Source organism: Macaca nemestrina, chromosome 17 (genome assembly GCF_043159975.1).
Source record: "Macaca nemestrina isolate mMacNem1 chromosome 17, mMacNem.hap1, whole genome shotgun sequence".
NCBI classification, from domain to species: domain Eukaryota; kingdom Metazoa; phylum Chordata; class Mammalia; order Primates; family Cercopithecidae; genus Macaca; species Macaca nemestrina.
Genome location: NC_092141.1, coordinates 66188042 through 66462512, shown reverse-complemented (window position 1 = coordinate 66462512; position 274471 = coordinate 66188042). Strand labels below are relative to the sequence as shown.

The 274471-nt window shown below is 49.2% G+C and overlaps 16 protein-coding genes, 4 long non-coding RNA genes, 1 other non-coding gene and 2 pseudogenes across 56 annotated transcripts in view; 10 read left to right on the top strand and 13 right to left on the bottom strand.

Annotated features, from left to right (window-relative positions):
- The window catches only part of G6PC1 (glucose-6-phosphatase catalytic subunit 1), a 13709-nt gene extending 4416 nt beyond the window's left edge, over positions 1-9293 (bottom strand). Inside the window, exons 1-5 of one of the 2 annotated variants that reach the window (XM_071083186.1) lie at positions 8970-9293; positions 5428-5537; positions 4128-4133; positions 2190-2212; positions 365-480 (exon numbers count right to left, since the gene is read on the bottom strand). In XM_071083186.1, the coding sequence (XP_070939287.1) occupies positions 365-480; positions 2190-2212; positions 4128-4133; positions 5428-5537; positions 8970-9199 (485 nt within the window). In that variant the 5' untranslated portion in view covers positions 9200-9293. Of the gene's footprint in view, positions 1-364; positions 481-2189; positions 2296-4127; positions 4134-5427; positions 5538-8969 lie in introns of both variants that reach the window. The other variant, XM_011725032.3, reaches the window with a different exon arrangement.
- Positions 9294-18965: 9672 nt separating this feature from the next.
- Positions 18966-19072, top strand: LOC112424990 (U6 spliceosomal RNA). Its single transcript, XR_003015962.1, has one exon. It is a non-coding gene; the product is annotated as a U6 spliceosomal RNA (small nuclear RNA).
- Positions 19073-35463: 16391 nt separating this feature from the next.
- On the bottom strand, positions 35464-44943 carry LOC105472089 (amine oxidase [copper-containing] 3-like). 3 transcript variants are annotated; one of them, XM_011725040.3, is made up of 6 exons: positions 44719-44943; positions 44304-44434; positions 42248-43707; positions 38436-38721; positions 37573-37702; positions 35464-36993 (listed from the first exon to the last, which is right to left on the bottom strand). In XM_011725040.3, exons 1-6 carry the CDS (start codon positions 44941-44943, stop codon positions 36718-36720), a joined length of 2508 nt encoding a protein of 835 aa, XP_011723342.3. In that variant the 3' UTR covers positions 35464-36717. The 3 variants fall into 3 exon arrangements, with proteins under 3 accessions (XP_011723342.3, XP_011723343.2, XP_011723344.2); XM_011725041.2 differs by lacking the exon at positions 44719-44943 and having other exon boundaries at positions 37573-37762; positions 44304-44503; XM_011725042.2 differs by lacking the exons at positions 44304-44434; positions 44719-44943 and having other exon boundaries at positions 37573-37762; positions 42248-44285.
- Positions 44768-58761, bottom strand: LOC105472087 (amine oxidase copper containing 3). 6 transcript variants are annotated; one of them, XM_011725036.3, is made up of 6 exons: positions 56998-58756; positions 55215-55500; positions 54352-54481; positions 53470-53653; positions 44934-45000; positions 44768-44853 (listed from the first exon to the last, which is right to left on the bottom strand). In XM_011725036.3, the coding sequence occupies exons 1-5, from the start codon at positions 58595-58597 to the stop codon at positions 44957-44959; spliced, it is 2244 nt and encodes a 747-aa protein (XP_011723338.2). In that variant the 5' UTR covers positions 58598-58756; the 3' UTR covers positions 44768-44853; positions 44934-44956. The 6 variants fall into 6 exon arrangements, 5 of the variants coding, with proteins under 5 accessions (XP_011723338.2, XP_011723337.2, XP_011723336.2 ...); XM_011725035.3 differs by having other exon boundaries at positions 44780-44863; XM_011725034.3 differs by lacking the exon at positions 44768-44853 and having other exon boundaries at positions 44912-45000.
- Positions 58762-59097: 336 nt separating this feature from the next.
- LOC105472092 (amine oxidase copper containing 2) lies at positions 59098-68121 on the bottom strand. 2 transcript variants are annotated; one of them, XM_011725047.3, is made up of 4 exons: positions 63792-68121; positions 60554-60839; positions 60204-60333; positions 59098-59853 (listed from the first exon to the last, which is right to left on the bottom strand). In XM_011725047.3, exons 1-4 carry the CDS (start codon positions 65377-65379, stop codon positions 59587-59589), a joined length of 2271 nt encoding a protein of 756 aa, XP_011723349.2. In that variant the 5' UTR covers positions 65380-68121; the 3' UTR covers positions 59098-59586. The 2 variants fall into 2 exon arrangements, with proteins under 2 accessions (XP_011723349.2, XP_011723348.2); XM_011725046.3 differs by lacking the exon at positions 59098-59853 and having other exon boundaries at positions 60225-60411.
- A 152-nt stretch (positions 68122-68273) lies between these two features.
- Positions 68274-76818, bottom strand: LOC105472090 (proteasome activator subunit 3). 2 transcript variants are annotated; one of them, XM_011725045.2, is made up of 11 exons: positions 76318-76818; positions 75615-75647; positions 75426-75488; positions 75127-75231; positions 72291-72339; positions 71788-71900; positions 71191-71259; positions 70978-71045; positions 70824-70878; positions 70610-70696; positions 68274-68508 (listed from the first exon to the last, which is right to left on the bottom strand). In XM_011725045.2, the coding sequence occupies exons 1-11, from the start codon at positions 76357-76359 to the stop codon at positions 68428-68430; spliced, it is 765 nt and encodes a 254-aa protein (XP_011723347.1). In that variant the 5' UTR covers positions 76360-76818; the 3' UTR covers positions 68274-68427. The 2 variants fall into 2 exon arrangements, with proteins under 2 accessions (XP_011723347.1, XP_011723346.1); XM_011725044.2 differs by lacking the exon at positions 76318-76818 and adding an exon at positions 75736-75885.
- A 4450-nt stretch (positions 76819-81268) lies between these two features.
- LOC139359643 (uncharacterized) lies at positions 81269-85762 on the bottom strand. Of its 2 annotated transcripts, XR_011615853.1 has the most exons (4): positions 85648-85762; positions 84150-84250; positions 82647-82801; positions 81269-82015 (listed from the first exon to the last, which is right to left on the bottom strand). It is a non-coding gene; the product is annotated as an uncharacterized lncRNA (long non-coding RNA). The 2 variants fall into 2 exon arrangements; XR_011615854.1 differs by lacking the exon at positions 84150-84250 and having other exon boundaries at positions 81271-82015; positions 85648-85757.
- Positions 85763-85790: 28 nt separating this feature from the next.
- LOC105472097 (beclin 1) lies at positions 85791-99210 on the top strand. The gene is made up of 12 exons (XM_011725068.3): positions 85791-85929; positions 86185-86316; positions 89511-89578; positions 90382-90443; positions 91114-91204; positions 91311-91447; positions 91576-91770; positions 93616-93762; positions 94995-95144; positions 95657-95717; positions 97554-97696; positions 98422-99210. Exons 2-12 carry the CDS (start codon positions 86187-86189, stop codon positions 98588-98590), a joined length of 1353 nt encoding a protein of 450 aa, XP_011723370.1. The 5' UTR covers positions 85791-85929; positions 86185-86186; the 3' UTR covers positions 98591-99210.
- A 539-nt stretch (positions 99211-99749) lies between these two features.
- On the bottom strand, positions 99750-111356 carry LOC105472096 (cyclin N-terminal domain containing 1). 6 transcript variants are annotated; one of them, XM_011725062.3, is made up of 7 exons: positions 111302-111356; positions 105943-106018; positions 105235-105403; positions 103781-103943; positions 102843-102987; positions 101796-101892; positions 99750-99964 (listed from the first exon to the last, which is right to left on the bottom strand). In XM_011725062.3, exons 1-7 carry the CDS (start codon positions 111312-111314, stop codon positions 99794-99796), a joined length of 834 nt encoding a protein of 277 aa, XP_011723364.2. In that variant the 5' UTR covers positions 111315-111356; the 3' UTR covers positions 99750-99793. The 6 variants fall into 6 exon arrangements, with proteins under 6 accessions (XP_011723364.2, XP_011723363.1, XP_024645636.1 ...); XM_011725061.3 differs by lacking the exon at positions 111302-111356 and adding an exon at positions 110897-111272; XM_024789868.2 differs by lacking the exon at positions 111302-111356 and adding an exon at positions 111115-111272.
- Positions 111357-111409: 53 nt separating this feature from the next.
- LOC105472095 (cytochrome c oxidase assembly factor 3) lies at positions 111410-112487 on the top strand. The gene is made up of 2 exons (XM_011725060.2): positions 111410-111664; positions 111959-112487. The coding sequence occupies exons 1-2, from the start codon at positions 111451-111453 to the stop codon at positions 112063-112065; spliced, it is 321 nt and encodes a 106-aa protein (XP_011723362.1). The 5' UTR covers positions 111410-111450; the 3' UTR covers positions 112066-112487.
- LOC105472093 (WNK lysine deficient protein kinase 4) lies at positions 112289-129336 on the bottom strand. 14 transcript variants are annotated; one of them, XR_011615851.1, is made up of 19 exons: positions 128621-129336; positions 127014-127186; positions 125797-126017; positions 125374-125531; positions 124786-124874; positions 124488-124704; positions 122444-122708; positions 122092-122213; positions 121803-121861; positions 121584-121728; positions 121212-121328; positions 116084-116221; positions 115461-115515; positions 114751-115358; positions 114612-114672; positions 114100-114508; positions 113811-114010; positions 112894-113652; positions 112289-112582 (listed from the first exon to the last, which is right to left on the bottom strand). XR_011615851.1 is itself a non-coding variant. In XM_011725052.3 (19 exons), the coding sequence occupies exons 1-19, from the start codon at positions 129236-129238 to the stop codon at positions 113321-113323; spliced, it is 3900 nt and encodes a 1299-aa protein (XP_011723354.1). In that variant the 5' UTR covers positions 129239-129336; the 3' UTR covers positions 112289-113320. The 14 variants fall into 14 exon arrangements, 13 of the variants coding, with proteins under 13 accessions (XP_011723354.1, XP_011723355.1, XP_011723357.1 ...); XM_011725052.3 differs by having other exon boundaries at positions 112289-113439; positions 113555-113680; XM_011725053.3 differs by having other exon boundaries at positions 112289-113439; positions 113597-113680.
- A 984-nt stretch (positions 129337-130320) lies between these two features.
- Positions 130321-136500, bottom strand: LOC105472100 (vacuolar protein sorting 25 homolog). Its single transcript, XM_011725073.2, has 6 exons — positions 136375-136500; positions 136025-136170; positions 135200-135253; positions 134456-134544; positions 133621-133696; positions 130321-130964 (listed from the first exon to the last, which is right to left on the bottom strand). Exons 1-6 carry the CDS (start codon positions 136425-136427, stop codon positions 130852-130854), a joined length of 531 nt encoding a protein of 176 aa, XP_011723375.1. The 5' UTR covers positions 136428-136500; the 3' UTR covers positions 130321-130851.
- Positions 136501-137151: 651 nt separating this feature from the next.
- On the top strand, positions 137152-147500 carry LOC105472099 (uncharacterized). The gene is made up of 3 exons (XR_981455.2): positions 137152-137162; positions 144195-144319; positions 147260-147500. It is a non-coding gene; the product is annotated as an uncharacterized lncRNA (long non-coding RNA).
- Positions 146567-148397, bottom strand: LOC105472098 (receptor activity modifying protein 2). Its single transcript, XM_011725072.2, has 4 exons — positions 148249-148397; positions 147716-147781; positions 147145-147253; positions 146567-147011 (listed from the first exon to the last, which is right to left on the bottom strand). The coding sequence occupies exons 1-4, from the start codon at positions 148343-148345 to the stop codon at positions 146756-146758; spliced, it is 528 nt and encodes a 175-aa protein (XP_011723374.1). The 5' UTR covers positions 148346-148397; the 3' UTR covers positions 146567-146755.
- Positions 148398-150582: 2185 nt separating this feature from the next.
- On the top strand, positions 150583-158552 carry LOC139359642 (non-histone chromosomal protein HMG-17 pseudogene; annotated as a pseudogene).
- Positions 158553-164169: 5617 nt separating this feature from the next.
- LOC105472105 (enhancer of zeste 1 polycomb repressive complex 2 subunit) lies at positions 164170-209091 on the top strand. 2 transcript variants are annotated; one of them, XM_071083181.1, is made up of 21 exons: positions 164170-164222; positions 178255-178345; positions 179888-180015; positions 181100-181228; positions 184695-184814; positions 186213-186333; positions 188928-189104; positions 190182-190284; positions 190770-190933; positions 191320-191411; positions 195634-195814; positions 196555-196751; positions 199346-199437; positions 200387-200427; positions 201257-201382; positions 203181-203359; positions 204182-204277; positions 204678-204759; positions 205544-205624; positions 206405-206489; positions 206771-209091. In XM_071083181.1, the coding sequence occupies exons 3-21, from the start codon at positions 179899-179901 to the stop codon at positions 206829-206831; spliced, it is 2244 nt and encodes a 747-aa protein (XP_070939282.1). In that variant the 5' UTR covers positions 164170-164222; positions 178255-178345; positions 179888-179898; the 3' UTR covers positions 206832-209091. The 2 variants fall into 2 exon arrangements, with proteins under 2 accessions (XP_070939282.1, XP_070939283.1); XM_071083182.1 differs by lacking the exon at positions 184695-184814.
- Positions 209092-209374: 283 nt separating this feature from the next.
- On the bottom strand, positions 209375-227203 carry LOC105472103 (contactin associated protein 1). Of its 2 annotated transcripts, none has more exons than XM_011725075.3 (24): positions 226333-227203; positions 225301-225402; positions 224994-225187; positions 224067-224214; positions 223773-223976; positions 223033-223217; positions 222118-222261; positions 221188-221449; positions 220562-220711; positions 220126-220297; positions 219547-219653; positions 218967-219086; positions 218233-218436; positions 217878-218034; positions 217660-217787; positions 217186-217371; positions 216452-216673; positions 215641-215880; positions 213544-213897; positions 213267-213394; positions 212043-212136; positions 211609-211854; positions 211457-211504; positions 209375-210731 (listed from the first exon to the last, which is right to left on the bottom strand). In XM_011725075.3, the coding sequence occupies exons 1-24, from the start codon at positions 226397-226399 to the stop codon at positions 210445-210447; spliced, it is 4149 nt and encodes a 1382-aa protein (XP_011723377.2). In that variant the 5' UTR covers positions 226400-227203; the 3' UTR covers positions 209375-210444. The 2 variants fall into 2 exon arrangements, with proteins under 2 accessions (XP_011723377.2, XP_011723378.2); XM_011725076.2 differs by lacking the exon at positions 226333-227203 and adding an exon at positions 225531-226102.
- On the top strand, positions 215827-223092 carry LOC139359641 (uncharacterized). Its single transcript, XR_011615850.1, has 3 exons — positions 215827-215918; positions 216233-216246; positions 216566-223092. It is a non-coding gene; the product is annotated as an uncharacterized lncRNA (long non-coding RNA).
- A 219-nt stretch (positions 227204-227422) lies between the features above and the next one.
- On the top strand, positions 227423-230444 carry LOC105472106 (C-C motif chemokine receptor 10). The gene is made up of 2 exons (XM_011725079.3): positions 227423-227466; positions 228663-230444. Exons 1-2 carry the CDS (start codon positions 227443-227445, stop codon positions 229725-229727), a joined length of 1089 nt encoding a protein of 362 aa, XP_011723381.2. The 5' UTR covers positions 227423-227442; the 3' UTR covers positions 229728-230444.
- Positions 230445-232255: 1811 nt separating this feature from the next.
- LOC105472108 (pleckstrin homology, MyTH4 and FERM domain containing H3) lies at positions 232256-241332 on the top strand. 4 transcript variants are annotated; one of them, XR_011615847.1, is made up of 13 exons: positions 232256-232864; positions 234842-234897; positions 235238-235317; positions 235417-235608; positions 235695-235852; positions 235961-236081; positions 236863-237169; positions 237693-237900; positions 238128-238264; positions 238552-238684; positions 238851-239284; positions 239603-239794; positions 240936-241332. XR_011615847.1 is itself a non-coding variant. In XM_071083178.1 (13 exons), the coding sequence occupies exons 1-13, from the start codon at positions 232703-232705 to the stop codon at positions 241110-241112; spliced, it is 2373 nt and encodes a 790-aa protein (XP_070939279.1). In that variant the 5' UTR covers positions 232257-232702; the 3' UTR covers positions 241113-241331. The 4 variants fall into 4 exon arrangements, 2 of the variants coding, with proteins under 2 accessions (XP_070939279.1, XP_011723382.2); XR_011615848.1 differs by having other exon boundaries at positions 238128-238255; positions 240936-241326; XM_071083178.1 differs by having other exon boundaries at positions 232257-232864; positions 238128-238255; positions 238851-239309; positions 240936-241331.
- Positions 241333-242229: 897 nt separating this feature from the next.
- On the bottom strand, positions 242230-249531 carry LOC105472109 (tubulin gamma-2 chain). 2 transcript variants are annotated; one of them, XM_011725081.3, is made up of 12 exons: positions 249262-249531; positions 248868-248980; positions 248498-248665; positions 248116-248184; positions 247600-247626; positions 245802-245881; positions 245351-245477; positions 243669-243755; positions 243404-243553; positions 242990-243142; positions 242745-242906; positions 242230-242625 (listed from the first exon to the last, which is right to left on the bottom strand). In XM_011725081.3, the coding sequence occupies exons 1-12, from the start codon at positions 249308-249310 to the stop codon at positions 242428-242430; spliced, it is 1383 nt and encodes a 460-aa protein (XP_011723383.1). In that variant the 5' UTR covers positions 249311-249531; the 3' UTR covers positions 242230-242427. The 2 variants fall into 2 exon arrangements, with proteins under 2 accessions (XP_011723383.1, XP_011723384.1); XM_011725082.3 differs by lacking the exon at positions 247600-247626.
- LOC112424970 (uncharacterized) lies at positions 249502-270673 on the top strand. The gene is made up of 3 exons (XR_011615849.1): positions 249502-249589; positions 249890-250029; positions 265315-270673. It is a non-coding gene; the product is annotated as an uncharacterized lncRNA (long non-coding RNA).
- Positions 260837-261418, bottom strand: LOC105472110 (high mobility group protein B3 pseudogene; annotated as a pseudogene).
- Positions 270674-274471: the final 3798 nt, after the last annotated feature.

The following is a 274471-nucleotide window of genomic DNA, read 5'->3' as shown; positions in this document are numbered from 1 at the left end:
AAAGAGCTTTCCTAGGACACCGTGTTAATTTGTTAAATTTGGCAGATTCCCTGAAAAGTAAATTAGGGCCTGTTGAAGATGAGTAAGAAATAAAGATTGTAAAAAGCTCCGAGATTTCAAGCTAATTCAATTTGGTTAGTTAATTTGATGCATGGTAACTTCTACACAATTCATTCTATGGATCTGGGCACTCCTACAGAAATTAATCATTTCAACTTGCTCATTCTTGACTTTGAACCCACAGAAATGCTCACAGTACCGATTACACACAGGATGTGGCTGGAATGCTGGGATTTTGTCCTCGTTAGGGGGAGAAATGGAATGGGGTTGGGGGGAGGAGGAAGGGAGTCCAATCAGCCCATACCTGACAGGACTCCGGCAACAACTTGATGAGGAAAATGAGCAGCAAGGTAGATTCGTGACAGACAGACGTTCAGCTGCACAGCCCAGAATCCCAACCACAAAATGACATTCAAGCACCTGCAACGGAAGAGGCAACCATAACAGAACACAGGTGCAGATCCTTCAGAAAAGAAAACAGCCCCGGCAGGAATGTTGGAGCCTAGCAAACTTAGGTGCTCTCAGTGGAATTTTTGTAAATTAAAGCCGGTACTCAAAAGCCCAAAGATGCCTGTTGGGGGCTGGGTGCAGTGGCTCTTACCTGTAATCCCAATACTTTGGGAGGCCAAGGTGAGAGGATCACTTGAGGCCAGGAGTTCAAGACCAGTTTAGGCAACATAGCAAGACCCCTGTATCTTTAAAAAAAAAAATCAAAATTGACCAGGCACGGTGGCTCACGCTTGTAATCCCAGCACTTTGGGAGGCCGAGGTGGGTGGATCACTTGAGGTCAGGAGTTTGAGACCAGCCTGATCAACAGGTGAAACCCCTTCTCTACTTAAAAAAAAAAAAAAAAAAAATTACAAAATTAGCCGGGTGTGGTGGTGCATGCCTATAATCCCAGCTACTTGAGAGGCTGAGGCAGGAGAATTGCTTGAACCCAGGAGGTGGAGGTTGCAGTGAACCGAGATCGCACCATTGCACTCTAGCCTGGGCAACAAGAGCGAAACTCCATCTCAAAAATAATAATAATAATAATAAAAAGTAGGCCGGGCATGGTGGCTCACGCCTGTAATCCTAACACTTTGGGAGGCTGAGGTGGGCGGATCACTAGGTCAGGAGTTTGAGACCAGCCTGGTCAATATGGTGAAACCCCATCTCTACTAAAAATACAAAAATTAGCCGGGTGTGGTGGCACGAGCCTGTAGTCCCAGCTACTCGAGAAGCTGAGGCAGAAGAATAGCTTGAACCCAGGAAGCAGAAGTTGCAGTGGGGCGAGATTGCGCCACTGCACTCCAGCCTAGGCGACAGAGCGAGACTCCGTCTCAAAAAAAAAAAAAAAAAAGAAAGATGCCTGTGGCAAGTGGTGAACCCTTGTATATATGAATTTTAACCTCCCTGTTTTATCTATTTGATAATTAAGGATTTGCATGGGCTGGCACCATGGCTCACGCCTGTAATCCCAATATTTTAGGAGGCTGAGGCAAGCCAATTGCTTGAGATCAAGACCAGCCTGAGCCTGGGCAATATTGCAGAACCCTGTCTCTACAAAAAGATATGAGAAATTAGCTGGATGTGGTGTGTGGCCTGTGGTCCCAGCTACTCAGACGGCTGAGGTGGGAGGATCGCTTGAGCCTGGGAGGTAGAGGTTGCAGCGAGCCGTTACCGTTTCACTGCACTTCAGCCTGGATGACAGACGAGACCCCGTTTCAAAAACAAAAATAAAAAGGATTTGCACTGTGGCTGCACACCCGGAATTCTCTGTAATAGGAATATCTTCTGTTTCTCTGGTTATTTTAACCTGAGTGGGCGACTCTGTGGTTGGTACAGACATGGGTTTTTATTTAAGCCCTACTGCTACCTCACTACCTGATTTTTATAAGTCCCTTCGTGGTGTTGGGCCTTGTTTCCTTATCTGTAAAACAAGGGATTGCACTACTGGATCCCTTTCAGCCCAAACATTCCGTGACTCTGAGTTTTACCCTTATCCAAACTGCCACAACTCTTAATCAGTGCCTGCCCAGGTGTGGGAGTGGGCTAGGGGTATGTGAGGAAGAACACGTGGTGTGTCAGCTACAGAGAGAGCTGCCTCCTGCCCTCCACCACCTACACCCCAGTGGTGAGTTCTTACCGAAATCTGTAGGTCGGCTTTTTCTTTCCCCGAAAGATGGAAAGAGTAGATGTGACCATCACGTAGTATACACCTGCTGTACCCATGGCATGGCCAGAGGGGCTCCCTAAAGGGCAGGAAAGAGAATGAGTACAGGTGAAAAAGTCCTCATCTGGGAGACAGTGCATCATCTACCCAGCCATCCCCCTATCCACCCGTCTACCCATTCATACATCTGTTTATCCCCCATCCATCCACCCATCTTCCCATCTATTCGTTATCCATAAGTCATTTATTTAACAAATTTCCATCTACTATGCACCAAGCATTGTGCAAGGCTCTGGGAATACAATGGTGAGCAAAACCAGAGAGGATCCCTGCTCTTGCAGTTAAATGCAGTCTGGAGATTACACAAAGAATCAGTATACTGGGCGTACAATTACAAACTGATCTGCCCTCCACATCTTCTGTTCCTTCTCACCTTGCACACTCTTCTGGCTACACTGGCCTCATTGCTTTCCTTTAAACACACCAAGCACGTTCCCACCTCAGGGCTTTTGCATGGCGATCCTCTCTGGCCAGACAGCCCTTCATAGCTCTTCTGCCAGAAACTTACTCCCTCACATCCTTTAAGACTTGACTGAGATCTCACATTCTCAGTGAGTCCTACTCTGACCACGCTATCTAACCCTGCCTGCAACCGGTTCCGTTTTTTGTTTGTTTGTTTGTTTTTTAGAGATGGGGTCTTGCTCTGTCTCCTAGGCTGCAGTGCAGTGCCATGATCATAGCTTACTGCAGCCTTGACCTCCTGGACTCAAGCAATCCTCCTGCCTCAGCCCCTTGAGTAGTTGGGACCACAGGTGCACACCACCACACCCAGCAAATTTTTAAAATGTGTTTTGTTTGTTTGTTTGTTTGCCCAGGCTGGTTTTGAACACCTGGGCTCAAGCAATCCTCCCACCCTTGGCCTCCCAAAGTGTTGGGATTATAGGTGTGAGCCACCATGCCCAGTCTGGTTCCCATCCCATTCTTAATTCCTCTACCCTGAGAGACAGAGGGTCCTGAGATGTGCCGCCCAGACCTCCCTCCTGAACTGCAGGACTTATTTCGTAGCTGTTGAGAGTGTGATGGCAGATGGCTCTCTGCTCTCAGCCTTCTCCGGGCATTGCCCTGGGCTAAACAGAGTCGCCTTGGTCAAGGTTACGCTCTCCCCGGGATCTGATTCCCTTGACCCAACTGGGGCCAACTCTGAGGAGCCATCCCCAGCTTCAGAGCTCCCTGTGGAGTTGGATGAGGCAGAATCACAACTGGACCTCTCCTTCTGCCCTGTTCTTGTTCCTTCCCTTCTACAAATATATTTCCTCAGAGTATCTAAACTCCTGCATGTGAACCTCCATTTCAGCCTGCTTTCCAGGGAACCCCATAGATAAATAAAGGCTTTCTTTCCTCCCTCCCTCCCTCCCTTCCTCCATTCCTCCCTTCCTTTCTGCCTCTCTTCCTCCCTCCCTTCTTCTTCCCTGTAACTAATTATATACCTTGGATAATTCATTTGAACTTTTTTTTTTTTTTTTTTTTTTAAGACAGAATCTTTCTCTGTTGCCCAGGCTGGAGTGCAGTGGCACGATTTTGGCTCACTGCAACCTCTGCCTCCCGGGTTGAAGTGATTCTCCTGCCACAGCCTCCTCGGTAGCTGGGATTACAGGTGCCTGCCACCACGCCCGGCTAAGTTTTTGTATTTTTTTTTATTAGTGACGAGGTTTCACCATATTGGCCAGGCTGGTCTTGAACTCCTCACCTCAGGTGATCCACCGGCCTCAGCCTCCCAAAGTGCAGGGAATACAGGTGTGAGCCACTGTGCCTGGCCTATCCTACATATTAATAGTTTACTTTTTTCTTGAGATAGAGTCTCCTTCTGTACTCAGGCTGGAGGGCAGTGGCCCGATCTTGGTTCACTGCAACCTCTGCCTCCCAGGTTCAAGCAATTATCCTGCCTCAGCCTCCCAGGTAGCTGAGACTATAGGCATGTGCCATCACGCCCGATCAATTTTTTTTTTTTTTTTTTTTTTTTTTTTTTTTGAGACGGAGTCTCACTCTGTCGCCCAGGCTGGAGTGCAGTGGCGCGATCTTGGCTCACTGCAAGCTCCGCCTCCTGGGTTTACGCCATTCTCCTGCCTCAGCCCCCCGAGTAGCTGGGACTACAGGCGCCTGCCACCTCGCCCGGCTAGGTTTTTGTATTTTTTAGTAGAGACGAGTTTCACCGTGTTAGCCAGGATGTTCTCGATCTCCTGACCTCGTGATCCGCCCATCTCGGCCTCCCAAAGTGCTGGGATTACAGGCTTGAGCCACCGCGCCCGGCCCAATTTTTGCATTTTTAGTAGAGACAGGATTTTACAATGTTGGCCAGGCTGGTCTTGAACTCCCGACCTCAGGTGATCTACCCACCTTGGCCTCCGAAAGTGCTGGGATTACAGGCATGAACCACCACGCCTGGTCTAGTTTACTTATTTATTACAATTTTTGTATATTTCACCTCCTCTATTCAGATTTCAGCTCCACAAGGGCAGGGATCTTTGTGTCTGTGAGGTATCCCTAGCACATAGAACAGCGTAGAGCTCCCAGTAGGTGCTTGGTAAGTAACAGCTGAATGAGTGAATGCTCTGAGGTGAATGAATGGTCTGTGAGAGCGAATAACTAAGGGACCTTCCCTAGTTTTGGGGTCAGGAAAGGGTCTCTGAGGAAGGGATGCTAGTACCTTAGAGGGTACTAGTCTCAGAGGGTAGCTGAGACTTTAGGGCGAGGCAGGGGGCTTCCTATTACATACTGAAAATAAAATCTATCATTTGATTTGACAGTACCCATCTGGCTGTAACTAATAAAATGTAGGTACGCGAGGGATTGGACGGTCAGCTCAGGAGGGCACATCCAGTGGGCCGGGCCATTGGGAAGGACCCCCAGGAGCTCAGGCTTCTGCCCCCTCCTTTCTCAGGACACAGCGCTGCAGGGCAGTGACTCTCATGAGCCTTTGCCCGTGGGTGCCTGTACCTCTCTGGACTCCACCCAGGTTCTGTAACAGGCAGATTTCCAATACTACTGTGCTATTCAGGAAAGCATTGCTGAAGTGAATTAATTTGTGCCAATTGAAGAGCATGACAAAAGTACAAAGGAATGGCTTTCCTCATGTGCCCTCAAGGTCAGTTTCATCCATAACAGATGAACGAGGTCCACCAGCTTCTATCTCTACAGGGGCTGGGATGATTACCTGGTCCAGTCTCACAGGTGACAGGGAACTGCTTTATCAGGGGCACAGAAGTGTTGCCGTAGTAGTTGGTGTCCAAAACCCACCAGTATGGACGCTGTCCAAAGAGAATCCTATGGAGAAACAGAACGAGTTTCTGGGGTTACTGAATGAACGCTTTTGCCCAAAGCCCACACCTTCAAGAAGATTGTAGCTTGAGAAGGATTTCACATGTTGCCTCTAGAAGGGAGAACTGGGTGGCTGGGGAGAAGTGTGAGAGGGAGATGTTTCACGACACATCCTTATGTATGTAACTTCATTTTGAACTGTTCGTTTGAATGTATTTCCTGCCTGCCTGCCTGCCTGCCTGCCTGCCTGCCTGCCTTCCTTCCTTCCTTCCTTCCTTCCTTCCTTCCTTCCTTCCTTCCTTCCTTCCTTCCTTCCTTCCTTCCTTCCTTCCTTCCTTCCTTCCTTCCTTCCTTCCTCTCTCTCTTTTGTTCTTTCTTTCTTTCCTTCCTTCCTTCTTTTTTTTTTTTTTTTTTTTGAGACAGGATCTGGCTCAGTAACCCAGTCTGGAGTGCAGTGGCGCAATCTCAGCTCATTGCAACCTCTACCTCCTGGGCTCCTCCCACCTCAGCCTCCTGAATAGCTGGGACTACAGGTGTGTGCCATCACACCTAGCTAGTTTTTGTATTTTTAGTAGAGATGGGGTTTCACCATGTTGCCCAGGCTGGTCTCCATCTCCTGAACTCAGGCAGTGCTCCCACCTTGGCCTCCCAAAGTACTGGGATTACAGGCATGAGCCACTGCGCCTGACTGTATGATCTATTTAAACACAAATAATGAAGCCCAAGATTCTGAACTCCGGGCAGGTGTGGTGGCTCACATCTGTAATCCCAGCACTTTGGGAGGCCGAGGAGGGCGGATCGCATGAGGTCAGGAGTTTCAGACCAGCCCGGCCAACATGGTGAAACACTGTTTCTACCAAAAAATATAAAGAATTAGCCAGGTGTGGTGGTGCGTGACTTTAATCCCAGCTACTCAGGAGGCTAAGGCAGGAGAATCACTTGAACCTGGGAGGCGGAGGTTGCAGTAAACCAAGATTATGCCACTGCACTACAGGCTGGGCGACAGAGCGAGACTCCATGTCAAAAAAAAAAAAAAAAAAAAAAATCCTGAAATCCATATAATGGCAGCTATGTGACTTTTTTTTTTTTTTTTTTTTTTTTTTTTTTTTTTTTTGAGACGGAGTCTCACGCTGTTGCCCAGGCTGGAGTGCAGTGGCGCGATCTCGGCTCACTGCAAGCTCCGCCTCCCGGGTTCCCGCCATTCTCCTGCCTCAGCCTCCTGAGTAGCTGGGACTACAGGCGCCCGCCACCGCGCCCGGCTAATTTTTTGTATTTTTTTAGTAGAGACGGGGTTTCACTGTGGTCTCGATCTCCTGACCTTGTGATCCGCCCGCCTCGGCCTCCCAAAGTGCTGGGATTACAGGCTTGAGCCACCGCGCCCGGCCTTTTTTTTTTTTTTTAATTTTTTTTTTAACCTCAAGCAGTATGTGTCCTGGAAGAATGCATATGGAACTAGAGTTTGAAACTTGGACTTGCATATACCATGGGTTCCCTCAGGCCTCAAGGAATCTTGCATTTCCTCTGACATCAGAGAATGTACTCCAGCCCCTAGGACGAGCTCCCCCAGGAAACATGGCCTGCATTTCCATCAGAATTGCTCTCTGTAAGGATGTATATAGCTTCGGAATCCTCTCTGCTTTGAAACAGAGTGTCTCAGACAAACCACTTCCCCTTTAAAAGCACTAGATGTATCTTTCATTGTGGAAATAGGTGTCAACTGTCAGTCAGGATGCCTTTTATCCCTTGTGACGGTGGAATAGTGATTTCTCACAGAAATCGGGGAGAGCCACTAACTCTGACCTCTACCAACCCAGAGAGATTGCATGGTTCTTCAATGGAGATCAGATGTTTGGAATAACACTTCATCTTCTTATTTTTTAGAATCATGTGGCTGGGTGTGGTGGCTCACGCCTGTAATCCTAGCACTTGGGGAGGCCAAGGCAGGCGAATCATGAGGTCAGGAGTTTGAGACCAGCCTGGTCAATATCGTGAAACCCCGTCTCTACTAAAAATACAAAAAAATTAGCCGGGCATGGTGGCGGGCGCCTGTAATCCCAGCTACTCAGGAGGCTGAGGCAGGAGACTCACTTGAACCCGAATGGCAGAGGTTGCAGTGAGCTGAGATCACGCCATTGCACTCCAGCCGGGTGATACTGCAAGACTCCGTCTCAAACAAATGAAAGAGAGAGAGAGAGAGAGAGGGAGGGAGGGAGGGAGAGAGAGAGAGAGAAAGGCAGAAAGAGAGAGAGAGAGAGAGAGAAAGACAGAGAGAGAGAAAGAAAAGAGAAGAGAAAAGAAAAGAAAGAAAGAAGCCATAATGGGAGTGTTTATGTGGTAGAAAACTGGCAAATGCTAAACTCAGGGCTTTTTCCCCCCCACAAAGAGTCAGTTTATCAGCACTGGATGTAACATAGTTCTTAAGAGCATTGCTGCGGAAGCCAGCCTGCCTGCCTGGGCTTCCGTCCTGGCTCAGCATGTACTAACCTCGTTGGCCTCATCATTTAACTCAGCACCTTGGTCTCTGCATCTACTATTTCTGTAAATAGCAGTAACTACCTCACAGAAAAGCACATAGCACATGGCCTGGCATGTACTGTTTAGTAAATGTTAACCCTGATTATTATTAAGCTGCCAGAGATAACCTATTTGTAGATTATAAAACAGAAACTCAGATAATTGATATGACTTGCCAAGGACATGTAGTTGGTGGGTGGTAGAACGAGGGCTGGAGCCCGGTTCCCAGGGTGACTTTTCATTACCCCACAAAACAGGCTGTTGAATCATCTGTTTCCTTTTTTCATACAGCATACATCATCTTTTTTTTTTTTTTGAGACAGGGTCTTACTCTGTTGCCCAGGCTGGAATGCAGTGGCACGATCTCAACTCACTGCAACCTCCTCCGCCTCTCACCTCAGCCGCCTGAGTAGCTGGGACTACAGGTGCACGCCACCACGCCCAGCTAATTTTCGTAATGTTTTTGTAGAGATGGAGTATCCTTGTGTTGCCCAGGCTGGTCTTGAACTCCTGAGTTCGCCCAGGAGCGATTCGCCCACCTCGGCATCCCAAAGTGCTGGGATTACAGGTGTGAGCCACCATGCCTGGCCCCATACATCTTTCTTTATGTTACCTCTTCTGCTTCACACTAAGAAAACTCTTTGCTCAAAGCCTATATAATTCAGACTTTTCACGAAATTCAACTGTCCTACCCTTTAACCCATATGAAATAGCCTATTTCCTGTATTTTCAACTCACTGGTAGGATTTTTTTCTGTCTTCCCCCTTTATGTAGATGATCCAAAGTCAGAGAGAAGGGTTGGGAGGATGAGTAGCCCGTGGCTTCCTGAATAGCCTGGGGGAAAGCAACTTCTGATGGACAGATATTTCCAGAGCGAATGCCAGCCTCTTTTTCTTGCCGATCTCCTCTCTATATGGTTCTTACCACTTAAAGACGAGGTTGAGCCAGTCTCCAATCACCGCTACCCAGAGGAGTTTAATGCCCACAGCTTCCTGAAGATGGAACCAGATGGGGAAGAGGACGTAGAAGGCATTCCTGAGGTCTGCAATCACGGACACCAAGATGAACCAGTCCTGGGAGTCTTGGTAATTCACCTGGAGGTAGTGTGTTGACTGGATCCCAAAGTCATGGAGAACATTCATTCCTTCCTCCATCCTCGTTTCCCTTGGCACCTCAGCAGAGCCCTTGCAGTTATTCCAGGCTTGGTGGTGATTGCTCTGCTATCAGTCTGTGCCTTGCCCCTGTTTTATATGCCCTGTATCCAGTATTCAGGTCAACCCAGCCCTGATCTTTGGACTCAAAAACCACTTTTGTCTAAAATGTATTGATCAAAGGTGCATCACCAGTAGGTTGATGCGAACGTGTTCAGGGTGATTTACGTAAAATAGAAAAACAGGCACACAAAAACAGCCTGATCGGCCATGTACTCAGCAGGGCCAATGATTAACTTTGGCATGCTTCTTGGCAGTGCAAGGGGCTGCCCTCCTGGTCCCCGAAACCAGGCCAGAGACACAGGACAGAGTCTACATCCACGATGATTCTTGCAAAGATGTCAGATTTTCTGTGCCTGCAACTGTACTTATTTGGGGACAAAGAAAAATCTTGGTGCTCTAGCTGCTCAAGTTTTAAGTTCTTAATTTTAAAATTAGTAAGTTCTAGCTGGTTGTGGTGGCTCACATCTGTAATCTCAGCAATTTGGGAGGCTGAGGTGGGAGGATCCCTTGAAGCCAGGAGTTGGAGACCAGCCTGGGCAACAAAGCAAGACCCCCATCTCTACACAAACATTTAAAAAATTGTTTTGGTGTGTGTGGTGGTGTACTCTTGTAGTCCCAGCTATTCAGGAGGCTGAGGCAGGAGGATTGCTTGAGCCCAGGAACTGGAGGCTGCAGTGAGCTATTGTCCCACCACTGCACTCCAGCCTGGGCAATCGAGCAATACCCCAATCTCTAAAAAAACAAAACAAAAGAAAAACAACAAATAAAATACAGTAACTTCTATTGTACTGGGGACTGTCATCTTGCTGGCCTTTCCTTAACTGTGTTAGAGTCTAGGGTCTGCCTCTGGTTTGGGAAATCAACCCCCTTCCTGGTATTGGCCTCAGATCTCTTAGGATCATAAAGTAATCATTTTTTAATGCAGTGATTAGTTCATTTAACGATCTTAAAGTTACAGCCCTTGGTGTTGTTTTCTTTTTTAAAATTTCTCTCTTTTTTTTTTTTTGAGACAGGTTCTCACTCTGTCTCCCAGGCTGGAGTGCAGTGGCATAATCACGGCTCACTGCAGCCTCAACCTCTTGGGCTCATGTGATCCTCCTGCCTCAGCCTCCTGCATAGCTGGGACCACAGGCACACACCATCATGCCTGGCTAATTTTTCTATCTTTTGTAGAGATGAGGTTTTTCCATGTTGCCCAGGCTGGTCTTCAATTCCTGAGCTCAAGCGATCTGCCAGTCTTGGCCTCCCAAAGCTCTGGGATTACAGGTGTGAACCACCATGCCTGGCCAAGTGTTTTAACTCATACGTTTAAGTAAAAGAATGAATGTATAGTCTTCCTGTGCAACAATATGATGAACATATGGTTCTAAATAAGAATACCAGCAAATTGGTAACTGGAGACTTAAAGACTTTGTTTGAAACTTTCAGTTATTTTTGAAAAAGGGCTTCTATGTTTTGAGCTTTCTTATATATATGTGTGTGTGTGTAGATACACAAAAGAAAGCTCAAGATACACTGTGTGTGTGTGTGTGTGTGTGTGTGTGTGTGTGTGTACTGTATATCAGCCTACAAATAGTAGAGAGACCAAAACCCTCCCACTGAGGTCACAGAGGACTATGAGAGGAACCAGGGAATGAATCAGGTAACGAATTCATGCATTTTTAAAAATACAGCTATTTAATCATGCTTCATATCAATATTATTATTTAATTATTTATTTATTTTTGTAGAAACAGGGTCTCACTATGCTGCCCAGGCTGGTCTCAAATTCCTGGCTTCAAGTGATCTTCCCACCTCACCCTCGCAAAGTGTTGGCATTACAGGCATGAGCCACTGCCTCCAAATTCATGCATTTTTGAGGATAAGAGCCGGGGGAATAAAATGTTTAAAAACTTGCCTGAGTTTCCCATCATTAAGTCCATATTGACATGTAAGGGGTAGCTGGGGACAGAGAAAAGAAACTCAGAGCTAATGAATCTGTGGCAAAAGTTGACAGCATTCCATGCTGGAAATGATTAAAACATCCTCCAGGAGGTATGACCTGGAGTCTCCTCCCCACCCCACCAAGGGCTCCCACCCAGCCCATGCTGACTCCAATTGCCCTTGACTGCATAGTTTCTGCTGGTCCAAGCAACCTTCTCCTGCCACGCCTAACCTTGGAGAGCAGGTAATGTGGTGGTAACTGTGGGTGGGTACAAAGTAAGCCCATGCGTGGTAGGCAGTGCTGGGGCATGGGGTATATGTGATCTGCACTGTCAGGGCTGCTGGGCCATAGGTAGGGAGCCTCCCTCTACCCAGATAAGCCTCTGTTGTGGAGTAACTATTGCAGTGACCTCTGGGATGAGAGTTTCTATGGTCTGAGGTGAGTCAAGGTGAGTCTAAAAAAATATACAAAGGCCACCGTCTGGGTCATGGCAGGGCAGCTAGGAGCCAGGGTCTCTGAGTCGGGAGGGGTTCTATCATCATGTGCTCAGCACATGGGGAGCAAATGGAGGGCCCTATTTTCTGAGAAGCCTCAGGGAGAATGCCCCTATAGATGAGGAGTTGATAAGTGATGGAGCTGACATCCCACTCTGGGCATCCAGGGGCAGTGGGAGTCTTCCTGGCCGTTGGCCACCAGGCAGGGGGACCCTCTAGATCAGAGCAACCTCATAGTCTTGACATGATGAGTTAGTCCTCACCTTTCCACCTGCCAGCCCCTTTCTGCTTCCTCCAGCATGTTTTTATCTGTGGGAAAACAGGCGAAGCCCAAGCTTGTTAGAAAACTGACTGCATCAAGACACTGTGGATTCTCAAAGGTCTTGTGGATATATGAGGTGAGTGGCTAGAAGTTTTGCTGAGAATCCACTTGTTTATCTGTTTATTTATTTGAGATGGGGTCTCACTCTGTTGCCCAGGCTGTAGTGCGGTGGCACCATCACAGCTCACTGCAGCCTCAATCTCCTGGGCTTAAGGTATCCTCTTGCCTCAGCCTCTGGGAAGCTGGGACTATAGGCCCACACCACCAAACCTGGCTAAGTTTTTATTTGTTGTGGAGATGGGGGGGGTGGTCTCTGTATGTTGCCCAGACTGGTCTCGAACTCCTGGCCTCAGGTGATCCTCCTGCTTTGGCCTCCCAAAATGCTGGGATTACAGGTATGAGCAACAGCGCCCTGCAGAATCCACTCATTTAAAGAACCATCTCCAGAGAGGGGTTCCCGCCATCTCCCTCTAACTCCTGTTCTTTTCCCTTTTCAAGAAGTGCTCTGGTTTAATTCAACCAACGCTTCCTGAGCAAAGCACCGTGCCTGGCTCTCTGAGGAATTAAAAGTTAAAAGCCAGGCCGGGCATAGTGGCTCACACCTGTAATCCCAGCACTTTGGGAGGCCGAGGTGGGCAGATCACCTGAGGTCAGGAGTTCAAGACCAGCCTGGCCAATACGGTAAAACCCCGTCTCTACTAAAAATACAAAAATTAGCTGGGTATGGTGGGGGGCACCTGTAGTCCTAGCTACTCGGGAGGCTGAAGCAGGAGAATCACTTAAACCAGGGAGGTGGAGGTGGCAGTGAGTGGAGATCTTGCCACTGCACTCCAGCCTCAGTGACAGAGCGAGACTGTCTCAAGAAAAAAAAAAAAAAGTTACCGGGCGCGGTGGCTCAAGCCTGTAATCCCAGCACTTTGGGAGGCCGAGACGGGTGGATCACGAGGTCAGGAGATCGAGACCATCCTGGCTAACACAGTGAAACCCCATCTCTACTAAAAAATACAAAAAAAAAAAAAACTAGCCGGGCGAGGTGGCCGGCGCCTGTAGTCCCAGCTACTCAGGAGGCTGAGGCAGGAGAATGGTGTGAACCTGGGAGGCGGAGCTGGCAGTGAGCCAAGATCCAGCCACTGCTCTCCAGTCTGGGCGACAGAGCGAGACTCCATCTCAAAAAAAAAAAAAAAAAAAAAAAGTTAAATCCTAGCTCTCTTCCAGGACTTTGGTGGTCTAGTGGGACAGGGTGGCCTGACATTTACAAAACTATGTAAACTGGAGGATCCTTATGTAAGTGACAAGCTACAAGTCCGCCAAAAGTCACTGACATAAGGCAGATTGATTAATAGGAGAAAAGGAATGCAAATGTGTGTAACATGTATACATGGGAGGCTTAAGAATGAAGCTCCAACTTCCCAGTGAGGTATGGAAGCTCATCCACCATCTTGAAGTTACAGAAAGAATGGGTGGCTTGGATTCTGTTAAAAACAGGTCATGGGAAGGGGGAGAAGAGGAATTCTATCGAAGGGCAGAGGGAGAATGATTGGATCGAGGAACAAAAATTAACTTGTAAATAGTTCTCCCTGGATTTTAAATGGTCCTCAGAGACAGTCATTATCTTGAAAAAGGGTCATGTTGAGACTCTTTTTATGGCTACATTTTTGGTCTTCTTTCCTGTAATGGATAATGGGATAAAGGAAGGAGGAGAAGAACAATTGTTCTTGTAAGTCAGTCCTATTTTCTTTTTTTTGAGACAGAGTATCACACTTGTTGCCCAGACTGGAGTGCAATGGGATGATCTCAGCTCACTGCAACCTCCACCTCCTGGGTTCCACCGGTTCTTGTGCCTCATCCCCCCAAGTAGCTGGAATTATAGGCGTGTGTCACCAGGCTCAGCTAATTTTTGTATTTTTAGTAGAGATGGGGTTTTGCCATGTTGGCCAGGCTGGTTTTGAACTTCTGACCTCAGGTGATTAACCTGCCTTGGCCTCCCAAAGTGCTGGGATTACAAGTATGAGTCACCATGCCTGGCCAGTCCTATCTTTATAGGCAAAAGATAGGGGGGAAAAAATCTCTTCCAGGCTCCCAGGGGTAAAAAAAACCTCTCAAGGGTTTTTTATTTAATATAGTCATGGCCTGGTGCAATGGCTCGCACCTATAAGCCCAGCACTTTGAGAGGCTGAGGTTGGCGGATCACTTGAGCTTAGGAATTTGAGACCAGCCTGGCCAACATGGTGAAACCCCATCTCTATAAAAAATACAATAATTGGCCAGGTGTAGTGGCTCACGCCTGTAATCCAAGCACTTTGGGAGGCTGAGGCGGTTGGATCACCTGAGGTCGAGTGTTCGAGACCAGCCTGACCAACATGGTGAAACTCCATCTCTACTAAAAATACAAAAATTAGCCGGGCGTGGTGGCACATGCCTGTAATCCCAGCTACTCAAGAGGCTGAGGCAGGAGAATCGCTTGAACCCAGGAGGTGGAAGTTGCAGTGAGCTGAGATCATATCACTGCACCCTAGCCTGGGCAACAGAACGAGACTCTGTCCCCCCCCGCCAAAAAAAAAAATTAGCCCAGCGAGGTGGTGGGCACCTGTAATCCCGGTACTCGGGAGGCTGAGGTGGGAGGATCACTTGAACCTGGGAGGTACAGTGAGTCGTGATCATGCCACTGCACTCCTGCTGGGCAACAGAGCAAGACCCTGTCTCAAACAAACGAATAAAAAAAGTACTTATTATATTGGGAGTCATAGTTTGGGGTGACATATTTTGATTTCCTTTGTAGAAATATCAGTGAGTTCCCTATTATTTTGTCCTCAGTAGAGAAGGTTCGTTAATACCCTCTAGGGACATGGCCAGCCAAGTTGGGGAAGGAATGAGGATGGAAAGTCATTCGGACTCCTCTTTGGTAGGAACCCAAGCAAGCCGCTCCTTAGGCGTTTTCCCGACAGCTAGAAATCCAGAGGCTTTGGATCTTGAGAAGAACATGAAGGAAGGATGCCAGGAAGTACAGTCTGGTCGGCTGATAAATAAGTGCAGCTGGGCCCAGGGCCCTGGCAGCTTCTCCCAGGGCAAGGTTGACTCATTCACTCGAACAACTTTATTTGCAGACGAGAAAGCAAAGAGGGAAGAGGAGCTGTAACTTACCACACACCTCATCCAAAAATTGCATTTACTACCAAAAAGAAAGTCTGATTTTACCTGAAGCCGAATCTTCTATTCTAGGTGGGGGCTCTGGATTGTGTTGAGAGAGGAGCCACCTTTTCTTTACTCAGTTATCTTCCTACGATGGGTCTTTTTTTTTTTTTTTTTTTTGAGACAGGGTCTCACTCTGTTGCCCAGGCTGGAATGCAGTCGTCCCATCAATGCTCACTGCAGCCACTTGAGAACCTCCTGGGTCTCAAGTGATCCTCCGAGCTCAGTTTCCCCAGTACCTGGGACTATAGGCCCGTGCCACCACGCCCGGGGAATTTTTTGTATTTTTTGTAGAAACAGGGTCTGGCTTTGTTGCCTAGGCTGGTCTGTAACTCCTAGGCTCAAGTGTGCTCCTGTGTCAGCCTCCCAAAGTGTTGGGATTATAGGCATGAGCCCCTGGCCTAGAATGGGTGTTGTCTGCATTACTGTAGATGGGATTCAAAACCTAGCTCCGGTTCACAGTTTTGTCCGAGCAGCAGGGCTACAGCCCAAACTGCAAAATGTACAGTTTTATTTTTGTTTTTAATTACTTTTCTTTTGTATGCTTTTTTTTTTTTCCCCTACCAAGTGATCAATGGAGGAAGTGTTTCACAGTAGACATGGGAAACTGGCCAGATCAACTGCTGTCACCTTCTAAGTGAGTGACCCAGTTTATGTTTTAGAAAAACATGTTGAGAAAAACAGCTGGAGGGAGAGGTGGGTTAATCATTGTTCGCCAGTGCAAAGGGCTGGCTTCTCTCTGGCACAGTGAGAAAGTTCAGCTTCAGGACCTTGAACTGTGCATCTGTTGACCAGGTAGGGGAAGCATGGAGCGTGTCTCAGGATGGGTTGCACATTTTGTCCACAGAAGAAAACCTGAAGGCGTTTGCTGCATTGTAAACAGTTCGGAACTCCCCACTAGACACCTTCCTCCTGCCATCCCATGGCCTGCCTTCTTCCAAGATCAAATGAGTCACCAGAACCTTCATGGGAAGCACGAACTGCCCTTCCTCTTCTTCACCTCCCTCTTCCTTAGCCGCCTTCCCCAAAAGAAGCTGTTGTTCCCTCCAGGAAGTAACCTGTTTCCACGAACATTTAACTAGTTCCCTCACAAACAGATGGCAGACTTTTCTGTTTTGTTGTTGTTTGTTTGTTTGTTTTTGAGACAGAGTCTTGCTCTGTTGCCCAGGCTGGAGTGCAGTGGCGTGATCTCAGCTCAATGCAACCTCCGCCTCCCAGGCTCAAGAAATTCTCCTGCCTCAGCCTCCCAAGTAACTGAAATTACAGGCGCATGTCATCACGCCCGGCTGATTTTTTGGGTTTTTAGTAAAGACAGGGTTTCACCATGTTGGCCAGGCTGGTCTCAAACTTCTGACCTCAAGTGATCCACCTGCCTCAGCCTCCCAAAGTGCTGGGATTACAGGCTTGAGCCACCACGCCCAACCTCTTCTCCCATTCTTCATCAACCCTTTGCAGTGCCAAACCACCTTTGCAGTTAGAAAACATTTTTGCTGTCAAATTTCATCCATCCTGCCAGGAGTTAAACTTTGTTGATGGCGCACTACAGAGGCAGAGGCAAGGGAAAGAAGTTAAGAAACATTCTTGCTGTCAAATTTCATCCTTCCTGCCAGGAGTTAAACTTTGTTGATGGCGCACTACAGAGGCAGAGGCAAGGGAAGCAAACCTGCAAAAGTGTGGTCAGGACTATTTTTAAAAGGCTCCCCTTGGTCCTGGTCTGTATGCCAGAGGCAAAGAAGGGCTATTTGAGGAGAGAAGGAAAGTGTGACTTGAGCTAAGCCCAAACCGCTGTCCCTCCTTGCTTCAATTCAAGGATTCTTTGGAAGAACTGAGACCGACTAAAGAAGGAGGGAAAGAAACCAAGTCATCAATTGCCCAGCTGTTGCTCAGCCTGGTTGTGGACGGGAGAGAGGTGGGGGTTGGTGGGTAGGAGGTGGGCAGGGGGCAGAAGGTGCTTCTTCCTTCTCCTTGGGAGACTCTCAGAAACACTCCCAAGCCTCCAGCAGGCAGCCCAGGAAACCGTAACCCCGCCATGGGCATCACTGGGTTTTAAAAATAAAATAAATAAAATTAAAGAGCTGTGCAACCTTGGCCAAGTCACTGGAGTCTCTGGGTTTTGCTTTTGTCAACTGTAAAATGAGACCCAGGGACCCTCACCCTCCTTTCAGCTTTGATATTCTAAGCAGTGGCAGTCCTTTGAACATAACTCCAATGAAGTGGTGCCTGGCTTTGAATTATCTAACAGAAGTAAATGATTAATGATTGTCAGAAGAAAAAGATAAACGTGGTCTATTTTAAAAATTATTATTTTTTTTTTTGAGAGAGGGTCTCACTCTATTGCCCAGGCTTGAGTGCCATGGTGCGATCTCCGCTTGCTGCAACTTCCGACTCCTGGGTTCAAGCAACTCTCCTGCTTCAGCCTCCCGAGTAGTTAGGATTACAGGCACATGCCACCATGCCCGGCTAACTTTTTGCATTTTTAGTAGAGATGGGGTTTCACCACGTTGCCTGGCTTGTTCTCGAACTCCTGAGCTCAGATGATCCATCCACCTTGGCATCCCAAAGTGCTGGGATTACAGGTGTGAGTCACCATGCCTGGCCTTTTTCTTTTTTGTTTTTTGAGATAGGGTCTCACTCTGTTGCCCAGGCTGGAGTGCAGGGGCACGATCTTGGCTCACTGGAACCTCCTCCTTCTGGGTTCAAGCGATTCTTGTGCCTCAGCCACTCGAGTAGCTGGGACTACAGGCACATGCCACCATGGCCCGACTAATTTTTGCTTTTTTTTTTTTTTAGTAAGGATGGGGTTTCACCATATTGGCCAGGCTGGTCTCGAACTCCCGACCTCAGGTGATCTACCTGCCTCGGCCCCCCAAAGTTCTGGGATTATAGGAGTGAGCCTAAAATATTTTCAAAAGTAATACACACTCACATTATTAAAAAGATTCAGAGTTCAAAAGAGTATTCCGTGAAGGTAGTCTTCCCCCTACTCCTGAATACCTTCTAAACACCAGGGCAGCCAGAACCCAGCCTGACCTGAGGGGCACCATGAGTCAGAGAAGCCCCCACAATTCTCTATGAAAGCTCCCCACACAGAACCTGTCGCAGTCCAGATTGGAGTCATCCCTTCTACCCGCTTTCATTCCCACGTTTTCTTGCCCCTGGCTCTGGCCATGCAGTCCTTTAATCAACTCTTTCTTTAAAAGCAGAGGAAATTCCATCCCAACCAAAATGCCAGTGTTGTACAGTCAGTTATTAGTTCTTCCCTCTTGCAGAGCCAGCTGGGAAAGATAATTAGGAAATTAGTAGTCTTGGACCCTTTAACCCACACCTTACCCCCTCTGAGAGTTCTCAAATAAGGACCTTGACTCAGAGAAGGGAAGAGGTGAGGCCCAGAATTGTCATGAAAATAAACAGTGAGGCTCCTAGGTCCCCAGGCCTGGGGGTGGCTATAGAGCTATTCTGAGCTGTGAAAACACAGCAGTGCTCTACTAGCAAGTAAACAGCCGCCTGTCCCGCCAGCGCCTGTCTGCCTGGCAGTGCCTGATCTTTAGCCAGCAGGCCAGAGAGACAGGGAGAGCAGCAGGGAGAGTCTAGCGTGCCTCTCTTCTTTAGGGTGGAAAGGAACAGCAGTGTTTATTTTTAACATTTCATTCACTCCAGTGGTTGTGAAGTGGAGAGAGAGGCTAGCACCAGGGTCATGTAAGTCCAGGGGTTCTCTCCAACCTTGAATCCCAGAGAGCAGGATGCTTGTTGCTCCCTCCTCAATGCCTGGGGACTTCAGTGATCGCTGCAGCAGCACATATACTAAAATTGCAATGGTACAGGGAAGATTAGCGTGGGCCCTACACAAGGATGACATGGAAATTCGTGAAGCATTCCATACAGAAAAAATTAAATTAAAAATAAATATGAAAAATAAAGCTTGGACCAGCCTGGGTTACATGGCAAAACCCCATCCCTACAAAAAAAAAAAAAAATAAACCCACAAAAATTAAACCCACAAAAAAACACCCACAAAAATTACCTGGGTGTAGTGGTATGTGCCTGTAGTCCCGGCTACTTGAGAGGCTGAGGCGGGAGCACCACGTGAGGCAGGAGGCGGAGGTTGCAATGAGCTGAGATCCCACCACTGCACTCCAGCCTGAGTGACAGAGTGAGACAAACAAACAAAAATAAAGCCTGGGGGCCAGGCGTGGTGGCTCACGCCTCTAATCCTAGCAGTTTAGGGGGAGGTTGAGGAGGGGGGATCATGAGGTCAGGAGATGGGGACCATCCTGGCCAACATGGTGAAATCCCGTCTCTACTAAAAATACAAAAATTAGCTGGGAGTGGTGGCATGAACCTGTAGTCCCAGCTACTCGGGAGGCTGAGGCAGGATAACCTTGAACCCAGGAGGTGGAGGTTGCAGTGAGCTGAGATCACACCACTGCACTCTAGCGTGGGGACAGAGAGAGACTCTGTCTCAAATAAATAAATAAATAAATGATAGATAGATAGATAGATAGATAGATAGATAGATAGATAGATAGATAAAACCTGGGCACTTCGGGAGGCCGAGGCGGGCAGATCACGAGGTCAGGAGATTGAGACCATCTGGCTAACATGGTGAAACCTCGTCTCTACTAAAAATATAAAAATATTAGCCGGGTGTGGTGGTGGGTGCCTATAGTCGCAGCTACTTGGGAGGCGGAGGCAGGAGAATGGCGTGAACCCGGGAGGCAGAGCTTGCAGTGAGATGAGATCGTGCCACTGCACTCCAGCCTGGGCGACAGAGCAAGACTCTGTCTCAAAAAAAAAAAAAAAAAAGAAAAAGAAAAAAGAAAGCCTGGAGACTTCAGCCTCCTGTGCTCTCCTAGGAAGTCACCTGTGACCTCCTTATTGTCAAGTCAGCTGGTTGGCCTCTACTCATCTTTCTTCTTCCTTAATCATTTGGCCATGTCTGATACTTGACTGTCAACCACCTTGAAACCCTGTGTTCAGTGTTGCTCTGACAAAGTCTCCTCTCCTTTCTCTTCTTCCTCCTTCCTTAGCATGATGTTGGATCTTGGTTGGACACCACCCGGATGTCCCATACAGTCCCCACATCCTTAGGTTCCTTTCACACCTGTTCTTGCTCAGACTCCCTTGCTTTGTAAGTGAATCTCCTCCTCTCTGTAATCCTCTGGGCAGTGAGCCTGGCAACTTCAGAACCAACCTTGACAGCTCTTCATGCCCCATTTGCAGTCACTCATCAGGATCTGTCCAGATACTTTGTACTCGTGCTGCCCCTGGCCAACCCCATTGCCTAGACGTCCCCTAGTCCCTTCATTACCTGTGATCACCTCTCCTCTTCTTGCTTCCCACCCCAAGCCATCCTATAGAATACAGGCCAAGGAGTCTTCTTACAATACGGTTCTTCTCACTTGTCACCTGAGAACTATTCAGTGGCTCCCCATTGCCTACAGAATGAAGTTCAAACACAAGCTCACCCACATTGGACACCAGCTTATCTTTCTAGTTTTATGCCCTGCAGTCCCCCTTGATGACCACACACCAGATATATTAGATAAGTTTGGATTTCCCAAACATGCCTTGGTTTTTCCAACTTTGCTCTTTCCTCTACCTGGAATATCATTTTCCCCATCTCTGTATGAACAGATTCTGACCTCCACCCCTCATTAGCTGCAAAAGATCTGTCTGATTTGAACTCCTATGTTGGGGCACTTACTGCATTCAGACCTTGCATTATAATGGTTTTGCTTGCATCTTAACCTGCTATCCTGAGCCCTGAGCACCAAGAAAGCATTCCTTCCAGCCTCCAGAACTGAGCTCTGCTTACATGTCTGGTGCCCAGTATAGCAGATTGTTCACACGGCTGTGAAAATGCTCCCCTCCCTGACGTGTGCTCTTTTGCATTGTGACTTTTTTTTTTTTTTTTTTTTTTTTTTTTGAGACGGAGTCTCGCTCTGTCGCCCAGGCTGGAGTGCAGTGGCCGGATCTCAGCTCACTGCAAGCTCCGCCTCCCGGGTTTACGCCATTCTCCTGCCTCAGCCTCCCGAGTAGCTGGGACTACAGGCGCCCACCACCTCGCCCGGCTAGTTTTTTGTAATTTTTAGTAGAGAATTAACATGGGGTTTCACCATGTTAGCCAGGATGGTCTCGATCTTCTGACCTCGTGATCCACCCGTCTCAGCCTCCCAAAGTGCTGGGATTACAGGCTTGAGCCACTGCACCCGGCCTGCATTGTGACTTTGCCTCTCTTCCCATCAAGATATAAAGTTTATGTCTTCATCCTTTGAATCTGGGCTTGATCTTGTGACTTGCCTTGGCTAATGGGACATTAACAAATGTGATATAAGTAGGCCAGGTGTAGTGGCCCACACCCATAATCCCAGCACTTTGGGAGGCTGAGGTGGGTGGATCACTTGAGGTCAGGAGTTCGAGACCAGCCTGGCCAACGTGGTGAAACCCCGTCTCTACTAAAAATATGAAAATTAGTCAGGCAGTGGCGGGGACCTGCAGTCCCAGCTACTCAAGAGGCTGAGGGAGGAGAATTGCTTGAACCTGGGAGGTGGAGATTGCTGTGGGCTGAGATCGCACCACTGTACTCCAGCCTGGGTGACAGAGTGAGACTGTCTCAGAAAAACAAACAAACATCAAAAAGCAAATGTGATCTAAGTAAAAGCTTGAAAAGCATTTGCTTGCTAGGGCTTACCCTCTTTGGGCTATGATTAGAACCCCAACTCACAAAGGGGAGAAGTCCGGGCAGCCTCCTGGAGACAGGTTACTACAACATGGGGCCTGCCAGCCACCCCCAGTCACCAGAGCTGAGAGTGAGGTCTTAGACCACCCAGCCCCAGTCCACATGGGTGATCCATGAAGCGATCCCAGGAGAATCTGGCAGAACCGCCCAACAGAGCCTGGGCCAGATTGCTGACCTACAGAATTGTGAGCAAGGTATTGGTTTGCTGTTTTAAGCCACTATGTTTTCGGGTGGTTTCCTTTTTCTTTCCTTTTTTTTGTTTTTTTTTTTTGAGATAGAGTCTCGCTCTGTCGCCCAGGCTGGAGTGCAGTGGCACGATCTTGGCTCACTGCAAGCTCTGCCTCCTGGGTTCACACCATTCTCCCACCTCAGCCTCCCGAGTAGCTGGGACTACTGGTGCCCGCCACCATGCCCAGCTAATTTTTTTGTATTTTTAGGTAGAGACGGGGTTTCACCGTGTTAGCCAGGAAGGTCTTGATCTCCGGACCTCGTGATCAGCCTGTCTCGGCCTCCCAAAGTGCTGGGATTACAGGCATGAGCCACCATGCCCGGATCCTTCTATTTTTTTTTTTTTTTTTGGAGACAGTGTTTTGCTCTGCTGCCCAGGCCAGAGTGCAGTGGTGCAATCTGTCATACCTCACTGCAGCCCTGAATTCCTGGGCTCAAGAGATCATCCTGCCTCAGCCTCCCAAGTAGCTAGGACTACAAGTGCTTGCTACCACACCTGGCTAACTTAACAACATATTTTTTGGTAGAAACAGGGTCTCGCTGTAGTGTCCAGGCTGATCTTGAACTCCTGGGCTCAAGGGATCCTCCTGCATCGGCCTCCCAAAGTATGACGATTACAGATGTGAGCCACTGTGATTTCCTTACACAGTCACAGAAACACCTTGTAGATGCTACTTAATAAAATATTAAATAATAGCTCACATTCACTGAGCATTTACTATAAGCCAGGGACTCGTTCTGAAAAATTACATGGATTTACTAATTTAATTTTCATAAAAATCCTGAGGTAGATTTTATTACTGTTCCCCTTTTACAAGTGAGGAAAGTGAAGTCTAGAGAAGTTAAATAACTTGTTCAAGGTCACATGTGTCACATGTGCTGGATCCAAACCCCAGGAACCTAGTTCCAGAAGCCACACTGTAAACCACTATACCGCATTGCCTCTGCTTACGCAGATTGAGGAGAACATTATTGATTTGCAGCCCCCAAAACACCCCTCTCCACCAACATGTCAAATTCTATATTATTTAGTGGTCCAATTTCTAGTCCATGCCTTTTTTTTTTTTTTTGAGACGGAGTCTTGCTCGTCGCCCAGGCTGGAGTGCAGTGGTGCAATCTCAGCTCACTGCAAACTCTGCCTCCCAGGTTCAAGCCATTCTCCTGCCTCAGCATCCCGAGTAGCTGGGACTAAAGGCGCCCGCCACCACGCCCAGCTCATTTTTTGTATTTTTAGTAGAGACAGGGTTTCACCATGTTAGCCAGGATGATCCCTTTTTTTTTTGAGATGGCATTTTGCTCTTGTTGCCCAGGCTGGAGTGCAATGGCGCGACCTTGGCTCACTGCAACCTCCGCCTCGCGGGTTCAAGCGATTCTGCTGTCTCAGCCTCCCGAGTAGCTGGGATTACAGGCATGTGCCACCACGCCCGGTTAATTTTTTGTGTGTGTTTTTAGCAGAGATGGGGTTTCACCATGTTGTCCAGGCTGGTCTTGGCCTCCTGACCTCAGGTGATCCACCCGCCTCGGCCTCCCAAAGTGCTGGGATTACGGGTATGATCCACTATGCCTGGCCTAGCCTGTGCTTCTAATCTTCCCACATCCTGCCCTCTCAGGTCTACCTCCAGGCTCTGGGCTACTCCCGGGCTGTTTCAGTGACAGCCCATTGTGGGGAATGGATTTATAGATCTGCCAGCAACCACCTGCCCAGAAACCCTTTGGCTCCATCTCCCCCTTCCTGCTACCTCTGCTGCGTTGCTGGTCCAGGCAGTGCAGGTCTCATCTGGAAAGCAAACGCCTGGGCTCAGTGTGCCACTGCTGCCCTTTAGCCCTATGTCCTGTGATTTTTCACTTAGGATCTTTGGATGTCCTTAGATCTTCTCCTCTGAAGTAGTCCAATGAGAAAATGGATATGATGTGGCTTTTAAAGGGAAAAAACGACTCATATATAATAATGTTTACTGTTTATTCAAATTTCAAAGATGTATTTAAGCATCCACACATGGACACGACACCAAGCGGGGCACCAGGCCACCAAAGCCAGGTTCAGTGAGGGGAGTGAGGGGAGGACACACGTGGTCAAGGAACTAGAGTTCAGTGTGCGAACCTCCGTGGCAGAGTTCTGTCCAAAGTACTACGGGAGCAGAAAGAACAAAGTAAATAATATTCAGGGAAAGGTAGAGAGTGGGATTCGAGCTGGGTTTTAGAGGGTGAGTAAGCTGTCACTAGATGAAGAAGGAAGAGGAAAGAGGAAGGAAGCAGAGGAAGGAAGGGAGGGAGGAGTCAGAACACATGGGCAGAGGCTTAGTGGGTGGGAATGGGTTGTTCAAAGGAGGACGCACGTCTGGGGTGTCTGGGGTGTAAGCATCAGGATGACTGCAGTGTAGGGCCTGAACCCAGGTATGTGAATGACCTAATATTCCCTGCAGAGAGTGAGAAGCTCTGCAGAGGGATATTGGCCAGGGAAAAACTACAGAGGGGGCCAGCCACAGTGACTCACACCTATAATCCCAGTGCTTTGGGAGGCCAAGGCAGGAAGATCCATTGAGCTCAAGGTTCAAGACCAGCCTGGGAAACATAAGGAGACTCTGTCTACACAAAATATTTAAAAATTAGCTGGGTATGGTGGTGCACACTTGTAATCCCAGCAACTCAGGAGGCTGAGGCAGGAGGATTGCTTGGGCCTGGGAGGTCGAGGCTGCATGAGCTGAGATCCGACCACAGCACTCCAGCCTGGGCGATAGAGCGAGACTCCGTCTCAAAAAAAACAAAACAAAACAAAACAAAACAAAACAAAAAGCCAAAACTATATGAGAGGAGGGAAGGAGGTGAGGAATTTGCTGACATGGAGTCTCTGCTCTGAAAGTTAAACATAAAGTCCGTGGCTGCTGGGCGCGGTGGCTCAAGCCTGTAATCCCAGCACTTTGGGAGGCCGAGGCGGGTGGATCACGAGGTCAGGAGATCGAGACCATCCTGGCTAACATGGTGAAACCCCGTCTCTACTAAAAATACAAAAAACTAGCAGGGCGTGGTGGCGGGCGCCTGTAGTCCCAGCTACTTGGGAGGCTGAGGCGGGAGAATGGCGTGAACCCGGGAGGCGGAGCTTGCAGTGAGCCGAGATCACGCCACTGCACTCCAGCCTGGGAGACACAGCGAGACTCCGTCTCAAAAAAAAAAAAAAGTCCGTGGCTAGGCTGGTTGCATCAGAAGAGGCTGGTTGACATCTCCCAGGATACCTCAAGATGGTTTCTTGGTGAATTCACCCCAGTCCAAGGGATAAACCTGAATCAGAAACCAGATTCCTCAGCTGACCAACAGGAATTGTCTTTCAGGGAGGTCTGTATTTACCAAAATTACACCTAAAGGTCAATCTGTTGATTTACTGTAACTGTCAAAGCAAAAGTAATTCTTATTAGAATGTCAATTAGTTCATTTACAAAAAGAGATGTAAGTGATGTGTCCATTTTCTTCCCATCACCATGATGTGGTGGGAAGCTGGCCTGTCGAGCTGGGCATCAGAACCAGCAGTTGGTCACAAGATAGCTTCAATAGGGCCTGGTGCCTCCATGTGCATGGCTAAAGTGCCTCTAGGATGGGAGGTGTACTGGCCCTGGCCGGGTCCTCTGCTCCAGATGTGGCTGATTGTCACTATCAGGGCAGGCTCTGTGATGCTCCCTTTCTGAGGGAGACAGGGTCTTCTCACTCTGTCACCCAGGCTGGAGTGCAGTGACATGATCTTGGCTAACTGCAGCCTCTGCCTCCCTGGCTCAAATGATCCTCCCACCTCAGCTTTCCTAGTAACTGGGACCACAGGTGCATGTCACCATCCTGGCTAATTTTTTTTTTTTTGTATTTTTGTAGAGACAGGGTTTTGCTATGTTGCCAGGCTGGTCTCGAACTCCTGGATTCAAGTGATCTGCCTGCCTCAGCCTCCCAAAGTGCTGGAATTATAGGTGTGAGCCACTGTGCCCGGCCCCTTTCTGCACCTTCTGATGGACACATTCTTTATATCTTAGACTCTCCAGTAAGCTTCCTCCTGGGAGGCTTGAAACTGAACTACCGTCTCCAGAGTTCTCCCAATCTTGGCTATAGAGTAGAATCACCTGGGGAAATGTAAAAACCAGTCATGTCTGCGCTTTGCCCCCAGAGGCTCTGATCATATTAGGCTGAGGCGCAGTCCGGGTATGTTGAGTTTTACAAGCTTCCCAGGTGATTTCAATGCGCAGTCAAGGTCGAGCACCTTTGTGAAAAGCAGCTGTGCATATTTCTCCCCTTGTCGTTTGAGTGTTGACTTTGCTCTGAGAGGGTCACTTAATATGGATCCGGTGCCAAAGATTTCTCAAGCATCACCTTGTTTCATTCCTTTTTTATTTTTCTTACAGTATTCAGACCAGTCTGATACCTTGTTTAATTCTTCAAACAGGCCTTCCAGGCAGTGAAAAAGAGCCATGGCCCAAGGAGGGCCATGAGGTATAATTCTGCAAAGATCTGAATTCATTCCCAGCCCCACCTTTTACCAGCCAGGTGACTGTGGGCATGTTTCCTAATCTCTCTGAATTATAGTTTCTGCATCTGTGAAATGGGTATAATTAACATCTGCCTTTCAAGGTTGTTATGAGGATTAAGTGAAGCAAAGATGGAAATCATCTGGCCCAGAGTAGTCTGTCCTATACTGGCTTTTCCTTCTCAAGAGGAGAATTGGGAGTGACAGACATCACATTCCTTGGAGGTCCTCAAGAAAGGGAAAGTTCCCCATCATATTCTGACCCAGAGATGTAAAGTTAAGAGGCATAAGGGGCCGGGCACTGTGGCTCATGCCTGTATTCCTAGCACTTTGGGAGACCAAGGCAGATGGAATGCCTGAGCTCAGGAGTTTGAGACCAGCCTGGGCAACATGGCAAAACTCTGTCTCTACTAAAAGTACAAAAATTAAGTGGGGATGGTGGTGTATGCCTGTAGTCCCAGCCACTTGGGAGGCTGAGGCTCGAGAATCTCTTAAGCCTGGGAAGCAGAGGTTGCAGTGAGCTGAGATTGTGGCACTGCACTCCAGCCTAGGGAACAGAGCAAGACTCTGTCTTAAAAAAAAAAAAAAAAAAAAAGCATATGAGACATGCAGTAGGGAGGTGTTTGAGACCTGGGCCCTACTGAGAATGCTACAACCTCTTTCCCTTCATATGATGAGGTCTCTGTAGCTATGAGGTCTCTGTAGCTGGGGCCAGATAGTCTGAGTGAAAAAGCAGCAGCCACTGCGAGGGAGATAAGCGGCAGATAGAGGGCCTGGGGCCAGCTCCCACTTCCAAGAACCATCAGGGAGGTTTTCTTGTTCCAGCAGCATCTCCCCTGGGCCAAGCCAGTCAGTGGGCCATGTCTGTCTGTCTGGGACCTGCTGTCTCCCCAGCTTTTTTTTTTTTTTGAGATGGAATTTCATTCTTGTTGCCCAGGCTGGTGTACAATGGTGCAATCTTGGCTCACTGCATCCTCTGCCTCCTGGGTTCAAGCAATTCTCCTGCCTCAGCCTCCCAAGTAGCCGGGATTACAGGCGCCCACCACCATGCCCGGCTAATTTTTTTGTATTGTTAGTAGAGACAGGGTTTCATCATGTTGGCCAGGCTGGTCTCAAACTCCTGAGCTCAGGTGATCCACCCACATCAGCCTCCCAAAGTGCTGGGATTACAGGTGTGAGCCACCATGCCTGGCCCCTAGTGGACAAATTCTACCACTGACGTCAAAGAAAATTAAACTGCAGCCTCGGCACTGCTGCAGGCAGCCCCGAATGTTTCCTCTTGAGCCTCCAGAGTTCATCTGCCCCAGACACTCTTTTGCCATCTGTCCAAGGAAGGCAAGAGGGTGATGGGGACACTTTTCTAGGCCAGAATATGGGGAGAGCCCGTGGACCTCAAAGTCTTATGTCTTTTTTTTTTTTTTTTTTTTGAGACAAGGCCTCACTCTGTCACCCAGGCTGGGGTGCGGTGGTACAATAATAGCTCACTGCAGCCTCGAATTCCTGAGCTCGTCACTTGATCCTCCTACCTCAAGCTTCCCAAGTAGCTAGAACTATAAGTATGTGCCACCATGGTCGGCTAATTTTAAAAATTTTTTGTAGAGACAGAATCTCACTCTGTTGCTCAGGCTGACCTTGAACTCCTGGCCTCAAGCGATCCTCCTGCCCCAGCCTCCCAAAGTGTTGGGATTACAGGCATGAGTCACCCTGCCTGGCCAGGACCCCAGTGTCTTCAAGTAGTTCCTTTGATGCATAACAGATTGGCTGTGGATGAACTTTCCAGTGTCAGAGAAATCTACCAAGGCCTAAAAATCTTTTGAGTGATTTAAATACATTATCATTTTCCAGATGAAGAAATGGGTTCAGATGCTTACTCATGGCCACAGAAACCGTAAGGATGAACCCAGATGACTCCCTGAGTCCCTTTTAGCTCTGAGCCGGTGAGTTGGCCATGTAAAAGCCATTGTCCAAAGCCAAGATCCAATTGAGTCATTCTTCCACTTGATAGCAAATTGGAACCAACCCAATTGCCCAACAGGGAATGATTTGTTTACTATCGACTTGATAGAGTACCTCTTATCCTTTAAAAACCATCCATTAACCAGGAGCAGTGGCTCATGCCTGTAATCCCAGCACTTTGAGAGGCTTAGGCGGGTGGATTACCCGAGGTCAGGAGGTCGAAACCAGCCTGGCCAACATGACGAAACCATGTCTCTACTAAAAATACAAAAATTAGCTGGGCATGATGGCGGGTGCCTGTAATCCTAGCTACTCAGGGAGGCTGAGGCAGGAGAATCGCTTGAACCCAGGAGGCGGAGTTTGCAGTGAGCCGAGATCACGCCACTGCACTCCAGCCTGGGCAACAGAGCAAGACTTCATCTCAAATTAAAAAAAAAAAAAAATCCATTTGAGTATTACATGACAACCCATAAAGATGCTTATGACTAATATTAAATGGAAAAAGTAGAATACAAAAGGGTATTTAGATTGTACTTACTTAACCAGGTAAACACATGAGTGCATAGAGAAAAGAACTGCAGTTTCACTTAGATGAATGACAACGGGATGTTGGAGGGGGATTTGGGTGTTTTTAAATTATTGTCACATTGTTTTTCACACAGCTTAAAGGTCTGGATCATCGCTGCTTACAGATAAAGTACACACTGCCTTGCATGGCCTCCAAGGCTCTGCTCACCCCAACCCCAATCAGCCTTTGCCATTCTGCCACCCTGACCCCATGCTCCAGCCATTGGGTATTCACAGAACCACGAGCCTTCATGCCTCTGTCACTGCCAGCACACTGTGTTCCACAGTCCACTGCTTGACTAAATTCAACTCGTTCACCACTTCAAATGTCACTCCCTGACTCCCAGTGAAAAAGATACAGAAGAAACTCACCGTATTACTTGACTTCAGGGAGGGACTAGAATCAGATGTGGGATGGAGACACAAACTCTTTTCTGAAATACAATTTTATTGGGCTATAAGTCACATACTGTATCATTCGCCCATTTAAAGTACATAATTCAGGCCAGGCGCAGTGGCTCACGACTGTAATCGCAGAACTTTGGGAGGTCGAGGCGGGTGGATCACCAGGTAAGGAGATTGAGAACATCCTGGCTAACATGGTGAAACCCCGTCTCTACTCAAAATACAAAAAATTAGCCGGGCGTGGTGGCGGGCGCCTGTAGTCCCAGTTACTCAGGAGGCCGAGGCAGGAGAATGGCGTGAACCCAGGAAGCAGAGCTTGCAGTGAGCCAAGATCGCGCCACTGCACTCCAGCCTGGGTGACAGAGCAAGACTCTGTCTCAAAATAAATAAATAAATAAATAAATAAAATAAAGTATATAATTCAATGGTTTCCATGGTTTTTGGTACATTCACAGAATTGTGCAACCATCACCAGACACAAGTTCTTTTGTGTCTTTAGGATTTTGAGCATATTACTAACTGAAATAAATAAATGAATCCAATTAAACACACATAACTATCACCTCTTCTCTGAAGTCCTCCCAGACTCCCACTAGGAATAGATGGCTCCTCATTCTATGCTCCACTAGTCTGTCATAGCTCTTTTTTTTTTTTTAGACAGAGTTTCACTCTTGTTGCCCAGGCTGGAGTGCAATGGTACGATCTTGGCTCGTCACAACCTCCAACTCCTGGATTCAAGTGATTCTCTTGCCTCAGCCTCCCGAGTAGCTGGGATTACAGGCGTGCACCACCACGCCCAGCTAATTTTGTATTTTTAGTAGAGATGGGGTTTCTCCACATTGGTCAGGCTGGTCTTGCACTCCTGACCTCAGGTGATCTTCCCACCTCGGCCTCCCAAAGTGCTGGGATTACAGGCATGAGCCACTGCACCAAGCTCATAGCTCTTATCTCAGTATTTTTGTTTATTTTTTGTTTGTTTGTTTTTAGAGTCTCGCTCTGCCGCCCAGGCTGGAGTGCAGTGGTGTGATCTCGGCTCACTGCAACCTCTGCCTCCCAGGTTCAAGTGATTCTCCTGCCCCACCCTCCAAGTAGCTGAGACTACAGGCACGTGTCACCAATCCTGGATAATTTTTGTATTTTTAGTAGAGACAGAGTTTCACCATGTTGGCCAGGCTGGTCTCAAACTCCTGACCTCATGTGATCCACCAGCCTCGGCCTCCCAAAGCACCGAAATTATAGGCGTGAGCCAGTGCGCCCAGCCAGTGTTTTTGTTTATATAAAGACCTCTCCGCAGCCCAGACTCTGAGCTCTTTAAAGGCAAGAGCTTTTATGAAGAGAGTCATTTTTCTGTACCAATGCACATCTGGCATTCAGGAAGAGTCCCAGAAACGTCCGATGAGTGAATGAAGTTTCCTTTGCATTGTGTAGAGGGGGCTTGGTAGGAGAGGCCAGAGGATGATCCAGCCCTCCTCACTTTCATCTTCATCTCCACTCCAACTCCACCTTCCCCCTTCCTCATCTTGTTCCTTATCCTCTCCCCTCCCCATCACCAACCTCCCCCCTATTCCCTCTCCACCCCTCTCTCACTTCCATCCTACTCCATCCCCACCCCTAAATCCATTCCCATTTTGACCTCCATCCATCTTTATTTCTTGAATAGACCCAGTTTTCTGAAATGCAAAGACATATTGCTGGATTCTTAGAAATAGCAGTGGGAGCTCTGTGGGCTCAGAGACAGCCTCTTGCTCTGAGCATTCCTCCCTCCACCATGACATCACTATGAAGGCAATTTTATTTATCACAACAAATACTACTATAGAATTAACAGGAGCCTGACACATGGCAGGGGCTGGAAAATACTTGCTGAAATGAGTAAAGGACTTGTGAGTCTCTGGGGCAGCTGAATGAGACTGTTTCCGTCGCAGGACCCAGATGGTGAGGAGAAATGCCAGAGAAGCTGCAGACCCCCCGGCCACAGAGCCTGAGTGGAGCAGAGGTGGCCCACTGTCAGCCACAGGTCAAGTGTCGGGGGGGGACAGGGCAGGCTCCACCAGGAGGCAGGGCCAGACCACAGGGCAAGGTGGAGATGAGTCTGTGGCATCCCTAGGAAGCTCACCAGACTCGCCCCAGAGCTTCTGACCCTTTGGATCTCTCTGGGCTGCATTCTTCAGGGTCACATTGCTTCTTTCTTGAAGGTGGAAGGAAATGTTCCCATCAGAGTTTTCCAACAGGCCATCTCGGGGACTTCTCCTGAGAACTCCTTGTGCACATACCCCTTCAGGGTGGCTTGGGTTGTGCCCTCAGACCCCAGTGGGGGGCCATATCTCATCCTCCTTGGTCAGCAGGTGAGCCACAGCAGCAGGCCCCCCACAGACCTCAGCCTTGGGCCACAGGTACCTTCTCCCAATTTCTGCATCTGGAGAAGCAACCTGCGGAGCAGCCAAAAGTGGCAGACCTGGCTCCCTGCAGCATTCATTTTCCAGGCAAGACAGAGCATTTCCACTATTATGACTCCCTTTTTATGCTTTGTTTTTGTTTTTCTTTTAAACGTGGTCTCACTCTGTTGCCCAGGCTGGAGTGCAGTGGTGCAATCATGGCTCACAGCAGCCTCGACCTTCTGGGGTCAAGTGATCCTCCCAATCCAGCCTCCAAATTTCTTTAAAGAAAAAAATGCAAGAAAGGCAAAACAAGATATTTGTCTGGGCTGAGAGGGTAAAGAGAAGCTCAATCTTTGAGCTGAGACACAAAATGGAAAGAAGAGGCAGCAGCAGCAGCAGCAGCAGTTCTGCCTTTCCAAACCTTCCCCATCTAAGCGCTTTCAAGATACGCTGAAAGTAACAAATCGAAGTGTCGTTCCCACGGCTTTGGTCCTTGTATGAAGGTCCCTTTGCCAGAACTTACTTCCTTTCCAGCCCACATGGTTGACCTGGGGGTCCAGGCAGTTCTCAAGGGAACCATAGGATTCCATGTGATGTGGGATCCCAGTTTATGATCTCTCTTCTGGTCACAAGCTGAATTGGACCCAAATCTGCGCCCTGAACTTCCCTCTTGCCAGATCCTGCCTAGTCAGTGCCCTCCCCTCGGGCTGGGTGGGCAGCCTGGGCTTCCTGCTGGGACAGGACCCCTTCTCTTCTTGATCTCACTCCCAGAAAAGACACTGACGGAGCAGAGGTGTGGACGCCACATACTGTGTAAGTTTCTCTTGCCTTGACACACCTGAGAAAGCTTGGTGTTTGAGCCCTACCTCCTCCCCACTTTACTCCCACCCCCAAATCCCCTCCTGGAAATAGTCCCGGTTCTTATTTATGCCTATCCAAAGTCCAAAGTCCACAGCCCATGAGGGGCAGCCCTGGTCAGGCTGGTCTTGAACTCCCAACCTCGTGATCTGCCCACTTTGGCCTCCCAAAGTGCTGGGATTACAGGTATGAGCCACTGTATCCGGCCACTCCTGGGGCTTTTTAGTGCCTACCCTCAGTGACATTCTGGTCACCTACGCTGGCTGCTGCAGAGTAACAGAGGCTACTGTCACCAGGGCCCCGGGACCAGATGACCCTTCACCTTTTTTATCCTTCCACCCACAAACCCCCGGGACTGCTGCTGACACTTGACCATCCTTCCCCCTCACAAACGCGTACTCCACATGGCCTGTGTAAATGGCAGGAACTTGTAACATCTGTCAGTGTAGGCAGATGACAAGATGACAGGAGGTGGCCGGGCGCGGTGGCTCAAGCCTGTAATCCCAGCACTTTGGGAGGCCGAGACGGGTGGATCACGAGGTCAGGAGATCGAGACCATCCTGGCTAACACGGTGAAACCCCGTCTCTACTAAGAAATACAAAAAACTAGCCGGGCGAGGTGGCGGGCGCCTGTAGTCCCAGCTACTTGGGAGGCTGAGGCCGGAGAATGGCGTGAACCCGGGAGGCGGAGCTTGCAGTGAGCTGAGATCCGGCCACTGCACTCCAGCCTGGGCGACAGAGCGAGACTCCGTCTCAAAAAAAAAAAAAAAAAAAAAAAAAAAAGATGACAGGAGGAACATTTTCTGATGACAATGAAAGGCAGAGAGACAAGATGAAGAAAACTGTTCAGAGACATAGGCCCCCGCAAGGAGATAACCAAGCATTGTCCTTCTTCAAACAAGACAGTCCCTGGCAGATCTAAGGCTAACCCAGCCCAGGGGCAGAAGAGGACACCAGAAGTAAGGAATGGAGGAAGGAACTACAAGACCTGAGGCAGCAGGGACGCTTGCACGGGACCTCTGCTAGAAACAGAGGGAACAGACTAGGCACAGCAGCTCACACCTGTAATCCCAGCACTTTGGGAGGCCGAGGCCGGAGGATCACTTGAGGTCAGGAGTTTGAGACCAGCCTGGCCAAATGGTGAAACCCTGTCTGTACCAAAAAATACAAAAATTAGCCCAGCATGGTGGCACACGCCTGTAGTCCCAGCTACTCGGGAGGCTGAGGCTGGAGAATTGCTTGAACCCGGGAGGTTGAAGTTGCAGTGAGCCGAGATCACGCCACTGAACTTCAGCCTGAGCGACAGAGAGAGACTCCATCTCAAACAAAAGCCAAAAAACAAAAACCAATAGGGAATAGAAGCTGAAGTAGCAGGAAGACCGAGAGGAGGAGGACTTTGTCAGCATGAGAGGGAACAGACAGAGAGAAGGACCTGCTGTCCAAGGCCCCAAACTGAGATGCACATCTACTGGGGAAAATGCTCTGGGGCTTTGGGAGAACAGTCTGGTCTCTAGAGGCTCCCTACTCACCTTTAAGACCCAGGGCAGGCCAGGCATGGTGGCTCACGCCTGTAATCCCAGCACTTTGGGAGGCCGAGGAGGGTGGATGACCTGAGGTCAGGAGTTCAAGACCAGCCTGGCCAACATGGAGAAACCCCATCTCTACTAAAAATACAAAAAAATTAGCCAAGCGTGGTGGCGGGCACCTCTAATCCCAGCTACTTGGGAGGTTGAGGCAGGAGAATCGCCTGAACCCAGGAGGCAGAGGTTGCAGTGAACTGAGGTTGTGCCATTCACTCCAGCCTGGGTGACAAGAGTGAGAATCTATCTAAAAAAAAAAAAAAAACAAAAACCAGGGCAGAGGAGCACTAAGGAGGCCCAAAAGAGCTTCCGAATGTCACCAAACTCTCACTTAAAAATGTTTAAAGTGGCAATTTTTTTTTTTTTTTTTTTGAGACTTGAGTTTTGCTATTTTTGCCCAGGCTGGAGTGCAATGGCGCAATCTGGGCTCACTGCAACCTCTGCCTCTTGGGTTCAAGTGATTCTCCTGCCTTAGCCTCCCGAGTAGCTGGGATTACAGGCCCATGCCACCACACCCAGCTAATTTTGTATTTTTAGTAGAGATGGGGTTTCACCATATTGGCCAGGCTGGTCTCGATCTCCCAACCTCAGTTGATCTGCCTGCCTCAGCCTCCCAAAGTGCTGAGATTACAGGCGTGGGCCACTGTGCCTGGCCAAGGTGGCAAATTTTATGTTACATATATTTTATACAATTTTAAAAGAAGGAAAAAAGTAAGTCACTTTGGAGAACAATCTGGCAGTTTCCCAAAAGGTTAAACATAGAATTACCGCATAACCTGGAAATTCTACTCCTAGGTACATACCCAAGAGAAGTGAAAACACACGTCCACACGAAAACTTGTGCATGAACGTTTATAGCAGCATTATCTATAATAACCAAAAAAGTGGAAACAACTCCAATATCCACCAATGGATGAATGGATAATCACAATGAGATACATTGATACAATGGGATATCATTTAGCCATAAAGAAGTGAGGCACTGACATACACTACAACATGGACGTATCTCACAAACATTACACTAAGTAAAAGAAGCCAATCACAGAAGACCACGTATTGTCTGAATCTTTTTTTTTTTTTTTTTGAGACGGAGTCTCGCTCTGTCACCCAGGCTGGAGTGCAGTGGCCGGATCTCAGCTCACTGCAAGCTCGGCCTCCCGGGTTTACGCCATTCTCCTGCCTCAGCCTCCCGAGTAGCTGGGACTACAGGCGCCTGCCACCTCGCCCGGCTAAGTTTTTGTATTTTTAGTAGAGACGGGGTTTCACTGTGTTAGCCAGGATGGTCTCGATCTCCTGACCTCGTGATCCGCCCATCTCGGCCTCCCAAAGTGCTGGGATTACAGGCTTGAGACACCGCGCCCGGCCTTGTCTGAATCTTTTCATGCAAATGACCAGAATATAGGCAAACCCAGTGGGACAGACAGTAGGGAAGTGGTTATCTAGAGATGGAGAGGGACTGTGGGGAAATAGAAAGTGACTGCTAACACGTACAGGATTTCCTTCTGGGGTGATAAAAATGTTCTGGAATTAGTAGCAATGGTTGCAAAACTTTGTGGATATACTAAAACACATGAAACTGTGCTGGGCACAGTGGCTCATGCCTGTAATCCCAGCACTTTGGGAGGCTGAGGCAGGTGGATCACCTGAGGTCAGGAGTTTGAGACCAGCCTGGTCAACATGATGAAATCCCTTCTCTACTAAAAATACAAAAAAAAAAAAAAAAAAAAAAATTAGCCAGGCATAGTGATGGGAGCCTCTAATCTCAGCTACTCAGGAGGCTGAGGCAGGAGAATCACTTGATCATTTGAACCAAGGAGGCGGAGGTTGCAGTGAGCCGAGAACGCGCCATTGCACTCCAGCCTGGGCAATAAGAGTGAAACTCCGTCTCAAAAGAAGAAAAAAAACCAAAAAACAAACAAACAAAACAAAAACAAAACTCATGAAATTGTAACTTTAAAGGGATGAATTTTATGGTATGTAAATTATGTCTCATTAAAAAAAACACACTGTTAAGAAAACCAGGAGTGGTCTGGGGAAATGCCCGGCCACGGCTCTAAGCTCCAGGAGGGGCCATGCCTCACCTCTCTGGATGGGAACTCAGCACAGCTGGCATCAAAAGGCTGAGTGTCCCCTGTGTCAGGCATCACAGGGTCAGGAGGCTCCTGGCATAGAGGGGATGCGAGGCAGGGCAGTGGAAGAAAGAGGGTCCTGGCGCAGGGAAGAGGGGACCAGGCTGCCGGCCCAGTGCCCAGCTGCTCCCCGTCCCTCACACCCTGGCTGTGGAGCCCTTGGCCACATGCCCCATCCCAGGGACCGCCTAGTTGTGAGAGAAGCCCCCGTGGGAGAAGGCAGGGAAGTCGGGGGCACAGGCAGCAGCCTGGGGCAGGCAAGCCAGGGGGTTGACCTCACAGGCCTCAGCATCCTGGTCCCCTCGGAAGTGGATGGAGTCGGCAGAGTAGAAGGAGGGGTCTTCGTCAAAGTAGTTGTAGGGTCGGAGGAAGAAGCCCACGCCGTTCCCCACAGTCACTGTGTTAGGAATGTCCTCTGCATGTGGGATGTGCAGAAAACCAGCTGTCACCCAGGCCACCAAGTCCTAGCAGGGGAGAAGAAAGAGGGTCACGAGGTCTGGCTTTGCTGAGAATGTGCCCTGCCTCCCGCAGTGACCTTGCAGATAGGGAGTCAGCTCACCCACCTATATGTTCTTAGTTCCTCAGGAAAAATGTGAAGTCATAAAGTTTCTTTTCTTCTTCTTTTTTTGTTTTTTTTGAGACAGAGTCTCGCTCTGTTACCCAGGCTGGAGTGCAGTGGTGTGATCTCAACTCACTGCAATCACCACCTCCTGGGTTCAAGCCTCAGGCACCCGAATAGCTGGAATTACAGGCACGCGCCACCACACTCTGATCATTTTTGTATTTTTAGTAGAGATGGGGTTTCACCATGTTGACCAGGCTGGTCTCGAATTCCTGACCTCAAGAGACCCACCTGCTTCGGCCTCCTAAAGTGCTGGGTGGGATTATAGGCATGAGCCACTGCACCCGGCCGAAGTTTCATTCTTAGTGGGTTCTGAAGGTCCCTGAGGAATCTGGCTCCTGAGGCAGTGAAGTGGCTCATCTTGTCCCCCTGACTCCTCCCCTCCTCCCCAGCTGCCTGCTCACCACTCCATGCAACTGACCTGCCCTGCAATGGTCTCATTGTTGATGAAGTCAGTGAAGTCCACAGTGGGTGTCCAAGGGTCATTCAAATTGTAGATGCTGGTGCTACTGGGCTCCTCCTCCTTCCGCTGGGTTACCGCCAGCTGGTACCTACAGGAGTTTTTGATTAGACCGACAAGTTCATCAACCGTTCCACTGCCTGAGGCTGCACTGAAGAGTGAACAAACACAAGGGGGAAATGAGCCCCGAAGTCTTAGAGTATTGAGCCTCTATATCATCTCTGTCCAGTTCTCCTTGCCTCTCTCTCTCTCTTTCTCTCTCTCTCTCTCTCTCTCATCTGTAGACTTCCCGACTTGTCCGCTGTCCTGTACGTTAAACATCACTGGCCCAGCAGACTTCAGGTAGGATGTTGCTCATCCATCCATCTGGATCAGAGCATGATGTTGAGCCTGGGCCTTGGAATCACATATGGACATGGCCTCTTTCCCATCCTAGGTCAAGTTCAGTATCCCAAATACCTAGATTTTAGGGAATCCTCCCTCCGATCTGTGCTCCTATCTCACTGTTCTTTTCCTCCAACCTTTAATGTGAACATTTTAAACATACAGAAAAATTGGAAGAATTGTATGTGAACATCCACATACTCAAGTCTAGCGTCTACCACTAATATTTTCCTAGATTTGCTTCAATGCCTCATATCTCAGCATTCCTCCACCCACCCATTAGGCTTTGTTTTGAGTGGCTACAGATTGTGGCCACAGGAATGTGTGTGTGTGTGTGTGTGTGTGTGTGTGTGTGTGTGTGTACCTGTGGGAGGTGGAACAGTGTGGAGCCCTTCATCCATTCTACCTGCCCCACTCCCTCCTGACCGCCAACCACTCACCTCCCCCAGCTGAAGCTTCTCTCCATGGAGCTGTTCTGGGGTAGCGGCTCCCCAGAAAAGCTGCGCACCTGGATGCGGTAGCCCCGGGGGTGACCCCACTTGTTGCTGTGGTTGCTGGCCAGGTACAGGTAGCGAGGGGTTGCACCTCCCATGGGGAAGGCGGCCTGCTCCTCCGTCTCCAGCAGCTTCCGGGTCACCTCCATCCTCTGCATCTGGTGCTCAGGGCTCCACGGCACAGCCATGGGGACAAAGGCCATATCCTCGGCCCAGACCCAGTTCTCTAGTCCTGCTCAGGGTGGGATGGGGGAGGGCCTGTCATGCAATTGCCTTGGCCCCTCTGGACTCTGCCTCCACCTGGCTTCAGAGTGGGGGCAAAAGAGCAGCCCAGAACTGAGTGTGCTCCTGCTTCTCTTCCCTCTCTACAAGATAACCCCAGTCCAGGGATTTGGAGGAGGTCTTTCTCTCTACTCTCTTCTCTGGTAATAATCCCAGATGCCTTGTGACTGGGCCTCCACCAATTGCCTCCCTCTGAGGGGCTGCATGGGAGGGTGTTTACCTGAGGTTGGAACAACCTTGTGGGCAATAGGCAGGGTGGCACTCCCTCTGACCTGAAGACTTCCCCTCACATGTGAAGCCCTGTGGCATTGCCAGGACTGCCTTATCATGAAAATAAGCCGCACACTGACTGAACCTGAAGGAGCTGTGTAGGCAGCATGCTGAGTGCCTTCTGTGTATTCATGCTTTCACTTTTCCAACAATCTCAAAAAGGAGGAACTATCATTGTCTCCATTTTACAGATGGGACAACTGAGGTTTAGAGCATTCAATAATGTACCTTGGTTGGTCAGCAAGGACACACGGTTAATATCATGGCAGTGCTGGGGACCTGGGTCTTAGTCTGGCCTTACACTGCCCACACATCAGCACATAGAGGAAGACAGCATAGAGAGACACCACAACACAAGAACAGCAGACGTGGGGACCAAGGGGAAGGAAAACCAACGCTGGGCCCGATGCTGCTGGGGCTTGGAGGTACCTTTCATGTTTGAAACTTGGCAGGGAGCAGGGAGCAGGGGTTAAGACACAATCTGTTTCCTGAACTTTTGGAGTCTGAATGATTTTATTTGAGTCCAACTAGGTCCCACATTAGGAGTCAAGTTAAGTGATCTGAGACAAGGAGCAATAAATCAAAACATGCTGGTAGTTCCCTCTGCACCTTCCAAAGACCAGGAGAGAGGAGAGACTGATTCAGCAAACCCTTAGTTTCCTTTTGTAGATTCACTGCCCCTAATCCATATCCCAGTGTTTCCACCCTTAGCTGACAATTGCAAACTAAGAGGTTTTTTTTTTTTCTTCTTTTTTCTTTTTTTTTTTTTTTGACAGAGTTTTGCTCTTGTTGCCCAGGACGGAGTACAGTGGCATGATCTGGGCTCACTGCAACCTCTACCTCCCAGGTTCAAGTGATTCTCTTGCCTCAGCCTCCAGAATAGCTGGGATTACAGGCACACAACAGCATGCCCAGCTAATTTTTGTATTTTTAGTAGAGACGGGGTTTCTCCATGTTGGCTGGGCTGGTCTCAATCTCCTGACCTCAGGTGATCCACCCACCTCAGCCTCCCAAAGTGCTGGGATTACAGGCGTGAGCCACTGCGCCCAGCCACAGACTAAGAGTTCTTTATGGTCCACACACACAAGTAGGCTCCTGTGGCTAATCACAATAATACCTAGTATTTCTCAAGGGCCCGCTATGTGTCAGGCACTATTCCAAGTGTTTTAAAAGTTGTCCTCATTTAATACAGAGATAAAGATAGATGTGTGTGTATGGGTTGGTTGGAATATATGCTTGAATTTTCTAGCTAAGTCTACTGAGAGGGCCTAAAAGCAATGACATCCCAGTAATGATGAGCACACTTGGTGCCCAGATATTGGTTTCTAAATACCATTCTCCAATAAAGTGAACCTGATCTCCTTGCAGACAAGGTTGATTCCAGGGTAGGAGCAGGGGAAATGCCAGATGAAACATTTTTGGGTGCCAGAAAGTAAGGAAGGGCTCAAAAAAGCGTGGAGGTATGTGAAAAGGACATAGGAACTAATCTGAAGGACCTCCCAATGGCCAGAGTTGGAAAAATGTAAGGAACAAAGTAAATGATAGTACTCCGTTATAACCCTTAAAGTACAATAAAAAACATGAGTCTATACAATTTGAATAAATAATTGAAAACAGAAATAAAAAGGAAGGACAACTCTTCTTTATGGAAAATTCCAATTAATAAATGTATAAGGAATAAGGAAAACTTTTAAGGATTAAGAAAATGTGGTATATCTACATGATGAAAAACTATTCAGCCTTAAAAGAAGAAAATCTCATTGCAACAACATGGATGAACCTAGGGGACATTATGTTAATTAAATAAGTCAGACACAGAAGGACAACACTATATGATCTCACTTATATGTGGAATCTAAAAAAAGTTGAACTCATAGCAGTAGGAAGTAGAATGGTGGTTACCAGTGCCTTAAGGAGGGTGGAGTTGGGGAGATGTAGCTCAATGAATAAAAAATTTCAGAAGTTCAAGAGATCTATTGGACATGGTGGCTCATGCCTGTAATCCCAGCACTTTGGGAGGCTGAGGAAGGAGGATTGCTTGAGCCCAGAAGTTCAAGACCAGCCTTGGCAACATAGTGAGATCCCCATCTCTATTAAAAAAAAACAAAAAACAAAAAAACTTAAATTAGCTGAGCGTGGTGGCGTGTGCCCACAGTCCCAGATACTCAGGAGGCTGAATTGGGAGGATTGCTTGAGCTCAGTAAGTTGAGGCTGCAGTGAGCTATACCATTGCACTCCAGCCTGGTTGACAGAGTAAGACCCTGTTTCAAACAACAGCAGAAATCCCAAAGAGATCTATTGTACAACACGGTGACTATAGTTAATAACAATGTATTATATATTCTGGAAAATTGCTAAGAGTAGAGTTTAAGTGTTCTCACCACCAAAAAAATGATAAGGGCTGAGCATGGTGGTTTACACTTGTAATCCCAGCATTTTGGGAGATCGAAGTGAGAGGATCACATGAGCCCAGTTAGTTGGAGGTTGTAGTGAGCTATGATCACACTACCTCATTCCAGCCTGGGTGATAGAGACCCTGTCTCAAAAAAGAAAAAAGAAAAGAGATGAAAAAAAGAATGTAAACCACCTGAGAGCAACACTGTTGTTTCTTTTGTTAAACTGCATAGTGGGGTGCTTGGCACAAGTGTGCATTCATACATTTTTGTTGCTTGCTTGAAAAATGTTGTTATGTGAAAAAACAGAAGTGACAAAACATAGGTACATTATGATAACATTTGAGTATATAAATCTAAATACTTCGATCAGTATATCATATTTATACATAGTATACAATATAATAGATTCTATAATCACAGAGGTAATTTTTTTAACTATGGAAGACTTTTTTTTTGAGACAAAGTCTGGTTGTCATGCAGGATGGAGCGCAGTGGCTCGATCTCAGCTCACTGCAACCTCTTGACTCCCAGATTCAAGTGATTCTCTTGCCTCAGCCTCCTGAGTAGCTAGGATTACAGGTGTACCCATGCCCAGCTAATTTTTGTACTTTTGGTACAGACAGGATTTCGCCATGTTGGCCAGGCTGGTTTTGAACTCCTGACCTCAAGTGATCTGCCCACCTCAGACTTCCAAAGTGCGGGGCTTATAGGTGTAAGCCACCATACCCAGCCCAAAGAAAACTTTTAAAGCTAGGCATGGAGACTTCAGCTCACCCCTCCGGCACCTTTACCTCTGCCAGGATGCCTTACCTGCTACATCCAGGTCCACCTTGAAGTGGGCGCTGTGAGTGTGGGCCGTGCCCAGGGTGTGCTCTGAAACTTTGTTCCCATACCTCTGGGCAGCACCAAAGGGGAATGCTGAGCTGATGTAGCCGGTGGTGTGGAGTCTGACTTCTATGGCCCCATTAGGGTGGAAGACTGTATCCCACACATAGTCATAGTTGAGCATAGTGGACACAGATCTGACAACCAGCACCATTTCTGCAAGGCCCCCAAAGTAGTGGGAGTAGAGATCTGAGTGGTGTCGCCGCAGGGGGAGGCCCTGGTTGTGTTCAAATACACAAAAGGCATCACGCATTGTCTTGGCGGCCTGGGACTCGAAAAGGAAGTGCCAGTCCACATAAGTGGCCAGGTAGGGGCAGTCCACCCCACGGGTCAGGGGCGTGGAGAAGTGGCCCAAGCCAAAGCTGCTATCTATGTACCGGCTTCGTAGAGCAGAAGGAGAATTGCCTCCATAGATGGCCAAGGCCTCCTGGACACTGACTTCATAGGCCACCCTCTCCCCTTGGAAGCGAACGTCAAAGATCCTTGGGCCGCTGAATGCTCCAAGGCCAAAGGAGAAAGTCCACAGTGAGGAGGCCACTCGACTTCCCTGGACACTGAAGCGGGGGCCCTGGGGATGGAACTGCAGAGGGGGAGCTGGACCCGGGGGCACAGGGGACTTCAGGAACCAGGACCCACCTGTGCCATTGTCTGGGATCAGCACCACGTTCACAAGGCCGGCCTCAAACTGGGCCTCCAGCTGGGCCAGGCTGTCGTAGTAGCGGCCTTGATAGAACACCTTCTGGATGGTCCAGCGGGCAGGGTCCAGGGCCTTGTGGTTCACTAGCAGCTCCAAGCCCACGGGGTGCAGGAAGAACCCAGCCCCTGAGATGTTGTAGTAGAGGCCAAACCAAGTGGCCCGGTCCCCTGATTGCAGACCACGGGGAGCCGTGTTCATTGTCACCAGGTTCCGTTCCTGGTGCTTGTAGAAGCAACAGTGGTGGAGAAGCCCAGAAGCCTGGGGCAGCTCTCTGTCGAAGATCATCTGGTCTATGTCCAGGTACTCTCGGAACAGCACGGGGCGTCGGTGATAGGGCAGGGGGCCTCCATGACGCTCCACGGTCACGTCCCGCATATAGGAAGGGTGAGGCAGTGGCCCCACCACCAGCTCACTCACGTTGGGCTGGGGTTGCCTGCCAAAGAAGACGATGGTCAGTGCCTCCCGGGCAGGTGGGGGGCTCCCCCTGTCCAGGTGAGCCAGGGCTGCAGCCTTGGGAGGCAGCTGTAGCTCCACTGAGAAGACACAGTTGTCCGAGGGCCGGGCCTGGGCCGCATCCACCAGCCCTGGCCCCAGTCGCTGGGTCAGAAAGTGCATCACAGCTGTCAGCTCCTCTCGGCTCAGGTCTGCAAACAGCTGGCTCTGGCCAGGGTGTGTCCAAGGCTGGGCACTGGGAGATATGGAGGCGCAATGGGGAAGCTGGTTCAGCTTACATTCCCTCTCACCTCCTTTCTCACTCCCAGCCCCGCCTTCACCTATGCCTGTCACCAGAACACTAAACAGGGACAAAATAATGAAGACAGCCATAGCTGAAGCTCCTGGGTCGTCTTCAGGCTCTTGGTTCTGAATGCAGAATGCAAAATAGACAACGATAAACAGCCAGAGAGGACCTGGGTGCAGGATGTTTCTCTCCGCCTCTGAAGGCGCTGCCGGTCAAGAGGAATGATGGATATTGTGAAAAACCCCAAGGGCAGAGGGGTCGAGGGTGGAGCTAGAGGGAACTAGGAATCAGGCCGTGTTCAGGAGGTGGGGCAGAGTTAGGAACTTTGACTTTAAATGACCCACGTAAGCCTCTGTCCTCCTGTTCCAAATCAAACAACACACTCAGGGTCAGGGTCAACGAACCGAGTAGGCTCAGAGGTGCGTTTTGGAGATAAGAACTAGCAAGGCGCAAGAGGAAGTGGGGGTGACTGTCCTGTGGCTCTCCTTTCTCTTCCCTCCAGGTGGAACTTTTCTCCTGGCTGCAAGGCTGCAAGGGAAACTCACCTGGCCACACCTCCACAGCCAGATTCCCTCTTTCCCTCCTCTAATTTTTGATGTCCTCCAGGTTCTGCCTCCCACCACTCTCTCCTGCCTCCATCCATCAGCCAGAATCCTAGCAGCAGCCTGAGGGAAGCCTGAGAGTAATGATGAGAAGGCAGTATTTAGTAGGGAGCTGGAGGGGCTGAAGGGCTGAGCCAGGTCAGCTGTGTGGAGGCCCCAAGCACCCTAAGTCACTGCAGGGGAGCGTGCAGGGTGCAGAACAAGCTAGAAGCTGCCTGGTTCATTGGGGTGGGGGTGAGGGTGGGGGCAGGAACCAGAGTATAACCAAGACCTTCAGGCCTCCCCTTGTACTGGACTGAGGGATAGGCCAGGGCAGAGGTCAGATGGGGCTGGGAAACTGGCTGTGGACTTATCTCACGCCTGAAAATCCTTTTCCAAAATGGTGCCGACATGGAGAGTGAAGCCGCCTCTGTCCTTCACAGCCAATGGCTGAGCAGCTTCTTTTCCAGGTGACAAACATGTGGAAAGCCACTGTCATTTGGGCAGCCAGGTCCTGAGGGGAACTAGAAGAGACTGAGGGTTCCAGAAGGGGTTGTGCTTCCCTTGTGTACCTGGGGAAGAATCTTCTCCAACCTTCACACATCTAGGAAGACTTCTCAGGAAGAGATGTTCGAGCCAACCTTGGAGATGATGCATTCACCTGGCAGAGAAGAGGAAGGATATTCCAGCACAGAAACCCGAAACAGCTCAGCACAAGCAGGGAACAGTCAAGGATCAGCCTATTTGGTGGGAGTTGGGGAGGAGGGGAGTAGGCAGAGGAGGTAAGATCATGAAGCCTTGTGTGGCACATGCTTTCAGCAAGGTAGTCATTGCAGGAGACAGTGAGACAGACATCTGGAAACCTAGAAGAGTTTAAGCAGATAAATCAACATCAGAAGGGTCAGGCTATCCAGAAATGTTTATGCCGTCGGTTGTATTTTGATAAGGAAACTTGCCTGGTTTTCCTGCCTCTTGTTCTTTTATTTTACTTTATTTTTTTTTAAACAGTCTTGCTCCATTGCCCAGGCTGGAGTGCAATGGTACAATCTCTGTCTCCCGGGTTCAAGCAATTTTCCTGCCTCAGCCTGCAGAGTAACTGGGATTACAGGTGCATGCCACCACACCCGGCTAATTTTTGTATCTTCATTTCATTTCATTTCATTTATTTCATTTCATTTCATTTATTTCATTTCATTTCATTTCATTTTGAGGTGGAGTCTTGCTCTGTCGCCCAGGCTGGAGTGCAGTGGCACAATCTCAGCTCACTGCAACCTCCACCTCCTGGGTTCAAGCGATTCTCCTGCCTCAGCCTCCCGAGTAGCTGGGATTACAGATGCACGTCACCATACCTGACTAATTTTTGTATTTTTAGTAGAGATGGAGTTTCACTATGTTGGCCAGGCTGGTCTTAAACTCCTGACCCCAAGTGATCCACCTGCCTCGGCCTCCCAAAGTGCTGGGATTACAGGCGTGAGCCACCGTGTCTGGCCTCTTGTTATTTAAAGCTGTAGAAGTAGTAGGGCTCATTTCAAGGCTGTAAGAAAAGTAGGGTTCCCCTTTCCTGCAGGATGGAATTTCAACATAATAACTCCCCCCTCTAGGCATGTGAGCCCTTCTTGTCCTCAGGGAAACCAAGAACCACATTTTCTCTTGCTGAGCTGGTTTTGATGCTCTGCAGAAGCTCTTCATGAAAAAACTGTTTTTAAAAAAAAGTTGGGTTTTTTGTTTTTCTGTTTCGTTTTGTTTAGTTTTTGAGACACGGTCTCGCTCTGTCTCCCAGGCTAGAGTGCATGGAGTGCAGTGGTGTCATCATATAGCTCACAGCAGCCTCAAATTCCTGGACTCAAGCAGTGTTCCCGCTGCAGCCTCCCTAAGCTCTTGGATTACTGATGACAGCTCCCTGGATCAACTCGGGAAGGAGAAAGGTTTTTGAGAGATCCCCTACAGAGTGAGGGCAGGTCTTAGGGGAATTTTGTGGGATTCACAAGTAGGGAGTGTGTGTGTGTTAAGAGAAAGAATGGCTAGAGCCGACTCTCCCGCCCAGCAAGGCCTTAGGGAAGTGATAGCCTTAGAGGGGAACTCATGCCCAGGCCCCTCCTCTGTCTCCACCTTGGCAAGACTTGGCGAGGCAGTGGAAAGTGAGTTTAACAGCAGTGATCACTGTCCACTGAAGACTAGCTGACAGTCCCTGAAAGTCCCAGATTCCAGAGTCTTACCTAACCCTAAAGATGAGCACTCTCAACAAACATGCCTGGAGTTTAATTTCCTGCCAGCCGGGTAGCTGAGGGCACAGAGCTGGTTATCTAACATAAAAAAATAAGGCCAGGCATGGTGGCTCATGCTTGTAATCCCAGCACTTTGGGAGGCTGAGGCGGGTGGATCACCTGAGGTCGGGAGTTCAAGACCAGCCTGGCCAACATGGTGAAACTCCGTCTCTACTAAAAATACAAAAATTAACTGGGCGTGGTGGCCCACGTCTGTAATCCCAGCTACTTGGGAGGCTGAGGCACAAGAATTGCTTGAACCTGGGAGGCGGAGTTCGCAGTGAGGCAACATTGTGCCACTACACTCCAGCCTGGGTGACAGAGCTAGACTCTATCTCAGAAAAAAGGAGGAAAGAAAGAGAGAAAGGAGGGAAGGAAAGAAGGAAAGAAGGAAGGAAGGAAGGAAGGAAGGAAGGAAGGAAGGAAGGAAGGAAGGAAAAGGGAAGGAAAGGAAAGGAATGGAAAGGAAAGGAAAGGAAAGGAGGGAAGGAAGGAGAGAGAGGGAGGGAGGGAGGAAAGGAAGGAAGAAAGAAAAGAAGGAAGGAAGGAGGGAAGCAAGGAAGAAGGAAGGAAGGAAGGAAGGAGAAGGGCAGGGAAGGAAGGAAGAAAGAGAAAGAGAAAGAAAAGAAAGAAATAAAGAGAGAGGAAAGAAGAAAGAAAGGAAGGAAGGAAGGAAAGAAAGAAAAGAAAAAGAAAAGAAAGAAAGAAAAGAAAGGAGGGAGGGAGGGAGGAAGGAAGGAAAGAAAGAAAGAAGAAAGAAAGATGAAAGAAAAGAGAAAAGAAAGAAAGGAAGGTAAACGGGCATGGTGGCTCACGTCTGTAATCCCAGCACTTTGGGAGGGTGAGGTGGGAGGATTGCTTGAGCCCAGAAGTTCAGGATCAGCCTGGGCAACATTTTGTAGAGACCCACATCTGTATAAAAAAGTTAAAAAAAAAAAAAAAAGAATTAGCTGCTGTAAGGCATGATCATGATGCCATTACACTTCAGCTTGGGCAACAGAGCAGGATGCTATCTCAGAAAAATAAACAAAAAGAAAAGTGACATTTAATAATTACACCCAAATGTTGGGGAGTAAAACTCACACCCAATATTCCCATCAATGAGCAGTAACATGGAGATGAGGAACTAGAAAGCTTCTTGAAGTCAAGACAATGGAATTACTGTAACTAAGGCAGGAAAGGGTCATTGGAAACAGATTGTGAAGCAGAAATTTAAAGAAAATAAATACTGCATGTACTCACTGCAAGAAAAGTAAAGGTTAAGTGAAAAACAGAAGTTTTCTTCTACTGCAGGCAAGGCTATAGACAGGTCATGGTGACCTAGCCTGCAGAAATAGGCTCCAGACACCCCCGAACAAAGTTAAAAGAAGAAAAACAAATTTCTTTGCTGTCTCCCCTTTCTCTAACCCATTAATTATGACTATGTTTGCCAATACTTTTATTCAGTAAAATTTGTAAGTTTCTGTTTTACAAGTTATACCAAGTCAACGGTTATGCTATAGGTTACGTGACTTGTCACTGTATAGTTTACTGTCTTTGTCCTGTTTCTGTGTACTAGCCTATGTAAGCTAAACTCTGTCTTTGTTCAATGCTCAGCTTTTTAGATGTGAGTCCACTGAGCCAGTGCGCACCTAATAAACATCCTCCTGTATTCATCCATGCTAATCTCTCTAGTCCTCTGTGTCCTGCAACAGTTGTGTGACCTTTAGGATAAAGGAAATAAAATCTAATGTCAAGGCCTAGCCACAAGGCAATCCATCCCAGCCAGGGAACTTGTGTCTGGGCCCTTTGGTAAGTTACAGTCAATAGTGAGGAAGGTACCTCTAGCTCTCGGCTAAGAACATGCCATTAAGATAACTAATGCTGGAGCTGAGCACAGTGGCTCACGCCTGTAATCCTAGCACTTTGGGAGGCCAAGATGGGCAGATCACTTGAGATCAAAAGTTCGAGAACAGCCTGGCCAACATGGTGAAACCCTGTCTCTACTAAAAATACAAAAATTAACTGGGCATGGTGGTGGGCACCTGTAATCGCAGCCACTCAGGAGGCTGAGGCAGGAGAATTGCTTGAACCTGGGAGGTGGAGATTGCAATGAGCCGAGATCACACCACTACACTCCAGCCTGGGTAACAGAGCAAGACTGTCTCAAAAAAAAAAAAAAAAAAAAAAGGATGATTAAGGTTGACCAGGTGCAGCAGCTCACACCTGTAATCCCTTCATTTTGGGATGCCAAGACTTGAGGATCACATGAGCCCAGGAGTTCAAGACCAGCTTGGGCAATATAGAGAGACCTCATCTCTACAAAAAATTTTAAAAGAAAATTAGCCAGGCACATCCTAGCTACTTGGTAGGCTGAGGCAGAAGGATTGCTTGAGCCCAGGAGTTCAAGGCTGCAGTAAGCTATGGTTGTGCCACTGCACTCCAGCCTAAGGGACAGAGCAAGACCTTGTCACTAAAAAAAGAAAAAAACAGAGAAAAGATTTATTTTGGTTGAGCGTGGTGCCTCATGCCTGTAATTCCAGCACTTTGTGAGGAAGAGACAGGAGAATGGCTTGAGCCCAGGAGTCCAAGACCACCCTGGGCAACATAGCCAGTCCTTATCTCTACAATAACTTTAAAAAATAAATATATATAGGCTGGCGTGGCGGTTCATACCTATAATCATAGCACTTTGAAAGGCCAAGGTGGGCAGATTCCTTGAGCTCAGGAGTTCAAGACCAGCCTGGGTAACATGGCAAAACCCTGTCTACCAAAAATATAAAAAATTAGCCGGATATAGTGGTGTATGCCTGTAGTCCCAGCTACTTGGGAGGCTGAGGTGGGAGGATCACTTGAGCCTACAGGGTGGAGGTTGCAGTGAGCCAAGATCGTACCTCTACACTCTAGCCTGGGCAACACAGTGAGAACCTGTCTCAAAAACAAAACAAAACACCAAAAACATATATGTAGAGAGAGATATTTGGCCAATGACAAATATTGACAGTTAAAGTAAGAAAGGCTGGCTGGGCATAGTGGCTTACACCTGTAATCCCATCACTTTGGGAGGCCAAGGTGAGAGGATCACTTGAGCCCAGGAGTTTGAGAGCAGGCAACATAGTGAGACATGGTCTCTACAAAAAAAAATTTTTTTTTTGTAGACAAAGTTTCACTCTTGTTGCCTAGGCTGGAGTGCAGTGGTGCAATCTCGGCTCACTGCAACTTTCACCTCCCAGGTTCAACCGATTCTCCTGCCTCAGCCTCCAGAGTAGCTGGGATTACAGATGCCTGTCATCACACCCAGCTAATTTTTTGTATTTTTAGTAGAGATGGGGTTTCATCATATTGGACAGGCTACTCTTGAACTCCTGACCTCAGGTTATCCACCTGCCTTGGCCTCCCAAAGTGCTGGAATTATAGGCGTGAGCCACTGTGCCTGGCCTACAAAAAATTTTTAGAATTAGCCAGGCATAGTGGCACACGCCTGTAGTTCCAGCTACTCAGGAGGCTGAGGTAGGGGGATTGCTTGAGTCTGGGAGGTTGAGGCTGCAGTGAGCCATGGTGGTACCACTGCACTCCATCCTGGGTGACAGAGCAACACCTTGTCTTAAGGGGAAAAAAAAGAAAAGAAGAAAGAGAAAGAAAGAGAGAGAGAGAGAGAGAAAGAAAAGAAAGAAAGAAAGAAAAAGAAAGAAAGAAAGAAAGAAAGAAAGAAAGAAAGAAAGAAAGAAAGAAAGAAAGAAAGAAAAAGAGAAGAAAGAGAGAGAGAGAGAAGGGAGGGAAGGAAGGAAGGAAGGAAGGAAGGAAGGAAGGAAGGAAGGGAGTAAGGAAGGGAGGGAGGGAGGGAGGGAGGGAGGGCTGAGATCACCCAGGGAGGACTTCCAGAGAGAGGAGAAAGGAGGACCAAGGACAGAGCCCTAGAAAACGCAAGAGCTTGGGGCTCCATGAGTAGATGAGGGGAGCAGAAGTCAAGGAGCCTGAGAAGACTGAGAAGAAACAAATATGGATGAAAAGGGGACAATGTTAGGGAGTCAAGATGGGAGAGAGTTCTGAGAAAAGAGGACAGTTGGTGTTGTCAAATGCCACCGAGAGGTCCGGAAAGTAGGCGGCCAGGAGCTCCTATTGATTTTGTGTTTAGGAAGTCACTGGGGGCCAGGCGCTGTGGCTCACACCTGTAATCCCAGCACTTTGGGACGCCAAGGCGGGCGGATAACTTGAGGTCAGGAGATTGAGACCAGCCTGACCAACATGGAGAAACCTTGTCTCTACCAAGAATACAAAATTGGCTGGGCGTGGTGGCAGGTGCCTGTAATCCCAGCTACTCAGGAGGCTGAGACAGGAGAATTGCTTGAACCCAGGAGGTGGAAGTTGCAGTGAACCAAAAGTGCACCATTGCACTCCAGCCTAGGTGACAAATGTGAAACTCCATCTCAAAAAAATAAAAAAATAAAAAAATAAAAATAAAAGAAAGGAGAAGTTCAGGTCCTCAAGTCAAAGGGATTATGAAGCCTGCATCCGCGCCTCATCAGGCCATAGCATCCACCTTTCTCCTGCATCTGTCCTGAGTCTGCCCTTCTCTCCGTCTCTCCCCGTCCTCCTTCACTCCTGCCTCTGCTCCTGGCCATATTATGAATTAATACGCCATTGCAGGCCCCCTGCTCCTTACTGAAGGCTTTCTCCCTGTTCTTTAGAGCCTCATTTCTCTCCAGCTCACTGACTCCTCCCCATCCACTGTTCCACTGACCTATGGCAGAACTTGGGCTTGGGGCAGAACAGACAGAAGGTAACAGAAGCTTCCATGATGCTGGAGCTCCTAGAACATATTCTGCTCTTTTTCTGGTCAGAAGCTGAGTGGCATCCAGAATGTGTTTCCTGCACTTTACCTCCTGCCCTGGCCTGGGCTTCTGGCAAGCATAAGTCCCCCCTCCAAGTTCCCCCTCCTCACTGCTTCTCAGTGCCCCTCACTGAGAGAGAAAGAGAAGGAGAGGGAAAGGGCCGGCATGGGGTGTGTGTCAGGGAATTAACCGAGGTTTAACATTTCCTCAAAAATGTACAAGCATGAGAAGGTAAAAGAAGTTACTAGAGGCCACACTTGCTTCTCTGGGTCTCAAGAAGTGGAGAAAATTTCATCCCTGGTCCTATTCCTTAACCCACTTTACCCTACCCCCAACCTGTTCTCCACCAAAAAAAAAAAAAGTATCTGTAAAAAAAAAAAGTCAGTTCCTGTTTGGGCCCATTTATTGTTTATTTTGAATAGGTAATACAGTCACATGGTTCAAAATTCAAAATGTACAAAAGGGTATAAGTGTTAAGACCCTTCCCTCCCCTGTCCTCAACCTCCTGGTTCCCCTCCCAAAAGTAATCAGCGTTATCCATTTATTCTGAATAGGTATACATAAGCAAATATGTATTTATATTCTCCTCCTTTCTGAAACACAAATGGGAAGTGCACTATACATATTTCCGTGGCTTGCCTTTTTCACTTGAAGATTATTACATATTAGTATATAAAGGCATACAATTATTTTTCAGCTGCATACTATTGTATTGTAAGGCTGTATCAGAACTGATTTAACCAATCCTTTAGGGAAAAAAGTTTCTGTTGTTTCTCATCTCTTGCTATTTCTTTGTCCTCATCCCCAATCCAGACCTCAGGAGAGACAGCAGTGACGGGTACGGAGCCCAAGCCTGGACCAGGCCAGGCCCCGCCCCACCCACACCAGGCCCCTCCCCCTTAGGCCAGACCCCCACCTCACCCAGGGCCCAGCTCATTTGCAATCCTGAATGTGATTGGACAGTCCCTCCTGGCTGGGTGGCCAGAGTTCTAGGGGCTTTGGCTCCTCATCTTTGATGCCCACTCTTGGTTTCCACTCCAGCCTCCCAAGCAGGTTGTTGCAGAATATAGAGCCCTGGTACAAAATACCCATTCTTCATTATCACTGCACCCACAAAATCGCTTGAAATGCTAACTTGAGCTGCTGCTGTCACGATGACCATCCTCCTCTAGAGAGCATGAGGCAGGCAGACACAAATGCACAGAGGCAGCTGTCCTGAAACACACCCAGCCCCAGGACAGGGGTAGGAGCAACTCCTACTCCCAATAAGCAACAGACGCAAGGGAACGACACACAGGGATTGGCCTCCAATTAGGGGTCCCATTGCATCTTTGAGACTTCCACAGGGCTGGAGAGGAGACTGAAGTTGATTGAGAAGTGCGGGCTGGGGGAGCACCAGGGGCTGGGGCACAGGGATATCCCCTCAGGATTCGGGAGAAATTGCAGGATAGAAGAGAAGGCAGGAACAGGGCGAGGAGGAAGTAGGCGAGAGGAAGGAAGACAAGAAGGAAGAGACCTGGATGAGAGGGAACGTGAGCAGAAGCGTCCTTTCCAGCTCAGCTACGGACTTGCAGGACTGGCAACCCCACCCTGGGGTCTCCAGGGAATAACCCCCTTTTAGAGTCCTTAGAGATGGCCTGAAAAGATTTGGGAAAGCCAGAGAGCAAAAAAGGGAGCCGTCTAGGGAAGCCCTCAGCCATGGTTCCAGGCTGGGCCATGCCCTGGCCTCACTGGATGGGAACTCAGCACAGCTGGCATCAACAAAGCTGACTGTCCCCTGTGTCAGGCATCACAGGGTCAGGAGGCTCCTGGCATAGAGGGGATTCGAGGCAGGGCAGTGGAAGAAAGAGGGTCCTGGCGCAGGGAAGAGGGGACCAGGCTGCCGGCCCAGTGCCCAGCTGCTCCCCGTCCCTCACACCCTGGCCCTGGAGCCCTTGGCCACATGCCCCATCCCAGGGACCGCCTAGTTGTGAGAGAAGCCCCCGTGGGAGAAGGCAGGGAGGTCGGGGGCACAGGCAGCAGCCTGGGGCAGGCAAGCCAGGGGGTTGACCTCACAGGCCTCAGCATCCTGGTCCCCTCGGAAGTGGATGGAGTCGGCAGAGTAGAAGGAGGGGTCTTCGTCAAAGAAGTTGTAGGGTCGGAGGAAGAAGCCCACGCCGTTCCCCACAGTCACTGTGTTAGGAATGTCCTCTGCATGTGGGATGTGCAGAAAACCAGCTGTCACCCAGGCCACCAAGTCCTAGCAGGGGAGAAGAAAGAGGGTCACGAGGTCTGGCTTTGCTGAGGACATGCCCTGGTAGGGATTCAGCTCACCAGCCCAAGCATCATGAGTCTTTAAACATTTTTTCCTACTGGATAGAAGTCAAAGCATAAGTAGTCCATTTCATATTAGGAACGCCTGCCTCCCTGTCCCTGGCTTGCAGCCTCCATCTCCGACATTTCCCATCATATCGCCCACTGCCTACCTACCCCCAGAGGGTGACACCCACAGGTTACTTCAGCTCCTCTTCTCCTAACTCTCCAAGAGTTCCCCACAACTGAGGGAAGAAGGGTGGAGGAGTGGGAACCAGCGCTTGGGAGGCAGAACTAGGCCAACACTGTGAAATTCAAGTCAGGAATGGGAGAAGCTTCAGATATAGGAGATGTCATTTTCGTTGGTAACTTCCATCCCTCCTGAGTCCTGGAGCCTAGAAAGGACTCAGTCCATGAAACTGGAACTAAGAGGGCTCTAAGATCTCAAGGACAGGCCCAGGGTCTCACTCAGCGTCTGAATACAGACACCCAGCTCAGAAAGGTTCCCTCAAAGGATAGTGATCAGACCTACTGAAGTGCAGAAGGCAGGAATCAGCACCACCCCTGAGAAGTGCAGGTGGTTTTCAGGGACCCTCCCAAGAGAAAGTAAGGCTCATCCTGCGCCCTCTGTCCCGGCCAGCTGACCTTTCCAGCAATGGTCTCGTTGTTGATGAAGTCACTGAAATCCACAGTGGGGGCCCAAGGGTCATTCTGATTGAAAACGCTGCTGCTACTGGGCTCCTCCTCCTTCCGCTGGGTCACGGCCAGCTGGTACCTAGGGAGGCACTGGTCAGGCCTCCATGGCCATTGACCCCATCCTGCTGCCTGATTGTGACGAAAGGGAACTGAGTGCTCAGAGCTCAGCTTCCCCAACTGCATTGACACAACTGACTCGGCGCTACAGAATCCCCGACGACACCCTAAAGGGGGTCAAGTCCTCCTGTTTATCCCCAGCCATTTCACAGCACAACCCCTCTCCCACCCAAAACAAAAGAGAGTTCTCACTCCTGGGCTTTAGCCTCCAAGGGGAAAATGTGCCCATCATGGTTTCTTCGGATAACTAGAAAAACCTCTGGCCAGGCGTGGTGGCTCATGCCTGCAATCACAACACTTTGGGAGGCCAAGGCGGGTGGATCACGAGGTTAGGAGTTCGAGACCAGCCTGGCCAACATGGTGAAACCCTGTCTCTACTAAAAACACAAAAATTAGCCAGGTGTGGTGGCGTATGCCTATAATCCCAGCTACTGGGGAGGCTGAGGCAGGAGAATCGCTTGAAACTGGGAGGTGGAAGATGCAGTGAGATGGCGCCACTGCACTCCAGCCTGGGGGACAGAGCAAGACTCCATCTCAAAAAAAAAAAAAAAAAGAAAAGAAAAGAAAAGAAAAGAAAAGAAAAGAAAAATCTTCCTGAGAGATCTCTCCCCTCACATACAGGGTGAGCTGAGTGTCCGCCAAGACTCCTTTCCCACTCTCACTGCCCCCCTCCTCTCTGACTGCCCACCACTCACCTCTCCCAGCTGAAGCCTCTCGCCATGGAGCTGTTTTGGGGCAGCGGCTCTCCAGCAAAGCTGAGCATCTGGATGCGGTAGCCCCGCGGGTGGCCCCACTTGTTGCTGTGGTTGCTGGCCAGGTACACGTAGCGAGGGGTGGCGCCTCCCACGAGGAAGGCGGCCTGCTCCTCTGTCTCCAGCAGCTTCCGGGTCACCTGCAGCCTCTGCAGCTGGTGCTCAGGGCTCCAGGGCACAGCCATGGGGACAAAGACCATATCCTCGGCCCAGACCCAGTTCTCCAGTCCTGCTCAGGGTGGGATGGGGGAGGGCCTGTCATGCAACCACCCTGGCCCCTCTGGACTCTGCCTCCACCTGGCTTCAGACTGGGGGCCAAAGAGCAGCCCAGAACTGAGTGTGCCCCTGCTTTTCTTCCCTCTCCCCAAGATACCTCCAATCCTTCAGCCAAAGCTGTGGACCTATAAATTAAAATATTTCATCAGGGATTTCATTCCATTTCACTCATTCATTCTTTCAACATTCATTAGCAGAGAGGACTGTGCTTGCCCCTGGGGATAGAGAGGAATAAACATCATCCTTACCCTCTCGCTTTCCACGCAGACAGGCAAACCACTGACTGGCCTGTCCTGTGGGAGGAGCATGGCCTAGGCAGCTTCCGGGCCACAGGAATACACTTGCAGGCAGGAAAAGGGGGCCCTTCCGGGCAACTTTTCAGCCTGGCCTTAAAGGATATTACCAGAAGAGATGACATGGAAGGACATTCTAAGCAGAGACAAAACATAAGCAAACAAGAAGATGCCTGACTATAACGTGTGAAGTGCGTGTCCACGGACATGGAGTATGTGGGTATAGCTGTGCAGAGCACGGCAAGGCAGGTTGGAGCTGCACTGTGAAAGAAAGAGTTTGGAGGGGCTTCTGCGGACAGGATCCCACAGGTGATGAGGAATGTGAGAGCTGAGTAAAAGGCAGGCTGGTGTGGATGGGAGGCCCTCTGGGTACAGAATGGCTCTTGGATCTGAGAGCAACAAGAGCGGAAACAGCAGAAAGAGGGCTGGCACCTGCAGGGCATGGCAGTGTGACCCAGCGAGATACTGCAGGTGCAGAATAGAAAGAAAAAAAAAAAAAAAAAAACACCTGGTGACTGACTCAATGTGGGGAAGGACAGTGAAAAGACAAAGATGAAGACTTCAAGCCATCATGTAGCCTTGGCTCTCTGTGACCAGACTCCAGGATCTATCCAGAATGCTCTACAGGCTCCATGTGACCCTCACATGGATTGTGAATTGTGACCAGAGAAAGAAGGAAAATCAGGGAGGAGGAGGGTCCACCTCCAAAGGAAATGTACAACCTGGAATGACGGACCTGCACACGCCAGGGACTTGGTAGAATGCAAAGAGATCCTCCAACACACCAGCACCACAGGCCAGGCACCGAAATGAGCTGACAAACAGAAGGCTGCTCCCAGCAGCGGAGCCCATATAAGTACAAGCGAGGGAAGAGGGCAATGGGAACCCTGTTAGCCCAGATCCTGCCTCCTCCCTGAGCTTGGCCATTTCCCAAGATCTTCTGATGAGGTCACGTGGAGGAAGGCTGCAGCTTTGCACCCAGCCAGTGAGCTAAGATCCAAATAAAACTCAGCTGCCAACTCTCTCCCATCTAGCAAAAAGGGAAGCACAAAAATCCACATCTTCCTTTATGGGATAATCTACACAAAACCCAAAGCAAATGGAAACAACTTTTCAGCCCTTCTTCCAGAAGCCTTCTCCCCACCAAAATGTTTTACCTCCTACATCCAGATCCACCTTGAAGTGGGCGCTGTGGGTATGGACCGTGCCCAGGGTGTGCTCTGCAACTTGGTTCCCGTACTTCCCGGTAGCACCAAAGAGGAATGCTGAGCTGATGTAGCCCGTGGCATAGAATCGGGTTTCTATGGCCCCACTGGGGTGGAAGACCATATCCCACACATAGTCATAGTTGAGCAAGGTGGACACAGATCTGACGACCAGCACTGTTTCTGCAAGGCCCCCAAAGTAGTGGGAGTAGAGATCTGAGTGGTGCCGCCGCAGGGGGAGGCCCTGGTTGTGTTCAAATACACAAAAGGCATCACGTATTGTCTTGGGGGCCTGGGACTCCAAAATGAAGTGCCAGTCCACGTAGGTGGCCAGGTAGGGGCAGTCCACCCCACGGGTCAGGGGCGTGGTGTACTTGCCCATGCCAAAGCCTCCATCCACATAGCGGGTCATCATTGCTGCTGGGGAATTTCCACCATAGACGGCCAAGGCTTCTTGGAGGCTGATCTCATAAACTAGTCTTTCTCCCTGGAAGCGAACGTCAAAGATCCTTGGGCCGCTGAATGCTCCGAGGCCAAAGGAGAAAGTCCACAGTGAGGAGGCCACTCGCCTTCCCTGGACACTGAAGCGGGGGCCCTGGGGATGGAACTGCAGAGGGGGAGCTGGACCCGGGGGCACAGGGGACTTCAGGGACCAGGACCCACCTGTGCCATTGTCTGGGATCAGCACCACATTCACAAGGCCGGCCTCAAACTGGGCCTCCAGCTGGGCCAGGCTGTCGTAGTAGCGGCCTTGATAGAACACCTTCTGGATCGTCCAACGGGCAGGGTCCAGGGCCTTGTGGTTCACTAGCAGCTCCAAGCCCACAGGGTGCAGGAAGAACCCAGCCCCTGAGATGTTGTAGTAGAGGCCAAACCAGGTGGCCCGGTCCCCTGATTGCAGACCACGGGGAGCCGTGGTCATTGTCACCAGGTTCCGTCCCCGGCGCTTGTAGAAGCAACAGTGGTGGAGAAGCCCAGAAGCCTGGGGCAGCTCTCTGTCGAAGATCATCTGGTCTATGTCCAGGTACTCTCGGAATAGCACGGGGCGTCGGTGATAGGGCAGGGGGCCTCCATGACGCTCCACGGTCACGTCCCGCATATAGGAAGGGTGAGGCAGTGGCCCCACCACCAGCTCACTCACGTTGGGCTGGGGTTGCCTGCCAAAGAAGACGATGGCCAGTGCCTCCCGGGCAGGTGGGGGGCTCCCCCTGTCCAGGTGAGCCAGGGCTGCAGCCTTGGGAGGCAGCTGTAGCTCCACTGAGAAGACACAGTTGTCCGAGGGCCGGGCCTGGGCTGCATCCACTAGCCCTGGCCCCAGTCGCTGGGTCAGAAAGTGCATCACAGCTGTCAGCTCCTCTCGGCTCAGGTCTGCAAACAGCTGGCTCTGGCCAGGGTGTGTCCAAGGCTGGGCACTGGGAGATATGGAGGCGCAATGGGGAAGCTGGCTGGGTTCACCCCCATCTCCACCCCTGCCCACCAGCAGGACACAAACCAAGGCAAAGATGGTGATGACAGCCAGAGTGAGGAGCACCAGGATGGTTTTCTGGTTCATTTTCCCATGAAGAGGGGCAGTGGATCCAACCAAAGGAGAGCAATGTATTCTCACGCCAGCACGACGGGGGCTCTGTTGGCTCCTGGACGGGGGGGCTCCCAGACTCTGGCTGAGGTTCCCGGTAGTCAGATGCCTGGGACTAAGGGTGGGAAGGACACAGGAAGGCTGGGGCAAGGGGGCGGGGTGGCTGGGGTTGGAGGCGGGTCTGAGCAGCTGTGATTTCCACAGACCTTACATGGTTTTGTCTTCCAGGCTCCAAATCAGACTACTTTCTGGGTCAGGGTTGGAGTTGGGGAGAGTTGGGGCTAGGGGGAAGGGGAAGGAAGATTTCAAGATAATGCAGCACCGGGAAGGAGTAGGATCTGCGCAGAGCAGCCTCTCTTCCCCTCAGCCCAGCTTCTTCCCCAACCCTCCCTTAGTCAGGGCCAGATGTTTTCCTGTAACTTCAAACTATTGTTCTCCTTTCAAAGACCCCCACCCCTGCCCCTTCACCTTTCCAAACAAAATTCCTTGGCCAGGTCTATCTCCCTTGCCCTCTGTCCCCCACTGCTAATTTCCCTGGCCAGAGTCCTTAGTATGCTCCAGGGGACTCTAGCTACTTAAAAGGTCAAATAATAAATTCAAGTAAAATTCCTCTAATACTTTTTATTATAAATTACATATAACATCTGTTTTACAAAATTCTATCTACTCTTCCTTTTGAATGCACATGCATAAAAAGATATCTGGTGTAATGTGAACACCGCCTTTTTCTGAGTAGTAGGATTTGTGGTATTTTTGTTTGAATATTTTTAAATCATTTTTATAATTTAACATTTTAGAGATGAACAGGAAGTAAGAATTAACCAAAGGGACTAACGGGGTTTTCATGTGAGAGAAACACTGAAGGGTGGGGAATCTGGGGAGCAGGTGTGAAAAACACCAGGAACAGAAATAGAAACAGGGAAAGGTACATGTGCCTAACCATCCCCCCCGCCACACCCTCAGGACTAGAAGCCTTGGTAAGAGAAAGGGGGTAAGTCCGGGACACAGGCTGCCAGGTCGGGGAGGCAGGCCACAGGATTGACGCTGCAGAGCCCAGCATCCTGGCCCTTCTCAAAGTAGACACTGCCAGGGGAGAAGATGGAGGGGTCCTCATCAAAGAAGTTATAGGGTCGGAGCAAGAAGCCAACTCTGTTCCCCAGAGTCACTGTGTTGGGGACGTCCTCAGCATGGGGAATGTGCAGGAAGCTGGCTGTGACCCAAGCCACCAGATCCTGCAGGAAGAGGGAGGAGCTGGAGGACTATGGAAGGAAGACCCAAAGAACCACCATTCAGCCACAATCCCAGCCTGCAGTCTCAGCCTGGCTTCCACTCTGCCTAGTCTCATGCCCATACAACAAATGGCACAATCTATGTAAGCAGCTATGCGGGGAGAGGGGGAGCCAGTGTCCCAGAGCTAATCTCACTCCAGGAGGGATGACATGTGTTGGTCATCAGAAAACTCCATGGCCTCTGAATCTGTGAACTGGAAATCGGCCATTCCCTCTAACCTCTGGCCAGAGGCTGGGCAGCCAATACACCATGCCCACAGGTGTCCCTTTCCTATGTCCCTAGGGCAACCAACCTCTCCTAAGAGGGTTTCATTGTTGATGAAGTCAGCAAAGGTGACTGTGGGAGTCCAGATGTCATTCTGGTGATAGATGCTACTGCTCTGTGATTCCTCCTCCTTTCTCTGGGTCACCACAAGCTGGTATCTGACCAGGAATCATAAGAAGGTGGTGTTGGAAGATGTCAGGTGCCTTTCCTGGCCCAGAAGTCCCTTAGATCCGATTCTGTGTGAGACCATTTCCCACCGTGTATCTAACTTGGGTTTGAGGGGAGGTACAGGTAGCCATGGGCAGGGAGTTTGTCTCCAAGGGCTGGGGTAGGTGAGGGGCAGTCCTTTCCTTCCACCCAGGCCAGGGCCCTCCTCACCTCCCCCAGCTGAGGGCCCTCTCCATGTCACTCTCCAGGGGTAAGTGTATGCCAAGGGGGCTGTGGATCTGGATTCGGTACCCGCGCTGGTGACCCCAGGCATTAGTCTGGTTGCTAGCCAGGTAGAGGTAACGGGGTAAGGGGCTTCCCAAGGAAAAAGCTGTCAGGTCCTCCTTTCCCAGGACCTGCCGAGTCAGCTGTGGGCGCTGTAGCCAGTGCTCCGGGTTCCAGGGGGCGGCCACAGGTTTAAACACCACGTCTTCAGCTACCACCCAGTTTTTCAGCCCTGCCAGGGGGAGGGAAGGGAGATGAGTTCCACACCAGGTAAGGTCTCTGGGCCAGGTCCCTGTCTTCCACATGATGTCCACTGCACTGGCGTGACAAAAGGCAGAGAGAGCATCAGAGCACACTGTGCTGGGAGCCAGGTCTGGGCAAGCGCAAGTTCCTGTGTTCTTCCAACTTGCCTTGTCCAATAGGGTAACCACTAGCCACATGTGGCTATGAAAATTAAAATTCAGGGCCAGCTGAGGTGGCTCACAGTTGCAATCCCAGCACTTTGGGAGGCTGAGGCGGGTGGATCACGTGAGCCCAGGAGTTTGAGACCAGCCTGTGCAACGTGGTAAAACCCTGACTCTATAAACAATAAAAAAATCAGCCAGGCATGGTGGCACATGCCTGTGGTCCCAGCTACTTGGGAAGCTGGGGTGGGAGGACTGCTTGAGCCCAGGAGGTTGTGGTTGCAGTGAGCTGAGGTCACACCACTGCACTCCAGCCTGAGCAACAGAGCAAGACCCTGTCTCAAAAAAAAAAGAAAAAAAAAATCAGTTCCTCAGTCACACTAGCCACATTTAAAGTGCCCAGTTACCATACATGGCTAGTGGCTACTGTTTAGAGCCACAACACAAGCACAGAACATTTCTATCACTGCAGAAAGTTCTATTAGCACTGGACTACCAAACAGTCCCTGGACCAATTTGCTTCTCTGATTCACTTTCTGAATCCCTACACTGGGCATGATTAAAGCTGTTCTATGGCTGTGCCCAGTAAACAGAAAAGCACATGCAGCTGACTGATGACATTCGTTTAACTATGAAAGGGATAATGATACTTGTCGTGGAGAAGCAAGTTGAAAAACTGACTCCGGAGCCAGGTGTGGCAGCTTGCAACTTGGGAGGCTGGTGGCAGGGTGGTGCAGATCCCTTGAGCCCAGGTGCTGGAGACCAGCTAGGGTAACAGAATGAAACACTGCCTTTTTAAAAAATAAAAAAGATTTTTTTAAAACTTAAACAAACAAACAAACAAATGCCAGGCATGGTAGCTCACAGCACTTTGGGAGGCCAAGGCGAGCGGCTCACTTGAGACTGGAGTTCAAGACGAGCCTGGCCAACATGGTGAATCCCCATCTCTACTTAAAAAGAAAAAAAAAAAAAAAAAAAAAAAAAAACCAGGTGTGGTGGTGTGCGCGCGTGTAATCCCCGCTACTCTGGAGGCCAAGACACAAGAATCACTTGAACTGAGACACAAAAATCGCTTGAACCTGGGAGGTGGAGGTTGCAATGAGCTGAGATTGCACCACTGCACTCCAGCCTGGGCAACAGAGTGAGACTCTGTCTCAAAAAAAAAAAAAAAATTGGGTGTGGTAGTGTGTGCCTGTCATCCCAGCTACTCAGGAGGCTGAGGCAGGAGGATTGCTTGAGACCAGGAGGTTGGGGCTGCAGTAACCTGTGATTGCACTACTGCACTCCAGCCTGGGTGAGAGTGACTCTGCCTCCAAAAAAGAAAACCCAATCCCTTCCCATGGTCCCCTGCATACTCCTCCCAGCTCTGAGGCTTCACTTTCGATCTCAGCAAGGTGGGAAGTACTGTCAGTCTTTTTCAGAAGCGAGCACATTCATACCTTTGTCTGGGAGCTCCTTGGAATTCTACAGCATCCATAACCTGCATCGCCTAACTCAGCATTTGGTCATACACTTTCTGCAGGTCTGGACTGTTAGTTCCTTTCAACGAGACCTATATGAAGGCGCCTGGCACAGGAGGGACTGCACTGAAACTGGTGCCTCTGCAGCCATCCTGTGCGCTGGTGCCTGACACAGCCTCTCTGGGCCACAGCAGCAGCCCATGCTGCACATGCTAGGAGTCCAATAAATGTTACTTCCCAAAACAAGGCTCTTTAATGCCAAAGATGCTGAAAAAAACTTCCAATCAGAAGACAAGTCAAAATCCAAGTGTGTCAAAGAGTAATCTAGTTAAAAAATGATCATTTCAATCATGCTATTAGTCCTCCCTACCCTCCACGCCACTGTGAACACAAGTGCAAGGGCATGCACACAGACACACACAGGCATGCACATGCCATGTCTTTAGACTTGAGGATAAGAAAACATTTCACAAGAAATACTAGTTTATGTTGCATTATACCTGGGCAGTCATTTCCTATCCCATCTCCCGCCACCCTCTTTAGTTTCCCTTAAAATGGGGAGGGTCTGGTGAGTTTCTAATTTTCTTTGTGGATCTAAAAGTCTGTGAGTCTGTAAGTTCCTTTCTGTCCTTGACAAAGTCTGTCAGGAACAGCAAGTCCTCTGTGTGCTTTGAGCCCTTTGTGCTTGAGAAATCTCTTTCCATACTTGCAGCAAGCTGTGTGCCTGCCATGAGTCAACAGTGATGACAGGAATGGGATGACCCTCCTGACAAGGAGTGGCCCTATCATGGGGAGCAACCCCAGCTTTGGTACCCTCCCCTTCCCAAGCCCCAGGTCCACCCCGACCCTGAAGACTGAACAGACTGCTTCTGACCTCGGCTCAGGACCCTGCCCTCCCCACCCTCACTGACCCTCAGAATTAGCAAGAAGCAAAGTGTTCCAACTCCAGCCCCATTGGGCCAGTTCACCCACCCAGTGTCACTTGAGGCTAAGGCAATCATGCCCAGCCATTACATTTAAACTAGTAGGCAATCATGCCCAGCCATTACATTTAAACTGATTTCACAATCACAGGAAGTCAGAGGGGCTAGGCAGGGGAACCCTTTTCACATTTTGCCAGATACCCAGTAGCCCAGTACCAGACTGACTGCACTGAATATGCTTAAACAGTCCCTGTCCTGTTGCCACTAGAGCTGTGGTGCTGGAACACCCCGCTCTTGCCACTTATCTGAGCTTGACCTGGGAGATTCCCTTCCCTTCCCTTCCCTTCCCTCCACCCCACCTGACCCCACCCCCAAGCCCTCATCCCTTAGCACTCACCTGCCACATCCAGGTCCAGCTTGAAGTGGAAGGCATGTGTGTGCACCGTTCCCAGCACTCGTTCCCCCACACGGTTCCCAAAGAGGAGGCCCTCCTCTCCCCCTTTCAGGAAAGCTGTGTTGATATAACCCGTGGCATGGACCCGCCCTTCAAGTGCCCCGTTTGGGTACAACACAAAGTCCCAAATGTAGTCATAGTTGCCCACAGATGACACAGACCTGACCACAAGGGCTGAGCTGGCCAAACCACCATAGAAATGATTTTCAAGGTAATTGTGGTGCCTTCGGAGGGGCAGTCCCTGGGCTTCCTCAAATATACACACAGCCCCCGGAAGCAGCTGGACTGCCCCTTTGCCCACTAATATATGGATGTCCACCATCGTGGCTTGATAGGGGCAGTCCACTCCCCGCACCAAGCCTCGGCTGTTACGGCCAAGTCCAAAGCTGCTATCCAAATAGCGAGTCAGCATCGTCTTGGGTGAATCGGCACCATAGATAGACATACACTCCTGGACACTGACTTCATAGGCTACTCGCTCACCCTGGAACCGAACATCAAAAATCCTCAGGCCGCTGAATACCCCATGGCCAAAGGTAAATGACCAGAGGGAGGATACCACCAGGTTTCCCTGCACACTGTACTGGGAACCCTGGGGTGAGAACTGAAGAGGCGGAAGAGGACCTGGAGAGTTCCGAGACCTCAGGGATGAAGCTCCATTTGGTGGAGGTAGAGGAACTCTAACCACTTCCAACCGGCCAGACTTAAACTCCCGTTCCAACTGGCCCAAGTCTGCATAGTAGTGCCCAAGGTAGAAGACCCGCTGGACAGTCCAGTGGGCAGGGTCCAGGGCCCTGTGGTCCAGTAGTAGCTCCAGCCCCACGGGGTGAAGGAAAAGACCAACACCTGAGATGTTATGGTGGAGGGCCATCCAGGTAGCTCGGTCCCCCGAACGCAAGCCCCGAGGGGTGGCATGCACAGCTGCCAAGGTAGAGCCATTGTAGTTGAAGGTGGAAGCCAGGAAGATGGGTGCCTTGGGTAGCTCCACCTCTTTCAGATGCCTCCACATCTGCGTAAACTCAGCTCTCAGCACCGGGCGACGGTGATAGGGCAGGGGCCCGCCGTGACGCTCCACAGTCACGTCCCGCATGTAGGAGGGGTGAGGCAGTGGCCCCACCACCAGCTCACTCACATTGGGCTGGGGTTGTCCACCAAAGAGGACGATGGCCAGTGCCTCTCGGGCAGGTGGGGGGCTCCCCCTGTCCAGGTGGGCCAGGGCTGCAGCCTTGGGGGGCAGCTGCAGCTCCACTGAGAAGATGCAGTTGTCGGAGGGCTGAGCCTGGGCTGCATCCACTAGCCCGGGCCCCAGCCGCTGGGTCAGAAAGCGCATCACAGCTGTTAGCTCCTCTCGGCTCAGGTCTGCAAATAGCTGGCTCTGGCCAGGGTGTGGCCAGGGCTGGGCCCTATGGGATACAGAGGGGCAGTGGGGAGGCTGGCTGGAACCACCTGGGCTGGTCAGCAAAACGTAGGCCAGGGCAAAGATGGTAATGAGGGACAGTGCCAGGAACGCCAGGACTATCTTGAGATGCATAGTGGATGCTGAGAGCTGAAATCAGAGTTCTAACAGCCGCTCCTTCCAGTTACTGACATCAAGTCGGGGTTTATATTCACTAGGATGGAGAGGAATGGAGAAAACTCCACCCCATGGGTTGGGCAGGAAATTTCTGACCTTGATTTATGTAATTCTGTTCCAATTTTCTGTCCTGTGGTTTGGTCCAAGGCACTGCTTCCACATGCATAGCCTCTTCATTGCCCCTGAACTCCCACTGGTAGCAGTCAGTACCAACTACTGATTTTCACCATTTAGACCAGATGAAAGGGAATCTGGGTTAACGATGCTAACCTCCAGTTTCCACCCGGAATGAGTCTCAGGAAGAGTACAAACCTCAGATGCCCAATTAAGTTCTGCAGCCTGCATGCAAGCACTGAGCTGTCCATTTTCCTACCTCCTGGCAGGAACTGCATCCCAACAACTCCAGGATTCACTGCCATGTTCAGCAGTAAGCACTGAATTCTGCCTGTTGCCTAATGCCAAGCCCTTGATTTGTAGTCAGGCCTTTTCCATCCAGTGGAGTGGCTGAGAGCCTGGGCTTAGTAATCAGGTTTGTCCACCAATCCCAGTTCCCTCAGCTGTGTAACCTTAGCGGAAATACTTATCCTGAGTCTCAGTGTCCTCATCTGTAACAAATAGATACAACTACCCTACAGATTCCTAAAGATTAAATGTGATCATGCACATTAGGTACTTAAGAGCCTGGCACAGGGGAGGCACTCACAAACCACTAGCTTTTGGTAGTCATCTCTGAAACAGAACAGAGCAGCTGCTCCTCCATTGTTCAAGACCTTAAACTCTTTTCACAGAGACAACGAGGGGATCATTGGAAATCAGAAGGCTACTTGCAAGGTGCAAGTTGAGGAAACTTTTATTTCAGAGGGAGATCGATTCCTAGGCAGCCCTCCAAGTAATCTGAAAACCAAAACTATGAGTCTCCTCAAGAAACTGAAGACATTATTCAGGGAGAATTAGTATAAGGTAAAGAAAATGATTGGGCAGGACATGCCTTGAACCAGGTCATTCCTTACACATGGAGCGATAGCAGCCTCTACTGGCAGCTCACGGGTATCACTCAGGAAGAAGGAACTAGGATCTTCTGAAAGTAGGGAAAGAAGGCAGCTTAGGTCTGGGAAGAGCTAACTTTCCCATAATTCAGACTGAACACAAATAAAGCACCCACCCCAGCTCAGTAGGCAGAAGCCTCAGTCTTTCCACTATACTGGGGAAAAGATTCAGCTCAACTGGCATAAGGACACACAACAGGGTGGCTAGGTGTCCATGGAGGTGGGTGTCCGAGTGTGCACAAATGCAAGCATGAGTACGTCCCTAGCCACCAGAGCATTGCACCAGGGTCTGCGGCTTTAGAAAGAGGTCAAAGTACCTGTATTTTTAATAATTTCTTGACATGGTAAAAGAATTTTACATTACGATCCAAGGGTGGTAGGGTGAGGAGGAGGGGCAGTGGAACAATCCAACAAACAGAACGGGGAACTGAGAAACACATGGAGGGAAGGGGGAAGGGTTTTAGCTGGAAGGGATCTGGAGGGTGGGTGGGAGCACTGCCCAACTAAAATGCAGTTGGTTTGTTACTGAGTACTATTCGTGGGAAGACAGCATCCTGACTCCTTCTCTACAGAGTATCGGGAGTACAAATGATGCATCCCAGGTGGAAATATTATTGGGGGTTGGAAGACAGAGACAGGAAGAATAAGTCAGAAACAGACACTAAGAGTTACTGGCAGGCTGACTGCAGGTATCAACTCTCCAGCCGTGGTAGAATAAAAGAGCTGGGGGCTGACGGGGATTAACACAAAAGTTGTTAACAGTTAAGTGGTATCTCTGGAAGATTCGAGAGACAGGAGGCAACTCTTCTATAGTTTTGACTTGCCCAGTGCATTTCCACATACACAAACGTGTATATGTATGTGTGTGCGTGCACATACACATACACACCAATGACTGCTTTCCCCAGAAGCCCGACACTATAAATAAGAGAAATATTTCCCAAAAGGAAAGCCCAACATGAGCAGCAGCGTCCAGACCTCATACTTGCAGACATCTTCACCCCAACTGACAACTGGCTGGGAAAAGGCAACCAGGAGTCAAGCTTTTGCAATAATGCCAAAAAGGGCTGAGTCAGAGAGGAATAGGCCTTCCCCAAGCCCTCTGCTTCTCATCTCTCTGTTCTCCACCAACTCACCCTGGGTACCAAGAGGCTACAGTATCAGGAGGGAGGACGGGCCCAGGACGTTTGTTTGGGTAGATGACAACTAAGACAACCATCACCTCCTGAAAGGTACATGACAGGGATTGTGGAGAGGGAGGGTATGTTAGCTAATGGAGTAGGAGTGTGTGTGTGCATGTCTGTATGGGTGTATACGTACATACACATACGTGCATGTGAAAACGCCCATTATAAAAACATCGGAAGGAGCTTGGGAATTGACTGAAGGCCTAACGTGTTTCTTGTCATGATCAAGATTCAAGGTGGGATGTACACAGATGCAAAGCCCGAAGTCATCACCAGGGTAACTGTGGAAGGATCCAATGCCCCACAGAGGAAAGAAACAGTAACCTCATGTGAGGAAGAGAAGTTCATCCCCCCACCACCCTAGTTCCTAAAAAACACCTAGCACTTTCCTTCCGGTTCCCTTCAGCTTTTAACCAACTAATTATCAAAAGGAAGAAAACATACAGCGCAAGACACAGGAGGGAGAGAGGAGGAGAGTGAAAACACAAGTATTTTTGTGCCAACATCCTGCACACACAAACCTGGAGTTCTCCAGAAATTACGACAGGTTGGGTGTGGGGTATTAGGGAAGGAAATAGAAGAGTTCCTGAGGCCTGAAAAAAGAGGTAAACACATCACAGAACTAGATGAGAGTTTCATTAGACTCTAACTAAAAACAGAGAGGTGTGATTACTATTTCCAGCCAGTTTCCCCATCACGATAGTCATGTAACAAACCAAGGCAATGTCGGTCTTGAGCCAGACTCACAGAGTCCCCTGGCCCTGGCCCTGGCCTCAGTACAGAGTCTCTGCATTGCTGCTCCGGGGCCGTTTGATCTTCTCGATATTTTTCAGGATCATGTCATGTAGAGTGACCTGGGAGAAGAAGGATCAGGGAAATCACATATCTGTACAACCCTTACCTCACCAAGAAAGTGACAGACCCCTCTACAAATCCCCAAGCAATCATCTGCATACAGTAAGCCCTTAATGTCACCAATAGGTTCTTAGTAACTGCGACTTTAAGCAGATGAGCAAATCAAGTACAGAAGGTCCTCAAATAACCTGGATTTAAATAACATCATTTTGTTACAATGTTAATTAAAAAAACTTGGTCTTGATATACATCATTTTTAAAGTCACAGTTTGTAAAAATCTATGGACAACATTAGGTAAGGACTTACTGTAATTTTTTTTTTTTTTTTTTTTTTTTGAGACAGAATCTTGCTCTGTCACCCAGGCTGGAGTGCAGCGGCACGATCTCGGTTCACTTCAAGCTTTGCCTCCCAGGTTCACTCCATTCTCCTGACTCAGCCTCCGAAGTAGCTGGGACTATAGGTGCCCGCCACCACGCCCAGCTAATTTTTTGTATTTTTAGTAGAGACGGGGTTTCACCGTGTTAGCCAGGATGGTCTCGATCTCCTGACCTCGTGAAATGCCCACCTCAGCCTCCCAAAGTGCTGGGATTACAGATGTGAGCTACTGTGCTCGGCCGACTTACTGTAATTTTAATCTCACTTGAGCCTGCATTCAGGGTGGCAGCACCACCTCTCTTATACTTCAACTGGGTGTAAATGGGTATTTCTGAGGCCCCAAGTGTCTAGTAGCAACTAACAGGTATCGTGCACTTAACATAGTAAGAATTGTACCAGGTTCTTCAATGTGTTATCTCACTTATTTTAAAATTGAATGAATTTTGTGAGTAGGTACTCTTCAGTTCTTTTCTTTTTTTTTTTTTTGAGACGGAGTTTCGCTCCTGTTGCCCAGGCTGGAGTGCAGTGGCACAATCCTGGCTCATTGCAACCTCCGCCTCTTGGATTCAAGCGATTCTCCTGCCTCAGCCTCCCAATTAGGTGGGATTACAGGGGTCCACCAACCATGCCCAGCTAATTTTTTGTATTTTCAGTAGAGATGGGGTTTCACCATGTTGGCCAGGCTGGTCTCAAACTCCTGACCTCATGTGATCTACCTGCCTCAGCCTCCCACAGTGCTGGCATTACAGGTGTGATCCACCACACCCGGCCTCTTCAGTCCCATTTTATTTTTTTAATTTTAATTTTTATTTGAGGCTGAGTTTCGCTCTTATTGCCCAGGCTGGAGTCCAGGGGCACAATCTCGGCTCACTGCAACCTCCGCCTCCCGGGTTCAAGCAATTCTCCTGCCTCAGCATCCCAAGTAGCTAGGATTACAGGCATGCGCCAATTTTTTTTTTTGTATTTTTAGTAAAGACAGGGTTTTTCCATGTTGGTCAGGCTGGTCTCGAACTCCTGACCTCAAGTGATATGTCCGCCTCGGCCTCCCAAAGTGCTGATATTACAGGCGTGAGCCACCACACCAGGCCTATTTTTATTTTTATTTTTTTTGAGACGGAGTTTCACTCTTGTTGCCCAGGCTGGAGTGCAATGGCACGCTCTTGGCTCACCGTAAACTCCACTTCCTGGGTTCAAGTGATTCTCCTGCCTCAGCCTCCCAAGTAGCTGGGATTACAGCCATGTGCCACCACGCCCAGCTCATTTTGTATTTTTAGTAGAGACAAGGTTTCACCATGTTGGTCAGGCTGGTCTCAAACTCCTGACCTCAGGTGATCCACCTGGCTTGGCCTCCCGAAGTGCTGGGATTACAGACATGAGCGACTGCACCCAGCCCAGTCCCATTTTAAAGAAGAAATTGAAGTTTGAGCTTAAACAATTTGCTCGAGATCACACAATACAGGTAGAGCCTGGTTGCAAACCTAAGTCTGTCTGACTCTAACACCGATATCTTAACCATACTGTAGGGCACACCCCTCCTCTCAGGCAGAAAGAAGAGAGAAACCCCGCTAGAGGACTTCATGGTTCTCAACACTCAGTTGATGAACAGAATTTAGTCTACTAATTTTACCTCAGACCCTCATCTCAGCCCTTCAGAGAATTTCAAGAATACTCTCAACAGAACTAAGTGAAGCCACAGCAACTATACAAGGACTGAGGTTACTCACATATTGATTCCTCAGCTCTGATATGATGAGCCGAAGGCTGATATATTCTTTCTCATCAATCTCTGTCACGGTGCGGCGATAGTCCTCCTGCAAGGAGGGTAGAGGAAAAAGCTAGTCCCCAAGGCCCAACTGTTCCCAGATAGCTCCTTCCCAGTAACAGTCACTGTTCACTATCCTGCCACCTCCACCCTCAGGCCACAAACCACTTACTTACCACATGGGGATATTTAGCTATTTTAGAAACCAATTTGGCTCTTGTAATATAATATCTGAAAGGAGAGAGAAGAGGAGGAAGCTGCAGGAGACCCTTGATGGTGCCCACCACCTCATCAGCCCCCAATGCCTCGGCCAAGCCCAAGCAGCCCTACCTAGAAATCTGGTCCAGATAAGATGCAGCTTCACTCTCAACAGTTCTTAGCTCTGCAACTGTTTCCTCCTAAAACAAACAAACAACAGGTGCATCAAAAGCCACTTCCATGACATCCATAGCAGCCCCAAGGAGAAAGGAAAAAAAGCTAACGCAGGGGAGATGAGAGTATCTCCCAAGCCGCTCTTCCCAGTTCGTAATTCAAGTACATTACCTGAATGGACACCCCAAAGTTGTTTCCATCTTCTATCCTGGGAATCAGGAGCTGTACCCACATTTTGACCTGGAGGTCAAAACATATATGAGGACCTTTGCCTGAAGGCTGAAGCCATTAAGTACACAATTCAGACGGCTGGGGCCAGATGCCAGGAACACAGAAGCCAAAATACCTAGTCTGGCCAGGCACAGTGGCTCACACCGGTAATCCCAGCAATTTGGGAGCCTGAAGCGAGTGGATCACCTGAGGTCAGGAGTTCGAGACCAGCCTGGCTAGCCATGGCCAAAATGGTGAAACCCCAACTCTACTAAAAACACAACAAGTAGCTGGGTGTGTTAGCAGGCACCTGTAAACCCAGCTACTCAGGAGGCTGAGGCAGGAGAATCGCTTGAACCCAGGAGGCAGAGGTTGCAGTGAGCCGAGATGGCGCCACTGCACTCCAACCTGGGTGACAGAGCAAGACCCCATCTCAAAAAAAAAAAACCACAAAAAAATCTAGTCTGCCAATTCCCATACCACCCGTACATCCACTGTTTCTTGCACGTCAGGGGGGGTACTTGGGGCCGGCCCATAGGTCACTAGCCTGTGCCTCACCGTGTTACATTTCTCAATCAACAGCCGGATCTCAGGTTTCACTTTCTCAATAATGTCCACCAGCTGCTGGTTGCTTTTCAGCATCCCATTGGGCATCACAAACACCTTGGTTCCTGGCAGAGATATGAAGGTCAAATGATCAGGGAAGACGGAAGGACACAGCATCCCGTCTCTCTCTCATTTTTCCTATACCTATCAGATGCTATGACCTCTGCCTTTGTCACAATCCTACCAAGACACCACTATTAGAATCAACGAGAATGTATGGAACAAAAGAACAACAGATGAGCATCTGAAACATGACAAAAGTCTTAAACCCTCTGTTTATTGGAAAACCAGGTTAAGAGCACTAAATAACAAGCATGTTTGGAGGAGCTGGGAATGCTACCTCTGGGAAGTAAGATCAGATCTTGCCTCCTGGTTGGGAGAACTAGATCCACCTGCTTCTCAGGGTTGCAAGGCAGGGGTGGGGTGAGGAGAGGTAAGGTAAGGGTGCCTCTTACCTTGGAAGGCTTCTTCACACTCATCCAACCTTCGCTTCTTATAAGTGGGCTAAGGATACAAAGAGGCAGGGATGAGCCTTCTTTTGACACCCACATGTCCATCACAAGATACCCTTCAAGCAAGTTTAATCCCTTCCTCAGCCTCATAGCTTGTGCTATTAATTTCTGCACAATTTCCTAAGTACACATAAAGCTTTAAGAAAAGGTTCTTGGGGCTGGGCGCGGTGGCTCAAGCCTGTAATCCCAGCACTTTGGGAGGCCGAGATGGGTGGATCACGAGGTCAGGAGATCGTGACCATCCTGGCTAGCACGGTGAAACCCCGTCTCTACTACAAAATACAAAAAACTAGCCGGGTGAGGTGGCGGGCGCCTGTAGTCCCAGCTACCCGGGAGGCTGAGGCAGGAGAATGGCGTAAACCCAGGAGGCGGAGCTTGCAGTGAGCTGAGATCCGGCTACTGCGCTCCAGCCTGGGCAACAGAGCGAGACTGTCTCAAAAAAAAAAAAAAAAAGAAAAGGTTCTTGGGAGGCGAGGCGCGGTGGCTCATGCCTGTAATCCCAGCACTTTGGGAGGCCAAGGCACGTAGATTGCTTGAGCCCAGGAGCTCGAGACCAGCCTGGGCAACACAGGGAAACCCTGTCCCCACAAAAAAATACAAAAACTAGCTGGACGTGATGGCACATGTGCCTGTAGTCCCAGCTACCTGGGAGGCCGAGGTAGGAGGATCGCTTGAGTCGAGGAGTTTGAGGTTGCAGTCACCTGAGATTGTGCCACTGCACTCCAACCTGGGTGACAGAGTGAGACTCTGTCCCCCCTCAGAAAAAGAAAGAAAAGGTTCTTGCCACAAAGCAAATTATGCTGTAGTTGGGAAGACCAATCTTTCCAGAAATACAACATATTAAGTATTACAAGGAATAGGAAAAAAGAACCTATCAAAGCAGGGAAGATAATTAAGGGAATACGTCGGCCGGGCGCGGTGGCTCAAGCCTGTAATCCCAGCACTTTGGGAGGCCGAGACGGGTGGATCATGAGGTCAGAAGATCGAGACCATCCTGGCTAACACGGTGAAACCCCGTCTCTACTAAAAAATACAAAAAACTAGCCGGGCGAGGTGGCGGGCGCCTGTAGTCCCAGCTACTCGGGAGGCTGAGGCAGGAGAATGGCGTGAACCCGGGAGGCGGAGCTTGCAGTGAGCTGAGATCCGGCCACTGCACTCCAGCCTGGGCGACAGAGCAAGACTCCGTCTCAAAAAAAAAAAAAAAAAAAAAAAAAAGGGAATACGTACAAATCTTCTGGTTCCACAAAGGAACACATTATTCAGTCAACAACCATGCATTCAGCAATTGCTATGGACCAGGATCAACACTAGGTGCTGGGAATACAAAGATTAAGATAGTTCCTGCCGACCGACTACGGTGGCTCACGCCTGTAATCCCAGCACTTTGGGAGGCTGAGGCGGGTGGATCACCTGAGGTCAGGAGTTCGAGATCAGTCTGGACAACACGGTGAAACCCTGTCTCCACTAAAAATTTAAAAATTGGCTGGGCTTGGTGGCGCGCATCTGTAATCTCAGCTACACGGAGGCTGAGGTGGGAGAATCACTTGAAACCAGGAGGGGGAGGTTGCAGGAAGCTGAGATCGCGCAACTGCACCCCAGCCTAGGAAACGGAGTGAGACTGTCTTAAAAAAAAAAAAAAAAAAAAAAAAAAAAGGTAGTTCTTGCCTTCCAGACGTACAAGTTCTGTCAATGAGGCGGTACTACAGACAACAATTCAGTATCATCAGTGTTAGAGTAGCATGCGGACACATGACTGATAAGGACTAGCTGTTAAAGATGTACAGCAAAACAGCGATTGCAGTTACACAGCAAGAACTTCAAATCCCATAACACTTATCAAGACACAGAAACAAAGTTAAGTCTTGTTCAGAACCATGGGAAAAACCAGGTAACCTGATGAAGCTAGTTCTCTCCTTTTTTTTTTTTTTTTTGAGACAGAGTCTCGCTCTGTTGCCCAGGCTGGAGTGCAGTGTCATTATCTCGGCTCACTATAAGCTCCGCCTCCTGGGTTCATGCCACTCTCCTGCCTCAGCCTCCCGAGTAGCTGGGACTACAGGCGCCCACAACCACGCCCAGCTAATTTTTTGTATTTTTAGTAGAGATGGGGTCTCACCATGTTAGCAAGGATGGTTTCCATCTCCTGACCTCGTGATCCAACCACCTGAGTCTCCCAAAGTGCTGGGATTACAGGTGTGAGCCACCGCGCCTGGCCAAAGCTAGTTCTCTTTTATTTGAAACTCACTCTAACACTGAGAGTAGCATTAGCACATTCACTTCACATCATAAATGAAACTCAGGGTCTAAAAGGAATATACCGGAGGCCTCGTGCAGTGACTCACGCCTGTAATCCCAGCATTTTGGGAGGCTGAGGCGGGTGGATTACTTGAGCTCAGTGGTTTGAGACCAGCCTCGGCAACATGGTGAAACCCTGTCTCTACAAAAAATACAAAAATCAGCTGGGCATGGTGGCACACTCCTGTAGTATCAGCTACTTGGCGGGCTGAGGAGGGAGGGTCACTTAAGTTTGGGAGGTCCAGGCTGCAGTGAGCAGTGCTCACGCCACTACACTCCAGCTTGGGCAAAAAAAAGTGACGCCCTTTCTCAAAAATAAATAAATAAATAAGAAATAAAACAACTCTACTAGAGTCATCATGTCTGTAACAGTCCTAGTTCCCAGATCCAAATCCCACTGTTGCCTCTGTACATCTTAAACTGACAAGGAAACAGAGGACAGAGGACCTACTGCTCAAGAACACAAAGATAAATATAGGACACTTACACCATCCAGTCCATCATGGCTATTGGTGAGAAGAATGGGGTCAGGGACTGGGAGATTCATGTCAGAGTGGATCTGAGTTAGGTCATGGATGTTTAAGATTGGTTCCTGAAAGACACCCACCCCAAAACATTAATCTTTTCAAGCTGAACAAAGAAGTATTTGATTGAAGAGCAAGAAATGAAAGTGCTTTTACAGTTTAAAAAAATAAAAAGAAGAATCAACACACAATTAGTTCCAGTTGACAGTAATACCAGGGCCAAAAAAATAGGGGAATTTGAGGAAAGAAAAGGGTCTCTCACCTTCAGAAAACTATCAAGTTCTAACAACTTCTTTGGGAAAAAATTTGCCACCAAGTCTTCTGCCTAAGGAGAAGGGAAAATACAGCTGAATTAATATCTGTGGGAAGGTCTCTCTCTCTCTCTCTCTACAGATATCTCCTCTTTGGGAAACTCTCAACCAACACTCATTTTTCTATTTATTTCACTCACCTCACTTGTGATGCGTTCCCTGAAAGAATCAACCTAAAATTAACAAAGAGAGCAATTCAGTACCTGGGGACAGAGGTAAGAGCAGGATAGAGAATCCCAAATCCAACTGTCTTTCCCTCACCTTGTAACTGTAATAAGAAGCTGAGAGGCCCCCAGACTGCAAATACTTTATTTTTTTGAGGATCCATTTTTCCATCTCAGGAGAAGAAAGCAGGGCTTTGAGGGCAGCACCTGCCTGTCTCCTCTCTCCTCTCCCCTCCCTCCCTCCTGTGTCTGAAGCTGTCTGAATTTGATAAGCAGACAAAAGACAGGTAGTTAGGAAAGATGTGAGCTCACAAACGTGCCAACCCCCACCCAGACCTGGCCTATGATACCAGGCAGGCCAGCCACCAAGGGCAGGGGCAGTGTCCAGGGACGTTGTTGGGCTGGGGGATTTCCAGCTGTCACTGGCCTAAAGCCCTGAGTCCAACACGTGTCCGCGGAGGTGTCCCCGGGACTCTCCATCATCAGACGCGGTACAGAAAGCCATCCTATATTTTCCTCTCCCGCGAAGCCGACCCCGGGAGTTGGGGGCTGGGCTGAGTTGAGCGGAAGCTCAGAGCTGGTATCCCCAGGGAGACAAAGACGACATGGGGAGTAGGAAGCCAGTCAGACTGCTGGGGGATCAAAGCGAGGGGCAAAAAGGCCGGACCGGTGCCGCTACCTTGAGCTTCACTTCCTGATCCACCTTCAGCAACGAGGCCATGGCCGGGCCGGGCCGTGTCCGATCCGCTGGACACCGGAGGCGCTGTGGACTCCAGGGAGGGGGCCGGAGGGACCTGAGAAATCTCGGCTGACCTCGGGACCCGGCCGCCCTCGCTGGCTCACTCACTGCTCGCTTGCTCCCTCCCTCCGTGCCGTCCGCCCGCCCGCCGGCAGCCTGCTGCCTGGTCGCTCTCTCGCTCGCCCTCCCGGCTTTCGCCGCTCACGCCGGAAACTGCGTCACAGCCAATCGCCGAGACTCCTGCGAGGCTGTGCACGTGCGCTGCGCAGCCGCGATGAGACTCGGGTTTGGATGCTCCCCGGGGTAAAGTGTTGGGTAGGGGTGAAGTAAAAAGGAGAGCTGTGAGGAATGGTGCGCTGAGAACTGAGCCTCCGAAAGACTCGGAAACGGTGCGACCCTCTCTGTTGGCCCGGAACTCGCCTTCACCGAAGGGACCTCAGTCGCTGCAGTCCCGGGGACAGCGCCGTCGCGCCCCAGTGACGTAGGCTCGGGGAAGTCGGGGACCCGGGTACTGGGTTCGGGGGTGTAGTCCCTGATTCCCGCTGCCTCTGCCCGTTTGCCGAGGCTCAAGTGTTTAGGCTAGAGCGAAAAACACAAGTGCGGTTGTACCAAGCTTTCCTGGTACATTTCCCTGCCAACTGACTGTCGTAAGCTTCCGGACCTCAAAGATCAACTACCTAATGGGCAAATTGATGCCCAGAGTAGGGCAAGACTTGTCCAAGGCGTTTCCAGTACATCCTGAGCCAGGACCCAGATCTCCTAACTTCTATGGCAGTGCTGTATCTATTTGCCTAATGGAAGCTTAAGACTATACCTCTTCATACACCCATTCATTCAATCTCTCTCTCGACATTGGATATTTCATTCAATAAAATGGGCCAGGGCACTGTCTCAGATTCTAGAAATATGTGAGTTACATATGTAGGTTGAAATCTTCTAGTAGCCACAATTAAAAAGTAAAAGAAACAAGTGAAAATTTTAGTCATATATTTAACCCAATTTATCCAAGTCCTTCAACATGTAATCAACATTAAAAAATCGAGATCTTATGCATTCTTTTCTCATACCAAGTCTTCAAAATCCAGTGCATATTTTACACTTAACTGCACATCTCAATAAGAAAATAACACATTTACAGTACAGTGCTCAGTAGCCACATGTGGCTGCTGGCTTCTGTATTGAACAGCACAGCTCTGGGAAATCAAAGGCAAACAAGATTCAAGGTTGCTGGTCCCATGGGGCATAATATTGGAAAAACACCAGAAAGTAAACTGACAAAGTAACTGCAAAATTTGATAAATATTAGGAAACAAGTGGATGACATAGAAAATACCAGAGATCTATTTTAGATCGAATGGCCAAGGAAGGCCTCTGAACAAGAGACAAGCTGCGATCTAAAGGACATAAAGGGGTTAGCATGGAAAGAGTGAGAAGAGCCTTGAGACGTATAAGTGCAGCAAATGCTCTAGGGAAGGAAAGAGACTGTCTTGAAGACAAAGACTGGTGAGCTGGGGGTGAGGAGGGTTGTTAGTAAACAATCTAGATTAAGTGCAAAAAGAGGTCATCAGATTTATATTTTGGGGTCGCTCTTGCTGTTGAACATTTATCCTAGACTGGCCTCTCTACTAAGTGCTAGGAGAATGAGGGGAATACATAATTAAATGGAGTAAAGCACAAAAGACTGACTATGGCCTTTGGAATCAGAGATCTGTGCCTCAAATCCCACCTCAGCTCCTTACTAACTGGAATCTTGGGCAAATTATTGAAATCCTGAGTCAATTCCCTCATCTGTAAAATGGAATTTTAATAATTAGTAATAAATAATAGTATGTAATATTGTAGTGTTGTGAATATTAGAAATAATATATGTAAAACAATTAGCACAGTGCTTAGATACAAAATAAATAGTAGCCACTGTCAGATAAGTAACTGATCTGTTAACGCTTAGCATGAAGAGGTTAGTCCTTAAATTACAGTAATTATTTTCATTCCTGCTTTCAAGCTCAAAGTCCTTTTCAGCTTATAGAAGGCCACATATAACATAGCTCATACTATCCATCTTGCTCATAAACATCTAACAGTTTTCCCCCTTTTACCTCTGTTTTCTGTTAACACATTTCCCCGGGAACTGTTGAGATCCGATTTGAAACTTCAGGAATTATTTCCCACATTAACTCCATCCTATTTTAAGTATGCCACTATTCTGTATTTCTTTCAGAATTTATAACATAAACTGGAAAACTTAATATGTTTGTGTCTGTTAAAATATGCTTTGTTCTCAAATAATTATGTTTTGTCTCCTTCAAGTAGGTTATAAGACAGATACACATTCTCTTTATTTCCCTTCCTCCTCCCCATCCAAGTGTTTTATATAATACTCTATTCATTCATTTGTTTATTCAGTGAACAACTGGAGGGTACCACTACATTTAACAATAACTATTCATTTCTGGGTGCTTACAAGTCACATGTGATCACTGATGACTGGTCTAATTTTAAATTCATGTCCTGAAATCTCATATGAGTGCACAACACTGCCTGAGCTCCTACTACATGCTCCTGACGAGTTTGCTCTCCCCCTCCCAATGACTGTCATACTTTCTCATCTCCCTGAACCTCCAGTATTCCTTCTCTCCCACCTCCAACTTAGGTCTGGGCTCATTCTTTATTGAGAAAACAGAAGCAAATGAGAACTTCCTCATCATCTCACCACCAAATCTGCCAATCTGCAAAATACTTTCTGCCTTTCCTCTTTCATTGAAGGAAACATACCTGTTCCCATCTCTTCCTTTTGTTCCTTGGATTCCATCCCCTTTCACTTTCTCAATGTCTGTGCCCATGATTAGCCCCTCGTTTTCCTACATCACATTTCTCCTCTGCTGGGTCATTTCCAGACATGACCAATATCCCCTATCTTGAGTAAACTCCCCCCGCCGAATCCAGGTTCCTCTGTAGCTATTACTCCCTTTCTGTGCTCTCTTTCCTGGCAAGACTTCTTGAATTATTTATTGTCTCTTACTCTACTTCCTCATGCTCCCTTTACTCCAGTCCACTCTAATCAGACTTCTCAACCCCACTTTCTCAATGATACAATTTTTGTTAGGTTACCAGTGACTTCCATGTTGACAGTACCAGTGGTCGGTCACCTCTCATCTTATTTGAACCTCTCAGTAGTACTCAACATCTTAGCCACTCCCCTTCTTTTTTTTTTTTTTTTTTTTTTGAGACGGAGTCTCGCTCTGTCACCCAGGCTGGAGTGCAGTGGCCGGATCTCAGCTCACTGCAAGCTCCGCCTCCCGGGTTCACGCCATTCTCCGGCCTCAGCCTCCCGAGTAGCTGGGACTACAGGCGCCCGCCACCTCGCCCGGCTAGTTTTTTGTATTTCTTAATAGAGACGGGGTTTCACCGTGTTAGCCAGGATGGTCTCGATCTCCTGACCTCGTGATCTGCCCATCTCGGCCTCCCAAAGTGCTGGGATTACAGGCTTGAGCCACCGCGCCTGGCCCACTCCCCTTCTTAAAATACACACAGCAACCTGTTCTGATCTTTCTCCAGCCTCAACAGTGATTCCCCATTTCCTTTGCTGGCTCTTCCTCCTCTGCTCCACTTCTTAATGGTGGCATACTTCAGGAGACTTATGTCGTTTATTCTCTACTTACGCTTTCTCCCTAAGAGGATCGATGCATGTTCATAGCTTTAAGTATCATCTGTATGCGGCTGGGCACAGTGGCTAATACCTGTAATCCCAGCACTTTGGGAGGCCAAGGCAGGCAGATCACCTGAGGTCGGGAGTTCGAGACTAGCCTGAACATGGAGAAACCCCGTTTCTACTAAAAATACAAAATTAGCCGGCACGATGGCACATGCCTTGTAATCCCAGCTACTCGGGAGGCTGAGGCAGGAGAATCACTTGAACCTGGAAGGTGGAGGTTGTAGTAAGCGAAGATCGCGCCATGCACTCCAGCCTGGGCAACAAGAGCGAAACTCTGTCTCAAAAAAACAAAAAAAATCATCTGTATGCTGATTTGAGGGCCCCAGGTTCGTATCTCCCATCTGACATCTTCACTGAGTTCCAACATCTATTTGATGTTTCTACTTGGAAACCTAATGAGCATATCAAACTTAACATGGCCAAACCAGAATTCTTGATTCTCCCACACACCTGTTATTTTCCTATTCTTCTCCATCTCAGTAATTGACATAACTGTTCACCCAGTTGTTCAAACCAAAAACCTAACAGTCAATCTTGATTCCTCTCTTTCCCTCATGTTTCCACATTCAATCCATCAGCAGGTCCTGTCAGCTTTCCCTGTATAATGCATCCTGTATGAGTGTGCTTTCCTCCATCTCTTGTTAGCCTGGCCAAAGCCACTGTCATCCTTTGCTAGGACTATTACAATAGGCTCCTATCTGGTCTCTCCATTTCCACTCTTGCCACCCCCTACCAACTGTCACATTCTATTCTTCACTCAGCACCAAAATTTATCATTGATTGATTGATTGACTGAGACAGGATCTTGCTATGTTGCCCAAGGTGGTCTCGAACTCTTGGGCTCAAGGGATCCTCCTGCCTCAGCCTCCTGAGGAGCTGGGATTACAGGTGCACACTAGGCCAGCTCAAAATAATTTTTTAATATATCAACCACAGACATGGTAGCATCTACTCAAGCTGAATATCTATACCTAGGCAAGACAGGGAGAGAGAGAGAGAGATCCCAGAAACCTCAATTCTAGGGATCCACCCAAGAGAAATGCATAAATATATTCACCAAAAGACATGAACAAGAATGTTCACAGCGACGCTATTCACAATAGACCCAACTGGAAACTACCCGGATGCCTCTTAACAGCAAGACAGATATCTGTATTTTAATATAGTCACACAATGGAATACTACAAAGTATTGAGAATGTATGAACTACAACTACACAAGGTGGGTGAATCTCATGATAAGCAAAAGAAAACAGAAACAAAAGAGTATGTCATGTATGATTCCATTTACATGAAATTCAAAAAACAGTCAAAACTCAATCTAGGGTGTCAGAATTGATGATATTGTTTGTCCTTAGGGTGGGCATCAACTAGAAGGAGGCATGGGAGAGGGAGTTGGGTGTTAGTTACATTGACGTGTTCATTTTGTAAAAATTCATTGAAAATACACATACGATTTATGTCCTTTCCCCTATATATTCTATCCCCCAGTAAATAGTTTCTTTTTAAGTCACCCAGTCATGTCTCTTCCCTACTTATCACCCTCAGTGGTTTCCAGATAACACAGGCCTTCCTGAATCCCCCAGTTGAAGTAGCTCCTCCCACCCTGCCCCCACTTACTCTCTATCACATCACCCTTTCACCTACTGTATTAGCTTTCCAGGGCTGCTGTAGCAAAGTACCACAAAGTGGATGGCTTAGAACCAGAAAAAATATATTGTCTCAGAGTTCTGGATGCTAGAAGTCCAAAATTAAGGTATCAGCGGGACCATGTTCCTTCTAAGGGAGCCAGAGAAGAATCCGTTCCAGACCTCTTTCCTGGCTTCTGGCAGCCTCAGGTCTTCCTTGGCTTAGAGGTCACCCTGTGTCTCTTTACATCATCTTCCTTCAGACACAGTACGTGTCTGTCTCTGTGTCCAGATTGCCCCTGTTTATAAGGACGCAGTCATATTGGTCTAGGGCTAACATTAATGACCTCATCTGCAACGATCGTATTTCCAAAAAAGGTCACATTCCCGTGTGTTAGTCCCAGATGTTAGGACTTCAACATCTTCTGGGGCCACCACTCAACCCATAGCATGTGCCATTATTTGAAATTATCTTATTAACTTGGTTACATGTTTATTGTCAAATTCTCCCCTCTAGAATATAAACTATCAGAGCAGTTCACCAGTATATCCTCTCAGACCTAGAATAGGGACTGGCACATAATAGATCCTCAATAAACATCTGTTGAATCGATGACTGAGGATATGTTGTGGATTATTCACTAATCCCTCAAGCACTACATACACTGACTACATATACTTCCCAAGTGGGAGGGCACACAGAGCATTCACTATGTAACAGTCATTGCCCTGTGTTCCACTTGTATCAGCTCATTTATCACACTACCCTTTATGATATTTACTATTGTATACTATTATTCTCATTTTGTAAATAAGAAAACAAAGCACAGAACAGTTAAATGAATTGCACAAGGTCACATGGCTAGTGGATGGTAAAGAACCAGGTGGTCTCAACTTCCAAATCTTCAGTTGTGACACTATATGCCCTACCTCTCTAGAAGCCCGTTACTTCTCTATGCTTTTCTGAGAAGGTGTTAGGGACAGCCAAGCAGGAAGAAACGCAGGACGATGAAGCAGCCATACCAGGACTAGGGGAGAATTCTTTGGGGATGATTCCAGTCACCTCTCCTAAAGGGGCTTTCATGCTGAAAGAGCCAAGAAGAAGAAGGATTGTAAACACTATCCCTAGTCACAAAACCAGGAGAAAAATCAATCTAGTTCCACATATCACATCCAATACCAACTATAAGAAGACCACATACATTTAAAAGAAAAGAAAGACACTTCTGGAAGTGGGAATAACTTTCTAAGCAATATAAGTCATCAAGAAAAATAAGCAGATTTGACTTGAAAATTTATAACTTTCTGAACATTGGGAAAATACGTTAAAGCATTTCATGAAAAATTGCTACAAATACTGAGAAAAATACTAAGAATTCAATACCTAAATAATGAAAGAATGCAAACATAATTCATAAAAAAGTAACTACTGCTTGAGCCTGGGAAGCAGAGGTTCCAGTGAGCTGAGATTGCACCACTGCACTCCAGCCTGGGTGACAGAGTGAGACGGTGTCTCTTTAAAAAAAAAAAAAAAAAAAAAAAGGCATGGTGGCTCACACCTGTAATCCCAGCACTTTGGGAGGCCGAGGCGGGCAGATCATGAGGTCAGGAGATGGAGACCATCCTGGCTAACACGGTGAAACCATCTCCACTAAAAATACAAAAAATTAGCCGGGTGTAGTGGCGGGTGCCTGTAATCCAGCTACTCGGGAGGCTGAGGCAGGAGAATGGCGTGAACCCGGGAGGCAGAGGTTGCAGTGAGCCGAGATTGCACCACTGCACTCCAGCCTGGGCGACAGGGCGAGACTCCATCTCAAAAAAAAAAAAAAGGTAACTACAATAAGCAAATACATAGCAAAAAGTTCAGCCTTATCACCAATGAATGATGCTAATTAAAATAACAAGGAAGTGCCATTTTTTGCTTTTGTTCCCCAAATATATGATACCCAATACTGGCCAAGGCAATATGAAAACAGGCTTCCTCATACATTATTGGAGGCAGAATATAATTATGTACAAGCACTTTGGAAAATGATTCCCAATGTTAAAGAAGAGACATTAAATAGCCGACAGAGTCTTAATTCTGTAATCCCAGTTATGAGTCTCTATCATAAGTAAGTAGTCAGCTCTTCATTGCAGCATTATTGTAATCACCCAAAGGGGAAGTAGAATTTCCAGCAGTAAAAAAAAAATACACTAAGGTAGTACATTTAGTGTAGTGTAATGTAGCCATGATAACTACAATAACTGTGTAGCAATATAGAAAAATGTTAAATTTAAAAAGCAGAAACCTGGGCAACAAAGTGAGATCCTATCTCCTTTTTTTTTTTTTTTTTTGAGATGGAGTCTCACTCTGTCACCCAGGCCGGAGTGCAGTGTGAGACCCCATCTCTACAAAAAATTTAAAAATTAGCTGGGCGTGGTAGCGATCACCTGTGGTCCCTGCTACGCCAGAGGTTGAAGCAAGAGGATTGCTTGAGCCAGGAAGTCAAATCTGCAGTGAGCCATGTTTGTTCATTCCGCTTCAGTCTAGCCTGGGCGACAGAGCGAGACTCCGTCTCAAAAAAAAAAAATAAATAAATAAAATAAAAATAAAAATAAAAATAAAATAGACAATACTACATACAATTTTGGGTTAAGCAGTGGTTTCTCTTACACCAAAAGCATAAGCCTTGGACTTTATTGAAATGAAAAACTTTTGGCCAGGCACATTGGCTCACACCTGTAATCTCAGCACTTTGGGAGGTCACAGTGGCGGGGTTGCAAGGGAAGACAGGAAATGTTCTAAAATTGGATTATGGTGATAGTTGTGCAACTCTGTAAATGTACTAAAAATCATTGAACTGTACATTTAAAAAGTGTGAGTCTTACGGTATGTAAATTATACCCCATAAAGTTGTTTTTAAAAATGAAGTAAGTCCCTCTGCTCAAGACCCAGCCATCTCATCTCATTCAAAGTGAGAGCCAGAGCTTTATATTCCCTGTAAAAGCCTAGGTGGTAGACAGCTCAACACCCTTACCTCCCTCACCTCCTTACCTCCCTCACCCCATTTTCTGTATCTCTTTTCCTTGCCCATCTTCTAGCCACACCAGTCTCTGCTAATCCCTGAACAGGCACCCTCTGTGCTCTTGCTGTTCCCTTGGCCTAGAATGCTCTTCCTTTAGATGTAGGCAAGAATTCGTTCCTCACCTTCTTCAAGTCTTTATTTGAATAACACTTTCTTTTTTTGTGATTTTATTTTATTTTATTTTATTTTGCGTGTGTGTGGTTTTTTTGAGATGGAGTCTCCTTCTGTCACCCAGGCTGGAGTGCAGTGGCGTGATCTTGACTCACTACAACCTCCACCTCCAGGGGTCAAGCGATTCTCCTACCTCAGCCTCCTGAGTAGCTGGGATTACAGGAGCACGCCACCATGCTCAGCTAATTTTTGTATTTTTAGTAGAGACAGGATTTCACCATATTGGCCAGGCTGGTCTCGAATTCCTGACCTTGTGATCCACCCACCTTGGCCTCCCAAAGTGCTGGAATTACAGGCGTGAGCCACCATGCCCAGCCTTTTGTTGTTGTTGTTGTTTTGAGATGGAGCCTTGCCCTGTGGCCCAGGCTGTGGTGCAGTGGCCCAATCTCGGCTCACCGCAACCTCTACCTCCAAGGTGCAAACGATTCTCCTGCCTCAGCCTCCCGAGTAGCTGGGATTATAGGCGCGCACCACCACGCCCGGGGAATTTTTGTATTTTTAGTAGAGATGGGGTTTCACTGTGTTGGCCAGGTTGGTCTCGAACTCCTGACCTCACGTGATCCGCCCTCCTCGGCCTCCCAAAGAGCTGGGATTACAGGCGTGAGCCACCGCGCCCGCCTCTCCCTGAATTTAGAGAATAGCGGAGCCTCCCCATTCTCTGCGTAATTGGCGCCTACGCTTCCCGTGGTAACCTTGGTCGTCCGCTGAAGCCCGCTGCTTTTCCCAGCCTGGCCTCTGGGGGTTGCTGCCGGGCCCGTGAGCCTGTGGACCAGGAGCTCGTGCTGCCGTCGTGGCGTCACGTCCGGTCTCGGGCGGAAGTTTTCCGCCGGCGGACCGGGAAGTCGCTGAAGACAGAGCGATGGCAGTTCTGGAGGCCTCGCTCTGGGACCGACCCGAGGCCACAGTGCCCCCGCGGTAGACCGGACTTGGGTGACGGGCTCCGGGCTCCCGAGGTGAAGAGCATCGGGGCTGAGGTGGGACCTTAGAAGGGAGTTTGAGAACCCTCACGGCTCTTATTGGAGTCCCTTCCCTGACCCTGGGTTCTGAACTATCCTTGCTCAGGCTGCCCCGGAAGCAGGTCCGCCCCGTTATCATACCATTCCTAGAGGGAACGGCGCAGACTGGGAGTTCCCTCCTTTTACCGTCGTCACCAAGGCATGTAGTAACCCCGGGCCGGAGGTTCAAGGGCGTCGCTTCTCCATAATATTGCCTCTTTTCCACCGCCGCAGGGATGGAAGGGTCTAAGACGTCCAACAACAGCACCATGCAGGTGAGCTTCGTGTGCCAGCGCTGCAGCCAGCCCCTGAAACTGGACACGAGTTTCAAGATCCTGGACCGTGTCACCATCCAGGAACTCACAGGTCAGCGAGACCCTTGGAAAGAGGGTGGTCAAGAATGTGGAAGGTGGGCAGCTTTGGTGATATAATTCTTATGGTGGCTGTGTAGTCTGCCACAAACTCATCGTGTGAACCTAGGAAAGTCACTTCATCTCTCTGGCTCCCTGTTTTCTCCTCAGGAACATAAAGCATTCTGACACTGTGGGCTTCTGAGAGCATTCTGACCGACCAGGAGCGATGGCTCACGCCTGTAATCCCAGCATTTTGGGAGACCGAGGTGGGCAGATCACCTGAGGTCAGGAGTTCGAGACCAGCCTGGCTAACATGGCGAAACCCCGTCTCTCCTAAAAATACAAAAATTAGCCGGGCGTGGTGGCACGCGCCTGTAGTCCCAGCTACTCGGGATGTTGAGGCAGGAGAATCGCTTGGACCCGGGAAGTGGAGGTTGCAGTGAGCTGAGATCGCACCACTGCACTCCAGCCTGGGCAACAGAGCGAGGCTCCGTCTCAAAAAAAGAGCTTTCTGTAGCAAAAGAAGGGTCCTTATTTTCTGCTCCTGCTGTTTCAGAGAAAAGGAATATGTATGTATAATAATAAATGATGTTTGTTGAGGACTTACTATATAGTATTACCAAGTGCATTACACATGTTACTTCATTTAGTCCCTGTAACAACCCCTATGGGGTACACCATCATTACATCATTTTTCAGATGAAGAATTGAGGCACAGTGAGATTAAGTGACTCACCTGAGGTCCAACAGCTGGTAAATGGAGTAGAGTCTTAAAGTCTGAAGAATTTGCTGGACATGATGGCTCATGCCTGTAATTTCAGTGCTTTGGGAGGCTGAGGTGGGAGGATCGCTTGAGCTCAGGAGTTCTAAGACCAACCTGAGCAACCTAGCAGAGATCTTGTCTCTACTAAAAAAAAAAAAAAAAAAAAAAGCTGAGTGTGATGAGTGGTAGAGGCTGAGGCAGGAGGATCACTTGAGCCCGGGAGGTCAAAGCTGCAGTGAGCTATGATCATGCCACTGCACTGCAGCTTGGGCAACAGAGCAAGACCCTGTGTCAATAAATAAATAAATAAATAAAGCCAGGAGTGGTGGTTCACACTTGTACTCCCAGCACTATTGGAGGCTGAGGCAGGTGGATCACTTGAGCAGGAATTTGAGACTAGCCTGGGCAACACAGTAAGACCCTGTCTCTATAATTAAAAAAATAAAAAACCCCAAAACCCCGCAAAGTCGGAAGAATTCAGATTAAGTCAGACAGTAAAAGAGAAGACTGAATAGGCAGCTTAGATAAACTTATGGGCCTGGAGTCAGCCTGCTTGGGTTTAAATCCTGGCTGTCATTTACTAGCTGAACGACTTTTTGCATGTTACTTCTTTTCTCCAAGCCTTGGTTTCTGATTTGTCTGTAAAATGTTGAACTGCCTCATAACGAATTTATAAAGTTCAAATATGACAAACCACAGAAACACTTAGGAATATGCTGGGCAAATAGCATTCAATAAATGTTAGCTGCTATTATTACCTGGTTTCTTTTTTTTTTAGGGGAAATTAGCTCTTTTTTTTTTTTTTTTAGATGGAGTCTCGCTCTGTTGCCAGGCTGGAGTGCAGTGGCACAATCTCAGCTCACTGCAACCTCTGTCAGCCTCCCGAGTAACTGGGACTACAGGCACACACCACCACGCCCAGCTAATTTTTGTATTTTTAGTAGAGACAGGGTTTCACTGTGTTGGCCAGGATGGTCTCGATCTCTTGACCTTGTGATCTGCCCGCCTCAGCCTCCCAAAGTGCTGGGATTACAGGCGTGAGCCACCGCGCCCGGCCGAAATTAACTCGTTTAATAACAGTTTTTGACTTTTTATTATGGAAAATTTCAGACCTATATAGTCAAGAGAATAGCATAGCCTGCCTTGTATTCATCACCCAGCTTCAACAATCAGCCATATTCTCACATTCTTATGTTATCTACACCTCCACTCACCTCCCATCCCCTGCTCAATTATTATGTTTTTCACATCTTTTTAGAAAGGTAAATTGTCGTGCCTTGAAATATATGAATCTTAGCTATGCATTTTTGACAAATGGATACACTCATGTAATCTGGATCACTGCAATTTAGCAATGTTTCATCTTCCCAGAAAGTTTCCTTATGTTCCCTCCTTGCTATTCTGGGGGAAACAGATGTTTACTTTTGTGATGGAAAATTTCAGAGTATATCATGAACCCCTGTGTACCCATCACCTAGTTGCAACAATTATCAACACATATTTCATCAAGCTTTATCCACAACCCCATCCATTCCTTTCCACCCTGAATTGTTTTGAAGCAAATCCCAAGCATAAATACTGTAAATATTTCTGTATTTTTGACAGGTAAGGATTCTTAAAAATAAATGATACTGGCTGGGCACAGTGGCTCAGCCTGTAATCCCAGCACTTTGGATAGCCAAGACGGGTGGATCATGAGGTCAGGAGATCAAAACCTGGCTAACATGGTGAAACCTTGTCTCTACTAAAATACAAAAAATTAGCTGGGTGTGGTGGTGCGCGCCTGTAGTCCCAGCTACTCGGGAGACTGAGACAGGGGAATCACTCGAACCCGGGAGGCAGAGATTGCAGTGAGCCGAGATCGCGCCAGTGCACTCCAGCCTGGTGACAGAGCGAGACTCCATCTCAAAATAATAATAATAATCATGACACCCTTATGCCTTAAAAAAGTGAACATTTCCTTCATCTGATTTAATGGGGGTGAGGAGGACCACAGATTCTTTTTGGTGTAAATGGTACTTTAAGAAAAATTAGGCCGGGCGCGATGGCTCAAGCCTGTAATCCCAGCACTTTGGGAGGCCGAGACGGGCGGATCACGAGGTCGGGAGATCGAGACCATCCTGGCTAACATGGTGAAACCCCGTCTCTACTAAAAAATACAAAAAACTAGCCGGGCGAGGTGGCGGGCGCCTGTAGTCCCAGCTACTGGGGAGGCTGAGGCAGGAGAATGGTGTAAACCCGGGAGGCGGAGCTTGCAGTGAGCTGAGATCCGGCCACTGCACTCCAGCCTGGGCGGCAGAGCGAGACTCTGTCTCAAAAAAAAAAAAAAGAAAAATTGGAGGTGAGGGTGGTGATGAGAATATTTCAGACTCTTTTCCCATACTTTCAGATGCCCTCCTGCTTTGATAAGACTGTGTCTGACCCAATATTTTCCTTGCCCTTAGCTCCATTACTTACCACAGCCCAGGCGAAACCAGGAGAGACCCAGGAGGAAGAGACTAACTCAGGAGAGGTAATAGAAGTGCCGTCTCCCCTATCTTCCTCACGTAGTAAACATTCCAAATGGGAGATATGATATGAAAACACAGGAATGCAGGCTTGGTTTCTGCAGGCTACTTGGCACTTCTAGAGCCCCCAGACTTTTGGGGTCTCTGGGTAAGGAGACATTCTACATGATCAGGCTGTTGTGCACTATTGGAGGTACAGATCTGCACCTGAGGTCACAGGGTTACTGAGTGAGCCATTTTAAAATGTTAGAAAGGGCTCTTTACTTGAAGCAGAATTACAAATTATTGTCGGTTGGAGATGGGATGGTCTGTGTGTCCAGGTCGTTCCAGAGCATTGATTTGCATCTGTTGTTCTAGCTAGTTGTTAATATCTGCTCATCTGCATTCTCAAAAGCATCCTGGTTAGGACAGCGAATTGTATGATTACCCTGGACAGAAAGAATTGTCAGTGTTAGAGAACATGTCATTTTAAGTTGTGATAATATCAGTGATCCTGTGGAGCATCTGTGGAGCAACATCCTGTGAGATAGTGTTGAATACACACCTGAGATTTCTTCTCAAGTAGCAAGGGAGCTGGAGTATTTATTTACCCGCTGCTGCCAGTCACTGGGAGAGTGCTGATGTCAGGTTTAGTGGAGATCATTAATACCTCCACTGCTTTGATAATACCCATTTTTTAAGTCTCTGTGGTTTATCAAGTCTTGTGGTTATCAATCAAGACTAAAGCCATATAGTTCTGAGGGTGTTTGGGAGACGAACTCTACCTCTAAGCTGCCAGAATTCTAATGCCCTCTTATTTCTTTCCCAGGAGCCATTTATCGAAACTCCTCGCCAGGATGGTGTCTCTCGCAGATTCATCCCCCCAGCCAGGTGCCTACTACTTCTCAGCCCCCATTCCTTGCCAAAGACTAGTAGAATTTTAATTAAATCCAGGAATTGAGACCTGGAGCCAGGTGATGGAGATGCATCATCACCTAGCCTTTTGGCCCTTTCAGCAAAGATGTATTCCCCTATACCTGGCCCGTCACCTTCCAGTATGGATTTTTTCCTGTAGCCATTCACACAGTGGGAAAGGGTAGTAGCTTTAATGATGAAGTATTGAAAAAAATTGAGGGAGTGATTGACTAATCACCAAGAGATGGGCTCTTGAGAAGTTTCAGAATAGCAAATGTCGTTAGATGTTTGGGTCCTTAGTTCTCATTGCTGCAGGTAAAGAGGTTGCTGGCAAGGGGTGTAATGTTTTTTTAAATGGCCTTTCCTGGTTCTCCGTTCTTTTCCACTGTAGACATATCAATTTTTTATGCTCCCTTTCCCTCCTTAGTCCATCAAGGCCAACCTTCGTGCTGAGTGTCTCTGTGGAAGACCAGCATGGCCTTCCTTTGGGAGAGAGGTACCCTTGGGAGGTCAGTTGGGCTAGGAGTGGGTATGTGCCCTGAGGCCCCTCAGCTGGTGCTTGAGAGTCTCTGCCACTGGCATTGCAGTAGGTGGAGGAAGCCTCTCTGTTCCCTCATGTGGCCCGTGGGCGGGGGGCTGTCTGCAGGATGATGTCCACAGAAAGTGCCAACAGCTTCACTCTGATTGGGGAGGCATCTGATGGCGGCACCATGGAGAACCTCAGCCGAAGACTGAAGGCAAGTCGGCCCCATTCCAGTGGCAAGCAGTAGGTCTGGCTGGGAGAGTGGGTAATTGAGCAGGAAGCATGGGGGAGGCTCTACCCTGACTCTCCCACACTTCCAGGTCACTGGAGACCTTTTTGACATCATGTCGGGCCAGACAGATGTGGATCACCCACTCTGTGAGGAATGCACAGATACTCTTTTAGACCAGCTGGACACTCAGCTCAACGTCACTGAAAATGAGTGTCAGAACTACAAGTGAGTGTCTCCAGAGCCAGGGCTCAGAGCTGTTACTGCTCTGAGACTACTTGGTGCTTACCCAAGAGCCCTACTCCACTCAGGCAAATGGAGCTCTAGTAAGTATAGTCTTCCTGTGTCTTTGGCAGACGCTGTTTGGAGATCTTAGAGCAAATGAATGAGGATGACAGTGAACAGCTACAGATGGAGCTAAAGGAGCTAGCACTAGAGGAGGAGAGGCTGATCCAGGAGCTGGAAGACGTGGAAAAGAACCGCAAGATAGTGGCAGAAAATCTCGAGAAGGTCCAGGCTGAGGCTGAGAGACTGGATCAGGAGGAAGCTCAGTGAGTGCTCACCCTGTTCTATCTTCTCACACTCGAGGCTCCAGGAGAGGAAATGACTTCCAGCTGAATGTGTCTAATTAGTCTGTAAACTCTAGTCAGCTGTCAGTCATCAGCATGCCTGCCCCAGATCCTGCATATTGCTTCCATGCCCTGTTTCTAGAGGTTTGCTGGGAGAGTTACCTATGAAGAGTCGGCATGATTAATGAAAAAAGGACGTTGGTTAAATAGAGAGTGCAGAAACCAGAGCTCCAGTCTTGGCTCTGTCCTGTAGGGAATGGGCTTATTTGAATGAATCAGCCACTTTCTAGCCATCCTTGTCTGAAAAGATGAGCTAATTAGTCTACGTTTTTCCCTCCAAGCTTAAAAATTTCACGGAGGCCAGGTGTGGTGGCTCACATCTGTAATTCCAGCACTTTGGGAAGCCAAGGCAGGAGGATCACTTAAGGCCAGGATTTAAGACCGTCTGGGGCAACATAGTGAGACCCCATGTCTACAGAAATAAAAATTTTTTAAAAAACTAGGCTGCTGTGGTAAACCTGTAGTCCTAGCAACTACTCAGGAGGCTGGAGTGAAGAATAACTTGAGCCCAGGAGTTCGAGGTTACAGTGTGCTGTGATCACACCACTGCACTCCAGCTTGGGCAACAGAATTGAGACCCTGTCTCAAAAAATAAAAACATTATGGATATCCTTGACCTGAGAGAACCTTCTGTCTAGTGGAGGAGACACAGTGTCCATACTAACTAAAGTTGTGAAAATGAAGGACAGAGAAAAGTCCAGTTTTTTCACACAGTATAACAAGTTTCACTGGAAGTGGGGTATAGTAACTATTTAAAGGACAGTAAGTGTATAGAAGTGAAACTTTAGAAAGCAAATTATGGCCAGTTCACGGAAGAAGCCACTATTTTGTTTGTTTTGTTTTGTTTTGTTTTGTTTTTAGAAACAGAGCCTTACTCTATCATCCAGGCTGGAGTGCTGTGGTGCAGTCATGACTCACTGCAGCCTCGACTTCCTACACTCAAGCAATCCTCCCACCTCAGCCTCCCAAGTAGCTGGAACTACAGGCGTGCAACACCATACCTGACTAATTTTTAAATTTTTTATAGAGATGGGGTTTCCCCATGTTGCCCAGGCTGGTCTTGAACTCTTGAGCTCAAGTGATCCACCTGCCTCAGCCTCCCAAAGCGCTGGGATTACAGGCATGAGCCACCATGCCCAGCGGGAAAAAGCCCCTTTTTTTTTTTTTTTTTTTTCTTTTTGACAGAGTCTTACTCTGTTGCCTAGGCTGGAGTGCAGTGGTGTGATCTCAGCTGTCTGCAACCTCCGCCTCCTGGGTTGAAGCAATTCTCCCACCTCAGCCTCCCAGGTAGCTGGGACTACAGGCATGCACCACCATGACTGGCTAATTTTTGTATTTTTAGTACAGACGGGGTTTCACCACGTTGGCCAGGCTGCTCTCGAACTCCTGACCTCAAGTGATCCACCCTTCTTGGCCTCCCACAGCGCTGGGATTATAGGTGTGAGCCACCGTACCCGGCCCCAAGAAGCCACTCCTAACCCATTTACCTCACTTCTGAAAAAGATCAGAAATAAAGAGATTTTTTGCCCTGGTTTGGGAGAATTCTTTTTTCCTCCACCTTTTTGCATATGGGCAGAAGGAATATTTCTGTTCCTTCCAGGCAAAACAGCTAGGACATACATGTTCCTCAGAATGGGATCTATGCCAAATATAAAAGATGCTAGAGCTAGAAGTAACTATGATCACTAAAGAATCGTTCATAGTGTGGTGAGAGAGAAACTAGCCCCCAAACTAACAGCCTTCAATGTCCCCCTTGGCTGCTCACAGGTATCAGAGAGAATACAGCGAATTTAAACGGCAACAGCTGGAGCTGGATGATGAGCTGAAGAGTGTGGAAAACCAGATGCGTTATGCACAGATTCAGCTGGATAAGCTGAAGAAAACCAATGTCTTTAATGCAACCTTCCACATCTGGTAATGAGAGCTGGGGGATGAGGAGCACCACACATACCTGGACCTTAGCTGTTGACCACTAAGCCTGGGTGCCCACTTCCCACAAAAGAGGGACTGTAGTTGATCTTCACTCAGCTAGGTTTCTTTCATTCGTAGTGATGGGATAGGCACAGTAGGGATTGGAATGCTAGAGCTTGGTGACATCCACCCTTCTAAAGAAAGGAAAAGGCCTGAGCTCTTCAGCCACTTAAAAACCTGGTAAGCTGCCTGGTGCTGATTTCTTATCCCCAGGGTGTTTGATGTTTCATCAATTTAATAATTGTTGAGCATCTACTCTGCAATAGGCACTGTGCTGAGTGCTAAGAAGGCAACAGCAAAACAGTGTGCAGTCAACCTTCTAGTTGCATATCATCTGGTGGAAGGGATGGATAAATAACAAGCAGTTGTAATACAGTGTGATGATGGTAAACCCAGAGTGCTGTGGGGAACACATAAGGGCACTTGATCCAGTTTGGGGAGGCCACATGGAGAGTTTCCCCATAGGAGACTTATGTTTAAACTGAGAGGTAAAGTAGAAGCCTACAGAGAGGGCGTTGTTCCTAGCAGAGAGAACATCATGTGCAAAGCAATGGGAAAGAGGGAGTGGTGAATTCAGAGAACAGAAAGGAGCTTATTGTGACTGAAGATTGAGTGTAAAGGGGAGAGTGACCGGATATGAAACTGGAGAGTTACCAGTTCCTGAAGGATCTCGTAGGCCTCATTAAGAGGTTTGGACTTGATCCAAAAGGCAGAGAAGACACTGAAGCATTTTGGCTAGGGAAGTGACATAATTACACTCGTATTTGTGAACGATGGCTTTACCTGCACCATGGGGAATGACTTGGGGTAAAGGGGTGGAATCGTTGGAAAGGATACTTGTCAGTAGGAATCTAAAGGAAAAGAGTACTAGCATTGGATTTGGAGAAAAGTGGACAGATAAGAGAGTTAGCAGGTAGAATCAGGAGAGGTTGGCAGTTTTGTGGGGAAGGAGCTGAGGAGCATTCAGAGATAGCACCCAGGTTTCTGCTTTGGCATCTGAGCAACAGGGAAAAAGTTGATGACTCAAGTTTTGGACATGTATTTAAAGTGCCAAGTACAGCTCGCATATATGGACTTGAAGATAGATTGAAGCTAGGTTTGGGGTGAGAGTGGGAAATCTCAAAAGTTTTAAGTAATCCCTGTATTTCCCCCACCCTTTCTGCCTTCCTCTGTAGGCACAGTGGACAGTTTGGCACAATCAATAACTTCAGGCTGGGTCGCCTGCCCAGTGTTCCCGTAGAATGGAATGAGATTAATGCTGCTTGGGGCCAGACTGTGTTGCTGCTCCATGCTCTGGCCAATAAGATGGGTCTGAAATTTCAGAGGTAGGAAGTGTAGCCCTTTCTTGGGGAGTGGTGTGTCTTTGATATAATTTGTATCTCTAACCTGGTACTGCTCTCCACCATGCCAGGAGCCCTTGCTGCCCACAGACTGGGAGTTTTCTGTGGCTGGAAAGCCGTCAGTGCCTTGTTTTCCCCTCACCACAGGGCTCTCTCCGCTGATCACAGTCACTGAGTGCATGACCATAGCGTAGTTCCAGCCTACAGTCCCCAGAGCCTTAGCGTTCCTCAGGATATTTTCAGTTTGTGTTTCTTAAATTTAAACTACAATGTAACATTTGTTCATGGAAGGCCCCCTGGCAATTATATAATAAATGTAGTTTGTTTATTAAACAAAATATTTTAAACGTGGATCCAGTGGGGAGGTGGGAGAGGTAGTTGAGCATAATAAAAGAAGCCCTTGGCTAGAATGAAGAGTGAAATCTTTGGGTTATAACTTCCCAATAATCACTTTAGGAGGAGTCCTATATCCATCTCTGTTTGTATCTCTGTTTTAGATATCGACTTGTTCCTTACGGAAACCATTCATATCTGGAGTCTCTGACAGACAAATCTAAGGTACTCTATGAAGCTCCATTTTCACTGAAATACAGAGTTCTTATATCTCTTAACAAAATGGACGGTTTGCTTTGATATTGGCATTCAATTTATTTTTTAGACCTAGATATCATTGAAGAGCCAGTGTATTGTTCAATATCTTGTCTAGTTCAGGTTTAGTTTTGGGGGGCTTGTAGATGAAAATTAGGTTTTGACAGTCTGTTGAGAAGGGATATGGGCAGGTCAGAGGAGGATGTGTGCACTAGGATAGGAAAAGAATCACCATGACATAGATGTTTATAGCTTGGCTATCACCAGAAGTGGTTTAGATTTTGGATTTTTTTTCAGATTTTGGGATATTTGCATATAAATACTAAGATATCTTGGGAATGGGACCCAAGTCTAAACACAAAATTCATTTATGTTTCTTTTTTTGAGACGTAGTCTTGCTCTGTTGCCCAGGCTGGAGTGCAGTGGCATGATTTTGGCTCACTGCCTTCCAGGTTCAAGTTACTCTCCTGCCTCAGCCTCCCGAGTAGCTGGGATTATAGGCGCCCACCACCACACCCAGCTGATTTTTGTATTTTAGTAGAGGCGGGGTTTCACCATGTTGGACCAGGCTGGTCTCGAGCTCCTGACCTCAGGTGATATACCCACCTCGGCCTCCCAAAGTTCTAGGATTACAGGCGTGAGCCACCGCGCCTGGCCTCTATGTTTTATATATACCTGATACATGTAGTCTGAAGTTAATTTCATACAATATTGTAAATAATTTTGTGCATGAAACAAAGCTTGTATACATTGAATCATCAGAAAGCAAAGGTGTCAGGTATGGAATTTCCACTTGTGGCATCATATCATTGTTAAAAAAGTTTCAGGTTTTGTAGCATTTTTTATTATTTTTATTTATGTTTTATTTTACTTTTTTTTTTTTTTGAGACAAAATCTCGCTCTGTCACGCAGGCTGGAGTGCAATGGTGTGATCTCGGCTCACTGCAAGCTCTGCCTCGCAGGTTCACTCCATTCTCCTGCCTCAGCCTCCTCTCCTCCTGAGTAGCTGGGATTACAGGCACCCACCACAATGCCTGGCTAATTTTTTGTATTTTTAGTAGAGACAGGGTTTCACAATGGATGCTCTCGATCTCCTGACCTCGGCCTCCCAAAGTGCTGGGATTACAGGTGTGAGCCACCGCGCCCAACCTATTTTTATTTATTTTTCTTTTTGTGGTTTTTTTTGTTTGTTTGTTTTTGGTTTTTTGTTTTTGTTTTTGAGATGGAGTTTTGCTCTTGTTGCCCAGGCTGAAGTGCAATGACATGATCTCGGCTCACTGCAACCTCCGCCTCCTGGGTTCAAGTGATTCCCCTGCCTCAGTCTCCTGAGTAGCTGGGCTTACAGGCATGCTCCACCACACCCGGCTAATTAGGTATTTTTAGTAGAGACGGGGTTTCTCCATGTTGGTCAGGCTAATCTCAAACTTCCAACCTCAGGTGATCCACCTGCCTTGGCCTCCCAAAGTGCTGGGATTACAGGCGTGAGCCACCACGCCTGGTCTATTTATTTATTTTTCTTTTCCCATCTACTCTTCCTGGAAAGGTTTTGTAGCATTTTGGATTTTTGGATTCAGGAAGCTCAACCTATGGTACATTTTCATTGATGGTGAAACAGTTCTAAGTGCATTGTTATTTGCCCAAGGTTATTGTAGTTGTTCAAATCTATGGAAGATAGAGTCCAGCTACAATACAAGTTTCCAGTGGGATACAGAGAGAACATGACTTGAGAGATTGATAGGATTGGGAACAATCTCTAGAAGCCTGTCTTGGTGCCAGACCCATAGCCAGTTTTCTCTTCTTGGGCAGGAGCTGCCGTTATACTGTTCTGGGGGGTTGCGGTTTTTCTGGGACAACAAGTTTGACCATGCAATGGTGGCTTTCCTGGACTGTGTGCAGCAGTTCAAAGAAGAGGTTGAGAAAGGCGAGACACGTTTTTGTCTTCCCTACAGGTCAGTATAGCGCAATGCTGAGTCAACCTGTATAGGACCAAATTGAACAGAATTGAAGCAGCAGTAAGAATGGAGGCAAAACAGTATAAATGGTGGGAAATTAAAAATATGGCACAGAATCACATGACATTGATGGGCAGAGACTGACCCAGTACTGCAAGCAGGACAGAATGTGACCACCTAGTCCTTGGAGTAGAAGAATGTGGCCTTAGATGGTTTAGGGGGTTTTATTGGCATAGAGCTCAAGCCTCCTCTCCAGTTTCAAGAAGGTGTTTCCCTGAAGTCCTTGGAAATACACAGGAATGCTAGTTTTGATTTTTTTAGGATCCCAGTGATGGATGGAAACTCTAGGTTTTACCTAGAGTACGGCTGCTTCTATCACCCCAAAATAAGCTTTTTTTTCTACTGCCTCCTTTCTCCCCTGCCAAGTTCAGGGATGCCTAGGAAAACAGCAAGAAGTACCGTAACCCTCACTCACCTCTACTCCAGGCTTCTCTTTTCTTTAAGTGTGTGTCCTGTCCCTTTACTCTGCAATGACAATGAGGCTCTTGTGACAGTCTTCTTGATTTTTTGGCTTTCAAGCAAATCCAAAATACACTACCGTTCCTTACCAAGTGTTCTTTAATAGATAAAATGACGTGAATGGTCCCATGATCAAGTCCCTGCCCTGAACTGACTTAACTCAGATCTCAGTTACTAATGAGTTCTGCTGTGTCCATCTGCAGGATGGATGTGGAGAAAGGCAAGATTGAAGACACAGGAGGCAGCGGCGGCTCCTATTCCATCAAAACCCAGTTTAACTCTGAGGAGCAGTGGACAAAAGCTCTCAAGTTCATGCTGACGAATCTTAAGTGGGGTCTTGCGTGGGTATCCTCACAATTTTATAACAAATGACTTTTTTCCTTAGGGGGAGGTTTGCCTTAAAGGCTTTTAATTTTGTTTTGTTTGCAAACATGTTTTAAATTAAATTCGGGTAATATTAAACAGTACATGTTTACAATACCAAAAAAGAAAAAATCCACAAAAGCCACTTTATTTTAAAATATCATATGACAGATAGTTTCCAGAGCTACAACATGCCAGGTATAGCTGCCAACCATTGTCACAGTTTTGACTCTTAACCCCATGAACTCCTTTCCCTTTCTTCTCTGAAAAAAACTAATTTAAATTTGCTTTTTTTTTTTAACTGAGTTGAATTGAGATTAATGTGTTTTCACTGGATTTGTATCTCTCTCAACTTCCCGCACTTAACAGTATGAAATAGAAACTCGTCTTTACTGAGACGAGGATATGTTTGAGATGCACAGTTGGATAATGTGGGAAAATGACATCTAAGCTTTACCTGGTCACCATGTGATGTGCAGATGCTTGAAATGTAACACTTCTCACTCGGTTCTCATACTGAATGCCGACTGCTCTGTGTTAGAGATATGAAATGGTGTTTGATACTGTTTGAGACATTATGGAGAGATTTAATTATTTGTAATAAAAGATTTGCTGCAGTCTGAAAACTGCCCAGGGGCGCACTGTTGGGTTTTTCTTTAAAATAGAGTACTTTGTATTCTGGAAGAATTGAATTCTAATGCAGGTATGTGGAAATTCTGTTGAAACATGTTCAGAGTTAGTTTTAGTTTTAAAAAAAGACTCTAGTAAAAATAGATAACTGTCGAGGAAGCCCTGTTTGTGTAGATCTGAATAACGGAACAGAGATGTTAAACTAATTTTAAGGGGAAATAAAGGCTACCTCCTTGATGCTTAGTCAAGGTCACCCAGATAGTCTGTATTTGAGCCCCTGATTAATACTGATCTCCATGCCTGATGTTCCTCTTAATGAAATTAAAAGTATAAATATCTTGTTAAACAAAAATGAAACACTGTCTCCACTTAGCTTTTTAACATTTTCAGGCTGATATAACAAAAAGGGCATGCTCGTCCACCTTAACTCTCTCTGATAAAGAAAAAATAAGCATGAAATTGGCATACAAAATACAGTTCAAAAGAGACTTGGAACTTCTGTACCCTTAGTATGAAAGTAAACAGAGGGAGGCATGAGTGCAGTGACGGAAGGCTGTTTATATTTGGTGGATTCAGCCTCCCTCATGTGTTAGAGGAAGCAACAGTCTTCAGAGCTCTGGCTGCCAGGTGGGGAGGAATAGACTGCTGTCTCCCTGGAGTGTTGGCTCCCACGCTGTGAGTCAGGATTGCATAAGAGAACTCAGCAATGCTTGCCAAGGCAATACCAGTGATGCTCTGCAAATGCCCCACAACCTTCAGAAATAGAGACAGATTTCTTATTACTAAAAAATCTCAACATGTTTTAGTGCACAAACACACACATTACTTGGGATGTTCTCTCAAGGCAATTGTAAATTCAAATTTCTGAAATCCAGATTCCAGTGTTTGCCAATGGCCAAATTATATTAGGATACCTTTTCCCTGATAATGTTAGCATGGAAACTTTCTGCTAGACATTTCCCTCTGCTGGAGATAAGTTTTGTGAAATATAAGAATGATATTTGGGCCTTGACATTTTCATTAATTGAGAAGATATAATTGTTGGACTTTGTTTTGTTTTGAAACAGGGTCTCACTCTGTTGCCCAGGCTGCCAGGCTGCAATGCAGTGGTGTGATTTTAGGCTCATTGCAACCTCCACCTCCTGGACTTAAGTGATCCTCCCACTTCAGCCTCCGGAGTAGCTGGGACTACAGGCGCAAGCCACCATGTCCAGCTACTTTTGTTTATTTTTGTAGAGATGAGGTCTCACGGTGTTGCCCAGGCTGGTCTCCAGCTTGTGGGCTCAAACAGTCCTGCCTTGGCCTCCCAAAATGTTGGAGTTACAGGCGTAAGCCACCCTTTTTTTTTTTTTTTTCCTGTTTTTTTTTTTTGTTGTTTTGTTTTGTTTGTTTGTTTGAGACAGGGTTTCACTGTCGCCCAGGCTAGAGTACAGTGGCACAATCATGGCTCACTGCAGCTTACAACTCCTGGGCTCAAGTGATCCTCCCATCTCAGCCAAGTAGTCCACGTAGTTGGGACTACAGACATGCACCACCACGCCCAGCTAATTTCTTTTTTTTTTTTTTTTTTTCCCGAGATGGAGTCTCACTCTATCTCCCAGGCTGGAGTGCAGTGGCACAATCTTGGCTCACTGCAACCTCTACCTCCCAGGCTCAAGCGATCCTTCTACCTTGGCCTCCTGAGTAGCTGGGACCACAGGTGTGTGCCACCATACCCAGCTAATTTTTTTTTTTAATTTTTGGTAGAGACAGGGTTTCGCCATGTTGCCCAGGCTGGTCTCCAACTCCTGAGCTCAGGTGATCCACCTGCCTCGGCCTCCCAAAGTGCTGGGATTACAGGCGTGAGCCACTGCACCCAGCTATGACTAATTTTTAATTTTTGTAGTGACAAGGTCTTTCTATGTTGACCAGGCTGGTCTTGAACTCCTGGGCTCAAACAGTCCTCCTGCCTTGGCCTTCCAAAATCCTGGGATTACAGGCGTGAGCCACCATGCCCAGCCTGGACTTTTTTTTTTTTTTTTTTTTTTTTTTTGAGACGGAGTCTCGCTCTGTCGCCCAGGCTAGAGTGCAGTGGCCGGATCTCAGCTCACTGCAAGCTCCGCCTCCTGGGTTCACGCCATTCTCCTGCCTCAGCCTCCCGAGTAGCTGGGACTATAGGCGCCCGCCACCTCGCCCGGCTAATTTTTTGTATTTTTTTAGTAGAGACGGGGTTTCACTGTGTTAGCCAGCATGGTCTTGATCTCCTGACCGCGTGATCCGCCCATCTCGGCCTCCCAAAGTGCTGGGATTACAGGCTTGAGCCACCGTGCCCGGCCCAGCCTGGACTTTTAACATAATAGCAGGTTATCATTATAGAGAGAAATGAACAAGCTGAACTTGGGCCTCCATTTCCAGATTTATAAAAGGAAAACAAGGAAACATTTCAGCCCTATCCTAGATTTTTCCCTCTCAAATCTTGCACACTAATCCTAATCCTGGGTCTTGGCACTTCTGTAGGTTGTCTTCTGTTTTCCTTTAACTGATGGGTGAAATGCTTCCTGTTAAATGAATTCTCACCATGCTGGTCCTGCTCAGTGGTGCATACCTGGCTCCAACACTCATGGTTTTGGATGAAAGCACTTGCTGCAATGATTCCTACTGCCAACAGCATGAAGTCTTCCTTCACTGAAATAAACTTTTCCCTGAGTGATTAAAACCACATTAATTTTAAAGCTAGAATGGAACTTCATCTTCCAAATCATAGAGTCATGGAACTTTATGAATTATTTGTGTCAATCATCTTGGATTTTTTAGACATGGAAGGAAATGGTCAAGTAATAGCTCATTTACCTGCTCTCCCATTCTCCCCCAACTTAACTGGGATTAACAAGAGCCTTATGTCTGAATGGTTTATAGGCCTTTTGTAGTTCTATTTGTCTCCCTAATGGTTGGTTGTAACTGTGAGGCTTTTAAACAGCCTGTTTTTACAGTGATCAAACACTTTTGTCCAAGTTGCAACCCTGTTACTGTTTTTTCTTTTTTTTTTTCTTTTTTTTTTAGATGGAGTCTTGCTCTGTCACCCAGGCTGGAGTGCAGTGGCGCGATCTCGGCTCACTGCAAGCTCCGCCTCCCAGGTTCACACCATTCTCCTGCCTCAACCTCCCGAGTATCTGGGACTACAGGCGCCCACCATGCCCGGCTAATTTTTGGTATTTTTAGTGGAGACAGGTTTCACTGTGTTAGCCAGGATGGTCTCAATCTCCTGACCTTGTGATCCGCCCGCCTCGGCCTCCCAAAGTGCTGGGATTATAGGCATGAGCCACTGTGCCGGCGACTTTTTTTTTCTAAGTGACTGACCAAAGCAGTCCAGTAACCTTGAGTTATATGCAGCTATAAAGAAAAAACTAGGAAAGAAAATATGTTAATTACTTAAAGTAATTTAAATTTAAAAGTAAAAGCCTTTAGGGTTTTCCTGACCGTGCTCAGTCCTCTGCATCCAAACAACATATTGGAAGCTAATGAGAACCAGGTAGCCTGAGTAGGTTATCCAGGACTGGATGCCATGCTAGGCTAATTCCATTCCCCAAGTTCTTATGGTCTGTCTCCCCTTCCCTGTTCCTGGAAGGAGCCTACCTTATAGGAGTTGTCTTACCCTTGCAGCTGACTGGGAGTGGAGTTCTCAATTGAAGCCCTCAACAGGCTCTCATATATGGGTTCATGCAGAAGATAGACCAAGTCGAGCAGTGTCAGACAGGTTCCATGCAGCCTCATGGCTGGAACCAAACAGCCATTGTATCCTAGATGGAGTATGGGAATGATAGGGATAATTTATAATCCTATCTTCTCTGATCATAACCACAGTTGTGACATAAAGCTGTTGAGGTGCTAATGTGCTTCCTGGTTGCTATGTTCTGCAAGAAACCTGTTTAGCTGGAGATCAGTTTTGAAGGACAAAAGTAAAGGTAGAGAAACCTCCATCTGTAGTATATGTACAATTAGCATGTAGTTGTCCCTCTCTTACCTTATGCTTCTCTATAAAGTCAACTCTTTGATCCTGCAATAAGAGTGCCTAGTAAGTCCAAACAGAAACCAGTTGCTAAGACACTCTGAGCTTCTTTCCCTGACAAGTGCCAGAGGGAACACCTTTTTCAGTCATCCAGAGACACCATCAAGCTTCCTACTGTTCCTCATTGGCAGGTTCTGCCCACTGCTCCCAAATTCCTGTGCACAATTTTTTTTTTTTTGAAAAGGAATCCTCTCTGTCACTCAGGCTGGAGTGCAGTGGCACGATCTTGGCTCACTGCAACCTATACTTCCCAGGTTCAAGCAATTCTTGTGCCTCAGCCTCCCAATTAGCTGAGATTACAGGTGCCCACCACCACACCCAGCTAATTTTTGTATTTTTAGTAGAGATGGGGTCTCACTATGTTGGCCAGGCTGGTCTTGAACTCCTGGCTTCAAGTGATCCACCTGCCTCAGCCTCCCAAAGTGCTAGGATTATAGGCATGAGCCATGCCCGCCTCCCCTTGCACATTTTGTATTGTTTTCTATGGAAGTCTCCAACCCATATTCCCTAACACAGTAAGATACCTAAAACCTCTAGGAGCATCTCCACATATGCCAGGGGAGTGGGCAGATTAATTTGGAAGTTCAGGGACTTCAAAACATCAAGCTCTGACTCCAGCAGTTCTTCTTTAGTGTGTAGATAGCCTAGAGCCTGGAGGAAATTCAAGACTGTAATGTTGCTGATTATCTGAGCAAAGAAAAGAGAAGGAAAGAAGAATGTTAGGATAAAGGCCATACATCTTGGCAGAGTGCACAAAGCCCTTCATAATCCAGCCCATTCCTTCATCTCAGTCTTGTCTCATGGTAATTCCCCCTCATATTCTGCTTGTCATTCAGAATTACTTGCAGTTTCCAAACCCACCATGCTGTCCCTCTCCAAGCCACTACACAGGCTGTTTTCTATACCTGGATCTCCCTTCTTTTCCTCCCTAATTCCTCTCCCTCTTCTCTTGGGATCCTCCCATTTCCCATCCACCCCATTTCAAGAAGTCATTCAAGGCTGATGAGGTACATTTATAGCCCTCTATTTATATTAATCGGAGCTTTTTTTTCACACTATTTGTATGTGTCTTTTCCCATTACATAATAGATTCCTTGTTAGCACAGACAATATTGTTTACTGTTGTAGCCATGGCACCTAGTGCAGCATCTGGCCATAGAAGGAACTCAGTAAGTATTTGTTGAATGAATGATATTTTACTGTGTAGGCATTGGGTAGTGATGTGGAAACATTTTTTTCCCCTTGTAAATGTAATAGTTTGCCTTTACTGCTGATAGGTATGCTGGCAATTCAGGCACCTTATGTAAACTGCCCTTGAGTCCAAGGGGAGGAAAGGTGACCAGTATGAATGATGGCATCTGTCCCAATTATACTTTGGGAACAGAACTTCAGGCTATTTAATACCTGCCTCTGTGTGAGTGAGAGGGGGAGAAAGAGTGAGCATGTGTGTGTGTGTGTGTAGGAGGTATGCTTAGGAAGCATAATTACACTCTGGAATTTCCACGAGTTGTATCACCTAACCTAGGAGTAGGTTTCTCACAGCTACCTAGTTTTTTTTGTTGTTGGTTTTTTTGAGACAGTCGTTCTGTTGCCCAGGCTGGAGTACAATGGCACGACCTCAGCTCACTGCAACCTCTGCCTCCCGACTTCAAGCAATTCTCCTGCCTCAGCCTCCTGAGGAGCTGGAATTACAGGTGTACACCACCACACCTGGCTAAGTTTTGTATTTTAGTAGAGATGGGGTTTCACTGTGTTGGCCAGGCTGGTCTTGAACTCCTGCTCTCAGGTGATCCACCTGCCTCAGCCTCCCAAAGTGCTGGGATTACAGGCATGAGCCACTGTGCCTGGCCGTTGTTTTTACTTTGTAATTTATTTATTTTCTTCTTGTCACTGAGTTGAAGCTCATCACAGCCCCCTTTGTATAAAAGCCGGTTTCTTCCTTACACTCAGGTGCCCATGAGCAACTCCAGCTCCTTACTTTGTTTTGGAAGGAAAGTTTGCTGGCCAACTGAACACATGACACAAGACGGAGAGTAAACTTGTTGACAAGCTGCTGTTTCAGAGCCCTCCAATTCTGAGACTCTCTCTTATCTCTTGGCTGGATTGTGGCTTGCCTGCAGATGTTCTCTGCCTGTTTTACCATAAACCTATAAGGAAGGGAAGGAGAGTAAACAATCCACACTCAAACTAAAGGGAGTTTAATTTGCTGGCTAAGAAATTTACATTTGAGGCTGAGCATAGTGGCTCGCACCTATAATCCCAGCACTTTGGGAGGCCGAGGCAGGCGGATCACTTGAGCCCAGGAGTTCAAGACCACCCTGGGCAACATGGCAAAAACCCGTCTCTACCAAAAATAAATAAATAAATAAATTAGCCAAGTGCCAAGTGTGGAGGCACATGCCTGTAGTCCCAGCTACTCAGTAAGCTGAGGTGGGAGGACCACTTGAGCCCAGGAGGTCAAGGCTGTAATGAGCCGAGATCCCACCATTGCACTCCAGCCTGGGTAACAGAGCAAGACCCTGTCTCAAAACAACAATAACAACAAAGAAATTTATATTTGCAAGTTAGAGAGGGTGTAAAACCAGGTCTCAGGGTAAGGGGCAACTACTTGTACTTTCTTAAAGATGTAGGTACATTAGCCACTCTGAGAGGTGCCGCTCACAAAGGCGTTACAGCAGGGCTTTACCTTTCTAGGATTTCTACAGCCTGGTAGCTCACAGATTTCTCCAGACACCATTGTTCAGACAGGAGAAAAACAAACTCTGCCAAAACAGGAAAAAAGAGCCTAATTCACAAGATGCAACCAAAACCACTCTGTGAACTCTTGGCGTTGTGTAAAAGCCATGATGGGGCCAAGGGAAGAGGGTCAGGAGGTGAGAAAGATGACACTAAAACAACCAAAGCCGAGCTTAGTTTCCTTTGCTGCCAATAGGCAGATCAGAGGCATGAAAAGGAGGCTGACTGAGTGCCAAAGACAAGGGTTTACCAAGCCCCCTCAGTGACCCTTGAGCCTTCCTGTGGGTTTCAGCTGATAAAAGGCTTGGCCGGTTACACACAAACATACCAGCTGGTCTAGGTGACCTCTACACCATGCTGGGAACCCCCAGCTTCAAGGAAGATTCTTGGATGGATAAAAACCCTAACTGCTATATTCTGTTTTCTGTGGAATGTTGGCAGGAACAGAAAGATCCCTCCTGGAGCTTCGATATTCTTTATGACACTGTTTGTTTAGTAACCACCCTCTGGAGAACTCCCATTGCTTTACAAACACAAGTCACCTTACAGCTGGACACCATCTCTCCACCACCAGTTTGTTGGGTAAATCTGGTGGCTGAGCCTCTCCCCAGGAGCAAGTGTGTTACTGTGAAGTGGCTTGTTTTTGAAGAAACATCCCCTAAATTGGGGAACATAGCCCAATTTAGGGGGAGGGAGTCATTGGGAAGGTGGGAAGGGTGAGATACCTTGGCAAGATTTTAGCCTGCCTCTGTTTCTCTTTGCAAGAACAGCTCCAGATAGAATTATATTTATCTTGCAATATCATTAGAGGGTGGAAACAAAGGTAAATATCAGTTCTCAACAAAGAAAGCTCCTACAGACCGAAGACCTTTTAGCATTGATCAGTAGAGAATTACACATTTAGGGCCGGGCGCGGTGGCTCAAGCCTGTAATCCCAGCACTTTGGGAGGCCGAGATGGGCGGATCACGAGGTCAGGAGATCGAGACCATCCTGGCGAACACGGTGAAACCCCGTCTCTACTAAAAAATACAAAAAACTAGCCGGGCGAGGTGGCGGGCGCCTGTAGTCCCAGCTACTCGGGAGGCTGAGGCAGGAGAATGGCGGGAACCCGGGAGGCGGAGCTTGCAGTGAGCTGAGATCCGGCCACTGCACTCCAGCGTGGGTGACAGAGCGAGACTCCGTCTCAAAAAACAAAAAACAAAAAAAAAAAAAAAAGAATTACACATTTAGTCAAATAATCATATGTCTTCAGAGAAAATTTAACTTTCTTAGAAAATGAAGTCAAGCTTACACAAGACAGTTTAACAATCTACTCAGCACACATTACACACAGACGTACAAAACCTCATCGTTACAGAGGCTACGGTTTGGCTAGCAATGTCTAATGCAGAGCAGAATTAGTTTAAGCAATTCAGCAAAATACCCTAGAACATGTAATTGTGTCTCTTATTAGTCATTTTATTTGCTTGACTTTAGGCTTTATTTCTTAGTTTTGTTCTTTGTGTGTGTGTGCAGTTGTTGAGTTTTGGTTTGGTTTTGCTCTGAATTATCTAGGCATTTGTTTCCGTTTTCCATTTTAATTTGCCAAGGAAACTGAGCTTGGATTAGGTGGAATGGATGAGGGTTACACCTTTCCCTTGCTATTGGCCCCACCTCCTCAATAACAAGCATAGTCAGATCTGCTATTAACTAAAAGACCCTCCCCTTTTAACCTCTTAGGGTAGGGCTCCACCTCTCTCTTTTCCATCACTGTTGAATTTTTTTAAACAAATAAATAAATAATAAATAGACGGGATATTGCTACATTGCCCAGGCTGGTCTCAAACTCCTGGGCTCAAGCAGTCCTCCTGTCTCAGCCTCACTGTTGAATTACTTGAAAGCCTGGCTTACACACTTACTGCTTCCACTTCATCATTCACTCCCTAATTTTCTGTATGTTGGCTTCTACCTTTCCTAACTTGCTGAAATGATTCTCAGAGGACAGTAAATATGTCCAAATTGTTAAATATCATGGCTCTTTGCAATCTTTAGTTCTGTTGATATCCCTAAAGCATCTGAAACTTCTGACCATCATCCTTTTCAGTCTCCTCTTGACTTCCAAAAGTCCCTTGGTTCTATTCCTATCTCCTCCTTTTATTTCCTTCACAAGTCTTCTTACTCCAATTCCCTGAACAAAAAGTGTTTTCCCAAGGAACTGTCCTTGACCTGCTTTTCTTTTCTCCTTCTAGGAGCTCATCCTCTGCCACAGTTTCAACAGTATCATTGTGAAGGTAACTTGAAAACCTTGATCTCCATTTCTGACCTCTCTTCTAACATATATATATATATGTATATGTGTGTGTGTGTGTGTGTGTGTATATATATATATATATATTTTTTTTTTTTTTTTTTTTTTTTTGAGACAAGGTCTCACTCTATTACCCAGGCTGGAGTGCAATGGCATAATCTCAGCTCACTGCAACCTCTGCCTCCCATGTTCCAGCCATTCCCCTCTGCCTCAGCCTCCTGAGTAGCTGGGATTACAGTTGCCTGCTACCACGCTAGGCTAATTTTTGCATTTTTAGTAGAGATGGGGTTTCACCATGTTGGCCAGGCTTCAAAGCTATTATTATCTTTCCCAAACAAAAGTCACTTTTCCTCCTGCTTTATTTGTGTAGTGTGTCTGTGTGTTTCTTTCTTTCTTTTTTTTTTTTTTTTAGACAGAGTCTTGCTCTGTCACCTAGGCTGGAGTGCAGTGGCACAATCTTGGCTCACTGCAACCTCCGCCTTCCAGGTTCAAGCAATTCCCCTGCCTCAGCCTCCCGAGTAGCTGGGACTACAGGCACCTGCCACCACACCCAGCTAATTTTTGTATTTTTAATAGAGACGGGGTTTCCCTATGTTGGCCAGGCTGGTCTCGAACTCCTGACCTTGTGATCCACCCACCTCGGCCTCTCAAAGTGTTGGGAATACAGGCGTGAGCCACCGTGCCCGGCTGTGTCTGTGTGTTTCTTTTAGTGACCACTATACTTCCAGTCTTCTAGGCTCAACTGTTTAGCATAGTCACCTTTTTCTCCTTCACTTCCTAAATGTCTCCACAGCAGAACCCTAGACTTTGCCTCTGGAATGTTTTTAATACACCCTCCCTTGTTATTCCCTCTACCCTATCACCTAACCTGGTGACATTGACTCTACCTGTCTGCCTACCTCCCATCTCCCTCTGGTTTAATCCATCCTTTACCTCCCTTACATCACTGCCAAAATAATGCTTACTAAGGGAGGGTTACCGTCATATCCCTTATTTAAAAACCTTCAATGTCTTCTTGGTTTTCTACTAAACCAAGGATAAACTCTTCCCCTTGGCATTCAAACTTCCACATGGAATGTCTCCAAACTACCTTTCCGGTCTTAATTTCAACTCTCTTCCACATGCACTGGCTGACATGGACTGCACTGTACCCACATGCACCCTAAGCACCCCATTTCCATAGCGTTACTCATGCTACCTCTTTTTGGTAGAAATGCTGTCTCCTTCCTCCCCCTTCACCAAACCAATGTCCTCCTTCCTTCAAGGTCTGCCTGAATGTCCCGATGCCTGGGCCATCCCCTGAATTCTTCCTATTACCATATCGCTCCTCTCAACCCCCATAAACGCTTGTTTTATCTCTCTCTGACATCACTTATCTAATCATAGTACCTAGTCATTGCATATTTGTTCTAATATCTCCCCCAACTTGCACATGGTTTGAAGGCAAGACCTCTATCTCTATTTCTTTTTTTTTTTTTTTTTTTTTTTTGAGACGGAGTCTTGCTCTGTCGCCCAGGCTGGAGTGCAGTGGCTGGATCTCGGCTCACTGCAAGCTCCGCCTCCCGGGTTCCCGCCATTCTCCTGCCTCAGCCTCCCGAGTAGCTGGGAGGACAGGCACCCGCCACCTCGCCCGGCTAGTTTTTTGTATTTTTTAGTAGAGACGGGGTTTCACCGTGTTAGCCAGGATGGTCTCGATCTCCTGACCTAGTGATCCGCCTTTCTCGGCCTCCCAAAGTGCTGGGATTACAGGCTTGAGCTACCGCGCCCAGCCTTTTTTTTCTTTTGAGACGGAGTCTCGCTCTGTCGCCCAGGCTGGAGTGCAGTGGCACTCTAAGCTCACTGCAAGCTCCGCCTCCTGGGTTCACACCATTCTTCTGCCTCAGCCTCCCTAGTAGCTGGGACTACAGGTGCCCGCCACCACACCCAGCTAATTTTTTTGTACTTTTAGTAGAGATGGGGTTTCACCGTGTTAGCCAGGATGGTCTCGATCTCCTGACCTTGTGATCCACCCGTCTCAGCCTCCCAAAGTGCTGGAATTACAGGCGTGAGCCACCACGCCGGGCCTTTTTTTTTTTTTTTTTTTTTTTTTTTTTTTTTTTTTTGAGACGGAGTGTTGCTCTTGTTGCCTAGGCTGGAGTGCAATGGCACGATTTCAGCTCACTGCAACTTCCGCCTTCTGGGTTCAAACGATTCTCCTGTCTCAGCCTCCCAGGTAGCTGGGATTACAGGTGTGCGCCTGTAATCCCACCTGGCTAATTTTTGTATTTTTAGTAGAGACGGGATTTCACTATGTCAGGCTGGTCTCGAACTCCTGACCTCAGGTGATCCTCCCACCTCAGCCTCCCAAAGTGCTGGGATTACAAGTGTAAGCCACCATGCCTGGCCCTCTATTTCCTTTCTAGCCAAGCGGTCCCACTCATAAGTACTCCATACATGTCAAAGAAATCAAGGGGAGGGCACTGGTGAGTCTTGTCCATCAGTATACCCCCAGCACCCCACAGAGAAGGTTAGCAAACATTCTCTGAATGAATAAAATCAACGGAATCTCAAGGTCGTGCCTGAAAGACAAAAGCCCCAGTCTCCCATGAACCCAGCTCCCCGGCCCTGCAGCCGCACCCACGATCCGGGGCTCCCTGAAGCTGCCCAACCGCCCCGAAGCCTCCTGCACTGCTTGCTCATTCTGCTGGGCCAAGTGAAGCAGGGTGTCTTCGATCGTCTCTGTGGCGACAACTCCAAACTGAAAGTCAACGAGGGAGGCCGATCTTGGCCTCATGGGTCCGTCCATATTCACGAGCCTCTTGGGGCACCTGGACGGGCTTACTGGATCCACATACCGACCCCCTTAGCTCCTCTCTAGTCTTCTGCCACACCCTGGATTCCTCGCCCCTTCCAATGAGTGTGTCGTCGCCTCAAGTCTGAGGGAAACCCAATTACCACCACAGCCTGGAACCCTCCACAGCTTTTTCCCACCCCAACGGCCGCGGACTCCTCAGCCAATCAGAAAGCACGTCCGCTTCTCACCTCCCGCATCCATCCCGTGTGCCCGGGAACCGCGGTTCAGCCTAGCAAAGGGCACGCGGACTACATCTCCCAGAGTCCACTGCAGTGGCCCAGGACTACTGTTCCCAGCGAGCCCCGCGCGGCGGCAACGCGAAGAGAGGAGCGGCAACATGGCGGGTTCGGGAGCTGGTGACCCTCTGGATGCTAAGCGTGGAGAGGCCCCTTTCGCTCAGCGTATCGACCCGACGCGGGAGAAGCTGACATCCGAGCAACTGTATTCCATGCGGCGGGCGCAGCTTGCCCAGTGGCAGAAGGTCCTACCGCAGCGGTGGACCCGGAACATCGTGACCGGCCTAGGCATCGGGGCCCTGGTGTTAGCTATTTGTATCCGTCCTTGTTGTAGACTCAAGGGGACCGCATATAGGGGAAGGGGAACAGAATGTGCAAGAGGGCTGAACCACCCGTTTAATTTTGGGGTAAAATGGGGTTAGTACTTTGTTATTCGTAAGGTACTCTTTTATTTTGATTTATTAATAACGGAGTTGGGGTTCAGGGCTTAGAAACAGCAGCGGTGGGAAGCCGGAATCACTGATTTGGGAAGGTAACAAGCGTGGTAGAGCAAATCTAGGAAAGGGGAATGTGCATAGTCCGTGTGGTTTCCTGAACCTACCTCCCCAGATGGTTACACTATCTACTCGATCTCCCAGGAGCGTTTCCTAGATGAGCTAGAAGACGAGGCCAAAGCTGCCCGAGCTCGAGCTCTGGCGAGGGCATCAGGATCCTAATCTGGATGGGTATTGATCATGTCCAACCTGCTGGAGCCCCTTCACATGGTGGATGATGCCCCATGACCCTGTAGAAATTGAATCCTGCTCACAACATTGTTGGCCTTCTTACTAACCTTGGGCCATGATTGATCCCAAGAAACCAGGGACTTAAGCATTTGGCTACTGTCAAAAGAACAGAACTTTGCCTACTGCACACTTGCTGTGTACAATGACTGAGCCCTTTCTTGTAGTTTGTTTCCTTGAGAGATGTGCGTGCGACTGTGGCTTTTCCCAATGTTTCTGACTTTGTGGTTTACCCCCTTCACCTTCCAGGGATGCGATTGTTATGAGGTTAGGCGTGGCAGCTCTGTACAGTGTTTGAGCCTAAAGTGGTATAGATAGGGTCAAATTGAGATAATAAACTGAGTCATTCTCCTGGAGTCAAGTGAGTATGAAGGCTGAGAGGCAGTATATGGCACTTCATGCTGGAAAGCTTCATAAGCAGTAGCTGCAGTGGTGGCATTGCCCCAGGGAGCTGTAAATGTTTAACTAGAATTACTTTTTCCATGAGATCTTTCCACCTGATTTAAGGGAGAGATCACTGGGTGGTTTGAGACTGAACCCACGTCTTAGGGGAAGGAAGGTCACTCTTCTGTCCTCTACCCACAAGAACATACTGTAACTCTACTGCTTTTCCCATCCCCAGAGGGAGAGGGAGAGAGAGAGAGGTGGATGAAGGGTGAAAGACAAGCAGTCTTCATTCTTTTAACTTTCCCTTGTACCTGCCTGTACAGGTCTAGGGTGGGGTCTAGAGGGGATCCTAACTTAGTCAAGTGGATCACTGACCTTGCAGTTTCCTCATTAACTGATGGTAGGAAGCCAGAGGGCTGGGGAGCTTCCACCGCTGCCTCCCACTGCGAAAAGAAAAGTCCCTTTTAAATCCTCCCCTACCTCACCCCACAAGGCTTTGCTCCCCAATTCCTAAGGCATGGCATATGGATTCACGGCATCCTTGTTTCCAGCATTTTTATTGGTTGCTGCTAATGTGGTGTGAGCATATCACCTACACTCTCCCAGCTGGGAGTGGGCCCCTCTAGAAGCATCTGGGCTTGGGCGGGATTGCTTAGTGGTTGACTCTTGGCAGGGGAGAGGGGCTAGAGATGAAGATGGTAGGCTGCAGGACTAACACCTCCACACAGCAAACAGTTCACATATGTTTGGCTCTTCACTATAATGGAGCTGCACTCTCCATGCCCTCCGGCCTTCTACCCCTTCAGTGCTGGGATCTTCCTTGCTCAGTTGTGTTGGTCAGAAAAGCATCAGATTCTGAGAACACAAGCTCCATGGTGGGCCCTGGTGTGGGGGAGATACATGGCTTCTGTTCTGAATTCACTGGAGGGAAAAGAAAAAGTGATGAAGAAACCTCCAAGGTGGGAGGATGGCGAAGCTGCAGCCAGGTACCATTCCCTGATTCCCTGGGCTCCCCCTCCCTTGGGCCCGCCCTCACCATCCTGCCAACATCCCCGGCGAATGTCACCCCCTTGCTTGCCCGCTGCTCCTGGGAGCCGGTGCTGCTGCCACTCAGGGAGTTCCTTCGCATGATGCCTGGGAGCAGGATGGGGGAGGGAGAGCACTAAGTGAGGAAAGGGGAGGTGGGGAGAGGGGGTCTATTCCCCTGGGGCAGACCCCCAGGACCTGGAAAAAAACAGTAGACAGGAAGGGGTCTCAGGGAAAAGATGAAAGCTGGGTGACTGCAGTCTCACCAGGGCCTGGGGGCTCAGAGCGCTGTAGGCTGTTGCGGCGGGAGGTGGGGAAGCTGCCCTTGGAGAGGCGGCGCTGGCGGCTGGACAGCATAGCAGCTGGGGCCACAATACCCGGTGGGGGCTGCTTCCCCAGCCGGCTGTACAAATCTTCAATTTCTTTTTTCTGTAGTGTCTGTAGTGTTTCCACCTCTGACAAGTGCCTGAGGATGCACGGAGGGCATGAAAGGGCTAGCCACACACCATGCTCTCCCAGGTTCACCTCTCGCTCCTCCATCCTCCCCAGACTCACTTCTGCCGAAGACTCTGCAGCTCAGCCCAGAACTCCTCATCTTCCCCACTGCTTTCTGACTCCTCGCTGCTCAGACACAGGCTGTTGTAGGAGTAGTTCATCCACACTGGGCTGGGATGGCTCAGGGGTGGGGGGCTGCCCCCAACTTGGGGTTCCTTCCCATCATCTCCTTCCTCCTCAACTCCAGCCCCCAGACCCTCAGCTGCACGGTCGCTCTCAGCCAGAGCTTCCCTGGTCTCTGGCCCGGCTCCAGCACTGTCCTCTGTGTCTGAGCTCTCTGAAGTAAGCTGAGGGGTTGAAGGTTTCGGAGAACCGGAGAGAGTGGGGGATGTTGGCTGCAGGGGAAGAGGCTCAGCTGGTTCCTTGGATGAAGTCACTTGGAAACGCCCAACAAGCTGCGGCTTTCCCTCTGTAGGGCGACGAGGAAGAAGGCATGAGGAAAGGAGAGCAGTGACAGGAGAGACAATGAGTAGGGATAATGGCAGGGGAAGGTCAGTGGTCAGAGGCCTCACCTTCAGAGATGGGCGCCAGCCTGGCTTCCCCTGGGAGAGGCCGAGCAGGAGGTGGCGAGGCCTAGAAAGTGTGGGGCCATGAGAAGGGAAGAGTGCAGAGTGGAGTCTCCCTAATCATCCCTCTTGGTTTTCTACTCACCTCATTCTCCACCTCAGCTGTGTGGGGTGAAGGACTCTCCTGGCCACCAGGAGCAAGGGGAGGGGGAAGCGGCAGGCTAGGGAGGGGACTAGGAGGGGCTGGAGGAGATTGGGAAAGGAGCCCAGGCGAGGGGGACAGCAGGGACTGGGCCACAGTCATCACAGCCAGTGAGAATGCACTAGCCAGAGAGAGGAGAGGGGCTGCTGTGGTGGAGGGGAGGGAAGAAGTGGAGGGGCATGGAGGAAAGAAAGGGGGACTAAGAGTGACCTGAGAACAAGTGGGAGAGAATGTAGGTGGAGAAGTCATGGGGAGAGAACTCCGGGGAAACTGAGAGAGTGGGACTGGAAACTCAGGTGTGCTGGAGGAGAATGGAAGTGGAGAGCTGGTGGGGTGTGGAGAGGGATTTGAGGAGACCTGGGAAGAAATGGGGGAGAATGGGGAAGGGCTAGGATGACATGGGGGAGAAGCGATGGGGAAGATGGGACCTGGGAAAATGGGGGTTCCAGGGGAAAATGGGTTTCCAGGAGACAAAGGAGTTCCAGGAGAAGACGAGGTGGAGAAGGCTGCCCAGCTCCTGTGCTCCAGGGAGTTGCTGCTCTGGAGCTCTGCTAGGAAGGAGGGTATGTTGAGACCACGGTCCCACATGCCCTGTGCCCTTCCCAGGAGCAACCCCAAGGGTTGGGATGAGCAAGGACAGAATCAGTACATACCATTGGATGGGTCTGGGAGGGGGATGGGCAGGGCAGGTAATGGTGCTGGCTCCTCCTGAGGCAGAGAAAGGAGTCCACAGTCACAGTGGGGAAGAGCAGTCTGAGATGGAAGGTGTCAGACTGGGGTTCCTAAGCTAGGACCCATAAACCTCTAGGAGTCTACATGAGTTTCAAGGGATTCAGAAGCATATGTGCTGAAATGTATAGAGGTAAAAGGGCATGATGTCTGCAACTCACTCTCAAGTGGTTCCGAAAAATATAGTATGTATGCACACATACAGAGGGGAGAGGAAGAGAGATGATGATGCTAAGGTGGCAAAACACTAACAATTGGCAAATCTGGGCAAAGGGTATACAGGGGTTCTTTATACAATTCTTGCAACTTCTCTCCACAAGTCTGAAATTATTTCAAAATAATGAGTTAAAAGAAAAGTATGTATTGAACAAGTTTTCCAGAACAAGAGGCGATGGCTTTCATCATATTCTCAAATGGGGTAAGAGCCACTGTTTTAGGGTCCCAGAGATGAAGAGGAGTGAGATCCAAGGGGACCGCTGAAGGCAGAGAGTAATGAACCCTGGAGCAGAGAGTCCATTTCCCCTGGAAGTGTCCAGAGGGGTCTGACCTGGGGGCTTAGGGTGTCTTCAGCAGCCTCCATGGGGCCAGTGTCTCTCTTCAACAGGTTCTCCACTCGCTGGATAATCTCCCGAATCCGTCTGAGAAATCCATCTCGCTCCGAGGGCAGAATGAACTCGTTATACACCTGGCGAGGGTCAGTAGGATGGGGAGGGAGAGCTTGTTATCTCTCTCATCCCTCTCCCCCTGCTTCTCATCTTTAAAAATCAGGCCAGGGGCCGGGCGCGGTGGCTCAAGCCTGTAATCCCAGCACTTTGGGAGGCCGAGACGGGCGGATCACGAGGTCAGGAGATCGACAGACGATCCCGGCTAACACGGTGAAACCCCGTCTCTACTAAAAAATACAAAAAAATAGGCGGGCGAGGTGGCGGGCGCCTGTAGTCCCAGCTACTCGGGAGGCTGAGGCAGGAGAATGGCGTAAACCCGGGAGGCGGAGCTTGCAGTGAGCTGAGATCCGGCCACTGCACTCCAGCCTGGGTGACAGAGCAAGACTCCGTCTCAAAAAAAAAAAAAAAAAATCAGGCCAGGTATGGTGGCTCACGCCTGTAATCCTAGCACTTTGGGAGGCCGAGGCCGGCAGATCACCTGAGCTCAGGAGTTCAAGACTAGCCTGGCCAACATAGTGATACCCCATCTCTACTAAAATACAAAAATTAGCCGGGCATGATGTTGGGGCCTGTAATACCAGCTACTCGGGTGGCTGAGATGGGAGAATCACCTGAACCTGGGAAACGGTGGTTGCAGTGAGCCAAGATCGCACCACCACACTCCAGCCTGGCGACTGAGCAAGACTCCCGTGTCAAAAAAAATAAAAATAAAAAATTCCACCCTTCACACTACTGCTTCTGCCAACCACCAACCTAAAACAAGTAAATGCCTATTGTGTTCCAGGCACTGTGTGGTGTAAGGAGAAATAAGCCTAGAAGGAAAGGTGCTAACATTCATAGGATGCATATATATGCCAGCTGCTTTGCATATATTATCACATTTAACACCACTAACTTCCTGGGGCCCATATTAATATCACTGTGGTAGAATTAAGATAACCAATGCTCAAAGAGGTTAAGTTCCGTCTGCCTAAGGCCACCGGATTTAAACCCACATCTACCTAAAGCCAGAGCCTGAGTTATCTTCACTGCTGCCTCACATGCTTTTGGACACAATTTCTGCCCCATAGGGTTTATAAAGTATAACACACAGGCCCACATACACCCATCCCACAAAGTTAAGTCAAAATAAGGCAATCAATGGCAAATGTCACATTCAAATCCATGAATACCTATTGAGCACCTACTATGCGCAGGCATTGTGCTGGGTACTGTGGGAATACAGGGGAGCATGAAACAAGGTCCTAGTCTTAACAAAGCCCAAAACTTAGTGGAGGAGATACATAAATACATAATTAAACCTACTGCAAGGCAGCCTGTAATAGGTAAGGCACTTACAAGTGAGATATAGATAGAAATGCTGTTCCAGGGTTGCGGGTGTTGGGGGGTGGAAAGGCAGAGTTGTTTAATGGGTATAGAGTTTCAGATTTGCAAGGAAAGAAAACCCCTGGAGATCTGTTTCACAGCAATGTGAATATACTTAACATTGCTGAACTGCGCACTTAAAAATGGTTACGGTGGTCAATTTTACATTTATGTTTTTTAATCACAATTTTTAAAAATGCTATTCCAAAGGCAGAATACCACACTGGGGATGGGGGGAAGCTGGGACACTTTGACAGAGTAAGTCTTTGGAGCTGAACATTGACAGATGAGAAAAGCAACCTCTATTGAGGACCTACCATGTGTGGACACTTCTACATTACATTGTATCACATCAGAACATCTTTGCAAAACAAATACTATCATCTGCATTTTACTTATATGCAACTGAAGTTTACAGAGGTTAAGAAACTTGCCCAAGTTCATTGGATTAGTAAATAACAGAGCTGAAGTTTGAACTTAGGTATTATATGAAAGCGATCCCTTCCTCCATTCCAGGCTGTTCACCAGCAAGAGAAGAGCAGTCTAGGCAGAGAGAACAGTGTAGTAGCTTTGAAGCATGCAAGGCATGGCACATTATTATTATTATTTTTATTTATTTATTTATTTATTGAGACTGAGCCTTGCTCTATTACCCAGGCTGGAATGCAGTGGCATGATCTCGGCTCACTGCAACCTCACCTCCTGGGTTCAAGATATTCTCCTGCGTCAGCCTCTCGAGTAGCTAGGACTACAGGCGCCTGCCACCACACCCAGCTAATTTCTATATTTTTAGTAGAGACAGGGCTTCATTATGTTGGCCAGGCTGGTCTCGAACCTCAAGTGATCCACCTGCCTTGGCCTCCCAAAAGTGCTGGGATTACAAGCATGAGCCACAACGCTGGCCTATTCAATCTTTTTTTCTTTCTTTTTTCTTTTCTTTTTTCTTTTTTCTTTTTTTTTTTTTTTTTTTGAGACAGAGTTTCACTGTTGTTGCCCAGGCTGGAGTGCAATGGTGTGATCTCGGCTCACCGCAACCTTCACCTCCCGGGTTCAAGTGATTCTCCTGCCTCAGCCTTATGAGTAGCTGGGATTACAGGCGTAAGCCACCACGCCTGGCATGGCCTGTTCTTAAAATAGTGAGGACTCAAGTGTAGCTGAGTGTGCTGTGAATTTTAAAGGCTTTGGAATTTGAACCTTACTCTACAATCACAAGTAGCCACTAAATAATTTCGGGTGAAAATCAACAGATCAGATCCAAGTCTCAGGAGAACCCTGCTGCAGAGGAGTGGAGGGAGGACTGGGTAAGGAGAGAAAAGAGGGCAAAGGACTCTGGATGCATGGGGTGGGGTCACTTTGGCTGTGCAGAATCAGAGGGGGCTTGAAAGCCCAATACAGAAGGCTCTAAGAGTGAGAGCCCCTGAAGCAGGTGGAGGCAGAGGCAGGAAGGCACCCAACCTCTCCAGAGGCCTGTTTTGAAACCTGTGTGGCTGGAGGGAAGACTCTGAAAGGGTCAAGTGGTTTGATGGAAGGTGATGAGCCTTGTGTGCCAGGTGATATTGTGTCTTTGTCCTGGACACAAGGTGAATGACATGATGGAGGAGATGCTTTAGAGAGGGCTCCTAATACCTGGCGTTTCTCCCATTCCTTTCCCTCCTTCACCCCAGGGGCTGGCATCCACCACGTCCACTCCACTGAAACTGGTCTCCCACAAAGATCTCCTAACAAAAGGCAGTGTGGTCTTGCCTGAGGATTCACCCTATGCCACCTCCTTGAAACTCTCTCCTCACTCAGTTTTGACTAACTTCCTCCTACCTCTGTGGCTTCATCTCTGTGTCCTTCCATGACCTACCCTGCCACTTCCCACTCCAGAACTGGTGGTATGCGCTGAAACACACTCTGCAACCCTCTGTGTCTCTGGCTTTGCAGGCTCATCTCCCTTCACTCTCAACTCTGTACTGACCACTCCTCCATCCACCTCTCTCCAGCCCTGCCTGACCCATATCCCTCAGCTATGGAGGATCTTGTCTTGGCTGTCCCTTCTTCACTCAAGCTCATCATGACCTCTTAAAAAATTCTTTCATTTCTAACTTCCTCTCTCCTTTGGTCACCTACTCTCCTACTCTCCTTTGGTGGCCTACAAGTTGTCCTTGACATCCCTTCTCCCTAACTCCCTATCATATCAACTCAGCAAATATTTATTGAGCATCTACTATGTACTATGTTCTGTACTACGTCAATAGGTTACTGGATTACAGAGTAACTTATTTTCCCGAAACAACCCTCAGATTCACCCTTTCTCCTCTTCCCTCCCATAAGCTACTCTCTCCTTTGTCCACAGGTGGTTTCCTGGGTCTACCTCCCAGGTATTTTCCCTCCCTTCCCCTAACCCCCTTCCATATCCTATGGCAGATGGTCTTCACAAAGCCTACTGTCACCATGTTACACTCTGCCTTTTTTTTATTTTTATTTTTATTTTTTGAGACAAAGTTCACTCTGTCTCCCAGGCTGGAGTGCAGTGGCATGATCACAGCTCACTGCAGCCTTGACCTCCCAGGCTCAAGTGATCCTCCCACCTCAGCCTCCCAGGTAGTTGGGATGACAGGCATGTGCCACCACACATGGCAAATTTTTAAAATTTTTTGTATAGATAGGGTCTCATTATATTTCCCAGGGTGGTCTTGAACTCCTGGGTTCAAGCGATCCTCCTACTTCATCCTCCCAGAGTGCTGCGATTACAGGTGTGAGCCACTGGAACCAGCCCACTCTGCCTATTTATTTATTTTTAGACAGAATCTCACTCTTGTCACCCAGGCTGGAGTACAATGGCGCGATCTCGGCTCAATGCAACCTCCGCCTCCCGGGTTCAAGCAATTCTCCTGCTTTAGCCTCCTGAGCAGCTGGGACTACAGGCATACGCGACCAGGCCCGGCTAATTTTTCTATTTTTTAGTAGAGACGGGGTTTCACCATGTTGGCCAAGCTGGTCTTGAACTCCTGACCTTGGGTGATCCGCCCACCTCAGCTTCCCAAAGTGCTGGGATTACAGGCGTGAGCCACTGCACCTGGCCTCTGCCTAACTCTTAACATTGTCTATTTTATAATCTGGACCCACTTTACCTACCCAGCTTCACTCCCCGCAACTCTCCTGTAGGAATCTTTACTTCTAATGATAGTGATTCCCTCATGAAGCCCTCCCAGCTCCATATTCCAAGTCACTCTCTACTTGGAATGCCTTTGCTTATGCTGTCCCTGCATAGGGACACCCTTCACAGCCTTTCCACCCTTCACGGCCTTTCTGGCCCATCTACCAAGGTCCTGGGTAAGCCCATTGCCCCTGCTGCCCAGTCCATCCTTCACCTACAGCCACAGTATTGCACGTCTACCAGGCACTTACACATAGCACTTGTGTGTACCCGGTCAATGTGAGTCTCAAATTCCTCCAGCTGAGAAGCCAAACCTCACTGGATAAACAGAAATCTCCCCCCAAAACAAGGGCTGAGACGTCTTCAGTGTCACTGTGCTAAGTGTCAACCAGAGATTTAAAAACCCTTGCTGTCGGATCAGTGGGTTTCAGCCCCAGTGGACATCCGGAAGGAGACTCTTGTTCCAGATCCAAATACTCTGTCCTCATCTCTCTCCCCCTCACCATGGCAGCTGCAATCTCTTCCGGGCTGTCCCCATCCAGATCAAATCGGAAGGTCACCATCTTGCTGTTATGGGTCTGTAGCTGGCACTCAACCACTCTGTCATTCTGGTCTGAGACCTTCAGATTCAAAGTCAGCAGAGGGGAGGAAGTCAAGCCCTCTGTCATCATGCTGTGTCTCCACCCTAACCCAGCCAAGTGACAGCAGCCACAATGGACTTGGAGATAAGTAGATCCCACCCCTAAAGTCTGGTCACCTCTTGAGTACCAGTCACACACTGCTTCTCCCCTTTTCTGGGTGACGCCCCCGGCTTTCCCTGACACTCCCCTCCTGGCCCTGTAGGTTACTCTCTATCTCCTGTACTCCATCCTTACACTAGTGACCCGCAGCCGGGATCGGGGTCTGCGCCGGAGATTCCTCCCTGGGGGTCTCCTCATTTGTCCCATCCCTTCTCCCACATCGCTAAGGCCTGAAGCTGCATCTGAGGCATAGCTGGTAAAGAGAAAGGAGACAGAATGACTGTCAGAGCAGACATTGAGACCCCAGTGTCCCAAGTGTCTCACCCTGGCACCCCAACTTGTACTAGAACATACCTGTCCCCAGGGGAAAAGTCACTTCCAGGGCCAGAACGTGGAATGGATAGGGCAAAAGCCTGAAACAGGATAAGGGTTCATGAGGTTAGGGGAAGATAACTGTTGCAATCTAGGGAGATGGTGTCAAGGATGCTGGAAGGATATTAGGGAGATAGAATTAGGGAAAAGGAGGACAAGAATGGTAGATTTCCAGGGACATAGGGCTGGATCATGAGATTGGGTTTCACAAGGAGGGAGATAGGTCATAGGCTTGGAATGGCTGGGAGTCCCCCATGCAACCCCCTCTCACCGAGGGCAGGCAGAGATGGGACTCAGCTGGGCTAGATGGCACCCCCCCAGGGGGCTGAAGGGCAGGGTCTGAGGCATCCAGGAAGCCGGAGGAGCTGAGGTAGCCATCAGTCTCGCAATCCGCTGGTTGGGGAGGGAGGGGATCAAAAAAAGGGGAAATGAAAGGGAATAGTGGCAGAGGAGGGGGCCTGCCTAAGCAAGGAGGGGCCTGGAGCTGTGGGAGAGTTCCTTCCTGGAGGGAGCTTCATGGCTAGAGGTGGAAGGCAGGGTGACTGCGGCGGGGGTGAATTTCTGGGTTTGGGGCAGAGTCCAAGGTGTTCTGGGACCTATGTCTCAAGATCAGGGTGACTTACAGGTGGTAGATGAGTAGCTGGCGTGGCGGAAAAGGAAGGGCTGGTGCTGGTCTGCCTCTGGCTCCTCAGGTTCAGGGGGGAAAGCACTGGGGGGACCGGGAGCCATGGGCACAGTTGCTGGTGGAGGTCCTGGCTCTGGAGGGAGTGCCTCCAATTCCCTTGCTTTACGCAGCTTCTCACGCTTTCGCTGGATGGCGGCAACCCGTTCACGTACTGCACGGGCCACTGGCTGGTAATCGGCTTCACAGACCAAGCCCAGAGCTACCTGGAGTTGGGGTGGGGGATGAGGAACACAGCTTGGGACCCCCTCTCAAAGATCCATCAGGACACCTTCTTGGGAACTCCGGGATACGGGAGGAAGGAAACCAACACTTACTGATGACCCACTATGTCTGCTAACTGGCAGCTCCTTACATTATCATCATTAGATCCTCTAAACAACCTTGTGGGATAAACCTTACCATTCCATTTTAGAGATTAATGAATTGACCAGTTCATAGTTATACAGTAAGTCAGTGGTTTCCAATGGGAAGAAGAGATGTTTGGCAATATCTAGAGACATTTTTAGTTGCCACAACTCAAAGGTAGATGCTACTGAATCTAGTGAGTAGAAGCCAGGGGTTCTTCTCAATATCCTACAATGTACAGGGCAGTCCCTAAAACAAAGATGCCAACAGTACCAAGGCCAAGAATCCCTTGTCAGCAATGGATCAAGATTGGATCTCCATGATATGGAGACCTGCTCTAAATTTCTAACACATTCTCAGGTTCTTGTCCCACCGTAGGTGGTCTCCACCCTTGCAACAGTCATGTCTGTATTAAGAATCCCATACTCAGCCGGGCACGGTGGTTCACACCTGTAATCCCAGCAATTTGGGAGGCCAAGACAGGTGGATCACTTGAGGTCAGGAGTTCGAGACCAGCCTGGCCAACATGGTAAAACCCCATCTCTACTAAAAAATACAAAAATTAGCTGGGCATTGTGGCTCGTGCCTGTAATCCCCGCTATTGGGGAGGCTAAGGCAGGAGAACTGCTTGAACCCAGGAGGCGAAGGTTGCAATGAGCTGAGATAGTGCCACTGCACTCCAGCCTGGATGACAGAGTGAGACTCCATTACTCCCCAAAAAGAATCTCATACTCCCTTCAGGACTTCCTAAGCCAGTCCCCAGGCGTCTGCCCTTGCATCTTATGCCTCTCCCCTTCTACCAGCTTCCATTCATCACCTCCTCTTTCCTTTTAGCCACAAGCTTTGCTGAGTGAGTAAAGGAGGTGGGGAAGGGTAACCTGATTTAAAATCTGAACCACCTCAGTTTCAATCCAGCTCTTCCACTTACCTACTTGGGGCACTGGACAAGGTATTCAACCTCTCTAAATTTCCATTTCCTTATCAACAAGTTGAGATAAAACTGCCCCCTATGCAGGATGGGTAGCAAAGATCAAATGCATGTGAAAGTGCTTTAAGCCATGTACAGATGTGGGCTATTAATGAGCTCTTACTATGTGCCAAGCACTGCCAGGGATAGAAGAATCAATAAACACAGTCTCTGCCCTCAGGGAGTTTATAGTCTAGTGGAGAAGAAAGATAGGAACTTATTCAGGTCTAAGACAGGACCGATAGTGGGGAGTGCTGTAACAGAGAACTTGCTGAAGTGGAAAGAAGCATTTAAGTTTGACTCCAGAGGGGATGGCTTCCCGAAATCGATGGTTCTGATCATATTGGAAGAAAAAGAAAAAGAACAAGGGGGAGGGAGGAAAGAAGGAAAAGATAAATTGGCAAGAAGGGCATTCCAGGAAGAACAGATCAGCTGGAGGTAAAGCAGGGATGCTGGAGGACCCAGGGCTCCCTCTGTAAAGGAAAACTGGGTGTGGGTGCAGGTAAGTTAGGGCTGGAGAGGTAGGGAGACGCTGCAGGAGATTCTGAGAGGAGTAAGGTGCCCCGCCCCCATCGCTGCCACGCCTCCTGCGCCCCATCCCTGTTGCACTATCTCCTCGGGTCAATGCCCTTTACACGTCCACTGGCAGCACAGTCTGTCCTCCGCTCACCATCTCCTGTGCCACCTCCTCGGCCGCGTCCCGGCCCAGTTGGAACAGGAACTCGATAGCCTGGTTGTCCCGTGGGCGCCCCCCACGCCGCGCGTCCTCCATGCGCAACCAGAGCTTGAGGCCCGGCTTCTCGCCGTCGTCCTCCTCCGCTAGTTCCACATGCACACCGCGCTCCTCGCGGAAGAAGGCGTGGGCCAGGAGGTCCTGGATGGTGAACCTGAGGGTGACGCGAGGGGTTAGCCTAGCCCACCGCGGCCCGCGGCCCTACTCTACCCATGCTCTGCCCTTTCACCCCCACCTCTCGTTCTTATCCGTGCGGATGCAGCCTTCAATGATCTCCTTCACCTCGGGTATCTTCACCTTGTAGAAGCTGTTCGGCTTTCTGCCCTGGGGGAAGGGGTTGCATGACACCTCCGGTCCTTTGATCCCCAGCTCTCGGCTTGACACCCCCCACCCCTTACTCCACTCCCGCCTTAGGCAGCTACGCGTGCAGTTGCAAAAGCCTGACTGCCACTGGAAGATGTGATTTCAAATCTCACTCCCCGCCAAGTATTTACAGTGTGACCTTGAACAAGTCTCCCGCTGTTTGTTCATCTGTAAATCGCAGGGTGGAACATTTGCCCCGCTCACCTCACAGGGCAGCTGGAAGGATTGGATGAGAGATGGGATGCGAAATCATTTGTGAACTCTTGGGAGCACCACACATATTATTCTAAATAGCGTGTACTGGAGGGGGTGCATGTGCATTCAATATCCTGTGTTCCCCAAGGCGACTCTGTCTAGCCTGTTTTCGTGCAGGCAAAGGGCACTGACTGCGGGCTGGCCGGGGCAGGAAAATGGGAAGTGGCCCTGGAATTGCCTTTCCCGCCAGTCCCATCCCTCTCACCGAAGTGACCTTGCGGTAGATTTGCGCGGCATTCTGGCACTCGGAGTACGGGTACTCAGAGGTGGCCATCTCCAGCATGCACATGCCGAACGCGTACACGTCCACGGCCTCATCGTACTTTTCCTCGTACATCTCGGGGGCCATGAATTCCGGGGTCCCTGTAGGGTCAACAGCAGGGATCAGGTTGCTGGGCACTCTGGCCTTGTCCTTCCCATTGGGCTAGGTAGCCCCAGGCAACCCTGCGAGTGCAAGTGACCCCGGCCCACAGTGGGGTTGAGGAGGGATGCCATAGGTCTCCTCAGCTCCCCTGTCATCTGGTAGTTTCGTGGACCTTGAAGGCCCTTGCTGAGGGGAGGGAGTACCTAGGTTCTCTTCTGAGGTGGGGGAGGAAGGAATGGCATGGACCCTCCTGGAGAGACGCACCGATGACACTCTTGGCAAAGGAGGCGCGCTTGAGCGTGGCCAGGCCCAGGTCCCCGATTTTGACGGAGCCAGTAGGGCCCGTGATAAAGACATTGTCGCACTTGAGATCCCGGTGCAGGATGGGAGGAACCCGGGAGTGTAGGAAATGAAGTCCCCGCAGGATTTGGCGGCTCCAGCGCTGAAGGACTCGCGGCTTCATCTCCCGGAACCGCCTCAGGTACCTGGGGGAGGGCACATAGCAAGGGTCCTGGTGGGGGACACGGCCAATGGGGAGGAGTCCCCTCACTGGGAAGTTCCCCCCTGCAGCACCCTGCTGCCGCCTCCGCATCTTCTGCCAGCATTCTCCTAGTCTATGTCTGCCTGGCCACAGGGAGAAACTGAGTCAGGGGGTGTGGTGGATAGACATGACGTTACCAAACGGGTTGGGAAGTAAATTGATAGGGCCGCAGCCAAGGTGCTGTGGAAGCGCAGGAAGGGATGACCAACTGCCCCAAGCATGAGGGAGGGCTTCGGAGAGGAAATACTTTTGTGTTGCATCTTGAATGATGAGTAGGAGCTCAAAGGTGAAAGGGGGAAGGGATGGAGACTTCCCAGGCAGACAGGACACTATGCTCAAAGGCACGGAAAAAGCCAGTGACAAGGCAGGGTGGGACGAGGTGCCAGGAATTTGGTGTGATTGGAACTTAGGCTAAAAATGAGGCTGTATCCCAAGGCATCTGTGAACAGGTGAGCCTGTGTGGGCTTTATTCCAAGGCCATGGGAAACTTTGAAGGGGTTTTAAGGAGGGGAGTGACAGTTCAGATTTTCGACTGGGAAAGATCCTCCAGGCTGCAGGAAGATAGGATCACTTAGAGGGTGGCAGAGTTTGGGAAGGCCCTTCAGGAGGCTGCTGCAGGGCTCCAGATCAGCGAGATGGCATTGAGGTGGTGGCATGGATGAAGCAGTGAAAGCCAGGTGGGGAGAGGTTAAGGAAAGACTTGGGGACAGACTGATGAGGGGGCAGAGTGGAGAGAGGGGAGTCTGGGGAGACACCCAAGTTTTTGACTGGAGTGCTGGGTGGACATTGCCACTCACCGAGGCAAAGGCTGGGTGAGAGGGAGATGATGAACCTGGTTTTACACCTGGATATTAGAGAGTTTGAGGAACCTGGGAGTTCAGGAAGCAGTGGGCACACATCCCAGTCTCCCTCTCCCCACCCACTCATGTGCAGAGCTCACGTCTTAAGTGTGCCCGAGGTCATGAGTTCGGTGACCAACACGATGCAAACCTGGCCCCTCAGCACTGACTTCCACGAATCGTAGAAGCGGACGATGTTGGGGTGCTGCAGCCCCTTGAGCATCTCCACCTCCTCTGAGAAGCGCTGCCGCTCAGCTCTAGATAGTTTCCGAGTCTGTGGGATGGGGGACAGGTGTCATGTCAGGCCCAGGACCCCCACAGAAAGGAACACCTGGAGTGGGGTTGGGGGAAGAAGTAAGGGTTGGAGCCCACAGATGGGGTGGGATTAGTGGGATCACTCGCCCAGTGGGCTGCAGACCCTGAACTCTCCAACAGTCCCCCATGTAAGCTGATCCAAGGACACACCCAACCTGGGCCTGGGGCAGCCCCCTAGACCCCCTGCTGGACACAAGCTCCTTTATGCAGCCTGGTCCCAGAGTCCTGAGCTCAATAGTGCCTTTGTGGCTGCCCAGGCCGGCCATGGGGCGGGAGGGGGCACCCGGGGGCTGGCAGTGAGCAGGCAGCAGGCGGGCAGCAGGAGACCGCGGGCAGGGAATTGGGGCCGGCAAGGGGGTTGGCCCCAGAAACTGGGAACTGCTAGATCCAGACAGAAGGCAGGAGGGATATGGAGGTTGGTACTGAGAAGGAAAGAAAAGATCCAGAACTAGGTGCCAAGAGGCCGCCCACCCCCATAGTTGTCCCGCCCTGGCTCCTCTCCCTCCCCTCACCCCCCAGTTTGGCTGCCTCTCCTGGCCTGGCCCAGAGCCTGGGGCGCGGCACTGGCAGGCGCAAGGGGCGAGCCCTGTGCCAGGGCTGGAGAGGGACCCTTCCCCTAGGCTCTGTCCCCCAATCTGAATCCGAAGCTTCGGGCCCCAAGTTGACTGGGTTCTCCTAACCCATATGTAGCATGGGAGCGATGGGAGGAAGGTCTTCCTAAAGCCCATGGGCTTAGTGCCTTTAGATATGGGAGGGAAGGGAGAGCACAGGTAGGCAGTGGGATGAGGAGCAGAACTGGACTCACTCCAGAGCTGGAGCTCCCTATGTCCCCCTCCTCGCAGCTGTGAAGTCCAGAAGTCTGACTGCTCCAGAAGGGACTAGGGGGCCCCATTCTGCCACAACTGCCCTAAATCTTTTAGAGTTGGAGAGGACCCTTGCCCAGCTCCTGGCTTCCCACATCCCAGCCTCCTGGTCTGCAAACAGGTGGGGATGGGGAGGAGTGAGGGGATCAAGAGGACCAGGGTCATAACTGAGGATCTCAGGACTTAGGGGAGAGGAAGGGATTGTGGGTACCCACCAGCAGGAAACTGACCTGAACTGGATCCCCTGCCCAACTTCCCATCCTATCTTCCACCTCTCAGGGTTGAGTATGGAGACTTTAAAGTGAGAATGTTCATACCCATGGAGGAGTCACCAGACACCACCTGCCTCAGTCTCTCCTTCTGCAGCCCAGAGTCAGCCAGATCATTCAGGGCAAAGACAGCAGAGGTGTCTATAGACATTTGGAAAAATATATCCTTCCCTTGACGCTGTCTCCCCCACCTTCTGTCTCTCATCCTAAGACCTCCAGAGTCCCATCCCAAGGTGCCACCGAGGGGGCTCCCAGCCGCACCTGCAGCTCACACCAGGCCACCTCCACTGTGGTGTCGGTGTCTAGCCCTCGATACACCGTCTTGAAGGAGCCACGTCCAATCTCGATGTCAAACTTGAGGTATCGGCCATCGGGGGACGTTGCCACAGCCTGGGTCTCCATGTCCTCCTTTTCTTCCTGCTCCCGCCGCCGCTCTAGGGCCACAGCTTCAGGGACCCTCAGCGGCTCCCTGGACCCCGGGTCCACTGCAGAGTCCGGAAGCTTGGGACGCGCGGAGTCTTCTGCAGCCTTCACAGGGGCTCCCTTGGTCCACGTGCCCTCGGAGGTTTCTTTGGAGCTAGGCGGTGGGCTCCTTGCGGGGCCAGGACCAGAGGAGTCCGGAGGATCGGGGGGTTCCGGAGCGGGTGAGGGTGGCAGGGACCAAGAGCTCAGCAGCCCCAAGTCGACTGAGCTACGGCGGCTGACACGAGAAGAGCGCGGCCGAGGCTCAGCCTTCCCGGAGAAGCGGCGCGCTCGGCGAGGAGGGGGCCCGAGGCGGGGCTGCCCCGCGGTGGCAAGAGGCGGCGGGGGCCGCAGCGCCAGGTCGGCCTCAGTCTGGGACATGGGGACGGTGGCCTCCGTGGCCGGGGGTGCCAACATGAGGAAGAGCAAGGCGCCGAAGGGTAGAAAACCAGACGGCCGGAGACGAGGCGGTCTGACAGGCAGACCCGCTGGGCGCGCAGAGCTCCGGCTGAGCGGCTGGGGCCCCAGCCCCCGGCTCGGCCGGCCCCGCCCCTGACCCCGCCCCGCGGCCCGCCCTTGCCCCCCACGGCCGCCCCTCCGAGCCCGCGAGCAGCCCCTAACCTTAGTCGCCGCCCCGCCCCGCCCAGCCGCGTCCCCCTGTTTCCCGAGCCCCCGGCCGCAGTCTCACTCTGAGGCCAGAACTGAGTGGGAGATCGCGGTGCGTCCTCCCGCACTAAGAGTGCACAAACCTGTTTGTGCGCGGGGGAGTGCAGGAGAGGAAGGCACTCGGATCCTAGTGGGGGATTACTTAGGGGCAGGCTACCACCGGCCTGCACACCCCAGATAAGGCAGCACCACCCCCTCCTAACTGTCCGGAGTAGCCCCAGGCCGAACATACAGAAAGGACAGTGGAAAGGTCTGACGTTGTTGTCCCTCTGGTCTGCATAGGGAATGGGTGTGTGCTCCCCAGGATAAGTCCCTCCCCCAAACTGCCCGGTCATCCATCCCCTCCAGGCCACCTTGGCCGCAGCCTAGTCCTGGCCAGAGTGGCTGTTTTTGCAATGTGGGCTCTCCTTCCTCCCTTTCTGTTTGCCAAAGTCTCCAATAAACCAAAGTCCACATCCGGCTTACCCCCTCAGCTCCCCTTGGCCACAGTTACCCCACCCAGACCAGATGGATGGAGGGAGGGGCTTCAGAGTAGTTCAGGACTTCCATGGGGGAGACGGTGAGGGAAGGGGGAGCCCTTAAGTGACTCCAATTCAGAGAGAAAGCAGTCTGTCCCCAAGCTGTGTTCCATCAGCACTCCTCCACACAGCCCACCCAGCAGATGTAAAACCACAGGCTCACTGGAGCCCGCAGAGCCCTGGAGGACCTTTTCTTCTACAAAAGTCTTAAGCTTTCTTTTCTCTCCCCTCTCCCAGGCTGGGATTTACTCAGGTGGCAACACTTCACAGCCCTCCCCATCCCCATTCCAGTACTGCAGTAATTTAAGAGGCAGGCAGTGGGAGTTGAGATTTTAATATCATAAATCGGTGTCGAGCCACACCTCTCACTGCCAGGCCCGTGGGCCTCCTATCTTCATATTGCCTGGAAGGCTGCCTGCAGCCAGGGCTTCCCCCATCCCCTGGGAAGGATCCAGCACCAGCCTGAGAAGGGAGGCAACAGCAGCTAAAGGGGTGGGAGGAGGAGGAGACAGAAGCATGTGCTGCAGGTGCATGTGTGTATGTACTTACATGTGTGAACACATATAAAGTATCAGGTTTATAGACCCTGGCTCAAGGACAGTCTAGGATGGAAAGGAGGTAGGGCAACAAGAAGCACATCTTTCCTCCCTGGTGCTTCAGCCTCACCCTATCCAAGGACAGACATATGGGGTATGAGAAACCCATCCCCAGGTCCCAGCCTTCAGGACTGGAGCCCTTTTGAGTCTGGTGGAGTCACAGATCCAGTCTTTGGGGGACACTGGGTCTGTCTCCTTTTGAAAGCCCTGGAAAGGTGGGAGGTAAGAAGTAAAGGGAGACAGGTCCCTGCTAGAAGAACTTGACGCCTCGGCCATCGCTGACGGTGATGATCTCGGCCTTGTGTTCCTGCTGTAGGGCCTGCAGAGCCCGCAGTAGAGTGGCCTCATCCAGCCCATGGAACTCTGAACAGGGAGAGATGGGCAGTCAGAGACAATCAGCTCCTGGGGCCCAAGGCCTCTGAGGAGAGTGGTCTGGCTGGAAGCTGAGACCTCCCAGAGGCAGGGTATGCATATGCCATCTATCTATACTGCTGCAGCTGCTACCCACACTTCCCAGGCACTCCTTAGTATTAAGGGGTGGAAGAAAGCCTGAATCAGCATGAAATGAGTTTGTGCTTATTTCCCCCTTCCTGGTTCTCCTCTCAGACTCAACCTCCCCCACACCTCCCATTTGTGTCTGATGCTCAAGAATGACACCATCTGCTTTAGGGCCACAAAGGGGCCGTGAAAATCAGGCCTAGGGAGATCGGAGCCATTGTCACTAGACACTGACCCTAGAGGATCTATCCTAACACAAAGAATATAGCCACTACTCCTGGCCAGGAGACTGTTAAACTCTAGCACTGATATCTGCCCTTTTTCTAGTTAAAAGCTGGGAGCACAGGCCAGGGGCGGTGGCTGACGCCTGTAATCCCAGAACTTTGGGAAGCTGAGGCGGGGTGGGGGGTCAGGGGTTGAGATCAGGAGTTCTAGACCAGCCTGGCCAACATGGAGAAACCCTGTCTCTACTAAAAATACAAAAAATTAGCCGGGCATGGTGGTAGTCACCTGTAATCCCAGCTGCTCAGGAGGCTGAGGCAGGAGAATCACTTGAACCCAGGAAGTGGAGGTTGCAGTGAGCCAAGATCGCGCAACTGCACTCCAGCCTGGGCGACAGAGCAAGACTCCGTCTCAAAAAAAAAAAAAAAAAATTGGGAGCCAATGGCTAGCTGAGTATGTGGAGATATGGTAAGATACTGCAGGGAGATGTGGGAGGCAGCACACAAGCCCTGACAGGCTTGCTTACCTCACCCCCTGCGGGGGCTCAGCTAAGTCAGGGAACTTGCTTTCTGAGGAAGCCTCCAACTTTGCCCAGCCTGAGTAGTGGGCTGGGCAAGGCTACAGTGCTGAAATCATGGGGTGATGGTGGGAGTAGCAAGCAGAGACCTGCAGGGCAGGAAGGGGAACAGCAAAGAGCTGTAAACTCTGCTAGGACAACCAGGGCCTGGCAGAAAGGGGAGACATCCCCTGTGATCCCAGCTAAGATCGAAACTTGTGGTGATCCAGAGGATCAGAATATGGAGTCAGAGAAAAAGAACAAGAGTGTTTACGCTATGTAAAAATCAAACACTATACAAATCCTTGCCTGGCCAGAAACCAAATTATTTAGATGGGCTGGGGGTGTTGCCCAATCTCTTCAGCTGACACCCACAAATCTTGAGTCCTCTATAAGAATAAAAGGTGGAAGAGAGCCTGAGTCAGCAAGGAATGAGATTTCAAGCTTAATCCCCTGCCCTTGTTCCTCATTCAGCATCTATAGCAGATGCTGAATGAAGAAAGTTTATTTATAATACTTTATTATTATTATTATTTTCTGAGATGGAGTCTCACTCTGTCATCCAGGCTGGAGTGCAGTGGTACGATCTCGGCTCACTGCAACCTCTGCCTTCGGGTTCAAGTGATCCTCCTGCTGCAGCGTCCCAAGTAGCTTGGATTACAAGCATGTACCACCATGCCCGGCTAATTTTTGTATTTTTAGTAGAGACGGGGTTTCACTATGTTGGCCAGGCTGGTCTGGAACTCCTGACCTCAGGTGATCCACCCGCCTCAGCCTCCCAAAGTGCTGGGATTACAGGCGTGAGCCACTGCGCCCAGCCTACTGTTATTCTTTAAGATAGGGTCTCTCTCTGTTGCCCAGGCTGGAGTGCAGTGGTGGGATCATAGCTCACTGCAGCCTTGACCTCCTGGGCTCAAGCAATCCTCCCACCTAACCCTTCTGAGTAGCTGAGACTACTGGTGCACACCACCATGCCCAGCTGATTTTTAAATTTTTTGTAGAGAAAGGATCTCCATATGCTGCCCAGGCTAGTCTCAAACTCCTGGTCTCAAGAAATCCTCCTGCCTTAGCCTCCCAAAGTGCTAGGATTACAGGCACGAGCCACTGTGCCCAGCTGAAAAGTGAAATTCTTAACTTTTCATGGGTCATAGATGCCCTTGGAAATCTTATAATATCTATCCCTAGAAAAATGCACATGCATCCACAAAAATAAAATTTGGGATTTTTTGCATGTGAATTCAGGTGGCTTATGGAATCCTCGGACGTGGGTTAAGAACTTAGAATTGCTTGAACCTAGGAGGCAGAGGTTGCAGTGAGCAGAGACTGTGCCACTGCACTCCAGTCTGGGTGACAGAGTGACTCTGTCTCAAAAAGAAAAAAACAAACCGGCGGGGCACAGCTCACGCCTCTAATCCCAGCACTTTGGGAGGCCAAGGCAGGCGGATCAAGAGGTTAGGAGTTCAAGACCAACCTGGCCAACATGATGAAACCCCATCTCTATTAAAAATACAAAAAATTAGCCAGGCATGGCGGCGTGCACCTGTAATCCCAGCTACTCGGGAAGCTAAGGCAGGAGAATCGCTTGAACCCAGGAGGCGGAGGTTCCAGTGAGTCAAGATTGCACCATTGCACTGCAGCCTGGGTGACAGAGCAAGACTCCATATCAGAAAAAACAAAAACAAAAACAAAACAAAACAAAACAACAAAAAAAATGAACTGTGGGTGGGAAGGGAAAGGCATTACCCTCATCCTCTGTGTCTTCCCCGTTAGTTAGTTCATACAGGGTAAAGACGGAGTTGTTCTGGCCACTCCTGGAAACCTGTGAACACAGAGAATGAGGAGTGAATTAGAACCAAGAATCTCCTGGGAGACAGTAAATTCATCAGCTCCACCCCTCTGATCCAGGAATGATACCTATTCCCAAACCAAGACTCACTGTCACCTCTGCAGAGTGGCCTAAAAACCATAAACCCTACAAGTGCTATATTTACATGTGTACACACTCATTTGGAACCACTAAACCACAGGTCTTCACGTGTCTGAGGAGTGACCTCGACCTCTCATTCTGGTTGTTTTCCTGTTCAAGAATGGATGCTGTGTATTTGTTATATTTAGAATGTTGATGCTTCTTACCCTCTTCTCTTCCTTGGGAATGTTTGGGGCTGGTGGTTTAGGAGGAAGGGTATTCTGTCCCCACACCCACACTGGTTCAGAATATCTCATTCATGTTGTGGACAGTCCCATAACGGTGAAGTGGGGGAGGGGCCCCAGGTTTTTTCCCTTCCTTTCCCCATTTATCTCCTGTGGCCAGAGGCTCCAGCCAACAATAGCACTCAGGGTTCCCAGTTCTGCGTTCTCCAAATATGGCCTCACATAGCCCCTGGCCTCCTACAGGCAAAGAAAGGGAGGTCCTACACAGCCAAAGGCATTGAGTCACTGAAAGAGGTTTGCCTGGAAGGCCTACACTTCCTCTTTCTGCCCCCTTCCCATTTTGCTCAGTCTGGATCTGGGGACACCAGGTATCTAATATCCTTTGCCATGGGTCACTGTTGAACACTTGGCAGCAGGATGATCTCACCCACTGATAGATGAGTTTCCCCCATTCTTCTGGCCTCCGCCACATGATCAGGAAGCTAGACTTGCTCTTATCCAACCACTCGAGGTTCCCTGTAAAACAGATACTTATGAAAGCATAACCAGGCGCAGTGGCTTACACCAGTAATCCCAGCACTTCGGGAGGCCAAGGCGGGAGAATCACTTGAGCCCAGAGGTTTGAGACTAACCTGGGCAACATAACGAGACCCTGTCTTTACAGAAAATACAAAAAATTAGTCAGGTGTGTGGTGACACATGCCTGTGGTCTCAGCTACTCAGGATCACCTGAGCCCAGGAAGTCAAGGCTGCAGTAAGATATGACTGAGCCACTGCACTCCAGCCTGGGTGACAGAGTGAGACTCTATCTCCCCCCAGCAAAAAAAAGCATCATGACCTAAAAAGAAACAAAGAGGCAAATAAAATACCAAGATGGGACAGAGTAGAAGAGACTCAGCTTTCAGAGAGATTCAATATTTATTTTACTATTATTATCTACAAGGTACTCATCCTTCTTCCACTGCTCTTCAGGTTTAGGGCACAGAGATTTCAATTTTGTATACAAAGAAGAAGAAAGGACTTGGGAATTGGGCTGCCTACTTTACAGAAGACTCTGGCCTTTGAGCCAGGAGAGAGAAAAAGTTATTAAAGGGAAAAAGAGTTATCCTAATTTGCCCTCAGGAAAATCCAACTAGGAAGAAAAATAAGGAATCTGGGGAACTGAACCCACCTTTCTTCCTCAGTTCCTCTAATACAATCTGGATCGACTCCACAGGAAGCTTTCCTGGTTTAAGGTTAAGGGAATGGCATACACATGAGTTGTGTAGGATAAAAATTCTCAGAGCCAGTTCCATGTTGAGAAACACCTGCCCCTTCCTCTCCCACACACATATGTGTGCAATTTCCCAACATGATATGAATTGTCATTTCCTGGATATTCAAAGGAGGAAGGTAAAGAGAAACTCTTCCAATTAAAAGGAGCTTTATGTGATTGTGCCACTGCATTCCAGCCTGAGCAAGAGAGCAAGACCCTGTCTCCAAAAAAAAAAAAAAAAAAAAAAAAAAAGCTTTAGAAAATGAAAGGTACTGTCATTCCTCACCCTCTGTCTGTTGCCTTCCTTCAGCCTTTCTCCACAGATATTTTAGGGATGAATCAGGCAGCAAAACCAAATGACCCTTACTTCCTGGCAGGAGAGGGGCAGAGAAAATAATTAAAGGTAGTTACCCAAATCTGGGCCTCACACAGAAAAGGATGGAAGATACAGTCAAAAAGGTTTAGGTTAAAAAGCTTGGAACTTGGCTTCAGGGCAGAAATTCTAAGACCTTAATGACATCTGAGCAGTCATCACTGCCAAGAACAAGAGGGTCTGGTACTGCATTTGGGGGGTAAAATGTCAGCTACACATTTTCACTCCTTAAGCCCAGTTTGGGTAGGAATCTGCCTACCATGGGTAAAGGGGAGCTGGTGGGCGTGGGGGGGTAGGGGGCGTCTGGGCATGTGGGAAGGCGCAGAAGTACATCAGTTTGGGCTGTGGAAGAGCCTGAGGGAGGATACGCTGTAGCTTGACGTTGTTGAAGAGCGGGCTCTCCTGAGCTTCCATCACCGTCATGCTGGACTGTTTGTGCAGGCGGCAGAAGGACAGGACCAGCGAGCACCAGGCGGCCAGCTGCTTCTGCCGAGTGTCCACATTCGGTTGTAACCTGCCGGGTGAAGGGAGTGGGGCGCAGAATTAGAGGGCGAGAGGCAGCACTTGCCCGGGACGCGTTTCGGGAAGAAAGTAAGGGACTGAGGGGGTTGGCGGCCGGGTCTTTTCTCCCCCTCCCCATTTGAAGCATCAGGGCTGAGCCCACGGTCCAGGGGAGGGGAGGGAGGCACAGCGGGGCTTCTTGGGGTCTGAGCCTCACGTAAAGAAGGGTGGGAAGCGATACTGCCACGGCCACTCGAAACTCATCGCCATCGTAGTAGCCCAGGAAACCCGGAAGCTACCGGCTAAGGACTTCCGGCCTTCGCTTCCGCGCGTCCGGGCAGAAAGCAATGCAGAAAGGTTCCGGACGTCTTTCTGGAAAGAGGAAGATCTGCAGGAGGAGTCCTCGTCATCAGCCAGTCCTTGGCTGTTATCCTAAAAAGCCGTATCTTTTGGAGCAGGAAGAGTCCTGGGAAGTCTTCTGGTTCAACCCCAGAGAAAGGTCATGGCTTCCCCAAAGCAGCGAATTTTTGTTGCTGAAGTAGGACGGCAGATAGAGGCCAGATCTTCAGATCCTAGCCTACCTTTGTTTCCTCTATACTAGACTTCTTTTAATATTAACATTTCTGTGAATTACCATTTGATTTGATCAACTCACAATTACCCAAGCTCCTCAATTCCAGTGTCCTTTGTTTTATTTTTAATTAATTATTTATCTATTTATTTATCTTTTAGACAAGGTCTCCGTTTGTTGCCCAGGCTGGAGTACTGTGGCACAATAACAGCTCACTGCAGCCTCTACCTCCCAAGCTGTGGCGATTGTCCGGCTTCAGCCTCCTGAGTAGCTGGGACTACAGGTGCACACCACTGCACCCAGTTATTAAATAAATATTGTTGTTGTTGTTTTGGTAGAGACGGGGGCCTCTCTCTGTTGCCCAGGCTCGTGTCAAACTCATGGGCTCAAGTGATCCTCCTGCCTCGGCCTCCCAAAGTTCTGGGACTACAGACGTGAGTTAATGCTCCCAGAAACCAGGCTAATATTTTCTAGAGATGGGCACTCACTATGTTGGCCCAGGTTGGTCTCAAACTCCTGGGCTCAAGCAATCTCCAGACCTCAGCCTCCCAAAGGGATAACAGGTGACCAACCTGGCCCTCCAATTTCCTTTGACTTCACCATTCCTCAGGCAGCACCCATGGGAGCACACTTTGTAGCTTGAATCACTAGAGACAGCTCTACTTCCATAATGCAGAGCTGCAGTCTTTGACCACAGCCGCCTATCTCTCACCTCTGCCATGACCTTGCCTTTCTTGTCTCAAGACTTAGGACCCGTTTTGGTTTTATCTGACTCCTTACCCAGCCTAAACTACTCAGTTCTGTCCCCTTACCTACCTACCTACAGGTCAGTTCCCAAACCAATGATCGTTGTTCCATGTCCCCCACCTCTTTTTTTCACTCCTGGTCTCTGGAGTATTGCTGGAAGAAAAATAACCAGAGTATGTTTGCCAAGCCCCAGATTCCCTGACTAGCCTCACTGCCAGGCTCTAAGGGCAGCTCCATGATCCTTTGTCTTTTATTGACTCCCTGTCACCCTCAAGATAACTATTCAAACTTTTCCACGTTCATCAAGCCACTCCACCTGTCCCCATCTCTCTGCTCTCTGCGAAATGCCTTTCCTTCCTGCTTTGTGAGATTGAGGCTATGCATGTGAACCCTTTAAGTTTTCCCTCTGTCCGTCTCTATACTTGATTCATCACTCAAAAATTGCTCTCCACTTTTACTCCTTCCTTTTTTTTTTTTTTTTTTTTGAGACGGAGTCTAAAACTATTGCTGGCCTGGAGTGCAGTGGCTTGATCTCGGCTCACTGCAACCTCTGCCTCCCTGGTTCAAGTGATTCTCCTGCTTCAGCCTCCCGAGTAGCTGGGATTACAAGCATAAGCCACTACGCCCAGCTAATTTTTTTATTTTTAGTAGAGACGGGGTTTCACCATGTTGGTCAGGCTGGTCTCAAACTCCTGACCTCAAGTGATCTGCCCACCTCGGCCTCCCAAAGTACTGGGATTATAGGCATGAGCCACTGCACCCAGCCTACTCCCTCCTTTTGGACTCAGAAGAAGTGTTGCACCCTTTGGCATATGTTCTTGCCTCCCCTTTTCAACTTCCTCCAGGACTTCTCTATCATCTTCCTTCTCTCCCTTGCCCTTAGCTCCTCTCCCGTATACTATAAACATGTGCAGGTCTTCCTTAATTAAAAATATTTAATCCCTGGGCCAGGCGCGGTGGCTCACACTTATAATCTCAGCACTTTGGGAGGCCGAAGCAGGTGCATCACACGAGGTCAGGAGTTGTTCAAGACCAGCCTGGCCAACATGGTGAAACCCCATCTCTACTAAAAAATACAAAAAATTAGCTGGGCATGGTGGTGGACACCTGTAATCCCAGGTACTTGGGAGGCAGAGGCAGGAGAATCACTTGAACCCGGGAGGCAGAGGTTGCAATGAGCTGAGATCGCGCCATTGCACTCCAGCCTGGGCAACAAGAGTGAAACTCCATCTCAAAAATAATAATAATATTTACATCCCTTGGCATCATAGCAAGACTCCATCTCTACAAAAAATTTTAGAAATTACCCAGGCATTGTGACACATGCCTGTAGTCCCAACACTTTGGGATGCTGAGACAGGAGGATTGCTTGACCCCAGGAGTTTGAGGCTGCAGTGTGGTGTGATCGCACCACTGCACTCCAGCCTGGATGACAGAGCAAGACCCTTTCTCTTAAAGGAAAAAAAAAAAAAAGTATAGGCCGGGCATGGTGGCTCACACCTGTAATCCCAGCACTTTGGGAAGCTGAGGCGGGCAGATCAGTTGAGATCAGGAGTTCAAGAGCAGCCTGGGCAACATGGTGAAACCCTGTCTTTACTAAAAGTACAAAAATTAGCTGGATGTGGTGGTGCACACACCTGTAATCCCAGCTATAGAGAAGGCTGAGGCACAAGAATTGCTTGAACCCAGGAGGTAGAGGTTGCAGTGAGTCTAGATCACACCACTACACTCCAGCCTGGGAGACAGAACCAGACTCTGTGTCAAAAAAATAAATAAATAAAAAAGTACAAACCTTGGGCCGGGCGCGGTGGCTCAAGCCTGTAATCCCAGCACTTTGGGAGGCCGAGTCGGGCGGATCACGAGGTCAGGAGATCGAGAACATCCTGGCTAACACGGTGAAACCCCGTCTCTACTAAAAATACAAAAAAAAACTAGCCGGGCGAGGTGGCGGGCGCCTGTAGTGCCAGCTACTCGGGAGGCTGAGGCAGGAGAATGGCGTAAACCCGGGGGCCGGAGCTTGCAGTGAGCTGAGATCCGGCCACTGCACTTCAGCCTGGGCGACAGAGCGAGACTCCGTCTCAAAAAAAAAAAAAAAAAAAAGTACAAACCTTGACCTTGCCATCTCAATTTTCTGTCTGATTTCCAACCTTTCCCTCACCCAAATCCTTCATGTGCGCAGTTCCTATGACCTTAGTCTCTGAGTAAAAGAAAACAAAAGAAACAAAAGGCCAGCTGCAGTGGCTCATGCCTGTAATCCATGCACTGTGGGAGGCTGAGGTGGGTGAACCACTTGAGGTCAGGGGTTGAAGACCAGCCTGGCCAACATGGTGAAACCTTGTGTCTACTAAAAATACAAAAAATTAGCCGGGCATGGTGGTGCACGCCTGTAACCCCAGCTACTCAGGAGGCTCAGGCCGGAGAATTGCTGGAACCCGGGAGGCTGAGGTTACAGTGAGCTTAGATCACGCCACTGCACTCCAGCCTGGGCGACAGAGCGAGACTGTACCTCAAAAAAACAAAAAAGAAATTTAAAAAAAAAAGGTAAAAACACTATGCACTGTACTTGGTCCACAGAATGACCAACAAATGTTTGTTAAATGAATGAATGAATGAACTATTCAGTTGATAATACCTTCTCAAAGCTCACTATTTCCTTTGCCTTTATGGCACTCCTTTTTCTTGAGATTGAGTTTTGTTCTTATTGCCCAGGCTAGAGTACAATGGCATGATCTTGGCTCACTGCAACCTCCGCCTCCCGGGTTCAAGCAATTATCCTGCCTCAACCTCCCGAGTAGCTGGGATTACAGGCATGCGCCATCACACCCAGCTAATTTTATATTTTTAGTAGAGACAGGGTTTCTCCATGTTGGTCAGGCTGGTCTCAAACTCCCAACCTCAGGTGATCCGCCTGCCTTGGCCACTGGCCTGGCCTTTTTTTTTTTTTGAGATGGAGTCTCGCTCTGTCGCCCAAGCTGGAGTGCAGTGGTGTGATTTCAGCTCACTGCAACCTCTGCCTCCCGGGTTCAAGCAATTCTCCCTGTCTCAGCCTCCTGAGTAGCTGAGATTACAGGCACCGCCACCAGGCCCGGCTAATTTTTATTTTTTTTTTTCTTTGAGACAGAATCTTACCCTGTCGCCCAGGTGCCCAGGTTAGAGTGCGGTGGCACGATCTCGGCTCACTGCTAGCTCCACCTCCTGGGTTCACACCATTCTCCTGCCTCAGCTTCCCGAGTAGCTGGGACTATAGACGCCCACCACCAAGCCTGGCTAATTTTGTATTTTTAGTAGAGACGGGGTTTCACCCTGTTAGCCAGGATGGTCTCGATTTCCTGACCTCGTGATCTGCCCGCCTCGGCCTCCCAAAGTGCTGGAATTACAGGCATGAGCCACCACGGCTGGCCTTTGACACTCTTTTATTCTTGTTCTGCTATTACGTCTCTGATCTTCCCTCCATCACTTATTTATTTATTTATTTATTTATTTATTTATTTTTGAGATGGAGTCTTGCTCTGTCACCCAGGCTGGAGTGCAGTGGTGCAATCTTGGCTCACTGCAACTTCTGCCTCCTGGATTCAAGCAATCCTCCTGCCTCAGCCTCTCCAGTAGCTGGGACTACAGGTGCGTGCCACCACGCCTGGCTAATTTTTTGTATTTTTGGTGGAGAGGAGGTTTCACCGTGTTAACCAGGATGGTCTCGATCTCCTGACCTCGTGATCCGCCTGCCTCGACCTCCCAAAGTGCTGAGATTACAGACATGACCCCACCGTGCCTGGCCTATATATTTGTTTTTTGAGACAGCATCTTACTCTGTTGCCCAGGCTGGAGAGTGCAGTGGTGTGATCTTGGTTCACTGTAGCCCGATCTCCCAGGCTCAAGCGATCTTCTCATCTCAGCCTTTTGAGTAGCTGGGACTACAGGCATGCACCACCACACCCGGCTAACTTTTAAAATTTTTATAGAGATGAGTTTTTGCCATGTTGCCCAGGCTGGTCTCGAACACCTAAGCTCAAGCAATCCTCCTGCCTCAGCCTCCTAGTGCTGGGATTACAGGCATAAACCACTACGCCCATCCCTTTTCTCATTATTTAAGTGTGATGTTTCCTAAGAGTGTAATCTCAGCCGCCTTCTTTTCTTCCCTTTTTTTTTTTTTTTTTTTTTTTTTTTTTTTTTTTTTTTTTGAGACAAACTCTCGCTCTGTGTCCCAGGCTGCACGATCTTGGCTCACTGCAACCTCTGCCTCCAGGATTCAAGCAATTCTCTTGCCTTAGCCTCTGTAGAAACTGGGATTACAGGCTTACACCACCACACCTGACCAGTTTTTGTATTTTTGGTAGAGATAGGGTTTCATCATGTTGGCCAGGCTGGTCTTGAACTCCCGACCTCAGGTGATCTGTGCATGCCTTGGCTTCCCAAAGTGCTGAGATTACAGGCGTGAGCCACTGCTCCCGACTAACCTTCCTCTTTTCAATGAACTATTCTGTCTTAGAGTTCTCATCCATCTAATGCCTTTACAGCTCACTTCTGTGCAGGAGACTCCCACACCTGTATTTCCAGACCCAACCTCTTTCCACTCCCATCACCCCCATTTCTAACTCTTTATGGAACATAACAGCTTGTTCCACTATTACCTTATAATTGTACGTGCTTTTCTTCAGGACAATTCCTCCTCCTCAATGGTTCTTTTCTATTATTACTGCCATCATTGTCCTAGTAACTCAAGTCCAAAGCCTGAGTCACCCCTAACCTCTCTCCTCCCTCAGCCCTGGCCTCTCCCTCCTGTTTTATCCAAGTCCTGCTAATTTCCTCCCTAGGGGAGAGAGTAGAAAGGGAGGTGAATTAGGAAATTATTGCAATAATCTAAGCTTGAGAAAATGACATGGAGCAAAGGAGTGTTGAATGGGGAAGTGGAAAATATTCCCTAAAATATTTTGAATTTTTACCTGAAATAAAGGTTTGCTTTATTTCCATGAATGTATCTGTCTTCCCTAAAGGTATATCTACTCCCTTCATGGCATGTATTTGCCTTCATGCATTTTATTAATATACATCAAGGGTCTGTTGGTATTTTATTTTCGTATTTTTATTTTTTTTAGAGACAGTGTTGCCCGTGGTGGAGTGCAGTGGCCCAATCATACCTCACCGTAACCTTGAACTCCTGATCCTCTCCACTCAGCCTCCCAAGTAGCGGGAACTACAGACATGTGCCACTACACCCAACTGAGTTCTTGTTTGTTTGTTCATTTGTTTTTGAGACGGAGTCTCACTCTGTTGCCCAGGTTGGAGTGTAGTGGCGTGATCTTGGCTCATTGCAACCTCCGCATCCCAGGTTCAAGTGATTCTCCTGCCTCAGCCTCCTAAATAGCTGAGACTATAGGCACATACCACCACACCCAGCTATTTTTTTTGTTGTTGTTGTTGAGACGGGGTCTCACTCTGTCGCCAGGTTGGAGTGCAGTGGCGCAACTGCAACCTCTGACTCCTGGGTTCAAGCGATTCTCCTGCCTCAGTCTCCTGAGTAGCTGGGACTACAGGCACGTGCCACCACACCCGGCTAATTTTTTGTATTTTTAGTAGAGGCGGAGTTTCACCATGTTAGCCAGGATGGTCTGAATCCCCTGACCTCGTGGATCCACCAGACTCGGCCTCCTAAAGTGCTGGGATTACAAGCGTGAGCCACTGCACCAGCCTTTTTTTTTTTTTTTTTTTTGAGACGGAGTTTTGCTCTGTTGCCCAGGCTGGAGTGCAGTGTTGCGATCTCGGCTCACTGCAGCCTCTGCCTCCCAGGTTCAAGCAATTCTCCTGCCTTAGCCTCCAGAGTAGTTGAGATTACAGGCATGCACCACCACGCCCGGCTAGTTTTTGTATTTTTAGTAGAGTCGGGGTTTCACCATGTTGGCCAGGCTGGTCTCGAAGCCCTGAGCTTAGGTGGTCCGCCTGCCTCAGCCTCCCAAAGTACCGGGATTACAGGCGTGAGCCACCGTGCCTGGCCTAATTTTTGTATTTTTAGTAGAGATGGGGTTTCAGGCTGGGCGCGGTGGCTCACACCTGTAATCCCAGCACTTTGGGAGGCCGAGGCAGGCAGATCACCTAAGCTCAGGAGTTTGAGACCAGCCTGGTCAACTCAACATGGTGAAACCCCATCTCTACTCCAAATATGACAATTAGCTGGGCATGGTGGTACATGCCTGTAGTGCTAGCTACTTGGGAGGCTGAGTCACAAGAATCACTTGAACCAGGGAGGCAGAGGTTGCGGTGAGACAAAATTGTACCACTGTACTTTGGCCTGGGTGACAGAACGATGCTCTGTCTCAAAAAAAAAAAAAAAAAAAGATGGTGTTTCACCAGGTTGGTCTCAAATTCCTGACCTCAAGTGATCCACCCACTTCAACCTCCCAAAGTGCTGGGATTACAGGCATGAGCCACCTCGCCCTGCCTGTGTTTTGTTTTTTTTGTAGAGACATGGTCTCACTATGCTACTCTGACTAGTCTTGAACTCCTGGCCTTAGGTGATCCTCCCACCTCAGCCTCCCAAAGCACTGGGATTACAGGTATGAGCCACCATACCTGGCCTCTCCCTCCCGTTTTTAATCCTATCCTCTGCTTTATAATTATTTTCCATTTCCCCATTCAGCACTCCTTTGCTCCATGTCCTCATTTTCTCAGGTCTGGATTATTGCAATAATTTCCTAATTCACCTCCCTTTCTACTCTTTCCCCTAGGAGAACGTACTCCAACTATGACCTAGTCATCTACCAACTCTGCAGTCACCCTCCTGTGATCACGTCCCTTGTGATCTTCTCAGCCAGATGTGATCCCTTTTTCCCTCGAACTCAGATAACATTTGGTTTGTATCCCTAGCATGATTCTCATTACACTTGTTTTTTTGTTTGTTAATGTGTATACATGTCAACTTTCTCACTAGATGAAAGCCACTGAGGGCAGGAAACCAGACTCTATCTAACCTATCTTTCCAACATAATATACCACACAGTGTCTTTTTTTTTTTTTGAGACGAAGTCTCACTGTCGCCCAGGCTGGAGTGCAGTGGCATGATCTTGGCTCACCGCAACCTCTGCCACCTGGGTTCAAGTGATTCTCCTGCCTCAGCCTCCAGAGTAGCTGGGATTACGGGTGCCTGCCACTGCAACTGGCCAAGTTTTGTATTTTTAGTAGAGATTAGGGTTCACTGTCTTGGTCAGGTTGGTCTTGAACTCCTGACCTCGTGATCCACCCGCCTCAGCCTCCCAAAGTGCTGGGATTACAAGCGTGAGCCACTGCGCACACAATGTCTTATACCAGCAGGTCTTTGATGTACATTAATAAAATGCATGAAGGCAAATACATGCCACAAAGGGAGTAGATACCTTTAGGGAAGACAGATGCATTCATAGAAATAAAGCAAACCTGTATTTCAGGTGAAAACTCAAAATATATATACTTTTTTTTTTTTTTTGAGACGGAATCTCACTCCATCACCCAGGCTGGAGTGCAGTGGTGCGATCTCAGCCCACTGCAACCTCTGCCTCCCAGGTTGAAGCGATTCTCCTATCTCAGCCTCCTAAGTGGCTGGGACTACAGGCACATGCCCCAACACCCGGCTAATTTTTATATATGTTGTAGAGACGGGTTTCACCATATTGGTTAAGCTGGTCTCGAATTCCTGACTTCAGGTGATCCACCAGCCTCGGTCTCCCTAAGTGCTGGGATTACAGGTGTGAGCCACTGCGCCCAGTCAGAAAACTCAAAATATTTTTAGGGAACATATGTGTGCCTAGAAAAACAGATGTGCCCTGAGAGATGTGTGTCTCAGAGAATGAATAGGCATGTTCCAGGAAGCATACAAGTATATATGGAAAAGGCAGGATGCCCCAAGAAATGGACATGCATGTACTCAAGGAGGCAGATATTTCAACAAGAAGGAAAGTCCCTGAAGAGGCTCAGGGTGGGCTGGGCACAGTGGCTCACGCCTGTAATCCCAGCACTTTGGGAGGCTGAGGCAGGTGGATCACGAGGTCAGGAGATCGAGACCATCCTGGCTGACATGGTGAAACCCCGTCTCCACTAAAAATACAAAAAAATTAGCTGGGCGTGGTGGCGGGCGCCTGTAGTCCCAGCTACTCAGGAGGCTGAGGCAGGAGAATGGCGTGAACCCGGGAGGCAGAGCTTGCAGTGAGCCAAGATTGCGCCACTGCACTCCAGCCTGGGCAACAGAGTGAGACTCCATCTCAAAAAAAAAAAAAAAAAAAAATTAGCTGGGCATGGTGGCACACGCCTGTGGTCCCAGCTACTTGGAAGTCTGAGGTGGGAGGATCCTTGAGCCCAGGAGGTCGAGGCTGCAGTGAGCCATGTTTGTGCCACTGCACTCCAGCCTGGGTGACAGAGTGAGACTTTGTTTCAAAAAACAAACACACAAGGAACTGTTTGCTGTGGAGATGGCGGTTTTCTGACCCCAGGGTCCAGTGCTCCTCAGCCTTGAGCTTCTTCCAGATCACATAGGTCTCCTGATTGCTGGCTTTAGCGGACACCAGGGGGCAGTGTGTTGCTAGGCTGTAGGCCACACCCAGTCCAGGACAATGTAGGATGAGGGCAAGGGAGGTAGAGGGGGGTTGTGAACCTAGTAAAGGAAGCCCCCACTGCTTTCTCCCACATTTGTGAGGTCCTTAGGAATGGATTCCTGTTGCTCAGTCAGGGTTCCTCTTCCCAGGCCCTGGGAGTAAACTGAGGCATGAAGAAGGGGAATAGTCAGGGCTCCTGGGCAGCCTCCTGCTCCTCTTGCAGGAGTCACAAGCACAGATTTTTCCTTTGCCCCTTCCCCCACACCTCCTCAGTTGCAGGCCCCCAGCTGCTGTCCAGACCGGAAGGGAGTCTCTTCCTGCTTGTTTCCTGGAGCTGAGTTTGGATAAGGACAGGAAAGGCCCGCCTGGGAGGAAAGAATATAGGGGTGTGACCTTCATGGAGGCAGGGAGCAGGGGGGCAGGTGAAATGAACAGAACAATGGGCCATCCAGATTTTTCCAGTTCTACTACCCAGAGCTGAGGGCCTATGGGAGTGGCAGGGAAGGACACAGGTTCCACTGAAATGGGAAGAAGGACATTGTACAAAAAAAGTTTTATTTTGAAGATTACAGAACTTGTGCCATTACCCCACCCGGCTTCCATTCCCAGCAATCCAGGGATCTGTGGTGGGGAAGAGAGTGAGAAAAGGGAGTAAGAGGGGAGGAGGGAGGCCTGGTTGGTGTGGGGAAGTGGAGTAAGGTGGTTATAGAGAAGCTCGTGGCTCCCTAGGCCTGGGCCTCACTGTCTTTACTCCTCCATACTACAAGAGTGATAAGGAAGGGGATGAGGCAGATGGGGGCTATGATCATGGCCAGGAGTACATCCTCTGGGGGGTCAGAGAAGGTGGGCTGCACCAGGGAGCAGTTGGCAAAGTGGATCTGGTGAGTCTCAAAGATGATCCTCTCTGCCAAGGGATTGGGGAAGCCCAGGTCAAACAACTCCGCAAAGTGCTCCAGGCATTCTCGCAGGGTGCTGTAAGGCCTAGGGGCAGAAGAGGACTTGAGTGAGGGAGGGGGTGGGCCCAGGGAGAAGAGTGCCCCACACTCACTCAAGGTCTACCTGCAATGAGCAGGCCCACCCCCTGGCCTGAGCCACCCTCCAGCACTGCCCCTACCTGCTAATCATGGCCCAGTCGCACCAATCCTTTTCGATAGAATCCATTTGATCCTTATAATGATTCCAGCAACATTGGACAGCTGTCTCATAGTTCTTCACCGTTACCCCTGTAGGTACAGATGCTGAACAATGACCACACCCCTGCCCCTCCCTCCAAACCCTCCTGCCCAGGTGCTTGCAAGGTGAACTGCCTGTCTTCAAACGTGGGAACCCTTCGGAAAGTTTCCCTAGCAAGACATTCTGGCGGAGGACAGAGTCCCAGCTCAGGAATCATGTAATGACTTCCATGTGCTAAGCACTTTCCATCCCAGCCTGATAAGAACTTCCACGTACACCTTTTCCTGGGGTCTTCTAGCCCACTTGTGAGGTGGGCAGCTCAGAGCCGCGCAGGGGCCGACCTGCACATGAGAGGACAGGGAGAAAGACTGCAAGGAACCCCAAGAGAGAACAGAGGGGAGTTTAGTGGGGCATCAGCTGGGGTGGGGCAGGCCTTGTGGGAAAGGGACCCTCCCCACTGAACTTGCTGTCGTCCTTGCCCTCGGCCACCCTTCCACACCCCGGGTACCCACCTTCTGACCCCGTTGTGCCTGTGGTGGGAAGAGGCTGAGCCAGGGCCTCATGGGGCTTCAGGACAGCTGTGGGAAGAAACGGGAGAGGAGGGTAGCATAGCGGGGACCCAGGTAGTGGAGCCTGCGACGGGGTTGGGGGACTGAGACCCTCCGTAAACAGGGCTACCTTGGAAGAAAAGGAGGAATAATCTAGCCCCCACGGACGCCTCAGTGCCGGGGAGGGAGGGGCTGGCACCAGCTCCTAGTCACTCACACCCAGGCCCAAAGCCCCCTCACCTCTGGCCAGCTCCTGTCCTCCGAAGCCCTCTCCGCAGGGCCGGGGCCGGCACCCCAGCTTTCCCCGGGTGGGAAGCAGCTCGTGCTGCGCCCTCCCCGAGGTGGGGTCAGGGACCGTCCGAAGGCCAGTGCTGCTCGGTCCGTCGGTCCGCACCCGGACCCCGGGCCCGTTCCGGCCTCGGCCATCCAGCCCCTCTCCCCTCTCCCCTCCGGGGCCTCCCGCGCCTCCCTCCCGGGCCTCGGGGCGCCGCGCTCACCGCCCAGCAGGAGGAGGAGGCGGAGCGCTGCCGGCCGCCCGGCGCGGGTCCTAGGGAGCCGCGGGCCGCCGGCGCGCTCCACCCGGAGCCAGGCCATCGTGCAGCTAGGAGGCGAGGAGCGGCGGCTGCGCTGAGCCGGGCCCGGGTGTGGGGGCGCCTATATCCCCAGCCCAAGCTGCAGGAAGCCGCGCCGCTTCCTCGGAGGGGCTGGGACGGCGGCGGCCACGTGGGGGGCGGGGGCGACGCCCGGGGCCAGAGGGTGGAGGGGGAGTAGCTGCCGCACCCGCGCCTGGCGCCCGCGGCTCCCTCCGCCTCGCCGGCGTTGGCCCACCCTCTCGTAGCTCACCCCGCGAGGCTGGACAGCTCCCGGAACCCCGGAACCGGGATCTATTTCGGGGGCTCGGCTGCGTGGCGCCCAGGACTCTCCAGGGTCTCCCAGGATCGCTCCCTGGATTCAAGTCGCGCTCTCTCTCTTTCGGGTCTGTAGGGGTCGGCAAGCTGCTCTCCCAGACCTGGAGAACAGGGAGGAGGCTGGGAGCTCCAGCGGCCTCTCGACGCCGCTGCATCTAAAGGGCTGTCTTGGGTTGTGGGGCAAGGGGCGCCTGGAGCTGAGCCGGGCAGCTCAGGGTTCCTTATCCTATCCCTAGGAACACCCGCTGATGTCAGCCCACCAGCCAAAACCAGGGAGGAGAAGCGGGAGCCGGCCCTCCAGAGTCGGGAAAAGGTCTGCGGAGTGTGGTAGAGGGGAAAACAAAGTCCAAATACCCTCCCTTCAGATACCTCCTGGGGCCTAGACCCCACAAACCTGTTGGGGGGGGGACAAAATACGATGGCTACGTTCCCAGGAAGAAGGTGCCACAGTTCTTCAGGACCACGGTTGGGAGAAAGAAGGGAGGGGTTTTAGAACCTTCAGTGTGCCACTTCATGTGCCTGGTGAGTGTATCACCATTTTACAGACCAAAAAACTAAAGCTCAGGGCCGACAGCCCGGGATTTGAATTCAGAGGCTCTGGGTTCTAATTCTGCCTTCCTACTCCCCAGATATAGGGCCTTGAATGACACATTTACCTTTAGGACTTCTCGTGTAAAATAGGGACATTCGCTTCCTCACCAAACAGTGACGGTGGCAGCTGTGAAAGGGCACTGCACTCGCTAAATGCTAGTTTCCTTTCCTCTTTTCCTAAGTGACTTATCTAAGGTCACACCGTTAAGGAAGCAGCAAGGCTGAGCCTGGGCCTCCAGGGGCCCTGACTTTGGCCACACCACAGTTGCCTCTTGTGTCCTGGGCCAGAGGTTCATTACTCTGAGGCAGCTGAGGAACCCAAGAGCTGGTTTGGCCATGACGTTCAAGTCCCAGACACAGCTGTCAGCACCAAACTTTCCTAAATTACTCCCAGACACTGACCTTTGGACTCAGCTGCTGCTGTTGTCCCAGTTTACTGCCCACCACAAATTATCTGTCATGATCTCTCTTGAAGTCTTCATCTCAGGATCTCAAGCTCTTGGATCATGGGCACAGATAACCTGTTGTCCTCCTCTATGGTCAAGAGGCTGCTTTTGCAAGGAATCCAGTGGGAGAGAGTCAATGGCCTGCTTGACGTGAACTCCAAAGTCCTCCTGGTAAGGATCATTTCTATAATGATTCAGAAAAGAGCCAGGCAGTCTCCAAGACGTTTCAGGCTGGGACCAAATCTAGTCCTTCCTGCCTGCCTAGGATTGCTCCTTTCAAGAAGGAAACATGGTAGATTTCTGGGTGATAAGATGGGAGGAGGGAGCAAGGAGGTGCAGAAAGCAAAACAAGCCATTTTCACTGGGTTGGGGCCAGAAGCACATGAGCCCACTATGGGTTAGGACTGGGGTTGGGGTCAAGATTAAAGGGGACAAAAGCAAATGTTAGATTTAAAATAGAGCCTGGGCATCATAGTGAAGCCTTGTCTCTACAAAAAAAAATAATAATAATTTTAAATTAGCCTGGCATAGTGATATGCACCTGTAGTCCCAGCTACTCGGGAGGCTGAGGCAGGAGGATCACTTGAGCCCCAGAGGTCGAGGCTGCAGAGAGCTGTGATTGTGCCCTGTCTCAAAAAAAAAAAAAAAAAAAGGACAATATGGCATAATGATAATGGATAATGATAATGGATAAAATTTAAAAATGATGGGGATTCTGAAGGTAGGTTCTGCCTCTGTCTTACTGCAAGTAACTTGGGCAGGTTATTTCACATCTCTGGAGCTCAAGATTTTCATATGTAAAATGGCCTTTAGATCAAAAAAGAAAATATAGGTAACTTGGTAGGAAGTTCCTATTTTATTTTTATCTTACTTTTTAGGAGTAGAGGCTCACTCTGTTGCCCACACTGGAGTGCAGTGGAAGAATCATGGCACGCTGCAGTCTTGAGCTTCTGGGCTCAAGAGATCCTCCTGCTTCAGTCTCCCAAGTAGCTAGGACAACAGGCTTATTTTTTGTAGATATGGGGTCTTGCTTTGTTGCCGAGGCTGCTCTCGAACTCCTGGCTTCAAGCGATCTTCCTGCCTCAGTCTCCTAAAGTATTGGGATTCCAGGCATGAGCCACCGCACCTGGCCCTCGGGAAGTTTTATTTTTAGACTAGGATTGGGGTTAAGTTTGCATCATGATGTTGAGACCTCCGAAGGAGAGCTTATTATAGTCATTTCTGAGCTCGGGTGTCCAAACTGTCTAGTTGGAGAATCTGGGAATTTTCTCTCGTTTTGATTTTCCTCTTCCACTTTTCCGTGCCAGTTGGATGTTTGAATGTTTTTATTGACCTCTGAGAGCATCCTGGTAACTGAGGGTTTACTTTGGGGGTCTTTGGAGATGAATAGGGACAGGAGACCTCACCTTTCTTTTCCATGTAGCCATAGGGGATAGTCCCACGATCTGATGATCTGTAGCAATGGGTGGAGGAAGGGCTGTATAAGAAACAGAAGCTGGTTTTGTCATGGGAAGTCCCCTGTTTTCCACTGCTGAGGGCCCTCACCTTCCCTTTCTAAGCCCCTTTCTGTTTTTGCTATTAAAAAATACACTTTTTAAATCGCAAGTAATATATAAGTATATACAAGTTGCAAAATATATAACCCAGAAAACTTTGTGTCCCCACTCCTATCTCATTTCCCACATATTTTGGATTTTTTTTAAAGAAAAGCATAAATGGGATTTTATACTCCTATTATTCAGTGACTTTTTTTTTTCTTGAGATGGAGTCTCGCTCTGTTGCCCAGACTGGAGTGCAGTAGTGCAATCTCGGCTCACTGCAAACTTCACTTCCCAGGTTAGGTCATTCTCCTGCCTTAGCCTCCTGAGCAGCTGGGATTACAGGTGCACGCCACCACATCCAGCTAATTTTTGTGTTTTAGTAGAGACAGGGTTTCACCAGGTTGACCAGGTTTGTCTTGAACTCCTGACCTCAAGGGATCCACTTGTCTTGGCCTCCTAAAATGCTGGGATTACAGGCATAAGCCACTGTTCCCAGCCTCAGTGACTTTTAAAAAACGTAACACTCTTGCTGGGTACTCAGCTCATGCCTGTAGTCCCAGTTACTTGGGAGCCTGAAGCAGGAACTTGAGCCCAGGAATTGGAGACTAACCTGGGTAATATAGCGAGACTCTGTCTAAAATAATAATAGTAATAATAATAAAGAAGCCAGGCACAGTGTCTCACACCTGTAAACCCAACACTTTGGGAGACCAAGGCAGTAGGATCACTTGAAGTCAGGAGTTCGAGACCAGCCTGAGCAACATGGCAAGACCCTGTCTCTACAAAAAATAAAAATAAATTAGCCAGACTTGGTGGCACATGCCTGTAGTCTCAGCTACACAGCAAGCTGAGACAGGAGGATTCCTTGAGCCCAGAATTTCAAGGCTGCAGTAAGCCATGATCATGCCACTGCACTCCAGCATGGGCTACAGAGTGAGACCTTGTCTCCAAATAGAAAAAGAAGAAAGAAAGGAAGGGAAGGGGAAGAGGAAGGGAAAGAGGAAAAAGGAATGAAAGGAAGGAAGACTTAGTAACATGTCTTGGATATCTTTCCATGATACTACATATGTATGTATGCCTCTTTCTTTTTAACTGTACGTAGTATTGCCTTTAGTCTTTTTTCCCCCTTATCTCCAGTGAAATCTAGGGTATTTATTTATTTATTTATTTATTTATTTATTTTTGAGATGGAGTCTTGCTCTGTTGCCCAGGCTGGAGTGCAGTGGTGTGATCTCAGCTCACTGTAACCTCCGCCTCCCAGGTTCAAGCAGTTCTCCTGCCTTAGCCTCCTAAGTAGCTGGGATTACAGATGCCCCCTACAAGGCCCAGCTAATTTTTGTTTTTTTACTGGAGACAGGGTTTCACCATGTTGGCCAGGTTTATCTCAAACTCCTGACCTCAAGTGATCTGCCCACCTTGGCCTCCCAAAATTCTGGGATTACAGGCATGAGCCACCATTCCTGGCCTGGAAATCTAGTTTGTTTGTTTTTTGTTGTTGTTTGTTTTTGAGACAGAGTTTCGCTCTTGTTGCCCAAGCTGGAGTGCAATGGTGCTATCTCAACTCACTGCAACCTCCGTCTCCCAGGTTCAAGTGATTCTCCTGCCTCAGCCTCCCAAGTAGCTGGGACTACAGGTGCCCACCACTATACCTGGCTAATTTTTGTACTTTTAGCAGAGACAGGGTTTCACCATGTTGGTCAGGTTGGTCTCCAACTCCTGACCTCAGGTGATCTACCTGCCTCGGCCTTCCAAAGTGCTGGGATTACAGGCGTGAGCTACCGCACCCAGCCATAAATCTAGTTTTTAAGTTTCTTACACATTTCCTTATTCTTCTGCCCCTCACCACCTAGGGCTTGGAGAGAGAGGGATCTGGTTCTCATTCAGCTGGATATTGTCCTGAGACTTCTGGCCCCGGTGTAGGTTAATTCCTCATGAGCAGGAATCCTACTACTGTCCTACTGCCACTTCCCTTCTTGTTACAGGCCAAGGGTCATCCTGCCTGGAGCAGGGCAAAAGGTGACTTACCCCTTGGAAAGAGTGGCATCTTTAATCTTCAACCTCCACCCCTACCACACACACAAATCCAGAGCCACCCACGAGGAAGTAAAAAGTGCTAGGGCCTTCTACACCTTGAAATTATATGTGGAGCATCCTGCAATAAGCATCTCTATGGCGCACAGTCATTCACACCTGCTGGCCTCTCCCCCAGCTGTCTGCAAAATGAAGAGCAGAGCACAAGAGAAGATGTGAGAAAGAGTCAGGGTCGGGGAAGCCAGAAGTCCTGGCTGGCAGGGGCTGATCCTTCCTAACTAGAGAGAGGAGACAGACTTCTTGAGAGGGCAGGGAGACAGCAGGGAGAAGTGGAGGAGCCATAGCCAGGGAGCCAGCTAAGGAAGGGAAGACAAAGGAGTGGTGACACAACTACTCCATCTCTCCCTAGCCTCCTCATCTCCAGAATGATGGCACACCTGGGAGGGGCCTGACTACCTTTCAGGGGGAAAAGTAGTCATTGGGCTGGGTGCAGTGGCTCATGCCTGTCATCCCAGCACTTTGGGAGGCCAAGGCAAGCGGATCACCTGAGGGCAGGAGTTTGAGACCAGCCAGACAAACATGGTGAAACCCCGTCTTTACTAAAAATACAAAAAATTCTCTGGGCATGGTGGTGTCTGCCTGTAATCCAGCTACTCGGGAGGCTGAGGCAGGAGAATCGCTTGAACCCGAAAGGCAGAGGTTGCAATAAGCTGAGATTGTGCCACTGCACTCCAGCCTGGGCAACAAGAGTGAAACTCTGTCTGAAGGAAAAAAAAAAAAAAAACCATTGGAGAAGACGGGGTCCTTCCAGAGAAATTGATCAAGTCATATTACTCATCAACTGCTGGGGACCTAACAGTCACTACCATTTATTAAGCACTTACTCTAGGCTGCATAGTGTGTCTACTGACACATGTGCTGAAAGCTTTGTATGTATGTCTTAAAGCCACACCACTATAACATCAGAATTATCTTCTCCATGTGTGAAATGGGGAAACAAGAGGAGAAAGTTTACAGTCCCAGAGCTAGTAATTGGCAGAGCCAGGATTTAAACCCAGGATAGCTTGATGCTAAAGTTCATGTCTTAGCCATTATGATTTATCACCTCCTCTCACTCCACATCAGAATACCAATTTCTTACTGGATCTGGAAAGGAGGAGAGAAGGATGGAGAGTTTCTTCCAGGACCAAATTGACTCCTCCACAAATAGGAAGATCCCCAGAGTGTGTGCACACACCCTCCTCCTCCTTCCTTCTCCAACCCTGGCTGGACAATGACATCACATGGTGGAGGCTGTTTTTTAAGAAGAACCCAGGCCAGATTTACAAGAATGATGCTCAGGCAGCGTGACTGTCAAGAACCGTGGCCAAGTGACCCATAGCACACACCCAGCAGTGCTGAGAACACAGCTAGTCCCTTAGCACCTGGGGCTGACTCATGGCTGCTGTAGGACCCAATGCCAGATGCCAGGATTGCTTTCTCCCTCCATTCATTAGGATTGTCCTGTGAAACCCTCCCCAGGAACACTTCTACCCCATCCTGGCACACCAGGAGCCTGGATACTGCATAACACAGGTTACTCATGTTTGTTTACCAAGCCTTGAAGATGACAGGCAATATGCTGTTATGCTCAATGCATCATACAAATTGTTTAATTTAAAACTGAACTATTAAATTAAGTATCATAGCAACTCACTTTACAGACAAGGAAACTGAGGCTCAAAGGTTAAATAAGGGTCAGGCATGGTGGCTCACTCCTGTAATCCCAGCAGTTTGGGAGACTGAGGTGGGAGGAGGATTGCTTCAGCCTGGGAGTTTGAGACCAGCCTAGGCAATATAGGGAGACCCCATCTCTACAAAAAATTATCTGGGCCTGGTGGTGTGTGCCTGTAGTCCCAGCTACTTGAGAGCCTGAGGTGGGAGGATTGTTTGAGCCCAGAAGTTGAGGCTTCAGTGAGCCACGATCATGCCATTGTACTCCAGCCTGGGCAGCAGAGCAAAACCCTGTATTAAAAACGAACAAACAGGCCGTGCGCGGTGGCTCACGCCTGTAATCCCAACACTTTGGGAGGGCAAGGCAGGTGGATCACCTGAGATCAGGAGTTGAAGACCAGCCTGGCCAACCTGGTGAAACCCCATCTCTACTGAAAATACAAAAATTAGCTGGCCGTGGTGGCACATGCCTGTAATCCCAGCTACTTGGGAGGCTGAGGCAGGAGAATCGCTTGAACCTGGGAGGTGGAGGTTGCAGTGAGCCAAGATAGTGCCACTGCACTCCAGACTGGGCGACAGAGCGAGACTCGGTCTCAAAAAAAAAAAAAAAAAAGAAGTTGGAGTAGTGTGAAGAAGAAGAGGTGAGAACAACCCCCAGACTGACCAAAGCCCACGTGCCTGCCGTTGCATCCTGCGTCCAGCGCCTACATCCCGCCACCATCGCTGCCACCACCATGCCCAAGACAAAGGCTGAAGGGGATGCTAAAGGAGATGAAGCCAAGGTGAAGGACAAATCACAGAGAAGATCTGCGAGGTTGTCTACTAAACTTGCTCCTCCAAAGCCACAGCCCAAGCCTAAAAAGGCCCCTGCAAAGAAGGGAGAGAAGGTACCCAAAGGGAAAAAGGGAAAAGGTGATGTTGACAAGGAGGGGAATAACCCTGCAGAAAATGGAGATACCAAAACAGACCAGGCACAGAGAGCTGAAGGTGCTGGAAATGCCAAGTGAAGTGTGTGCATTGTTGATAACTGTGTACTTCTGGTGACTGTACAATTTGAAATACTATTTTTTATCAAGTTTTTAAAAAATGCAGAATTTTGTTTTACCTTTTTTTTTAAGCTATGTTGCTAGCACACATAACACTTCATTGTTGTTTTTTGGGGAAGGGGCATATGTCACTAATAGAATGTCTCCACAGCTGGATTGATGTGGGGAAAACACATTTCCCTTCTGGTTTTGAAAGATTTCCTCTTGGCTCTCAGGAGGAGGGATTCCCTGACTTTGACACACATGGCCACCTTGGCACAAAAGCCTTGTGCTATGGAAAAACAAATTCATTTTTATGTCCTTTTCTCCCTTTCCATCCTTCAGCATAGACTTAACTCCCTTAAGCCCAGACATCTGTTGGGACCTGACCTCTAGTCATTGGTTACCAGAGTGTCAGGCAATCTGGACTTTCCAGTGATGCCACTGAGATGGCACTTGTCAAAAGAGCAGTGGTTCCATTTCTAGATTGTGGATCTTCAGATAAATTCTGCCATTTTCATTTCACTTCCTGAAAGTCAGGTTTGGCCTATGAAAAGTTGTTAAACAACATGCTAAATGTGAAATATCAATCCTTACTCTAAACTTTCCCTGTTCAGAGCATCAGATGAAGACTTCATTGGGTTTTATAGTGGCTTTCTGATTTTTGGTAGTCCATTGAAGGAGAAGGGAGTTTGAAAGTTGTTGTATACTGTTAACGATTGTCTGCCCATGTCCTGCCTGAAACGCCATGATTGTTTATGGAAAGTATCTTTAATAAAACTGGATACAGCTTAAAAAAAAATAAGTCAACTTGCTAGAGAGAATCGAATAGGAAAGAAAGAGGAAGATTGGCTAGAAGGGCAACCCCACAGGGCCCCTCAGGGCACAGAGGTCTTTCCTCACTCAGTACTGCCCCTCTCCTGATTATGCTTACTTTGTCTATAGACAGTACCTTTTCACATTCTTTCCTGCAAGACACATTAACACATTAGATGGACAATGAAAAAAAAATACAGGCCGGGTGCAGTGGCTCATGCCTGTAATCCCAGCACTTTGGGAGGCTGAGGCGGGCGGATCACAAGGTCAGGAGATCGAGACCATCCTGGCGAACACAGCGAAACCCCGTTTCTACTAAAAATACAAAAAATTAGCCAGGTGTGGTGGTGGGTGCCTGTAATCCCAGCTACTTGAGAGGCTGAGGCAGGAGAATGGTGTGAACCCGGGAGGCAGAGGTTGCAGTGAGCCAAGATCGTGCCACTGCACTCCAGCCTGGGTGACAGAGCCAGACTTTGTCTCAAAAAAAAAAAAGAAAGAAAAAAATGCATTATTTTCTGGATCATAAACAAGGATCCAACATATGTTAAGCAAACATGACACTAATAACACGTGTGTTTAACGTGTGATGCCTGTAATGTGAGCATAATATTACAAAAGGCAATATTTTCCTCATCTGTAAAATGGGGGTGATAATAATATCTGTAAGTTACAAAGTATAAAGCACTTAAAGCACAACTCGGCCCATAGTTAATACTACATTATTCTTATTACTGCCTTAGTGCTTAAGAGCACACACTTTGGAGTCAAGTAGACCTGGGTTTGCATCCCAGTTCCATTGCTTATTTGGCTGTATCAGACTTTGTGTGACAGGGCACAGTAGCTTACGCTTGTAATCCCAGCACTTTGAGAGGCTGAAACAGGCAAATCACCTGAGGTAAGGAGTTCAACACCAGCCTGGCCAACGTGGTGAAACCCCGTCTCTACTGAAAATACAAAAAATTAGCCAGGTGTAGTGGTGCACACCTGTAATCCCAGCTACTTGGTAGGCTGAGGCAGAAGAATTGCCTGAATCTGGGAGACAGAGGTTGTGGTGAGCTGAGATCGCACCACCACACTCCAGCTTGCGCGACACAGCGAGACTTCGTCACAAAAAAAAAAAAAAAGACTTTGTGCAAGTTACTGAACTCCTCTGAGCTTGTCATCTTATCTACAAAATGGGATCACTAGCATGTATCTCGCTGAGTGGTACAGATGAACTATGTAAAGCATTTGGCCCGATGCCTGGCACTACTAAGCATGCGATAAATGGAAGTTACTATCATAATGTGTAACACATATAATTATGACAATTATATTTCCAAGATATTCTGGGATCTTTACAGTTTCATAATTTTGCTCTTTTTACCATACAACACTCCTTTTATTGAAACAAATATAGACTTTGGAGTCAGACAGCCTAGTCTGGATTTGAATTCCAGCTCTCCTTCTTACCAGCCTGGGGCTATGGAGAATGTTGTCAATTTCCCTGAGCCTCAGTGTTCTTCTCTGTAAAATGTGTATAATACCTGACTCCCAGGCATTTTGCCAGGATTACATGGGATTCCTACCCAGTGCAATGTCTAGTGATAATATAAATGCTAAAAGCAACTTGTTAAATGTATAAATAAATGTGATTTATTTTTGCTCCTTTACATACAGTATCATGGATATAATTTGTAGATGTGTGTACTGTGAATACAGTGGCCACTTCTCTTGCTCCCAAAGTGTCTCTGTAGCCTGGTGTTTCATCCTAGCCACAGAAGGGTTCAAAAGGCCATAGCATCGCCAGTGTGGGACCCTGCTGATAGGGAAGAGAGAAGGGGAAGTCACAGAACCAAGGGAAACTCCCTTTTCCTGTCTGGCTAGGATTTGTTTGTCTTCTACACAGGCTGTATGTTCCCTGTTGATATGGGGGTCTGTCAAGTGTCCAGCTTTGATTGGCATCTCCAGTACAGAGGAAGTAAGGAGCTCCTTAACTTTCAGGAGGTGTTTTCCTCTGGACTTGCAGACTAGAGTCCCAAACACATTTTTCTTTCTGGCACCACTGGTGAGAGCAGAAAGCAATGGAGAAAATCCAGAATCATGATGTCAGAGCTAAAAGACCTCAGAGAAGGGAGGCGGTATAGTGGAGTGGTTCAGAGCATTGATTGGGGCGGTCAGAATAACTGAGCCCAAATCCTGGCCATACCACTTACCAGCTGGATGACCTGGGGCAGGTTATAGAATCTCTCTAAACCCTCAGCTATAAAGTGGGGATAAGAATATTGCTGATTCATATGAAATCAGATGATTTGTATAAAGCTCTCAGGACAGTGTCAGGCACATAGTAAATACTCAGTATTTGAAAGCTGTTACCATTTTCTCTTGTTCTGCCATTTCATTTTCACAGTTGAGGACCCTAATGGCCAGAAAGAAAGCACAGCTCATTAGCTGTCCACCCGATCAGAGCTACTTCCCAGGCAGGGCTGTGCCAAAGGCACGTCCTTAGGGATCAAGACCCTGCATTAACTGTGCTGACAGCAAGAACCAGCAGCCTCATGCTAGCTGTGGGGTTGGAGCCTTGAGGGTATGTGCAAATCAAGGCATGACTTCCACCCAAATGAGTGCCCAAAAGAGAAAGTTCCTTCCTGCTGGAATTATTTATTTTGTGATTAACAAAGACTGTGGAAGCCCTTTCTGATATTTTGGCTTAGAGGCTCAGAGTTTAAACTTGTAACAGCCATGGACAAGGGTTTATTATGGGCCTGTTCTTACTTGCTGAATTGAATTCATTATTATGATGCCTAAGCAACTAGGGGTCAGGAGCTAAGTACCTAAGGCAGACAGCTAGGATTTTGTGATCAGAGGACAAAGTGTCCGGGAGTGGAGAGGCTTCAAAAACTGAGCCCTGTTTCCAGGCTCTGTAATGTCCAGACCTCAACTTGCTTTGGAGCCGACTTCACCTCTAAGTATTCAGGGAGGGGTCTGGCACTTCAACAGGCCCCACCAAGTCCTGGGCAGCAGCCCCAGTTTCTGGTGACCTTCGTGCAACTTTTGGGTTGTGCTTTGCTTTGTTTTCTTGTTTGTTTCTTCGTGGCAGGGTGGCCTTTCCCTGCTTCTGGGTGGGAACTGAGGGGAGGGAGGATGGTTTGCTCCCATCTCCACAGCTGTGTTTACACTTCCCTGTCAGGGACTGTCTGGGGCCCAGCCTTTCCTCAGTCCGCTGTGTCCCTTCTGAAAATTGCTATTTGATATCTCTGTGGGCATTACAAGGGAGGGGCACAACAGGCCAAGGGGTCACTGTCCGAAGGGGGCTGAGGTCGGAAGGCAAGAATACTAGTGCAGAGAGCTCTGTTTGAATTCTGAGAAGCATCATCTCCTTCCCTTTCTACCAGTGGCCTGAGGACCAGCAGGGGACGAAAGTACACTTAGAACTCCCAGAAGGACTAGAACATGTGACATGTCATTTCTAATCACGGGCTTGAACACAATCTTGCTTTGTGATGGGGATGTGAGTATACAGAGCAGAACAGTCTTCCCTAAGGCTTCGCTGGGCCCAGTGGTCAAAGATGTAGCATGTTAAAGCCAAGAAGATTATGCTAAAATATAAGCAAATTAAAAAGGATTTAAGAAAATGGTCAAGTAAATAATTCTCTTCTTCTCCAGGGAGCAAGTTGAGCTGGTATTAATCAGTATACTAGGGTTGCTGGACTCTGGGCCAAGCCCAGGAGAGTAGCTGCCAAGGCAAATCAGGCATCAGGTTTCAAAAATTAAACACATAATTTTATTTTTCTGCAATAGGGAACTTTCAGAAAAAGAACCAGCCCTATTAGGCTACTCAGCACACTTTGTCCAGTTTCTTTCAGCCCCAGAGGCCTCCAATTTAAAGCAAGATGAGCAACTGGAAGCCAGGAGTGACACAGTTATTCCCTTCTCCCATTAACTGCCTGGGGGTGGGGCTGGAAGGAGTGGGGCAGGGGTGATTATACTGTTTTTCAAAGGTCCAGTTGCTGACCACTTGCCAGAAGTTTTTCTACGAATTTACAGGACAAAGACCTGAAGGGTTGCAAAAGAAAAAGAATTATAGAGGAAGAGCTAGCTAAAGTTTGGCTGATAATGTCTCAGGAATTGTCAGCTAAGAAAGGGTCTGGTCTCAGGAAAAACTCTCCCATCACAATAAGTAGGAACCAACTGGCAAACAAATTTTCCTCCAAGAACCTCACGCTTATTGGTGATGTGGAAAGTTGTTTTTATTATTATTGTTGTTATTACTATTGAGACAGGTTCTCATTCTGTTGCCCAAGCTGGAGTGCAGTGGTGCAATCACGGCTCACTGCAGTATTGACTTCCCAGGTTCAGGCAAAGGGAACTTAGGTTAGGCTGTAGATCAGATTCTGATCTACAGCTTTGGCATAAATCCCTTCAACTTCCTTTCCACCTCAAAATATTTTTGTAACCATACTTTGTTGTGTCAAAATATCTTTGTATCTACTCTCTTGTTATGTGGCATCCTCTCCTAAGGCAGTGTTGTCCACTTCTGTGGCTTCAGTTACCATCAATATGTTGATGGTTTCCAGATCTCTCACTAATCTCTCTCCTGACATTCAGATCTTCTGAACAGCTCTCCTTAGCTAAAGCCACAGTCTTTCTCCCAACAATTATTAATGTTGTGCAGTGCCTCTCAAACTTCACTACACATTGTAATCACCTGGATGCTTTAAAAACTCTTGAAGCTCAGGCCATACCCTAGATCAATTAATCAGATTTTTGGGTGTGGGAGGTGGGCATCAGTAGTTATTAAAGCTCCTTGGCCTGGCGCGGTGGCTCACGCCTGTAATCCCAGCACTTTGGGCAGGCGGATCACCTGAGGTCGGGAGTTCAAGACCAGCCTAACCAACATGGAGAAACCTCGTCTCTACTAAAAATACAAAATTAGCCAGGCATGGTGGCGCATGCCTGTAATCTCAGCTACTCGGGCAGGCTGAGGCAGGAGAATTACTTGAACCCGGGAGGCGGAGGTTGCATGCGGTAAACTGAGATCGCGCCATTGCACTCCAGCCTGGGCAACAAGAGTGAAACTCCATCTCAAAAAATAAAAGCTCCTCAAGCTCCCCAAGTGTGAGCCAAGTTTCAGAACCAGTTATCTAGAAGGCAGCGGGAATAGAAAAGAATGCCAGTGTAAATTGCAAGTATAAAGGAATATTTTCCTTGATTTGGTAGTTAAATGGATAGGGGCAAGGGAAAAACAGCAAAGTCGAAGTTTTTATATGAAGAAAAGAACACTAAATCTGGATGGAATCCAGCAACCTGAGTTTAAGACCTGACAGAATTATTCATCTGTGTAAGGCAAGTCTTTTAACTCCTTTATGCCAGAATAACCTGATGTATAACCTGAAGTTGCTCTACATAATTCTTAGAGTTTTTATGAAGATTACTTGAAAAAATGAACATTACAAGCTTTTCCAATAAAACACTTTGAGACAAAATCAAAATCAAGATGGTATTATTTTGCATTTTAATTTTTAATTTTAAAAATTTATATTTTGAAATAATTTCAGATTTACTAGAGTTGCAAATATGATAGAGTTCCTATATGTCCATCAAACTTCCTCAATTACAATGATTAAAACCAGGAATAAGATTGATAAAATACTATGAACTAAAATAGAGATTTTATTCTAATTTCATCAAATTATCTCACTGGTGTTCTTTTTCTGGACCAGGATTCAATCCAGGATCACACATTACATTTAGTTGTCATATCTCCTCAGTCTACCAATCTGAGATGGTTCCTCACCCCTTGTCTTTCATGATCTTGACACTTGGAGATACTGGCCAGTTATTCTGTAGATTGTCTCTCATTTTGGATTTGTCTGATGTTTCCTCATAATTCAATTCAGTTTATGCAGGCTGGGCATGGTGGCTTATGCCTGTAATCCCAGCACTTTGGGAGGCCGAGGTGGGTGGATCACCTGAGTCAGGAGTTCGAGACCAGTCTGGACAACATGATGAAATCCCATCTCTACTAAAAATACAAAATTTGCCGGGTGTAGTGGTGCATGCCTGTAAATCCAGCTACTTGGGAGGCTAAGGCGGGAGAATCGCTTGAATCCAGGAGGCAGAGGTTGCAGTGAGCCGAGATTGCACCATTGCACTCCAGCCTAGGCACCAAGAGCGAAATTCCATCTCAAAACAAACAAACAAACAAAATACAAAAAAAAATCAGTTTACCCGTATTTGTCAAGAATGCCACAGAAGTGATTTTGTGCACTTCTCATCGCATCATGTTGAGAGGGACTTGGTAATACCTCTCAGCGGGGGGCAATGGCTCATGCCTGTAATCCCAGCACTTTGGGAAATCAAGGTGGGAGAACGGCTTGAACCCTGGAGTTCAAGATCAGCCTGGGCAACACAGCAAGACCCTGTCTCCTTAAAAAGAAGAGGGAGGCCGGGAGTGGTGGCTCATGCTGGCAATCTCAGCACTTTGGGATGCCGAGGCAGGCAGATCACCTGAGGTCAGGAGTTTGACAGCAGCCTGGCCAATACAGTGAAACCCCATCTCTACTAAAAATACAAAAATTAGCCAGGCGTGGTGGCACGAGCCTGTATTCCCAGCTACTCGGGAGGCTGAGGCGGGAGAATTGCTTGAGCCCGGGAGGCAGAGGTTGAAGTGAGCCTGAGGTGGGAGAATTGCTTGAGCCCCGGAGGCAGAGGTTGTAGTGAGCCGAGATCTCGCTACTGCACTCCAGCCTTCTGTCACGCCCCACCCCTACTCCCGCAAAAAAAAAAAAAAAAAAGAAGAAAACAATACCTCTCATGACTACTGATGTTAACTTTGATCACTTTGTTAAGGTGGTGTCTGCCAGATTCTTATCTGTAAATTTGCTATTTTTTACCTTTGTAACTAGTAGGTGTCTTGTGGGGATTTATTTTGATACAAGGCTACAATTTTGATTCCAAGTGACTAGAAGAACTATGGACAGAAATAGGGAGATTAGACATAAATAAAGGGCTTAGAGCCCATAGACCGGTGTCTGGGGAACTGGTAGGGGTGAAGCATCGGTATGAAGGTGCTCTGGGTTGGCTTCAAATGCTGAAGTGAGATGTGGCTTGCAACCAGCGCGTGAGGATGGCGCATCCGCTGAATAGGGTCTTCAGGAAAATATTAGTGGCTCTGCGAAGGTTTCCCCAGAGCCCTTGCCCTCCCCTGCCAGCGCCGCTTTGGGAGCCGTCGGGGCGGCTGCACCCGTCAGGACTCCTCAGTGCGGGTTTTTGGCGGCAAATGACCGACGTGCGACCGCGCGATACGGGTGGGTCAATGCGCACGCGCCGAAAGGAGGCGCGGGGCGGGGCGCGGCGCAGGGGTGGGGCCGCAGCGCGCATGCGTCCTAGCGGCGGGTCCCTGCGGCTCGGGATGGAGGGTGAGTGAGTAAACAAGCCTGGGCCGAGCGGTGGGGCCGGGCCTCCTCCCCTCGCCGCCCTGGGCCTGAGGGAGGGAGAGGCGGAGGGATCAGGGAATTGGAAGGAATTCGAGGGACACACTGCCTCTCTGGCCGGGGGTAGCAGGCGCCCCTTCTCATTCCGAGGGCTAGGGGAATGGGGGCGACGGGGCGAGGGAGCCCCAGGCGAGGACAGCGTCTGGGACTACGAGGGCTGTGTGCCCGGGAGGAGGAGCGGCGGGGGCGGGCTCGGGGACGGGGAATCCCGTTGGACGGCGGGGTGGGACGATGGGCGGGAGCCCCAGCGCCCAAAGGGCGCGGGTGGGCGGTGGCACCTGCGGGGGCCTTTAGCGAGGTGGACTCTGGGGACCTGGAGCTGTGCTTGGGGGGGGCTAGAGACCGGGGCTGATCTTGCGATGGCTTTCGGGGCTGTTGAGGAGGGGGTAGCAGTAAAAACAGGGCCGGGACTAGGGTGAGGTGAGTGAGTCAGGCTCCCAAGGCACAAAGTGTAAAGGAATACTGACTCAGGGTCGTGCAAATGCAGTGAGCGCCTCCTCACGTGCGTCCTGGGTGCCTCGGTCCCCTCGCCTGGGCCTGGCCCTGAGCAAGAATCTCCTTCACTCCAGACTTTTGGTTTCACGCCAATGATCGCTCACCCCCACCATTCTCCCGAGGATCAAATGATATAAATAAAAGTGCCTCGAAGCAAAGACAAGGTGTTGTATTTGGGACATGCCTGTTAGGAAATGTGGGACAAACTTTTATTTCAATAAAAAGTGACTACTGAGGAATTGTTTCTTGAGCAGGGAAGGGAAGGGATGCCTGAAGGATGTTAGTGCCCCCAGGGAATGTGAAGGAATATGGAGGGTGAAATGTAGGGTTGTAAATGGTGTAGCCCAGGCCGATAGGAACCTGACGCTTGGCAGGGGAGGATGTCAAAGAGCTCAGGCAGACTAGCAATTAGGGGTGTGCAAGGATGGCATTGAAAACGTGGGTCTCCTCCGCGTTTACTGCCATGCTGCCGTTGAATAGAAAAATTCCCACACTCAGTGTTTTTTAAGTTTAGGAAGCTGATATTGAAGGAGGTTTCTAGCCTGAGAGGTGCTAACCCTATTAGAGGTTTCTGTGAAAGCTTGTCTATTTTAAGTCTCGGAATCCCCAGATATGCCATTGATAAAAGAGATTACTTACATAGGAGAGAGTGTGTGTTAGGAGATAAGTACTTTAGGCTGGGCTCGGTAGCTCACATCTGAAATCCCAGCGTTCGGGAGGCCCAGGCAGGAGAATAGCTTGAGCCCAGGAGTTTGGGATCAGCCCAGGCAACAATAGTGAGACCTCATCTCTACAAACAAACAAACAAACAAAAAAAACTAGCCAGGTGTGGTGGGCTTCTCCTACAGTCCCAGCTCCCAGCTACTTGGGAGGCTGAAGCAGGAGTATTGCTTGAGACTGGGAGGTCAAGGTTACAGTGAGCTCTGATCCTGCCACTGCACTCCAGTCTGGGTGACAGCGCGTGAGACCCTGTCTCAAGGAAAAAAAAAAAAAAAAAAAAATGGGCGCAGTGGCTCATGCCTGTAATCCCAGCACTTTGGGAGGCTGAGGTGGATGGATCATTTGAGCCCAGGAGTTTGAGACCAGCCTGGGCAACATGGTGAAACTCCATCTCTACTAAAAATACAAAAATTAACCAGGTGTGGTGGCACACGCCTGTAGTCCCAGCTACTCGGGAGGGCTGAGGCATTAGAATCGCTTGAACCAGGCCGGGCGCGGTGGCTCACGCCTGTAATCCCAGCACTTTGGGAGGCCGAGGCGGGCGGATCACAAGGTCAGGAGATCGAGACCATCCTGGCTAACACTGTGAAACCCCGTCTCTACTAAAAATGCAAAAAATTAGCCGGGCGAGGTGGCGGGCGCCTGTAGTCCCAGCTACTCGGGAGGCTGAGGCAGGAGAATGGCGTGAACCCGGGAGGCGGAGCTTGCAGTGAGCCGAGATCGCGCCACTGCACTCCAGCCTGGGCGACTAAGCGAGACTCTGTCTCAAAAAAAAAAGAATCGCTTGAACCTGGGAAGTGGCAGTGAGCCGAGATGGCGCCACTGCACACCAGCCTGGGTAACAGAGTGAGACTCTGTCTCAAAAAAACAAAAAAGAGGCCAGGCACAGTGGCTCAGGCCTGTAATCCCAGCACTTTGGGAGGCCGAAGCAGGCGGATCACTTGAGGTTAGGAGTTCGAGAGCAGCCTGGGCAACATGACGAAACTCCTTCTCTACAAAAAAATATAAGAATTAGCTGAGTGTGCTGGTGGGTGCCTGTAATCCCAGCTATTCAGGGGGCTGAGGCACAAGAATTGCTTGAACCCGGGAGGTGGAGGTTGCAGTGAGCCAACATTGCACCACTGCACTCCAGCATGGGTGACAGAGAAAGATTCTGTCTCAAAAAAAAAAAAAAAAGGGAGAGAGAAGTATTTAAAAATGCACATACATAATAGGAGAAAGGACCATTTATAAAACGGTAATAATGCTATCATTGTCAAGGTTTATGCTTAGTGTTGTGTATCACAAACATAATGAGTCAACTCCAAAGGCAGGGATGTATGTTTTATTCAATGATGTACCCCAAACACCTAAAACAGTAACACATAGTAGACACTACTATTAAGTATAATAGTAGGTGCTCAACATATATTTGTGGAATAAATTGTGGGGAAATTTCTGGCACTGGGAGTCAGGTGATCTGGATGCTGGTGTTGTCAGTAACTGGCAGAGTACTTGTATGTCAATCGTGGAACTTGATGCTAAGGCCCAGCTTAAAATTCCTTAAAGTGTAAATGACTTCTTCATTAGTGCCCTCTGAAACAGCACTAGAGGCCGGGCTTGATGACTCACACCTATAATCCCAGCACTTTGGGAGGATGAGGCTGGTGGATCACCTGAGGTCGGGAGTTCAAAACCAGCCTGGCCAATATATGGTGAAACCCCATCTCTAAAATACAAAAAATTAGTCAGGCGTGGTAGCGGACACCTATAATCCTAGCTCTTGGGAGACTGAGGTGGGAGAATCGCTTGAACTCGGGAGTGGGAGGTTGCAGTGAGATCACGCCACTGCACTCCAGCCTGGACACAAAAGAGTGAGACTCCGTCTCAGGGAAAAAAAAAAAAAAAAAAGAGACAACACTAGAATGAGGCTGGAACTAAAAATGAAATTTTACTCCCAAGGAGACATTTGGGAGAAGGGAAAGATGAGAAAAATGTGGTCGGGCTTGTTACTTATATATTTGCCTTTGAATTATACCTTCAAACAACCGATTTCAGTCTAGACATGTGGCTCACGCCTGTAATCCCCGTACTTTGGGAGGCTAAGGTGGGCAGATCACTTGAGTTCAGGAGTTTGAGACCAGCTTGGGCAACATGACAAAACTCTGTCTCTACAAAAACATTACAAAAATTAGCTGGGCCTAGTGGTATGGGCCTGTAGTCTCAGCTACTCAGGAGGCTGAGTAGGGAGGATTGGTTGAACCCGGGAGGCAGAGGTTGCAGTGAGCCGAGATCAAGCCACTGCATTCCAGTCTGGGCAACAGAGCAAGACGCTGTCTCAAAATCAAAACAAAATAAGAAACCGATTCAGAATATTAATTTTGTCTATTTTTAATTCCTAGGATCTGAAACCTGGCTTCCTTACTCTATAGGCAACAGTTCCTTCCCTTTGATTTGCTCTTTATATGAAACATGTAACAATTCATGTCATTAAGTATATCTTTTTCTGGTCTTGGACTAAGTTTAAAAAGTTTCACTTTGGGTCCCCCACACTGTGGCTCACGCCTATAATCCCATCTCTTTGGGAGGAGGCCGAGGGATTGATCACTTGAAGCCAGGAGTTTGGGACCAGCCTGTCCAACACAGTGAAACCCCATTTCTACAATTAGCTGGGCCTGGTGGCACACACCTGTCATCCCAGCTACTTGGGAGGCTGAGGAACGAGAATCCCTTGAACCTGGGAGGCGGAGGTTGCAGTGAGCGGAGATGGCGTCACTGTACTCTAGCCTGGGCGACAGAGGGAGACCCTGTCTCAAAAAAAAAGTTTCCACTTTGTTCACTAGTAGCATCCCAGAAAAGATTTGAGGTAGCAACACTAAAAACACACTAATTCCATTTCTACATAGAATAAAATAAAGAGAAAAGGGAGAACAATGTGTGGAGAAAAGTGAAGATAATTAGATAAGTTGGGATTGAGGGGAAGGGTTAAAAGTTAAAAAAAAGAAAAATTGTGCTTCTCCATTCTGGAAAGTCCCTCGCTTTTCGTTTGTTTGTTTTCTGTCCAAACTGTGTACATATTAGATTCTTTCCTACTCTTTAGTCTATCGGTCAGTCATCAGTTGGGACTTGAGTACACTACACCCTAAAGTCATGAGTTACTTAATGGGTAGTTGGAGTTCAGTATCTTTAGTGTGTTTTATTCTCTAACTCACCTACCCTACTAATTTGATTCAAAATAGATGAAAAAGTCTTATTTTTATTGGACGGTATGAGCAGTCACTAAATGCAGTACAGTATTAAACTTTGGGCTGACATAGTACAGAACCAGTCAAGATAGTGCTCTGACCTGTTAGGAGATTTCTTTTACTCTTCCAAGTCAGCGTTCTGGCTGGGCACAGTGGCTCACATCTGTAATCTCAACACTTTGGGAGGCTGAGGCAGGGGGATTGCTTCAAGTCAGGAGTTCAAGGCCTGTCCGGGAAACACCGTAAGATCTTGTAGGCTGAGGCCAGGCGCAGTGGCTCACGCTTGTAATCCCAGCACTTTGGGAGGCCGAGGCAGGTGGATCACAAGGTCAGGAGATCGAGACCACGGTGAAACCCTGTCTCTACTAAAAATACAAAAATTAGCAGGGGCAGAGGTTGCAGAGAGCCGTTATTGCACCAATGCACTCCAGCCTGGTGACAGAGTGAGACACTGTCTCAAAAACAAACAAAGAGAAATAGGCCGGGCACGGTGGCTCACGCCTGTAATCCCAGCACTTTGGGAGGCGGAGATGGGTGGATCATGAGGTCAGGAGATCGAGACCATCCTGGCTAACACGGTGAAACCCCGTCTCTACTAAAAATACAAAAAAATTAGCTGGGCGTGGTGGTGGGCGCCTGTAGTCCCAGCACTCTGGAGGCTGAGGCGGGAGAATGGAGTGAACCCAAGAGGTGGAGCTTGCAGTGAGCCAAGATCGTGCCACTGCAATCCAGCCTGGGCAGCAGAGCGAGGTTCCGTCTCAAATAAATAAATAAATAAAAATAAAAAAATAAAAATCTATAGTGCCATCTGCCTCCAAAGTCTTACTTAGCCTTGCTGGTTAATAAAATTATTATTTAAGAGAAAGGAGCAAAGACACTGAATTTGCCCCTAAGACAAAGAAGCTATTTCTACAAAGGGACACCTTATGTAAATGAAAAAATTTAATAGTTTGGAACTTTTGTATTCTGATCTCAGTCTCTCTAAGTTTAAGAACATTGTTCCTTAAATTTTTTTTTTTTTTTTTTTTTTTTTGAGACGGAGTCTCACTTTGTCACCCAGGCTGGAGTGCAGTGGAGCCATCTCAGCTCACTGCAAGCTCTGTCTCCTGGGTTCACGCCATTCTTCTGCCTCAGCCTCCTGAGTAGCTGGGACTACAGGCACCCACCACCATGCCCAGCTAATTTTTTATATTTTTAGTAGAGACGGGGTTTCACCATGTTAACCAGGATGGTCTCAATCTCCTGACCTCGTGATCTGCCCTCCTCAGCCTCCCAAAGTGCTGGGATTACAGTCATGAGCCACGGTGCCCTGCTGTTCCTTAAATTTTTTATTGCCATACAATTTCAGTAATGTTTTCCCATTTCCACCTAGTGACAGACTACATTCTGGTTTTAGCCTTTGCAGCAAATTGAGATCCAGCTTTCTGGGGAAAGATTTCCACATTTTTATAGCCTTCTTTTCCTGTAGAGATATGACACGTAAATAAAGTGGTTCATATTTCCAATGATTAATCTTTTTAAAAAATAAACTGTTACTTTTTAGAATAGTTTGTTTTTTAAGAAAGAAAAAAAAAAGAATAGTTTGTTTGTTTTTGGTTTGTTCGAAACAGGATCTCACTCTGTCACCCAGGCTGGAGTGCAGTGGCGCAGTCACAACTTGCTTCTGCAGCCTTGATTGTGCAGCCTCAATCTGTCTTCTTACCCCAGCCTCCCTGGTAGCTGGGACTAGAAGCACACGCCGCCATGCCCAACTAATTTTTGTTTTTTTTTGTTTTTTGTTTTTTTTTGTAGAGATAGGATCTCACCATGTTGTTCAGGCTGGTCTCGAACAACGGGGCCCAAGAGATCCACCTGCCTCAGCCTCCGAAAGTGTTGGGATTTCAGGCACGAGTCACCACGCCTGCCCTAGAATAGTTTTAGATTTATTTTTAAAATTGTAGGCTGGGCACGGTGGCTCACGCCTGTAATCCCAGCACTTTGGGAGGCTGAGGCGGGTGGATCACCTGAGGTCAGGAGTTCAAGACCAGCCTAGGTAACATGGCGAAACCCCGTCTCTACTAAAAATGCAAAAATTAGCTTGGCACGGTGGCATGTGCCTGTAATCCCAGCTACTTGGAAGGCTGAGGCAGGGGAATCGCTTGAGCCCAGAAGGTGGAGGTTGCAGTGAGCCGAGATTGTGCCATTACACTCCAGCCTGGGCGACAGAGTGAGACTCTGTCTCAAAAAAAAAAAAAAAAATTGTAAAGCTAGTGTAGGGAGTTCCTGTAAATCCACATCCAGTTTCTGCTATTAATAACATCTTATATTAGTATACATGTAACATTTGTTACAGCTAATGAGCCACTATTGATTATATTATTATACTTATTCATTCCAAATTTACTTGAGTTAAAAAAAAAAAAAAAACAGGTGGAATTGCCTGCAGATTTTTAATAGTAAATGTCTAGAAAATACTGACTTGACCAAGACTTATTTTTTTAAGTCAGCTTTATTAAGGTAAAAATTTACATACAATAAATCCACCAACTTTATATAGTTCAGTGAGTTTTCATAAAAGTATATAGTCATGTAACCATCACCACCACTGAAGTCTAGGACATTTCATCATCCCAGGAAAGCTCCCTTGTGTTCCTTCCTATTTAATCTCTTACCCCACCTCAGCCCCTGGCAACCAGTGATCTGCTTTCTGTCACTAGATTTGCCCTTTCTAGATTTATTCTAGTAGAATACTTTTTTTTTTTTTTAATAGAGACAGGGTCTCCCTATGTTGCCCAGGCTGGTCTCGAACTCCTGGGCTCAAGGGATCCTCATGCCTCAGCCTCCCAAAGTGTTGGGATTACAGATGTGAAGCCACGGCAACTGGCCAGTAGAACATCTTAAGTGGAATCATGTGCAGTTACTTGTGTCTTATTTTTTTCACTTAGCATAGTGCTTTTATTTTATTTTATTAGTATTAGTATTGAGACAGATTATTAGTATTATTAGTATTACTATTATTAGCATTAGTATTAGTATTATTAGTATTATTATTGAGACAGAGTCTCGCTCTGTTACCCAGGCTGGAGCACAGTGGCACGTTGTCAGATCACTGCAGTCTCCACCTCCCTGCAATCTCTTCCCCACTAGGTTCAAGTGATTCTCCTGCCTCAGCCTCCAAGCAGCTGTGATTACAGGTGCACGCCACCATGCCCGGCTAATTTTTGAATTTTTGTAGAGATGGGGCTTGACCATGTTAGCCAGGCTGGTCTCAAACTCCTGACCTCAAGTGATCTGCCTGCCTCGGCCTCCCAAAGTGCTGGGATTACAGGCGTGAGCCACTGCGCTCGACCAGCATAGTCTTTTAATGGTTTTGAGATGTGGTGTGAATGTATAGAAACTATTCATGGCTTTTTATTGCTGAGTAGTATTCTATTGTGTGTGTGTGTGTGTGTGTGTGTGTATACATATATCTAAGAAAGATGAGAGGCTGGGCGCCGTGGCTCAGGCCTGTAATCCCAGCACTTTGGGAGGCTGAGATGGGTGGATCACCTGAGGTCAGAAGTTCGAGACCAGCCTGGCCAACATGGTGAAACCTCGTCTCTACTTAAAATACAAAAAATTAGCTGGGTGTGGTGGTACGCACCTGTAATCCCACGTACTCAGGAGGCTGAGCCAGGAGAATCGCTTGAACCCGGGAGGTGGAGGTTGCATTGAGCTGAGATTGCACCATTGCACTCCCCAGACTGGGAGATAAGAGCGAGACTTCATCTCAAAAAAAAAAAAAAGAAAGAAAGATGAGAATACTGTTTGAAACAGACAGATATGATTAAAGTAAACACCTGAAACACAGCCATAGGACGAGTTTTCACAGCAGCTGGACCCTAACTAACAATTATCATATCAAAGTTTAAAAAAAGTGAACAAATAAAAAACTTAGCATTTACTAGAACAGGCAGATTTGGCGAGATAGATTCATTCATGTTGGGCAAAGGAATTTTTTTTATAGATAAATATATATATACACACACACACACGCACACACAACATTTTGTGTCCATTAGCAAATCCATTGATATGTGTGTTGTTTTCACTTTTGGCTATTATAAATAAATATGAACATTTGTGTACAGATCTTTGTGGGGACATACGTTTTCAATTCTCTTGGATAAATAATTAGAAATTGTATGCCAGGTTCTGTGGTAAGTATATATTCAGCTTTAGTTTTGAAAAACTGGCAAACTGTCTTCCACAGTGGCTATACCACTTTGAATTCCTACCAGCAGCGTATGAGGATTCCAGTTGCTTCACGTCCTTACCAACAAGTGGTATTAGCAGTCTTTTTTTATTTTAGCCATGGTAATGGTGTTTAATAGTATCTCATTGTAATTTTCATCTGCATTTCCCTAATGACTAATGATATGGAGCAACTTTTTGTGTGCTCATTTGCCATTCCTGTATCTTTTCTGGTGAAATAACTGTTCAAATTTCTACTCACTATTTTTTTTGTTTTTGAAATGGAGTCTTGCTCTGTGTCCCAGGCTAGAGTGCAGTGGCACGATTTCAGCTCACTGCAACCTCCACCTCCTGGGTTTAAGCAATTCTCCTCCTCAGCTTCCTGAGTAGCTGGGATTGCAGACACACGCCACCACGCCTGGCTAATTTTTGTATTTTTAGTAGAGACAGGGTTTCACAGTGTTGGTCAGGCTGGTCTCGAACTCTTGACCTTGTAATCTACCTGCCTCGGCCTCCCAAAGTGCTGGGATTAGAGGTGTGAGCCACTGCATCTGGCCTTCTACTCACTTTTTATCGGTGATTTATCTTATTATTGAGCTATAGGACTTGCTTATATAAATAATTATTTTTTAATTTCTTGATCAAAACAGCATATGTTTTGGAGTTTATCTTCAATGTGTAGATGAACATAACGAAAGGCTCTTAAGTACTAGCTAAGTACCTAACTGGAATATAAGTGCTGTTTTGCATGTGTAAGTAACTAAAGAATAGATCTAGTAGAAATATAAAGTATTTTTTGTGTGCCACTCCCGTTGCCCAACATGAATGAATCCATCTCTCCAAATCTGCCTGTTCTAGTGAATGCTAAGTTTTTTATTTGTTCACTTTTTTTTAACTTTGATAGGATAATTGTTGGTTAGGGTCCAGCTGCTGTGAAAACTCATCTTATGGCTGTGTTTCAGGTGTTTATTTTAGTCATATCTGTCTGTTTCAAACAGTATTCTCATCTTTCTTAGACACTTTGTGAGGACTGACCAACTGCCAAATAAACTTTTAGAGACATTGAAGACCCATTGAAAAGCCACGTAAGATAAATATTCGCTTATGGACACATGAGAGTCAAATATCACTCTAATTGTAAAAGGAGGAAGTGTGGCTTACTTTATATTGTAATTCGTTAAATCTTAATGGTATTTTCATGTATATGTGTGTATTCCTCTGGCCAAATAAAACAGTTGAGTAAAATTAGAAATGGTGCCATTAATTATTGGATTATGATGATATATTTACTGTCATCTCTTGACAGACTATAGGAGATCACATTTTAGCTATAGGTCTTTTCTTTAATTAAAAACAAATGTATTCTTTATTTTTTTATGAGACAGAGTCTCACTCTGTCACCCAAGCTGGAGTTGGCAAGATCTTGGCTCAATGAAGTGAGTCCCTGCTTCCCAGGTTCAAGCAATTCTCTTGCCTCAGCCTCCCAAGTAGGTGTGTGCCAACATGGCTCGCTAAATTTTGTATTTTTAGTAGAGTCAGGGTTTCACCATGTTGGCCAGGCTGGTCTCGAACTCCTGGCCTCAAGTGATCCACCCGCCTCAGCCTCTCAAAGTGTTGGGATTATAGGCGTGAGCCACTGCAGCCAGCCAGACAAGACAGCAGCTGTAGATTATGTTCCATTCCGTTACTTAATCTTCTTTTTTCTTTTCTTTCCCTCCCTGCCTTTCTGTTTCCCTCCCTCCCTCCCTCCCTCCCTTCTTCCTTTCTTCTTTTCTTTTCTCTTCTTTTTTTGAGACCAAGTCTCACTCTGTCACCCAGGCTGGAGTGCAGTGGCACGATCTCAGCTCTTTGCAACCTCTGCCTCCCAGGTTCAAGTGATTCTCCTGCTTCAGCCTCCCAAGTAGCTGGAATTACAGGCATCCACCATCACACCTGGCTAATTTTTGTACATTTAGTAGAGACGGTGTTTCACCATGTTGGCCAGGCTGGTTTCGAACTCCTGACCTCATGTGATCCGCCTACCTCGGCCTCCCAAAGTGCTGGGATTACAGGTGTGAGCCACTGCGCCCGGCTCTTCCTTCTTTCTTTCCTTACTTTTTTTTTTTTTTTGACAAGGCCTCACTCTGTCACCCAGGCTGGAGTATAGTGGCACGATCATGGCTCACTGCAGCCTCTATCTCCCCATGCTCAGGTGATTCTCCCAACTCAGCCTCCTGAGTAGCTGGGACTGACTGCAGGCACAGGCTACCAAGCCCGGGTAATTTTTGTAATTTTTTTTTGTAGAGACTGGGTTTTGGCATGTTGCCCCAGCTGGAAATCTTCATTTTCAAATACATGGAGAAACCTAAGCTCACTATTTCAAAAAGCAAAATAGGAAAAAAGGAAAATGAATGCCAAAAAGGAACGGAAGAGGGATTGCAATTTAAAACCATTGTTTTGGCCGGGCGCGGTGGCTCATGCCTGTAATACCAGCACTTTGGGAGGCTGAGGCGGGCGAATCACTTGAGGCCAGGAGTTTCAGATCACGCTGGCCAACATGGTGAAACCTTGTGTCTACTAAAAATACAAAAATTGGCCGGGCATGGTGATGTAATGTCAGCTACTCAGGAGACTGAGGCACGAGAATCGTTTGAACCTGGGAAGTGGAGGCTGCAGTGAACTGAGATCGTGCCACTATACTCCAGCTTGGGTGACACAGCGAGACTCCGTCTCAAAAAAAAAAAATCCATGTGCGTGAGATATTATAATCATGAGCTTATTGTGGTATATGTGTGGTAATGGGTTAAATTTTGCTGTTTTCTTGTCCATGCTGATGACTTTTTTGTCTTTTTTTTGAGATGGAGTCTCACTCTGTCACCAGGCTGGAGTGCAGTGGCGCTGTCTCGGTTCACTGCAACCTCCACCTCCTGGGTTCAATCAATTCTCCTGCCTCAGCCTCCCAAGTAACTGGGAATACAGGCACCCGCCACCATGCCTAGCTAATTTTTTGTATTTTCAGTAGAGACGAGGTTTCACTATGCTGGCCAGGCTGGTCTCAATCTCTTGACCTCGTGATCCGCCTGCCTCAACCTTCCAAAGTGCTGAGATTACAGATGTCAGCCGCCCGGCCTTTTTTTTTTTTTTTTTTTTTGAGATAGAGTCTCACTTTGTCACCCAGGCTGGAGTGCACTGGTGCTATCTCAGCGCACCGTAAGCTCCACCTCCCGGGTTCACACCTTTCTCCTGCCTCAGCCTCCCCAGTAGCTGGGACCACAGGCGTCTGCCACCATGCCGGGCTAATTTTTTGTAGTTTTAGAAGAGACGGGGTTTCACCATGTTAGCCAGGATGGTCTGGATCTCCTGACCTTGTGATCTGCCCGCCTTGGCCTCCCAAAGTGCTGGCTGAGATGACAGGCATGAGCACCCAGATTTTTTTTTTTTTTTTTTTTTTTTTGAGACAGTTTTGCTCTTGTTGCCCAAGCTGAAGTACAGTGGCGCAATCTCGGCTCACTGCAACCTCCGCCTCCCAGGTTCAAGTGATTCTCCTGCCTCAGCCTTCCAAGTAGCTGGGACTACAGGCATGCACCACCACACCTGGCTAATTTCTTCTTTTTTTTTTTTTGAGACAGAATCTCGCTCTGTCACCCAGGCTGGAGAGCAGTGGCATGATCTCAGCTCACTCTAGCCTCTGCCTCCCAGGTTCAAGTGATTCTCTTGCCTCAGCCTCCCAAGTAGCTGGGATTACAAACATGCACCACCATGCCCAGCTAATTTTTGTATTTTTAGCAGAGACGGGGTTTCATCATGTTGGCCCGGCTGGTCTTGAACTCCTGACCTCAGATGATCCACCTGCCTTGGCCTCCCAAAGTGCTGCGATTCCAGGTGTGAGCCACCGTGCCTCTACTAAATTTTTGTATTTAGTAGAGACAGGGTTTCACAATGTTGGTCAGGATGGTCTCGAACTCCTGACCTCAGGTGATCCACCCGCCTTGGCCTCCGAAAGTGTTGGGATTACAGGTGTGAGCCACCGCGCCCACACGATTTCTTTTTTTTTTTTTTGGAGATACAGACTATTGTTCTGTTGCCCAGGCTGGATTTCAGTGGCACAATCATAGCTCACTTTAGTCTTGAACTCCTGGGCTCATGTGATTCTCCTACCTCAGCTGGGACTACAAGCATCTGCCACTATAGCCAGTTTATTTTCTATTAATGTATTTATTTATTTGTTTTTTGAGAACGAGTTTCGCTCTCGTTGCCCAGGCTGGAGTGCAATGGTGCAATCTTGGCTCATCACAACTTCTACCTCCCGGGTTCAAGCAATTCTCCTGCCTCAGCCTCCAGAGTAGCTGGGATTATAGGCATGCACCACCACGCCCGGCTAATTTTGTATTTTTAGTAGAGACAGGGTTTCTCCGTGTTGGTCAGGCCGGTCTCGAACTCGCAACCTCAGGTGATCCGCCCGCCTCAGCCTTTCTTAGAGTCCCAAAGTGTTGGAATTATAGGCACGAGCTGCTGCACGTGGCCTGATCATTTCTTTTTGTTTTTCTTTTTTTTGAGACAGAGTCTCACTCTGTTGCGCAGGCTGGAGTACAGGGGCGCAATCTCAGTAGCTCACTCTAGCCTTGATCTCCTGGGCTCAAGTGATCCTCCCGCCTAAGCTTCTTGAGTAGCCCAAACTACAGGCACGCACCACCATGCCCGGATGATGTTTTTTATTTTTAATAGAGATGAGGTCTCACTATGTTACCCAGGCTTGTATCAAACTCCTGAGCCCAGGCTATCCTCTTAGCTTGGCCTCCCAAAGTGCTGGGATTACAGATGTAAGCCACTGCACCCAGCCTCTTTTCCTTTAAACAATGACAAAAACAATAGCAAAAGAAAACTTTGAAAAATAGAGAGAGGATCTGACCGTGTTGGCCAAGCTAATCTCAAACTCCTGGCCTCTTAGCAACCCTCCCACCTCGGCCTCCCAAAGCCAGGCATGATGGTGGGCGTCTGTAATCCCAGCTACTCAGGAGGCTGAGGCAGGAGAATGGCGTAAACCCGGGAGGCGGAGCTTGCAGTGAGCTGAGATCCGGCCACTGCACTCCAGCCTGGGTGACAGAGTGAGACTCAGTCTCAAAAAAAAAAGAAAAATATAATTTAATAAAGTAAAGGGCCTCTTCCCAAATGGCATCAAGTATTATAGAGACCTGTCTTAGACATACAAAAATAGTAGGAGAAACCTTGAAGTCTTCCTGATTCTGGGGGAAAATCCTACCGAGGGTTTCAGGGTCTAACTTGCCGCACTAACTTAATAGAACCACTGTCTGTTCTCTTTTGAAAAGCTGGACATCTGTTCTGCTGTTGTGTCTTGCCATTCTCCTGAAGAACAGAGGCACACCGTAATACCCAACACTTCCCCTTGCATTCTATGAGGTAGGTAAAGTATATTATAATACATACTTCTTTAAAACGTTGAATCTTAATTCAAATACCAAAAAAGGGAGGATTTGCATTGCTATTTCCATATGTCTTGCTGCTGACTTGGAGATGAGATTATACTGCTGTCATATCCTACTTTTACTGCTAGGCATGTGGTAGATTTAGACAATTTGGCAGTATGGTTTTGTAACATAGGTGGGTCTTTCCATGAAACCCTTGGATGCAAACTTGGTTCTTGCTGACCACTTCTCTTACTCAAAGTAAAGAGAAGACTTACATATCTTGAAGTAATCCAAGTTCCTAGTAACTGTGGGAGAACTTCTTGAGTGGTAAATTAAAAACAAGATACCACAGGAGGACAGAGGCTAAGCTTTTTGATAATTGGACCAGAAATTGCTAATGTGAAATGTTGTTGTTTTTTTGTTTGTTTTTGTTTTTGTTTTTGTTTTTGCTTTGAGATGAAGTCTTGCTCTGTTGCCCAGGCTGGAGTGCAGTGGTGCGATCTCGGCTCACTGCAACCTCTGCCTCCCAGGTTCAAGCCATTCTCCTGCCTCAGCCTCCTGAGTAGCTGGGATTACAGGCGTGTGCCACCACACCCGGCTAATTTTTGTATTTTTAGTAGAGACAGGGTTTCAGCATGTTGGCCAGGCTGGTCTTGAACTCCTGACCTTGTGATCCACCCGCCTTGGCCTCCCAAAGTGCTGGGATTACAGGCATGAACCACCACACCAGGCCATTTTTTTTGCGGGGGGATGGAGTCTTACTTTGTCACCCAGGCTGGAGTGCAGTTGCGCGATCTTGGCTCACTGCAACTTCTGCCTCCCAGGTTCAAGCAATTCTCATGTCTCAGCTTCCCACGTAGCTGGGATTACAGGCACAAGCCACCATGCCTGGCTAATTTTTTTGTTGTTGTTTTGTTTTGTTTTGTTTTGTATTTTTAGTAGAGATGGGGTTTCGCTATGTTAGCCAGGCTGGTCTCGAACTCCTGACCTCAGAAGATCTGCCCACCTTGGCCTCCCAAAGTGCTGGGATTACAGGCATGAGCCACCATGCCTGGACTTGTTTTTTGTTTTTTGTTTTTTTTTTTGCTTTTTGAGACAAGGTCTCTCACTGTCACCCAGGCTGAAGTGCAGTGGCGTGGTCACGGCTCACTGCAGCCTTGACCTCCTGGGCTCAAGCAGTCCTCCCACATCAGCCTCCTACGTAGCTGGGACTACAGGCACTCGCCAGCACACCTGGCTAATTTTTGTATTTTCTGTTTCACCATGTTGCCCAAGGTGATCTCAAATGCCTGGGCTCAAGTAGTGCTCCCACCTCGGCCTCCTAAAGTGTTGGGATTACAGGCATGAGCCACTGCCTCTTTTTTTTAAATTGAAACTTTTTGTTGAACTCACACATTTGGGTTCTTTAAATTTATGTTTTTATGAGTAAATTTAATGGGAATGAAAGCATAATTGATTTTTTTTTTTTTTTGTATTTGAGGAGTGCTTCATTTCCAGGCGATAAAATGCTAATTCTCATCTCTGTCTCTCTTAGATTACAGCAAGATGGAAATACCAAATCCCCCTACCTCCAAATGTATCACTTACTGGAAAAGAAAAGTGAAATCTGAATATATGCGACTTCGACAACTTAAACGGCTTCAGGCAAATATGGGTGCAAAGGTAAAAAAATAATTCCCAAGTGAAAGTTTATGTATTTCAATATACTGATCCAATGTAAAGGGATTGGAATTTTTTTTTAACTTTCGTTTTGAAATCTTAACAGGGCCAGGCGCAGTGGCTCACACCTGTAATCTCAGCACTTTGGGAGGCTGAGGCAGGTGGATCACCTGAGGTCAGGACTTCGAGACCAGCCTGTCCTACCTGATGAAACCCCATCTCTACTAAAAGTACAAAAATTAGCCAGGCGTGGTGTCGTGCGCCTGTAATCCCAGCTACTCGGGAGACTGAGGCAGGAGAATTGCTTGAACCCAGGAGGTGGAGGTTGCAGTGAGCCGAGATGGTGCCACTGCACTCCTGCCTGGGTGACAGAGCAAGACTCCATCTCAAAAAAAAAAAAAACAAAAGGCCAGGCACGGTGACTCATGCCTATAATTCCAGCACTTTGGGAGGCTGTCGGGCAGATCGCTTGAGGCCAGGAGTTTGAAACCAGCCTGGCCAACATGGTGAAACACCGTCTCTACCGAAAATACAAAAATTAGCCAGGTGTGGTGGTCTGTGCCTATAATCTCAGCTACTTGGGAGGCCGAGGTAGGAGAATCGCTTGAACCTAGGAGGCGGAGGTTGTGGTGAGCTGAGATCACACTACTACAATCCAGCCTGGGCGACAACAGAGCAAGACTCCCTCTCAAAAAAAAATAATGTATTTATTAATCAGTTAAGTAACAATGTATCTTTTTTTTTTTTTTTTTTTTTTTTTTTTTGAGATGGAGTCTCGCTCTGTCGCCCAGGCTGGAGTGCAGTGGCTGGATCTCAGCTCACTGCAAGCTCCGCCTCCTGGGTTTACACCATTCTCCTGCCTCAGCTTCCTGAGTAGCTGGGACTACAGGTGCCCACCACCTCGCCCGGCTAGTTTTTTGTATTTTTTTAGTAGAGACAGGGTTTCACTGGGTTAGCCAGGATGGTCTCGACCTCCTGACCTCGTGATCCGCCTGTCTCGGCCTCCCAAAGTGCTGGGATTACAGGCTTGCGCCACCGCACCCGGCCTAGTAACAATATATCTTAATCTTTTCCATGGCTTTGCTAGGCTTTGTATGTGGCAAATTTTGCAAAGGTTCAAGAAAAAACCCAGATCCTCAATGAAGAATGGAAGAAGCTTCGTGTCCAACCTGTTCAGTCGATGAAGCCTGTGAGTGGACACCCTTTTCTCAAAAAGGTACTTTTGGGAGTTTAAGCTCAGTCTTCCTCGGGCTTAAAGCTTTTTCCTATATTTGTGACTCTTTAGAGAGTGAATAAGTAAGACAAGGTATAGTGGCTCACACAAGTATTCCCAGCTATTTGGGAGGCTGAGGTGGGAAGATCGCTTGAGGTGAGGAATTTGAGACCAGCCTGGGCAACATAGACTGTGTCTCTAAAATTTTTTTAAGAAAATTAGCGAGACGTGGTGGTGCACACCTGTAGTCCCAGCTACTTGGGAGGCTGACGTGGAAGGATTGCTTGAGCCCAGAAGTTCAAGGCTGAAATAAACTATGATTTCACCACAACACTCCAGTCTGGGTGACAGAGAAAGACCCTATGTCTAAAAAAACAAAAAGGAAAGAAAGGAAATAAATAAATAAATAAGGTTAAGGTTAATAGATACAGTTATTTTAGTCAACTTTGAATTATTAAGATAGTAAATCTGTAGCTTCAAGAATAATCTTGGGGGCCGGGCACAGTGGCTCACACCTGTAATCTCAGCACTTTGGGAGGCTGAGGGAGATGGATCCACTTGAGGCCAGCAGTTCAAGACCAACCTGGCCAACATAGCAAAACACCGTCTCTACTAAAAATACAAAAGTTAACTGAGTGTGGTGGTGCATGCCTATAATCCCAGCTATTTGGGAGGCTGAGGCCTGAGAACCTCTTGAACCTAGGAGGCAGAAGTTGCAGTGAGCCAAGATCACGTCACTGCACTCCAGCCTGGGTGAAAGACTGAGACTGTCTCTCAAAAAAAAAATAAATAATAAATAAATAAAAGAATGTTCTAGTTAAGAAACTTTGGCAGGACGCGGTGGCTCACCCTGTAATCCCAGCACTTTGGGAGGCCAAGGCGGGTGGATCACCTGAGGTCAGGCGTTTGAGACCAGGCTGGCCAACCTGGTGAAACCCCATCTCTACTAATAGTACAAAAAAATTAGCCAGGCATCGTGGCGCACTTCTGTAATCCTAGCTACTAGGGATGCTGAGGCAGGAGAATCGCTCGAACCTGGGAGGTGGAGGTTGCAGTGAGCTGAGATGGCACCATCGCACTCCAGCCTGGGCAACAAGAGCAAAACACCATCTCCAAAAAAAAGAAACTTTATGAAAATAAATTATTATAATTATTATTATTTAGAGAGAAGATCTCACTGTGTCACCCAGACTGGAGTGCAGTGTCATTATCATAGCTCACTGTAACCTCCAACACCTGGGAAATAGATAATATTTTTCAAATATAAAAAGTAAATATTATCCAGGCATGGTAGTATATGCCTATAATCCCAGCTACTTGGGAGGCTGAGGTGGGAGAATCACTTGAACCCAAGAGTTCAAAGCTGCAGTGAGCTATGATCTCCAGCCTGGGTGACAGAGTGAGACTCTGTCTCTTAAAAAAAAAGAAAGCAGAAGCCGGGCACAGTGGCTCACGCCTGTAAACCCAGCACTTTGAGAGGCTGAGGCGGATGGATCACCTGAGGTCAGGAGTTCAAGACCAGCCTGGCCAACATGGTGAAACCTTGTCTCTACTAAAAATATAAAAATTAGCTGAGCATGGTAGTGTGCACCTGTAATCCCAGCTACTTGGGAGGCTGAGACAGAATTGCTTGTACCCGGGAGGTGGAGGTTGCAGTGAGCCAAGATTGTGCCACTGGGCAACAGAGTGAGACCCTACCTCAAAACAAAAAACAAAAAGTAGATGGTGTATTGAGAGCAAATATCTTTCCTGAATCAGAATGTTACTATAATTTCTATACCACTTTGCTTCTCCATGTACTATCCCTATCACCTATGCAGCTAAGTTGATGTCCACTGTCTTAAAGTTTAGGTCTTCAGAAAACTTCCTCATCTCTCAGGACTTTCAGAGGCTCTTTATTGTTATGTACGACCCAAATAGACGAACAGTTTGAGTTGAAGTAAACATCAGTTGAGTATGGGAAGTACTATGCTGAACTCTGTAGAGGACATAAAGGTGAAGAAGAGTCCCTGCTTTTGGCCGGGTGTAGTGGCTCACACCTGTAATCCCAGAACTTTGGGAGGCCAAGTCAGGATGATTGCTTGAGTCCAGGAGTTGAAGACCAACGTGGGCAATATTTAGTGAGACCCTGTCTCTACAAAAATAAATAAATAAAATTAGCTGGCTAACTGGATGTAGTAGCACATGCCTGTGATCCCAGCTGCTTGGGAGGCTGAGGTTGGAGGATGGCTTTAGCTTGGGAGGCAGAGGCTGCAGTGAGCTGTGATTGCACAACTGCTCTCAGCCTGGGCAACAGAGTGAGATCCTGTCTCAAAAAAAAAAAAAAAGAGTTTCTGCTTTTCACAGGTTTGCAGTCTACGGATTCCTTTTGCAAGATGATGTTATAAAACTCTCAATTTATTAATTTGTTTAAAAAATTTTTTTTTGTTTGAGATGGAGTTTCGCTCTGTCACCATGCTGGAGTGCAATGACGTGATCTTGGCTCACTGCAACCTCCACCTCCCGGGTTCAAGCGATTCTCCTGCCTCAGCCTCCCGAGTAGCTGGGACTACAGGCATGTGCCACCACGCCCAGCTAATTTTTTTTTTTTTTTTGAGACGAAGTCTCGCTCTGTCGCCCAGGCTGGAGTGCAGTGGTGCGATCTCCACTCACTGCCAGCTCCGCCTCCCGGGTTCACGCCATTCTCCTGCCTCAGCCTCCCGAGTAGCTGGGACTACAGGCGCCCGCCACCATGCCCGGCTAATTTCTTTTTGTATTTTTAGTAGAGACGGGGTTTCACTGTGTTAGCCAGGATGGTCTCCATCTCCTGACCTCGTGATCCGCCCGTCTCGGCCTCCCAAAGTGCTGGGATTACAGGCGTGAGCCACCGTGCCCAGACTAATTTTTGTATTTTTAGTAGGGACTGGGTTTCACCATGTTGGCCAGGATAGTCTTAATCTCCTGACCTCGTGATCCACCTGCCTCGGTCTCCCAAAGTGCTAGGATTACAGGCATGAGCCACCATGCCTGGCCAAATTTTTTATAATTTTAAATGCCATCTGAATATTCTTAGTTTAATTTATTAGTTTGTAAGAACTAGAGGCTACTAAGATCATTTTTTTCTTTTTTTTTTTTTTTCTTGAGATAGAGTCTCGCTCTGTCGCCCAGGCTGGAGTGCAGTGGCTCACTCAACCTCCGCCTCCCAGGTTCAGGTGATTCTCATGCTTCAGCCTCCCAAATAGCTGGGATTACAGGCATGTACCACCATGCTCAGCTAATTTTTGGATTATGTTTTTGTAGAGATGGGGTTTCACCATGTTGGCCTGGCTGGTCTCGAACTGACTTCAAGTGATCCGCCTGTCTTGGCCTCCCGAAATGCTGGGATTACTGGCATGAGCCACTATGCCCGGCCAATTTTAGAAGGAAATTACATTTCTTTCTTGGGTTATATGCCCGTCTTTCCCTCTCCATGTCATTGCTTATATTTCAGTGTACCATAGAGAGCATTTTCCCGGGATTTGCAAGCCAACATATGTTAATGAGGTCACTGAACACAGTTGCATTGGTTCCCATCATGTATTCCTGGTCCCCTCTCCAGCAGAACTTTATGGTATGTATTGAAAGCACTGGGGTGGTTATTTAAACTGTATGATTATCTTATGTTGATATGCCAGAGCTCCTCTTAGGGTAAAGATTGTCTAATACTTAACAAAGCTAGGACATGCAGGGCAGAACAAGGTAATTAACTTATTCTAAACAATATATATTGCAAGTTATTCTAACTTGTCAAATTTTATGCTCTCTCATGTGTGCTTTGGAATTGATGCTGGTTCTTTTTTAAATGAATAAGATTGGGCAAGACTTTAATTTTCTCTTAGTACCTTGGCCCAATATTATGCACAGTTAAATGCAGTCTAAATCAGACTCTTGAGGCTTGAGCAGGTTGTCTGCTCCCTGTTGATGGAGTAATCCTTTCTGAATTCTCTAAATGCAAGATGCTACAAAAACAGCTGAGACAACAGACGTGCACACAGTCCTTTCATCTGGGCCTTTGTGCTGACTCCTATTAGGATTATTTGTGGTTTTGATAATCATTCCTCTCTAAATACTGCCAATGCTTATCATCTGCCTGGTGACAGATAGCCGTACTACTGGTTGGAATGAGGTCGAGGTTTATAGAAGGGAGTCATCTCTTAGAATAAAACTTCAGAATAATTTTACTTGCTACTTGGGGATTTCAGAATGACTGTATTCTCTGCTGAGCACCTCACTCCCCCCAAATTATTTACTATTGTTTACTGCCAAAAAATATCCATAGCCTAGGCTGCAGTTGACTTTAGGTTCCCATTGAGTGTGACTGGCATGAGTTGTAATCATAATTTTTTTTTATTATTGGAGAATCTTAGTCCATTTTATAAAATACTCATGTCTTATGGTTACCCAGTTTATTTTGTAGTTAAATTGCACATCATAATCTTAGAAGCCTTCATTTTTATTTATCCATCTATCTCTCTACTTATGAAAACAATTAGCAACTTTTTTTTTTTTTGAGATGGAGTCTAACTCTGTTGCCAGGCTGGAGTACAGTGGCACGATCTCAGCTTACTGCAACCTCCGCCTCCCAGGTTCAAGCGATTCTCTTGCCTCAGCCTCCCTAGTAGCTGAGACTACAGGCGCACTCCACCATGCCCAGCTAATTTTTTGTATTTTAGTAGAGACAGGGTTTCACCATGTTGGCCAGAATGGTCTCAATCTCCTGACCTCGTGATCCGCCTGCCTCAGCCTCCCAAAGTGCTGGGATTACAGGCGTGAGCCACCACGCTTGGCCCCATTTGAGGTTTTTCTGGCAAAACAAAATGGCCAGTGTTTAAAATGCAGGAAACTCTGGGACAAAGGCATTTTTCAGGAGACTCAAGCAGCAAACAAAGTTCAGCAAAGATTCCACTAAATAGGAAAGAGGAGATGCATGATGGCTTCATGGAATGAATCACATCTGGTTTGATTTCAGGTAGAAGATGAGACGGTTTTGTGCAATATTCCCTACATGGGAGATGAAGTGAAAGAAGAAGATGAGACTTTTATTGAGGAGCTGATCAATAACTATGATGGGAAAGTCCATGGTGAAGAAGGTAGCGGTACTGAACTCTTTGGGAGAAAATTTTGTTAGAATCAGGCCTCTTATTTGGTACCTCATCATCTCGCCATCTTGCTTTTATCTTCTGCCCCATGGGGCACACACTGAAGAATATTTCAATGTCATCACATGACTGGGAGTTAATTTTTTTTTTTTTTGAGACGGAGTTTTACTTTAGTTGCCGAGGCTGGAGTGCAGTGGCGCAATCTCGGCTCACTGCAATCTCTGCTTCCTGGTTTCAAGCAATTCTCCTGCCTCAGCCTCCCAAGCAGCTGGGACTACAGGTGTCTGCCACCACGCCCAGCTAATTTTTGTATTTTTAGTAGAGATGGGTTTTCACCATGTTGGTCAGGCTGGTCTCGTACTCCTGACCTCAGGTGATCCACCCACCTCGGCCTCCCAAAGTGCTGGGATCACAGGCATGAGCCACCATGCCTGGCCCAATTTTTTTATTTTTATTTTTTTTAGAGACAGGGTCTTACTCGGTCACCCAGGCTGGAATGCAGTGGCACAATCATAGCTTATTGTAGTCTCGACCTCCTGGGCTTAAGTGATTTTTCTGCTTCAGCCTCCTGGGGGGCTGGGACTACAGGTGCACTCCACCACATCTGGCTTTTTTTTTTTTTTTTTTTTTTTTTTGAGACAGAGTCTTGCTCTGTCACCCAAGCTGGAGTGCAGTGGTGCAGTCTCGGCTCACTGCAAGCTCTGCCTCCCAGGTTCACGCCATTCTCCTGCCTCAGCCTCCTGAGGTAACTGGGACTACAGGCCCCCACCACCACGCCCGGCTAATTTTTTGTATTTTTAGTAGAGACGGGGTTTCACCTTGTGAACCAGAATGGTCTCTATCTCCTGACCTCATGACCCACCAAAGTGATGGGATTACAGGCGTGAGCCACCACACCCGGCCCTGGCTTATTTTTAAAATTTTTTTGTAGAGATAGAGTCTCACCACATTGCCTGGGCCGGTCTTAAACTCCTGGCCTCAAGTAATCCTCCCACATTGGCCTCCCAAAGTTCTGAGATTATAAGAGTGAGCCAACATGCCTGGTCCAAAATACCCTAGTTCTTTCTTTCTTTCTTTCTCCTTTCCTTCCTTTCCTTCCTTTCCTTCCTTTCCTTCCTTTCCTTCCTTTCCTTCCTTTCCTTCCTTTCCTTCCTTTCCTTCCTTTCCTTCCTTTCCTTCCTTTCCTTCCTTTCCTTCCTTTCCTTCCTTTCCTTCCTTTCCTTCCTTTCCTTCCTTTCCTTCCTTTCCTTCCTTTCCTTCCTTTCCTTCCTTTCCTTCCTTTCCTTCCTTTCTTTCTTTCTTTCTTTCTTTCTTTCTTTCTTTCTTTCTTTCTTTCTTTCTTTCTTTCTTTTCTTTCTCTTTTTCTTTCTTTCTTTCCCTAGTTATTTCTGATTCAAGCAGCAGAAACAGAAATAAAAATTATTTAAAGTACCCTCGTTAAATTTTAAAAGGAGTTGGGACATAAAAGGATTATGTAGTAATCAGTGGCTGGAGAGAAAGTTTATTGTATAAATAAGTTTAATCTTAGGACTTAGTTTTCCATAAGTACATCCAAGATCATTTTGTTCTTTATTTCTCTTTCTCTGAGAATGGCAGTGAGCCTCTCTGCCATACTTCTTTGATCCAGGCATCCCCTAGATGGTTTTAATAATCTGAATTTCCTAAAAGCAATTGTTTGGATTTAGTCATAATTCTAGAAAAGTCTGTCCATGTGTAAGAAATGGAAAGAGGAGAGGCTCCCCATCAATTTGTAAACCAACAGCCCCACCTGCTCTTTCGACAATTGTAGGCACTGTTGTGATGCTGTTGAACTACATTATTTGTCCACAGTGCCTCCTAGTGTTCAAAGACCTCCTAAATTGTAGTACATCTCCATAAAGTACAATTTTAGGAAAAATTGCTGTATTTTGATTTAGAGACGTCATTACTGACTCATCAGCAGCAAAGCCAAGAGAATTTTCATTTTTTTATTTTTTCTCTGCCCTACCGGAGATTGTTTGGACAAACTTTCGTGAGATTTTGAACCAGAATCAGAGTTGACTTGTGACTGAGGAAGTGAAGTTCTTCAGTAAGAATAAAGCCTATGGCTGGGCATGGTGGGTCACACCTGTAATCCCAGCACTTTGGGAGGCCGAGGCAGGTGGATCACCTGAGGTTAGGAGTTCGCGACCAGCCTGACATGGAGAAACCCCGTCTCTACTAAAATACAAAATTAGCCGGGGTGGTAGCACGTGCCTATAATCCCAGATGCTCGCGAGGATGAGGCAGGAGAGTCACATGAACCCAGGAGGTGGAGGTTGCAGTGAGCTGAGATCGCCCCTCCAGCCTAGGCAACAAGAGCAAAACTCTGTCTTAAAAAAAAAAAAAAAAAAAGAATAAAGCCTATAGCTGTATTCCTACTCTAGCCAGCTGCCTACTGCATGTGTAGTAGCCAGTCAAATGATTGTAATTTCCAGATCTCCCATGTGAAAATGTACACAATGTGACTTATCTGGGCCTCTGGAGTGAGCACAAGAAAACCTGCCTAGGGGAACTAATGGAATGTGAAGTCACCACTGCTCATCCTTCGAATCCTCATGTTTCAGAGATGATCCCTGGATCCGTCCTGATTAGTGATGCTGTTTTTCTGGAGTTGGTCGATGCCCTGAATCAATACTCAGATGAGGAGGAGGATGGGCACAATGACACCTCAGATGGAAAGCAGGATGACAGCAAAGAAGATCTGCCAGTAACAAGAAAGAGAAAGCGACATGCTATTGAAGGTACATAGCACTGGCTCCCTTATTCCGTTTTTAAAGTGACAGGGATAGGGAAGAAGGAAGAACTGGAAAGGTTTGTGGCCTATTAAAGGCTATTGGTGCTTCTTGTTGGTTCACTTAAAAGGAGAACATGATCATTAACTGATAGCTTCAGGTAGCTGTGACTTAGGTGAAGAAGAAAGTAGAAGAACTGACAGAATAATAATTGCTATTCATTTCTAATTATATGTGTTATGTGAAATTGGGATCATGCCAATTTATGTATATGTATATATCAAATTGTATATCCCTTTTTATTTAATCTTATGAGTACTTTTCCATGTCACTGTTTACTTAATTTAAAATTTAATACCTTAATTATATTATATGTTATGTAATTATACACTATGTCCAGGGACATAGTGTATTCTCTTTTATTATATCATAATTATAGTATCAGTCTAGTTCTTCAGCATCCACTTTATGATAGGATTCTTCTGTGTTCAGGTCTCTCCATGAACACTCTTTTCACCTCCAAATTTTTATTTTTATTTTAAAAATCTATTATTTATTATTTTTTTGAGACAGAGTCTTGCTCTGTCACCCAAGGTGGAGTACAGTGGCGCAATCTCGGCTCACGGCAGCCTCCGCCATCCTGGTTCAAGTGATTATTGTGTGTCAGCCTTCCAGGTAGCTGGGACTACAGGCCTATGCCACCATACCTGGCTAAGTTTTGTATTTTTAGTAGAGTTGAGGTTTCACCATGTTGGCCAGGCTGGTCTCAAACTCCTGGCCTCAAGTGATCTGCCCCCTTGTACTGCCCTTCCCAAAGTACTGACTGGGATTACAGGCGTGAGCCACCTCACATCCAGATTCTAACTGGGACGGTGGATTTTGTGGTTAGTATGTAGACTACTCTAACTTCCTTATTTACTGGTAGCCTATATCAGATAAGTTCAGATAGCACTGATGTTTATGTATCTCCAAACAATCAGTGGTTAGGTAACAAAGCAGCTCTAATCAAAATGCTGCACAGATCGCACAGATTTGTTTGCATGTTCTGATAATCGCACTCAGGAGCTTTTTGTATTTTCAATTCAGGCAACAAAAAGAGTTCCAAGAAACAGTTCCCAAATGACATGATCTTCAGTGCAATTGCCTCAATGTTCCCTGAGAATGGTGTCCCAGATGACATGAAGGAGAGGTAGGGAAAGTTGTCCCACTTAGGCCGTATACAGAGTGCTCGGGACAAAACCTTTATTCCCTTCTAATTTTTGGTTTTAAAAAGCTTTGTTTATGGTAAAGGCATTATGATTTGCCTGTACTTGGATTATTTTTGCTTACTCAATTACCTCTGAATGCCCCCCTTACTATATTAAGGGTCTTCGTATACTGGCTTTTGAGTGGGTCTGGGCAGAGAACTTTTACTCTGCCATTTTTCTGGAGAGTTGCTCCAGCACCATCTTATCAAATCCTTCCCTCCCCTTACTTTCCAACATTTGCCCAACCCAGCATAATTACAATGGTGTACCCACTTTAGTTATCTACCATTCTCTTATCAACTAGACCTATAAAAAACACCCATCCTCCCCTGGCAGACCGTAGGTGGGCTACTGTCAGTACCCAATCTGTATTTCCTCAGTGGAGGCGGTCCCTTGGAGGAACTCTTATCTCTCTTTTCTTAAATAGGTATCGAGAGCTAACAGAGATGTCAGACCCCAATGCACTTCCCCCTCAGTGCACACCCAACATCGATGGCCCCAATGCCAAGTCTGTGCAGCGGGAGCAATCTCTGCACTCCTTCCACACACTTTTTTGCCGGCGCTGCTTTAAATACGACTGCTTCCTTCACCGTGAGTGGGGCTACTCTGTTTGAAATGCTCTCCTCTCTTCCATCCCCAGCCACTATTTCCTTCTCTTTGTTCTGGTTTCTCGTCTAGAGTTCCTGGCTTCTGTTCTGACGTTTTACAAAGGGCCAGTTCTATTTTGCCTCGTTCAATTATAGTGCAACATGCTCTGCATGATCGGGACAGGCTCACCAGCAATATATCTGTCCCTCAGGACCTCCTAGCTTTGAAAGCATTGTGTTGGCGTCAGAAATGATTGAATTCTGTGCACCCTGATAGTAGCTGTTTATATCGAATTCTAACTCCTACAATAGCTCTCTAATTCAATTTTGTTTTTCCTCATCTTGTCAAGTGGATAGACCACTGGCAACAAGACAGTTTTTGTTTTCCAGCTTTTCATGCCACCCCTAATGTATATAAACGCAAGAATAAAGAAATCAAGATTGAACCAGAACCATGTGGCACAGACTGCTTCCTTTTGCTGGTATGTTCTTAAGCTGTTCTGGCATTATTAACTTCATTGAAGATTGAGCAGGAAATGGTCCTCAGGCTTTCTGCCTCTGGGAACACAAGCCACGTGAGCCAGTACGTAGCACTCTGGGGGTCATATAGCACAAATAAAACATGGTTTTTGCTCTTAAGGAGCTCCCCAGTTACTGTGGGACCGCTCTTAAGGAACTCCCCAGACATGGTAGGGCTATAAAGTTAGTCTGATGGAGTGCAGATTCAAAAATCATTAAAGGCTTGCCTGCGCTAAATATCATCTGCTTAGATTTCAGAGCCTAAAACTGTATTGTTAGAATTGGAGCAAAGTGTGTGCCGGGGGGGTGCGTACGCTCTCTAGTTTCTTTGCTATCTTCTTATAAACACATATAACTATGAGACAGATAGCACGAGATGATGCTGATGTCTTGTTGTGATTGATCAGATGGACCCTTCCCCGATGGACAGACCTTATGAAGCAGCATAAATAACCTGGCATATTGGGGAGGCAATATACTGAGAGCTAGAAGGAAATAGATCAATTGGACTTGCCAAAGACAGTTTGGCTTTTTACACAATAGGATGAGCCTAGGCGATGAGTAAAATACCTTGATAAAATTTCTGCCACCTATTAAAATTATATAGCCAGCCAAGTGCTTTTGGAACTATCTTTAGTGGGATAATAGACAGAAAGATGGTAGAGAATGCTGTTGGGCACACATGTGGAAAATGGGCCGTACAGTAAAAGCAAAAGAATAGATGTTATTGGGTTTATTTTTTTCCTAATGTGTATTGACTCCTTCCTATGTGCCAAGTACCATAGTAGGCCCTTAACATACCTTGTCTTCTTCTCATCCTGTAACAGTGTCATGAGGTAGAGGAAACTATGGATTACAGAAGTTATATATTTTGCCTAAAGTTTGTTGATAAGTCAGTGGTATGGCAGTGATGAAATTCAAGCCAGGGTCTAACTCCACATGTCATGCTTTTAAAATTACTCCATGTTTTTCAGCCAGGTGTGGTAGTACACGCCTGTAATTCCAGCACTTTGGGAGGCGGAAGAGGGTGGATCACTTCAGGTCAGGAGTTTGAGACCAGCCTGGTCAACATAGTAAAACCCTGTCTCTACTAAAAATACAAAATTAGCCAGGTGTGGTGACACATGCCTGTAGTCCCAGTTACTTGGGAGGCTGAGATAGGAGAATTGCTTGAACCCAGGAGGTGGAGGCTGCAGTGAGCCGAGATCATGCCACTGCACTCCAGCCTGGGTGAGATGGTGAGATTCCATCTCAAAAAATAATAATAATAAAATGAAATTACTCCATGCTTTAAAAAAATATATACCGTGTTATGTCAACATACCTGCATTTATATAAGTCAAAAGGGCATTGCCCTTCTCACGGGAGTCACCCTGATACCCTGTACATGTATTACAAAGATGCTGCCAATGCCTGAAATGTATGCATGTTTAACTTACAGAGATATGTACGCACAGTTTTTCTTTTATTGCGTTTTAGGTTTGAGTTCATATTAAATATAATGCTGGACTATTTTCTCCCAACTGTTTATTAAGAACATTTTCAATCATGCAGAGTTGAAATATACCTTCTTCCTGGATTTGATAACATTTTTTTCTATATCTCCTTTCTCCATATATTTGTGTATGTATATCTTTTGCTGAACCATTTGACAATAAGTTGCAGACATTGTGATGCTCATTTGGTCAATGTTTCAGCATAAAGACATTCTCTTACATAACCACATTATTACACCTAGGGCAATTAACAAAAATTGTATAATATCCTCTACTACCCATTCTATTAATATATTTCAGCTGTACTAAGAATAGCTATTTTTGTGTTTTGTTTTGTTTCCAAACCAGGATTATCCAGTCAGGCATCATATTTGGTTATTATGTTTTTTGTTTTTTGGTTTTTTTTTTTTGAGACAGAGTTTCGTTCTTGTTGCCCAGGCTGGAGTGCAATGGTGCAATCTCGGCTCACTGCAACCTCTGCCTCCCGGGTTCAAATGATTCTTCTGCCTCAGCCTCCCAAGTAGCTGGGATTACAAGCATGTGCCACCATACCCAGCTAATTTTTGTGTTTTTAGTAGAGACAGGGTTTCTCCATGTTGGTCAGGCTGGTCTTGAACTCCCGACCTCAGGTGATCAGCCTGCCTGGCCTCCCAAAGTGCTGGGATTACAGGTGTAATAAGGCCTCCAGCCTTATTATGTCTTTTTACTCGTTTTTAATGTCAAATAATTCTATCACTTTTTAAATCTTTTTAAAAGTTCCAGGCTGGTTGTCTTGTAGGATGACCCACACCCTGGATTCATCTGTTGTTTTTTCACAGTGTCATTTCTTTGTTCTTCTGTCTTCTTTTCCTTATAACCTAGAAATTAGGTCTAGAAACTTGATTTTATTTATGTTAAAATGTTTGACCATTATATTAAAATGGTGGCTCATGCCTGTAATCCCAGCAATTTGGGGGGCTGAGGCAGGTGGATAACTTGAGCCCAGGAGTTCGAGACCAGCCTGGGCAACATGGCAAAACCCCATCTCTACAAAAAATACAAAAATTAGCTGGGCTTGGTGGTGTGCGCCTATAATCCCAGCTACTTGGGAGGCTGAGGTGGGAGGATCACTTGAGCCTAGAAGGTCAAGACTGCAGTGAGCTGAGATCATGCTACTGTACTTACTTGCCTGGGTGACAGAGCAAGACTCTGTCTAAAAAAAAAAAGAAAAGAAAAAAATATATATATGTTTAAAATAGTATAAGTGATACTGTATACTTCACACACACCATAGGCACATAATATCAGGCTCAGTTAATTTCAAAACTTCTCTTTTGGAATTTCCTTTAGGCCCTACTGTATATGATTCCAAATTCCAAATATCCTCAATGATGGTTAACCTTTTTTTTTTTTCATTTTATTACTCAAAAAAGCTTCATTTTTAAATTGAGTTTTCTGACTCTGTGCCTTCAACACTTTCACAACAATTTTCTGCTCCTCAATAAGGAGCTCACACTTGCTCCTGTACCAATACATTCAGCACACACGGATACACCACAGGCCCTGCTGATGTGCTTTTTTGTTTTGGACAATCTCATAGGAACTTTAGGTCTCATAGCACAACCCCCCGAAGTCTGCTGGGCACACTCCACATGCAGATTTCAATGCTTTCCCAACCCTCTTGGTATAAAGGTAATCAGTTCTATTACCAGGGGCTCAGGAGAGCCTAGTTTTGTTAAAGGCTGTATTGTAGAAAAGCCTACATGTATGTCAAATGCTGGACCATTCTGAGTGCCTCTAGACAATGTCCCTGGAAGATAAACCTTTATTTTGTAGAAATAGATTTAGTTTTCAGAAACAGCTAGGAAGTCTTTGAAAACCAAGTCTGATGAGAATATATTGATGATCTAGCTGAGTGATAATTACTTCATTTTTTTAAAAAGGGGGTGATAGCTGTAAAATAATGAAACAATGTTCTTCTGAGTTTCATACACAGATTTGGGAGGAAGTTTCAAAATTAAGTAGTAAGATTGTACAGATTAAGCATTACACATTTTATTAAGGAAACAGAGAAAGTGTGGTAGAATGGAAAGAATAGTGGCCTAGGGAGACAAGGAGCACTGATTCCTATACCCCTCTGGAGCTATTAGCTGCATACTCTCAAGCTAGTTTTTTCCGCTCTCTGAATCTCATTTCTTCATCCTTAGGAGAATGTGTTCTCAAATTCCAAACAACTAACACGCAAGTTAATTTTAGATACAACTCACAGGAAAATTGAAGACACAGATGCATAGATTATATCTTTTTTAAGATTATAGGACATTAGCTGGCATGGGGGCATGTGCGTGTGGGCCTAGTTACTTGGGAGGCTGAGGCAAGGGAATCACTTGAGCCCAGGAATTCGAGGCTGCAGTGAGCCATGAACAGGCCACTGCACTCCAGCCTGGGCAACAGAGAGACACCTTGTCTCACACACACACAAAAAAAGATTATAGGACAACTCTTTTGTGAAAAAATATGTTTTTAAGTTTTGTTAATCAGCTCTCTCATTGTTACGTGATCATACTTATTATATGGTACAGAGAAAGAGAAAAGACACTATTACTGTATTTAAGCACAGATGTTGTAAAAATGAAGGTCTGTGGTGATGAGATCAACATGGTGACTCTGGGCCTGTTCCTGTTTCCTGTCTGTAATGTGTCCACTGCAGGAAGGAGCAAAGGAATATGCCATGCTCCACAACCCCCGCTCCAAGTGCTCTGGTCGTCGCCGGAGAAGGCACCACATGGTCAGTGCTTCCTGCTCCAACGCCTCAGCCTCTGCTGTGGCTGAGACTAAAGAAGGAGACAGTGACAGGGACACAGGCAATGACTGGGCCTCCAGTTCTTCTGGTACGATGAACAGAAAATGAAGACTTTTTCTTTCCATGCAAGGACTCTGGTAAACCCAGGATCACTGCCTGACACTTAACTTTACTACCTCTTAAAAATTATAAATTCTTTCTACAAGTTTTGTAAACAGTAAAGATGGGGAATATTTTCTTTTCTTTCTTTTTTTTTTTTTTTTTTTTTTTTTTGAGACAGCCTCTCGCTCTGTCGCCCAGGCTAGAGTACAGTGGCACTATCTTGGCTCGCTGCAACCTCCACCTCCCAGGTTCAAGTGATTCTCCTGCCTCAGCCTCCCAAGTAGCTGAGATTACGGGCGCCTGCCACCACACCTGGCTAATTTTTATATTTTTAGTAGAGACGGGGTTTCGCCATGTTGGCCAGGCTGTTCTTGAACTCCTGACCTCAGGTAATCCTCCTGCCTCGGCCTCCAAAAGTGCTGGGATTACAGGCGTGAGCCACCCCGCCTGGCTAATTTTTGTATTTTTAGGAGAGACAGGGTTTCGCCATGTTGCCCAGGCTGGTCTTGAACTCCTGAGCTCAAGGAATCCACCCATCTCAGCCTCCCAAAATGCGGGGATTACAGGCGTGAGCCACCATGCCTGGCCTAAAGATAGGGAATATTTTCATTCCTAACTATTATACTACCTTTTAAAGCAAAATGAAGTACTTCTGAGTTTGTGACAAACTACTGATGACAACTGCATTGTACCTTCTTCTGATTCTGTTATTTCTTCCCTTCTCAGAGGCTAACTCTCGCTGTCAGACTCCCACAAAACAGAAGGCCAGTCCAGCCCCACCTCAGCTCTGTGTAGTGGAAGCACCCTCGGAGCCTGTGGAATGGACTGGGGCTGAAGAATCTCTTTTTCGAGTCTTCCATGGCACCTATTTCAACAACTTCTGTTCAATAGCCAGGCTTCTAGGGACTAAGACGTGCAAGCAGGTACCATCTGAAAGCAGCAGAACAAATGGGCCCCTCCTTTCACGTGTTGCTGTGTCCAGCCCTTTGCCATCTTATTAGGCTGTGTGTCTGGAGAGAAGTTGTCTTAAGTTCAGTCCCTGATGAGCCTGTGCATCTGTGAGTTTCCCAAACATGGTCCTTCTGCAAGTGCCAGGCCTAATGATGTTTGGGGACCCGCCTCCTCCTTGCTGAATGCTCATTTCTGTCTGGCCTCTATTTAATGCTTCTGGGTCCTGTACTCTTTTATTTCTTTTTTTTGGCTCCGGTCTCCTTTCTAAATGTGTACCCCTTTCTTAGAAGGGACTCCCAGGTCTTTCTGTGGCTCTTTTAGCGCACATACTGCTGCAGCTGCCGCTCCCTCCACCACTCCTCCAGCCTCCTCAGTCATTTTATTCTCCACATTTTCTATCACTAGATTCTCTTCATTTTGTCTTTGAGACAGGATTTCGCTCTGTCACCCAGGCTGGAGTGCAGTGGCATGATCATAGCTCACTGCAACCTCTGCCTCCTGGGTTCAAGCAATCCTCTCCCCTTAGCCAACCAAGTAGCAGGGACTACAGGTGCAGGCCACTATGCCCAGCTAATTTGGTTTTTTGTTGTTGTTGTTGTTGTTTTTTGAGACAGAATCTCGCTCTGTTGCCCAGGTGGGAGTGCAGTGGCATAATCTTGGCTTACTGCAACTTCCGCCTCCCAAGTTCAAGTGATTCTTCTGCCTCATCCTCCCAAGTAGCTGAGATTACAGGTGTCTACCACCACACCCAGCTAATTTTTTTGTTGTTGTTTTATTTTTTTGAGACGGAGTCTCGGTCTGTTGCCCAGGCTGGAGTGCAATGGCGCGATCTCAGCTCACTGCAGCCTCCGCCTCCCAGGTTCAAGTGATTCTCCTGCCACAGCCTCCCAAGTAGCTGTGATTATAGGCATGCACCACCATGCCCAGCTAATTTTGTATTTTTAGTAGAGATGGGGTTTCACCATGTTGGCCAGGCTACTCTCAAGTTCCTGACCTCAGGTGATCCACCCGCCTCGGCCTCCCAAAGTGCGGGGATTACAGGCGTAAGCCAACGTGCTTGGCCATTTTTGTATTTTTTTTAGTAGAGATGGGGTTTCACCATGTTGGCCAGGCTGGTCTCAGACTCCTGACTTCAAGTGATCGACCCACCTCAGCCTCCCAAGCCCAGCTAATTCTTAAATTTTTTGTAGAGGTGGGGTTTCACCATGTTGCCCAGGCTGATCTTGAACTTAGGCTCAAGCCATCCACCTGCCTCAGCCTTCCAAAGTGCTGGAATTAAGATGCGAGCCACCACTAGATTTTGGCCATCACTGGATTTTCTAATTATCACCCCCAATAGCTGGGCCTGGACCTCACCCTTCTCACTCATACCATCACGAGAAACATAGTTGACAGCAGCCACTGATGCTCCGGATACAGGAAAAGACCACAGTGAGAAGACAGACTGAAGAACAGGGACAGGGAGGCAGGTGTCAGGGCCAGCATGTCCAATAGGAAAGGAACCCCAGTGCTTTGGCTTCCTAGCTTCTGAGAGGAGACTCTGTGGCCTCTACTTCATGTTTCCTGTACTGAGAACAATTAATAGAACCATGGACTGGGCGAGGTGGCTCACACCTAGAATTCCAGTGCTTTGGGAAGCCATGGTGGGAGGATCGCTTGAAGCCAGGATTTCAGGACCAGTGTGGGCAACAAAGTGAGACCCTGTCTCTACAAAACAAAACAAAACAAAAAGCCATGCACCTGTAGTCCTAGTACTCAGGAGGCTGAGGTGGGAAGATGGCTTGAGCCCAGGAGTTCTAGACTACAGTGAGCTATGATGGCACCACTGCACTCTAACCTGGCCAAGAGTGTGAGACCCTCTCTCTAAAAAAAAAAAAAAAAAAAAAAAAAAAGAACCATAAGCTGAAGTGCCCTTTGCTTTCATTTTGGAGCTCATACCTATTTCCCTGAGTCACAGGTTCTCAATGTAACCATCTATGGATTTGTATGCAAAAATATTCTTGTCTGTATTTTCCTGAGAATATTTACAGTTTTCAAAGATCCCCCCAAAGGGCCAATAGCCCCAACAAAGAAAAGGAAAAACTAAAAACCAGTGCTTTAAGAGAAAAAACGCATCCTATTGAAATGGCCAAAGCTCTGGCATATTTGTACCAACAGAGGGAGCTAATATTTAGCCCACTGAAACCATTCCTGTTCTGTCCTGTCCTGCCTTACACTCAGTTACACAAGGCACAGAGTTACCCTTCCTAAAAAGAAGATACTATTGGTCACAATCAGCCCGCTCTTCTACCTGTGGCTTGGTAGAAAGAGTAGGTGACAGCTTCTGGCCAGGGGTGTGTTACTGTGCTCAGTATTTCTCCTTTCCTGAGTCAGGATAAATAATTAGGAATGAACTTCAGAGCCAGTGACCCAATCTCCCAATGGCACTCTGTCTCTCCCTGACTGACAAGAGGCTCAGTCAGCTGCCTGAGTTCCTCAGAACCCTCCCAAGACCAGCACCCAGTTGGGCCACTTACCTGACCCCCTTGCTCGAGGAGTGACAGGCCCTGTTGGATTTCTCTTCCAGGTCTTTCAGTTTGCAGTCAAAGAATCACTTATCCTGAAGCTGCCAACAGATGAGCTCATGAACCCCTCACAGAAGAAGAAAAGAAAGCACAGGCAAGGGTTGGACAAAGTGTTTTGTTTTACAGCCAGGCTGTTCCCTGTGCTCTGACCTCCCCTTGGAGTTCCCATCTGCCTCCCTCTTTAGCAACCACACAGGCTGTGTAAGCCCATCAGCTTGGCATCACATGACTGAGAGCCAGCCTCCTGAGTGCTCCCCAAGGGTCTGTGCCTTGGATCAGCCCTCTGCTTGTCCCCAGGTGCTGTGGACCATGACATAACTGGCTGTTTTTCTGTTTAAGCTCCTGGCCAATAGGACATGAGCTGGCTTCATGGCTCCACTCCGAAGCCATTTCTCCTTGTTGGTTTAGTTACCACCTTACCCATTTCTCAACTCTGACCAGAGTTTATTTATTTGTTTGGTTTGTGTTGTTTTTCTGAGTTACATAATAACACTGTCTTCTAGCTAGCCTTTACTTAGGTTAGAAGTTTTTTTTAAAAAATTGTGTACCCTGGCTCTGTTCCCTAATGACTATCACCTATCAGAGGAAGGAGCTGACACCACTTCTAGATACAGAAGGAAATCCCTGTGACTCCTCCCTTTCAGTTCTTTGGGAGAAGATTCCTGAAAGGCCTTCCCACCTCCCCATCTTGAAACTCCCCCATATCTCCACCTCCACAAAGACAAAGGGGGAGATGGGGAGACAAACAATAGCTTTATAATAGACCGATAGGCTTGGGCTTTCTTTTGTTTCTGTGTTGTGTTCTTTTATGTTATTTGGTCGTTTGGGAGGGGTGTGTTTAAGTTTAAATCTTGTAGCACAGGCCAGCTGGATTTAGGCTGGACTCTTGCTTCTGTGTACCAAAGTCGTCTTGTTGAGGGGTTTGGGAAGATACTCCCCAGTCATCAAACACAGTCCCTCAGAGCAAGTCACGTTGTCATTTACCTGCATTTACAGAGCTCCCTAGAGCCGTGACTGAGACTTATTCTTCCTGTCTTTTTCAGATTGTGGGCTGCACACTGCAGGAAGATTCAGCTGAAGAAAGGTAAGTTCTACCAGGGCATTCTTCAGCAGTTCAGTTGGAGGCTTCACCCTATGGTCATCACCCTACCCCACAGCTGCACTTGTTGACCCTGTGCCACTTCCGCAGATTGCAGAATTCTCTGCAGCAACTGAGAACAGCTCAGCCTCTCACTGCAACTGAGAAGACCTCTTAGGAGGTAGCATTAGGGGCCTTGTGATCGGTGATTTTTCTTTTTTTTTTGAGATGGAGCCTTGCTGTGTCACCCAGGCTGGAGGGCAGTGGCACAATCTCGGCTCACTGCAACCTCCGCCTCCCAGGTTCAAGCAATTCTCCTGCCTCAGCTTCCCGAGTAGCTGGGATTACAGGCATGTACCACCACTCCCGGCTAATTTTTGTATTTTTAGTAGAGATGGGGTTTCACCATGTTGGCCCGGCTGGTCTCAAACTCCTGACCTCAAATGATCCACCTGCCTTGGCCTCGCAAAGTGCTGGGATTACAGGCATGAGCCACTGTGCCTGGCCAGTCTGTGACTTTTCTAGTGTGCCATTTGCTAGGTTCCAGACCTCATTTAATGTTTAGAATAGCTTCCCTATCACCTTTCAAAGGAAGAAGCTGACACCACTTCTAGATACTTCTCTGTAGCATCTCCACATCCTCCCCACAAAGCAGACCACCCCATTGCAGGTTATGAATAACAGTCATCCCTGTCTTCTCACTTCAGGTGCTAAATGTGTGTCCAAGGAGATTGTTAGGACCAGCCTCCTCTGAATCAGGGCAGCTGGACACTTGGGAGGGAAGATAGCTGGAGCGTACGGTCACAGCAGCGTCTTCCTCTGTTCTCTCTCCTAGATAACTCTTCCACACAAGTGTACAACTACCAACCCTGTGACCACCCAGACCGCCCCTGTGACAGCACCTGCCCCTGCATCATGACTCAGAATTTCTGTGAGAAGTTCTGCCAGTGCAACCCAGACTGTAAGTGTGCTGCGTCTTCCCTATAGTCTACCAAAACAGTCGGCACCAGTGTGCCCTAGGCTTGCCCCATTCCTGTGCCCTTTACTACTTATGAGCCTTCTGATAGTCTCTTTGCTGTGTTTTAGGGATTCTACAAATGAAATAAGTGCATGAGATCTGCAAGAGTCATTTCTGGAAAACGTTTAGGTTCATGATTGTAAAAGCAGAAATCAGATACCTTCCCAACTTTGTCTTCTAGGGGAGAATTAAGAAATGAGGGGGGCCAGCAGGCACAGCCACTCACGCCTGTAATCCCAGCATTTTGGGTGGGCAGATCACCTGAGGTCAGGAGTTCAAGACTAGCCTGGCCAACATGGCAAAACCCCATCTCTACTAAAAATAAAAAAAATTAGGCCAGGCGTGGTGGCTCTTGCCTATAATCCCAGCACTTTGGGCGGGCGGATCACTTGAGGTCAGGAGTCAAGACCAGCCTGGCCAACATGGCGAAACCCCATCTCTACTTAAAATACAAAAATTAGCCAGACATGGTGGTGCATGCCTGTAGTCCCAGCTACTTGGGAGGCTGAGGCACAAGAATCGCTTGAACCCAGGGGGCAGAGGCTGCAGTGAACCAAGATTGTGCCACTGCACTCCAGCCCAGGCAACAGGACAAGACTCTGTCTCAAAAAGAAAAGAAATGTGAGATTCTTTTTTTTTTTTAAGTTACAGCCCCAGTTTCCCTTTTCTGGATACTGTTTAAATTTTTTTTTAATTCAGATATTTTCTGTTTGTGATTCTGTGTATGTCTATTTTCATTTAATAGCTGGAGTTTTAATATCAGGTAGAAGACGGGGCCTGGATGTCAGCAGAGACATCCGGGTACTTATCTTTCACTTCTTATCCCACTATGCCCTTCCCAACTCAAAGCTGAGCAGTTTGATGGCAGTCCCCAGAGCTTGCAGAACTTGGTGCCCAGGCGGTTTTGCTGGAGGAAATACCTCCTAACCCATAGCAGATAGTGATCTTAGCCGCAGCAGAGAAGTGGTTGTGCTGGGTTGGGCAGTGGGTGGAGAAGGATGGCACAGAACGGATGCATTCTGTTCTCAAAATGATACTTGTTTTGATGGTGACATTTTACCAGTGAAAAGCACTGATTTCATTTTCTCTGGGGTACTCTCCACCTCAGCGGGAGGGAGAAGTTTGTTGGGGAAATCTCTAGGGGACACTTATTATTATACCTGCTTTTTTCTTATTATTATACCTGCTTTTTTCTTATTATTTTACCTGCTTTTTTTAATTTTTTTAATTTTTTTGAGACAGGATCTCAGCTCTGTTGCTCAGGATGGAGAGCAGTGGCACAATTATGGCTCACTGCAGCCTCAACCTCCCTGGTTCAAGCAATTCATCCCCCCACATCCGTCAAGGCTGGGACTGCAGGAAGGTGCCATTACACCTGGCTATTTTTTAAAAATTTTTTGTGGAGACAGAGTCTCCCTATGTTGCCCAGCCTGGTCTTGAACTCCTAGGCTCAGGTGATTCTCCTGCCTAGGCCTCCCAAAGTGCTGGGATTACAGGCATGAGCCACCATGCCTGACCACACCTGCTTTTTTGACTCAAAGGCATGAATGTTTGAAGCACTCGGTTTTCTATGGACAAAACTTGTGTATTTGATTATTGGGAAGGGAGCTTCCTCTTATTTTGCCAAACATCCTTGAACACAAAAAAATTACTCCTTTGCTGCCCCTTGAGTCAACCACAAGCCCCAGTATTAGCGTATTAGCTTATTTCCCTTCTAAGACTTACTGTTTTCCCTTCCCAGGTCAGAATCGTTTCCCTGGCTGTCGCTGTAAGACTCAGTGCAATACCAAGCAATGTCCTTGCTATCTGGCAGTGCGAGAATGTGACCCTGACCTGTGTCTCACCTGTGGGGCCTCAGAGCACTGGGACTGCAAGGTGGTTTCCTGTAAAAACTGCAGTATCCAGCGTGGCCTCAAGAAGGTGAGGCCTTTCCTTAGGACCCCACACGAGATAAAATGGAGGAGGAAGGAAGGAACGGTCCCAAGCATTCTCTTTCCACTGGTTCTTTTGAGGCTTTATATGTGAAAGTGCTTGATAAATCCTAAAAGACACATATTTACTGAATTAATAAAGGCTTCAGTCCCAGTAGGGTTTAGAAAAGTGGTTCCTGGCCAGGTGAGGTGGCTCACACCTGTAATCCCAGCACTTTGGGAGGCCGAGGCTGGCGATTCATGAGGTCAAGAGTTCGAGAACAGCCTGGCCAACATGGTGAAACCCTGTCTCTACTAAAAATATAAAAATTAGCCAGGCATGGTGGTGCACACCTGTAATCTCAGCTACTCAGAAGGCTGAGGTAGGAGAATCGCTTGAACCCAGAAGGTAGAGGTTGCAGTGAGCCGAGATCACATCACTGCACTCCAGCCTGGGACAGAGCAAGATTCCATCTCCAAAAGAGAAAGAAAAGTGGTTCCTTGAACTGGCCAGACAAAAAGGAGCTGAGAGGTGTATGCACCTTTGGTGACGTCTATGTTTACCTCACACATCGCAGTGAATTCCTACAGACTAAGGCCCAGGAGGGCTCCATGGATAGGGGAAGAGATATCCTATTTCCATTCATCACCACTTCCCATTTTCTTTTCTCCCCCAAGCAGAACAGAATGGCTTAGACCTTTTTCTGCTTTCAGATCCTCTTAACAGTTACTGGTTCTTTCCACCCCACCCCCACCACACACGTGCACATCCAGCACACACCCCCTACTCATGCACACCCTGTAGTCTGAGACTTGGCCCCCTCTTCCCCAGCACCTGCTGCTGGCCCCCTCGGATGTGGCTGGATGGGGCACCTTCATAAAGGAGTCTGTGCAGAAGAATGAATTCATTTCTGAATACTGTGGTGAGGTGAGTGCTATAGTTTTGGCCCACATTCTTACTCGGGGGAGACTGATGAGAAACTCTGATTTTCTGTGGGCCAGGCTTCTTTGAATTAATCTCTAAATAACTCAGCTGTGTTCTCACATGGCCTCTTGGGGAGATCCCACAGAACCGTTTGCAGTACTGAAACCACTGTTCAACTCTTTGGCAACTCCAGACACGAGATGAGGGGCTGTCTTCAGCCTTCAAACTAGTTGGCCTGGGTGGGAATTGGAACAGCATAACTTGAGCTTGCTCTCTTATGATTCGCATCGTGATACTCAGTAAGCACCCATGTGAGATACCACCCAGCCCTTTCTGGGGACAGGATACCGTGCCCTGAGCAGGCAGCCTGATACTCCTATTTGTTATTTGTCTATCTCTCTAGCTCATTTCTCAGGACGAGGCTGATCGTCGTGGAAAGGTCTATGACAAATACATGTCCAGCTTCCTCTTCAACCTCAATAATGGTATGAAGTCTCTTTGTCTTGTTCCAAGGTAGTCTTTTTTTTTTTTTTTTCCTTTTTTTTGAGACGGAGTCTTGCTCTGTTGCCCAGGCTGAAGTGCAGTGGCACGATCTTGGCTCACTGCAGCCTCTGCCTCCTGGGTTCAAGTGATTCTCCTGCCTCAGCCTCCTGAGTAGCTGGGACTATAAGCACCCACCACCATGCCCAGCTAATTTTTTGTATTTTTAGTAGAGACTGGATTTCACCATGTTGGCCAGGCTGGTATCGAACTCCTGGCCTCAAGTGATCCACCAGCCTTGGCCTGCCAAAGTGCTGGGATTACAGGAGTGAGCCACTGCGCCCAGCCCCAAGGTGGTCTTTCTACCAGATCGTCCTTGCTGTAGTCCAAGTGTAGATCAGCTCCAAATCTTCCAGCAGATGCACAGAGCAAGGGGGCAGGATCATACTTGGGGATCCCACAGGCCACAGTGCCCTTGCTTTGGAAGAACCTCCATTTCTGGGTTCTGTTCGTAATAGGAGCACTGAGCGCCTTTACCTGAGAAATCTTCCTGCCCGGTAGATGAGAAGATCCATAATTCAAAGAGTGAGGACCCAAAAGGAGAGCTCCCACACAAGGCTGAATTCTGAGGCTGCATGCTTTCCTCTGCTTCTGTTAGCACACTGGGCTTCAAAATTCCCATCAGACTAAAGTGTTTGTTACTATTTAATTGATTTTAAATTCAGGCTGAGAAGCTGTGGAGTTGCCAGCGTGCTCATGGTTTTCCTTGATTTACTTTACTTTATACAGATTTTGTAGTGGATGCTACTCGGAAAGGAAACAAAATTCGATTTGCAAATCATTCAGTGAATCCCAACTGTTATGCCAAAGGTGAGTCCCAGTGACCTGGGAGGTGGGGCGGGCGATGGATGCCTCTTTAATGTGATTTCCATCCGTTGTTGAACCTCTTCCATAGCTGAGCTATTTTTTGTCCAAAGATAATCATGATTAATGTCTGGGATCATTTTAGGCCCCTCTCAATCTTAGTTTTATAATCTGCTTTTTTCAGCGAATACATTATAAACACTTTCCCACAAACATGATTTAACCAGCCTGAGCAACATAGTGAGACCCACCTCACCAAATAATAATAGGCTGGGTGCAGTGGCTCACGCTTGTAATCCCAGCACTTTGGGAGGCCGAGGCAGGTGGATGACTTGAGGCCAGGAGTTCAAGACCAGCCTAGCCAACATGGTGAAACCCCATCTCTACTAAAAATACAAAAATCAGCTGGGCGTGGTGGTATGCACCTGTAGTCCCAGCTACTCAGGTGGCTGAGGCACAAGAATCACTTAACCCTGGAGGCGGAGGTTGCAGTGAGCCAAGAGGTTGCAGTGAGCCAGGCTGGAGTGCCACGGCACTCCAGCCTGGGCAACAGAACAAGACTCTGTCTCAAAAAAAAAAAAAAAAAACCCACTAATAATAATAAAGATAATTTTTCTGCCATAATAACAGATCTAAAAGCATAGAGGCAACTACCGTATTGACTACTTCGTAATTCCATTTGATTCATGTTTTCACTGGGAATTTGGAGAAAATCAACCCAGAAGCCTACTGGTTATTGATTTGGAGTTGGGTAGGAACCTAGCCTTGGGTTTATCCTGCTTGCAGTGGTCATGGTGAATGGAGACCATCGGATTGGGATCTTTGCCAAGAGGGCAATTCAAGCTGGCGAAGAGCTCTTCTTTGATTACAGGTGAGGTGCCAGTAATGGTCCTTGGGTTGTGGCCCCGGAACTGGAAAGAGAGGCGTTGGAATAGATTTGGAGGCTCAGGGAGGGTAATGGGGATGGAGGAGAGTCTTCCGGTGAACAAGGCTGTGTCCCTTGTTCTGATATCTGGTGCCTTGCCTCAGAAGTGGGACCATTGTAAACAGCCGTTAAGGAGTGGGAGGGGAAGTGAAACGGAAGGGGACTCCGCCTTTTCAATCACAAAAGTCATGAGAGTAACCTGGTTCCTCCTCCCTGCTCTGGGACAGGTACAGCCAAGCTGATGCTCTCAAGTACGTGGGGATCGAGAGGGAGACCGACGTGCTTTAGCCCTCCCAGGCCCCATGGCAGCATTTATGGTAGCGGCACTGTCTTGGCTTTCATGCTCACACCACTGCTGCTCGAGTCTCCTGCACTGTGTCTCCCACACTGAGAAACCCCCCACCCACTCCCTCTGTAGTGAGGCCTCTGCCATGTCAAGTGGGCACAAAACTGTCTCAATGAGAGGGGAGACAGAGGCAGCTAGGGCTTGGTCTCCCAGGAGAGAGTTGCAGAAATGGGAGACTTTCTCTGGCCTCAGAGGAAGTGAGCACAGGCTGGAGTAGATGACTTATATGTGATTTCGTGTCGGCTCCCCAGGTTGTGGGCCTCAGGAATCAACTTAGGCAGTTCCCCACAAGCACTAGCCTGTAATTGTAGCTTTCCCCATCAGGCGTCCCTATGTCATTGGGGTGCAGGCAAACCTCTGTGATCCGAACACCTGGAGAGGACAGGCTAAGTGAAGCGTGGTCCCTGGACCCTACAAGTGGTCTGGGTTAGAGGCAGGCCTGGCAGGCAGCACAGACTGAACTCAGAGGTAGACGGGTCACCTTACTACCTCCTCCCTTGTGGCAGGGCTCAAACTGAAAGAGTGTGGGTTCTAAATACAGGCATTTGAGGCTTGGGGAAGGAAAGCTATGCCATCCTTCCTTGGCCAGAGAGGGAGAACCAGCCAGATGATAGTAGTTAAACTGCTATGCTTGGGCCCAGGAGGCTTTGAGAAAGCCTTCTCTGTGTACTCTGGAGATAGACGGAGAAGTGTTTTCAGATTCCTGGGAGCAGACGCCAGTGCCCAGCTCTCCAAAGTTCTGGCTTAGCAGCTGCAGGCAGGCATTATGCTGCTATCGAAGAAGCATTAGGGGTGTGCCTGGCAGGTGTGAGCACCCTGGCTCGCTGGATTTGTAGGTGTTTTCAGGCCTTCCATTCCCCATAGAGGCAAGGCCCAACGGCCAGTGTTGCTTATCTCTTCAGGGTAGGCAGGCATAGGCCTGGACTAGAGAGGAGAAAGATTGGTGTAATCTGCTTTCCTGTCTGTAGTGCCTGCTGTTTGGAAAGGGTGAGTTGGAATATGTGTTCCAAGTTGGGTGAGGGGCTAAATTGCACGTGTTTAGGCTGGCATCCCGTGTGCAGGGCATACTGGTGGAGGGTATGTGAAGTGGGAGAAGAAGCAGGTAGACCACCTGTTCCAGGCTGTGGTGCCACCCTCTCTGGGATTCATGCAGAGCAAAGCACTTTAACCATTTATTTTAGAAGGTCTATAGATTGGGGTAGAGTTTGGGCTAAGGTCTCTAGGGTCCCTGCCCAAATCCCACTCCTGAGGGAGGGGGAAGAAGAGAGAGCGGGAGATTCTCTTCCAGTCCTGTCTCATCTCCTGGGAGAGGCAGAGGAGAGAGCTTCACACAGAATTTCATGTGAATGGGGCCAGCAAGAGCTGCCCTGTGTCCACGGCAGATGTGCCAGGCTGGCTGGGAACAAGGAATAGTGTGCTGGGTAGAAAGGGCGTGGGCGGGTGTAGATTGGCCTGGGAGTGTTATAGTAGGGAGCAGGCTTCTTCCTTCTTTCTGAGACTCGCAGCCCCCACTTCTTCCCACTCCACTGGTTGTCCCATGAAGGAAGAAGTGGGGTTCCCCCTGACCCAGCTGCCTCTTAGGGTTTGGTGTGAGACATGCACACACACTCACACGCTCTCACTCACCACACTGGAGGGCACACATGCATCCCGCACTCAGCAACTCCTGAGAGAAAGCTCTTCCCACCCAAATAGGCCAGGCCCCAGCATGATCCTGAAATCTGCATCTGCCGTGGTTTGTATTCATTGTGCATATCAGGGATACCCTCAAGCTGGACTGTGGGCTCCAAATTACTCATAGAGGAGAAAACCAGAGAAAGATGAAGAGGAGGAGTTAGGTCTGTTTGAAATGCCAGGGGCTGGCCATGAGGAATAGGTGAAAAAAAACTTTTCACCAGCCTTTGAGAGACTAGACTGACCCTACCCTTCCCTCAGTGAGCAGAATCACTGTGGTCAGTCTCCTCCTGTCCCAGCTTCAGTTCATGAATACTCCTGTTCCTCCAGTTTCCCATCCTTTGTCCCTGCTGTCCCCCACTTTTAAAGATGGGTCTCAACCCCTCCCCACCACGTCATGATGGATGGGGCAAGGTGGTGGGGACTGGGGGAGCCTGGTATACATGCGGCTTCATTGCCAATAAATTTCACGCACTTTAAAAGTCCTGTGGCTTGTGACCTCTTATCTGAATAAAGTGTTAGAATCCATTTTGGCAAGCTGTGTACTGTGTGCTTTGGGGCTGGAAGGATCCAGGGATGGGGTCCAGGAGCAGGTTGGGCCAAAGCATCAGCATTCTGATCCCCACTTACCCACTGAGGTCTGGCAAACGGGGAGATGGGGGGTCCAGCAAGAGCCAGTCAAGCCCCTGGAAGGTGATGCAAGGATTCTGAGAGCTCCTTCTAGAAATTCCTGAGCCCTCAGGTTAGTTCCCTTAAAATCATCCCACTTATCCCCTAACCACGACGCCAGCTACCACACACAGACTGGGGCTCTGCCACTCTGCTTTATTGGAACGGCTCCGTGTCTGAGAGCACAGCAGGCTCAACCCTGCTTCAGAGTGGAGGCCGGACCAGGCTGGTGAGTGACCAGCAGGACTCATGAGACTTCCAACACAGGAGAGGCAAACTACGGACTGTGGGCACAGCACAGCACAGGACAGCACGGCCAATTGAGCTTTTCTTTTATATATAAACAAATACTTTAAAAATTCGAATAATATATAGAGTTTCTCTAGAGAGAGACTTTGCAACAAAAAATACATATAAAGAATATGACCTCCTGGGTAAATGAAGCAGCATCTCTGAGCGGAGGAAAGAGGGCTCCTCATGCACTGGAGGGGGCGAAGCCTTTGGACAGGCACCAAGGCCGTTGCATATCTTGGAAAAGGGTGGAGGAGTAGAGGGCTGGCTAATCAGGGTATCTGCATTATTTTCTCTACGTTGCAGGTTTTTTATGGCTTTGGCTAAAGCAAGTGAAGCAGCGGAGGTACTAAGGTGCTAAACTGAGGCCTCTTGGTCTCTGTGTAAAAACCAAAGGAGGGGGGCAGGGGACAGCCATCAAGCCCTCTCGAGCCCCCAGCTGAGTGGAAGCAGATGGAAGATCTTCTTCAGGGCAGGGGGGAGGCTGGGGGATAGGGTTTAGCAGCCTCCTCCCCCCATACCCTCTGCAGCCCTGCACTCCCACACATCTGTCCCTGCTGATAGTGTCTATTGGAAGGGAGGCAGTTAATCTCCCCTACACTGTTGTTAATCCCTGACAGCAGCTGGGACAGAGATGGCAGGAAGGACCTATGTCAACCCCACGAGACTTCTCCTTTGGGGCAAACAGCCAGGAGCCTGGGGAAACAGGGATGAGCAGGGCATTGGTTTAGGCAGTGAGGCTCGGCCACTCCCTTGGGTCCCATCTATAGCTCTGCCCACCAAACTTGGCGGGGGCATGGGGGTATCCTCTGGATGAGCAGAGCCAGCTAAGAGAAGCCAAATGTCCCTGATCGGGTGGGGGAGAGGCAGGACTCGGGGAATTTCAGAGGAGTTGTAATTGGTCCCAGAAGCCCTTCTGACTTATTCAGACCTGGACTCCTCCAGGATCTGGGGTAGGTTCTGATCCCGAGGGCCAGGGGCTGGGGCTGGGGCTGGGGCTGGGGCTGAGGCTGGAGCTTGGGTGGGAGCTGGTGTAGGGGTGGGCGCCTGGGCAGGGCCTGAAGTGGGTAGGGGAGGTTTGCTGCCAGGATGGTACTCGTGGGCAGCTTTGGGCTCGTTGGTATGGTAGGAGCCCTTGTAGCGATGATTTTGCAGATAGAAGAGCACCAACATTCCCACCAGCCCCAGCAGCAGAAAGGCCACCAAAACTGAAAGGAAGAAAAGGGACAATTCAGATCTTTGGGATTTCACCTATATACACACTGACGCACACACACGCGCATGCACACATGCACCAATATTCCCACCGGCCCCAGCAGCAGAAAGGCCAACAAAACCGAAAGGAAGAAAAGGGACAATTCAGGGCAGATCTTTGGGATCTCACCTGTATACACACACACACACACACACTTTGGGATTTCACCTGTATACACACACACACACTCTTTGGGATTTCACCTGTATATACACACACACACACACACACACACGCACACACACTTACTTTTGGCCAAAAGCATAATATATGACACTCAGCTAGCTGTTCGACCACACTAAGCTCATCTCAAGTGTCTGGCAGGTTTGAATTCCTGGCTTACCCCCTGCCACCTTCTGTTTCTAATATTCTTTTTCCACATCGCTGGTAGTCACCCCAATTTCTCATCTCTCTAGGTGTTACTGTATCCCCATTTTCCCATCCCTTAGCTATAGCCCCATTTTAATATTTTATTTAAAAATCTGTAGCATCCTCAACATTTAAAAATCTCTGCCCAGTTATATGGCACCTTCAGAATAGCCTATCTTATCATCCTTTGTGCCATCATGCATCTAGTGCCTTTGCCATCCTGCAGCCTTGGGGATCAGGGGCAGGGAAAGGATGCTGACAGTCAGAGGGTAGTCTTGGGAGGTCAGCTTAGTGATCAGTGCTACTCACAGCCTAAAAGTATGGCAACCCATCCTTCATCATGGTAGTACGGGAAGTCTGGAGAGGAGAAACCACCAGTTAGGAGATGCCTCCTCCATGTTAAGAATCACTTCCCTTTCCTGGCATCCCTCCCTTCCATCCTCTGTGTCCTGGGAATGTACCTGGAGGCAGATACCAGGGATCAAGCTCAGGTGGCACCTCTGAAACAAGACGTGGCATAGCTCCGCAATTAGATTCAGACAGTTCTCCCTGAACTCGAAGGGCTTCAGCTAGCTCAGCAGTCATGGGTCGAGGGGTTCGGAAGTGGGTCTTGAGGGGAGCCACATTGTTGAATCGAACACCAGACAGGCAGCCCGAGAAACCTGGGGTGTTGTAGCGCTGGATCTCCGGGTCAATGACTCCTGTCTCTGAGGGAGAGGCAGGCCCAGAAAGAGGGACTTGGACCCAAAGGCCCTGCCACTCTCACTGTCCACAGGTTTCCCACTCATCTTTCCCACCGCCCTCATAGCCATTCCCAGGGCCTTCAGTTTCCTTGAGGATCCAGGAACATATCCCACAGCTCCTTGCCTAAAACGCGTCCGCACCTGCAGCTTACCCATCACACGCCCTAGATACAAGGCCTTGGGTGAGTCCAACTGGCTGTCCACCAACAGCGAGAACTTCTGCTCTGTCAGTGGGAAGTAGTCCACCTGAGGTGGGGAGTGGGAGGGTGATGAGGGAGCGGGGACCACAAGCAGATGCCTGTGGGCTGGACTGGAGCTGTGTGGACCCTGGGAATATACTTGGGGGCAGATACTGGAGATCTCTCATTCTGTCCAAACTGGCGGTGCCAGCTGGGTGAGTCCTAGCTCAGTCTGAAGTGGGCAACTCCTGGGCCTAGATGTAGGATTTGGTATATATATATATTTATTTTTTTATTTTTTTATTTTATTCATTAAATATTTTGTGAAGACGATGTCTTGCTATGTTGCTCAGGTTGGTCTCAAACTCCTGGCCTCAAGCAATCCTCCCACTTCAGCCTCCCAAAGTGTTGGGATTACAGGTGTGAGCCACTGCACCTGGCCTATATATTTTTTAAAAACCTGGTTTTGAGCCCCATCTTTGCAGCTTACCAGCGGTTTGACTTTTGGTAAACTACTTTACTTTCCTTTTTTTTTTTTTTGAGATGGAGTCTCACTCTGTCCCCTAGGCCTGGAGTGCAGTGGCACGATCTCAGCTCACTGCAACCTCCGCCTCCCAGGTTCAAGCAATTTTCCTGCCTCAGCCTCCTGAGTAGCTGAAACCACTTTACTTTCTGAGGCTGTTTACTGATTTGTAAAACACTTAAATAAGAATGCCTACTGTCTGGCTGGGCGTGGTGGCTCATGCCTATAATCTCGGCACTTTGGGAGGCCGAGGCAGGTGGATCATCTGAGGTCGGGTGTTTGAAACCAGCCTGACCAACATGGAGAAACACTGTCTCTACTAAAAATACAAAATTAGCTGGGCATTGTGGCGCATGCCTGTAATCTCAGCTGCGCAGGAGGCTGGGGCAGGAGAATCGCTTGAACCTGGGAGGCAGAGGTTGCAGTGAGCCGAGATCACACCATTACACTCCAGCCTGGGCAACAAGAGCAAAACTCCATCTCAAAAAAAAAAAAAAAAAAATGCCTGTTGTCCTCTTGGAGCTATTGTGAGGGTTACATGAGGTGACACACATGAAAATCCTCTATACATTCAAATGTGATCTACAAATGTTGAGTATTTGATGTTTTCCTGGATGCCACAACCGAGATCATGAGGTTATGATCTGAACTGGCTCACCTCCCTCTATGCATACCTGGATGAAGAGGTTCCGGTAAACACGGGTGATGTTGACACTGTGGGGCTGGCCGTCGGTCACTGGGCGGGTGGTTAGCTGGTACACGTAGGGGCTGGTGCCCAGCTGATAGCGTAGCTGAAGGGTCCCTGTGGGGTGCAGAGAAGAAATTCAGGGTCTCATTTCCCATGACCCCTATCTTCTAACAGCACATAGTCCTTGTATTTGTGAATCAATAGGAGAATTAGGGGCACCTGGGTGAAGCTGGAGTGGGGTGAGAGAGCCCCGGAGAGCTTACCATCATCCTTGATGAGCACAGCCATGTAGTCACGAACAAAGGAACTGACGTAGAGCAGGACAGCGGGGGCAGAGCTGGTGCTGAAGCTGAAGGAGACTTCCTCTCCCGTAACATTGTAGACAGGCCCACGGTAACCGGGCACAGGCCGACCAGGCCGGGGGTAGTCAGGCAGGCGGTACCCGGGGCCATGGTAGCCAGGCACATAGCCCGGAGTATCATAGCCCGGGATGTAGCCAGGCTCATAGCCTGGCACCGGCCGGCTCAGCATGTGGGAGAACTCCCTGGCTGCAGAGCGCAGCGCTGACTGTAGGTTGTAGCGCATCCAGGTGCCCGGCTCAAAGAAACCACCAATATCTGCAGGTAGAAGCAGGGAAGTCAGGGCCCCACACTGCTCGCTCCCCAATTCAGAGGTTTTATGTCATCCATACACACATCCTGAGACTTCAGTTTCTGCCACCCTCACAACCCTCCATTTACTTTTAGGTTCCTTTGAGCCCCTCTGTCACAGAACAGACTCTTACAGCCATGGGAAACTTGAGATCATCTGATCCAACCCCTGCATTTTACAACTGGGGAAACAGGCTCAGAGATGAGGAGTGACTTGCTTAAATATACACAGTAACACCGGGCACAGTGGCTCACGCCTGTAATCCCAGCACTTTGGGAGGCCGAGGCAGGCAGATCATCTGAGGTCAGGAGTTCGAGAACAGCCTGACCAACGTGGCAAAACCCCATCTCTACTAAAAATACAAAACTTAGCTAGGTGTAGTAGTGCATGCCTGTAATCCCTGCTACTATAGGAAGGCCAAGGCAGGAGAATTGCTTGAACCCAGGGGGCAGAGGTTGCAGTGAGCCAAGATCGTGCCACTGCATGCCAGCCTGGGTGACAGAGTGAGACTCTGTCTCACAAAAAAAAAAAAAAAGACACACAGTAAGGGGACAGCCAAGATCAGAATGGGGATATCCTGACCCCATGTAGTATATGTGCCACTACTCACACTTCCAAACCAGCACCAGAAATCTGTTGGTCCTTAAATCTTGTATCTCCCTAGTCCCCCACACTCCTCCCACCAGTAACCCATCTGCCCATACATCCTCCCTATAGGCCAGCCTTAGGGAGGATGCAGTCTTGCTATGTGTGTAGAATCTTGCTATGGGGAATGTCAAGGCTCACCTTAACCAAGAACCAAGTCATTGACGTGTTTTAGGAATGCAGCAATTATCAAATACATTTACAAGAGAGTTCGCCTATGTTACCATGGTGATGGTGGGAAGGTGGGGAAGCAATTTGCTTTTTTTTTTTTTTTTTGTAGACGCAGTCCTTGCTGCGTCCGCCAGGCTGGAGTGCAGTGGCACGATCATAGCTCACTGCAGCCTTGACCTAGGTGCAAGTGATCCTCCCACTTCAGCCTCCCGAGTAGCTAGGCCTAAGTGTGCACCACCATGCCCAGCTAATTAAGAAATTTCTTTTTTGGCTGGGCGCGGTGGCTCAAACCTGTAATCCCAGCACTTTGGGAGGCTGAGGCAGGCGGATCACAAGGTCAAGAGTTCGAGACCAGCCTGGCCAATGTGGTGAAAGCCCATCTCCACTAAAAATACAAAAATTAGCCATGCATAGTGGTGCACACCTGTAGTCCCAGCTACTCGGGAGGCTAAAGCAAAGGAATCGCTTGAACCAGGTGGAGGTTGCAGTGAGCCGGGTTCACGCCACTGCACTCCAGCCTGGGTGACAGAGTGAGATTCCATCTCAGAAAAAAAAAAAGAATTTTTTTTTTGTAGAGACAGGGTCTTGCCACGTTGCCCAGGCTGGTCTCGAACTCCTAGCCTCAAGCAGTCCTCCCACCTTGGGCTCCCAAAGCATGCTTGGTGATTTTGATCTCTTTTTGCACCAGCTATCTGTACTATCCCTTCCTTGTCCATGCCTTTGGAGTCACCCATCATCTTCAACTGCCTGACTCCCCAAACTCAGAGCTCAGGAATCCAGGGACAACTCTAATTTTCCATGATGTGGGCTTTACATGCTATTTCCTTCCCTGCCCTCCCTACATCCCATTACACCCTATGGCTTCCTGTTGCCCCGTAACCAGCAGCACTGACCGTGGTTGCAGTATGGCCCATCAAAAGCCGTGAGGTCACAGTCACATGTGTAGTAGCTATAGCGCTCCACGCAGCGGCCTCCATGGAAACAGGGGAGCCGGGGGTGGGCACAGTGGCCTGTACAGTTGGGTGAGGTTCCCTCAGAGGCATTGGCACGGCCCTCCAGGTTCAGAGTCACTCCATTCAGACGCATGGCCCTCAAGCAACCCACAAAGGGGCGTCTCTTAAGCTCTGCAGATCCTGGAAAGGGTAGGCAACAGGTCAAGAAATGGAGGCAGGCCGGGCGCGGTGGCTCAAGCCTGTAATCCCAGCACTTTGGGAGGCTGAGACGGGCGGATCACGAGGTCAGGAGATCGAGACCATCCTGGCTAACACGGTGAAAGCCCGTCTCTACTAAAAAATACAAAAAACTAGCCGGGCGAGGTGGCGGGCGCCTGTAGTCCCAGCTACTCGGGAGGCTGAGGCAGGAGAATGGCATAAACCCGGGAGGTGGAGCTTGCAGTGAGCCGAGATCGCGCCACTGCACTCCAGCCTGGGTGACAGAGCCAGACTCCGTCTCAAAAAAAAAAAAAAAAAAAAGAAATGGAGGCAGAGCCAGAGACAGGAGTAAGTATTGTAGTTGGAAAGGGAGCCAAGGGGGCTGGAAGAATAGAATAGAATACAAAGGCCTGGAGGGACAAGTGAGACCCTGGCTTGCTCTGAAGCAGAGAGTACTGGCACCTAAGACAGAGGCTCCTGGAAACAAGGCAAGCGGCCTTGGAGGGTGGGAAGGTAAAGGAGGCTTCAGACTTGCCTCTGGGTTGCTGCTCACCCACATAGAGGGGCTGGTCATACTCCATCCAGATGTAGGTCTGCAGTGGCATAGGCCGCAGAACCCAGGGCCGGTGATCCACTCGGAGCCGGGCCTGCTTCACGTTGATTTCAGCCCGGACCAGGTGCCACTCGTCATCGTTGAACTCAAAGTCGTCTGAGTGTACTGTGAGATTCTCATCCCCATTCCCCACGTCAAAGGCGAAGACCACATCCCGGGATGCTGGACAGTGTCATGCAGGGTGGGGGAGAAAAGGACTCAGACCTACAAGATCCTTCATGGATTCCTTGTCTAATACAACCTCTTTACCTCACCTCTTTGGAGCTTCTTGAATATCCCTCCAATTTATCTGTAGCTTACAATGAAACTTACCAACTGCTTAAAACCTCATACCCTTCGTCTCTCCCCACATCACAGATCCCTGAAACCAGCTTCCCAGCCTCACCTCCCAGGCTAGAAGCATGGCTAATCAGCGGTGAGAGGGACTCGAAGGTCTAGCTTCCTTATGTACAAGGAAGGGACTTAAGGCCAAGAGAGGCCAAGTGAGTGCCTAGGGTCACCTGAGCAGCCATCAAGACCGAGTGAAGGCTAGAACCCAGGGTATCTCAACCCTTCCCATGCTGCCTGTCAAAAGGGCATCTGCCGTTGGCTCCAACCGCAGCCTGCACCTGCCCATGTCTCCCCAGACAGCACTTTCATCTACCCCGAGGCCCTCCCACAGTCTGCCTGCTCACTGTTGAGTTCCACCCGCACATAAGGTCGGCGCCACTGGCAGTAAGGGCCCCCCATATTCTCTAGGAAGACTCCCGAGGGAGCAGAGGTCCTGAAGTAGAAGGAGACATCCAGGCTGTGGTTGGCACGGATTGGGGGGAAGCGTAGTGCAGCCCCAGTGTGGAAGGAAATGGTGTTCCAGGAATTTCCTACAAAAGCAGATGGAGGAGGGTCTCGTCAGGGAGATTGGAGGGTGGAAGAGGAAGAGAACCTGGGGTTGGGGGCAGGGGAAGTTGGGCAAAGGGGGAGAGTTTGAGGTGGAGGAGAGACTAAGGAGTGGAATGAAAGAGCAGCGAGGTGCAGAGTGGCAATGAGATCACAGCAGGATCTGGGGGTCGGGCACCCCAGCTAGAGACCCCCGGTGACTCATGCAGCCTAGCTTTTGGAAACTGGAGAGTCAGCTCTGGGAGGGCACACAAAAGGCGATTGCCACTCACGATCGCCATAACAGCGCAAAGGCCTCAGGAAGAACTGGGCCTCGGAAGTGGAGCGGTTCGTATCCCCTATCACCACCTGAGTGACAGGCAGATGGTCCACAAAGGTCAGCAGTCCCTTGTCAGTTCTCCTGTGGGGGCAGGTTTCCATGGCTCAGACCCAGCCACTCAGCTCCCCCGCCCGCCGGAGTCCTAAAAACCCTGTCTCTTTGCCCCCTCACCACTGGGGCTGGTCGGCATCACAGTTGCAGTACAAGGCAGGGTCCACACAGCTCCGGTCCAGACCACAGGCACAGCGCTGGATCCCAGGCTGGGAGCCTCCCCAGTAGAAGTGCTGCTCCTCATTTCGGCCAATCCAAAAGCTGTAGGGGTAGCCTCCTGGGGAAGAGGTGCAGGCAGCTTCCAGGCCCTGTCCCTCCGTTAGCCTCTGGGCTCCTCTCACCCTTCCAACCAGCCCAGACCCCTCCTTGAATCTTCCAACCCAAAGCCCCAGCTAGCTCTCTGGCTTCCTTCTCCCAGGCCCCCACTGGTGTCTCCTCCAGTTCCGCCACCTCCCTCCCTGACCCCAGCCCTAACCTGCAGTGTTGAGCAGTCGGGAATTGTAGCAGGAGAACTCGATCCACTGTTCACAATGCTGGGAAGCATTGGCAAGGGCACTGACTTCCTCCCAGGATGCATTCCAGTACTGGATAGCCCCCAGGAATGGCCGCTCCATGCTGGAACCTGTCACTCGAGTTGTCCACAGCCTGTCATGTCGCACAACTGTCCACGCTCGGTTCTCTGGGAGACAAGAGGGGACAGAGCTTTGGCTGGAGTTGGGCATTCTCTACCCATCTCCCTGCCCACCTTCACCACTGCTGCTGCAACTCAGAGCCACTGAACGTGGCCAGCAGCTCCATTGCACCTCTGCCCTGGGCACTCTGCATTGTAGGCTGGAAATGAGATAGCTGGAATGGGTAAGGAAGCTGGAATTTACTTTTTTTTTTTTTTTTTGAGACGGAGTCTCACTCTGTTGCCCAGGATGAAGTCCAATGGTGCTATCTTAGCTCACTGCAACCTCCACCTCCCAAGTTCAAGTAATTCTCCTGCCTCAGCCTCCCGAACAGCTTCCCAAAGTGCTGGGAGTACAGGGTGAGCCACTGCACCTGGCGTGGGATTTATTTTTAAGGCTAGGTTACAAATTCCTCAGTATCCCCTTACCCTCTGTCCTCCTTTACCCCACCTGTTTAGTCTAACTGCCCCCCCCACCACCACCACCACTCTATCCTTCCCGGTTCCCTCCTCACCCACCACCCATCAGAAACACTTACCTCGGATATCACAGTACACTACAAATGGCTTCAGGGGGCCACTGCCATCAGGATCAATAGTGAAGTTTCCAGAAGTTTTCCCACTGAGCCGATAAGCCTCACAGGATTCCTTATACAAAGCTGGCAGATAGTAAGGTGAGACAAAGGCAGTTAGAGAGTTAGAGGGCTGGCCGGGTGCAGTGGCTCAGGTCTGTAATCCCAGCACTTTGGGAGGCCGAGGTGATGGATCACCTAAGGTCAGGAGTTCGGGACCAGCCTGGCCAACATGGTGAAACCCCATCTCTACTAAAAATACAAAAATTAGCTAGGCATGGTGGTGTGCACCTGTAGTCCCAGCTACTTGGGAGGCTGAAGTAGGAGAATCGCTTGAACCTCAGAGGCAGAGGTTTCAGTGAGCCCAGATGGCACCACTGCACTCCATCCTGGGCAACAGAGTGAGACTCTGTCTCAAAAAACCAAAAACAAAAAGAGAGAGGGCTGGAAGGGCCATCCTCACCATCTCTAGCAGCCTCATGATCCCCAGCAACCTTCTCCTGACCTCCCTTGTCCCTGACTCTCCCCCATACTGCATCTGGCTTACGTGTGTGGCAGGTCTCTCCCTTATAGCCCGTGAGTTCGCAGTAGCAGATGAAGTCATCCCAAGACTGGTAGCAGCGTCCATCATGCTCACACATGTTAGGGCTGCACCTAGGGAAGGGGTCAGGACCAAGGGAAAGAGCCTTACTGGGAGCTGGAGAGGGGGTCTGATCCTTGCAAGCTTCACTCCCAGCTCCTTGAAGCCCCAGAACCCAGCGAGACACACCCCGCCTAGCCAGCCGGGTGTAAGCCCAGATGCAGGGGCACTAGGCAGTCCTCGGGGCTCAAGTACTACTGTTCCCCCTTCCTGAAAACAGCAAAACATGCCTTATTCTACCCCCATCTTCCCCCCCGCACAAAAAACCCCTCTAGGACCAAAAACAGATGTGTCATTTCCATCCTGAGCGTGTATCACCTTAAGGGAGGAAATCAGAGGTAAAAGATCAAAGAATCATCATCCCCAAGCAGGGGACTAAGGAGCAGAGACAAGGAGAAGGGAGACTATTGAGAAAGGCCATTCCTACTGGGAGACCAGGGAAGAGGGCTTTGGAGGGGTCACCTCTTGTTAGGGGCTCCTGGGTACCTATCAGTGATGCCACATGTATCAAAAAGGACCTCAGCATAGAATCCAAGCCGCCGGAACTCCACCAGAGTCAGGTTGACCAGCTGACCATCCACCTTGAGCAGCTCCATGCAGCCATGGAATGCCGTCTGGTTGGAGTGGCAGTCCCATCGACTGGCTGGCTTGGGACAACCTGGAGCAACCACCCCGTGAGACCCTCTCCAGGGGAGACCCCAAAGACCCTCCCCCAGGGAGATGCCAAGGGGGTGCCAGACATAAAGGAAGAAAGGGGACTAGACCCAAAGTGTAGATGGCAATGACCTTCTACTCCCCAAGGCCCCAGAGAGGAAAGAGGGCTTGCTCCCTCCAAAATTCTCCATATGGCCCCATCTGGGTGGACTTAGATGGAGCCTTCCCACCCAGAAACAGAGATCTGGTCAGGTTGGCTCTCACTTACCCCCAAAGAAATATGAGGTCCCTGTCCGGATCAGCAGTGGGTATGACACCCTGACCTCTGCCCCCTCCACATCATCAATGCTGATGACTGCATGGTTTTCCTGTGCCACAAAATTCACCTCGTGCCAAAAGCCATCGTTCAGTCGGTACCCTGGACAAGAATGGATGATAGTGTGGGTGGAGGCAAGCAGCAACTAGGCTAGAAGAATGTCCTGAGTGGGGAAGCAGCCCCACTGTGTCCCAGGAGCAGCCTGTGTGCCCCTGTGATTACACTTCTCACACCCAGTGGAGACCTCTCTGAATGCCTCTTCATTATCCATGACCCAGCAACTGCCACAGAGTCTGCACAGTTATAAATGAGTAACGATCTCCAGGGGCCCTCTGGAACTGGAGAATACCAGGACTCCCAGGCTTCCCCCTTCTCCAAGAATCCTTAGTCCCTCAGATCCGCCTCCTCACTGCCTCCAGCCACTCCCATCTTTTCCCAGTACCCTGGGGCTTCCTGCCCTGCGCCCTTCACTCCCTCTCCCCTCACCAGAATGTAAAGGCCTCAGTCCAGGCCTACAACTTTCTCGGGCTCCTCTACCCTTCTTTTCTCTGCTTGTGCCTCCCCCGAAACGCCCTCACCAGCAGCGAACTGAAGCTTCTTTCGGCCGCTCTGCGCGATGGACACGTTGACCTGCCCTTCGCTGAGTGTCAGCTCCACGTGGCCCAGCCCGTCCCCCAGACGAGAGAAAAGGAGAAGCCCGGTGAGGTCCCAGGTGCGGAAGCGAAATGAGACTGCCAGACGGCCGCGGCGTGGGAAACCGGGCACTTGAACGAAGTTGTGAGGGCCTCCGAAGTTGATAGGGTGCGGTACCGGGTCCAGGCAACGAAACGCCACCTTACCCTAGGGGCACAAGCGAAGACGCATCAACACCCGTGAGCCGCCTCTGCCTCAGCTGGGATTCGGTTTTCACACTGGTCTAAGACCCTGGTCACCGCCCTCCTTCGGTGTTGGCGGGGGTGAGATCTCCAACCAGGACATGACCCCATCCCCTCCAAGCTCGTCCATCTGTGGAGGGGGCCCCAACCCAGTCGGCCCTCGGAACTCTGCTCGCTTGCTCTCGCTGATCTCCACCGTCTGCTAGGCAACCGCTTCTCTCCTTCCAGTATCGAGAGGCAATTTCGGGCCACAGACCAGGCTCCTGCCAGCTTCCCGACAAAGCTCCAGAGTCGGAGAGGGGTGAGGGGGGCATATCAAAGAAACCATCGATTCAAGTCCCTACTCAGTCACTGTGCAGCTGCACGACCCCTGGTCAAGCCACCCCCTGTCTCTGCGCCTTACGCTCCCATCTGTGAACCAAGGTGATTGGACCCGACCACGGCTTCTTAACGAGGGGCCTGCGTGGCTCGTGCACCTCAAGTGAGACCCGCTCTCCTCCCAACTTGAGCATTTGGCTGGGGACTGAGGGATCCTCCGCTTTTATCTGATGTTCAATATCTCTTCCCGCTCCACCTCTTTGCTTTCCACGAGGCTTTGGTATCCTGTCCTCCCAGACCCCCCTGCCCACTGGCCTCGAAGGTGATCCGGGAATGGCGCCGCACAGCCAGGTCTGCGATGTTGACGCGATTGAAGATTACGTTTTCTATGCAGCCGCGGAAGTTATGCCGATAGGCTAGATTCTTCCGCGCGGCGCCCACCAGTCCTCCGATGAACATCTGCGGGAGAGGTGGGAATGAGGCCCCTTAGGCACAGGAGCGCGCCTGCCTTTCTCGCGCATCCCCGCCGTATGCGTTCCCAAACGCCAGGTGGGGCTTTGTAAAAAATTTGAAACACACATTTCCCCAGCGTCGGTACTAAAGCTTGCTAGGCCTTTCAAGGCTCGAGTTCAAGCTCTGACTCCAACACAAATCTGCTGCACGCCCTTGGGCAAGTCAATTAGCCTGCCTGGGATTCTTATCTGCAGATGGGGTCAGGGTCTTTAACAACTCCACAAAGTTGTGGGAGGATCCAAGGGACAATTTTCCTACCTTGCCTAGTCCCCAAAATCTGGATTTCCAAACCCCACCTCATTAGTTCTGAAATGGTGCCTGGAAGTCTGCATGCTAACACCAACACCCACAAAAAAAAAAAAAAAAAAAAAAAAAAACGGTCTTTTTCTGGTGAGCGGCAAGTTTGCCAAGGGCTGCTAGGATATTCAGGAATTGGAATACGAGGTCTTTAAAAAATAATCTTTTTTTTTAAAATAGAGGTAGGATGTCACTGTGTTGCCCTGGTGGGTCTTGAACACCTGGCCTCAAGCAATCCTCCCACCTCAGCTTCCCAAAGTGCTGGGATTACAGGCATGAGCCACCACCCACAGCCTGAATGTGAGGTCTTACCTCTGAGAGACAGAGAGAGAGAGAGAGAGAGAGAGAGAGAGACCGACCTGCACTCACTCATCCAGCATCCTGCCCCTACCACGAAATAGCACCTCCCTAGTCTCTCACCTCAGTGTCCAGGTTCAGCCTCTCGAAGTCTCCATTGAGAATAAAGCGCTGCACATAGCCGTCCAGGGTGAAATTTACGTCGCGGCCAAATCGGTCCACCCGCACGTAGTGCCAGTGCTGGTCATTGAGGACTCCGCCAGCGCTCACGGTGGTGTGACCTGGTCTTGGCTGGATGGGACTGCTGCCTGAGGGTGGGGCAGGACAGAGTAAGACCTCAAGCCAGGAGAACTCCATGGAGTCCAAGCTCCTAGGCAGAGCAGCAGCCTGTAACAAAGCCCAGGGCAAGCAGGGAGAGTGGGCTAATAGATAAACAGCCATTGGTGAGTGTGTGACAGGGTAAGCCATTTAGCCTGGCTTCCTGTCTGTGAAAGTGGGAACACATGAGCTGCTTCTATTTCATCGCGCGGGTGTTATGAAAAGCTAATGAGATACAGTGTGTGTGTGTGTGTGTGTGTGTGTGTGTGTGTGTGTGTGTGTACAAGGAAGGAACTGAGGCTCGGAAGTGCCCCATCCGAGGTCACATCTCTGGGTAGTGGTAGAGCTGAGACTGGAATCCAGTTCTCACTCCGACTCCAGTGTTTTGCTAGCACCAAATACTACAAGAAAGGCGTAGTTTGGTCCAGGCCTTAGAGAAGTGGAAGACCAGGCGTGAGCGCGGCTGCGCGGAGGAGGTGCTGCGAGAAGGGCGGTGAGAGAACTTCAGGGGTTGACCCCTCATCGCACCCGGCCGCCGAGCTCACCCAGGCTCATGTGCAGCAGCAGGTGTGCCCCCTCCAGCTCGATCGTCACGTAGTCGCCCTGGGAGCCCTCGGCGTGCAGCAGAAGCCCGTCCTTCTCCTCGGTCTTGAAGCTGAAGGCGAACACGTCCCACAGGCTTCGGCTGACCCCTCGTGGGAAGCGGTATGAGATGGCATCGTCACCGTCGAAATAGAGTATGTCGGACTCTGCGCAAAGGAGCAAAGGGCCGTAGATGGGCCGGGGACTGGGGAGGCTGTCTGTCTCCCGGGCCCCCTCCGCGCTCTCTGCATGCTTACTGTATGGGCAGCCGTAGAGGCCGAGCCTCAAGCCGATCTTGCCGCGTGGGTTCCAGGCCAGGGGCACGATGCGGATGTAGCGCGCGGTGAAGTGGTAGTGCAGGTCATGGCGCACCAACGCAGACTCGTTCACGTTACCAAAGAAGGTCTGAGGAGGTGGGAGAGAGTAGTAACCACGTTCCACCCTCTACTTCTTTTTTTATTTTATTTTTTGAGACAGAGTCTCCCTCTGTCGCCCAGGCTGGAGTGCAGTGGTGCGATCTCAGCTCACTGCAACCTCTGCCTCCCGGGTTCAAACAATTCTCTGCCTCAGCCTCCCGAGTAGCTAGGATTACAGGCGTCCACCACTACGCCCGGCTAATTTTTTTTTTTTTTTTTTTTTTTTTTTTTTTTTCCCGTATAGACGGGGTTTCACCATGTTGGCCAGGCTGGTCTTGAACTCCTGACCTAGTGATCCACCTGCCTTGGCCTCCCAAAATGCCAGGATTACAGGCGGGAGCCACTGCACCCGGACCCCCTCTGCTTCTTTCTCCATAGCCTTCCAGCCCACAACTTTCACACCCAGCCAATCTCGACTTCTGGAAAGTAAATACTCTTTGGTCTCCCCTGCTAGGCGGCTTTGCCTGGTCAGTTTCCATAAAGTGTCCTCTCACACCATCCTATTATTTCCTCAGACCTGAAATCAAATGTCACCTCCTTAGGAAGCTCTCCCAGATTTTACCCTAAAGTGTGTTAAACCCTGTGAACCGAGTGTTTCGTGCACGTCCTAAGTTGACAGCCCCTCTGGACAGAGTCCCTGGAGTGGAGTCACTGCTCCTCGTCCATGCCCTCACCACCACCCCCTCCATTTTCCCAGAGGCTGGTGCCCCTCCAGAGCCTGGAGCAGAGGAAGCTCCCCAACTGTTACCGCCTTGGTGCCCAGAGTACCGAGTTGTGCCCTCGCTGGTAGAACGGTGTCCAGCTGTCCACTCGGTCGCCATAGAGCAGCATGTAACGTGTGACCCAGTCCCAAGAATTAAAGGAGCCTTGTGTCGCCACGGCCCGGATCCGGTGCTTCTTCATTAAGTCTATCTGGAGCCAGGGATTCGGATCCCCAATCCGTGGTGACCACCCGCTTATGCCTATAGAAGAGACAAGAGCTTTAACCGGCTATCCTTCTCCCCGAAGCCCTCCAGAGACCCCTACCCTGCCGCGGTGCGCTGCCAGTTCACAGCTGATGTTCCGCGGAGCTCACCGTGCAGCCTGGCGAATCGCGGGGCCGTAAGGAGACTGTAGTAGGAGGAGGCGCCCAGGGAGCGTGCATAGAGGGGACCCACCAGCTCCTCGTCGCAGCCGTCTAGGGTAGGGAAACCGACATGTTAGCGCTAACACCTCCCAGGCCCTTCCAAAGGCCCGCCCACTTAGCCACCGAAGCTTCCCTTCTCTGCCCCCAGCCACCACCCCCAGAGGCACGCCCAGCTCTACCTTAAAGCCATCTATTCAATCCTGGCTGCAGCAACAGCTGCATGCTCAGAGGAGGCTGCCTTCTCCTTCTAGGGAAACCCCTAGGCTACACCTATAGGCCCAAGGCCAGACCCTCCCTAGCTAGCCCAATACCTGCCCTGGTTTAGTACTTCCCCAAACTCAATCCTAAACCTCAGCATCTTCCAGAACCTAAGTCAGCCCAAGACACCAATCCAGCTCCAACCCTAGCCTCAATCCCACTCGGCCCCCAAAACCTGCACCATCCCCAAATACAGGCCTTGTACCCAACCTCAGCCAGTCCTAGCACCATCACCAGCTCCATGTCCAGCCTTAGCACCAGTCAGGGGCACCAGCTCCTGCTTGGATCCCAGCCACAAAACCCAGCCCCAGCCACAAACCCCAGCCCTAGCCACAAACCCCACTCCTTGGCCAGCTCCAAAGTCCAGCCTCAAGCCCTGGAAAAACCTTAATCCTAGTCTCGGTCACCAGTATACACTTATACCCCAGCCCTAGCCTCAAACCCAGGCACCAGCTCCTGCTTGGATCCCATCCCCAAATCCCTGCCCGGCTGACTTCATCCTCGCCCCGGAGCCCAGCCCCAGCCCCCGGGCGCGCGCGGCAGCCTCAGAGCTGCAATGCGGAGCGCGGGGGAGAGGCAGGAAAAGAGGAAAAGATGAGAGCCAGCGGGCGCGCGCCGGCCGGGAAGGACCCGCGACCACCCAGCCGCAATGCGGTGCGGGGCCGCCCTGCAGGCTCTGGACACCTGGGCCCAACCCCACCTGCCTCCAAGCCCAACACTCACAGTAGCCCCAGCCCTCGGCTTCTGAGACCGCGGCGAGCAGGATGCAGAAGAGCCGGAGACGCATCATGCAGGGCTGACGGTCCCGGCAGCCGCCTCCCTGTGAACGGCTCCGGCTATGGCTCGAGTTCTGGCTTGGGCTCCAAGCTCTTCTCCTGGGGTTTGCAGCAGACGGCTCTCTCCTCCTTACCGACCCCTCCCTCCCTCTTTCCTTTCGCCCCCAAGCGCTCTCTCTCTCTTCTCTCTTCTCTTCTCTTCTCTCTCTCTCTCTCTCTCTCTCTCTCTCTCTCTCTCTCTCTCTCTCTCTCTCTCTCTCGCTGTCGTTCCTGGTCCTCCGCTCTCTCTTCTCCTTTCCACCCTCTCTCCTCTCACCTCCCCCCTTCCCCAGCCTCTGTCTCCTGGCACGCGCCGGTTTCCCGGACCCCGCGCAAGCGCGTGCCTCAGCCCTGCTGCGAAAGGGCGGGGGTAGAGAGCCTCTAGCCACCGAGAAAACCCCAAGTAACCCGAGGCTGCCCGGGACTAGGGCCACAGGGGTGAGGATAGGGAACCTAGGGCCAGAAGCATCCTGAAAATTTCAAGAAAAGGGAGGTGGTGGCGGGGGCGGGGTGCCTGGAAATGGAATGAAGGGTAAGTAAACATTTCTGAAGGCAAATTAAGCTCTAGGAGTGGTGCTGGGCACTATGAATTTAGGATTTTTGCTTTACTCCACTTTGCAGATGAAAAACCTCAGGCTCAGAGAGGTCAATAAACTGAGTCAATATCATACAGCAAACGATTATATTCTGAAGCCCATTCTTTCTTCACTGACAGAGTAAAGACAGTAAATTATTTTTTTCTTTCTTTCATTCTTTTTTCTTTCCTTCCTTTTCTTTCTTTCTTCCTTTCTTTCTTCCTTCCTTCCTTTCTTCCTTTCTTCTTTCTTTTTTTTTCATAAAATCCAGATCCTGCACAAGAGAGTAAAGTCTTTTGGAGGATGTGGAATGGGAAAGTGACCCCCTAGACCCTAATCCCCACCTCCCTCTCGGCCCCTCTCCCCGCCTCTTCCTTCCTGTCCCTCTAGTAGTTTAACTTCTACCCCCTGTGGCTATACCTCAGAAACCTGTGTAGCCAGAGATGGGAACGGAGGCCACAGAGCAGGTGGGAGTGGGGGCAGGGAGGGGGAGAAGGGTTACAGAGAGGGAGGAAACAGGGAAGGAATGGGATTCTCCACCTGGCAATAGGCCTCTGCCATCCTATGGCTTATTCGGGATTCTTGGCACTATCTCAGACTAGGAGTCCTCCAGATAAATGTGCTGGTGGTGTGAGGCTGGGGTTGTGGGACGGGGACTAGGGCTGAGGGGAAAGGCGGGTTGAACCTAGAGGTCCAGGGTCCCACCTGGGCCCTGAAAACCTGAGTCCCAACCCCGGAGACCCCCTTGGCATGAGTGGTTCAGTGTGCTGGTATTGGAGGTGGAGGGAAGGTGGGTAGGGAAGGGAAAGAAGACAAACAGAAACCCACCCCAGACCGAGGTTGGAGTGCAGGGCTCAGGTCTGAGAAAAAGCCTGCATATGGGCATTATTCCAGGAGAGGGCGCTGCAAAGGGAACTGAAGCTCTAGGATTTATTAATAATACAACTCTGGGCTGGGTCCGGTAGCTCAGGCCTGTAATCCCAGGACTTTGGGAGGCCGAGGTGGGTGGATCACCTGAGGCCAGGAGTTCAAGACCAGCCTGGCCAACATGGTGAAACCCCATCTCTACTAAAAATACAAAAATTAGCTGGGCGTGGTGGTGGGCGTCTGTAGTGGGGCGTCTGTAGTCCCACCTACTCGGGAGGCTGAGGCAGGAGAATCGCTTGAACCTGGGAGGCAGAGATTGCAGTGAATCGAGATTGTGCCACTGCAATCCAGCCTGGGCGACAGAGCAAGGCTCTGTCTCCAAAAATAATAATAATAAATAATAACAATAATACAAACTCTGTATTATGGTCTTTGGAGAACACAAGTTCTCCCCAGCCATTATCTTCCGTATTGCCATCTTCACAGCAAATCTTGAGAGGTCGGCTGGTCAGGATTTATAATCTCAACATTACATGTTAGGTAACTGAGGTCTAGAAAGAGCAAGTGACTTGCTCAAGGTCACCCAGAAAGCTGGAAGCAGAGACAGGAGGAGTGCAAGAGAAGCCTAGGCCTGCTGAAGGTGTGCTAGGAAGAGTCTGGAGAAGAGCTTATGTCTCTCCGTGTACTGTTACATCTGACCACACAGGAGCTCTCAGCTTGGAAGGCATGTGTGGGAAGGGGAGTGGTGTGGTCAGATGTGTCTCATAAGATCCCGCCTCTCATTTGACCCTCCCAGGTCTCCTGGGGCCATTACTCTGGGGATGAAGAGGAGGCATACTCGGCTGAGCCGCTGCCAGAGCTTTGCTACAAGGCCGATGTCCAGGCCTTCAGCCGGGCCTTCCAACCCAGTGTCTCCCTGACCGTGGCTGCGCTGGGTCTGGCCGGCAATGGCCTGGTCCTGGCCACCCACCTAGCAGCCCGGCGTGCAGCGCGCTCGCCCACCTCCGCCCACCTGCTCCAGCTGGCCCTGGCCGACCTCTTGCTGGCCCTGACTCTGCCCTTCGCGGCAGCAGGGGCTCTTCAGGGCTGGAGTCTGGGAAGTGCCACCTGCCGCACCATCTCTGGCCTCTACTCGGCCTCCTTCCACGCCGGCTTCCTCTTCCTGGCCTGTATCAGCGCCGACCGCTACGTGGCCATAGCGCGAGCGCTCCCAGCAGGGCCGCGGCCCTCCACTCCCGGCCGCGCACACTTGGTCTCTGTCATTGTGTGGCTGCTGTCGCTGCTCCTGGCGCTGCCTGCGCTCCTCTTCAGCCGGGACGGGCAGCGGGAAGGCCAACGACGCTGTCGTCTCATTTTCCCCGAGGGCCTCACGCAGACGGTGAAGGGGGCGAGCGCCGTGGCGCAGGTGGCCCTGGGCTTCGCGCTGCCGCTGGGCGTCATGGTAGCCTGCTACGCGCTCCTGGGCCGCACGCTGCTGGCCGCCAGGGGGCCCGAGCGCCGGCGTGCGCTGCGCGTCGTGGTGGCTCTGGTGGCGGCCTTCGTGGTGCTGCAGCTGCCCTACAGCCTCGCCCTGCTGCTGGATACGGCCGATCTACTGGCTGCGCGCGAGCGGAGCTGCCCTGCCAGCAAACGCAAGGATGTCGCACTGCTGGTGACCAGCGGCTTGGCCCTCGCCCGCTGCGGCCTCAATCCAGTGCTCTACGCCTTCCTGGGTCTGCGCTTCCGCCAGGACCTGCGGAGGCTGCTACGGGGTGGGGGATGCCCCTCAGGGCCTCATCGCCGCCGCGGCTGCCCCCGCCGGCCCCGCCTTTCTTCCTGCTCAGCTCCCACGGAGACCCACAGTCTCTCCTGGGACAACTAGGGCTGCGAATCTAGAGGAGGGGGCAGGCTGAGGGTCGTGGGAAAGGGGAGTAGGTGGGGGGACACTGAGAAAGAGAGAGGGACCTAAAGGGACTACCTCTGTGCCTTGCCACATTAAATCGATAACATGGAAATTAGATGCAACCCAACAACTGTTACTATTTTTGAGTCACCGACTTGGAAGTGATTTGTGGCAGGGCAGAGCCGGTGGGTTAACATCCCGCCCCTGCCCGCCCCTCAACCCCAGCGCTTGGCTCTCTGAGTGGAAGACGCTGAGTGCCTGGGTGGGGGTGGGGGGCTGCTGAGTCTGCTAAAGCTCTAGCCACTGACACTCCCTCCACCGTCACCCGGCCTCAGCCAACAGAGGTGAGGTGGGAAAGCTGCCAGGCAAGGAGGGGCGCGGGTTCCTCTTGCAATACTGTAAAGCAGAGCTTTCTAACAACTAGAGCGCTCTCCAGTAATGGCTGCCTCAGCAAATACGGAGTTCCCGCTATTGGAATGTTCAGACTGTCGTGGACGCTGTGGGCCTTTGCGTGGTGTGGGGGGAGGGGGGAGAGGGGCAAGAGATTCCCGTTTTGGGTGGGCATTTGGATTACATTACCACTTTACAATCCCTTCCTAGTGTCTGATGGAAGGAAAATGAAAAAACTAATTTTAAAAGTTGAGTTGAAGTTTTTCACCTTGAAGAAAAACCTAGGAGGGATTGCAATCTGCAAATTTCCGGAGTAGTTATCATGGGTGTGGTGGGGGTGAGGGATACTTGCTGTTCTCCATCTTCTCTGGGGACTGGGTCAGAGGAAATGCGCTGAGCTGGTCGGAAAGAGAGAGGTTGGATATGGGAAAAAACTTCTCTGCAGGCAAGGGCCTGGGATCCAGACCGGGAAGATGGTTGTGGTATCTCTATTCCTAGGAAATCTCTCAGTACAGGCCACTCTCATCTGGAGAGAGGCCACAGCCGAGATGGCCTCTAAACCCGCTCGCATTGATTCCTGGTCTTTGTTTTACACAATCAAAACGGGCAGGATGGTGTTCACGTGCGACAGTTCTCGCGGTTTAATACCGGTCAGCAAAGCTGTACCCACCACTCCAGCCTGGAGTCTAGGGTCGAGAAGGGCGGGGCGTGGCGAGGAGGTCTCAAGGGAGGCGCTGGCCCGACGGCCCCGCCCGTCCCGCCCTGCCCCGCCCCTTCCCGCCCATCCCAGCCCAGCCCGGGCTAGCAGTCCTTCTCAGAGCCTCCGGCAGCAGCTGCGAAAAGAGGTCCCCCACGGCCTCTAGGGGCCAGGATCCAGGGAAGACCCGGAGACGGCGCCGATCCTCAAAGGGTCCCCCACGCCAGCCACTGGGGACCGACCTGGAACCCCCATCAGAGATCTCGGGAATCGCCGCTGAGTCAGCAACACGCGCGCGCGCCCGCGAAGGCCGCGGCCCCGCCCCGGCCGCCTAACGCCTGGGTTAACCCCTTCCTACACAGAACAGCAGGATATTCGCCCTAAGAGGCCTCCACTCTGTTCCGAGACCACAGAATTCCTTAGAATCTCAAGCCACTCTCCCCAGCTGAGTTCGGTGAGCTGTGAGCTCTATATTCGATTTTATTTCTGGCCTAGGTCTGCGCCTTCCCAGAGTGCCTGCCTCAACTGCTTCACCTCAAAAAGGAGGTGAGGCCAAGTGCAGTGGCTCACACCTGTAATCCCAGCACTTTGGAAAGCCAAGCTGGGAGGATCGCTTGAGCCCAGGAGTTCGAGACCAGCCTAGGCAACATAGTGAGGCTCCATTTCTACAAAAAATAAATTTAAAAAATTAGCCAGGCGTAGTGGTGTGCACCTGTAGTCCCAGCTCCTGGAGAGGCTGAGGTGGGAGGATCCCTTGAGCCCAGGAGTTCGAGGCTGTAGTAAACTATGATGGCTGTACCGCACCCCAGCCTGGGCGAAACAGCGAGACCCTGTGTGGAAGAAAAAAAAAAAAAAAAAAAAGGACAGGGGAGAGCTGAATCAGACCCAGAAACTCGAGAAACTGGACTCCTCCCCAGACGTGGAGGGCCACCTCCAGAGCTACATCCTCTTAGTAGCCAAGGCGTTTCCCTTTCTCAGGGACCCTGAGACGAGACAGGGGTTCAGAGAGCGACAGTTGGGTTTTCCTCTGTCCTGTACCAAAGCTCCTCACAGGGATTTTAATTTGTTGGTTGGTGAGCCAAGAGTTAAACCAAGAGCCTGAAGGCGGGCTTCCGTGACGTCACTAGCACCCCGCGTCCGACCTCAGAGACTAGGGCGTGGCTAACATCTTCTCGTCCCCTCCCTCCCTGTTTCCCCGCCCCTCCCTGCTGTCACCCAGCCAGGGGCACATGATGCAACCCACCGGGGTTTCAGCCGTCTGATTGGTAGCCGCGCCCGGCGCCAGGCACAGGGATTGGACAGAGGAGGCTGTGACGAAACCTGGACCCTGCCTAGTAAAGAAGGGAGGAGAGAAAGAAGAGAGAAGGGGGGGCCCCCGGGAGGGAGGGGGCTGGGGGGGCGGGGTCCCAGCTCTGTGCTCGCGCCCCCAGCGCGCCAGTCCCGGGGCTGCAGGGAGCGCAGCGCGCGCGGCCCGGGCCCCGGCCACCGGACGCCCTACCGGACACGACCCTCCCTGGAGCTTGGACAACTGCCCACCTCGGACGCTGCACCGGACACTGCCCCCCACAGGGCTGGACACTCCAACGGACACTACTTCCCAGCTCCGGACATTGCTCCCTCCTCTCCCGGGGCCCTGGACGCTTTTCCCCCTCCCCCCTCCGGGGGCCCAGACACTGAGCCCCCCTCAGCGTCTGGCTAGCGTCCCCTTGCACCCCAGCCCAGGACACTGCCTCCTCCCTGTGCTCTTCTCCCTCCTGCTCCTCCCACCTCATCTTTCCCCTGCTCGGGTCGGAGCCCCGCCAGTTCCTCCGACCCCCTGCTGCTCGGCCGCGGCTGCCCGCGCCCCCATCCCCGGCTCCTCGCCCGGATGCCTCTCCCCGGGGGACTGTGGTGGCTTCTCTGCTGCCGTCGAGGCTTCACTCTTCTGCACCGGGACTACGGGGACGGCGAGCTTAGCGGGGACGGGGACGAGGACGAGGACGAGGAAACCTTTGAGCTACGGACCCCGAGTCCAGCGGGCGGCGGGAGGGTAAGTCCCAGGGGTTCGGAACCTCGTCTCAATCACTCTGTCTGTAACCGGCCGTGGAACTCGCTCCAGCCTCCAGCCACACGCTGCGCGCTTGGCGAACTAGGGACGTAGGGGAGGTTTTTGCCTGGGGGCCAAAGCCCCCGGGAGCTCTCGGAGCAGCAGCCCTACTCGGGATGTGCCTGTGGGCCTCCCGCCGCAGGCTGGGCGCTGTCCACCTGCTGGGGGCCCTGAGGCAGGGGAGGCGTCACGCGTGGCCCGACCTGGCCCTGCCTCTCCCTTCCCCGCTGGGCCCGCGTCCCATCCCGTCTCCTTCCGCCTCCGCCAGCGCCGAGGAATGTGGCGAGGCCGGCTGGGCGGCTCGAACGCCTGGGTCCCCCTCCGCTCCCAGTTCGCAAGCGCTGAGGCCAGATGCGAGAGCTCCCGTTGCGGAGACCTGGGCGAGGGGGAGAAGTCATCCCAGGATTGGGGTCTGTGGCGGGGACCCCACGGAGAAGGAGGTGGGAGCTCTTTGAGGACCCCTCCTCATTACCCTGCCACTCAGGACAGAACTCTCGGCTTTCCCGGGTGAGGCTCTTGGGAAACCCCTGAGGGAATGGATGGTGAAGGACACTGGGCTGCTGCCTGATTTTGTCGAATCTCCCCGTGGGGAAACGGAGGCACGATTGGTGTGGGAGACCTCCATCCCCTGACGTCTCCTCCCCCATCCCCCCTGCACACTGGCGGCCAGACTCCCGTGTGCTGTGGCCCAGGTCAGGCTCCCATCCCCCGCGCAGGGGTCCCCAGCAGGCCCAGTGGCTCGGTGCCCGGGTGGGGCGGGCTGCGCCGCCGGGGCCGGCGCCAGCACCTGGCGGAGGCGGAGGGTGGATAAATATAGAGGGGGGGAGGGAGGGAAGCAGGGCACTGCGATTAGGGGAGTTAGCCTAAGAGGGTGGTCAGTACCTGCCACATGTGGTGTGGCTGATAGCCCCACTCAGACCTTCCAGAAAATAGGTAGAGGTTCACATAGAAAAGGCGCAGGACCCAGGCGTCCCCAAGCTTCCCGCTTGGGCAGGGTCGGCTTTACCAGGCCATTGCCTCCCTCATGCTCCACCTCAACTCCCCCTTTCCCGGAGCCTGGGGACAGGTGTCCCTGGCCCCCTCCCCCACCTCCCCCTCTTGGCTCTAGCAGTCTGGGAGCAATATGAGGATGGCACGGTTCCCCGCCTGGCTGGCCTCCGGGTTGGGTTAGTGGCCTCTCTCAGACCCCAGTCTACAGTTGAAGTTCCAGGACAGGGGGAAGGGAGGGGGAGGGGGAGGGCAAAACCCTGAACTACACCTGCCTCCAGAGGGTGTGCCATTCCTCAGTCTGGCCCGCCCTTCCTAAGCCCCAGAAAAGGGGCAGGGTCTCTGCTCACGGTTGAGTCTCAGGAGAGTCTATGGGAGAATGTAAGACGCTTTTGGAGAAAGCCCTATACTGAAAGGGCCCCCTGCCCTTCATTCACCTCTGTGCCTACCACCTGTCCTGCCTTGGCCAGGGAGGCAGTGTGGGAGAAGGGAAAACGAGGAGGAGAGGGTGCCTTGGAGCCTGGCAGAGCGAGCTAACCTCTCCTTTTTCAAAGATGGGAAAACTAAGGCCCAGAGATGGAAAGAGACTTGCCCAAGGTTCCACAGTGAGTTAGTGGTGGAGCGGGAATTGGAACCCGGGTCTCCTGACTCTCTGCCCAGTGCTCTTTCCACCCGACCCTACCCTTGATTGTATCTTCAAAGGGTGACTGAGAGGAGTCTTGGCTCCTTAGCTCCTGCTGTTCTGGAGAGCTTGTCCTGTTGCCATAGGCGGGAGGGGCGAGCCCAGCGGCTCCAGCGCGCTCCACCCCAGTCACGACCCCACTCTGTGATTCCTTCCTCAATCCCCTGAGCAGCCCTGTCCTGAGGGCAGAAGGCACGAACCTTGCGCAGGAAGGGCTTTGACCCTAAGGGCTTCCCCGCCTGTCTCCCCAGGGTCCCCTGGAAGTGACACTGACTCAGCCGGTGAGGAGCGGGCCTGTCTCCAACAGGTGAGCTACGCCCCTACGTCCCATAGTCTCGGGACCCCAGCCTGTTCCCGGGACCCCCATCCTCACTGTCTCCTCTAGCGGTTGCGCAATAAGGGAGAGGCCCTACGCCGGACGCTGTGGTTTGGCTGGGGTCCCGGGGGGAGGTCCGACTGGGGGCGCGGGGAGAAAGAGGGGGGTCGGGGCTATTTCTGGTGCGAGGTCAGAATGGCCCAGCGGTTCCCACAGCCTGGGGGAGGGGTGCCCAGCTTGGGAGCAGACACCCTTGCGGTCTGGGGAGCCCCTACAGAGGAGCCCCCTAGAGGCGGAGTGGAGGCCCAACCCTCCCTCCCCTCTGGCCCAGGCTGCAGAGCTGGGAGGAAACTTGGAGCCTCATCCCGGAGAAAGGGCTGCCGGAGGACGACCCAGACATCGTTGTGAAAGGTAGAGACCCCCCTCAGTGCACTCTGGAGGTCCCCAATCCCAACCCTCCAGAGACTATGTGTCCTACTGATGTTCCTTCCCTCCCTCTCCTGCCCCCAGGTTGGCTGTACCGGGAGCCCCGCGGAGGAGGGGCGCGACCCTGGCTGCCCCCGCGCCGAGCCTGGTTTGTGCTCACGCGAGACTCCTTGGATCAGTTCAGCAGTAGCGGGAAGGGGGCGCGGCGTCTCGGGAGCCTCGTGCTCACCAGCCTGTGCTCGGTGACCGGCCCAGAGCGCAGGCGTAAGGAGACAGGTGAGACCTCCTGGGGACTCTCTTACCTTCCTGGGCAGGGGCCCCAGCAGACCCTAATGGCCCTCTCCGGCCTCTCTTTTCCCCAGGTCTGTGGTCAGTGACTGTGTCTGGTCGGAAACACAGTGTCAGCCTCTGCTCCCCACGCCAGGCAGAGGCTGAGCGCTGGGGGGTGGCATTGCGGGAAGTGATTGCCTCCAAGGCACCCCTGGAGACCCCCACCCAGCTACTGCTCAGGGACATACAGGTAAGAGAGGACACCAGGGAGAGCCAGGAGAGTGGTGGACCCCAAAGCTTTCTGGGCTTGTGAGGAATTCTCTTCCTCATCAAGGTGACCCTCTCCCTGTTCCCCTAGGAAAGTTGCGGGGACCCAGAGGCAGTTGCCCTCATTTACCTGCGGAACCCGATTCTGAGACACACTAGTGGAGCCTTGTACGCCCCGCTCCTGCCCCTGCCCTACGGAGTCAGCGCCCCAGGTGAGTGGTCCCATGGCCCAAGTCCCCTGGATGGGATGGGGTGGATCAGAGGTAAGAATCTGAATCCCTTAACTGGCAGGGACCTAAGCATCCTTTAGGGGCCTGCCAGTTCCTCACTTTTCAAAGGATTAAGGTGAAACTGGAAGCTGGCCAGGGTGGAGGGGAGGAAGCCAGCACCCACAAAAGGGTCCTCTTTGACCACCTTCTCTATGGCTTTCATTCTGACTACTGATTTTCCTTCAGGAGTTTGTACATTCTCCTATTTTTTCATTATACTCTTGAGACCATGCCATATTACCTTTACAAGTGGTATAAAAGCTACCACTTTTGTAGAACGTGCTGGCCTCATCCAATTGTACTTCTCCCTAAATGGTTTAGTGACTGGCCCAGGTCCTAAAGTTAGAGGATTAAAGGGTGCTGGGAGAGGAACCCGGGTTTTCTGACTCCTAGTCCATCCTGTTTTCTGACCTATGGTGGTGAGCCTCAGTATCGAGTTACAGAATCTGGGGTGTGAATCTACAGCCCTTCAGCCGTCCCTCTCCCCAAGTCCAAATCCAGGCTTAGTGGGATTGGGAAGGGGATTCCTGGGAGGCAGAGGTTAAGAGTCTGGCTTCGTGGGACCACTGCTTTCCCTTCACTCTTCCTGTCGTTCGTACCCTCCTCTCCCTGCCACCCCATCCCCTTATATTCCCTCTGACTTTCCCCTGGTTCATACCTTCCTCCCAGGGCGCAGCTCTGTGTTCCCTTTCCAAACCGTCCCTCCGCCCCCACCCTCCCACAGGTCCGGGCTATGCACCCCTGCGCGAGGAGGCGGTGCGGCTGTTCTTGGCGCTGCAGGCGCTGGAGGGGGCGCGGCGCCCCGGGCCCTTGATGCAGGGTGTGCTCCAAACCTGCCGGGACTTGCCCGCGCTCCGGGATGAACTCTTCCTGCAGCTGGCTAAGCAGACCTCGGGCCCTGCAGGCCCCCCCGGGCTCCCGGCTACCCAAGACCCTGCGACCCTGCGGTACTGGCAACTCCTCACCTGCATGAGCTGCACCTTCCGGCCTGGGGGAGCTGTGCGGGGGCACCTCCTGGGGCACTTGGAGAGGTGAGAGGGGCGGGGCGGGGGTTACGGCCTAGGCGAGGAGCTACCGGGCTGGGAGAGAACGAAGGGTCTTTTGCAAAAGGCTTGGTAGGTAAAGAACCCAGTAATACATACAGTGCCTTTGTGGAAGATACAAGATCCTATCTCAGTTGTGAGCGGATGAATTACAATAAAACGCCCCCCTTGGGCTGAGGAATTATGAAAAGGCTGCTTTTCCTCGAGCTGATGCAGGCCAGCGCCAGGGCTTAGGAAAATGTAGTAAAGTGGCTGGATTTCGATTTCAGGTCGAAGGAAAATCACGCAGACTTTCGGAAGTGGTGGGAGCAGTTGGGAGAAAGCTGCCAGGGGACTTGAAAAGTAATTCAGCTCTATGCAAAGCACTGGGGATAGATTTAGAAGAGCCTTCAAAAACTTAAGTTGGGGCGGGGAGGAAATCGGCTAGATAAAATAAACTATAAGAGAAGAAGGCAAGAGGGAGGGGAAGAAAATCCCTTGGAGTATTGATCCTTGGGTTCCTCCCAACCAGGACCGAGCAGGCACTCCCGGACTCGGAATTGGCGGAATATGCGCGCTTCATCCGGAAAGCGCTGAGCCGGACGCGCGGCCGAGAGCTGGTGCCCTCGCTGGCGGAGATTTCCGCGCTGAGCCAACGGCAGGAGCTGCTGTGTACCGTGCACTGTCCGGGGGCTGGTGCCTGTACTGTGGCCATCGACTCCCACACCACGGCGGGGGAGGTGAGGCCAGAGAAAGGCCCCATGACCTCCAACCCACCCTGCCAGCTTCTCACGCTTGTCTCACCCGCTTCCTGGACCCTAGGTTTGCCCCGAGTCTCAGATTATTTTGGTAAGGGAGGGAGTGGTGGTGACAGGACTAAGAGACCCCTTCTAACTGAATCAACCCCTCCCAGAATCCTGGCAAGACCCCTGAGTGGTCTGACTTTCCCCTCACTCTCCTCTTCTAGGTGGCTCGAGAGCTGGTGGGGCGGCTGGGCTTGGCCCGCAGCCGCAACGCATTCGCACTGTACGAGCAGCGAGGGACCCAGGAGCGAGCCCTGGCTGGGGGGACCCTCGTGGCCGACGTGCTCACCAGGTTTGAGAAGTAAATGTCCAGCCCCAGCCCTGCTCTCTATTAGCCCGTCCACTTCTCAGCTGAGGTCAGTCGCTAAGCGGACATTATCCAGCGCTTGCCCCTGGCCCTGCGCTGTGGTGTTCGCTGGTTTACAGACGGACCTGCCTGCCGCAGGTTTGCAGTCCGACTCCAGCCTCACATCCGCGGTGGGCTCCGCCCAGGCCCCGCCCCAAACATATGGACCCGCCCCCACCCCGAGCTGCCCTAGCTGCGCGGTCAGGCTTCTCCCTAGTGCGGCGTCCGCTCCTCTTCTGCAGCTTGGCCGCGGAGGAAGCTGGGTTGGAGGACTCGCCCGACTCCGGGTGGAGACTATGTCTGCGTCTTCACGGACCTCTGCACCCTGAGGGGCTGTCCCCAGACGGTCACGAACTGCCTTTCCTCTTTGAGCAGGTGAGGCTCTCCGGCGTTCACGCCTCCAAACAGACCCCCAAGCCTGAACCCCTGGTTTTCGGGCCATCTCGTTACTATGGCAGCCCCGCGGGAGGCTTGACTGGAACCTAGACCTCCTCAGATTCCGAGAGGCGTTTTCGCCTGACGCCGGGTGCCTCCCCTGCAGGCTCACGCTCTGCTGCTGCGGGGCCGGCCGCCCCCACCCGACGACACGCTGCGCGCCCTGGCGGCGCTGCGCCTGCAGAGCCTGCACCGGGACTTCTCCCCGCGGGTGCCCCTGCCCCGCCTGGACCGCCTGCTCCCGCCCCCGGCCCCGCCGCGCGAAGACCTGCCCCGCCCGACCCCCAGGCCGCCCCCCTCCGCTGCCCTGCTGGCCGGGGCCCTCTGGAGCCCGGGCCTGGCCAAGAGGCGGGCGGAGCGGGCACGGCGCGGCGGGGCCGGCCGCATGGCGGGAAGCATGGCCCGCGAGGGAGGAGGCGGCGCCGGCACGGCAGCTGCAGTGCTGGGCGGCTGGAAGCGGCTGCGGGGCATGGGCCGAGCTGAGGCCATGGCCGCCTACCTGGCCCTGGCGGCGCAGTGTCCGGGGTTCGGCGCTGCTCGGTATGACGTTCTGGAGCTGAGCACGGTGAGGGGGAGAAGGGAGAAGGGGACTCTGGCGGCCCAAGCACCACACCTTTGCCCCAGAGCCACAGGTCCCACGGAGGGTCACGTCATTCCCCACATCCAGAACAGCCCACCTCAAACCCCAGGAGTCACCAGCCCTTGGGCCCTCACATCCCTGGAGCCTTAGCCCCCTCCACACACGTGCTGTGAATCATAGGGGGATCAGGAAACTCCTGCTCACAGACACCCATCTCCCCCTACCAAAAATAACGCTGGACTCCTCCTTCCACCCTGACTCTGCCCCTGTGTCTGCAGGAGCCTGGTGGGGGTGCTCCACAGAAGCTATGCCTGGGCTTGGGAGCCAAGGCCATGTCTCTCTCCCGGCCGGGGGAGACAGAGCCCATCCACAGTGTCAGCTATGGCCATGTGGCCGCCTGCCAGCTAATGGGCCCCCACACTCTGGCCTTGAGGGTGGGAGAGAGCCAGCTCCTCCTGCAGAGCCCCCAGGTGAGCGGGAAGAGGAGTTGTGGGAGGAGGAGAGAAGGGAAGGGATGTCAGGAAACATTTTCGGAACACCAAGCATGGGCCAGGTAGAGTTCTAAGCACTGGGGATCCAGCAATGATCACAGACAAGCTGAAGGAGCTTACACTAGAGTGGGGAAGTCAGACAATAAACAAGGAATACCAGGCTATGAAGACAGTGAGAAATGCTACAAAGGAAAGAATGATGTGACAGGAAGTCAGAGAAGGGTTCTCAAAAACGGTGCCATTTAAGCTAGCCAGGGAAGACCTGGGGGAACAGCATTCCAGGTGGAAAGAATTGCAAGGCGGCCAGGTGCAGTGGCTTGTGCCTGTAATCCCAGCACTTTGGAAGGCCGGGGCAGGCGGATGACGAGGTCAGGAGGTCAAGACCATCCTGACCAACATGGTGAAACCCTGTCTCTACTAAAAATACAAAAATTAGCTGCGGGTGGTGGCGCACACCTGTAGTCCCAGCTACTCGGGAGGCTGAGGTAGAAGAATTGATTGAACCCGGGAGGCAGAGGTTGCAGTGAGCCGAGGCACTCCAGCCTGGCAACAGGGCAAGACTCCATCTCAACACCAACACCACCAAAAAAAAAAAAAAAAAAGAATGTTAGAAGAGCAGAAAGAACCAAGTATGACTGGCACATAGAAATGAAGGAGACAGGCCGGGCGCGGTGGCTCAAGCCTGTAATCCCAGCACTTTGGGAGGCCGAGACGGGCGGATCATGAGGTCAGGAGATCGAGACCATCCTGGCTAATACGGTGAAACCCCGTCTCTACTAAAAAAAAAAATACAAAAAACTAGCCGGGCGAAGTGGCGGGTGCCTGTAGTCCCAGCTACTCGGGAGGCTGAGGCAGGAGAATGGCGTGAACCCGAGAGGAGGAGCTTGCAGTGAGCTGAGATCCGGCCACTGCACTCCAGCCTGGGTGACAGAGCAAGACTCCGTCTCAAAAAAAAAAAAAAGAAATGAAGGAGACAGTGATGATAAGGAAGAAAAGGTTGCAGGGCCATAGCACGTAGGACCGTGGTGGGGAAACTGGAGCCCTAGAGCCTGGAGAAAGGATGAGAAAAAGAAGAGAACCTGGCAGCGCTTGTTGCACACTGACCTCTGCCCTCTCTTAGGTGGAAGAGATCATGCAGCTGGTGAATGCCTACTTGGCCAACCCCTCCCCCGAGAGGCCCTGCAGCAGCTCTTCTCGTCCATGCCAAGACCTGCCAGACACCTCCCCTCCCAGCCAGCACCCGGGCCTGGACGAGCCCCAGGGACAGTCTGGCTGCTTGGGGCAGCTGCAGGACTGAGCCTGCCAAGAGGTCACGACTTCCCTCCTGCCTCCAGCCTGGGCCAGGACTGCTCCGAGATTTGAGGGAAACATGGACCCTTTTGGCCCTGCAGGGACAGGGCACATCCCACACCCAAGGGCTACAATGGGTGTGGGCAATTTTCTAGTTTGTTTCTTAATTTATTTGTAGAAGAGAAGCAAAAAAAAAAAAAAAAAGTTTCTTATTTACACAAACCCTTCCTGTGGGAGTGTTATTCAGTGGGGCAAGTTAGAACCCCATAATGCAGAGCCCCGCCTCTGGGGACGCCCACACCCTGGGCTTTTACCAGGCTCTGGGGGAAGTCTGGACACCACAGCGCTTCACCCGCCTCCTCCTTGACCTTCCAGACTTAACCTCCTCCTGGCCATTATGCTGCCACAGGCTTGTGGGTGGAGCAGGCAAACAGGCCTCATTGGAAGCTGGCAGTTACTCACCCTCCCTTCTTCATTGAGTGGCATACGGATGGCCTCCTGGAATCCCTGAGGCTGGAGGGCAATGAGTCATCAGATCTGGCACTGCCCATTTCTTACACTGGTGTCCAGTTCTGGGCCCATCATTAGTGTGCCTAATGCTTTGGGCCTAGAATGGAGAGAAGCTTGGGGCAGATAACAAACCCATGAATTTCTCTGGCACAGAAAAGTAACTCAGGATGTGCTCAGCCCTACTCTTGAATTCTGTTTCTACTAATCAGGTTAGGTTGAACTGGATTGAGTTCCTGGAACTCTCATGGCCCTGGGCACTGGGAATCTGGAGTCTCGGCTCTTCTGGCCTGCTCATAATGTAGCGTGCCCTCCTTCGGTAGACCCCACCTCCTCTGCCTTGAGTGGAAGAGGTTGGGGCAACATTGACCCTCACTGGGGCAAACCTTAGGCACTGAGGAGACAGCAAACCTCAGTAAAGCTCTGTAATCTTGAGACAAGGGCTGACTCTAGTAAAACAGCTTAGTTCAAGGTGAGGGATGCCAGTGGAAACAGTGAACACACTAAGATTTGGACTTAGTGGTAAGACGTTGGAGGACGTGAAAGCCACCCTACTGTCAGAGGCCTAGAAACTGGACCCCTTCACCACCCTCTGTATTCACAGATCAAGCCCTGGCTATACTGACAACCAAGCTTTATTACTTTATTAAAGCTGAACAAGCATATCAAGAGTTAGGGCATGGAAGGGAGGAAGCAGGAGGAAGCTCATGGGCTGGAGATGAACCAAGAAGGGTTGTCCATGAGGTGAAGTTGGGTCAGAGGGAGCAGGCATGGTCGAGGCTGTGCTTCCCATCCAGGAGTAGTGGGGAGGGAAATCACTGCTCCTGGGTGCCCCAGGAAATGTAGTCTGGCTGGGTGGCTGCATGGTACTCATCAATGAGCTCCTGAACAACCTCCCTAGACCTGTCCATCTCATCAAAGTTGTCCTTGAACATGTCCTCCTTACGGAACTGCTCAAGGAAGGCATCCCGCTTCCGCAGCTTGTCGAACTGCTGGCAGGAACTTTCAAAGAGCTGAAAGAGATGAAAATCTCCAAAATGCGAGCCAGGGGGTTAGGAGTGAACTTGGGGAAGATGATGAAGGTAGCCAGTGGAACAGACTCTTCCTGAGAAGAACAGAAACCTAGACTCACCGAGGAGATGCTGGTGTGGTTGGCCATCATGAGCCCACTGACCCGGTGGGCCGAGGGCAGGTAGGGAGACTTCCTCGATAGGGCCACTTGGATGCTGGCGGGGCCCCACGGGATGAAGTTGGCCAACTTCCGTTCCCGAATCCTCTGCAGGCTCTTGTGGACCTGGGGTGGGCACACGAGCAGTGGAGGTGGCCTCTCCTCTACCCCTGCGGGTCCAGGGTGCGGGATGAAGGGGCCTCCCCTACCTGGGTGGGGTCCACCTCTCCCTGGATGATGTTGAGGATGGCGATGTAGCAGTGGTTGGTCTGGCGGTCTCGGCCTGTGGACACCATCACGTTCTTGGGCTGCAGCAGCCGCCTCATCACATCCAGGACCGTGGTCTTCCTCACGCTGGCCACCTGATGGGACAGTGAGACAGGAACCCGGCCAGCGCTCAGGGCAGAGTCCCCCTTTGGCTTCTCCTTGGCAGAAGCCAAAGGCAGAGGGAGGGTAGAGAGCAAGTCAGCAAGAAAGTCGCCTGCTCTGTGCTAGTCCCTGAGCACAGTGCCTCGGGGCCCGCAAAGGGCAGCTCCTGGGGCAGTGGGGAAGACAGAAAGGCTAGGGCAGGGCCTGCTGGGCCCAGGGCCGGCCTGGCCTGGGACACTGAAGGCTGCTCTTACTGATTGGTCCGTAGTGAGCGGTGTATAGCCGGTCATGAGGAAGTGGAGCCGTGGGGTGGGAATGAGCGAGGCGATGAGGCCGATGAGGTCATTGTTCATGTAGCCGGGGTAGCGCAGGGTGGTGGTGCTGGCCGACATGATGGTGGACACCTGGGGACAGGCGTGCCATGTCATGGGCCTCGGCCTGGGTGGGACTTTCCTTCCCCAGATGACCCTCCAGCAAGGAGGGCTTCCAGTCCAAAGGAGTCCAGGAGTGGGGGCCCACCAGCTGGTTGATCTGGGAGAAGGACGGGTTCTGGATGTGCAGGCGGTCTGTGGCAATCCGGTTCAGGGCTGTGTTGTCCAGCACCACCTACGGGGACAGAAGAGGGTCACAGCATCTTGAGGATAAAATGGGCATAGAAATAAGATATTGGCTTAGCCCCTGCTGAACTCCAAAGCCAAGAAGTAGGTTTGTTAGTTTAAAAAAAAGTACTGCTGGACGTGGTGGCTCATGCCTGTAATCCCTGCCGTTTGGGAGGCCAATGTGGGAGGATCACTTGAGGCCGGGAGTTGGACACCAGCCTAAGCAACACAGCAAGATGCCATCTCTGTAAAAAATATACATAAAAAATAAAGAAAAGTACTGTTTCTGGGGCATCATGAGATACTCTCAGACTACGCAGGGCAGTAAACAAACCCGTGAGTACCCACATGTGCCATACACTGTGCTTGGCTCTGGGGAGACCACAGAGAGGAACAGGCACCATCTTTCCCTTCATTAGGCCTACAGTCTCGTGGAGGGAGGCACACTAAATATAAAACAAAAAAGTATAGTTAACTCCCTGAAATACAAAGTAATCTGATCTTGACTGAGTAGTCAGGAAAGGTTTTGCTAAGAAAGTTTTCCTTGAGCTGAGAGTACAAGCATGAGTGGGCATGAAGTAGGCAAAGGTGGGGTACATGGTGGTGGGGGGAAGGTATATTCACTTCGTTGAGAGTTTTGCTGCCTAAAAGGATTCTAAGAAACTTAGAGGTCAGGACCTTATTTCCTAATTTGGCCCACAGGTATGGCTTTGTTGGTCCTCTGTTCTGTGTGTATAGGGGCTGGGGAAGGGTGGGGTGAATGAGACTCACTGGCCTGAGGAGACAGACCAAAGTCCTTTACTCTTTTTTTTTCTTTTTTTTTTTTAAACACAAGGTCTTGTTCTGTTGCCCCAAGCTTGAGTGCAGTGGTGTGATCATGGCTCACTGCAGCCTTGACTTTCTGAGAAATCCCCCAACCTCAGCCTCCCGAGTAGCCAGGACTATAGGCGCACACCACCATGCCCGGCTAATTTTTTTTTTATGTTATTTTTTGAGGCAGAGTCTCACTTTGTCACCCAGGCTGGAGTGCAATGGTGTGATCTTGGCTCACCGCAACCTTTGCCTCTGGGTTCAAGCGATTCTCCTGCCTCAGCCTCCAAGTAACTGGGACTACAGGCACATGCTACCAGGACCAGCTATTTTTTTTTTTTTTGAGACGGAGTCTCACTCTATCACCCAGGCTGGAGTACAATGGTGCAATCTCAGCTCACTTCAACCTCTACCTGCAGGGTTCAAGCAACTCTCCTGCCTCAGCCTCCTGAGTAGCTGGGACTAGATAGCTGGGACTACAGGCGTATGCCACCATGCCTGGCTAATTTTTTTTAGTAGAGACGGGGTTTCTTCATGTTGGTCAGGCTGATCTCGAACTCCCAACCATAGGTGATCTGCCCACCTCAGTCTCCCAAAGTGCTGGGATTACAGGTGTGAGCCACCGCGCCCAGCCCTAATTTTTGTATTTTCTGTGGAGATAGGGTTTCACATGTTGCCCAGGCTAGTATTAAACTCCTGAGCTCAAGCAATCCATCTGCCTCGGTCTCCCAAAGTGCTAGAATTACAGGCATGAGCCACCACACCCAGCCCCTCAACTCTTTCTTTGCTCACCACACAGTCTGCGTTCTGCGTCAGCCTCTTGAGTGTCAGGAGTGAATTGTACGGCTGAACCACCACGTCACTCATCTCGTCCTGGTAGGGAAACACTGAATAAGTCTGCACCAGCTTCTTGGGGTACCTGAGAGAAAAGAGGGTGGTGGCATAGTGAACTGGAAGGACCCCCCATCACTGCCCATCTGTGCCATTTTGTACAAAAGGGGTGAGGGCAGAACTGAGTCTTCAAAGCCAAAAAGGATAAACCTGAAAGCTTCAAACTCTGTAGATCCCCTCCCCTCCATAGGTAAGCCCCCACCCCCCAAAATAGCTTCCAACATGGTCCTTGGGTGGGTCTGTCCCTATGACTCAAAAGGGGTAGTGGCAGACTTTCTAGCTCAAGAGAAAAAAAGCAATGACATTATCCAGGGAACCAGGGTTAATGCCCTCTCCCCGAACACAGGCTTGCCTGTCATTCAGTCGCTCCAGGAGGTAGGAGCCCAGGCCAGAACCTGTACCCCCTGCGATGGAGTGACACAGCACGAAGCCCTGTGTGTATACAGGAATAAACAGACTCAGTTTCTCCTGCCACACTCTCACAACACAATTCTGATACCAGATGGGTGGGGTTTTACCACACACATCAGGTAAGCAGCCAATTCTACAGCAGATGCCAGCTGGGTATCCACTAATTCACTTGAATTCTGGACTACCTACAGACTGTCCCTGACTTAGGATGGTTTAATTTAAGATGTTTTGGCTTTATGATGGGTTTATCAGGATGTAATCCCATCTTAAATCAAGAAGCATCTGAATTACAACGGTTCAATTTACAATTTTTCAACTTCATGATGGGCTAATTGGGTTATAACCTGACACATTTCTACTTACAATATTTTCAATTTTTTTTTCCGTTTTTGAGACGGAGTCTTGCTCTGTCACCCAGGCTGTAGTGCCCAATCTTGGCTCACTGCAACCTTTGCTTCCTAGGTTCAAGCCATTCTCCTGCCTCAGCCTGTTAAGTAGCTGGGACTATGGGCATGCACCACCATGCCTGGCTAATTTTTGTATTTTTAGTAGATATGGGGTTTCACCATTTTGGTCAGGCTGGCCTTGAACTCCTGACCTCAACTGATCTACCCGCCTCGGCCTCCCAAAGTGCTGGGATTACAGGCATGAGCTACCGCGCCCAGCCTCAAATTTGTTTTGGTTTTAGAGACAGGATCTCACTCAGTCCCCCAGACTGCAGTGTAGTGGTGTGATCATAGCTCACTGCAGCCTTGAATTCCTGGGCTCAAGGCATCTTCCTATCTCAACCTCCAAGTAGCTAGGACTACAGGCAGCACCATGCCTGGATGATGTTTGTATTTTTTGTAGAGATGGGGTTTCACCATGTTGCCCAGGTCCTGGGCTCAGGTGATCCACCCGCTTCAGCCTCCCAAAGTGCTGGGATTACAGGCATGAGCCACTGTGCCTAGTCAATATTTTCAATTTGTGATGTCCTGATAAACCCACTGTAAGTTGAGAAGTATCCGTACCTAAAGATAGCATCGGATCCCACAGAGTGAAGGCTCAGTCCCACAAGACTCTCCCACTTCCAATGCCAATACAAGCTTCAGGTTGTTTTATCTGTGCCTCTGACCAACTGGCTATAAATCGGGGTTCTCAGGACTGCTCCTTGGGTTCAATTAATTTGTTAGAGTAGCTCGCAGAACTCAAGGAGACACCCACTTACGTTTACCCGTTTGTTATAAAGGATATTTTAAAGGATACAAATAAACAGCCAGATGAAGAGATACCGAGGGGAAGCTCTGGAAGGTTCCGGCGCACAGGAGCTGCTGCCCTGTGGTGCTGGGTTTGCAGCCTCCCGGCCTGTGGATGTGTTCTTGTTCACCTTCCTGGAAGCCCCCGAACTCAGTCCTTTTGGATTTTTATGGAGGCTTCATTACACAGGCATGACTGATTAAATCATTGACAAGTGGTGCTCTACTCAATCTTCATCCCTCTCCCTTCCCCAGAGGTGAGGGATGGGCCTGTAAATTCCAACCCTCAGAGCACCAGGTTTGTTCCCCTGGCAACCAACACCCCATCCAGTGGCTATCTGGGACTTCCCAAAAAATCGCCTCTTTAACATAAGCTCAGGTTTGGTTGAAATGCACTTGTTCCTCCTTAGTACAGCGGTTAGTAAAATTAACTAATTAAAATAAAATGAAAGATTAATCTAAAAGAAAGGGGCTTGTTATAAATAACAAAAGACTGTCTTTCACCTTTATCACTCTGGAGCTGTTCTGGAGCTGTTTCAGAAACCAAGGACGAAAGGTCAAATATTGTAACAAAACATACTCTTATTGCTCTAGTCCCTTAGGAAATTACATGGGTTATAAGAGTTGTAAGCCAGGAACACATCGCGCCCAGCATGGGGAGAGACGGAGAGGCAGTCTCCAAGGATCTGGGGGAAGACTTCGGCATGGCTCATTCCCCATTCCCAAAACGCCCATGTCTCAAAGCTTCCTCTTACGCATCCAGGCTGAGGCTCCTTGGGAAGGTTTGGAGCTGGAGAAGCTGAATGACTCATGCCTAAGGGGCCAGTGCCATTCAGATTTATGACTTCCTTAAGAACAAAGATTATATTTTATTCACCTCAATATCCCACATCTGATGCTCCATAAATGGGTTTTGAATTGAATTGCTCCCCTCACATCACCTATCCAGGCCACCTCCTGACGTTTCCCCAGCACTCTTCAGCCTCCCTGCCCATTCCTTCCCCCACTCCATAACTTCACCTCTAAACTGTCACTTCCATCTGCTTCTCGGTCTATGATATCAAAGATGTCTTCATGAATTTTCTCACCCTGTATAGAGACATGGAAAGGGAGGGTCAGGCCAAAGGTTCCAGAGCACATCTTTTCTCAGTACAGCACTGTCTACCCTGGAATACTGTTGCCACCCTGAAGCAAAGCCTAGGCTGTAGCCCTCAACCCAGAAGTGCTACTATTGCAAATGATTTGCACAAAATTTGCATAAACCTCTCCCTGGCTGTCCCTCTTGTTTGGGGAATCCTTTTGTCTCTTATTTTCTGGCAGTCTGGTCAAATTCCTAGTAGCTTGAGCCTCCCTTGCCTCTGGATGGGACTATCAAAGGTCTCTGGAATAGTCGCCTGGACACCTGGGAGAATCCACTGGCCCAGTTGTTGCCAGCTCCTCCTCCATGCTCCGACAGGTAGATGTTCTCTGGGTTGTAGAGCTTGGCATAGGGGGAGTTGAGGATGGAGTGGATCACCCGGGGCTCCAGGTCCAGCAGCACGGCCCGGGGGATGTAGTGCTCATCGTCTGCCTGTCAAGGGGAGTCCAGGAGGGGGCCCAATCAGCTAGGGTGGCCCAAGTCCTAAGTCCTCCCAACTCTGGCTCCCTCCAGCCCTCCCTCCTCAAGCCAGCCGCCTGGCCCCACTGCCCAGCAGGGTTCCCAGTACCAGGCCACTCCCTTCCCTTCTGGCCCCTCGGGCCATTGCCGCCCTTGGCCAAGTCGCTGGGGGCACCTGGTAGAAAAAGACGTCCTTGCGGTCAGTGCCTTCGGTGGCGAACTCCTCCACGATGCCCTCGGGGCTGATACCATGCTCAGCGCACAGCTGTTTCCAGAACTCGAACCCAACTGGGGGAGGGGGGAGATGCCCGGGTCTGCTGGAGCCTTAAGGCCTGAGGAGCCCAGTTTTAGTCTCAGAGGCCGACACGATCAGAGGGTGGACCCAAGATGCCTGGGTCTGGTGGCTGCCCCAGTCCCGGGCTGGGAGCGCAGCTCTCGGTCTGGGTTATCCAGAGCAGCAGGCTAGGGGGTTCATGGAAGGGGAAGGGGGACTGGTGGAAGCCAGGCACTTGGGTGGGACCCAAAGGGGCAGAACCAGAGACCGGTGGGGGCGGCGCTCGCTTGCTCACTCTGGTTGCCGCACTGGCCCAGCTGCAGGGTGATGATCTCCCGGGGCATCGCTCTTCAGACGTGGGCGCCCCAGCCCCGGCCTGGCGAGAGTCACGGCTGAGACGAATGCCTGGCAGCCAGGCGCGCAGGACGTGGGGAGCGCGCGCTCTCTTCGCCTCTTGACGCGGATGCTCGGTCTGCGCGTGTGCAGCGCAGGCCTCTCCTCGGCCGGTGGGCCGTGGAGCCCAACCTGGGCATCATTTTCCCCCTCAGCAGTCGCAGCTGGAATTCGGCACAAGCGCACAGTCAGGCCACGCCTGCTCCTGCCCACCGCTCCGCGCCTGCGCAGTGAGACTTGTTAGGGGTGGCAGGGTCGGAACATGGATGTGTGGGGGAGGGGAGGGGAGAGAAGGGAAGGGGAGGGGAGACGCGGGAAGGGGAAGGGAGGGGAGGGTAGGGGCGAAGCGACCAGGTGGACGTGCTTGTCCACGTGTAAGGAGTCACCTACCTATATTGGTAGGTGAGGACTCTGCCAGCTTCGCTAGGTCCAAGGGCTAGAAGCCAGCTTTTCTTCGTTTAAATTTCTATGTTTCAATGGTATTACAATACATACACATGTATGTTACCTTTTCATTTTTTATTTTTTAGAAGTGTCTCGCTCTGTCGCCCAGGCTGGAGTGCAGTGGTACGATCATAGCTCACTGTAGCCTCGAACTTCTGGCTTAAGTGATCCTCCCACTTCAGCCTCCCGAGTAGCTGGGACTACAGGCGTGTGCTACCACGCCCAGGTAATTTTTAAATTTTTAAAATGTATTTTTATAAAGATGAGGATCTCACCGTGTTGCCCAGGATGGTCTTGAACTCCTGACCTCAATCAATCCTCCTACCTCGGCCTCCCAAAATGCTGGAATTACAGGCATGAGCCACCACTCCTGGCCAAAATTTACCACTGTAACCATTTGTAATTACTGCATACAGTTCTGTGGCATCAAGTACACTCACATTGCTCTGTAACCATCACCACCATTCTTTTCTAGAACTTTCTCATCTTCCCAAACTGAAACTCTATAGCAATTAAACAGTAACTTCCCCTTGACTACTCTAGGCACCTGATATGAGTAGAATTATACAGTATTTGTCTTTTTGGGTCTGGCTGCTTTCACTTAATATCTTCAAGATCCTTCCATTTTGTAGCATGTGTCAGAATTTCCTTCCTTTTTACAACTGAATAATATTACGTTGTATAGATGTACCACATTTTGCATAACCATTCATCCCTCCATGGACATTTGCGTTGCTTCCACCCTTTGGCTGTTGTGAATGTTGCTGCTTTGAATGTGAGTGTACAGATATCTGTTCGAGTCTCTGCTTTCAATTATTTTGGATATACACCCACAGATAGAATTGCTGGATCCTATGGTAATTCTGTTTAATGTTCTGAGGAATCGCCATATGATTTTCTATGGTAGCTGCAGCGATTTTATATTCCCACCAGCGATGCACAAGGGTTCAATTATATAGGAGGCTATTGGTTTGCACTGAGCTCCTGTGCTAGGCCCAACAGACCAAACCAAAATGGAGTCACTCATGCTAAACTTCCATGTCACTAAGCAACACTAAGTTGTTTATCAAACCTTCAGAGGAATCAGGAGAGAGAAGGAACAGCCAAAACCCCAAACAGGCCAGTTTTAGCCGGCATGATACGGAAGTCCTTTCTGCTTTAACCTTTACAAGAAAAGTAACTTTGAAATGACCAATCTACTTTTTTTTCTTCTGTTTCTATTTTTCTCTGCCCTTTTTCATCCATAAAACTAACCTGTGCTTGACTCATCTGAATACTCATTCTATTTATTTTATGGAATGAAATGTAGCCTGATTCTAGAATCACAAACACTGTCAATGCCACTTAAGGTCTTTTTTTTTTTGAGACAAAGTCTCACTCTGTTGCCCAGGTTGGAGTGCAGTGGCACGATCTCGGCTTACTACAACCTCTGCCTCTCTCAGGTTCAAGCAATTCTCCTGGCTCAGCCTCACTAGTAGCTGAGATTACAGGGGTACACCACCACATCTGGCCAATTTTTTTGTATTTTTGGTAGAGACAGGGGTTTCATCATGTTGCCCAGACTGGTCTTGAACCCCTGAGCTCAGGTAATGTACCTGCCTCAGCCTCCCAAAGTGCTGGGATTATAGGCGTGAGCCACCATGCTCAGCCAAGTTAAAATTTTTTTTTTTTTTTTTTTTTTTTTTTGAGACAGAGTTTCGCTCTTGTTGCCCAGGCTGGAGTGCAATGGCGTGATCTCGACTCACCGCAGGCTCCACCTCCCGGGTTCAAGCCATTCTTCTGCCTCAGCCTCCCAAGTAGCTGGGATTACAGGCATGTGCCATCACGCCCAGCTAATTTTGTATTTTTAGTAGAGATGGGGTTTCTCCATGTTGGTCGACCTCAGGTGATCTGCCTGTCTTGGTCTCCCAAAGTGCTAGGATTACAGGCGTGAGCCACCATGCCCAGCCTTTTTTTTTTTTTTTTTTTTTGAGATGTAGTCTCACTCTGTAGCCCAGGCTGGAGTGCAATGGCTTGATCTCAGCTCAGTGCAACCTCTGCCTCCTGGGTTCAAGCAATTCTTCTGCTTCAGCCTCCCAAGTACCTGGGATTATAGGCACGCTTCACCATACTCTGCTAATTTTTGTATTTTTAGTAGAGACGGGGTTTCACCATATTGGCCAGGCTGGTCTCAAACTCCTGACCTTGTGATCTGCCCACCTTGGCCTTCCAAAATGTTGGGATTACAGGCGTGAGCCACTGCACCCGGCCTCTGAGACTTTTTATGCAGCCTTGACATCCTGGGCTCAAGCGATCTTTCCATCTCAGCCTCCTGAGTAGCTGGGGCCACAGGCACCGGCCACCATGCCAGCTATTTTTTTTTTTTTTTTTTTTTTTTTGGAGACAGAGACTCTTTCTGTTGCCCAGGCTGGAGTGCAGTGGCATGATTTTGGCTCACTGCAACCTCCGCCTTCCATGTTCAAGTGATTATCTCGCCTCAGCCTCTCGAGTAACTGGGATTACAGGCATGAGCCAACACACCCGGCTAATTTTTGTATTTTTAATAGAGATGGGGTTTCACCATGTTGGCCTGGCTGGTCTTGAACTCCTGACCTCAGGTGATCCACCTGCCTTAGCCTCCCATAGTGCTGGGATTACAGGTGTGAACCACCACACCCGGCCTTTACAGTGACTTTTCTACATTCCACCAGGCTGGCTGTTCCCTCAGGAATAACCTCCTGTGTGTCTGAATCGTATATACCCATCTGTGACTAGAATAGTGAACTGTGAGTCCTACATCACCCAAACATGCTCTTTCACTCTGCATACTGCCCCTAAATTAGTCACTCTCAGAATCCATTTTAGTAAATCTTCCTCAGGAAGCTGATAATACTGATCTACGAACTGGAACAATTCCTCCACACTCTACTCTCTGGTTTCAATAGTTACTTGGTTCCTTCACACGGACTACCTTCTTGGTAACCACAGGTCTCAGAAGTACTTTCTGTTGTCCCTGCATAATTTTCTTCTTTGTGGGTGACTCTGAGGCTAGTGGCCTGAGCTCAGCCAGACTCACATCTGTGCTTGGTCCAGCCTCAATTCCTAACCCAGCACCCTCTTTTACTTTCATTTTAGCCATTATAGATAACAATAATCAAGGGACTGAATATTTCACATTTTTCTTACTAGTTTGTATTTTCTTATGCATTCAATGAACCAATTCCTGGGGAGTTGGATCCATCTCTAAATTCCACTGGTATCATTCTTACTAAAGATCATTCTTTAGTAACTGATCTCAGCAGAGTTGTGGCTTCACACCATGGTGACCACATGGTCACCCAGGAATCGAAGACCTCTTCCCCCACCCTTTTATCATTTTTCTTCCCAAACCACTTGTTTATATGAGTCAGGGTCATTCTGCAAATCCCACTTCACTGACACCAATTTTTTTTTTTTTTTTTTTTGAGACGGAGTCTCGCTCTGTCGCCCAGGCTGGAGTGCGGTGGCCGGATCTCAGCTCACTGCAAGTTCCGCCTCCCGGGTTCACGCCATTCTCCTGCCTCAGCCTCCCGAGTAACTGGGACTACAGGCGCCCGCCACCTCGCCCGACTAGTTTTTTGTATTTTTTTTTAGTAGAGACGGGGTTTCACCGTGTTAGCCAGGATGGTCTCGATCTCCTGACCTCGTGATCCACCCGTCTCGGCCTCCCAAAGTGCTGGGATTACAGGCGTGAGCCACCGCGCCCGGCCGACACCAATTGTTTAGAGAAAACTCTCTAACCATTTCCTCTACTCCCACACCACAGCAATCATCCACACAGAAGATTTCTGTGACCATACACATGGGGCTTTTTTCCCCACCCAGCACTGGACACCAGCTGGGTGTCCTTTAATTCAGTTCCAACACCATCTACCCAGAGATAGTGTCAGATCTCATAGGTTGAGGGCTTAGTCCCCAAGACTTCCTCCCTGCCCGGTACCAATCCCAAGTCTGGGCCTCCAGAACTTCGGACCAGCAGGCTTCAAGCTGGGGTTCTCATGACCCCCTCTTTGGGTCCAATTAATTTGTGGGAGCAGCTCACAGAACTTGGGAAAACACTGACAATTACTGGTTTATTAGAAACCATATGCAGGCCTGGTGTAGTGGCTCATGCCTATAATCCCAGCTCTTTGCGAGGCCGAGGCAAGTGGATCGTTTGAGGTTAGGACTTCGAAACCAGCCTGGGCAACATGGTGAAACCATCTCTACTTAAAAAAAAAAAATTAGCCAGGCATTTTTGATGGTTGCCTGTAATCCCAGCTACAAGGAAGGCTAAGGCAATGAGACTCGCTTGAACCTTGGAGGCGGAGGTTGCAGTGAGCCGAGATGGCCCACCACTGCACTCCAGCCTGGGTGAAAGACCAAGACTCCGTCCAAAAAAAAAAAAAAAAAAAAAAGCCCGTAGATTGCAAAGGATACAGATGAAGAGACACGGAAGGTGAGGTTTGAGGGCAGGGCTGTGGAGCTTCCATGCCCTCTGTGGGCACTCCACCCTCCAGGAACCTCCAGGTGTTCAGGCATCTGGAAGCTTCACTAAACCCTGTCCTCTAGGGTTTTCATGGAAGCTTTATGGGAGGATCTTAAGGCCCACAGGCAGAAAGGCCCAGGAATGTTAGAGTGAAAGGAGGGCAGGAGGTGGTCAGACACTGCCCCTGAGGGCTAACACACCCAATATTATAACAAAAGACTAACAAGGACAATGGGAGTCCTGAGCTGTGGATGAAAACCAATATGTATCATAACACCACACCATCTTTTAAAAAAAAAAATAGAGACAGAGGTCTTGCTGTGTTGCCCAGGCTCATCTCGGACTCCTGGGCTCCCTGGGCACAGTGGCATAACCAGTAATCCCAGCACTTTGGGAGGCCGAGGCGGGAGAATCATTTAAGGCCAGGAGTTTGAGACCTGCCTGGGCAATATAGTGAGGCCTCATCTCTGTAAAAAAAAAAAAATTTTTTTTTTTTTTTTTTTTTTTGAGACAGAGTCTCGCCCTGTACCCCAGGCTGGAGTGCAGTGGCCCAGTCTCAGCTCACTGCAAGCTCCACCTCCTGGTTTCACCCATTCTCCTGCCTCAGCCTCCCAAGTAGCTGGGACTACAGGCGCCCGACATCACGCCTGGCTAATTTTTTGTATTTTTAGTACAGGTGGGGTTTCACTGTGTTAGTCATGATGGTCTTGATGTCCTGACCTCGCGATCCGCCCACCTTGGCCTCCCAAAGTGCTGGAATTACAGGCATGAGCCACCTCGCCGGGCCAAAAAAAAATTTTTTTTTTAATTAGCCAAGTGTGGTGCCGGTGCCTGTAGCCCCACCCAGCTCCTTGGGAGGCGGAGGTTGCAGTGAGCAGAGATCCCGCTGCCACTGCACTCCAGCCTGGGCAAGAGCAAGAGGCCTTGTCTCAAGAAAACAAAAACAAAAACTCCTGGGCTCAAGCGATCCTCCCTCCTCAGCCTCCCAAAGTGCTGGGGTTACAGGCGGGAGTCACTGTGCCCGGTCCATACTGTCGTTTTCTTTATGTTTTGCACGTTTTGTACTTTGTTAGAGAAAACATCCCCTATCCCCGTGTCATACAGTTATCTTTACGTTTTCTTCCCAAAGCTCTATAGTAGCGTTGCTTGTTCCCTGTAGGGCTCTAGTTCATCTGGAATTTATTTGGAGGCCTGCAGTCAGATAGGATCTACTTTATCTTTTCCATATGGATGGCCAATTGTCTCCAAACCAATTACTGAAGAGGTGGTGCAGCCTCCCCCACCCCCTGGGGCGTTCCAAGTCTGCGCTGGGAAGACCGTTGCGTCGGTCTGTCCGTCTGTCCTCGCCTGGCGGGCTTTCTCTGGGAACCGCTGCAGAGGCGCTGGGGAAAGCACCACAGCCAAGAGTCATGCTCAGACGAGAGATTTTGTTTTCTCCATTCTCTCTCTCTCTCTCTCCCTCTTTTAAAAAAAAAAAAAAAAAAACTCGGCCGCTTTCCAGTCCCCAGAATCCTCTGGGCTTCTTGAGAAGTCTCTGGCTCGCCCCACGCCCGCCCTCTACCCGGCCTCGGCTCAGTTTCCCTCCCCGCACCCCGCCGGGCCTCCCAGCTTCCTCCAGCTCCGGCCAGGAGGATCTCCAGAGTCCCCCAAGAGGACCCAGTAATCTCGTCCTTTCAGGGAAGGGGGTTCATTGCTCCCTCTGAAGTTGAAGGGCGGGGTCGGAGCTTCTTCGTTAGCCTTGAGGCTCCCTTCCCCCGACAAAACCACTCCTTAGGGGCTGGCTGGCTTCAGAGGCTTCTCCCAGTCGGCCCAGGTGAAGCGCATGGCTTCAAGAGATGAGAATAAACTGGCCCCCGGCCACGTGAGTCTGGTAGGGCTTTAACGTAGTAAGCTAAAGCCGGGCGCGGTGGCGCCATCTGTAGTCCCAGGTACTTGGGAGGCCCAGGATTGGTTGAGCAGAGGAGTTTGAGCCCAGTCTGGGCAACATAGCGAGACCCCCATCTCTAAAAATAATAATTAGCCGGGTGTGGTGGCTCACGCCTATAATCCGAGCACTTTGGGAGGCCGAGGCGGGCGGATCACTTGAGGTTGAGAGTTCGAGACCAGGCTGGCCAATATAGTGAAATGCCGTCTCTACTAAAAATACAAAAATGATCTGAGTGGTGGCACATGCCTATAGTTACAGCTACTTGGGAGGCTGAGTCAGGAGAATCGCTTGAACCTGGGAGGCAGAGGTTGCAGTGAGCCGAGATCTCGCCACTGCACTCCAGCCTCAGCGACAGAGTAAGACTCTCAAAAAAAACAAAATAGGCCAGGTGCGGTGGCTGACGCCTGTAATTCCAGCACTTTGGGACGCCGAGGCAAATGGATCACCTGAGGTCATGAGTTTGAGACCAGCCTGGCCAATGTGATGAAACCCCATCTCTACTAAAAATACAAAAATTAGCCAGATATGGTGATGGTCGCCTGTAATCCCAGCTACTTGACAGGATGAGACAGGAGAATCGCTTGAACCCGGGAGGCAGAGGTTGCAGTGAGCCAAGACCGTGCCATTGCAGTCCAGCCTGGGCAACAAGAGTGAAACTCCGTCTCAAAAAATAAAGTAATTAATTAAATAAAATAATAATAACAATGATAATTAGTTCATACACTCGGGAAACCAGGAAATTAAATTTTTTTCTTTTCTTGTGATTCATAACAGTGCCTTACTCAAACATACAGTCTCCCAGAAGTTGAAGGATGAGTTTAAGTCTCCCAAAAGTTGGAAAACTTTCTTCAAATCCCAGGTTGTAGGCAAGCAGGTTAGAAAATGTGAATTTGGCCGAGTGCGGTGGCTCACGCCTGTAATCCCAGCACTCTGGGAGGCCGAGGCAAGTGGATCACCTGAGGTTGGGAGTTCAAGACCAGCCTGACCAACATGGAGAAACCCCATCTGTACTAAAAATACAGAAAATTAGCTGGGCATGGTGGCACATGCCTGTAATCCCAGCTACTTGGGAGGCTGAGGAAGGAGAAGTGCTTGAACCTGGGAGGCGAAGGTTGCGGTGAGCTGAGAGATCGTGACATTACGCTCTAGCCTGGGCAACAAGAGTGAAACTCCATCTCAAATTTAAAAAAAAAAAAAAAATGGAAAATGTGAATCTGAGTTGGAGGAGTTGCACGGCACAGTTGCTCTCAGAAGCCATCTCTAACACACAGGAGGTGCCTCTCTTCCTACTCTTATAGAAATAGGTTGGAAATTGAAATGTACTCACAGATCTGACCGTAGGTCTCCCAGTCATTAGCAGGGTATGCTTTCCATTTCTCCTGAGAACTGACCAGTTGATGTGTGTTACATGCGATGATGCATGAGCACCTAGCACAGTGACTGACTCATAGTAAGCACTTAACAAATATTAACCACTATTATTATTATCACTAGATGCAATCAGAACTGAGGTATAGCTTGGCTGCTGCTGCAGGCGAAAGTTTATTTATTTTTTTATTTATTTATTTATTTTATTTTATTTTATTTTTTTTTGAGACGGAGTCTCGCTGTGTCGCCCAGGCTGGAGTGCAGTGGCCGGATCTCAGCTCACTGCAAGCTCTGCCTCCCGGGTTTTTACGCCATTCTCCTGCCTCAGCCTCCCGAGTAGCCGGGACTACAGGCGCCCGCCACCTCGCCTGGCTAGTTTTTTGTATTTTTTAGTAGAGACAGGGTTTCACCGTGTTAGCCAGGATGGTCTCGAACTCCTGACCTCGTGATCCGCCCGTCTCGGCCTCCCAAAGTGCTGGGATTATAGGCTTGAGCCACCGCGCCCGGCCGAAAGTTTATTTTTTTAATTTTAATTTTATTTTTTTGAGACAAGATCTTGCTCTGTCATCTAGGCTGGAGTACACTGGCAAAATCATGGCTGACTGCAGTCTCGACCTCCTGAGTCCTGGGCTCAATTGATCCTCCCACCTCAACCTCATGAGAACCTGGGACTACAGACACATACCACCACATTGGCTAATTTTTATGTGTTTGTTTGTTTTTGAGACAGAGTCTCACTCTGTCGCCCAGGCTGGAGTGCAGTGGCACGATCTCAGCTTACTGCAACGCCCCCATCTGGGGTTCAAGCAATTTTCCCACCTCAGCCTCTCAAATAGCTGGAATTACAGGCAGCAGCCCCCATGCCCGGCTAATTTGTATTTTTAGTAGAGACAAAGTTTCACCATGTTGGCCAGGCTGGTCTCAATCTCCTGACCTCAGGTGATCCTCCTGCCTTGGCCTCCCAAAGTGCTGGGATTACAGGCATGAGCCACTTCACCTGGCCATTTTTTTTTTTTTTTTTTTTCTGTAGAGACAGGAGTTGCCCAGGCTGGTCTTGAACACCCAAGTACTTATGATCCCACAGATTCAGTTTAAGATCAAACTTTCATGAGGTTGAGCTTCTGCTCAGATTCATGGTCCTTCTCATAGGTTTCACATTCAGGGCCTCAAGGTCATTTACCCATGGCTTGATTGTTGAATGTTGACTTTAATTTGCTTGGCTCCAAGTTCTCTGGTCCAGGTTGTGATAATGCAGTGGGATGTGCTGTTCCTTAGTCTGAGGCCTTGGTCTGCCTCTGATAATAAATGTAGCATTTGTAAACTAACAAGTTTGTTAAATGTCCAGAGCCTTTCTTGGACATCCCGGGTGGAATAAATCATGTTTTGGAATGCACTTTCATTTCTGACCTTTCCTGAATGCCCAGCCTCCAGTATGTCAGGAGCACAGGTTATCTTGTCGAGGTGAGGAGGCAGAGGTATGAGGTGGGCAAATGAGGCTGTGGCAGGGACTGGGAAGAAGAGCAGCTAATTAGAGCTGCTTTTAGTCATGAGACTGGAATCTTATGACCCCAGGGAGTTTAACTTTCGAAATAAAGAAAAGGGGGCCAGGCGCGGTGGCTCACGTCTGTAATCCCAGCACTTTGGGAGGCCGAGGCGGACAGATTGCCTGAGGTAAGGAGTTCGAGACCAGTCTGGCCAACATGGTGAAACCCCTTTATATTTTTATTTAAAAATAAAAAAATAAAAAATAGCCAGACATGGTGGCATCCGCCTGTAATCCCAGCTACTCAGGAGGCTGAGGCAGGGGAATTGTTTGAACCAAGGAGGTGGAGGTTGTAGTGAGCCAAGATCGTGCCACTGCACTCCAGCCCGGGCACAGAGCAAGACTCTGTCTCAAAAACAAAACAAAATAAAACAAAACAAGAAAAGGAAAAATTAAAACAATGAAGGCAAAGAGCCGACGCTCTTTGTGTGAAGGGAGTTGTACTAAATTCATATTTTAGTTGTGAAATAGAACAAAATGGGCTGTTTCTGTATTGTTTTCTCAAGGAATAGGAAAAAGAAAATAAGCCTAAAAGTAATCCTGTTTGTTGATCATTTGATTATTCTTTTTTTTATTATGCATCTGTACTATGCTGGCACACTGGTATTTTTTTCTTGATAGATTTTTTTTTTTTTTTTTTGAGACGGAGTCTTGCTGTCACAGGCTGGAGTGCAGTGGTGTGATCTCGGCTCACTGCAAGCTCCACCCCCTGGGTTCATGCCATTCTCCTGCCTCAGCCTCCCGAGTAGCTGGGACTACAGGCGCCCACCAGCACGCCCGGCTAATTTTTTGTATTTTTAGTAGAGATGGGGTTTCACCATGTTAGCCAGGATGGTCTCCATCTCCTGACCTCATGATCCACCTGCCTCGGCCTCCCAAAGTTTTGGGATTACAGGCGTGAGCCACCGCGCCTGGCCCCTTTTCTTGATAGATTTATTTGCCATATCTTTTTTTTTTCTTTCCAACTCTTATTCTAGGTTCAGTGGGTACATGTGCAAGTTTGCACACTTGTTTTGTTTTGTTTTGTTTTGAGACGGAGTCTCACTCTGTCGCCCAGGCTGGAGTGCAGTGGCCGGATCTCAGCTCACTGCAAGCTCTGCCTCCCAGGTTCACGCCATTCTCCTGCCTCAGCCTCCCGAGTAGCTGGGATTACAGGCACCCGCCACCTCGCCCGGCTAGTTTTTTGTATTTTTTAGTAGAGATGGGGTTTCACCGTGTTAGCCAGGATGGTCTCGATCTCCTGACCTCGTGATCCGCCCCTCTCGGCCTCCCAAAGTGCTGGGATTACAGGCCTGAGCCACCGTGCCCGGCTGTTTTGTTTTGTTTTGTTTTGTTTGGAGACGGAGTTTTGCTCTTGTTGCCCAGGCTGGAGTGCAATGGTGCAATCTCGGTTCACTGCAACCTCTGCCTTCCGGGTTCAAGCGATTCTCCTGCCTCGGCCTCCAGAGTAGCTGAGACTACAGGCATGCGCCACCATGCCCAGTTAATTTTGTATCTCTGGTAGAGACAGCGTTTCTCCATGTTGGCCAGGCTGGTCTCAAACTCCCGACCTCAGGTGATCCACCTGCCTCGGCCTCCTAAAGTGCTGGGATTATAGGTGTGAGCCACCACGCCTGGCCTTGCATACTGTTTTAAGCTCGGAAAATAGAGATAGCAAACCAAAGTCATATGGTTTTGTGAAGGAGATAAACATACCAAAAAGTCAGCACCTAGTGTAGAATAGGGAACTCCTCATCTTCATCTTCCTCTTCTACCTTTTTCCGGGCGACTTTAGCAGGACCCTTTGTGCCATCAGACTTTCCTTTCGACTTGTAGACAGCAACATCCTTCTCATACTTTTCCTTCAGCTTTGCCGCCTGAGTGATATAAGGCTGCTTTTCACTGTCATTTAAGTTCTTCCACATCTCACCCAGCTTTTTTGCCACGTCTCCAATAGAGATGCTGGGGTTTGTGGATTTGATGTTGGGGCAGAATTCTGAACAGAACAGGAAGAATCCAGATGGTGGCCTTTTGGGAGCATTAGGATCCTTCTTCTTCTTGCCTCCCTTAGCTGGTCCATAATCCTTCATTTCCCGATCATAGCGCACTTTATCCGCCTTTGCCTGTTCATCGAATTTAGATTTCTCTTTCTCGGACATTGTCTTCCACCTCTCAGAGCACTTCTTGGAAAATTCTGCAAAATTGACAGGGACCTTTGGGTTTTTCTTCTTATGTTCTTCTCTTCACGTCTACACAAAGAAGGCATAATCAGACATCTTGCCCTTTGGTTTCTTGGGGTCACCTTTAGCCATCCTGACTGTATTGTTCACTAGTCTTGTTCTTCAAATATTACAGCCAATCATGCCACACTTGCCTGTGATCTCTCCAAACATAAAACCACATTCACACCTCAATGGCCACCAAATCATTCAGCACTTAACTGTGAGCGGTTTGAAGCTACCAGTTTGAGCACTAGTGACTTATTTTTTTCCCCCAGGCTTTGGATAGCTCTAGGGATCTCAACAGGGGTGGAGGAACCAGCTCACCTTTGGCATAGTAACAAAATGTGGCCAATTGAGGTTTCGCATAAATCACAGCAGCATTGTTCACTAGTGCCAGAGTCATCTCTGTGGGGTTACAAATTAGGCTGTGGTTCTGGGTTGGCTTTTTTTTTTTTTTTTTTTTTGAGACGGAGTCTCGCTGTGTCCCCCAGGCTGGAGTGCAGTGGCGCGATCTCGGCTCACTGCAAGCTCTGCCTCCCGGGTTCACGCCATTCTCCTGCCTCAGCCTTCCGAGTAGCTGGGACTACAGGGGCCCGCCACCACGCCCAGCTAATTTTTTGTATTTTTAGTAGAGACGGGGTTTCACCGTGTTAGCCAGGATGGTCTCGATCTCCTGACCTTGTGATGTGGCTGCCTCGGCCTCCCAAAGTGCTGGGATTACAGGCGTGAGCCACCGCGCCTAGCCAAAAAGATTGGTTTTATAGACAGAAAAGGACTGAGGAAAGCAGAAACAGAGAACAAAAAGTGGATTGGTTGTTTCAAAGTGATTTCCTTACAGGATTAAAACAGAGGGGACATCATTATCACGGCAACGGGTAAACTGAGCCCTTTGGATTGGTTGCTGTGAATCTCGTGGTGTTTTTTTTTTTTTAATTATTTAATTAAAAAATTTTTTTGAGACAGAGTCTTACTCTACCACCCAGGCTGGCATGCTATGGCATGATCTTGGCTCACTGCAACCTCCACTTCCCAGGTTCAAGCGATTCTCCTGCCTCAGCCTCCCGAGAAGCTGGGATTACCGGAACACACCACCATGCCAAGGTAATTTTTGTATTTTTAGTAGAGACCGGGTTTTACCATGTTGGCCAGGCTGGTCTCAAACTCCTGACCTCAAGTAATGCTCCTGCCTTGGCCTCCCAAAATGCTGGGATTACAGGTATGAGCCACTATGCCTGGCCATTTTTTTTTTTCTTTGAGATGGAGTGTCACTCTTGTTGCCCAAGCTGGCACAGTGCAGTGGTGCGATCTCGGCTCACTACAACCTCTGCCTCCCGGGTTCAAGTGATTCTCCTGCCTCAGCCTCCCAAGTAGCTAGGATTACAGGCATGTGCCACCACACCCAGCCTAAAGTACCTTGTTCTGTCTCCATATGACTCTGTTTCCCTGCAGCCTCAGATGCCAACTCATTTCTTCTTTGGAGCTTTCTGCCGCCTAGGCTCTTGCAGTATTCTTCTCTATGGCTGTGCCTTTAGCTGCAAAAAAAAAAAAAAAAAAAAAAGACTCCAAGTCAAATAGCTTAAATCATAGGAAAAATATATCTCACATTTGAAGAGCTTCAGGGCTGATTAATTTGAAGGCTCAGCAGTGTCATCAGGGACTTGGGTACTTTCCACCTTTTTTTTTTTTTGAGACAGGGTCTCACTCTATAACCCAGGCTGGAGTACAGTGGCATGATTTTGGCCCACCACAACCTCGACCTCTGGACTCAAATGATCCTCCTGCCTCAGCCTCCCAAAGTGCTGGGACTACAGGCATGCGCCACCATGCCCAGCTAATTTTTTTGGGTTTTTTTGGTAGAGACAGGGTTTCACCATGTCACCCAGGCTAGTCTTGAACTTCTCGGATCAAGCAATCTGCCTGCCTTGGCCTCCCAAAGTGCTGGGATTACATGCATGAGCTGCTGCTCCCAGCTACCATCCACCGTTCTGGTCTACCACCCTGAAGACGATGGCTTGTCGTAAAGGTGCTCTCTGCACTGTTCAAGGATGACTGTAGCAGTGTGTGATGGTTAATTGGGTGTACTACTTGACTGGGCTAAGGGATGCCCAGATAACTGGTAAAACATTATTTCTGGCTGTGTCTGTGAGGATGTTTCTGGAAGGGATTTTCATTTGAGCTGATGAACTGAGTGAAGCAGATGACTCTCCTAGTATGGGTAGGCATCACTCAATCCATTAAAGGCCTGAATAGAACAAAAGGATGGAGCAAGGGTGAACTCACTCTCTCTGCTTGCGCTGAGATACCCATTTCCTCCTACCCTCAGACTTGGGCTTCCGGACTCAGAGTGGGACCCACATCATTGGCCCTCGGCTGATTACCCGGCGTTTGGACTCAGACAGAATTACACACTGGCTTTCCAGGTTCTCCAGCTCGCAGAGAGCATATCATGGGGCTTCCTGGCCTCCATAACCACATAAGCCAATTCCTATAAATCTCCTCATATATAAATATCTATCTGTATATCTATATCTAGAACCTACTGGTTCTGTTTCTCTGGAAAACCCTAATACAAGTCATTCCAATGCTATATCCCAACATGAAAATATGCAGCTAGCGAGTGTGTCTCTTCCCGTATGTCTCTTTATTTTTAAGCAATGAGGAGACCTTCCCCAGAAGCCCCCAGAAGTCTTTCCTCACATCTCACTGGCCTGAATTGCATCTTATGTCCCTTCCTAAATCAGTCCCTGGCAGGGAAATTGTGATAACAAGATTGGCTTGGATTAATCAGGACTCATTGCTGAACCACTTGGAGGAAGGGTGGAATGCAAAACGAAATCAAGGTTTTGTCCCAAATGAAGGGGTAGGCAATGAAACCATACTGACACACGCCAGGTTTCCTTCTGCTTTTTTTGCTTGCTCCTTCATTTTTCTTTGCCATTCACTATCAGGTTCTAGTCTAGTCCTCTTCCAATCTAGGATGTTCCCACACCACATATTCTCCCTGTAAGACCCTATTCATGCTCTTAAATACAATTTACAGGAGGCCATTGCTTTAGACTAGCTTCCTGTCCTAGGCCCTAGCAATTCAGACCAAACCAGAATAGAGTCACTCATGCTAGATGTTACATAATCAAACTGAGCTCTGAAACATGCCTATGGAAAAAAAAAGAAGAAAAGAAAAGCCGGGTGTGGTGGCTCTCGCCTGTAATCCCAGCACATTGGGAAGCTGAAGCGGGTGGATCACTTGAGATCAGGGGTTCGAGACCAGCCTAACCAACATTGAGAAACCCCTGTCTCTACTAAAAATACAAAATTAGCCAGTCATGGTGGCGCATGCCTGTAGTCCCAGTTACTCAGGAGGCTGAGGCAGGAGAATCACTTGAACCCGGGAAGCAGATGTTGCAGTGAGCTGAAATCGCTCCATTGCACTCCAGGCTGGGCAACAGGAGCAAAACTCTGTCTCAAAAGAAAGAAAAGAAAAAGGTACTTTAAATTCAAGGGCCCAGGCACGGTGGCTCATGCCTGTAATCCCAGCATTTTGAGAGGCCTAAGTGGATGGACTATTTAAGGTCAGGAGTTTGAGACCAGCCTGGCCAACATGGTGAAACCCCATCTCTACTAAAAACATAAAAATTAGTCAGGCGTGGTAGTGTGCACCTGTAATCCCAGCTACTTAGGAGGCTGAGGGAGGAGAATCGCTTGAGGCTGGGAGGCAGAGGTTGCAGTGAGCTGAGTGAATGGCACTTGCACTCCAGACTGGGCAACAGAGTGAGACTCTGTCTCAAAAAAAAAAAAAAAAATTCATGGGACCATGTGAAACTTTGGAGAGACTAGTGGCCCTGGGCCATGGAGTAAAAACTAGATTGCAAAAGGTTACTTATTCTTTCTGTATTTTTGAATTTTTAATTTAATTTTGCTAATCTCTGTATCATTCCAATTTTAGTATATATGCTGCTGAAACAATCACTGTTTATCCTTATACACAGTTGGCACAAATGGATGTTTGAGAAATCATAAAATTGAGATGTGTGGAAGATAAAGACGTGGTCAGTAAGTATACCTTTTTTTTTTTTTTTTTTAAAGAGGGTTCAGGGTCTCGCTCTGTCGCCCAGGCTGGAGTATAGTGGTGTAATCACCATGCACTGGAGCTGCAACCTCTCAGGCTTGAGCAATCCTCCCACCTCAGCCTACCAAATAGCTGGTTCTGTAGGCACATGCTGCCATGCTCAGCTAGTGAAAAAAAGTTTTTTTGATGCAGATATTGCAAAATATTGCTTATAATTATCAATTTTTTTTTTTTTTTTTTTTTTGAGACGGAGTCTGGCTCTGTCGCCCAGGCTGGAGTGCAGTGGCCGGATCTCAGCTCACTGCAAGCTCCGCCTCCCAGGTTTACGCCATTCTCCTGCCTCAGCCTCCCGAGTAGCTGGGACTACAGGTGCCCGCCACGTCGCCCGGCTACTTTTTTGTATTTTTTTTTAGTAGAGATGGGGTTTCACTGTTAGCCAGGATGGTCTCGATCTCCTGACCTTGTGATCCGCCCATCTCGGCCTCCCAAAGTGCTGGGATTACAGGCTTGAGCCACCGCGCCCAGCCAATTATCAATATTTTAAAAAGACAGAAATTGCTGGGTGTGATGGCTCACACCTGTAATCCCAGCACTTTGGGAGGCCGAGGTGAGAGGATCACTTGAGCCCAGGAGTTTGAGACCAGCTTGGGCAACATACAGACCCCCTCTCTCTACAAAAAAATAAAAATAAAAAAAATTAGCCGGGCGTGGTGGCACATGCCTATAGTTCCAACATTTTGCGAGGCTAAGGCAGGCGGATTGCTTGAGCCCAGGAGTCTGAAGTTACAGTGAGCTATGATCATGCCATTGCACTCTAACCTGAGCAACAGAGTGAGACCTTGTCTCTAAAAAAATAAATAAATAAAAATAAAAAAATTTAAATACAGAAGTTATTAGGCCCACTTCAAGATCTCATTATTGAATGCATTAATAAAGGGCACAAAATAAAAGAAAATATATAACTATGTCAAAAATTATTCATGCAACTTAAAAATATTGTAACAACATATTGTATGTAATTGGTTCCTGTGGTAATTCTATGTGTATCATTTTATGTATTCAAAAAACATCGACCGGGCACAGTGGTCCATGCCTGTAATCCCAGCACTTTGGAAGGCTGAGGCAGGCAGATCATCTGAGGTCAGGAGTTCGAGACCAGCCTTGCCAACATGGTATTTTTGTACTAAAAATACAAAAAATTTAGCTGGGCATGATGGCGGGCACTTGTAATCCCAGCTACTTGGGAGGCAGAGGCAGGAGGATTGCTTGAACCGGGAAGGTGGAGGTTGCAGTGAACCTAGATCGCACCACTGCACTCCAGCCTGGGTGACAGAGAGAGACTCCGCCTCAAAAAACAAAAAACAAAATAAAAAAACCCTCACCAGACTGCGGAGGGAATCCACAGTTTAAAAAGGTTAGGAACCCTTACTCCAAGAGAAAAGAGAGAAAGGGAGACTAGTAGTGTCGGCACTTAGAAGAAAAGAGGCTAACATGTTAAAATACTGAAAGGGCAGAGAGGGGATTTTGAGAGCCAAGGTCCCTGAGGAGGCTGAACTGCTGGGATGCAGGGCTCAGGTGGAGGGATTAACTACAGGAAGGAAACCTTTCCTACAATAAAAGAGAGGAAAGGATAAGAGTGGATAAAAATAAATGTTTTAGTGGGGTGGGAGTTGGGGGCAGGATGTTGAGGGGGCTTCTGCCTGATGGCTTCTATTTTCACCTACAAGTAGGAGTGAAGTTATCTGTCGAGAGTGACAATGAGAAGGGAGGAGGATAAAGGTAGGAAACAGAAAGGGCTGACAAGGACAGCTCAGAAGAACTCCCAGCCCAGGAGTGGAGGAGGTGGGGCGGCCAGAGACCACCAGGTTGTCATGGCAACCATCTGCTTGGGTGTGCACTGGCTCCATCAGTGCTCAGCTGCCAAGTGTGGGATAAGAGGGCAGAAAGTCAGCTGGAGCCAGGGCTGGGGTTCTCCCAGAAGGATGAGGTGAGGATCAGGGGAATGGAGGAGGGATGGATCAGCATATCCAGGCTGCAGGAAGAAGAATGTGAAGCTAGAATGGGGCTGAAAGCTGAGGAGGGTGAATCAGTGCAGGGAAGAAGAATGAGACCAAGGGAATGAGAAACTGGAGATGCAGGAAGTGATGAACCATGAATGAACCACTGAAGTTTTTTTCGTTTGTTTGTTTGTTTGTTTGTTTGTTTTTTAAGAAGGAATCTTGCTCTGTTGCCCCAGCTGGAGTGCAATGGCATGATCTCAGCTCACTACAACCTCCGCCTCTTGGGTTTTAGCGATTCTCCTGTCTCAGCGTCCAGAGTAGCTGGGACTACAGGCACGCGCCATCACGCCTGGCTAATTTTTGTATTTTAGTAGAGACGGGGTTTCACCATGTTGGCCAGGCTGGTCTCGAATTCCTGACCTCAAGTGATCCATCTGCTTTGGCCTCCCAAAGTGCTAGGATTACAGCCACCACACCTGGCTAGAGCCAGTGAAGTTTAAGGTTAAGGAATAGCTCATGGATGGCAAGTGCTGGGCTCTGGCCATTGTGTGGGCAACTGAAATAGAGAAGAGGTAAAGGGTGTTGGTAAAGGGGAACTGCCAGTCTGGCCAAGACCATCCAGATGGACATATTAGGTTGATGCAAAAGTAACTGTGCTTTTTGCCATTAAGGTAATGGCGGCCAGGCACGGCAGCTCATGTCTGTATTCCTAGCACTTTGGGAGGCCGAGGTGGGCAGATCACCTCAGGTCAGGGGTTTGAAACCAGCCCGGCCAGCAAACATGGTGAAACCCGTCTCTACTTAAAAATACAAAAATTAGCCAGTTGTGGCAGTGGGCACCTGTACTTCCAGCTACTCAGGAGGCTTAGGCAGGAGAATCACCTGAACCTGGGAGGAAGAGGTTACAGTGAGCCAAGATAGAGCCATAGCACTCTAGCCTGGGCGGCAGAGTGAGACTCCATCTCAAAAAATAAATAAATAAAAAATAAAAAAATAGGCCAGGTGTGGTGGCTCACACCTGTAATTCCAGCACTTTGGGAGGCCGAGGCAAGTGGATCACAAGGTCAGGCATTGGAGACCAGCCTGGCCAACATAGTGAAACCCCATCTCTACTAAAAATACAAAAAATTAGACAGACCGTGGTGGCAGGCGCCTGTAATCCCAGCTACTTGGGAGGCTGAGGTGGGAGAATTGCTTGAACCTAGGAGGCAAGGGTTGCAGTGAACTGAGATCGCGCCACTGCACCATAGCCCAGGCAACAGTGCAAGACTCTGTCTCAAAAAATAAATAAAATAAAATAAAAGTAATGGCAAAAACTGCAACTACTTTTGCACCAACCTAATAAAAGTCACCTGAAATGAGAGTGAGGCCCAATGTGGAGAGGAAGGTCTTCTGGGAATATGGAGGAGTGATTTGGAAGTAGTTAGATCATTGGAACAATAGTAGATAGAGGCTAGGTGCAGTGGCTCAAGCCTGTAATCCCAGCACTTTGGGAGGCCAAGGCAGGAGGATCACTTGAAGTCAGGGGTTCGAGACCAACCTAGCCAACATAGTGAAATCCTGTTTCTATTAAAAATACAAAAATCAGGCAGATGTGGTGGTATGCATCTGTAATCCCAGCTACTTGGGAGACTGAGGCAGGAGAATCGCTTGAACCTGGGAGGTGGAGGTTGCAGGGAGCCGAGATTATGCCACCGCACTCCAGCCTGGCAACAGAGCGAGACTCCGTCTCAAAAAGGAAGAAAGTTAAAAGAAAACAAAAAACAAAGAAAACTCTAACCTTTATAAAAGAGGCTACAGCCTAGGTAACACAATGAGACCCCCATCTCTTAAAAAAAACTAAAAATTAGATGAACATGGTGTTGTGTGCTTGTACTTCTAGCTACTCCAAAGGCTGAGGTGGGAGGATTGCTTGAGCCCAGGAATTTGAGGCTGCAGTGAACTATGATCATACCATTGCACTCCAGCCTGGGTGACAGAAAAAAAAAAAAAGTATAGTTGTTTCCAGCCCAGGAAGGTGTTCCCCTCCCATATCCCACCCCAACCAGAAGGTATTTGCAAACCCACAGAGGTCTGTGGTTTTATCACAATGCCGTAGGTGGGTGATATTGGCATTTGGTATCTAGAGATTAGAGAGGCTAAACACTCTGTGATGCACAGGAGAGCCCCACACACTGATGAATTGTCCTACGCAAAATGCCAGTCATGCATCTCATACATTTTATGGATAAGCAGACTGAGGCTTACAGAGCTGAGGTATGTGCCTAATTTGGGAGCTTCTGTAGCATTGAAATTATATATATTTAAGAGATAGGGTCACTGCAGTGAGATGAGATCATCCCACCACACTGCAGCCTGGGCAACAGAGCGAGACCTTGTCTTGGGCACGGTGGCTCACACCTCTAATCCCAGGCCAAAGTGGGAGGATTGCTTGAGGCCAGGAGGTCGAGGCTGCAGTCTTTGCACCACTGCACACCAGCCTAGGTGACAAAGCAAGACTGTTTCAGAGAGAGAGAGAGAGAGACAGAGACAGAGACAGAGAGAGACAGAGAGAGAAAGAGAGAGACAGAGAGAGAGAGAGAAAGAGAGAGAGACTCGCTCTGTTGCCCAGGCTGGCCTCCAATTCCTGGACTCATGCAATCTTCCTGCCTCAGTCTTCCAAGTAGTTAGGACTACAAATGTGTGCTACCATGCACGGCTTAAGATTTTGTGTCTAGCTGGGCGCGGTGGCTCAGGCCTGTAATCCCAGCACTTTGGGAGGCCGAGACCAGCGGATCACGAGGTCAGGAGATCGAGACCATGCTGGCTAAGACGGTGAAACCCCGTCTCTACTAAAAAAATACAAAAATTAGCCGGGCGCAGTGGTGGGCGCCTGTAGTCCCAGCTACACAGGAGGCTGAGGCAGGAGAATGGCGTGAACCCGGGAGGCAGAGCTTGCAGTGAGTGGACGTCGCCACTGCACTCCAGCCTGGGCGGCAGAACGAGACTCCGTCTCAAAAAAAAAAAAAAAAAAAAAAAAGATTTTGTGTCTATATCTGATGTCCCTGTGGCACTGTTGAGCAGTAAGTCTCACCCTTTCGCCCTAGTTACCGCCCAGTGATTGGTCTGTGTTTGCCAATGAGATGTAAGCAGAAGTGGTGGAGCAGGGCTCCTGGGTAAACTTTCTCAAAAGGGCAAGTGAACCATTGACTCTGCTCCTTCCTTCCTTCCTTCCTTCCTTCCTTCCTTCCTTCCTTCCTTCCTTCCTTCCTTCCTTCCTTCCTTCCTTCTTCCTTCCTTCCTTCCTTCCTCCCTCCCTCCCTCCCTCCTTTCCTCCTTCTCTCCCTTCCTCCCTACCTCCCTTCCTCCCTTCCTCCCTCTCTCTCTCCCTTCCTTCCTTTCTTCTTCCTCTCTCTCTTTCTCTCTTTTCCTCCCTAACCTCCTTTTTTTTTTTTTAATGGGGTCTCACTCTGTTACCCAGGTTGGAGTACTGTGGCATGATCTCGGCTCATTGCAGCCTCAACCTCCTGGGCTCAGGTGATCCTCCCACCTCAGCCTCCCAAGTAGCTGGGACTACTGGTGCGTGCCTCCCAGCTAATTTTTGTGTTTTTTTCTGTACTGACTGGGTTTCACCACATTGCCCAGGCTGGTCTCTCGCCTCAGTCTCCCAAAGTGCTGGGATTCCAGGTGTGAGCCACCATGCCCAATCTCTGCTCCCTTCTTTCTGCTCGGAACTTGGTTCCACAGCCATCATGTGCCTATGAACACAAAACCCACATGGTAGTGATGGTGGAGCAGAAAGAAAGAAAGACCGCATGTTCTTGCTGACTTTCTAAGAAGTGGCCCAGACCTGGACTGCCCACCTCTGGATTTAACAAATGAGAAAAACAAACTATTATTTGTTTAAGCTACTGTTAATTGGTTGTTCTGTTGAATGCATTTCTACCTGATAGAGTCATAGGGCCAGTTAGTAACCCAGGTTTTGACTCTCACAATCTAATATGCTTTCCTTGGCCGCAGTGGATCTCCAAGTGTGGTCCCCAGACAGGCAACATCAGTATCACAGAGAAACTTGTTAGAAATGCAGAATATCATGGCCGGGCGCGGTGGCTCACGCCTGTAATCCCAGCACTTTGGGAGGCCGAGGCGGGCGGATCACAAGGTCAGGAGATCGAGACCACGGTGAAACCCCGTCTCTACTAAAAATACAAAAAAAATTAGCCGGGCGCGGTTGTGGGCGCCTGTAGTCCCAGCTACTCGGGAGGCTGAGGCAGGAGAATGGCGTGAACCCGGGAGGCGGAGCTTGCAGTGAGCCGAGATCGCGCCACTGCACTCCAGCCTGGGCGACAGAGCGAGACTCCGTCTCAAAAAAAAAAAAAAAAAGAAATGCAGAATATCATATGCCACCCCAGACCTTCTAAGTCAGAAACCCTGGGGGTGGTTTAACAAGCCCTCCCAGTGATTCTCATGCACCTAAAGTGTGAGAACCACCGTTCTATAGCCATGCTCTTCACTGTGTGGTTCCGGAAAACCTGGGAGCTTGCTTAAAATATACCATCTTGGCCGGGTGCAGTGACTCACACCTGTAATCCCAGCACTTTGGGAGGCTGAGATGAGCAGATCGCTTGAGCCCAGGAGTTTGGGACCAGCCTGGGCAATATGGGGAGACCCTCATCTCTACCAAAAAACAACAACAACAAAAATCAGCCAGGTGTGTTGGTGCACATCTGTAGTCCCAGCTACTCAGAGGCTGAGGTGGAAGGACCCCTTGAACCCAGAGGCTGAGACTGCAGTGAGTCACGATAGCGCCACTGCACTCTAGCCTGGGGACAAAGCCAGACCCTGTCTCAAAAAAAGGAAGAGCAAGGCCAGGTGCAGTGGCTCAAGCCTGTAATCCCAGCACTTTGGGAGGCCAAGTCTGATCGCTTGAGCCCAGGAATTCAAGACCAGCCTGGGCAACATGGAGAAATCCTACAAAAAATACAAAAATACAAAAAATACAAAAATTAACTGGGCATCTTGGCACACACCTGTGGTCCCAGTTACTGGGGAGGCTGAGATGGGAGGATCGCTTGAGCCTGGGAGGTGGAGATTGTGGTGAGCCAAGATCAAGTCACTGCACCCCAGCCTGGGTGACAGAGAGAGATCCTGTCTCCATTTTTAAAAAAAGGAAAAGAAAAACATACCATCTCACGTCCCACTACATGCAGACCTACTGAATCTAAATCTGCCTTTTTAGGAGGTTCCTGGGTTATTTGTACATGTATTCAAGTTTAAGAAGCACTGCTCTACAATATGCTTAATTGAGTCCTTTTCTTTCTTTTATTGAAGAGCACAGAAAAGATACATAACTGATCAGATTGAAGTTACATGTTCAGGATTCATCTATGCACTTCATAAAACAAAATCTAAACATATTAAAATTAAAAAGACATAATCCACAATTGAATTTTCAAACTTTTAATTATGGACATCTAAAAACATATTTAAAAAGTAGCAAGAATAATATAATTAAACCCTACATACCTCACAATTGCTTTTGTTTTATTTTTATTTATTGATTTTTTTGAGACAGAGTCTTGCTCTGTCACCCAGGCTGCAGTGCAGTCACCCAGGCTGGAGTGCAGTGGTGCCATCTTGGCTTGCTGCAACCTCTGCCTCCCGGGTTCAAGTGATTCTCCTGCCTCAGCCTCCCAAGTAGCTGGGATTACAGGTGCGCACCACCATGCCCAGCTAATTTTTGTATTTTAGTAGAGACGAAGTTTCACCATGTTGGCCAGGCTGGTCTCAAACTCCTGACCTCAGGTGATCTGCCCACCTTGGCCTCCCAAAGTGCTGGGATTACAGCCATGAACCACCATGCCTGGCCCACAATTGCTTTTAAATGGAAAACTTATTCCAAACATGAATTTGAGGCTGGGCAAGGTGGCTCACACCTGTAATCCCAGCACTTTAGGAGGCCAAGGTAGGAAGATTACTTGAGACCAGGAGTTCAAAACCAGCCTGGCCAACATGGTGAAATCCTGTCTCTATTAAAAATACAAAAATTAGCTGGGGATAGTGGTGCACACCTCTAATCCTAGGGAGGCCAAGGCATGAGAATTATGTGATCCTGGGAGGCAGAGGTTGCAGTGGGCCAAGATTGCGTCACTGCGCTCCAGCCTGGATGACAGAGTGAGACAAAAAGAAAGAAGAAGGAAGGAAGGAAGGAAGGAAGGAAGGAAGGAAGGAAGGAAGGAAGGACGGACGGAAGGAAGGAAGGAAGGAAGGAAGGAAGGAAGGAAGGAGCCAGACTGGGCACTCCAGCCTGGGCAACATAGCAAGACCCCATCTAAATTTTTTGAAGTATTTAACTTACAGAAATGTAGCTCTTAGAAGAATAGGGGTATTTCTGTCATTTTCTTTTCTTTGTTTTTTCTTTTCTGTCTTTTTTTTTTTTTTTTTTTTTTTTTTTGAGATGGAGTCTTGCTCTGTCACCAGGCTGGAGTGCAGTGGCACGATCTCAGCTCACTGCAACCTCCACCTCCCGGGTTCAAGCAATTCTCCTACCTCAGCCTCCCAAGTAGCTGGGACTATAGGCGTCCGCCACCACGCCCAGCTAATTTTTGTATTTTTAGTAGAGATGGGGTTTCACCATGTTGGCCAGGATGGTCTTGATCTCTTGACCTTGTGATCTCCCTGCCTCAGCCTCCCAAAGTGCTGGGATTATAGGCGTGAGCCACCACGCCCAGCCATTTCTGTCATTTTCATTACCTTTTGTGCATCATGGAGGTTCTGTCTGTTTGTCTTGTTGCTACAGTGCATCATGATGTTGATTTATTAGAGCTACAGTGACGACATGCTAGACCTAAGCAGGACCTGGAGCTCATTGCTTAAGTAGGCTTCCCAGGCTTTCCTGCACAGAGTTCACATAGAAAATGAAGATGTTGTCCAACACCCCAAGAAAAGGGAAGGGAAGAAGCAGCTTGCTGCAGGATGCGTTGCCTGCAGGCTCCAGCCAGCGCTGAAGGGTCCTGATCCAGCACACCTATGGCCTGTTATAGCCACACGAGTCTATTTTAACTTACCATATCGTGAATGAGGAAGCTCAGGCCGAAG

Bases quoted from the DNA above. Each gene is read 5' to 3' on its own strand.
- LOC105472089 (XM_011725040.3), bottom strand. From the start codon at position 44,943: ATGTGTGAAGGTTGGAGAAGATTCTTCCCCAGGTACACAAGGGAAGCA. The intron at 44,435-44,718 runs GTGAGATAAGTC...CATTACTCTCAG, and splicing joins TTGGAAAAGGATTTTCAGGC to GCTTCCCTCAGGCTGCTGCT. The intron at 36,994-37,572 runs GTCAGTTGCATG...CTCCCCTGCTAG, and splicing joins ATGAGACCATTGCAGGGCAG to GACTTGGTGGCCTGGGTGAC.
- LOC105472087 (XM_011725033.2), bottom strand. From the start codon at position 58,597: ATGAACCAGAAAACCATCCTGGTGCTCCTCACTCTGGCTGTCATCACC. The intron at 55,501-56,997 runs GTAAAACATTTT...CACCCTGAGCAG, and splicing joins GGTGGATCTGGATGTAGGAG to GACTGGAGAACTGGGTCTGG. The intron at 54,482-55,214 runs GTGAGTGGTGGG...GTGCCTCCCTAG, and splicing joins AGAGGCTTCAGCTGGGAGAG to GTACCAGCTGGCCGTGACCC.
- LOC105472092 (XM_011725047.3), bottom strand. From the start codon at position 65,379: ATGCATCTCAAGATAGTCCTGGCGTTCCTGGCACTGTCCCTCATTACC. The intron at 60,334-60,553 runs GTGAGGAGGGCC...ATTCCTGGTCAG, and splicing joins AGGGCCCTCAGCTGGGGGAG to ATACCAGCTTGTGGTGACCC. The intron at 59,854-60,203 runs GTTGGTTGCCCT...CTCTTCCTGCAG, and splicing joins ATGAAACCCTCTTAGGAGAG to GATCTGGTGGCTTGGGTCAC.
- LOC105472090 (XM_011725044.2), bottom strand. From the start codon at position 75,810: ATGGAAAAATGGATCCTCAAAAAAATAAAGTATTTGCAGTCTGGGGGC. The intron at 75,489-75,614 runs GTGAGTGAAATA...CCTTCTCCTTAG, and splicing joins GGGAACGCATCACAAGTGAG to GCAGAAGACTTGGTGGCAAA. The intron at 71,260-71,787 runs GTGAGGCACAGG...TTTGACCTCCAG, and splicing joins TGATTGAGAAATGTAACACG to GTCAAAATGTGGGTACAGCT.
- LOC105472097 (XM_011725068.3), top strand. From the start codon at position 86,187: ATGGAAGGGTCTAAGACGTCCAACAACAGCACCATGCAGGTGAGCTTC. The intron at 89,579-90,381 runs GTAATAGAAGTG...TTTCTTTCCCAG, and splicing joins AAGAGACTAACTCAGGAGAG to GAGCCATTTATCGAAACTCC. The intron at 91,205-91,310 runs GCAAGTCGGCCC...CCACACTTCCAG, and splicing joins ACCTCAGCCGAAGACTGAAG to GTCACTGGAGACCTTTTTGA.
- LOC105472096 (XM_011725061.3), bottom strand. From the start codon at position 111,065: ATGGACGGACCCATGAGGCCAAGATCGGCCTCCCTCGTTGACTTTCAG. The intron at 101,893-102,842 runs GTAAGACAACTC...TTAATCACTCAG, and splicing joins ACTCCCAGTCAGCTGCAAGG to GGAAAAGTTTATTTCAGTGA. The intron at 99,965-101,795 runs GTATGCACCACT...CTATTTCTGAAG, and splicing joins ACCATGAGTGTTGGAGCCAG to GTTGTGGGGCATTTGCAGAG.
- LOC105472095 (XM_011725060.2), top strand. From the start codon at position 111,451: ATGGCGGGTTCGGGAGCTGGTGACCCTCTGGATGCTAAGCGTGGAGAG. The intron at 111,665-111,958 runs GTATCCGTCCTT...CTACCTCCCCAG, and splicing joins GGCCCTGGTGTTAGCTATTT to ATGGTTACACTATCTACTCG.
- LOC105472093 (XM_024789866.2), bottom strand. From the start codon at position 129,238: ATGTTGGCACCCCCGGCCACGGAGGCCACCGTCCCCATGTCCCAGACT. The intron at 126,018-127,013 runs GTGAGCTCTGCA...GCCCTCCCCCAG, and splicing joins ACCTCGGGCACACTTAAGAC to GTACCTGAGGCGGTTCCGGG. The intron at 121,862-122,091 runs GTGAGAGGGGGT...ATCCTGTTTCAG, and splicing joins CCCATCTCTGCCTGCCCTCG to GCTTTTGCCCTATCCATTCC.
- LOC105472100 (XM_011725073.2), bottom strand. From the start codon at position 136,427: ATGGCGATGAGTTTCGAGTGGCCGTGGCAGTATCGCTTCCCACCCTTC. The intron at 136,171-136,374 runs GTGAGGCTCAGA...TTCACCCGGCAG, and splicing joins CGCTTCCCACCCTTCTTTAC to GTTACAACCGAATGTGGACA. The intron at 134,545-135,199 runs GTGGGTTCAGTT...TCTGTTTTACAG, and splicing joins AGAGGAACTGAGGAAGAAAG to GGAACCTCGAGTGGTTGGAT.
- LOC105472098 (XM_011725072.2), bottom strand. From the start codon at position 148,345: ATGGCCTGGCTCCGGGTGGAGCGCGCCGGCGGCCCGCGGCTCCCTAGG. The intron at 147,782-148,248 runs GTGAGCGCGGCG...TTCTTCCCACAG, and splicing joins CCTCCTCCTCCTGCTGGGCG to CTGTCCTGAAGCCCCATGAG. The intron at 147,012-147,144 runs GTAGGGGCAGTG...TTCTGCCCCTAG, and splicing joins GACTGGGCCATGATTAGCAG to GCCTTACAGCACCCTGCGAG.
- LOC105472105 (XM_071083181.1), top strand. From the start codon at position 179,899: ATGGAAATACCAAATCCCCCTACCTCCAAATGTATCACTTACTGGAAA. The intron at 186,334-188,927 runs GTAGCGGTACTG...CTCATGTTTCAG, and splicing joins GAAAGTCCATGGTGAAGAAG to AGATGATCCCTGGATCCGTC. The intron at 196,752-199,345 runs GTACCATCTGAA...TTTCTCTTCCAG, and splicing joins GGACTAAGACGTGCAAGCAG to GTCTTTCAGTTTGCAGTCAA.
- LOC105472103 (XM_011725075.3), bottom strand. From the start codon at position 226,399: ATGATGCGTCTCCGGCTCTTCTGCATCCTGCTCGCCGCGGTCTCAGAA. The intron at 223,977-224,066 runs GTAAGCATGCAG...TCCTTTGCGCAG, and splicing joins CCTCTACGGCTGCCCATACA to AGTCCGACATACTCTATTTC. The intron at 220,712-221,187 runs GTGAGGGCGTTT...ATTCTTGTCCAG, and splicing joins GAAGCTTCAGTTCGCTGCTG to GGTACCGACTGAACGATGGC.
- LOC105472106 (XM_011725079.3), top strand. From the start codon at position 227,443: ATGGGAACGGAGGCCACAGAGCAG. The intron at 227,467-228,662 runs GTGGGAGTGGGG...TGACCCTCCCAG, and splicing joins GAACGGAGGCCACAGAGCAG to GTCTCCTGGGGCCATTACTC.
- LOC105472108 (XM_011725080.2), top strand. From the start codon at position 232,703: ATGCCTCTCCCCGGGGGACTGTGGTGGCTTCTCTGCTGCCGTCGAGGC. The intron at 234,898-235,237 runs GTGAGCTACGCC...CCTCTGGCCCAG, and splicing joins AGCGGGCCTGTCTCCAACAG to GCTGCAGAGCTGGGAGGAAA. The intron at 238,265-238,551 runs GTAAATGTCCAG...CCTCTTCTGCAG, and splicing joins GTGCTCACCAGGTTTGAGAA to CTTGGCCGCGGAGGAAGCTG.
- LOC105472109 (XM_011725081.3), bottom strand. From the start codon at position 249,310: ATGCCCCGGGAGATCATCACCCTGCAGCTGGGCCAGTGCGGCAACCAG. The intron at 248,981-249,261 runs GTGAGCAAGCGA...CCCCTCCCCCAG, and splicing joins GGGCCAGTGCGGCAACCAGA to TTGGGTTCGAGTTCTGGAAA. The intron at 248,666-248,867 runs GTGCCCCCAGCG...TCCCCTTGACAG, and splicing joins AGGACGTCTTTTTCTACCAG to GCAGACGATGAGCACTACAT.